Raw genomic sequence first — 288,358 nt, forward strand, 5'->3', positions numbered from 1 at the left:
ACTTTTGGAACATCCTATATAGACTCACATCCCTGGAGCAGCTGACTTTAGGGGATGGAAGTCTAAAATGGAACCCTTTCCCTAGTTAGCCTATACCTAGCCATCTCTATATCTAATTCCCCATGCCAAGAAGGATGGTTAACATTTTGCTTTAGGATAGGCCATGCCCAATCATCCACACAAGAAAAATAGCAACAAAAACGCTAGTGGACAAAACATGACTCTTGCCTAGATTATGCCATGAAGTTGAATGGGCATCCCATTGAATAAGTCTATGAGTGCGCATATTTTAGAAGGCACTGCAGATGGATGATTTTGATCTGGGCCCAGAACTGAATAAGAGAAGACCTGGCAGAACTGCATTTGGGAAATAACATCATGCTTTAAGGGATCCCAAACTATTCCCTGCGGAAAAACCCATTAAAAAAATTACACCAATGCTCTGTGAGTAATGCCATTTGGGGATGAAAGAGGAAAGGAAGAGGAAGGAACTAGGCATTTATAGATCACCTACTTCGTGCCAGGCACTGTGTTAAGTGCTTTACAAATATTTCATTTGATCTTTACAACAATTCTTCAGGGTAGGTACTATTATTACTCCTATATTACAGATGAAAAAAAAATTAAGGTTAAGTGACTTGCCTATAGTCACACAGCTAATAAGTGTGGGAAGCAAGATTATGAAATCTGATCTTCCCGGCTCCAATCCCAGTGTTCTATCCACTGAGCCACCTATTGGTTATGAATTGTGGACAAAGATGATCCCCAAAAAATCAAAATTTCAGGTGACCTAAAGACCAATGGAGAGACCCATGGTGGGTGAGAGTTGACCTTGATACATTACCAATGATAACTTGTATGTGAAAAGTAGTGTAAAAAAATGTGAAAGACTGGGAAAGCTTATGCACCTGGAATGAGAGATCACAAATAGGTAGTTCTTAAAAATGTAAAATGACAAAAGAACTCAAATCCTTTGGTAATATCAATTTAGGGAAATATAGACAAGCAGCACACAGGTTAAGAAGGTCTGGTGATTGACAACCTGTGGAGAAAATACCCAGATCCAAGGAGTTTATACCTTCATCAGAGTATGTGCCAGACACTTTGTTAGGTACTATTACTCATCTCTTCCTCCTCTCCACCATTCCTTCCTCTTCCTTAGTTCTGAATTCTCTGAGATGAAGAGCTGAGAGGCTTCTGAGTAGTGAACATCTCACAACTGGTATTAACTAAGGTGGAGAAAAGAACTACAGAAAAAGTAGATTCTGTAATTACTGATTCTACCTCCCAGTCCTGATTCTAGATGAAGATAGGGGGTGAAATCAGGAAAAAAGAAAAAGAAAAAAAGATGGTAAGGAAGGAGGATGGAAGAAAAGGAGGAAAAGAAGGAAGAAAGGAAAGAAGAAAGGAGGGGAATAGGAAAGGAAGGAAAAGAGGGAGGAAGGGAGAGAAGGAAGAAAGGAAAGAGAAGAGGGAGGGAGGAAAGAAAGAAGGAAGGAAGGAAGGGAAAAAAGAGGGGAAAGGAAGAAAAGAAGAAAAGAGGGAGATTGAGGATGGGAAAGTGAGAGGGAAAATATGGTCCTAATAGAGGTCTCTTATAATGTTATCTGGGCCCAAGATAATTTTCTCTCTTCTCCAACTGTGTCCTTAGCCTCACCTAACTAGTTCATATCCTCACTACCTCTCACATGCCTCAAATTTCTTTCCCCTTTCATCCATCCTTCCTAAAGTTGACAATGTGATATTTCTCAAGCACAGAGCTCTCCATGTCACTCTCTTACTCAAAAAACATCAGTTTTCCTAACACCTCAAGGATCAAATAGAAAAATTCTCTGTTTGGCATTTAAAGCCTTTCACAACCTAGCTTCAACTTGCCTTTCCAGCCTTACTAAACATTGCCCCTCTTCATATCCTCATGGATGCCCTTCTAACTATTCCTCATTCCCTCCACCCTACTCCACCTCATAGAATCTCTAGTTTCCTTTCAGATTTGGCTCAAGCTTGGGTTTTCCCTTACTTTGTTATTCTTATAAGGGATAGCCCTTAGAGAGGAGGAGAAGGGTGTGTATGTGGATGTATTGGGAAATGTAGGTGGTGGAAAAGTAAAAGATTAATAAAGGACAATATTTTTAAAAGACCCTTCAAGCACCACTTCCTACATAGTCTTTTTCCTAATGCCTTCAAATTTTAGTGCTTCCCTTGATTACCTTTTATCTAGTTTGCAATGTACTTAACATATATATATATATATGTATAATATATATATATTAATTAATATATATATATGTAATATGTATACATATTATATATAATTAATATATATATGTAATATGTATACATATTACATTGTATATATGAGTATATATACACATATATACAGAAACATGAGAGAGGAGACAGAGAAAGAGAGAAATAAAGACAAAGAGAAAAAGAGAGGGAGGGAGAGAAAGAGAAACAGAAAGAGAGAGAGAGAGAGAGAGAAAGAGATCAATTAGAAAGTATTTACTAAGTGACTACAATATATTGGGCACTGAACTAGGTTCTAGATATACAAACACAAATTTTAAAAGCAGTTCCTGCCCTCGAGGAGGAACTCCAGGGAACACCCTTTTAGGTGAGATAAAAGACAATGTTCCTCCTTCTCTGTCTGCTTCTCTCTCTCTCTCTCTCTCTCTCTCTCTCTCTCTCTCTCTCTATCTCTCTCCCCTATCTGTCTGTCTGTTTTTGTCTCTCTCCTCTTTATTTGTCTATTCGTCTCTTTATATATACATAAAATAAAATTTCATTTTTCTTCAAAACTGTCCCCTCTGCTCTAATTTCTAGAATTCTTCTCTCCTCCACTCCATCCCTTTTGATAGCACTGTAATCTTCCCTGTCACCTATGTTCAAAACCTCAATCATCTTTAGCTTTTCTCTTCCTTTACCCATATCCAATCAGTTGCCAGATCTTGTCACCTCAGTGTTTTTCTCATCTGCTCCTCCTTTTTGCTCTCCCCATAACTGTCCACATTCAGGTCCTCATGACCTTTTTTACTCAAGCTTTCATAAGAACCAGAGAGCTGGTCTCAGGCAGCAAACGATACAGTGGGTGGAGGGCTGGCTTGAATTCAAATCTGACCTCAGATACTAGCAATGTGACCTAACTTCTGTCTGCCCCAGTTTCCTCAATTGTAAAAATGGATATAACAATAACATACCATCCAGAGTTGTGGTTATCAAATGAAATAATATTTGTAAAGTGCACATTGTTGTTATTTTTTCTAATTATGTGCAACTCTTTATGACCCTATTTGAGGCTTTTTGTTTTTTGAAAGAAATACCGGAGTGATTTGCCATTTCCTTCTCCAGTTCATTTTACAGATGAGGAAACTGAGGCAAATAAAGTGAAATCATACAGTTAGTAAGGGCTGAGGCAGATTTGAACTCAGAAAAAAGAGTCTTCCTGACTCCCAACATGGAATCCCTACTATCCACTTCACCACCTGGCTACCCAAAGTGCATATAGTAGATGCTTAATAAAATCTAGTTTCCTTCTTTCTTCTATTCCCTGATTTCTCCAGTTAATCTTGCCCTTGACCCATTCCTTTCATCTTCCACAAAGATCATTCCCTCTCTCTCCCTCACTTTCAATCTCCTGACTCCCCGATGGCCTACAAACATACCCTTGGTTTACTTTGTCTTTAACAGCCCCTAGCATGAGCCTACAATCTTCTCGAGCTATCAACTACTGCAGCCCAAATCCTCTGTACTCTCAAACTTCAAGAAAAGAAATGGAAATACAGACACTTGTGGCTTCTACTTTTTAAAAAATAGCTTTTAATTTTTCAAAATACATGCAGAGATAGTTTTCAACAATCACTCTTGCAAAACCTTGTGTTTCAAAATTTTCTCTCTCCTTCATCTTTCCTCCCTCCCCTAAACAGCAAATAATCCAATATAGAAAAATATGTTTCTTCTAAACATATTTCCACAATTTATCATGTTGCCCAAGAAAAATCAAGTCAAAAGGGGAAAAATGAAAAAGAATAAAACAAGCAAGCAAACAACAACAACAAAAAGGTGAAAATACTATGTTGTAGTCCACATTCACTCCCTATGGTCCTCTCTCTGGATGTGGATGGCTCTCTCCATCACAACACTTAGAATTGTGGGTTCTACTTTCTCACTACCCAATCTCATCTCAACCCTTCAAAATCTGGCTCCCAGCCCCAAGATCTTGAGGCAACTGTTCTCCAAGATATCCGGTGATCCCCTCCTTCTCAACAATGTGTACTGTTGTCTTTTGCATTTCTATCACCTCCATTTCCATGTATGTTCCCTCATCTACTCCTCTCCTACCCAGAAAGTATTCCCAGAGCAGACTTAGAAAGAGGAGGTGGGAGAGAAGCAATACAGCAAAATAAGCCAGCACATCCATTAGATGCACAGTTCCATAAACAAGGTCTTCCACTTTGTTTATTTATTTATTTGGTCCCCCTACTTTAGCAAAGACTTGCTTTGCCTTAGCTCTCATAATTTATACAACATTCAGTTTTGTTTTATATTTCTTTCCATTTACATTGCTATAGTTATTATGTATATTGTTTTTCTGGTTCTGAATGTGTCACTTTGTATCAGTATGAATTGTATCTTCTATTTTCTTCTTATTTATTGTTTCTTATGAGGAAGTGATATTCCATTACCTTTTTGTATCACAATTTGCTTAGCAATCCTTCATTCAAAGGTTATTGACTTTGTTTTAGTTATTTTACTATTAAATAATGTACTGATATAAATATTTTGGGACTGGGATACATGAGGCTTCAATCTCCTTGGTGAATAGTGGAATCTCTGTGGCAAAGTAATATGGATGTTTTAGTCACTTTCTTTGCATAATTCTAAGTTGGTTTTCAAAAAGGTTGGACCAATTTATAGTTCCATCAACAATATATGTGTTGGTCTTTCCATTATCCCATCAATATCTTCTGTCATCTTTTCCTGCTTTGGGGGTACAAGATAGAACTTCAGAGTTGTTACAAGTTGCATTCCTATTGTTATTAGTGATTTGAAATTTTCTTCCTGTGAATTCTAATAATTTGATTATTATAAATAATGATATATGACTAGAACCTTCTGCCTCTTTGTCTCTGGCAGTTAGATAGCACAATAAACAATGCTAAACCAAAAGTTTAGGTGACCTGAGTTCAAATTTTACCCCAGATACTAGTTGTGTGTCCTGATCGCTCTCTCTGTCCACCTTAGTCTTCTGAACTATAAAATAAGGATAATAATAGACCTACCTCAGAGGATTGTGATAAGAATCAAATGAGATAATTCCCTCCACTCCCCCATTCTTTTTGTGGATTGTCTTCCCTCATTAAATTATAAACTCCTTGAAGACAAGTGCTATAATTCTTTTTTTTTTTTTTTTTTAAATTTTGTATTCCCTTAGTGCTTAGCACAGTGCCTGGAACATAGTAAGCATTATATAAATCCTAGCTATAATAATTTTGGTGATTTTTCTTGTCAGACATTGTCTTTTGGTTTGGATAAAGCTGTCTCCTGGTTCTCATTCTCTCTGTATGACTGATCTTTTTCAGTACTCTTTGCTGATCAATCTGTCTCCCAATCCCTTAGTTCAAGCATCTCCTAGAGCTCTATGCTGGGCCCATTTTCTCTCCTATATACCTACTTATTTAGAGATTTCCTCAGATTCCCTTTGAGTTTATCACGCTATTCACGTGGCTTCTAAATCCCTATTTTTGGCTCTAATCAATCACATGAATTTCATTCATGTACCACCAACTATCTATTGGATATTTACAACTGTATATGTGTCCATAAAAGCATCTTCCCTTCCCTGCATCCAAAACAAAACCCACTGACTCGTCCCCCCAATCCTTTCTTCCTTCGAAGAGTGTCTCTGTGTCTATGGACCTTTTTGATTCCACCCAGTCAGGTTTGCAACATCATAATCATCCTTCACTCTTTCCTCTCTTTCACTGCCCCCTTAATCACTATATAAATGTTAGCTATAATAACAATACTAATTATTGTTATTATTAAATTTGACCAGAGATCAGCCTTTGTTAATTCTACCACCAATCAGTTCTATTTTCTTTCTTCTACCCCAGTTCATAGGGAGGAACTATTGTAATAAATTCCTAATTGGCCTCTTTGCCTCCATTTTCTCCAAATTAATCTGGAGCTGATAAATTAAGATTCCTAAAGCACAAATCTAAGGGGGCACTCCTCCTACTCAAGAACCTTCAGTGGTACCCTATTGCCATTTTCATATAAAATATAAGCTACTGTTTGGCATTTTAAGAACATCTGACTTTATCCTGTATTTCTAGATTTATTGCCCATTGCTTTCATTCACGCAGTCTACATTTCAGCCAAATTGGTCATCTTGCTGTTGCCTATCAACTGTTCAACCTTCCATCTCTACCCCTTTGTACAAGCTGTCCCCCAGCTCTGGAATATAATCCCTATTTATCTCCTTCCCTCCACCCCTCCAAACTCTATAAGTCTCAGTTCCCTCTACCCCCCAACCCATCTGAAAGTCTTGTCATCCTCATTACTTTTCTCACAAGCAGCTTATGACATAGTAGGGATAGCTCTGGGCCTGGAATCAGGAAGCCATTAGTTTGAATAATATTTGCAAGAATGCTTAGGATAGTGCCTGGCACAAAGCAGGTATTTAATAAATGCTTATTTCCTTTCTTCAGAGTACTTTGTTTGGTCCTCTCCTGTTCATATAGGATTCTAAGGTAACATAAGAATCTAATTGTCTCATCCCCCCTAATAGAGGGTATTTAACTTTTAGTTTTTGAAAAAAAAACAAGTGTGTCTCTCTGTGTATGTTTGTGTATGTGTGTGTAAGAGAGGCAGAATAATCTATAGAGAGCTAGACTTGGAATCACATTTTAATCTTTCCTCAGACACTCATCAGCTCCGGGCCAATCAATTATTCTCTTGGACTTTACCTTCTCCATTCATGAAATAAGGGGAAGAGGGTTGGACTCTAAAACCAGTAGGGTCTCATCTAGCTCTGATTCCATGATTTTAGAATTTCATTTGACTTTTGAGGATAAATTTCTTGCGGGCAGGGGGAGTTTCTTCTTTTTTTAAATCATCACATTGCCATTGCCTACTAGAGTGTCATACATAGCTTACCAGGTATTTGTTGAGTTCACTCATAAAAACAGGATTCAATAATTGTTCCCCAACTGGTTATATCCTATCCCCAGAATGCCAGACCAAATAGCTAAAAGGTAAATAGAGACTCAATGATAAATAGTAATGCAGACACCCAGAAATACAGAGAGCAGATACAGTTGGTTTGTCTCCTAGAAAAGGTCAAGTTCCTTCCAGACTTGTTCATGAGGTCTCCTGTCCTCACAACTGCCCCTTTCTGTATCCCATTATCTGTATCCTTGCCTTTGAAACCACCTTGTTTCTCTATTTTGTTCGTGTCCCTGCCTGCCAATCCCTGTTAGTCTTATTTGTCTTTGTCTTCCGTTTGTCCAGTAATGGGGGTGTGCCCCTTACCCATTTTCCCATGTCCCCAGAATTCTGCTTGGCTTTGTTCTCCCAGTGGCAGTGTGGGGCGGGGAAGGGGGCTGGGGCAGTGCGTGTGGGAGGAGTGAGTAGTGGCCGGCCCAGGGGCCCGGGACATGAGCACAACTTTCCGAGCCTCTCTTCCAGGCCCCTGTGGTTGGGGAGCTCCATGGAGGGAGTGATGAGTCAGCTGGGCCACAGAGCCAGGGTGGGAGAAGGGGGGGCATGAAGTGAGGGGGATGCCGGGGTTCCCCAGAGAGTAGAACAAGCCCCACGGAGACAGCTGGGACTGGGAACCTTGGGTTGTATGGGGCATGTGGAAAGCAGCAAGTTCTCCAGAGCTGGAGGGGAAGCTCTCATGCCCTCAGGAAGGGCCACCGTTCCCGTCATCACCTGGGAAGGGAAAATTGTTCCCTTTGTCCGTTGGCTGAGACAGAAGAACTAGTCCCTAGGACAGCATCCATTAATCTCCAGGCCCTCTCCTGCGAGATCCTATCAGTTGTCACTCCCATTCTTTCCTAAGGGTTTATGGGGGCAGACTATGTCTGGGAAGAAGCGGGGTTCAAGGTGTGGTGCAATAACGGCTCTGGGTGTTTGTCATTTATTATGTGTGAGAAAAGACAATTACCTCTATTACTCAATATAAAATTAAATGATAGATTTAGCTCCAGAAGGGATCTGAGACAGCACCCCAGTCAACCCCCTTTTTTGATACATTAAGAAACTGAGCTCCAAAGAGATGAATGGACTTGCCTGTGGTCACATAGTTCATCAATATCGGAGCTGGAATTCAAACCAATGTCTCCTGACTACAAATTCCGGACTTGTGGCACAGGAAAAAGCTTTTCTGTATTATTATTTGCATAATCATATATATCTGGAAAGAATCTTAGAGATGATCTAATCCAAGGGTTCTCAACCTGGAGACTATGAACTTGTTTATTAAATAGTTTGATAACTATTTTTCAATATCACTGTCTACTATAACCTAGTTTATTTTATACATTGAAAATCATGGTTCTAAGAAGGGGTCCAGAGCTGCCAAAGGGGTGTGTAATACATACACAAATTTAAGAGCCTCTGATCTAAGTCAGTCCTCTTATTTTATAGATGAGCAGATTAATGAGGTCCAAAGAGAGTAATACCCTTGCCCTGAGTCCATTTGCCAGTCCCAAGAATCCTCTGACCCCTTTGGGAAATCTTGATGTTTCTACTTATCAAATAGGTAATTAATGTCAGAGCCAATTCAAAATAAGGTCAGCTGACTATAAATAAAAAATTTTGGGACATAAGAATATGGGACAAGGGAAGTGACTATTCATTATTCCATATATAATCACATTATATGTTTTATATAGTCAGGATGTCTCAAAAGTCTTAGTTCAATTTTAAACCTTTAAAGTGGTATATGTATATAGAGGTTATATTGTATACTGTCAAAGACAAATTCAAGGGACCCTTTAACATTCCTCAACAATACATATATATAATATGTATGTAAATGTATGTTTGTATGGATTTTTATATCATAAGAATCCCTGAAGTCTCTGATTGACTGCATATTAATTAACATGTTCTATTGTATTTTTATTTTGTTAAATAACTTAATTATTTATATATAAAATATATAATGTAAAAATAATTGTTAAATATTTCCCAATTATAGTTAATCAGACTTAGGCTTCAGGACAGAAGTGTCATACTGCTAGCCTAGTTCCTTTGAGGAACTTCCCTTCACCAATGCAATTCAGCATCCCCTCTGTAACTTGTTTTCTGGCAGGCACAGAGAGAGTTAAATGGGCTTGCGCAGGATAACCTAGTCAGCATATGTTAGCAGCAGAACTTAAATCTATACTCAGTCCACTTTGTCCTCTTGACTGATATATAATATATACTTAAGAATGTTTCTTAAATGAATGAATGAATGGGTTATTTTATCTTGTTTGTCTATTTTCTTTTTTTTTTCTTTTTTTTTTATAAAAATAAAAATAAATAAATAAATTTAAAAAAAATAAAAAAAATTATTTACAAGATAGATATATGGATGATTTTTCAGCATTGATCCTTGCGAAACCTTCTGTTCCAACTTTTCCCCTCCTTCCTCCCACCCCCTCCCCAAATAGCAGATTGTCTATTTTCTTATAAGCGTGTAAGTCCATCAGGAATCTCTCTCGTATGTATATATAAATACACACACATATATGTGTATACATATATATATATATATATATATATATACTTACACATGTGTATGTGTATGTATACATATATGCATGTGTGCATTAATGTGAATCTCTGGGTTTGAGTCAATATTAAGAATAGCTTTCAATGGGAGGATCAGAGTGAGTATAAGTTTAGGCCATTTAGAATGTTTGTCCATGTGATCTTCTGTTAGTATGGGCATGTCCGAGTGGATTTCTCTCAGTGTACTAAGTGTCTATAATTATATCTATACAATTCTCTCTGTCCTAGAGTGTGTATCTGCGACTCATCATGTCTAAAGGATCCTTTGCCAATCTAAGGCTGAAGGGAGGGAAGGGTTAAAGAAAAGGCTGATCTGGTGCACTGAAAAGTCAAAAAGGAAGAGGTACCAAGATTTCCCAAGGGGTCAGAAGATTCTAGGGACCTGGCAAATGGACTCATACCCCACAGTCCCCAGTGATCTCTCCAAATCTCATCACACCTAAAATAGAGAAAGGTTTTCTATCCAACCCACCTAGAACCAAATTTCATTTGATTTCCCAACTCAGTTGCCTTTTTTTTTGGAGGGAGATCAAACAGTAGGGGGTGATGGCTTAAATATGGGGGGGTTTCTTTGTGGTCCTACCCAGGCCTGGGGTTGAAGGGGGGCAGTAAATGGAAGAAGGATGGTACTGGCCCACTCCTTCTCTTATGGGACATCCAAAACCAGCATCTGGGTGGCCGTGGGTGGAGGCCGAGGGGCCCCCGGGGGTGGTGGTGGGGGGTGGATGGAAACCAGATGCCTGGGGGGTTTATACTGGAAGGACCAGAGCCGCAGCCTCCACCCGCCCCTTGCCACATGGCGCCTTCTTCTGTGCCTCCTCCACCTCCTGCAGGGTGGAAGAGGGCGGGAGGCAGGCAGAGGGGTGGGAGGAGAGGAGGGGAGATCCTTTCCTCTGTCAGGGGTCTGGAGGACAGCTGAGCCCAGGCAGTTCATCTCATAACCTGCAGGCATGGAGCTAGGTGAGGGGCAGCAGAAGAGAGAAGGGGGAGAGTGTGAATCTGGTGTCCTAGGGCTGGGGAACAGGAAGGATAGTGTGGCTAGACAGGCAAAGGGGATCCAGAGGACCTAATCCTTAGGCCATTATCTCCAGATCTAGGGACATTCCCCAAAGTCTCTCTGATTCTGCCTTTCTCTCTCTGAAGATACCCAATCTCTTTCCACATAGACTTGACTTGTAATTTCATTGATAGAAAGGAAACCTCACTCTGCCAATGCAGGTGATATCTTTCTGCAATTAGAAAGTTTGTGGAGAAGTTAAGTGATTTCCCCAAAACCACACAGCAGGTATATGTCAGAGGAAGACTATGAACCTGTCACTTCCTAGCCCGGATGCCAGCTCTCTATCAAATACCCAGAGTTGCTTCTTCTTTTTTTTTTTCCCAATAATATTAGAACAAAATCTAATTTCTGGAAGCTTGGGTCTTAGTAGAATATAGAGAAGGTGCCCTTTTCCTAATCTACCTTTCTTAAATTGTTGGTAATAGGGAAAAAGGAAAGAGAATTCCTTTTTCTCTTATCCAATTTTCTCTGTCAATCTGTCAATAATGATATCTAATACTCATATAATGGTAAACTCTTTACAAGTATTATCTAATCTGATCCTCACAACAACCCTGGGAGATAGGTATTATTATCACCCCCATTTTACAAGTGAGGAAACTGAGGTTAAATCACTTTCCCAGAATCAAACAGCTAATAAATGTTTGAGAGGCCTGGGGCCCTATTTACTATACTACCTAGCTGATCTGTCTCTTATTTTTTTTCCCTTCCTTGGTCACGTTTTCCCTATTCTTGTCCTCTCTCTTTGTCCTTCTTATTATTTCCTTCCTTTACATTTCTAACCAACGAAACACAATTTTGTATCTTCCTCTCTTTCTCAGCTTTTTCTCATGTCTCTGTTTGTTCTTAAAATTAATCACCTCCTTTTTTTTTCTTGCTTCTCTCTCCCTTTTATTCCCCCCCCCCCCCGCCCTGCCTCAGTTTCCACTGTGGTCTGTCTAGAATTAAATCTCTGTCCTAGTTTATATTTGGGATAATCTGTTTCCCTGGCCAACCATGAGAGGGAGCGACTCAGATGTCCAGCATTTAGGGCTTTGGGGTCAAAAGGTCAGAGGGACACCCCATCATGGGTACTTCCTCTTGGGTAGACGGGTGGAGGAGACCCATGTAATCATCAGACGCAATTATAAGCTATTTATACCAGGATTTCAGCCCCCCTCCACCTGCCCAGGCCCACTTAACTCTGCCTACTCGACAAACCAGGTCATTTCCTCTGGTCATGTATTTACTCTATCTCTCTGCCTTTCTGTCTCCTTGTCTTGGGAGTTTTTTCAGTATCTCTACTTTTTTCTGCTTTTCCTGCTCTATATCCCTTTCTTTGAATTTCTTGGAATCTTGGAATTTGGAGAAACCAAGGTTTAAATCCCAGCACTAATTGCTAGAATTTCCCCTGGGAAACTGGGAGGACCCTACAGAGAAACTGAACAAAAGAAGGAAAAAAAATCAGTGGGGAGGGGAGATGAGGAAGGGGACAGATGTGAGGAGAGAAAAGAGAAAGGAACGGGGTATCATTCCTCCCAAGGGTGGGGCTGGGGTGGGGTGGGAGGGGGGAAACATCTTACGAAACAACCTGAGCCGGCTGGGCCCCTCTGTGGGAGAGTTGCCGGTTTCACCACTCAAATACCAGGCCCACTCCTCCTGCCCCACCAGCATCCCCCAGGCCCAGCTTTCAGGTCAGACACCTTTGGGGTTACTCTCCCAATCTCCTTCCCCTCCCCCGCTTTGCTCTCTCCATTTCCCATCTCACCCGGTTGGGAAGTCCTTCCTGAGATCAGTCCTCCATGCTTTCAGTACAGAATGCATGGAGGCATGGCAATGATGAAGCAGAAAGTTAACTCCCTCCCGGCAGCATTGTCTGGATGACATAAAGATGAACCATAGGAATCCCATTTCTGTCTGGGTAGGCTAGACTGTCAAGGGATGATGGAGACTGTGCTTCTGCTTCAACATCAGCAGCAGCTACCTTCAAAGTTTGCTTTAAAAATAATATCTTATGATTGGACTGTGATGGACTTGGCTCTTTTCAACAATGAGGTGATTCAGGCTTGTGATGGACAGAGCCATCTGTATCCAGAGAGAGGCTGTCAGGGCTGAATGTGGATCAGAACAGTTTTTTTGTTTGTTTGTTTGTTTGTTTTTGGTTTTTTTACCTTTTTTGTTGTCATTTCCTTGCTTTTTGTTTTCTTTATCATTTTTCCCCTTTTTGATCTGATTTGTCTTGTGAAGTATGATAAATGTGGAAATATGTATAGAAGAATTGTACATGTTTAACCCATATTGGATTACTTGCTGTCTGAGGGAAAGGGTAGAGAGTAGGGAGGGAAAAAATTTAGAACACAAAGTTTTGCAAGGACAAATATTGAAAACTATCTTTGCATATATTCTGAAAAGAAAAAGCTATTGGGTTTTTAAAAAAAGAAATAAAATCTTTTCTCCTCACAGAAATCCTGGAGGTAAATGCTATTCCCATTTTACAGATGAGTAAACTGAAGCACACAGCATTAGTAAATGTCTAAGGTGGGATTTGAACTCAGGTTTTCCTGATTCTAGGTCCAGCACTTCTGTCTACTTCAACCCCCAGGTAGGTGGACTCCTAGGAGGACTTGATGAAGAGGAAAAATGGATTGTTGGAATGAAACTGGGGAAGTTCCAGCCACCTTGATCCTTCTCCCTAGGAAATTTTGAATCTTATTGATGAAGCCGCTTTGGCATCTGGGTGGTCAGATGTCTGGGTCCCACTGTCCAAAGTAGATTAAGCTTTGGTCCACCCTCCTTCTCCCTTCCTTCCCCAGGTCTGACTTTTATTCCATATTGGGTCTCACTAGTGTCTTGCACATCATCTTGGACACTCAGCAAACAGTTATTGAATGTGCGAATAAATGACTGAATGAATGCTATTCCTACCAAGGAAGTTCTGGGGGTCTGACGATCTTCCCCAAGGTTCCTTTCTAGACAGGGACTCCTGGAAGCCGGAGAGCACACACTTCTCCTCCTCCAGGTCCTGTCCACAGCACAGCCGGGGCACGAGCGCACAGGGCTCCCCCACACTCTCCCCTGGTTCAGCCTTCCTGATCTAGGGGGAAAGAAGCGTGGGGGAGTCTGTGTGTACGGACATGTGCGCTGGACAGGGGGTGTATCTGGGTGGTGTGCGCTTGTTCTTGTTTTTGTGAATTGTGTCACCAAACACATTTGTGGCTGTGTTTGTCAACATGTATATTTGAATTTTTTTTTAAATCTATGTCTGAGTATATAAAGCTGTGTGCCTTTGTCAGTGTGTGTATGTGTGTGTGTGTGTGTGTGTGTGTGTGTGTGTGTGTCCTCCCTGTGTTTGTCAGTGTGTGTCAGTGTGTTCCAGTCTCTGTGTGAGTGTCGTCCCCAATCCCCCATCCCCCCCACCCTGGATCTCTAATTAGTGGTTTGGGGTTTGTTCCTTCTCCCTCCTGTTTCTTCCCTCAGTAGCAGCAGCAGCAGTAGGAGCAGCAGCAGCAGCAGCAGCAGCAGCAGCAGCAGCAGCAGCAGCAGCAGCAGCAGGAGCAGGAGCAGCAGCAGCAGGACATTGGAGCTGGAATCGGAGAAGTGGTCCGGGCTGGATCCAGAGTGAGCACAAGCTTGGAAGGCAGAGAAGATCTGGCACCCACTTGAGGCCCAGAGGCCATCCCTGCACCCCCCTTCCCAGTCCTAGAGCCCTGAACAGGAGGGACCCGGCTCAGCCAGCTCAGCACACCTCAGGTACCCAGACTGAGAGGGCCCTGGAGAAGACTCCTCCTGTGGTTACCTTTGAAGTTGGGAGGTGAGGTCGGGGTAGGACACCAAAGTCCCCTCTCTTTACCGAGCTCCTCTCCTGATGTTAGGAGGTCCTAGCATCACTTTGTCCCTGGGACCCTCCCCTCCCTTGCTCCTCTTCCTCCAGGGTCCCCTTTTCCATTCTCCCTGAGATCCCTTCTTTGGGGAGCTCAGCAAATGGAGCAGGAAATTTGGACCCTCTGCCTCCCTCTCTCGCCCTCCTCATTGGATCGGGAGCCTTCTCCGAAGGGAAAGCTGTAATTAGAGGGTGGATCCCTACAGACAGAGAGCAGCCCCCCCCCACCCAACCCCCCCAGTTCCTTCTAACTTTAGATCTCTTCTCTCCCAGTCAACCTCTCTCCCTCCCTCTCCCCTCTCCCCTTTCTTTCTCTCTCTTTCTCTGGATCTCTATCCCCCGGCTCCATCTCAGTCTCTTCATCTGCCTGACTCTTTGGCACCCACTTCCAGGATGGCATCCTCCCTGTTAGAGGTAATTGATTCTTTACCCCGCACCCCCAGAAAGTAGGATTAGATGTCCTGGGGCTTACTGGGCCTCAGTTTCCCCCATGTCATACACAATCCAGGGACCAGGATTCTGGAGTCAGGGCTGAGTTCCTCTGATGAGTGGATAGGGTGGGTAGGAGGTAAGCTTGAAAGGGACTTAGTAACATGTAAATGGAAAGAAAGACAGAGCAGAAAAGGTATATGGGGGTATGGAGGTATTAGGACAGGCAGAAGGGAAGGGATCAATTCAGACGTGAGTGATGGAAGGAAAGATGAGGATTCATGGGACAGGGATGTAGATGAGTAAAAATCAGATGACATGCTTATAGTTACAGGAGGTGAGATGTAAGGAATAAAAGACAGAGGTCAGAGAGTGCTGGGAGTGGACAGCTGGGGAAGGGGCTGTGGAGACTACTAGCCCCAAGCGTCATCTGGGTCTGGTTTGTGTTGGGGAGGGGGCTGGCTGGGAGGGGACAGGAATATTGGGATGCTAGCCTGGGGTTGGGGGGTTGGGAAGAGTGGAATGAAAAGCCTGAGAGTTTAAGGACTGGGACAGACCTAGCCATGTGTGTGTCAGAGGTGGTGGGGACCCTAAGCTTAGGGAAGAAAGGGAATTCAAGGGGAGGGATGGGGTCTAGGGCTGCCTGCCCGGCTTGCAAATATTTAGCTTTCAGCCAAAGACAAACTTAGCTCTATTTTGGGAGTGGGTGGCTCCTGAATGGGTTGGGCCACTTCCCCTCTGGGCTAGGACCCCAGCATCCCTAGCTCCTGTAACTGAAGGCAACAAGGACACTCTGAGGTCTGGGTCTAGGACCCTTACCTTCTGAAATGATGAGGACTGGGGAGGGAAATGTAAGACTGAAACCCCAAACTAGAGCAGATGCAGAGAGAGGCTGGGACTAGGGAGAGGCCGTGAGATCCCAGAGTTCAGACTCAGGGCCCATTTCCTTGTCCCAAGTTCCCTGCAAAAGTTCACTTTCTCTCTCTTTCCATTTCTATGTATCTTTCTGTGTCCTAAGAATTAGAGAATCAGAACTAGAAGGTACATTAGGGCTCACTGGGGTCCTGGGTGTTTCCTGGGTCCTCGGTCACTTGGATCGGAGCCCTCCTTCAGGCTCTCTAGACCAGGGGCGAAAAAGCCTGAGGCTGCACTGCCATCATTTTGCATGTTAAAAGACGGACTTTGTGTATATGTTTCGGTGTGAAAGTATGCTACATCTGCGCATCCATTCACTGAGATGTTGGTATGTTTGTAGGTCTGGGGAGCAAGAATTGTGATTGTCACTATATGGTGATGGGATACTGTGCCTCAGAACACTATCTTATTTCCAGAAGTTTACATTCCTCTTCCAGACTGGGAAGGGAGAGGGAGAAAATGATTAGATCCTCTCTCCATCCTCTGGCCTTCCTGGCCATGGGCTATGTAAGCAGTTGTATATAGGGGAGGAAGGGACTCAGGTATCTTCGGGCATCTCTGGGTGTCAGGGCTGTTGACGTGGCGAGGGTGCTTGGGGGAAGGGCCGACCAGGGGCCCTATGGCCTTTGATGGGCAGAGAGTACAGGACCAGAGATACATGTATGTATGAAAAACTGACCCTCTTTTCTATCTCCTTATTTTCTATAAATTGGAGTCTTTCCCAGTTCTTCATTTCTTTCACCTAAGGAGCCTGTTAATTTGGGGGGGTGGGAAAGCAGTTTAAGGGAGAAGGAAGTTTTGGACTCCCTATTGGAATTGATACGTTTTTACTGGCCTAGCCTTTGGAATGATCCTTAGCCCTTCTCATCCCTCCTTGTCTTATTTCTAACATGGATATAGCAGGGGAGATGGGCAGAAGAAAGAAAGAAGTGGGACTTTGGAGAATTGGGAACTAGGGGATGGAGAAGGCCTAAAAATAATGGAGAGCTTGGAACTGAAAGCTTGGATTCTCGAAATTGGTCACCTATGAGCCAATATTTTTTAAGGTATTATGTATAAGGTAAGCTACAGAGAGGGAGATGAGGCTCTGGGAAGAATAGGATAAAGGATACCGTGCTGGGCCATACAACATAGACATACACACCCACATCCCCTTTCTGCTTCCCACTGGTTCAATGTCAAAGACTGATATAATTGGAATCAAAGGAACCGAGTTCAAATCTTGGCTCTGACACACATTGTGTGTTGGGCCAGTTATAAAACTTAGAATTATAGTCACTGCACACAAACCTTTCTTTTCTCCTTCCTTCTATTTTGCAGATGAAGAAATTGAGACTAGGAGAAGTTAAATGACTTGCCTAAATTCATGAAGTTAATAATTGCTGCTTTCTGTCTCTAAATCTATAGATTCTATGATCTTCCCAAATTCAACTAAGATAAGTCAAAATGAAGTTATTTATGAAGGAAGAAAAGGAAAGGAAAAGAAGCAATTTGTGATGATTCTCCTTCCTTCCACCCATCTCAGGGCTCTGGACAATCTGAGTAGACAAGATAGCTTCGGAGTCCATAAAAGAATTTGGTCCCTGGGGGAGGAAAGGGGGGTTGCCTGCTGAAGGGAAGAAGAATTATATGGGGAGAATCTGTACTCCTGGATCCCAGAAAGACATTAAAGTGTTCTAAGAAGGAGAGAGTGGAGTTAGTGGGGTTGAACAAAGTAGATCTGAAATAAGAGGAACTCTCTTAAGCTTTAGCAAAGCCTGGGGCTCCAAATGAATGAAAGGGAATTGCCTATTTCTGTAGAGGGAAATTCAGGTACAAAGGGATGGAACATGGGCATCCTGCCCCACCTTCCCCCCCAGTATCCAGCCTCTGGAATGGACCCCAGTGTCCTGTCTGGCTCCACCTCGACACTCCCCTGGCTCCTCAAAGACCATCTCTCCCTGAGTCTGGGGTCCACGAGCGGCCCCAGATCATCCCCCACCCGTCCCCGCTTCCTCCCTCTCTCCCCACAGCTGGGTGGGGTCCCAGGGCTTGGCTGAGGCCCCTGTGGCCACAGTGAGAGGGCCGGGCGGGGGGGACGGCGTCGGCGTTTTTAAAAATAAACCGACCGCAGAGAAACCAACGGAGCCGGGCAGGGCTGGGGTGGGGGGGGGGGGAGGAAAATGGGGAGGGAGGCTGGTCTGAAGGGGGGTTCTGGGGCCCAAAACCAGGGTTAGCTTTCTCCTAGGTGAGAAATCTGCCTTCCACTTCTTTTCTCTTTTTTCTTGGAACCCACTCCCACTTTTTCCTTCTTTTCCTCTGTCTTATCCCCTTTTTTTCCAGCTCTTTTCCCTTGTTTATCCCTTCAATCTCCTTATTTTCTCCTTGCTTTGTCTTTTTATGTTTGCTTTAAATACCCTATCTTTGTTTCCTTATTTCTTGCTCTCTTTCTTTCTCTCCAGTGATCTTTTTTTCTTTCTTTCTCAATCTTTCCTTTTTCTCTATTTCTGTCTCACTTCCTTTCCCTGTTCTCTCTTATTCCCCGGGGTCTCCCCATTTCTTAAAGTGTCTCTATCTTTCTTAGTTTCTGCCTCAGAGTTGCTCTGTATTTTTGGTCCCTTTTCCTCCAGCCTGCCCTGCCTAGATTTAAAATACTCTACCTAGTTTTAGAAAGTTAGTAGTTTGAGGGGGCCGGGGTGGGGCTTGGGTTACTGTGGCCAGGCTCAGAAGGGAGATGAGGGCTTTTGTAATGGATGACCCCGAAGGGTCAGCAGAACCTTTGGCCATGCTAACTGGAGGTGGGCACTTTGTCTCTGAATAAAGCGGGTTGGAGGGGCACCAGGAGAAGGCAGCAGGTGACTAAATGCTTGCCCTACCCTCAGCTCCCAGCTGTCCCACATACATCTACTACTGGAAGCTAACGGGTGAGGGGGCTTGTGAGTACTGGACTTCTAGGTTCTTGGAGAACTTCTTTCAGGGTATTTTAACCCCCAGCTCCCAAGAAGCCTAAGCAGATAGGAGCTCAGATGACAATTCATCTCATTCTCATGTTAACATTTGAGTCTGTTTCTTGGTGGAATGCCAAAGATGGGAGAATGGTAGTAATTGCATCCTGGATGTTGGGGGTATTAAATGGAATGGGATGCTTCAAGGATTTCTCCTTGTGGTCCCCAGATTGACATTGGATACTTAATGCTTTTCAGTAAAGGAAGCAAAGTCTTTCAACTCAAATTCTGCCAGGCTATATGCTGAGGTAAATTCTCCTTGATCTGGCAATACTGGTCATAGAAGGCCCTAAGGATGCACTAGGCATTTTCTAATAGAATAGAAATTCCACCCATGGGTATGCTGGGGCAGGGAGCCCTGTACGGATTGGGGAACAACCTAGACAAAGTAGAGCTGGCTCTGAGCTTAGAGGCCCAAAGATATCCGGTCATCTGAGCCTGCATTGCTCCTTTTAGCCACCCAAAGTTGGGGTGCCAGCTGGCATTATGGAGCTAGGGGTGTCTCCTACAGTCTTGAAAGAAATTCTTGCTCCAGCCACAGTCTTGGCTCAGTGGTAACTTCTGCTCATTCTCAATGTCTCATTCTCTACTCCCCCCCCCCCTTTTTTTTTCCTATTCTCTGGCCCAAGACTTTGCCAAGAGATAGCTCATGGAGGTCCTGACCTCAGGGGAAATAAATGGTTGTCTTGGAGGCAATGAATAGGAAATAGGGACCGCAAGGGTATACTCAACTTTGAGAAGACAGCGTTTATTAAGTGCTTACTGGGTAGTAGACACTGTGCTAAATGCTGGAGATATAAAAAGGCAAAAATATCATCCTTTCCCTCAAAGGGTTCACTTTCAAACCAAGTAAATAACATGTACATCCTATTCATGTATAGTCAAAGGGACAAGACACTAGCACTCGAGGGAATAAGAGACGTGACTGGGAATGGCTTCCTGCCACAGATGGGATTCTGGTGACACTAGAAGAAAGCCAGGGAAGCTAGGAGTCTGAGGGGAGAAGGGAGAGCAGAGTGAGGAGAAGGAATTATGTGTGAGGGAACGGCAAGAAGACCAGAGTTGTTGAATCATTTATGGAAGGGAGTAACCTGGAAAAAGACTAAGAAAGAACATTGTGACCCTCTTTGGAAGTCAGAAGAATCTGTATTTTATTTTGGAGGTACAAGGGAAGGCAATAGAATTGACTGGGTGGTGGGTGTGGGACATGGGCTGATCTGGCCCTTAGAGAGATCATTCAGGCAGCTGAAAGGAGGCAGGAGATCACTAAGCGTGGAACCTCTGGGCTCAGGTACAGCCCATTGCTCTTGGCTCCTGTCCTGGGCCCATTGACTCATGGCTATCTTCCTCTCTGCAGGAGGAAGCACACTATGGCTCCAGCCCGTTGGCAATGCTGACTGCAGCCTGCAGCAAGTTTGGCAGCTCCAGTGCTCTTCCAGACTCAGCTACTGCAAGCAAAGCAGGTGCAAAGAAGTCGTACCCTCCGGGCAGTGAACTTTCTGCCTCCAAAACCATGGGCGACGCTTATCCAGCTCCGTTTGCAGGCACCAATGGCCTCCTTTCCTCCACAGCCAGTCCTCCTGCCCCAGCTTCAGGTTATACCAATGACTATACCCCTTTCTCTCACTCTTTCCCCGGACCCACAAGCACCCAGGACCCTGGGCTACTGGTGCCCAAGGGACATGGCTCTCCCGACTGCCTACCCAGTGTCTACACTTCCCTGGACATGACACACCCTTATGGCTCATGGTATAAGGCAGGAATTCATGCGGGCATCTCCCCTGGCCCTGGCAACACCCCTACCCCGTGGTGGGACATGCACCCAGGGGGCAACTGGCTAGGTGGTGGGCAAAGCCAGAGTGATGGGTTGCAAGGGACGCTCTCCACGGGCCCAACTCAAACTCCACTCAACCCCCAGCTACCCACCTACCCTTCTGAATTTGCTCCACTCAACCCTGCCCCCTACCCAGCTCCCCACCTTCTCCCTCCTGGGCCCCAACATGTCCTGCCCCAGGATGTCTACAAACCTAAGGCTGTGGGCAACGGGGGGCAGATAGAAGGAGGTGGCGGGAATAAGCCTTCTCGGGGTGCAGGTACAGGAGGGAGTGGGGCCTATGGGGGTGGGGGCGCTGGGCGGTCCACGTGTGATTGCCCTAACTGCCAAGAGCTAGAGCGGTTAGGGGCAGCTGCTGCAGGGCTGAGGAAGAAGCCCATCCATAGCTGCCATATTCCTGGCTGCGGCAAAGTCTATGGAAAAGCTTCACATCTGAAGGCCCACCTTCGCTGGCACACAGGAGAGAGGCCCTTTGTCTGCAACTGGCTTTTTTGTGGCAAGAGGTTCACCCGATCAGATGAATTGGAACGGCACGTCCGCACTCACACCCGAGAGAAGAAATTTACCTGCCTGCTTTGCTCAAAGAGATTCACCCGAAGTGATCACCTGAGCAAACATCAGCGCACCCATGGCGAGCCCGGTCCTGGGCCCCCTTCTTCCGGCCCCAAAGAACTGGGGGAGGTTCGGGGAGCAGAGGAGGAAGGCACTCAGGCCTCGAGGCCAACAGCTTCACCCATACCGTCTGAGAAAGCCCCAGGAGGCAGCCCGGAGCAAAGCAGTCTGCTGGAGATTTGAATGAAAAGGGCCCTACCCAGCTGCCCATACTCTGTAGCTTGCCTTAGTCCCTTTCCCCATTGCTGGTCCCTTACTTCCCTTGCTACCTCTTCTGTTTTCCCTTATTTGCTCACCACACTCCCCAACCTCAAACCCAATGTCAGTGATCCAAGGTGTCCCCGAGCTCTTAATTTGTCCTCCATTTCCTCTTACTCTACTCCATCTAGTATTGACATATTCTGTAAGTGGTTCCTCCCAAGTAGTTTACTCTTTCTTCTTCTCCCTCATTTTAACCTTGGTTTTCCTTCATTCCTCCAAACTCACCATTTGTCTCGAATCTCACTGTCCTTTCTTTTATCCTCCCTTCCAGTATTGCCCCATTCTTTCCCCTACATTATCCCCACCAAATTCCTTATCCTAGCTTACCAAACTGTAGTCGGTGGCTCTCCCCAGCCTGAATTTCTTCTGGTCTCCCACCTGAATTTCCATACATTCACTTACAGTGGGAGATTAACCAGGGGCCTATGATCAATTGAGTCTTCTACAGGGGTTGAACAGGGATCCATTCATTCCATCTAATCTCTTATTAATTCATTCAGCTAATGTCTATTTGGGCACCTACTATGAGTGTGGTATTGTGTTAGGTGCTTCTGCTTGGTCCTCTAATCTCTGATTTGTATGTTTCTAAAGTGTTTCCTTCTTTAAAACTTTGGCATTATCAACTCAAGTTCCTCCCCCCTTTTTTCCCCATTTCTCCTTAATTCCATCTGCCATTCCCTATACTCTTCCAATCTTTTGCTCCATTTCTTCACTTTCACAACTTTTCCCCCTTTTATAAACACAATAATAATAATGATAATTTATTGTCCCCTGGGTGCCCCTCTTTAGGAGCAAGAACCTAGGAGGTGGGATTAATTGCCTAATAGGGAGTGGGATGGGGACCAATCCCAGTGGTGGGGTGACCTCCAAAATGAGGGAAGCTGCTGCCAAGCCTATGCATATTAAACCCACCCTGTGAATGGAGAATAATGAATAGTGATAATTAATAATAATTCTATTTATCTAAGTTATGATGACGGGTCAGGCAGTACTAGACCAGGGATAAGTAAGGGTCTGCCTCTGCTAAGGGAGAGCCCAGTAGCAAGAGTCTTTGCTTCCAGATGGGTTGACTACATTGATCTCTCTCTCTCTCTCTCTCTGTCTCTCTCTCTCTCTCTCTCCTAACAGTCTCCAGTCAGTGGGGACTTTGCTAATGACATCTCCTTTAGTCTCAATTTATGAGGTTTCTCTGTAATTGTGGTCTCTTCTTAATGAATGGGATTTCTCTTTTTATGGAATTTCTGCTAACAGGGTGGGTCGTTAGCTGAATCTTCATACTCAAAAGAGTTTGATGAGGTCTTTGTCAATTGGGGTTTCTCTGATATCAGGGATGCTGTTATTGGGGTTTCACTGGTAAAGGGGTTTTCCCAGCCCCAGCCAGAAACTGTGAAACATCAAGTCGTGTGTGTGTGTGTGTGTCTATGTATGTATGTGTCCGGAGGTGGAAGTAGTTGTGTGAATTCACCAATTCTTACTCTCCAGCTCCTCTGAATCCCAGATCCAGGTCTCGCTGCTCCCTTTCACCCCCTACTCCCATCCTAGGCTCTGTGGCCTCAATCACAGAGAACCTCATTGGTCATTTTAGAAATATTACCTAAAGGTAGCCTAATCTGAAAGGTCGGGGACAGTACATGGCGATTGGGAGAAGGAGGTGTGCGTGAATGAGAGGCTTTCTCTGGGACTAGAATCAATCAAAGCAATGAATCAACCAATAATACCTGAGTGCCCATTCAATCTAAAGCACTGTATGTTTGGAAATTAGGGGAAGGAGATATCAGGGGAAAAGGTTGTTGGGGAAAAAAATTAGAAAGGTAAAGTCCCAAATCTGATATTAGATGCCTCTAATTAACCTGACTTTTACTGTCAACCCTATCCTGGAACTTCGGATGCTCCCGAGTACACCTTCAATGACTTTAGATGCCGTTCAGTGCCTTTGTATCGCTTTTCTCCTTACCCCACCCTCCAGCTCCTAGTAGCTCCAGGTGGAAGGAGGATGACCTCACCTAGGGATAGGGGAAAGGGGATCGTGGGAGGGAAGGGTCATACCCTCGTGGAGTTTTTTGTTTTTGTTTTTGTTTTTTTGTTTTTTTTTTGGTTTGTTTCGTGTTTTTTTTTTTTTTTTTAATTTAATAAATATCTGATTTGATATGATGTCCAGTTGGAAGGGGGAAGATCTGGGTTGGTGGACTGGAGGTGAGGGGTATAAGTGTGGAACAAAAGGGAGAGGCAACCACATTTCTCTCCAAGTTGGAGAACATCTCTAATTGCATTCTATTCTGCATTTATTTGCATAGCAAATACGGCATCCAGCCCGTCATTAAGGGTTAGATTTTTTAAATTTAGCAGTGCTCTTCGAATCCGTGGGCAGAAGTGGGTACTTTCTCTAGTATTCGATTTCATCCAGACCCAATCCCTTCCAATTGACCCATCCCTTGGGCCCTGCCTTTGGGATCCGGCCATCGGAGAACTGCTGAGAGAGGGAGGCTTCAGGTGCAGGGGATGAAAGCGGCAGGGGACTCGCTTGGACCCATCCCGCCTAGGCCGGACTCTGCGTGGGCTGGCCCGGTCTTAGTCCAACTTTGCCCCAGTCCCACCCCGCCCCTGACCTAGCAATCAGCTGCACCCGAGGAGCAGCCGCGAAGGAACAAAAGCGGGTCTGTGGCACCAGAGATCCCCGAGCCACAATAGGGCTTTGTGAGGTCCCCAGCCCTCGGGGCTCCCCTGCTGAGCTGGGCGGAGCTCTCCAATTCCTCTTCCCGGGGGGAGCTAAGCTTAACCCGGGCAGCTCGGCGTGTCCTGCGGCTTGTGTCCCCATTGCTGGGGGAGGGGAAGCCAGGGAAGGTAGGGAGACACCTCACTTCCTCCTTCCCTGCTTTGGGTCCCTATTCCTCCGAGCACTCCATCGGTAAATCTCCCCGGTCTGGGGACAGAGCGCTCTCCATCAAAGGGACTTTGCAAAAGATTGCGCAGTTAGCTGTGCCCTAGGCCCCGGATCTCCTTGGGGAGCTGGAGAATCCTAGAACCCCAGAAAGGAGGTGCTGGAAGGAGGAAGACAGGGTCCTGGCAAACGTTTCCAGCCCCCCGTCCCCAGACTAGGCAGACCACCCGAGACCCCCGGCCTTCTTATTCCAGCCGGTGGCAGGTTTTCCTTCTCTTGCCTCCCCAGCCTTTTCATCTTCCCCCATTCCGGTTGAAGATTTTTTTGCCGGTTTCTAGGATATGAAAAGCCGAGTCCAGTGGAGACGGCGCGAAGCCAGGACAAATAGGGCCGGAGGGCGCGGGTCCGAAGCATGTGCCAAAGAAATTGGGTACCGGGCCAGGAGCGTGGAGCGCTGAGCAATGGACTCGGGAAACAGACCCAGGGCGCGTGGCTGTTGCCCACGGGGTTTTCTACCACTCCCCCGAGCCTCCCTCAGGAGGGTCTTCCTTTCCAGAAACCGTCCCGGCCCTCCCGCTGCCTCAGTTTCCCCTCGAGTTCCCTAGGGAGGTTGGAGTGGAGATAATGTTGGATTGTCGCTTTGTTTCTTCGCTCCAGCGATTTAGCCTGGACAACTTCGCCCTCTCGTGGAACGAACTAGGAAATGTATTAGGCTTGTATCTATTAAACAAATTGGTCCGCGGGCCTAGGGAAATTTTTTAAAAATAATAATTTATTTTTCCAATTAACTAGTATTTGTTTTCTTTTCTTCCCACTCCCACTCCCAGCTCCCTCCCCCAAGGAAAAAGGAAGACAAAACTTTTAGAACGTGTGATTATGCAAATATACATAGTCAAGCAAAACAAATTCCCACATTGACCATGTTCAAAAATGCATCTCGTTCTGTCTCACCTCTGAAAGCATCGCTCAGGAGGTGAGCTCTTCATCCTAAATCCCCCTGGTTCAAAGTTCATGTAAACTTCCCAGATTTCTCTGAAACTATTCACCATTCCTTATGGCATGATTGAGTTCCCTTCCATTTATGTATCATAATTTGTTCAGTTATTCCCCAGCTGATGAGTATCCCTTTAGTTTTTAGTTCTTTTCCACCACAAAAAGAGCTGATAAATATTTTTTGTACATACGGATCCTTTTCCTCTTTCTTTGATTTTAATGGTATAGACCTGGTAGTAGTATCACTGGATCAAAGGAAATGCATAGTTTAATAATTTTCTTTGAACAACTCCGAAGTGCTTTCCAGGATAAATTTATACCTTCACTAAACAGTGCATTAATGTTCCTGTTTTCCCATGGTTCCTTCAACATTTATCACTTTCTTTTTTTTGTCAATTTGCCAATCTGATGGGTATAAAACACTTTAATAAAGCTCAGTTTATAATTAATCGTAAATTTGGAGTATTTTTTCATATGACTACTGATAGTTTTGATTTCTTTTTTTGAAAACTTCCTGTTTATATCCTTTGACCATTTTAAAAATGTTGTTCAGTTATTTTTCATTAGTGTCTGATTCTTTTTTTATAATAGCTTTTTATTTTTCCAAATACATGCAAAGATAATTTTTAATATTCACCTTTGCAAAACCCTGTGTTTCAATTTTTTCTCTCTTCCTTCTTTCCCTTTCCCCTCCTTTGACAGCAAACAATCCACCATAGGTTAAATATGCAAAAGTCTTCTAAACATACTTCCATATTTGTTATGCTGTGCAAGAAAAATCTGATCAAAAGGGGAAAAAAAATCCCCCCAAAGTGAAAATGCTATGCTTTTATCTACATTCAGTCTCCATAGTTATCTCTCTGGACCGAGATGGCGCTTTCCATCACAAGTTCACTAGAACTACCTTGAATCATTTCATTTGACTATTTTTCTATTGAAGAACCCTAAGCAAAACTCAAATAGTGCTCAGGATCCCCCACCTTAATACTCAGTAGGGTTTGCTCTTGCTAGGTTTCCCTGGAACTCCTTGTCTTGGGTCTCATCACTTCAGACCTAAACTTGAGTTGTCTTCATAGAATCTGAGTGGGAAAGGATCTCAGGTGACATCTAATTAAACCCCTACCTGTAATGGTCATCTAATCTATGCTTGCAGACCTCTCTGATGGGGGAAGTGCTCTGAAAGGGTTGGGCCAAAGCTCTGGAGCCAGCTATATTTGTTAAGAAGTTTTTCCCTATTTGAAAGAGAAGTGTGCTTCTCTGTATCTTGCACTTATTACTCGTTATTTCTTCTCTTGGTAGCTAAGCAAAACAAGGTGAACCTCTTGCATAACAACTTTTCAAATAACGGAAGCAATTTTTGTGATCTCTTTTTTCTCCATTCTAAACATCCCTAGTATTTATGATAGAATTTCATGTATTTACATCATTCTGGTTGCGCTCTTGAGAAAGGGCTCCAGTTTGTCAATGTCCTGCTTACAGTGCACAAAGTGAAAATTTCAGTTTATGGCAATAAACACTTGTGCTCATAATAAAAGCCTGGAGGAAAGTCCTAATTTGAAGGGTTAGCTTAAAATCTTCTGATCCCTCTGGTTTTACTCAAAGGAACTAGTATCTGGAAAATAACATTAGATTGGTAGGTATGTCAATTTACTTCTCTGAGGTTCACTTTTTTTGATTATAACATGAGGGGATTGGACTAGATTATCTCTAAAATTCCTTTGAACCCTAATTCCTGTGAAGGTGAAGTGATTAGCCAAAGGTCATAGAGCCAGCAGGCTCACCTGACTCATTTAACTTCTAACACAGTTTTTTTCCCATTAATATTGGCCTACCTTCTGCAGACAATTGCCTGACTCTTCTTTTGGGTTGTCTAACTTAAAGCAGAAAATGTCAAGGTAGGTGGTGTCCGAAGAGGCAGGTGATATTTTGGAAACAGAATGTCCCTCAGATTAGACCACTTGGTAGTTCAGCATTCTCCCTGCCCCAAGCTGTCCATTCCTTTGTCCATTATACATTTTAACTTGGGCCAGGCAGGAAGTACTAAGACAGAAGGGAAACAACAAAGGAAAACAAATCTAAAATTTGAGGAGACCACAGAGATAATCCCTGTTTCTTAAACTTTTTCCCACTCTGACTCCTTTTCCCAAGAGAAATTTTTACAAAACCCCTGGTAATATAGCTCTATAAAATAGGTATACAAATCAAACATTTACTAATAATAAATCACAAAGAAATTCATTTTAAAACTTTTTTTTGGTATACATACAATTTTATCATTAAAAGAAAAAAGTGAATTTGCATACTAATGAGATAGACAGTGCTTGTTTATTTTTACATATGGATTTAAATCTTGGGGGAATATTTGATTCCTTTAACTGTTGTCAGATTTTTCACAACTCTCACATTGTTACACCACCCCATATGGGACTGAGGCCCACTTTTAAGAAGCTTTGATCTAGTCCAACTTCCTCATTTTAAAGAGGAGCAAATACAGTTTTAGGGAACTATCTGATTTGTTCAGTGTCAGAGGTGGGGCAGGAAGTCAGCTCTGACTCCAGAACTTTTGCTTTTTGCAATGTGCCACCTTGCCATCCATAATACATAGACACAGATAAATATCAGATACATAAATAATAGGGTTTGTTTGATTTCTTTTTTTTTTTTTAGGATTATATACTATACCACTAACCTATAGTGTACATGAGCACAATAAGTTGTCTATTTACAAAATACACTAGACAAAGTTTTTTGGGAGGGCATTAGTGACTGAGTAAGGCTCAGAATGGGTCTTCTTAAGGAGGCAGCACTTCAGCTGAACTTTGAAGGACTCTATAAGTTGCAGTTGAGAAGGGAGTCTATTCCGGTACAATGTAAAGGCATGGAGATGGGAGATAGAATGTACAGAGAACAGCAACTGGACCATTTTGGCTGGTTGTAGAACGGAGAATAATGTTTGATAAGATCGTAAATGTTATAGGAGAAACATCTCCTATTGATTTTGTGTGTTAGATAAATACTGCAGAATAAATTTTACCACAATGCAAAAATTATAGAAGTAAGAACCTAGGTTTTAAAGTGCTTTCATGAAGATAACCCTGAACCCTGATGAAGGATTGGACCAGTCTACTTATAGAGAAAAATTATGTGATAGAGACAGAAGATTTTTCTAAATATATGACATTCTTTATGGCTTCAGCCATTAAGGTTACACAGGCCTATCAAACAGATTCATTAGCTTATTCTTCCTTCAATTGTCCTTGTTCATTTGCTTCAACCATGCCTACTCTTTGTGACCCACAGTTGGGGTTTTCTTGGCAAAGACACTGGAGTGTTTTGCTGTTTCCTTCTTCAGCTCATTTAACAGATGAGGAAATTCAGGCAAGCAATGTTAAGTGATTTGATCATCCTCACACAGCTAGTAAGCATCTAAGGTAGGGGTTTAACAAATTAATAAACACACTAATTTATAGATTTAAACACTGAATTTACAAAATCATACATTTCCAAGGCTATCTTTTAAAGAAGTCCCAGTGGGTTAATTAAGATGAGTCACAAAGAGAAAGAGCCCTCACTCTGGGAGGGTTTAAACAGTTTTGTAGATGGAATATTTCCTTTAGACACAGGCCAGAACCCCACCTGGCTGGCCCCAGATTCTTCGGGTCCTTGAACCAGGTGCTAGTTCCTTCCTTTCACTATTCAGCCCCTTTCTTCCTCCTTTCTTCTTCCCCATTCTGAAGAAATTCAAATTCAAATTCAAATTGGGCAAATTCAAATTATGTAAAAAGTCATTTTAAGTAGAAGTCTATGAATTGTTCTACTTATATAAAGTGAGAGATCTATTGTTATAGCTAACATTTATGTCGTGCTTATGCTGTGATATGCACTGTTTTAAATACTTTACAATTAGTATATTATTTGATCCTCACAACAACCCTGGGAGGTGCTATAATTCTTAAAGTAAGGAAGTGTCAAAGTCAGAACAATGCTTTGGGAATATTGTTTTGGCAATTGTATGGAGGATGGTTGGAAAGGGGAGAGAGTGGAGTTAAGGAGATGAAGTAGGGACTATTATTCTAAGAATGTGGGAAATATAGACAAACATTGAAGAACTTTCAGGATCGGATGAAAAACAAAGCAAGCAGAACTAGAAAAATGATATACATAATGACTACAGTGGAAAAAATAACTACAAAACAACTAAAAATTCATGTTGCCAAAATGAAGAATAAGCATGACCCAAAGCTAGGGTCATGAGAAGACACCTCCCTTCTAACTTCTTTTTTAGAAATGTTTATAAGTATAGAACTTTGATTTATAAATTTTTTTTAATATAGTGAGTATTTTTTGCTGAATTGTATATAGATGATGTGAAAAAAAAAGGTAACAATAAATGTATTTTAAAATAAGAAAAAGTTTAAAATGAGGCTATTGCTATAGCTATATTGTTGATATGAGTACTAACTGACAAGGTCCTGAACTGGAGTGTTGGCTATGAGTGCAGAGAAAAGCACAGATTGAACAGAATATTTTAGGGGTAGAATTTTGCAAATTGGATTGGATTGAGGAAGTGAGAGGGAAGATTCTTTCTACTGGGGTATGATTCTTGTTCTTATAAAAATTTGATTTACTTTTATATCTCTGAAATGAAACCTTTATCAGAGAAAATTACTGCAAAGATTTTCCTCTGTTACTTGAAATGGACAAAGGACTTGACCTCCCCTCCCCTCCCTCAGTCTTAGGTTAAAGGGTCTAGGGCTCGCAGAGAAAGGTCTGCTCAGCCAGATTAAAGGAGGTATTTTGCACTTCAAAGTGCCTGCTCTACATTGAGGGGTATCTGTTTGATAACCCTGACCTATAAACTATGTTAAACATCTGCCATTGAATCTTTTGTCCTGTAAAGTTGAGTCACTGTTTAATGTCAAAGGTGCCAGCAAGAGTGAACAAGAATGCTTATAAGGCTGTCCCTAGCATTTCCATGCCAGAATCTTACTGGAGGTCGGTCCTGGTCATGCAGACCATCTAGGCCAGTTACAAATAAATTATTTCTAAATTATGAATTACTATAGCCGTCTTGAATTTTATTGCCTGGGCTATTTCAACCTATCACCTTTCAGTTTCAATTGTATTGCTTTTGTTTATGCAAAAACTTTTCAAAGTTGTACATTTCATTTCTGCGATCCTCTTTATCTCATTTGGCCAAGAACTCTTCTTCTTTTCATAAAGCCATAAGCTCATTTCTTCCTTGCTTTTCTAATTTGCATGATATGACATTTTATTGTTTGTTATTATTCTTACTCCTTTTAGAAGAGGACCAATGACATCATGAGGGTGATATGTTGATTTGCTCTAGAACTGGATTTAAGTGAGGCAGAATAACAGAGTCCTCAGCTTCATTTTCTCTTCCAGAGTCATGGAGGTCCATCCAGTGGCAAGACAAAAAATCAATAGGACTGATGATGGCCTGAGATGCAATGATATCTTCAGTATCTGACCAAGCTCCAGCCATCTTCATGATGGGAACAAATTGTTTTTTTTTTTTTTTTTTTTTTCAAATCAAGATTTAACTTTTTATTGAACTTTACTGTGTTTCTGTATATCGGAGAGTATTTTTTTAAATTTTGGTATATTATTGTGTATCTAATTTATATTTTAATGTACTTAACATCTACTGGTCATCCTGCCATCTGGGGGAGGGGGTGGGGGGGTAAGAGGTGAAAAAATGGAACAAGAGGTTTGGTAATTGTTAATGCTGTAAAGTTACCCATGCATATAACCTGTAAATAAAAGGCTATTAAATTAAAAAAAAATAAAATAAATTTTGGTATAGCACAATATGAAAACATTAGTGAGTTGCAGTTACATTTCTTTCCAAAACAATTCCAACACTTCTATATCTTTTTCTTTTTACTCCATCCAGAATCTTGACCAAGATGCCAAAAATTTTAAAATTAAACCTATTCAAAGGGAGACAAAGAAAACAATCTATTATAAAATAAACTTAAATATATATATATATATATATAAGTTGAACAAATTGTTCTTATCCATCCATTCCCCCGGGGGAAGTTTCCACCTACTTGGAACAGATCCCTCCTAAACTCAGGAGTTTCAGACCCATCAAGTCAGTCCCAACGTGCAAAGTTGGTTTTGCCAGGGACGGCGACCATGCGTGCTAAAGCTTCTCGCAGCCGCAGGTGAGAGTGGGGACGACGGTCGATACCACGGGCGGATGGGCAGCCACGCCGAGGCCTCGGCCTCACACTAGAGCTCTAGCCCTCCCTGAACACCTCCCGCCGTCCCATTTGCAGCTCAGCTTGCTCCAAGCGGGAGATGCTGAACAAAACCCGGTTTTGCCTTTCTGCTTTCCAGCGAGATTTCGTCAAAAGACGAAGTTTGTCTTTGGGGCAGATTCTGCCAAATAACCGGGACTTATTATCCTTGATTTGGGGCCCTCCCCGAAGCGTCTGCGGAGAAGGGAGACGGGGGAGGCTGCGAGGACCAAGAACAGGGTTTGGGGAGAGAGAGCGAGGATCGGAGAGGAGGGTCTCAGACTTCCCGACGCGGAGACGGCGCATTTGCGGCCGGAGCCGACAAGCCGGCGCGTCACGGCGCTTCTCGTCAGGCTGGGCCTTTAGGGGGAGAGGACGGACCCCAGTGCCGGGAGATTGCGGGACTTCCCTCCTGGCTCCGTCCGCAAGCCCCGGAGAACCAAGCGGGGCTTTTCCTTTGAACGGGATTTATGTAAAAGCCCAATACGGCGTCATAAGCGCGCCCCAAAGGGGGTATATGAGAAGACGCCTCCCTGCTCACTTCTTTTTCAGAAGTGTTTATAAGTACAGAACTTCGCTTTATAACATTTTTTTAATAAATTGAGTATTTTTTGCTGAATTGTATGTGGATGATGTGAAAAAAAAAAAAAGGTAATAATAAATGTGTTTTAGAATAAGAAAAAGTTTAAAATGAGGCTACAGAATACAAGGGGAATGGTCCCAAAGGAAGTGGCGGATAAGTGGCTCCGAACCCCCCCCCCCATTTCTTCCATTTCTCCCCTCCCCCGCCAAGTTTCACCCTTCAATAACCCGCAGCCCCCTCCCCGCTGACGTATTGACGCCGCTTCCTCTGCAGGACGCTAGGGGCAGCGCGAGAAGCCACCGGAAGTCCCCCTCCCCCCCGCCGCTCCGCGCTCAAGGCCCACTTCCGTGGAGCGGCGTTTGTCCCGCGCGGCGTCCCGTCCGCGGCTCGCCTCCCAGTCCCGCGCGCGCGGGGCCCGCAGGAAGGTGGGACGCGCCAGCTCCCGGCCGCGCCGCCTTGCGGGATGTGCTCCCTGTCGCTGTTCCCGCCGTCGCCGCCCTGGGACCAAGTGACGCTGTACGAGTACAACAACGAGCTGGTGACCGGTGACAACTACGAGAGCCCGCCCCCCGACTTCCGGGGCCAGGTAAGTTAGGCGGCTTCCGGAACGCGAAATGTGCCCGGAGAAACCCGGTATTGCTGGGCTCTCCCGCGTTTCCGTGCATTGGAAAAAATAGAACTATTTAGATAAAAATAAAGAACACAAAAAATGAGAAAATAAAATAGGAACCGAGGAAAAAGCCTTTGGCAGTTTAGTCGGCGGGGCGCCGAGGGGTAATTCAGGCGGTAGTGTCATTTTTGTCCTGGGTTGGGCCTTCCCTTCTCCGACTACTTTGACCCCTCCGCGTGGGGGGGGGGGGGCGGGGCGCCCTTTCTGCTGTTCCGCGCTGTGGGGGAGAAGGGAAGAGACGGAGCTCATTTTGGAGCTTGGAAGTCCGTATAAATCCAAAAGAACAAAGGGAGAAAAGCTAAATCTTTGCCTCCGCAGTGGATCAACCTTCCTGTTCTACATCTGACAAAAGACCCCCTCAAGACCCCCGGCCGCCTGGACCATGGCACCAAAACAGCTTTCATCCATCACCGGGAAAGTATCTGGAAGAGATGCATCAATGCCTGGTGAGGGCGGGGCAGCCAGCAGCAGGAAGCGCCCTTATTGGAGGCTTGTTGTGTCCTTGTTGATCCCATCCTTATGGCCTGACCTATGAAAGATAAGCCTCAAAGGTCTCCGAGCGCCCTGGAAAGAGCCCCGCAGAGCTGGCAGGAACTGAGCTACTTAGCGCCTGTCATATCCCAGGCCCACTTTGGGCCTCAGTTTCCTCATTTGTAAAATGGGGCAGTTGGAACGAAGGGTTCCTTCTACGTAAAAGTCCTGGGATTTGCAGTTAATTCCCCCAGGCCCGTCTCCCTCTGTCGCCTCCTCGGCCCCCCATCCTTCTCTGCACTGTGCTCAATATTGTTGTTTTCCATTCGTTACTACTTGCTTGTATTTGGCAAGTGTCCCTAGCACAGGGCAGTCCGTCTCCTTTGTGTCTGCACCGTTTTCCTGCAGCGTCTCATGTGGTGCTTTACACGGAGAGACTTCTGAGTGAACGACCCACTTGTGATGCCCTGAAAGGCAGGTGTGGGGAGGCAGAGGGCAAGGGAAGGGGAGCGCCCCAGACTCAGCCTCTCTGTTCCCGCAGGCGTGACATGGGCGTTTCCGGTGTGTTGAATGAAGTGGCTAACTCTGAGGAAGAAGGCGAGTCACTCTCTTCTGCTACCCCCCCTTCTCTCTTCCTCTGTATGATGAGATTGATATATAGATGTGGATCTATCTATGATATATGAGAATAATGATGCAGAGCATGTATTTAGGTCCACAGAATGCTTTCCTCATAAACTTCAAGGGCCTTTTCCCACACCTACCTCTGAACCTCAACTCTCCATTGTCCACCTAGTGTTCCCCCACCCCCCATCTTCATTGATATCTGTCACTCCCACTTAATATCTCATGGAGGATGTCTTCAGATCACCCCAGAAAAGGGCCAGTTGCAGACCAAAAGGATGGCAAGTCCTCCTGGGATGGTTCAGTGATGGTTGTCTCCTTCGGCCCCGCAGTGTTCAAGTGGGTGAAGACGGCATCCGGCTGGGCCCTGGCTTTGTGTCGATGGGGCGCTTCCCTCCATGGGTCCCTGTTTCCCCATTTGTCAGTGAGTTTGTGCTCCTCTCCACCCCCTCTTTGAAACCCGGTGGGGGAAAGGGAGGGGAGGAAAGGTCTTGGTGACCGCGACCTGCGCAGGGTGGCTTTCATTCCCTTTGGGAGAGAAAATGGTGAGCTCCTCTCAAGGGGTGTGGGGGATGTCAGCCAGCAGGTAGCGTCCTTCTATCCCTGCTCCCCATCCTTGTTCCTTTCCACTCTTCCAGCTCCGGAGTGAAGATCTGATTGCGGAGTTTGCCCAGGTCACAAACTGGTGAGGGGACACCTAGAGGCAAGCCCACAGCTTGGAGGCTTCTGGCCTGAGGGGTGGGAGCCAGGGCGGGACTCCTTTCTTTTTCGCTATCCCCCTCCCCCAAGGGAGCAAAGAACCTGTGATTGTCGGGGGAGCAGGAATGCTTCTGGCTCATGCTGGCTTTACACCCCAGGTCCAGCTGCTGTCTGAGGGTCTTTGCCTGGCATCCCCACACCAACAAGTTTGCGGTGGTGCTGTTAGACGACTCCATCCGGGTATACAATGCCAACAGGTATGTGTGGGCACGTGGGGCAGGGGCAACCCAGGTTTCCTGACTGGGGTCAGAGACTTCCAGGACTTGTTGTTTGGCCCTGGCTCCAGAAGATTCCTAGATTCTCCCCCCCCCCCCCCCCCCCCCCCCCCCCCCCCCCCCCCCCCCCCGTCAGAATCCTTTAATGATTTAAGCGTTCCCCATTGTATATGTGTGTTGGGGGGGACAAGGCCTGGGAAATTTCTGAGCTTCTCTGAAGGTTTGCCATGTTTCCTTCTCTCAGACCCCTGTTCTAGCAGCTTTCCCTCTTTATTCTTCCCTCTTGGACTTATTTCCTTGACTGACCCTCTTCCCCACTCAAAGTCCCCTTTTGTCTCCCCCTCCCTTTACTCCTGTCCCTGGCCCACTCCTTTTTTGTTTTTTCTCCTCAAAGCACCATAGTTCCCTCTCTCAAGCACCGGCTCCAGCGAAACGTGGCCGCCCTGGCCTGGAAGCCCCTCAGTGCCTCAGTGCTGGCTGTGGCCTGTCAAAGCTGTATCCTCATCTGGACCCTGGATCCCAACTCCCTGTCCACCCGGTAAATTCCTTCCCTGCTCTTCCCTATCCTGCCCTGAGCTTCCCCCATGGTTCTTTTGCCCCCAGGCAGCCTAAGGATTTTTGTGAATGTGGGAGTGGGAGGAGATCATCCTGGAGGGAGAGAAAACCAGCCTTTTCTGTCTGGGCCCTCTGAGGCCAGTAGGGCAAATAGTCACAGTCTCCAGGCACAGATAGATGGAGGGTCAGAAGCAACAGATCAGGGATTTGGTGGGGGAGCTTCCTAGATGGAGCCTGAAATTAAGAATGAAATCCCTGAGATGGGATTTGAAAGGAATAGAAGGTAGAGGCGGTGTCACCGAGTGAAGCTGCTGGCAGAAAAGGATCAGTCATCTTTGCCCAGTCAGCGCAGACTCTGAGCTGAAATGATGTCTAAAAGGCAGCAAAGTGATACAGTGGATGGAGCACTGGGCCTGCAGTCTGGGAGGCCTGAGTTCAAATCTCTCCTTCCACACTTGATAGCTCTGTGACCTTGGGCACCCCCCTTTTTGCCTCAGCTTCTTCATCTGTAAAATTTGTTATGAGGGATGGTTCTATGGTAGGAAGTCAAGGAATATGTTAAAAAATGGAAGTGATGTAAAAACCAAAATAAGCCATTTTTTTCTTCATAACCCCATTTGGGGCTTTTTTCTTTTTTTTTTTTATTAAAGCTTTTTATTTTCTAAACATATGCATGGATAATTTTTCAACATTCATCTTTGCTAAACCTTGTGCTCCAAATTTTCTTACCCTTTCCCCGCACCTTCTACCCCTAGATGGCAAGTAATCCAATATATATTAAACATGTTAAAAATGTTAAATCTAATATATGTATACATATTTATACAATTATCTATACAAGAAAAAATCACATCAAAAAGGAAAAAAAATGAGAAAGAAACCAACATGCAAGCAAACAACAAAAGGAGTGAAAATGCTATGTGGTGATCCACACTCAGTTCCTACAGTCCTCTCTTTCTCTGGATGGAGATGGCTCTCTTCATCACAAGTTCCAATGCTCATTGGAACTGTAAGCCTTTTTTTTTATTTATTTATTTATTTTTTTTTTTTATAATTATAACTTTTTATTGACAGAACCCATGCCTGGGTAATTTTTTTACAACATTATCCTTTGCACTCACTTCTGTTCCAATTTTTCCCCTTCCTCCACCCCCTCCCCCAGATGGCAAGCAGTCCTATACATGTTAAATATGTCACAGTATATCCTAGATAAAATATATGTGTGCAGAACCGAACAATTCTCTTGTTGCACAGGAAGAATTGGATTCAAAAGGTAAAAATAACCTGGGAAGAAAAACAAAAATGCAAACAGTTTACACTCATTTCCCAGTGTTCTTTCTTTGGGTGTAGCTGCTTCTGTCTATCATTGATCAATTGAAACTGAGTTAGATCTTCTCTTTGTCGAAGAAATCCACTTCCATCAGAATACATCCTCATACAGTATCGTTGTTGAAGTGTATAATGACCTCCTGGTTCTGCTCATTTCACTTAGCCTCAGTTCATGTAAGTCTCTCCAAGCCTCTCTGTATTCATCCTGCTGGTCATTTCTTACAGAACAGTAATATTCCATAACCTTCATATACCACAATTTATTCAGCCATTCTCCAACTGATGGGCATCCATTCGTTTTCCAGTTTCTAGCCACTACAGACAGGGCTGCCGCAAACATTTTGGCACATACAGGTCCCTTTCCCTTCTTTAGTGTCTCTTTGGGATATAAGCCCAGTAGTAACACTGCTGGATCAAAGGGTATGCACAGTTTGATAACTTTTTGAGCATAATTCCAAATTGCTTTCCAGAATGGTTGGATTCGTTCACAGCTCCACCAACAATGCATCAGTGTCCCAGTTTTCCCACATGCCTTCCAATATTCATCATTATTTTTTCCTGTCATCTTAGCCAACCTGACAGGTATGTAGTGGTATCTCAGAGTTGTCTTAATTTGCATTTCTCTGATCAGTTGTGATTTGGAACACTCTTTCATATGAGTGGAAATAGTTTCAATTTCATCATCTGAAAATTGTTCATATCCTTTGACCATTTATCAATTGGAGAATGGCTTGATTTCTTAAAATTAGAGTCAATTCTCTATATATTTTGGGAAATGAGGCCTTTATCAGAATCTTTAACTGTGAAAATGTTTTCCCAGTTTGTTGCTTCCCTTCTAATCTTGTTTGCAGTAGTTTTGCTTGTTCAAAGATTGTAAGCCATGTTGTTGTTTTTTTTGTTTTGTTTTGTTTTGTTTTTACCTATTTTTTATTTATTTATTTTTAATAATTATAACTTTTTATTGACAGAACCCATACCTAGGTAATTTTTTACAACATTATCCCTCGCACTCACTTCTGTTCCAATTTTTTCCCTCTCTCCCTCCAACCCCCCACACAGATAGCAAGCAGTCCTATACATGTTAAATATGTCATAGTATATCCTAGATACGATATATGTGTGCAGAACTGAACAGTTCTCTTGATGCACAGAAAGAATTGGATTCAGAAGGTAAAGATAATCTGGGAAGAAAAACAAAAATGCAGTTTACATTCATTTCCCAGTGTTCTTTCTTTGGGTATAGCTGCTTCTGTCCATCATTGATCAATTGAAACTGAGTTAGCTCTTCTTTTTGTCAAAGAAATGTAAGCCATGTTTTTAAAAAGAAAAAATAATAGCACCTACCTCTTGTTGTGGGGATCAAATGAGATAATAATTGCAAAGTGCTCAGCAGAGTGTCTAGCTAGCAACATGATAAATGCTATATAAATTTTAGCTATTATTATAAGAAGGAAAAGGAAATTCTCAGCTTTCCCACTGTTTAGAGGAGGGCTAGGTAGCCCTTCCTCTATTCATGGGTGAAATAGAATTTCTTGAAGACTACGGTAACAACAACCTTGACCTCATTAATCTAGTATTTGCTTTTTTTGTTGTTGTTCCAGTAAGTTTATATATTTTTAATACACATAGGTTCATAAAGTAATGGGAGAGAAAAATCAGAGCAAAAGGCTAAAACCATGAGAGAGATAAACAGCCAGAAAAAAGAAGTGAACATAGCATGTGTTGATTTATATTCAGTCTCCTTAGATCTTTTTCTGGATTCAGGTTAATCTAGTATTTCCTAACTTGACAAGTCAGGAAATATTTCCAAATTATTTTTCTTTTTAAAAAATGACTTATTTTGGTTTTTACATCACCTTCCATCTCTGAACATCTGTGACTTCTACCCTGGAACCATCCCTCATAACAAAAAGCCAAAGCATGTCCACAAAACTGACCAACGTATTGTTCATCTGAGCCTGGCAGTACGAACTCTTGTATCCCCTTGATCCCTTGCCTCAGCAGGGAAGGGAGACCCTTCCTCAGAGTTAGGGAAGCTCATTTGGCCTCATGGGAGCCTCTTCTCCATCCTCCCTTCTTCAGGGGATTGGGACATGGCATTTTCATTCCAGGCCTTCTGTATTAATAGATGGCTTGCAAGGAATGAGAAGTTTTGGCTGAGATTCAACTCAGGAAAAGCTGGGAAGCTGAACTCTTGGGTTTCCCTGGGCTGCCTTGTCACCTTCTCAATGTCTCACCCTTGTAGACCCTCCTCAGGCTGTGCCCAGGTGCTTTCCCATCCAGGGCATAGCCCTGTCACCAGCCTGGCCTGGTCCCCCAATGGAGGACGATTACTTTCAGCCTCACCTGTAGATGCTGCTGTCTTGGTAAGTTGTCCCCCAACCCCGTGTCCCTTTGCTTCTGGAAATACCGTTTTTCCTGATGAGAGCAAGAAAAGGTTTGGACCTCTATTTTCTATGGTCTAGGCACACATTAAATACCTGTTCCATGTCAGAAGCAGCACCGAGTGCTGGAGATACAAAGTCGGACATTTTTTGTTCTTGAGGAGTTCACAATCTAAGGGGCAGGGGTTGGGGGGGAGACGCTGCACTTCTATAGAGAGACAAGGTACTGTGGGATAAATTGGAGAGAATCTCAGAGCATTAGCATTAAGGACAACTTGGAAAGGCCTCAGGGGAAGTCAGGAAGCAAGGAGGAGGCAGAAGTTTGCAGCCATGAAGGGACAGCCAGGGAAAAAGATCTGAACAACAGGGGGCCAGTGTCCTCAGATTGTAAAGGCAGGAAGGGCCAGGCTATGTAGGGCTAGAGAAGCTAAGAGGAAATTTCATATTTATCCTGCAGTAGTAGGGAGCCCCTGTCATTTACTGGATAGGGGGTGGATATGGTCATCATTGTGACAGGCTGGTAGAGGATGGATGTGAGTGGGAAGGCCCTGGGGGAGGGTAGCCGGCTGCCAGGTTAACTGCAGCTATGCAGCTGTGAGATGAAATGCAGCTTTCCTTAGCCCAGACTCATTCCCTACAATCCTGTAAAGCCTTTAGTTCCCAGCTCTCCTGGACTTATAAAAACACTTTAGGAAGGAGCAGCTGGGTGGTGCAATGAGTAGAATACCAGCTCTGGATTTGGGAGGACCTGAATACAAATCTGGCCTCGGACATTTAACACATACAAGCTGTTGTGACCTTGGGCAATCACTTAACCCCAATTGCCTCAAAATCAAACAAAACTATTTGGGACATATTTGGGGATCTTGAGCCTCTTCTCAGGACTACCTTCTCCTTTGCTTCCAGGTATGGGACATCTCCACTGAGACCTGTGTCCCCCTTCCCTGGTTCCGAGGAGGTGGAGTCACCTATCTGCTTTGGTCCCCCGATGGTAGCAAAGTCTTGGCCACCACTCCCTCTGCTGTGTTCCGGTGAGTGAGGGGTCAGTGTGCAGACAGGCTTTTCTCTGGCTCTGCCCAGCACAGGGGTGCATTATAGACTGGCTATCTTCCGGGCAGAGTAAAATAGGACATCTTGGAATTTCTGGGATCATTAACCAAACCCTCCCCCCTCTGATGCAGAGTTTGGGAAGCTCAAATGTGGACCTGTGAGAGGTGGCCTACCCTGTCGGGCCGTTGTCAGGTACCGAGGGATTTCCCTTGGGAGTGGAGGGGCCAGTCACCCGTTGTATCCCCTGGTGCTTGGGACATGGCTTCCCCACCCTGGGATCACCTGGAGGCTGCTCCTATCCTTCCTCAAGGCCTGATCCCTTGTCCTTCCTCAGACTGGCTGCTGGAGCCCAGATGGGAATCGCCTGCTGTTCACAGTCCTAGGAGAGCCACTTATTTATTCCTTGACCTTCCCTGAACACAGTAGTAAGAAGTGTCTTCAAGGGAGAATGGAGGGCCCAAAACATTCTTAATAGGCCCAACCTTTGGGGATTGGGAGGGTAGGGGAACAGGGACAGTCACATTCCCGGAAGGATGGGCCAGGGAAGGGCCTGGGCTCTCCTCCCTCCTTTCAGGGCCTCTGAGGTTGGAAGAAGGCTTATCACGTGCCCTTTCCATAGGGGAGGGAAAAGGACAGGTTGGAGGTGCCAAGACAGCTACCATTGTGGCAGATCTATCCGAGACGACAATACAGACACCCAATGGGGAAGAAAGGTGAGTGAGGGCCATGGGCCACAGTGGGCAGGTGGGAAGGACTTCTTCCTTTCACCTTTCACTGTGTTCTCTAGGCTGGGTGGAGAAGCTCATTCCATGGTCTGGGACCCTAGTGGGGAACGCCTGGCTGTGCTTATGAAAGGTAAAGGGATGGATGAGAGGGGGGCAGCTCATCCCAGCTTCAGCCCACCATCCTGCCCCAAGTTCTTTACTCTCTATCTGTGCCTCCCTTTTTGCAGGAAACCCACGTGTCCGACATGGCAAGCCTGTCATTCTGCTGTTCCGAACCCGAAATAGTCCCGTGTTTGAACTGCTTCCCTGGTGAGAGTCCCTTAAGCTCCCCCCATCCCCAGTGCAGCATCACAGTCTCTATTCCCTCCTGCCCTTCTCACTTCTCACCTGCCTTGCTCCCCAGCGGTATTGTGCAGGGGGAACCAGGGGCCTGGGCCCAGATGATCACCTTTCACCCATCCTTCAACAAAGGAGCTCTGCTCACTGTGGTGAGAAGGGGAAACCTTGATGGGTGGAGATGGGATCTGTGGGGATGAGGGCTTTGGAGGCAGGGTTCAATACTTCCATCTTCCCTCTTGCAATTTCCCTACAGTGCTGGTCCACAGGCCGGATTGCCCACATTCCCTTGTACTTTGTCAATGCCCAGTTCCCACGATTTAGTCCCATGCTGTGCCGGACCCAGGAGCCCCCTGCTGGGGGAGGTGGTTCTACCCATGTGCCTCTGTTTACTGAGACAGCCTCCATCTCTAGCCCCTGGGATCCCTCTTCAGGAACTTCTTGGTCCCACTCTCCCTCCAGCCATCTTCAATAAACAAACATTTTCTTTATTTCCCTTTATTTCTGGTCTGTTTTTCTTAACAAAGTAGGGACTGGGCTCTTTAGAGAACGAGAGGAAATTAAAGACAGAGAACACAATCACTGTGCTGAGAATTTTATTGACATTCAGCAGAAGGCAGAGGTGTTAGGCGCTGGGCCAGAGTGGCACGGGCCATGCTCAGGGCACCTTCTTTGGTGCGGTGCCCACCGATAAAGCCATTGGCATGAACAAAAATGCAGCCAGGAATCCCACTCATCTGGTCCAGGGCCTCATCCCGAAGGCCCTGCCATTGTTCAGGCAGGGGCAGTCTGCAAGCAAAGAGAGCACACCAGAGGTGGAACAAAGGAGAGGGCAGGACAAATGGGGTAACCAAGAATGGAAGGGGTAGAACTGGAAACTGAGGCAGTATCCAGCTAGGAAATCGGCGAACAAGTCAGTCATAGTTTACGATTGTGATGGAACATTATGGTGGTGTAAGAAATGATAATGGGAATGGTTTCAGAGAAACCTAGGAAGATTTGTATAAACCGCAGCAGGGACAAGTAAGCAGAATCGGAACAATTTATACACCGGCAACATTGTAAAGGCATAAGAACCTTGCAAAAACCAATAACTTGTGGTTCCGGGAGGCCCAAGATGAGCCATATTATCCACCTCTTGGCAGAAAGGGGATGGACTTCATACAAATCAATATACATTTTTGGACAAAGCCAATGTGGAAAATTATTTTGCTTAACACACATTTGTTAAAAAGAGTTTAGTCTTCCTTCCCTCTCCCCACCAGGGGGGTATATATGTAGAGAGAGAAGAGAAATAAATGTTAATTGAAAAAAATAAGCTAAACCAAAAAAAAAAGATAAGGGATTCTGAAGGGATTATAATGGGATTGTAAGGTAACAAAAGGCATTGCAAAAGCTTTGAATAAAGGGGGACTGGGGACTTGAGCCTCAAAGGCTTGGGAAAGGACCTGACAGTCTGGGACCTTACCTGCTTTCAAAGGAGTGCAGTTCTTTTGGTACACATTGTACCCGCCATTGTCCATTCTGATCAGGATAGAGAACAAATGCAATGGGCACTAAAGGGGTCAGCCCGGGTTCAAGATCAAACAAATGGTCCTTCCAGGGACAACCACCTTGAGAGAGTTCTATAATTTCTCCACTTGGGTCCACCTTGGAGAAGAAAGTTGGAGTTAGAAGTAGAGTCAAATTTCATTCTCTTACTGCCAATAGCAACTATGTTGTGACTGCTCTTAAAAACAAATAAACTACCTGGGTTCCTATACCATCTCAAATATATGTAAAGGGCTTAGCACATGTGCCTTGATATGCATTAGACATTTAATAATTACTTCTTCCCTTCCCTACCTGGAAGCGATTTGCCAGGGCTTCCTCCACAAGGGCCCGGGCAGGTAACCAGCTTCGCTTATAGAAATCCAATCTCTGTACAAACTCCTCTCGTACTAGGTTCATAGCACAGTGAAAGCCTGCCTGTGAATGGGAGAAAAGTCAGTATGTGGTTCTCAACCTTGCAAGAAAAAACAGAACTCTTATTCTCTCAGGCCCCTCTACCTCTTCATATGTCTTCTTCCTTTTTTTTTTAATTTTAATTTTTTTTATTTAATAGCCTTTTATTTACAGAATATATACATAGGTAACTTTACAGCATTAACAATTGCCAAACCTCTTGTTCCAATTTTTCACCTCTTACCGCCCCCCCCACCCCCTCCCCTAGATGGCAGGATGACTAGTATGTTAAATATATTAAAATATAAATTAGATACACAATAAGTATACCTGACCAAAACGTTATTTTGCTGTACAAAAAGAATCAGACTCTGAAATATTGTACAATTAGCTTGTGAAGGAAATCAAAAATGCAGGTGTGCATAAATATAGGGATTGGGAATTCAATGTAATGGTTTTTAGTTATCTCCCAGAGTTCTTTTTCTGGGCATAGCTAGTTCAGTTCATTACTGCTCCATTAGACATATGTCTTCTTCCTACCTCTGTGTCCTGATTTGGCTGGTTCCAGGTAGGGTTAAGTCGGGCAACCCGAGCACTCAAGGTAGTGGTCAGTGCATAGCGAGGCTTTCCTCCCTCCCACTGGGAGATCCCATTGTCCACTGCATCTACTTCCTCCACAAAATATTCATACATCTGTTAGAAAGGACAGAGGTTTGGGAGCTGGGTCACTTGGGGAAAGAAGGCAAGTCTCTCCTTGGTGTCATTTCAGGGATGTGGCTTCAAGGGCACAAGCACTTTTTTGTTCCAGCAATTATCTCCGGTTGAAAAATGAGGAAACCTGGAGCCTCAGAGCAGGTAGGTGACTTTCCCTCAATCAGAGTTAAGGAGAGGTGGAGCCCAGACTATGTTCATTATCTTTCTGGAGGCCTTAGGACTAAGATGTGCTGGCTTAGAGTTGGGAAAAAGCCCTTACATATACATGGTCCCTGACTCTCTTGCATTTGTACAAGCTGTTCCACACCTCTCTGGGACTCCTTGGCCTCAGGTAAAATGGAGATAACAATTACTTTATTTTTTTACACTGTGGTGAAGAAATACAGTACCATGTCAAAATGCTTTGAAAAATGAAAAATGAGACTCAAATGTCTTACCAGCATGAGTTACAATGCTGTAATTCTCCTAATCATCTTAAGCAACATGATATGGTAAAAAAGGGCACTAGATTTGAAGCCAGAAAGCCTGGAACATGGTTCTGGAGTATGGCCCTGAGCCCATCAGCATTCATTTCTAATATAAAAAGGAATATAGTATTGGTAAACCAAGACATTTGGTGTTTCCAAAATGAGCTCATAAAAGGGGAGAAATGTGCTGTTCTTTTTTACCACAATATTTATTTTCCCCAATGATAAACAGCACCAATATGGCAAACAAAATATTTAGTAAGGCAGTTTTCTCAAACTATAACCATGAGGTAGGTGTTCCATGTACATTATTTCCATTTTACAGATGAGGAAAATAAAGTTCCTTAGGGAAGTGTCATGCCCAAATCTCCTGGAGAATCCAAGCTTTCTGGCTTCACATTTCTCACCAAATCCTGTTACTTGGTTCCTTACTGCTCAGGACTAAGAAAGGGTTTCTACATTCTCAAATAACATTTAAAATGTAACTAATCCTTCTTAGTTCAAGGCCATAGAAAAGCAGGAGGCAGGCTGGATTCCTCCTCAGATTTGGGCCGCTCGTTTCGAACGTGCCGAGGGGTGCACTAGCCGAGCGTGGATTTATGTGGGTGGGGAAGACCGGTGCGGTTAGTTTAAGGCTAAAACTTGACCATTCTCGATTCCCTTCTACAGGAGAGATGCCCATGCTTATTTTTCACTTTTTCCGATTTCGGGCCCGGTGCTCTTGCTTCACCGCAGCCAGAAGCAGGAGGAATAACGACAGTATCGCTCCCGTGCTGCAAAAGTGCCTACAGCAGCCCGACTTTTAGGCCCCCTCGCAAGGCAACCCTTACACGCCAGCTCATCGGACTCGGGCCAAAGGCCCCGGGCATCTCTCGGCGCGGGCCGGCGCGGCGTGGGTCACCGCGGGGCTCCCACCTTGTCATAGAGCGTATCCACAATTCGGTCATCTATGCTGGTCCCCAGCAGCTGGGCCAGGAGCCTCTGGCCGAAGTGCAGATAGACCAGTCCCGCGCTGCTCAGCTTCGTCTGCCACGGCTTCCCGGGCCGCAGGGAGCTCATGGACTCGGTGAAGGACCTGGGGAAGGGAAGGCAAGGCAAGGCGGGGCTCGAGGGGGCCGGCGGGGCAGTGCGGCCGTGCGGGCCTGAGGCCGCGGGGGCGAAGGGGGCCCGCACCTCTGGTGGTGGTCATAGCGGTGCCTCTGCGGGTCGTACTCGCCACCCACGTCCACCACAACGTCGCAGGTGGCCAGCAGCGCCGGGTCGCGGGTGCGCAGGATCTCCGCCTCCTGTGAAAAAAGGGAAAGGGGGAGGGGCGTGAGGCGCGCGCACGCTCACGGCCTCAGGGTCACGCGCGCGTGCAAGGAGGAGGGGAAAGGCGCCCCGACCCGCCCCCCCGGACCCCGCGCGGGGCAGCCGGCCGCGGTACCCGGTACTCGGGCAGCAGCCTCAGCAACGCGCACGCCAGCGCTTCGTCGCAATGGAAGGTGCCGTTGTGGGTCCCGATGCGGGGCCGAGCCGGCGCCATAGGTTCAGCGCGGGGCCGCTTGGAGGACGGGGCGGGTTCCAGGCCCAGCCGGCGAGAGGCCCGCAGAGGCGTGGAGGGGAGCGCCAAGAAGAGGAGGCTGCGGAGGAAGAGATGACCCATGCGGAACTTGGGGGGCGGGGACCCGAGGGTGGCCGGAAGAGCTCACACCACTTCCGCCCCGCAGCCGTTCCCGGGCGAGCTCTGTGGAGCGTGGAAGAGCGACCCAGGGACCCGCCTCGGGAGCCTAGTCCGACCCCCCCCCCCCGCTCTAGACCCCCGACCCGGGGCCCTAGGGACACTCCCCGCGCCGCGCCTCCACCCTCGCCACAGGCGCCGGGCGAGCGCAGAGGCGGACTGTGCAGCCCCGGCGTCACTTCCGGGACCCGGCGGCTTGACCTCAATCTTCCACCCACCCCGGGGTCACAGCGGAGTAAGAAAAACGACACGAGGACGGGGGAACCCAGCGGGCACGTTTATTGGCTCTGTACATGTGCTCTCGGCTTCCCCCACCCCTATCCCCCTCAGGCTTTGGCCGCGGCTGCCTGGGACGCCCCCAGCGCAGTGAGCTGCTGAATCTTCTGGCTCATCATCTCCATGATAGCTGTAGAGGGAGAGAGAGAGGCACTGGGTCAGGCGCCGTAGAGAGCTGGGGGCGAGCGCTTGACTAGAGTCTCAAGCGAGAGTCCGAGAGCGCCCCCGTGCGCCTGGGCAGGCACTCCGGAGCCCTCGCCAATCCCCATCCCCGCAGTCGGTCTCCATCCACCCCAGCGTGTGCCCCCAGACAGGGGGCCAGCCCAGAGAATTACGGGGAGGGGTGCTAAAGGTTCTAAAACTCTTCTCGGGGTCCCCGCTCTACAAGTGAGCACAGGAGAGGGGCAAGAGCAAAAGTGCCTGGGAGCCGTGGAAAGAAGCCTCCCTACTCCCAGTCCTTAGCCCAAGGTGACTGTGGAGTCGTGTGACAGCACAGCCCTCAGGCTTTCGGGGAGGGACCAAGAAAGGGGATCTCGGACAGGAAGGCCCTGGTGAAAGGAGACCTTCCGGGTCGAGGCAGTCGGGCAGCGAGCATTTATTATTATATAACATTATATATATACTATATATAGTCACTGTGTGCTGAGCTCTGTACTTCCCCCCCCCCCCCACCCCCCCAGGGGGACGCAAAGAAAAGCAAAGATAGAAAACTGCGCTGTTCTAATGAAACGGACAAGTAGGTGCAAACCAGAGAGTGCCTGCTGCGGGAGAGGGAAGGCACCAGCAATCCAGGAAGGGTTAGCAAAGGGGCTTCAGGGAAAAGGGTGGGAAGGAAGGCAGAGAATTCCTGCAGGAACCTGGCCCTCACCGTGAGGAGAAAGAGCAGAGCTGGCGTGGCAAGGCCTGAGAGACAGGGTCCCAACACGGGGAGGAGGAATAATGGTGGGTGCTCAGGCAGATGGGAGGATGAAGGCCTGTATGAGAGCCGAGGAAAGAGGTTTGCTTATTTGAGGGAGAATCGGTATAGATGATGACACTCGTAGACTGAAGGCAGCAGTTGAGGAAGACTGTGAGCCAAATAATGAACTTTGTTGATGAAAGGAAAAGCAAGTCCCAGAGATGTGGTATCTTGATTGGCTAATAAATGTAATTAAATGAATGAAGTAGGGGAGGTCACCAAGTGATGGAGGTGGAGGTAAAGGATTCCAGACACGGAAAGGATCGACAGATTGATAGCTCTTTCTCGAACCTGAAGAATAAATGGGGGAAAAGGAAGGCTCTTACTCTCCTACCTCAACCAGAGGGAAGAGAGTGTTCATCCAGTACTGAAAAAAAAGGAAGTCTGATAAAATCAAATGGAGGGAGCAAAAGAAGATGGAAGTAGAAAAGGAAAAGGTTTAAGATGAAAATAGGCTTGTTACTTAAGGAGCAGACTAAACTGGGTGATAGCTTTAGGGCAAAAGTAGGGAACTTAGTTTTCTGCCAAAGGCCATTGGAATCTATAATGTCATTTGAGGCCCCATGCAAAATTACCAACATAGAGATTCAAGTAGCTGGAGGTTGCTGAACTTGGCTTTCAGCTTGTGGTAGAAACCAGAGGTTCCCCACTCTGCTTTAGAGTATAATTACTCCAGGCCAGGGTAGTCCAGGCCCAGACACCCTAAGGGTCCTGCCCCTGTGTCCTAAGATGCCAGAGAGAGCCTTGAGTCACAACAATGAACCTCAAGGACACCCACAGGGACCTAACTCTGAGGTGGAAGTGAAGATGGGAATTCAAGAAAACCAAGGCAACCACACCATTCAAAAGTGCAATGGGAAAAAGACTGGACCAAGCCCCAGTTCAGAAACTGAGAAAGAAAGCAATCTTACCCAAGTAGAATGGGACCCCTGAAAACTAGAATAGAACTAATAGAAATCAGTTATACCTTGTGATAGCTATAAGAAAAAAATGCCATGCCACAAAAACTAAGCTAGTTCAAAACCAAAAAAACAACTAGCCCAAGTCTAAGTAGAGATAATTTAAGAATTATTGGACTCCCTGACAACTGATTAAAAAAACCAACTGGACATAATACTTAAAAATAGTAAATGAAAATTACTGACTGATTTGTTAGAACAAAACAAAAACAGAAAAAAAATTAGCAATCATCTCCTGAAAGGAGTCTCAAGAGGAAAAGTATTAAGAATTTGATAACCAATATTCAGAACTTTCACATCAAAGAAAGAATACTGAAAGCACCCTGAAACAGTTCAAGCACTAAGAACCACAGGAAAGACCATACCTGACAGCTTGTACTAAAAAATTAGTGATATTCTAAAAGGCAAAAGAAATAGACTTATAGGCAACAATAACTTCCCCTGAGAAGATGAATATAATCTGAGGAAAAAATACACCTTTAATGGTAAAAAAGACTTACAAGAATTTTTGATGAAAAGACCAGAGCTTACTTAGCAGAAACTCTAAAATACTAACACAAGAGAGTCCAGAGAAACCTAGAAAGGTACACATCTCAGCAAATTGTAGGGAACTCTATGATGGGATAAAATGTTAATGGAAAATTAGTTAACAGTATTGGGAGAGTTCAATATTAAAAATAAGGACCTGTAGTAGAAAGATTGTTCTAAGGAGTTTCAAGCGGTAACAAGGCAGCAAGAACACGACATGTATGAACAAAGTGAAGTAAGTCCAACAACAACAACTTTTTATGCAGACAGCAATGTTGTAAACAGAAACAACTCTGAAAGATTTGGATCATTTCTATAACCTATCATGTCTGCAGAGACACAAGGTACAAAAACATATACATTCTTGGAGATGGCCATTTCAGGATTCTTTTTACGCGAATTTGTTTATTCTTAAAAGGCTTTTTACCTTACTTTTCTGTCAATCAGAATTAAATGAGAAGGAATAATGATGTCCAAAGGAAGAGGGCTACTGTGATTTTTTTTTTTTTAATGCATGAAGTTCTGAGGGAAGCAGATAAGTAGGATAATTTTGAAAGTAGAGACTGATCTAGAAATGCTTTTTTTTTTAATGTCTAAATTCACAATAAGATTACAAAAAATAATCACTTAAGATCTTTGCACTAGAAAAAGATTCTAGATTTATTAAATTAGGACCATTTTTGGATGAAAAAAAAAAACACAAGTATCTTGTAATTCTGGCATAAACACAAAGTAACCTCTCTCAACATTCCAAATTAATCAGGTAAAGGCAATAAAAGCTTTGATAAATATGTTAATTCTTGTGCCTGTCTTCTGAGATTACTTTCCACTATATATAACTTTAAAAAGCACAATACTTTACATGTCATTTTTCCCCATTAAGAGTGTGAGCTTCTTGAAGGTAAGAACATCTTTTTGCCTTTCTTTGTATTCCTGGACTTAGCCTGGTGCCTGTCATACTAAGAGCTTATAACATATGACATATAACATATAAAAATAAAGGAGTTATAAGTGCTAGTGAGCACTGAATATCACACAAAAAAATTTATAGCTCAAGAGAATATTGATATTTAATGTATCACCCATGTCTTTTGCCCAATTTAACATGAGGTCAAGTACATATCAACAAGCATTGAGTCTCTATGGATCAATTATTACTAGGCACTGAGAATGCAAATAAAAAAGTCAATTCATGCATTTAGCTGGGGGGAATATAACATGTTTATAGATTGGCAAATATGGAATATATGCAAAATAAAGACAAAATGATTTGAGGATGGCAATAACTGGGAAAATCAGGAAGGGAAGGCCTGGAATGTTCTAGTCAGGGAGGAGAGCCTTTGCAAAGTTATGGAGATGGAAGATGGAATGTTTTTTACAATAAAAAGCAAGTAGTTCAATTTGCTTAAGATCTGTGTATTAAGGACAGCCAACTGTAATATGTCTGGAAAGATAGGCTGGAGCCAGTTTGTGAAGGGCTTTAAATGCCAATGAGAAAAGTTTGAGTACTCACTGAAATTTCTTGAACAGGACAGTGATGTGGTCAAACCTATATTTTAGAAATATCAATTTAACAATCCTGTAAAGGTTGGATTAGAGAGAGGAAAGACTTGAGCCAGGGATAAAAATATATTAAACTGTGAATACCCTTTGACACTTGATATTGCCGTATTCCAAAGAAAAAGGAACAATACACGCAAAAATATTGCACCTCTTTTGTGGTGGCAAAGAATGGGATAGTAGATAGGATGCTCATCAGTTGGGGAATGACTGAACAAGTTATGAATATGATGGAATTCTATTATGTTGTTAAGAAATGATAAAGGGGATGGTTTCAGAAAAATCTAGAAACACTTGTATGAACTAATGCACAGTGAAGTGAGCAAAATTAGTAGATAATATGTATGTATATATATATTAACAGTCATATTGTAAAGATGATCAACTTTGAAAGAATTAATGACCAACCATATTTCCAAAGTACTCATGATAAAACATGCTATTAACCAACAGATAAGAGAGCTGAGATTCAATGCAAACTGAAGGTTCCTTCCTTCCTTCCTTCCTTAAATGGCTAAGCCTAGAATTTATTTTGTATGACTCTACACACTTATAATGGGTTTTATTTTTCATGTGTTCTCAATGGTTAGGAAAGTGAAGGAGGGTGAGTTTGACTTCAGAGCTTAAAATAACAAAGATGAATTTTAAGAGAAAAACATGAGACGGGAGGACCAATTAGAAGGCTCCTATAATAGTTTTCCTAATTTAATGAAGGTCTGAAATAGGGTGATCTGTAGCTAGAAAGAGATAAAGGTGAGAGACATAGAGAAGTATCAACAAGACTTAGCAGCTGTAAGGGGGCAAGTTAAAGATGAAGAGCTATGGATCAATCAACCAACAAGCATCTGAGTCTATTATGTGCCATGGAAAATGAATTCTAGATTGCAAATCTAGATCATCAAAAGAGAAGTTAGAAGTAGGAGTAAGTTAGGGAAAAAGATAATGGGTTCTGTTTTTGGACATGCTGAGTTTGAGACACCTATAAGGTAGAGATAACCAACTTGGTTGGACAGTCAAAAACTGACAGAAAAGAACTGTTGCCTGGATATATAATTTGGAGAATTGTCTGCACAGAAACACAGCTAAATTCATGGGATTTGATGAGATCACTAAGATAGTATAGAGGGAGAAGAGGAAAAGGCACACCTATGAACAACAGCTTCCAAATGTTCAAACAAGCTGTTGATTCTGAAAAATGCGAAACAGATCCAAGTAAAACAATGTTCAGTTGTCACCATTTTTTAGATAAGCTTTAACTTATGTAATATAGTCCCCAAATTGAAAAGGCCAGATGAAACCATGTCAGCATGCAAAGCACAAGAAGACATGGGAGGAGCAAAGGGTAATACCAACTTGGGGCATAAGTTTATCTTCAAAAGCTACACACAGGGGCAGCTAGATGGTACAGTGGGAAAAGCACCATCCCTGGAATCAGGAGAACCTGAGTTTAAATCTGGCCTCAAGACACTTAAAACTTAATAGCTATGTGACCTGGGCAAATCACTTAACCCCAAAACTCAAGTTCAAATCTAGGTTCAGACACTTACCCTGGGCAAGCCATTTAATAGTTGTTTGCCTCAATTTCCTCATAGGTAAAATGAAAATAATAATGGCACCTATCTCCAAGTATTGTTGTAAGGGTCAAATAAGATAATAATTATAAAAGCCTTAGTACAATGCCTGGCACCCAACAGGCATTATGTAAATGTTAGCAATTATCACTAATGGAATTCTAACATAAGAAACAACTATATAGAATTCAGATATGAGTTAAGAATATAAAGCAAAGCAGAACCAAAGTAATACACACATGAACATGTTAAGATAAAGAAGAAAAACAGTTGAATACAATAGAATTCAACTCAATGACCAGTCTTGACTCTAGTGAACTGATGCTCAAAGATAATTCTCTTGCCATAGAAAGGTGGAGCAAAAACCCTATACCATCAGACATGGTCAGTGTGATGATTCATTTTTCCTAAGTTTAATAGTTCCTTTGCAAAGAAAGAATCTACCAAGAGAGTGGGAGATGACAGCTATGTGGAAAAGCAAAAGCAAAATATTTTACAAAATGCATTTGATGCAATAAAGAAAATTGCAACTTTAAAATTAAGACAATTCTGAGGTACTACTATACACCTCTCAGATCGGCTAAGATGAGAGGAAAACATAATGGTGAATGTTGGAGACTCAGCTTTTTTCAGCAAGGTGATTCAGGCTAATTCCAATGGTCAAGTGATGCAGAGAGCCATTTGCATTCAGAAAGAGGACTGTGGGAATTGCATATGGATCACAATATAGTATTTTCACTTTTTTGTTGTTTGCTTTTTTTCTCATTTTTCTTTTTGATCTGAGTTTTCTTGTGCAGCATAATAATAATGGAAATTCATTTAGAAGAATTGTACAAGTTTAACATACATTGGATTACTTCCTCTTTAGAAGAGGGGTTGGGGGGAAGGGAGGGAGAAAAATATGGAACACAAGGTTTTTGAAAATTATCTTTGCACATATTTTGAAAAGAAAAAACTATTATTTTTAAAAAAGAAAAACGCAGCTTTAAAAGTTCTATTCTAACAAAACGTCTCAATACATACACTAAAATCATATAAGATTCCATGACAGATACAGTCATGAACATATAACTTAATTAAAAGTCCTCTGAATAGTGACATCAACTGAGGTATAAAAGACATGTTCTCCAAGGGTTGCCAGTGTCAAGATGCAATTATCTTGAGGTTCTCCAGAGGCTCCCATTTACAGAAGATATTATAGTGAAGACACTAAAGCCCAGAATACAAAAATGATCCCTAATGAAAACAACAAAAAAAGTACCTAAAAGAGATAAACCACTCAGGAAAAACAAGTAGATGAAGAATGAATATTTTTCCCAAATTATAACATACAGTTGCACAGAAAGCCCACTGAATTAATCTCTCATTATGTATCTATCTTGAAAATGCATTGCAGATAGCCCAAATGAGTTTGGTCCTGAATTGAAAAGAAAGTTTAAGAGTGTTGAATTGTAATTGGGAAGATAAATAGTACTTTCTGTAGTCCCAAACTGCTCCCTGCCAAAAAAGCCTTTCTTTTTGTTGGCAGTTGTTTTCAGATGATGTTTATATATGTGAATCGTGGAACTCTACAATCTCAAAAGAATCCACATTCAAATGACCCAAAGTGTAGGCAAAAGTAGAGTGTTGCATATTACCAATGAAGTCTTTAGAGTAAGAAGCTGTATAATAGATGGACTGAGAGACTGCTACACTGCTCTGCTACAGAAATATTAAAAGAACTAAGGCAATGCTTCCAATCTATTAGTAGATAAGCTATGAAGAAATGGAAAAATAAAGACAAGAACTGCACATGATTAAAAAGTGGCAATTTGGAGGCAACACTCAGATTTGATGAAGCCACAGTTCTGAGGTATATATTTTTTATCCTCCAGTAAACTAGAACAAACCCTAGAAGAGACACATCTCTGCTTTTTTCTGAATCTCTCAACAAAGTCTAAGACAACCTCTACACACAAAGGATTACTTGATATGTGATAATTGCCCATCCAAGCACATATAATGCCCAGAGAAAGACAGTCATAAGAGCAAGATGGGAAAAAAAAAAAAAAAAGTAATATTCCTGCGCTCAAACCCAGAACCCATGGCCTCACCCTGTTTCATGGCATGCTTTTCCTGCAGAGCTGGCTGAATTTTTTCCATCTGCTTAGTGAGGAAGTCAATCTTCCTCTTGAAGAAGTCTTTAGCATCATCTGCTGACTGCCAAAGGAGAAGAAGTTAATGACTCTCAAGGACTCTCAGGAAGAGGTATGTATCCCCACTGTCAATAATGCAGTATCTCCCCCAACTTACCTTCTCCACATAGTAGCCAGTTCCTACATCAATGAGAACATGCTCCACATCATGTAGCTTCCCAGGTACATACATCTGAGGGGTAAGGATTAAGGAAAGGGCTAGCCCAACCAGGGATACCTTCAATCCCTGCTTAAAAACCATGAAACCACATGACAGTAAACCAAGGGTTCTGAATAGAGAGAGATGTTTTCTCAAGGGTTTCTCTGTGAACAGAGAGCCTTCAGAAACTATAGGGAAGGTGCCCTGTGACTGATAATTCCAACCCCACTGTCTTACAATCAAAAGCCAATTCATTTTTTCCCCTGGAAATGTTAATCCCATTAGCAATCACAGACTGATAAAGGATTACTTTCCACAAGCCTATCAAACATATAGGAAGTGAATAAGTGGCACAGTAGACAGAGCACCAATTCAAATTTAGTCTCAGATACTAGCTGCATGATCCTGGGTAAGTTACTTGATCCTTTTTGCTTTGGTTTCTTTATCTTTAAAATGAACTGAAGAAATGGCAAACCAATCTAGTGCCTTTGCCAAGAAAACCTCAAATGGGGTTATGTAGAGTCAGACATGACTGACTACCACCAAGAATAAAACCAAAACCTCATTTTCTCAACTCACCAGCAATTTGGCTCCTAATTCACATATACTTATCTATGAAATTATTCCAGGCAACTATTTATCTTCCATCTGTAGCTATTTCTGTCATGCTATTTAAAGAAGTCTATTACATTACAGAATACAGGACCTTTTCTCTATAACCCTTCTTTTAAGTGCCCAGAATAGCCTTTTGAAGTATAGGGGCATAAAGGAATAGCTGATCTCAAATTGTAAAGTAATACAGAAAAATGTCTTCTTCCTCTCATCATCTCTATTTCTCTGTGACTTGTACATAGCTTGTAACTTATTTTGTTTTACTAACAAGCTCCTAAGAGGCAAAGATATTGCTTGATGTCAACTGTACCAATCCTGTGGTAGCAGGAAACATCCTTACACTCAGTGTGGTTCATGGATCCTAGCACTCAATGGGCCAGCATAAATTTGAATTAGAGTTAGAATTAACTCTTTCCCTTCCCACTGGCCACCAAAATTTTAAAATCTGAGGAAGGCTGAGGTTAGATAATGGCAGAATAACTGGAGAACATCTTCTCGTGCCATATGAGGGAGGTGTTTTCTCCATCAAATATGGAAAGGACTCTGCCCAAGAAACCAAAATATTTTTCTAAATGGGAAGGAAAACAGCAGTCCCAGTGGGAAGGATACAGAACTGGTCAATGGGACGAGCAATTCTTTCCCTGTGAAGGTAACAGAGATAAACATCTGGGGAGGCAATCAGGTCTACGGACAAACCCAAAAAGGACTCTGATAGCAAAAAGTGAGGTGGTAGGAAAAGAGAAGGAAGGAGGATATTCACAAGTAAAAATGTAAAAGGAATTGTAGGCCTTTGATGTGCCAGGAGAGGAGACAGAAATTGATGTCTGAATAATCACTTATCAAATTGAAGGTGAAGGGTGGCAGCGCAAAGCTCTCTCCACCCTTTGCCTTCTCTCCTAACCTCCCTTCCTCCGAGCCTGCCTAATGCTCTCTCCGGCCCAGCCCGATCCCCTCCCGCCCCGGGCTGCCCCTCCCCCCCCCGAGCTGCCCCTCCCCCCATACCCTCGTTGTTCTTGTTCAGCACATTCAGACACTCCTTGGCCTCCACGTACTTGGTCTGCACCACCTTGAGCTGCGCGATGGAAGAGGAGAGAAACTCCACCTCCTGTAAGGGGGAAAGAAGGATGAGGAGAGGCCCAGCGGAGACGGCGGGGCTGTGCTGGCCTGGGCTGGGGCCCGGGGCCCGGCCTCACCTGGTCCAGCTGGTTCTTGAGCAGCTCCAGCTGCGGCAGCGACAGCTCCGTGATGTTCACCGACTGCGCCATGTTGGGAGGCTGGGCAAGGGCGGGGCACGCCGAGCGTGGGAAACGCTCTAGTCGCCCGCCCGCCGCGTCTCTATGGCCCTATAGCCGCCCGCTCCTCCGACCCTCTCTATGGTCCCCGGACGCCGGCCCTCCACCGAGGGCTTCGGGGTCCGGGTGCTCGTCCTTCCGCTGCTGCGGCCTGGCCCCACGGCTGGGAAAGCCCGAGCGCCGGGCCTGGGGGCCTCCGCGGCAGGCCGCGCCGCCCCGCCCCGCCCCGAGCCCGGCTACAATGTATCCAGCATGTAGCCCTGCACCGCGCGGGAGAGAAATAGACTAAGTCAGCGAGCGGCCAGCCAAGTCACGGGCGCGGAGCGGGCCCGCTTCTCCGTGGGAGGGCATCCCCGCCTGCCACGGGCCAAGGACCAAGTCACCCAGGGGCGTGTAACCGGAGCGGGGAGGGTGGCACGGTGGCCAGAACTGGCCGAGCCAGGAAGTCCTGGGTTCGAGGGCTGGCTGTAACATCAGGGTCAAGCGCTAGCTTCCTGGCCCCCTGGCAATGCCCTAAGACTCCAAGAGGACGGTTTTCTTCGAAGATTTCCTCCTGGGCGATTTGCACAGCCCACTTCTGTGGGCTTCTCAGCCACAGTGGCCGGCACAGCCGGAAACCCCTTACTTGAGGACTGAAAGCACATTGTATCACAATCCGGGAAGTGAAGGTTACTATTGCCTGCGGCTGCCAGGTGGCCCACCTACTCTGAAGGCAACTTTGTGGTACTCTTGTACTCTTGGCATCTGAGGCAGAGAAACAAGCCTGGCCTTCCAAAGGCAGCTTCAACTGCCTCGGACCCTCCCCCCCACCCCCATCTCGGCTTTTCCCTTCATTCCTTCCCAGAAACATCTTCTGTTGGGAGAGTTAGACCCATTCGACTCTAAAGCCAATGCCACTGCCTCCCCTCCCCCCTTCACTTTCTCCCCTTAAATGTTGGCCTTTATGTTAAATGAAGAGAAAAGGCACAGAGAGGCCACAGGTCACAGAAACGTCCAGGACAAAGCTCAAGTCTATCAAAACACCATCAAAATTGCAAGATGAAGGGCAGAGAAATGTTTTCAGCAATTTCTTCATATAAGCTAGACACGACTAAGCTTAAATAACAACTTTATTAAATGAGTAAACACACATATAAACATTGGAAAAAAAAAATTGGGTAAAGAAACCAGAGGTAAAAACTATAAAAGAGACTTTTTTTTCTTCACTGGAGGGAGACAGGCAAGCCATAAGCTACTGGTGCAGCACCAATGAGATATTTGAGTCTGGGAGCCTGTCTTGCCTGGATGATATAGGAGAGGAGGGGAGCTCCTGACCCAGCCTCCAGCCAGCCCTGAAGCAGCGCTTCTGTGTAGCGGTCTATTTCTCTGTCTGTCACATCCCACAGGTTTCCCAAGAACAGGGGGCTAGGAGAATAGAAGAAAAGAAAGAGGGTAATTTAGAGGCCTGGGGTAGATTTATAGACAGAAAAACCCACTTGCCAGTTCATTTGGGGACAGAATTGGAGCAAAAGGAAAGGTGGGTCATAGGAGAGCTCTGGGCATAGGAGTAAGGAAAGAAAGAATCAACTCAGTTACAACTCCAAATTTCAAAGCTAAAGTTGTGTGAGAAAGCCTAGGGAGAGCAAGCTTTGGGAGCGGGGGAAATGTGATGGGAGAAAAGGGAGAAAAAGAGGGGTAAAGAGGGGATCTGGGGCAGAATTGTTTCTCCAGACTCAATCCCCCCAATTAAAACTCACCAGCCTGCAATCATGTACTTTAGAACGATGCCAGCCCCTTCCAGGTTCCCGTGTACAGCCAGGGCAGCACTGCTACACCCAAACAATAAGGCTACTGCTCGGCAGCTGAGCCGCTGAATTGTTTGCCCATCCAGGAAGGAGGCACCAGCCCCATGTCCTGCATAACTGATGCAGAAGTGGAATAAGCCTGTGACCAAGTTTCTATTATTTGAACTACTCTTTCATTGTATTGTCCTATATCACCAACCATTCTTTTCTGCAGAACTTTCCTCAGTGAATAAGTTCTGAAGCTTCAACTTTCAAGAGATTCCCCACAAGAAAGGGCAAAAGGACCCATTCTTATCCCTTCACAGCCCTCATTCTATCCCAAATACTCACATATATAGATCATGCTCTGTCAAGGCTGCCTGAACCTGTTCTTGGCTTGGGGCCTCACCAACCAGCCCCTTCCAGCCAGCCTCACTATAGAGAGGGACAAAATATAAGTACATAGAAAAAGTATAAATACCAAAGAGGTAAGTGAAATTAGAGAACCTATTTCCCTGCCCTTCCCACCAAGTCAGGTATCCCTGCTAAGTGGCCCCTTGGACATTCCATGTTCTTCTCCCATCCCACCTGCAAAATCTGGCTCGGAATCGATCCTCTGTGCCTCCTAGATTGTTCTGCGGGTTCAAGATGTAGAAGGTATTTTGTGGATTCACTCCCCTATTCAATACTGACGAAGCCTGAGTCTGCATCAATAAGATGAATGTTCATTATCCCTCCAAATGACAAGAACAAATAACTTAACATTATAAGTTATGATTCTGTTGTCTTGCCACAACTCTAGGTAGATACTAGAAATACTTCCATTTTATATATGGGATCAGGTGCTAATAGAATGATCTTGAACTGACATCCTCTAAAAAGGTACTATAAGGAAGTGTCACTTGTGACAGCAGAGGGCAGCAGAAACCTTCACTGGGGCCAGTAGCCAAGGAGAACCCAACTCTTAGGATAAAACAGACAGACATGGCAAATGAGGAGAAAAAAATTAAGAGTGGGAAAGAATGGACTACCAAAATGATTAGATCTATGGGGCTGAGAAAAAATTCAAGAATAAGCAAAGGGGTCTGAAGCCAAATTAGGCAGGCAGCTGAGGGTGACAATGTTAAAAGAAATGGATACCTGTGAATCTAGTTTCATGTCTACCTTCTTTCATGCACATTGTGATTTTGCATCCATGAAATTCTGCCCCATCACACAGCTTTGAGTACTGGGACTTAAGTGATCAGATCACAGTCCAACAACTCAAAGTTAAGTTTCTGCCCCACATCACTAGGAAAGAACCAGGGAGTAAAGGAAACCAGGCCCAGCTGATAAAATCATCTTTCTAAAAGAGCATTTTTTTTTGGGGGGAAAGGGAAGTGGAGGGGACTCATGAGACAGGAGGAGGAATGCTGGACAGGGTTGACAGAAAATGGGGTAGATATGAAACAAGTGAGGTAGTCAGTGGATTGGAAATTACAATCTGAACTTCCATTTTCCAAATTGTGATTTTCCATAAGGACCCCTTTTTTGTGGGCACTACGTTAGATTTAGTCACTGCAGAATCAGAGCTCTGCAATATTCTCCTATACTGATCCACCCACTTGATACACAGATAATTGAAACTGTGGCAAAATCTGGCTACCAATTTTTGCAATATCTCAATCTTCAGATTTTAACAGGATCAATCCCCAACATATTGAGTGATAAGTAGGAATTCAGGGTGAAGTTCTTTTTCAGATATTATTTTTTTCTACTGCCCAAATTATGTTTTTCAGCCTGCATTGTATGGAGGCACCCATAAAGTCCTTCATAACCACAAGGTGGGGCTATTATTAAATTGTCAAAATCTGGAGAGAATCTGGATTCTCTGGGCAACAGCCCAGGGGAAAGGAGACCAGGTGCAGGTCAGACCCAGAAGAGAAGCAGACAAAAAAGAGAATCAAAGTATAGGCAAGGGAGCTTGAAAACAGGACAAACAGATGGAGGCCCTGAATCTTCAAAAAGAAAACAAAACTGAGTCAAGCGGGAGATACCCCATCAGAGGGAGAATACATAAGACTGATCAATCTGGGGCTACTGCTGATCTTTGGATGGTCTGTGTTTGGAAGCTCTACTCCTTTAGGTTCTTAGAGAGAGATTTTTCTGCTAAGCCTAATAAATGAAGCCTATATTAGAACCCTAGCAGCTACACTTCTATTAATGATTAAAATTTCTGAGTCAGATAAACTTTTAGTAAAATACTTAAAACTCCTCTCATCCTCAAGCCTCAGATCCTTTCTCACTTTCCCCCAAGCACATGGCCTCTCCTTTTTCAGGTTTTCCCCCAAATTAGGCTCTGCTCCTACCTCTCGGATAAGGGAGTAGCTGAGCAGGAATCGGAGTGAGGGCAGCCGAGTAACAGGCTGTGCCCGAAGACTGGGAATGTTTTCCCAGGGCAGCTTCTGCAAGTCCTGAGGAGAAGAAAACAGAAGTTACTATTCTCTGGACCTTGCTGGAAGGGAAGAACCCTCTTATAAGAATACAGTCTCACAGACTGAAGTCAGCAAGTCTATCAGATTTCTTATCCCTTACCTTATCCAATACCAGAACTAGGTGTCCATTACTCTCCCCAGTCTGGCCTTTCCAACGTTCAATGGCCTCCTGTAGTAGCTCCTGAGCTTTTTCTGGCTGGGCCTGGCATAGACCATTGGCTAATGCCTGAACGTCCTGAGGGGAAAGGGTATGGGCAGCACCCAAAACCACCTGCAGGAAAAAATCAGTTATAGTTTCACTTAAGGAAATATGGGACTGATCTCCAGATAGATCAGATTCCTCTCCCCTACCTGACTTTTAGCCAACCCCTTTCTCCTTAATTTACCTGTAGCAAGGTAGGGTCAGGAGACTTCCAGCCACATTGCCCTAGTGAGTCCTTTAGAGAGGAAGCCTCTTGGGTCAGGCTTGGATTCCCAGTGAAGGGTACCAGCATCATCTTCCAACAGCCTAGTATATGTTTCTCTAGGGAAGTGATGAGGTCCTAAATGGGGGTGAAGGAGAGATGAAGATAATAAATTATACTGCAGAGACAGAACCCTGAGAACATTTTTTTGTGATACTTGACCCACATATCCTTCCTCCTAATTCTAATAGATGAGAAAAAAAAAATTTTTCCCCTTTTTTTATTGCCAGGAGAAGCTTAATAAGAATTGAGGGAAAATAAACAGTAATGATATAAATATTAAATACAGCGTTGCTTAGTAAACATACACAGTCAGATATTAACAATTCATTAAGGGTAGCTAGATAGCACAGTGGATAGAACACTAGCATTGTAATCAGAGGACCTAACACTTAACTCACTAGATGTGTGACCTTGGACAAGTCCCTTGACCCCAAGAACAAAATAATTAATCGGCCGTTAACAATACATTGGTCTTCTCAATTACAAAAGACTTGGTTCTTCTCAGTGGTGCAGGGATTCAAAGCAATCCCAATAGATTTTGGACAGAAAATGCCATCTGCATCCAGAAAAAGAACTAAGGAGATTGAATGTAATTCAACATATGCTATGTTCATTTCTTTTTTTTCTGTTTTTTATCTTTCCCATTTTTTTCCCCCTTTGCTCTGATTTTTCTCCCCCAACATGACGCGTAAAGCAATGTGTATTAAAAATAAAAAATAAAATACAACCTCCCCCCCAAACAAAACAATTCATTGATCTTCAAAGTAAATTCTTGACAAAAAAAATTCTCCATAAACTAAAATATTTATAGCAGCAAGTTTTTAGGAAAACAAAGAATTGAAAAAGTGGATTCCCACCAAGTGGGAAATGGATAAACAAATTGTGCTATATGAATGTAATGGAATATTATTAGGCTATATATGGAAAATCCAGAGAAACATGGAAAGATCAACATGAACTCATACAAAGTGAAATAAGCAAAGCTAGGGCACCAACATAGATAAGGATTATAATAATGGAAACAACTATTACAAAAATTAATGTTGTAAAACCAATGCAGTCAAGATTAGCTTGGGAAATTTTTTTACAGTCAATATTTCTGATTTATTTTCTAAAATATACAGAGGACTGACTTAAAATTATAAGAATACAAGTCATTCCCCAACAAATAAATAATCAAAAGATATGAATAATTTTCAGATGAACAAATTAAAAGCTATTTATGAAAAAATGCTCAAAATCACTATTGATTAGAGAAATGCAAATTAAAACAACTATGAGGTGCTACTTCACACCTCTGAGATTGGTTAAGATGACAGGAAAAGATGATAAATGTTGGAGGGGATGTAGGAAAATTGGGATACTAATGTGTTGTTGGTGAAGTTGTGAACTGATCCAATTATTCTGGAGATTAATTTGGAACTATGCCCAAAGGACCCTAAAATTGTGTATACAGTATAGTATCTTTTTTCTTTCTTAAATAAAAGATAGCTTTTATTTTTCCAAATATGTGCAAACATAGTTTTCAACATTCACTTTTGCAAAACCTAGTGTTGCAATTTTTTTTCCCTCCCTACTTTCTTCCTTTTTTCCCCTAGACAACAAGTAATCCAATATTTAAACATGTGCAGTTCTTTTAAACATTTTCATATTTGTCATGCTACACAAGAAAAATCAGATCAAGAGATTAAAAAACAAAACAAAACAAGAGAAAGAAAATACAAGCAAACAACAACCAAAAAATAGGTGAAGATACATACTTTGGTCCTACATTTAGCTTCCAGTTCTCTTTCTGGATGCAAATGGCTCTTTCCATTACAAATGTATTGGAATTGCCTTGCTGAAAAGAGCTAAATCCATCACACTTGATCATCACATAATCTTGTGGCTATGTACAATGTTCTCTTGGTTCTACTCATTTCACTTAGCATCAGTTCACGTAAATCCTTCTAGGCTTTTCTGAAATTGTCCTGCTGACCATTTCTTATAGTACAATAACAGTTCATTCCATTCATATACCATAACTTATTCAGTCATTCCCCTACTGATGGGGCATTCACTCAATTTCTAGTTCTTTGTCACTACAAAAAGGGCTACTATAAATATTTTTATACATATAGGATCTTTTTCCTTTTTTATAATCTCTTGGGGATATAGACCCAGTAGAGATACTGCTGGATCAAAGGATATGCACAGACATGGAATATTATTGTTCTACAAGAAATGATGAGCAGGCTGATTTCAGAAAAGTCTAGAAGGACTTACATGAACTAATGCTAAGTGAAGTGAGTAGAATTAAGAAAACATTGTACATAGCCACAAGATTATGTGGTGATCAACTGTGATGGACTTGGCTCTTTTAAGCAATGTAATGATTCAAGACAACTCCAATACAATATACTTGGGATGGAAAATACTCATCTCATCTACATCCAGAGAGAGAACTATGGAGATTGAATGGATCAAAGCATGTATTTTCACCTTTTTTTTTTGCCTGTATGTTTGTTTACTTTTTCTTTCTCATGATTCCCCCCCCGCCCCCTTTTTGGTTTGATTTTTCTTGTACAACATGACAAATATAGAAATATGTTTAAAAGATTATATGTTTAACCTGTTTCAGATTGTTTGCTGTCTCGGGGAGAAGAGAAGTATGAGGAGGAAGAAAAATTCGGAATTCAAAATCTTTACAAAAATCAATATTGGAAACCATATTTGGAAAAATAAAAACTATCGAGAGAAAAAAAGGAAAATTGATGCTGTGAAATTATAAAGAATAAATTTGGCAACTGGCAGCTATTTTTCCTGGCCTTCACTCTTTTGCATAAATAGGGAATCCATGGGTATACCACATTATTTATAACATTATATTTTTTCAATCTATTAATGAGTTTTACCTGATGATTTACCCCTCTTATTCTTAAAAAAAAAAAAAAAAAGTCTTTGTTCTAGAAGATGGCTGTCAGTGAAGGGGGAGGGAAATACCAAGAGAGATATAAGTAATATGAAACAAGTTATCGATAGAAATCTATTTAAAACCCAATAGGGAGATAGTGTGAACATTATTAGCTCCATGAAGAAGCTGAGGCAGAGATTCAATGATATGTCTATGGTCACACAGGCACATGCTGAGACTGGAATTCAAGCACAGTGTTCTTTCTCCCTGTACTATGGCTGTTTACTGCAACAAGAGACTTCAGTTGGCAAATGTACCTTTGATTAAAAAGGACACAAAGAAAAGATTGAAATACTACATCACAGAGAATAGTGATGGCTCTTTCTCCTGCCCCAGTCAAGTACCTCCATCCTTCGATCCAGTTTCAGCCGAGTTGCCCACCATTTGGACTTCTCTGTACAGCTGCTATTCTCTTTCTGTTCCTTCTGGATCGCATCAAACTCTCCCAAAGCCAAACTCAGAGGCATCTTTTAAAGACAAAACAATAATATCTCCCATTGTCCCCTCTCTCCATGTCACCCCCACCTCTACCCCAAAATATACAATGTCAATCCCTCTCTAGCTATAACCTCCAGTTGTCAGCTCTGACACCTACCTTGGTTTGGGCGGTGGGTATCTGGATAGTGACAGGGGGAGTATTCTTTTCCAAACGTGTCAACAGTAATGTATCTCCCACTGTTCCATTCTGGAGGCTGACTAAGGCCAGCACACACACTGTCACCCCTAAGCAAAAAGCATATACACACAATTGTAAGTGACTAGAAGGGAATTCTCTCCAGTTTCTATTTATGACCCAGCTTATATTTCATCTTCATAAAGGTTTGCCTAACATTCCTAAATCAAGGCAATTTCCCCCCTCTCTGAACTCCTTTTTTTTTTATCTTTTATATGTCAAAATATCATCTCCCCAATCTGACAATAAGCTCCTTTATGACAGAAACTGTCTTCTAGAAGACACCCTTCACAGCATTTGGCAGATTAATGCCTCAACTAAAGGAACAGGAGGTAGAGGGTCCAAGAGGTGGAGTCAAACCCAGCCCCAGCCATAGCCTATCTCCAGCCTCTAAAGAGGAACAGACCCAGTCCCAAAGTCGCTCTCCTTCAAATTGTCCTCATGACCTCTCCTGGATTTCTCCCTGTCCCTAATCCTGGTTTCTCATGGCCACTCTCTCCAATCCTATGACATTCAGGTCATAGTCACTTCTGGTCTCTCTTTCCATTGAACACTGCTCCCCAGTGGACAAACTCTGTTACAGGCCAGAACTCTGAACTTGAAACAAAGGCTTCTTACAAGGTACTAAGTCAGTGGAATTGATAGAGACAATAATTATCTAATTTAGCATGGTTCAGTAGGATTGATTTGATCCTACAAGGAGATGTTATGGGCCAGAACTTGAAACAAGGTACTAAATGGAATTGAGGAGACAATGTTTAAATCTAATTTAGCATTGATTTAATCCTACAACAAATAATGGTTTCCTAGTGATATAATGATTGGTGTATATTCAGTGTATAGCATATAAGCTAGAAGCTGTCAGGGCCAGAAGAGACAAGTGGACTAGAAGCTGAGACAGATTCATTCCATCATCTACTTTTGTGGTGGCTAGAGGCTGAAGCACAAACCTTTGGATTTGGGGAGATTCAGAAGCCAGAGAAGGCAGGCGGGAGCTCAAGCTCTCTGAACCAAGGAGAGAGATAGGCCTCCAGAAAAACTAGCCGAGTCCCAGGTAAAGGAGACAAGACTTTGAAAGAGACAATAAAGGATTTGGACTTTAACCTCTGGCTACTTGTGTGGCGATTACTGAACTGAAACGAAGGCTGCTCCCAGAGACCCCAAGAAAACCTCAACAGAGAACATTATATTTTAGAGAGAATATCACAAAACTCCTTTATCTTGGACCTTTTGCTTTCATTCTTTCCACCTCTTCTTGTTCAGTGAAATCCCCAATAATCCCCTTCTATCTCAAAAGATCACTTTCCAATGTGTTCCTCTGTTCTTGCAGTGTCTGACAAAGAAGTGGCTCTTCTCCTTGCTTAGGTCAATCCTTCTAGTCTTTCTCAATAACCCATCTGTTTCATCATTCTCTCTCTCCTTATGTACTAGTTCCTTCCCTAACACGTTCAAATATACTCAGGCCTTCCTGATTATTAAAAAAAAAAGTCATTCCATAGGTCCTGCCATCCCCTCAAACTATCATCCTATATCTAGTCTCCCTCTCTCAGCCTAGCTACTTGAATAAGCTTCCTCCGCTCTCTGCCTCCATTTTTCCAATTCTTTGAAATCTAGTTACTAAACTTACCATTCCACTAAAACTACTTTCTTTAAGTTACCAATGATTTCTTAATCAATAGATCTTCTGGTCTTTTCTCAGTCCTTCTTCTTTGACTGCTGTATATAACATGGGACCACCCTTTCCTCCTGACAGGCTTTCTACCACACTCTTCCACCTGGTTTGTTTCTACCCATGTGACTGTTCTCTTCCCAGTTTCCTTTGCTGGATCATCACCTATAGAACTGGCCCTAACTGTGGAGCTGATCTTGTACTCTCCTTTGGTAACCTCATCAGCTCCCAGAGATTTAACCAGCATCTTTATGTTGATGATGGCTCATAAAGGACCAATTAGTCCCTGTCTCTTTTCTGAGCTTCTAGCCTATGTCACCAATTGCTTGCTATGCATTTTAAACAGAATATCTCAGAGATATCTAAAACTCCACATGTCTAACAATGAACCCAATAGCATTACCCCAAACTCTTCCCTTGTTCAAACTTCCCAAGTTTTTTTGAATGCATCATTATCCCTACAGTCTCTTTGGATTAGCTACTTCAGTTCATCTTCCAACAACCTTACCCCACATGACCAACCAATCACCATATCTTGCTATTCTACCTCTACAGCATTTCTTGCTACAGACCCAGTCTCTTTATTCACACAACTATAACTTCAGTTCTGATCCTCATCACTTCTCTCCTGGATTGTTCCAATGGTTTCTTTCCCCACTCCCCCCCCCCCCCCCCCAGTTTTATTTATTATTAAAGCTTTTTATTCTCGAAACATATGTACAGATAATTTTTCAACATTGATCCTTACAAAACCTTGTGTTCCAAATTTTCTCCTCCTTTCCCCCACTCCCTTTCTAGATGGCAAATAATCCAATATATGTTAAACATGTTAAAATATATGTTAAATCCAATATATGTATACATATTTATACAATAATCTTGCTACACAAGAAAAAACAGATCAAAAAGGGGAAAAAATGAGAAACAAAACAAAATGCAAGCAAACAACAAAAAGAGTGAAAATGCTATGTTGTAATCCATACTCAATTCCCACAGTCCTCTCTCTGCATATAGACGGCTCTCTTCATCACAAGATCATTGGAACTGACCTCAAACATCTCATTATCCAATGGTTTCTTAATTATTTTCATTATTACTTCCCTAATCAACTAGCTCCAATGGAGAAAATGCTCTTTATTTTCTCAGTGGCCCTGAAAGATGCTTCCTCATCCCTGACCCCGTCTGGTTGTCAGTCACCAACTTCCACCTCTCACAAAAAAAGAGTCCCTGATAACAGTCACAATGCCTCCCACTCTAACTTTTCAGAAACCCAATAAGGGACAGAAGAGAAGAGTTCCATTCCAAACACACCACTCCCTATCATACCACTAGGAATTTGAGCCAGAAGTTCTAGGAAACTCTCCTTCTCAGGCTGAGGGAAGCAGCCAGGTCTTGGAGTTCTGAATGAAAAGAGGTGCTGGAGGCGGTTGAAGGGGACACCTTTGGGCTCTTCCTGAAGATTCAGCCCCTGGAATTGCTCAGTCAAATCCACTGTTTGCTGCTTTTGTGCTTTGCTATGAATGACAGATTAGGAAGAAAGGTAAAGGAAAAGTTAACCAGCTTCCAATTTCACTTCCCTCCAAGACAGTGACCATCATCAAACCCAGACTTCTCAAATCCAGAACACCCAAAGTCTAGTCCCAGGGGCAACAAAAATGAGATCAGAAAGAGATCTTGGAAAGAGAGACGGTCTCAAAAAAGATCCCAGAAAGTGCCAAGAGAGTGTTACTTACTGCAGCTGCCGGTGAAGGCTGGTGAGCAACTGGTGTCGAGAGGTGATGGAGACAGACTCGGTCACAAAAAAGGCAGTGGCGTAGGGATCCCGGGATCCCACACACAAAGCCAGGAGGCGGCACAGCTGAGCGTGGAGCCCACTGGGGGGGCAATGGCTGATGCAGCGGAAGGCAGTGCTCAGGGACTCATAGACAGAGTCAAGGGTAGAGAAGCCTAGAAGGGAGCAAATCACTCTTTGTGAGTGAATTCCCCACTTTTTGACTGATCTAAGCATCTTTCCTCCTGCAGTTAAGCCCTTGTGCTGAGTCGGAAAACAGAACAAAAACAGACAAAGCGTTTATCTCATCTGCCTCCTGGTTCCTCACTCTAGTTGACACTTTGCCTTCAATGGCAGGAATGTCTGGGGGTGGGAGCCACCCAGCCCCAGGCCTTTTTGCCCCCCCAGGTAAGGTAAAGCCCTGAGAGGCTCCTTCACTCACCAAAAGTGGCAGGGGCAGAGACAAGTCTGGAACGTGTGCCACGCTGTTTGTGGCTTTCTCTCTTCTCTGGAGCCAAGACAGATGGAACCTCCTTGCCAGCATCTCGTCTTACCACTTCACACTCTCCCTCGGCTATCTCATGCCACAATGGCATCCATTTCTGCCCACCTAGGTGGTGAGAATCCTGTGAGATCTCACTTTCACTCTCTGCCCACCCTCCTACTTGGGACAGTGACCTCATTTTTATTCCCCACTGGCCCAAACTACCACCCTTTCAGCCTAATGATCTGGAATTCCCCTTCACAGAAATATCTCAGATTCTGACTATTTAGATGCCCTCAGTAATGTAGATCCTTCCATCACACCTGAGACCATGCCTTCTTCATCAGAATCCTGGAGAATCTCAAAGCTCATATCCAGCTGGTCAGTCTTGTGTTCTTCACGAATGGTCCGCATGAACTCCACATCCAACTTTGTCTGACGTCGAAGGGCTCTCTGAGGGACATGTTCCTCTACTGTGGCCTTTCTGCTGTGGCTGCCAGAAGTAAACTGATCCTTGAACCCTGCTGGAGCACCTTTGTTATTTGTCTTTAGTCTTGAGACCCTGCTACCCCGGCCTCGACCTCGGCCTCGAGAGGCTGCTCTTCCTCTTTTGGGCTTTTCAGCCAATCTCACAGAGGGGATGGAGTCTTCATCATCACTAAAGTTCACCTACATATGGGGAAAAAAAGAAAAGACAGAAAAATATCAAGAGTTTGCACACTGTGACAGTGTTGTAATGGAGGAGAACTTAAGAATTCCATGATTGTTCCTACACAAACATAGCCACCTGAACTATGTTCAACAGGGTCCCAAAAACCAAGGGACATTTACTTTTGGGTAGGGTAGCTGCACAGTGGATGACTCTTCTTGAGTTCAAATCTGGCCTCAGATGCTTCCCAGCTGGGTGACCCTGGACAAGTCACTTATCCCTGTTCAGTTCCCCATCTATAGAATGAGCTGGAGAAGAAAATGACAAACCTCTCCAGAATCTTTGCAAAGAAAACAGCAAATGGGATCATGACGATGTGGACACAATTGAAAGTTACTGAACAACAATCACAACCACAACAACAATGGAAAGGAAAGCCCAAAGACACCAGTGTGTTAATACCAGGAGAATTTCTTATCTGGAATACTCATGGGAAATGTTAAGATACTTAAGGTTAGCAACTGTGTTTTATGATGTACCTTGTACACAATAAACACTCAACTTGTGATCAGCATCCCAAACCCTAAACCTCATTCTTCTACTGTACCTTGAGGCGGGTTTGGGTCCTGCACCTGACCCTTGGTGCTTTCATTAGCTCAGGCTTGCTTTGTACAGAGAGCTCCTCATCAAACACGGTGAAGGGCATGTGGGGACCAGCTGGCCCCGGCTGCTTTGGGGTACAAGGTCTCCCCATCGGCCGCAGTACAGCTGGAAGCTTCTCATCCAGACTCTCTAGGGAGGTACTGTGAAGGGACGGGTCATTCGAGACCATCTGCTTGCTCTTTTCTTCCGTAAGCTTCTGGCTCTGATTTTTAGAAGATTTAGAAGTCTGGGATAATTTCCCCACTGGGGGTTGCCAAGGCCAGGTGTTCCCAAAAAGCTGAGTGGTAAAACAGCTGAGATTGGATATCGATGCCAGGGCCTTTGCCACAAGTAGGCTGGCATGCCAGTGGTCCAGATGGGGAGTCCTAGAAGCAACAAAATTCAACCCAGTCTCTAATATTGCCCATAGGCCCTTGGTTGGTGGATGATTTATGCCTTCCAGAGCCAATCGAGTATAAGCTTGAGCAATGAGATCCTCTAGGAATCTTGGGGCAGGTGACGGTGGGACTTCTTGGCTCAGAATAGCCTGCAAAACCTGTGCCAGACAGTCTGTGGCCTCCGGGCATCTCTTGAGCACAGACTGTAACAAGTCCAGGCCCTTTGCCCGATTACCTGAGGAAAATTCCACACCAGCAGAGGCTAGCAGCCACCGGAGGCAGACAGCTAATAGAGCAGGATCAGTACAGAGTGTACAGTTGCAGGCAGACAGATGGGAAAGGAAGGCAGGGCAAGGCTGAGGTTTGGTTTTCAGCACAGGGGAGGATATGGAGGGGCCAGGATCCTTATCCACAGTGGCCACCAGCTGCAGAGCAGGGCCCTTCAGGAAGGGTTCTTCTTCAAGTAATTCGGAACAGGATAGTACTTGGGACTGTTGTTGTCCTTTCTGGGGATGGATTTTTTTTGCCTTATCTCGTGGCTGGGTTATCCCTTCGAACTCTAGCAAGATCAAGAAAGTAAGTCAGATAGAAGTTGGACTAGATAATTCTAAAATCCCATCAAACATGAAATCACTGAACTGAAAGGAAGGAGAATCATCTCAAACCATCCCACATATCATCTCTATTATGCTCACTAAGGGTAATCCATTTCCTTCCTAGTTCTCCTATTCCTGTATCTAGCTACTATAGTTATAAAGTTGTTCCTTATCTCTAATCTCATTTTTTTCCTGCAGTATTAATGTGGTCACTTGGAAATTTACTTTGGAGCCAGGAATAAATCTGCTCAGAAAAGACTCAGTTTGTGCCCTGTCACACATTTTAATTATTTTCACTATTCTCTGCAATTTAAGATTGCCAGTCACTCACCTGTATCAGACTGAAGCAGGAATAGCACCTGCTCGAGATCTGAATGACAGAGGTCAAGATCATTTCGGGCTAGTTCTAGCTCTCCCTTTAGCACCAGGAACAGGGCACACCTTTTTCAAGAGTGAGAGGGAGTAGTATAAGGAAAAACTCATCATTATGCTGTCCCCTTTCTTTTCCCCCTGTGATTCCCACCAGTTCTCTCCTATGACATCCATAGCTTCTTGCTACTTTTATAAAAGAGCTCACAATGGCTAGGCAGGACAGCTGGATTGAACATCCCCTAAGAAACTTCCGTTCTTCTCCACACAATAGCTTTAGAGCAAATACATCTTGGAAATGAAGAAAATGGGCACTAGGTATTAAGTAGTATACAGAATTGGACATTTGGAATCTAACTAAAAAAATTCTCAAGGACCAACATATCCAACTCTAAGGAATACTTAGAAGTTACTGCCTTCTTTCCCTTTCCCCTTCTCCCCAGTACTCACCGACGTAGACACTGCAACTTCAGTGTGAGCCTCAAAGCCTCCAGACAGAAGGCCTTGGCTTCACTCACAGTGCCCAAGCGTCCTAACAGGGTGACCAGCTTTTCTGAGCAGCCCAGAACTTCTGCAAGAACTAGCCACTTCTGTATTAGGTTCTCACCTGTATCAAGGATAGGAAGACATCACTGTATACCAACTACAGCTTAGATACCCCCCAAGACAAAAACAGGAACAATCTTTATCTAGTCTCTGTATTCTGAACTTCAGAGAGACTTCTTCCCCTAGAATCTATTGGACAAATCTGAGAAAGGGTGGACTTACCATAGTCGAGAAAGACAGTCTCCCCAGCTGTCCGCTGAAGAGAGAGCACATCTCTGCCCATCAGAAGTATGATAATGCTTCGGAGGAGCTTGTGGGATTCAATGAGCGCTATCTCAGAAGTCTGCCAGCCTGCATATGGAAAAGATGGTGGCAGAAGGAGGAAGAAAAAGATTATGATCAGAATTTCCCAAGTTCAGACTTGGACAGTTCAGACTCATAGATCTAATCAGAGAAGAGAACTAAGATAAATTAAAGATAGTCTTGGTGGTTTGGGAACTGGGCATTTGAATACACAGGTTCCCTTGAACTCTGCATGGAAAGCAGCTCCCCAAGATACCTCTGGGGCAGGGGAGTGCCCTTGTTCTCTTTCCCTCGCATATACATATACCTTGAGAATAAAGTTGCTCCCATTGTTGGACAGAAAGGCTGCTTGAGGGGAGACTAAGGTAGACAGCCACCAACTGCATGGCCTGAACCCGAAGCAAGTACCAGGCTTTAGAAGGCTTCTGAAGGGCTGAATCCCGCAACACAGACAGCAGCAAAGAGAGGCCTTCGGCCACCTGGGCAAGGGTTACAGGGGAAAAAACAACAACATACATGAACACTCAGGAGAGTTGCCACCAGGAAACAGCCCATACTATTTCCACTTCTATTCTCTCAAAGGAGTTATAGCCTTCTAAGAAATGAAAGCTGAGAGATAAGTAACTGAGTCATATGGCTAGAGTACTAGAGCCCATGTTTTCTCATAAGAGTAAATGGTCTTTGATTACCCTACCTGGTAAGATAGGAGAAAAGGCTGGAAACTATTCCTTCCAAGCTAGCCATCACCATCCCACAAAAGACCTTACAATTCAGACAAATCTAAAGATTCCTTTACCAAAAAGAAAAATGATGAGGTACCTTTTTATGGATGTAGTAAAGTTGACTTCTAAGTAAGACACAGGTTTGGGAGAGGAGCAGGTATCCATCACTGCTGTGATCACTGAGCTGCAAACTGGACTCGGCCTCTTTCAAATATACCTAGAGGTACAATATGAGAATACTTAGTTGGTACTAAAAGGAAAAACAACAAGTGGTTAATACAAATATTATTTATTAAATCAAATTATCATTCATTAAAGCATCTATAAAAGCAAGATATGTATGAAATTCAGCTAAAAGATTATATAGGTCACAAGTTTTAATAAATTTTATAGTTTAAAAAGACTTTTCTTCTCCCTGCTTCTACCCATTTGACAGACTCCTTACAGCATATTTCTGTTGAGTATCATGAGGGGTAAAAAAAAGATCTATGGGGAAGTAAATGATCCATTTCTTTTATTTATCTGGAAAGAGGTACAAAACTTTAGTTATTCTCTCCCACAAGCACCAGGCTTGGTGCTATCCTATTACTCACCTGGGCATAGCTGGGACAGTCAAGTGTCAAAAGGATCCGGGTAATATGGCAAGAGGCACTGGCTGCACGAATGTAGTCCTTAAGATTTTCTGAGAGCGTATGTAGCAACAAATATGTCTCTAGAGCCTGTAGGGGCTAAGAACCCAGGAATGGTTCAATCAACTTAGGTACCAAACTCCTTCCCTAACCTTCATCAACCTGTTCCCCAAAGCCCTTTGGGGTCTTATTCTACCATCTGGGACAGAGCCAGGCTGAGATTCTGCTCATAAAAAGTAGTTCTCTGACCACTAACAAGAATAAAAAAGTACTAAGAAGTATGATACCAAAAATCATAATTCTCAAGATTTCCAGTGGTGGTCCCAGATCAGAAAATAATCTGGAATGTAAGAGAGTCAAGGAGACCACAAGTTTCTCTGACCTTCTGTGTTTGATTCTAAGTTGCCTGGGAAGGAATCTATATCCAGAAGAACCACACGAGGTCCTTCATGCCAGAGCCACTCATTCAAAACCATTATTTATCAAGTGCCTATTTCATGCCAGATCTATGGTGGTGGGTGCTAAAAACAATGCTCTGAAAAGATTACAAAGTGTCACAAATCCCCTCTATTGCAATACCTTGCCCAGCATCTGACAGAGAGCAGCCAGGATCTGGAGGGAGGAAGTGGTCTGTGGCAGACATCTCACCATGGGCACCTGCCCTTTTGTTAGCATCTTCTTCCAAAGTGCTAATGCCTGATCTAAACACTTAGAATGAGCTGAAAGTCAAAAGAAAAAACATTAAGGTCAGCCTCAACACATGTGAGACATGGACTCTGAGAGAAAAGGTATAAAAAATAACTGCCTTTCCCCATACAGCCACCTCTACTCCCCTCAACTGTGCTCTATTCTTCAATATGTAATTTCCCTTATGTTCTTTTTTTTTTTTTTTTTTTTGGCTGAGGTAATTGGGGTTAAGTGACTTGCCCAGAGTCACACAGCAAGGAAGTGTTAAGTGTCTGAAATCTGGTGCTCTGTCCACTGCACCACCAAGCTGCCCCTCTTCGATATGTAATTAAGTGAAACCACTTCACCCTGTCAGCCAGATCTCAGCTCTCTAAAAAAGCACTGTGTTCTCCCCCAGCTTCCCATGCACCTAATGTCCTCACCTGTATCTGCAGCCAGATTGAAGGCAAGGCTACTGTAGAGAAAATGGTCATTCTGTATTTTATCTTCATAATTCAGGTCATTGGTTTCTAGTTCTATCAAGTTGGGCTGCGACTTTGTCCTCAAGTCCTGCTCAATGCCCTGAGAAATAGAAAAACAGGGTCTGATACAGGTCCGGTCTAAGGGTGAAGGAACCAGCTCATCTTCACCAGACTAGTGAGCAGTCCTACTCACTTTCTGCATTTTGGCCTCCAGGGTACAGATGTAGAGCCACAGCAAAGCCTGTGCTTTATCATCCAAAAACTGGTCTGTAACCTGGCTCTCAGGCTGCACAGATTCCAACAGCTTCAAGGCCTCCTGCACTGCATCCAAGGCTGAACTGTTTGTAAAGACAAGGAAGCGGGATATGTTATTGTACCATGGCTCCACTCTAGAGGAGTCTGTAAACTGTCCTGGGAAGCTGCCCACTGAGGAACCTTCCACAGGGCAGGCAGCTTAACCATTCCACAATGAGGCTCAGAGTAAATAGTGCACAGGCTCTGATTATTTGGGGCCCAACAAGAGCCAAAGGTATGAAAAAAAGGACAGTCCTTCCCCAGAACCCCCATCCTGATCATTTAACCTCACCAGTCGGCATGCTGGGCAAAGTCATAGTAGCACAGCACTTGGGCAAGCTCTACCAAGTGGGTGGCCCGGGCCCAGGCCCCAGCTGGTGTCTCTTCTGTACTCAGCTCCAGCAAGTCACAAATAATATTGAAGCGCTCTTGTGCTGTGTCAGCCCGTACTGCCTTATATCCTCGCAACTCTTCTACCAGCAGGGGCGTCAGGACCTCTGGGCTCCATCCAGTCAGGCTGTCTCGAAGTGTCCTAAGGGGAAAAAGGGGCTTAGGACTGGCCTCTCCCTGACAGAAACCTCCAACTTCCTGCCCTGGAGGGAATCAGCATCCTTTTCCATTTTGTATTGGGGCCGCAGCCATGGGCACAAGTTCATTTTTCATGGGCACAGCGATCACAAAAGGCCCCAGAGAATCCCAACTCACTTCAACTGCAACTCCTTGTCACCAACTTTGGCAGCATCCATCTTGACACGGATCCAGAAGCCAATGGGTTCTGCCATCTGCTCCACGGTATGGGGCCGCAGTGCCATCAGCCATAGAACCACCATTTTGCAGCCCTGGGCTAACTGGCCTAGTCTCTTCAGGCTCTCTACATGTAGCCGGAAGCATTTGTGTAGCTGTCAGGAGGTGAAGAGAAAAGGAGACAGAAGAGATGCCATTAAAAAGACATGTTTGTTCTAGATTTTCATTTCAGGTAGACCTCAGGACTACCAACCATAAACAAAAATTTGAGAAAATTGCTCCAAATCACTAATAATAAGAGAAATGCAAATCAAAACAAGTCTAAAGTTACTCTTCCCACCAAGAATTTTAACCAAGATGACAAGAGTAGGGATTAATTGATGTTGAAGGTTATTGAGTCTTTTCTCCAGTCTTACTGAGTCTCTAAAGAATGGAGATAAAATGCTCAGATTGAGAAATGGATAAAATGAGTCACATTAAGATCCTAGAATAGTAAGAATATCACACAACACAAAGCATGGGAAGACTTATCTGAACTGATGCAGTGAAGTAGACAGAACAAGGAAAATAATTTGCATGAAGATAATGTAAAGAACAAGAAAACAAAGCTAACGCCATAAATCACCAAACTGTGACCTGGAAGGGTTAAGGAAACACATTTCCCCTTCTTCTCAATGGGGGAATGGAGAGTTGGGGGAGAGAATGGGACATGGGTATTCATTGCTAAAAAAAAAAAAAAAAAAAAAAAAAAAAAAGCTTCTCCCTCCCTATTGCTCTTTTTTAAAAATCTTTTTTTTTTTTTTTTAAAGGGATGACTTGCAGAGAGGGAGTTGTAAGGAAAGTGGGTTGAGATAAATTTCAGAAATAATCACAATGTAACAACAAAAAGTATCAGTGATTTTTTTTTCTAACCAACTGTTCTCCACAAACTTACAGGCAAACTTACTTACAATCCTTTCATATTTGATTCACTAGAAGCCTAGCATCTCTGCTCTCTAGAGAAAGTTCTCTCCCTTTTACTTCAGGATGATTTGTAAGCCTTTTATTGTCCACCCCAGGAATGCCCCCCTCATCATCATTTCCTTCAAGAAACAGTTCAAAACTATCCCCTAAATAAGTTATCATGGACTATTTTACTCTGTATATCAGGCTTTTTTGACATGTTGGTTAGTTTCTTTTTCTTTTTTGTCCCATTATACCTCTCCTTTCCTCTTTTTCAGTACAGAACTTTTCCCACCCTTTAATGTCTTTTTTTTGATGTCATCACAGGGACCATTCACTACCAAACCTTCAGTCCATATGATGGTCCCCTTTGTCTGCCCCAGTGACAGATACAGTTCTCAAGAGTTAGATATTGTTTTCCTGTCTAGGTATGCCAATAGTTTAACCTTTAGATATGTATATATTTTTTTTCCTGTTTACTTTTTTTTCTGTGGTTCTCTTGAACCACATCTCTGTGTTTGTAGATTGAATTTTCTGTTTAGGATGAAAGTCTTAAGGAGATACTAGAGTTGAATGAGGTTTTCTTTGTTTTTAAAAAGATGAAACAAAATATTTGAAAGTTGTAGGAAAAGAACCAGGATCTAGGGTTAGAGGGAAGGCAGTATATACGAATATGCATTCTTACTGAGAAAATAGAAGAGCATGGTACTGAGGTAAAGAGAAGGATCAATTGATGGGGAGAAGTAAGAGTAGGAACAATGTCAAAGAATTTTAAAATGGAAAGATGGAAAGAGGAGCTCGCTGTAAATGAACTCAATTTTCTGAAATCAAAGAAGTGAGGTCCATCTCTCAGAAAATGGGAAAGGGAGAACTATGGAACATTGTGTAATGCTGGAGAAACTGAGGCAAGATAGAGATTAAAAAGTTTTTAATAATTTATTTGAAAGGGAGAGATTTTACTGGGACCAAATGGATCCATGGTTTGGTCCCAGAGCCGAATGAGACTATCATCTCCAAGAATCCAGCCATGTTAAGTTAGTTTCAACGAACCTTCTCTTTTCTTCTTTATTACAAAGGATGTCCATATATCTAAAAGGGATTAGGTATAGGTAACAATGGGAAATGTAGGTAAAAACAAAAGGCAAATAAGTTTATTTTGCTTTTTTTTAAATGAGTAGATTCTCAGTAGAAGACTATGTACAACAAATGTGACAGAATGCTTTGAGCCTTACCACCATGAGCATGAGTGAAAGAGAAAATGTAAAAAAAAAAAAGGCATGGTTTCAATTGAAAGAATAACCTTTCAAATCTATGGGCAAGAGAGAATTCTTTATATATATATATATCTTTTGCTCTTTTTTTTTTTTTAAATAAAGCCTTTTATTTTAAAAATATATACATGGATAATTTTCAACACTCACTTCTACAAAACTCTGTGTCCTAATTTTTCCCCTTCCTTTGCCTAGCCTTCTCCTAGTCAGCAAGTGATCCAATATATGTTGAACATGTACAATTCCTCTTTATATATTTCCACAAATATCATGCTGCTCCAGAAAAGTCAGATCAAAAAGAAAAAAATGAGAAAGAAAACAAAATGCATACAAACAACAACAAAAGAGTGAAAATACTATTTTAATCCACATTCAGTTCCCACTGTCCTCTCTCTGGGTGCAAATGGCTTTCTTCATCACAAGACCATTAGAACTGGTTTGAATCACCTCATTGTTGATGAGAGCTATGTCCATCAGAACTGATCATCACATAATCTTGCTGTTATAATGATCGTTCTGCTCATTTCACTTAGCCTCACTTCATGTAAATCTTTCCAGGCCTCTCTAAAATCATCCTGCTTATGATTTCTTATAGAACAATAATATTCCATAATATTCATACACTATAACTTGTTCAGCTATTCTACAACTGATGGGCATCCACTCAGTTTCCAGATTTTTTTGCCACACAAAAAAGGCTGCCCCAAATATTTTTGCAAGGGATAGAGCTTATCATAAGAAAGAAAATATATGTTCAATTACCAAAAAAATAAAAATTAAAAAAAAAATAAAGGCACTGAGGAAAAAATTTTTTCCATCAAATATCTCCAAAAAGGGTCTGAAATAAAAAAGGGGTAGAAAATTAACAGATATCTGACTCAAGGGTCATTTATTTCTCAATGGTTATATGGTCAAAAGATATAAACAAACAGTTTTTAAAAGAATTGTAAATTATTAACAACAATATTACTTTAAAGTGCTCCAAATCTCTAAAAAGAAAAACTTTAAAAATTAACTCTGGGTGTCAACTCACATTCAGCAAAAGTAGCAAAGATGAAAACATATGAAAATATTTCTCACTGGAGAAAGAGAAATACAATAAAGGAATTTATTAAAGTTTTTTTTTTCTTTTTCAATGGATGGGGAAGTTTGAGGAGACAAGGAAGATTTTTGTTCATGTAAAAATCATAATATTCCATTTAAAAAATAAATCCTGAACTTCCCTTCCATAGTCCTTTTAAAAGAAAATGTCATAAATCTATGCAATGATCAATTCTGATGGACATGGATTTAGGCCAATTTCAGAAGACTTGTGATGCAGAGAGCCATCTTCATTCAGAGGGAGGTCCATGGGGACGGAATGTGTATCACAACAGTGTTTTCACCATTTTTGTTGTTGTTTGCTTGCTTTTTTGTTTTCTTTCTCATTTTTTTTTTCCTTTTTGATCTGATTTTTCTTATGCGGCATGATAAATGTGTAAATTTGTATAGAAGAATTGCATATGTTTAACAAAAAAAAAAAAACCCTCATAAATCCTGTTTCTTTTAAAACAAAAAAACAAAAAAAGAAAGAAGAAAGAAAGACTGGCTTATTTATCACATAGAAAAAGAGTGATGAACTAAAGGTACCAAATGAGTTCATTCAGACACAGCTAATGTGTTTAGTTGTTTTGCTTTACTATATTTATTATGAAGACGGGCTTCCATTCAGTTAAGAAGCAAAGAGTAAATGGGATCAATGTTGGAATTTTTAAAAAATACATATAAGAAAAAGTTCATAAGAGGGCACAAATAAATGGGACAACTTTGTAACTCCCTTGTTAAATTTAATATGCCCTTAAAAAACCTAAATTGTATGTAATAGAAGCTCACACTTTTATGTATACTTTTATTGTATTCCATGTTCTGATATATGTTTGCTGATCACTGCTAAGTTTATAAATTTAAAAAATCAAAACAAAAAACCTTCAACCAATAAATGGCCTCAGCTAACATACTAAAACATAATTCCTTTCTCAATAGAGACAGAGGATTCCTAAGACACAGAATGTTGCCTACAAACTTGGTCACTGCATTAGTTATTTTTCCTTACCCGAGTCAGGAGGACCTGAGTTCAAAACTGGCCTCAGACACTTAATACTTACTAGTTTTGTGACCCTAGGCACACAACTACTTCCTCCCTTCCCCCAAAAAAGAAAAGTTTACCTCACTCAGGTAAAAGAGGAGCACAGCACAGCTTAGGTATTTTCTAGGCAAGCCAGCAGAAGATCTCTATCCCCAGCACAGCTCAGCAACCAATGCCCAAAGAACCAGCTGAAGCCAGCAGGAGCTACCATACTGCAGATCTGGGGCAGCATGTAAGCTGCCAGAGCCAGGGACCCTGGTGCATCAGGCCACTGGTCACTGGTGCTGGCCCAGGAAACTTGAGGCAATGCCTCCTAAACCCCAAGAACAGAGTTCAACTTTAAAAGTCACAAAATAGACTGAAAAGTGAGAAAAAACAAACCTTGACCAAAGAAAACAATTATGGTGATTAGGAATGTCAAAATACAAAATCAGAAGAGGACAACAATGTCAAAACACCCATATATGAAGCTTCAAAGACAACTCTGTTTCTCAAGTTTGATCAAAGGGAAAAAAAATCAAATAAGAGAGGCAAAAGAAAAATTGGGAAGAGAAATGAGAATCATGAAGAGTCAACAGCTTGGTAAAGAAAGTACATACAAAAAAAAAAAAAAAAATCAGAAAAAAGATATATAAAAATCTACTTTAACTTCTTAAAAAGTAAAATTGACCAAATGGAAAAAGAGACACAAAAGCTACCTGAAGAAAATAATACTTTAAAAATTAGAATCTAATGACTTCAGGAGGTATCAAAAATCAACCAAACAAAATCAAAAGAATGAAAAAAATAGAAAATGTAAAAAATCTCATGGGAAAATAAGTGACCTTGTTTTAAGATACAGGAATGACAATTTAAGAATTACTGGGCTACTTGAAAGCCATGATCTAAAAATAAGTAAATAAATAAAGCCTCTTTCAAAAAATCATACAAGAAATGTGCCCTGATCTCGTAGAACCTTAGGGTAAAATACTAACTGAAGAAATCCACTGATCACCTCTGGAAAGAGATCGCCAAATAAAAATTCCCAGGAATATTATAACTAAATTCCAGATCTTTCATGTCAAGGAAAAAAATACTTCAAGCAGCCAGAAAAAAAAAAAATCAAATTTCAAGGTGTCACATCAGGATTACACAGGATAAAAAGGCTTAGAATAAGATATTTTGGAAGGCAAAGGAGCTTAGATAACAACAAAAAATCAACTATCCAACAAAACTGAACAAAATTCTTCAAGCATAAAAATGCACATGCAATCAAACTAGAGGAATTTCAAACATTTATAATGAAAATACCAGAACTAAACAGAAAATTCAATTTTCAAACACAATACTCAATAGAAACAAAAGAGTAAATAGGAAAGAGAAAACATAAGTTTTTCAAGAATGTTAAACTGTTTATACCCCTGCAAGGAAAGATGATACTTGTAACTCTTAAGAATTGTATCACTTGAATGTGGCTCTGTTCATCAATGAGATGAACCGAATCAGTTCCATTCGTTCAATAATGAGTAGAACCAGCTACACTCTGGGAAATGAGTGTGAACTACTACACAGCATTTCCAATCCCTTTGTTTTTATCCGCTTGCATTTTTTATTTCCTTCTCAGGTTAATTTTACCTTATTTCAAAGTCCAATTCTTCTTGTGCAGCAAAATAACTGTATGGATATGTATACATATATTGTATTTAACATATACTCTAACATATTTAACATGTATTGGTCTATCTACCACCTAGGGGAAGGGGGAGGGGAAGGAGGGGAAAAATTGGAACAGAAGGTTTGGCAAGGGTCAATGTTGAAAAATTACCTATGCATATATCTTGTAAATAAAAAGCTATAATAAAAAAATAAAATAAAATAAAATTTGACTTTTAGGAGAAAAAAAAAAAGAATTGTATCACTATTTGCCAGTTAGGGAGAGTATCCATAGACAGAGAGTGAGGGTATAAATTAATTTTGATGGGGTGATTTAAAAGAAAAAATTAAGGAGATAGAGGACTGCACTAAGAAAAGAGGGAAGGGAAGCAGAATGAAGTAAATTAGCTCACAGGAAGAGTCTCAAATACCTATTACAATGAAGGGAATGAACCTCTCAGATTTGGGTATAAGAAATCTATCTAACCCTTTATGAAAGTAGAAGGAAAGGGGAAAAAAAGAGGGAAAACTGATATCAGGGAGGGCAGAATTGAGGGAAAGGGTAATCAGAAGCCAAATACTAGGGACAGGGAGAAAGGAAAGAGAAGTATAAAGAGAAAAATAGGAGAGAAGGAAGTATACAGTTAGTAATCATAACTGCAAATGTAAATGAGATAAACACTCATAAAATAGAAATGGACAGCAGAGTGGATCAAAAACTAGAACCCGATAATATGTTGTTTACAAGAAACACATTTGAAGCAGAAAGACAGTAAAAGATAAAAGGCTGGAGCAAAATATATTATGCTTCTGCTGAAATTTTAAAAAAGGCATAGCAATCATGATGTCAGATAAAGCAAAAACAAAAATAAATATAATTAAAAGAGATTAGAAAGGAAACTACATCTTGCTAAAAAGTACTTTTTATACTTGCTAAAAAAGATCAAGTAAAATCAATACTAAACACATGTGCACCAAAAGATATAACATCCAAACTTTAAAGAAGTTAAATAAGTTACAGGAGGAAATAGACAGTAAAACTTTTATTTGTTAGGGAACTTCAATTTCTCCCTCTCAGGACTAGACTACAAAATAAACAAGAAAGAAATTAAGAACATGAAAAGAATTTTAGAATGTAATATACCTTTTTCTCAGTAGAACATGGTACCTACACAAAAAGTGACAATGTATTAAGAGTATAAAAACCTTACCATCAAATACATAAAGGCAAAAATATTAAATTTATCCTTTACAGATCATGATGTGATAAAAATTACATTTAATAAAGGCCTATGAAAAGAGATTAAAAATTAATTGGAAACTAATCTAATCCTAAAGAATGAGTTAAAGAATAAATCATAGAAACAATCAATAATTTCATTAAAGAGAATGACACCACTGAGACAACATACCAACAGTTATGGAATGCAACCAGAGTACTAAGAGCAAAAAAAAAAAAAGAAATAAAAGATCAATGAATTAGGCATACAACTAAGAAAACTAGAAAAAGAACAAATTAAAAATTTCCAATTAAACACCAAATTGGAAATCCTGAAAATCAAAAGAGATGAATAAACTTGAGAGTAAGAAAATCACTGAACTAGTAAATAAAAGCAGAAGCTGGTTTTATGGAAGAAAAAAAAAATCCAATAACAACAATAAATGAGATAAACTACTGGCTAATTTGATTAAAAAAAAAAAGAAAACCAAATTACCAGTATCAAAAATGAAAATGGTAAACTCACTAATGAAGAAATTAAAGCAATGATTAGGAGATATTGTGCTCAATTGTATGCCAATAAATCTGACATTCTAACTGAATTAGATGAATATTTAGAAAAATAAAAATTGCCCACATTAACAGAAGAGGAAATACAATACTCATATAATCTTATCTTATAAAAGAAATGAAACAAGGTATCAATAAATTCCTTAAGAAAAAATTCCCAGGGACAGATGAATTCACAAATTATATTCTACCAAATATTTAAAGAACAAATAATTCCAATTCTATGTAAACTATTTGGGAAAATAAACGAAGAAAGAGTCCTACCAAATTCCTTTCATGACACAAAAATGATGCTGAAATCTAAACCAGAAAGAAAACTTTAGGCTAATGAATATTGATACAAATTAAATATATGTATATATATTAGCAAGGAAATTACAGTAATGTATCACAAAGATCATACTCTAAAATCAAGAAGGACTTCTACCAGAACTACTGATTCAATAATAGGAAAATTATCAGCATAATTGACCATATCAATAACAAAACCAATAGAAACCACATGATTATCTCAATAAATGAAGAAAAAGTTTTTAACAAAATATACCTATTCCTATTAAAAACACTAAAAAGCATAGGAATAAATGGAGTTTTCTTTAAAATGACAAGTAGTACTTATTAATACCATCAGCAAACATTATAAGGACGATAAAGCTAGAAGTCTCCTCAATATGATTGGGGTGAAGCAAGGATATATATTATCACCAGTATTATTCAATATTGTATTAGAAAGGCCAACAATATCAACAAGTAAAAATCCCACAGAATTAGAATAAGTAACGAGGAAACAAAGACATCATTTTCTTTCTTTTTTTAATTATTAAAACTTTTTGTTTACAAAGCATATGCATGAGTAATTTTTCCAACACTGACCCTTGAATAACCTTTTGTTCTAAATTTTTTCTTCCTTCCCTCTAACTCCCCTTCCCTAGCTAGCAGGTAGTCCAATACTTGTTAAATATGTTGAAATACAAAAAAAACATCATTTTTTGCATATGTTTGCAGTATATAATAATGTACTTAGAGAATCAACTAAAAATCTAATTGAAATTAGTTAACAAATTTAGCAAAGCTGCAACATATAAAATAAACACACATTCGAATCATCAGTATTTCTATATATTACAACAAAGTCCAGCAACAGCAAAATTTGGAAATTTAAAATAAATGTAAACAATACAATAAAAAATGCTTAGGAATCTACTTGCCATGGCAAACTCAGGAACTATATGAACACAATTATAAAACACTTTTTACACAAATAAAGTTAGATCTAAACAACTGGAAAAACAGAAATTGTTTATGGGTAAGTCAAGCCAACATGATAAAAATGATGCTTCTATCTAAATTAATTCAGTTATTCAATGTAATGCCAATCAAACTATCAAAAGATATTTTATAGAGCTAGAAAAATAAGAAATTCATCTGGAAGAACAAAAGATCAAGAATATCAAGTGAATTAATGCAAATAAATGTGAAAGAGGTTGACCTAGTTATACAAGACCCTAAAATGTATTATGAAGTTATAATCATCAGAACTATCTGGTACCAACTAAGAAACAGAGTGGGGGATCAACAGAATAGATAAGGTACATAAAATTCAGTAATAAATGACTATAGAAATCTAATGTTTGAAAAGTCCAAAGCCCCAAGTTTTTAGGACAAGAATTCACTATTTGACAAAATCTGCTGGAAAAATTGGAAAACAGTATGACAGAAACTTGGTATAGATCAATATTTTATACAGTATATCAAGATAAGATCAAAATGGATATATGATTTACACATAAAGAATGATATCATAGGCAAATTAGGAGAGCAAGGAATCATTTCCCTATTAGATCTATAAAGAAGGAAAGAATTAATGACCAAACAATAGAGAATATTACTAGGCATAAAATGAACAATTTTGATTATATAAAATTATTATTATTTTTTTTTTTTGCACAAACAAAACCAATGCAACCAAAATTAGAGGGAAAATAATGCTGGGAAATAATTTTTACATTAAGTATCTTTAATAAAGGTCTCATTTCTCAAATATATACAGAACTGAGTCAAATTTTTAAGACTACAAGTCATTCCTCAATTGATAAATGGTCAAAGAATGTGAAAAGGCAGTTTTCAGATGAGGAAATCAAAGCTATCTATATAAAAAAGTGCTCTAAATCACTACTGATTAGTGAAATGCAAATTAAAACAATTCTGAGGTATACTTCACACTATGTCTATTATGACAGAAGAAGAAAATGACAAATGCTGGAGGGTAGCTGAAAAAACTATAAAAGAAAAAGAACAAGCTATTAATCAACTCCCTAAGACAAAATCCCCAGGACCAGATGGATTTATATGTGAATTCTACCAAACATTTAAAGAATTGACTTCAATACTATGTAAATTATTTGAAAAAATAGAGAATGAAGAACTCCTACCAAATTCCCTTTATGACACAGACAAGGTACTGATACCTAAACCAAGTAGGACGAAAACAGAGAAAGAAAACTATAGACCAATCTCCCTAATGAATATTGATGCAAAAATCTTAAATAAAATATTAGCAAAGAGATTACAGAAAATCATCCCCAGGATAATATACCATGACGAAGTAGGATTTATACCAGGAATGCAGGAATAGTTCAATATTAGGAAAACTATTAGCATAATTGACTATATCAATAACCAAATTAACAAAAACCATATGATTATATCAATAGATGCAGAAAAAGCATTTGATAAAATCCAAAACCATTCTTATTAAAAACAATCGAGAGTATAGGAATAAATGGACTTCCTTAAAATAGTAAATAGCATCTATTTAAAACCATCAGTAAGCATCATATGTAATGGGGATAAACTGGAACCATTCCCAATGAGATCAGAGGTGAAACAAGGTTGCCCACTATCACCATTACTAGTCAATATTGTATTAGAAATGCTAGCTTTAACAATAAGAGATGAAAAAGAAATTAAAGGAATTAGAGTAGGCAATGAGGAAACCAAATTATCACTCTTTGAAGATGATATGATGGTATACTTATAGAACCCCAGAGAATAAACTAAAAAGTTATTAGAAATAATCCACAAGTTGTGAATGAATCCAACTATTCTGGAGAGCAATCTGGAATTACTCCCAAAAAGTTATCAAACTGTGTATACCCTTTGATCCAGCAGTGCTACTACTGGGCTTATATAGCAAAGAGATATTAAAGAAGGGAAAGGGACCTGTATGTGCCAAAATGTTTGTGGCAGCCCTGTTTGTAGTGGCTAGAAATTGGAAAATTAATGGATGCTCATCAATTGGAGAACGGTTGGATCAACTGTGGTGTATTAATGTTATGGAATATTATTGTTCTGTAAGAAATGACAAGCAGGATGAATACAGAGAGGCTTGGAGAGAGTTACATGAACTGATGCTAAGTGAAATGAGCAGAACCAGAAGATCATTATACACTTCAACAATACTATATGAGGATATATTCTGATGGAAGTGGATATCTTCGACAATGAGAAGATCCAATTCAGTTCCAATTGATCAATGATGGACAGAACCAGCTACATCCAGAGAAAGAACACTGGGAAATGAATGTGAACTACTTGCATTTTTGTTTTTCTTCCCAGGTTATTTTTACCTTTCTGAATCCAATTTTTCTTGTGCAATAAGAGTACTGTATGGATGTGTACACACATATTGTATTTAAGATCTACTTTAATATGTTTACCATGTATGAGACTACCTGCCGTCTAGGTGAGGAAAGGAAGGGAAAAGTTGGAACAGAAGTGATTGCATGAGGCAGTGTTAAAAAATTACCTATGCATATGTTCTATCAATAAAAAGCTATTAAAAAAAAAACCAATAATAATGGGCCAAAGCAGCTAACCTTGGAATCCCCTTTAAAAAAAAAAAGAAAGTCTACCATCTGAGAGAATCATCAGGATTCAGAAAGAGGATTCTGGGGATTGAATGCGGATCACAACATAGCTTTTTCACCTTTTTTGTTAGTATTTATTAGTATTTTTTTTGTTTTTTGTTAGTATTTGCTTGCTTTTTTTTTTTTTGCTTTCTCATTTTTCTCCTTTTTGATCTTATTTTTCTTATGCAACATGATAAATGTGAAAATATACATTACAGAACTGCACGTGGTTAACATATATTGGATTACTTGCTGTCTAGGAAAGGGAACAAGGAAGAAGGGAAGGGCAAAAATTTGGAACACAAGGTTTTGCAAGAGTAAATGTTGAAAACTATCTTTGCATATATTTTGAAAATAAAAAAACTATTATTAAAAAAATAAAAATAAGTCTACCATCCAAGATACAAATAACTGACACAAATATATAAACCAAGGGACATTCTCTCCCAGGTCAAAGGATATACAATTTTCAGAAAAAATTCAAATGAGCAATAAATGTCTTAAAATACCCCACATTACTAATAAAATAAATGAAAAGTATAACAGCTGAGTTTTAACCTAACATCTAGAACCTGAGGAAATATGAAAAGGGAAAGAATCTACTAATCAACTCCAGAAAAAAACCCCAAAATGAAAATTGCCTAAGCACAGTATGGTCAAATTCAAAGCTTCCAGGTCAAAGAAAAAAATACCAGATGCAGCTAAAAAAAGAAGTTCAAATATCAAAGAACCACAATAAGGATTACATAGACTTAGTACTTACCACTGTAAAAGAGAGGTGAACTTGGAATATAATACTCCAAAAAGCAAGAGAAAAAGTTAAAACCTAGTATATTCTACCCAGCAAAACTAAGTATGAGACACAGGGGGAAAGGACCTTTAATAGACCACAGCTTTTAAAACCATCTCTGGTGAAAAAAAGGCTGAGCATACATCTGAAAATGAAAATATTTTGATTAGGGAAAATGTAGAAAGCCACACATATTTGTATAAGTGAAAGGAAATATGTGAGGATGAACTGTTTATGTGTTAATAGAAGGATGAGAAACAAATGTCTTCTCAAAATCCTACTGTCTTTAAGGGTCAGAGATAAAGATTAAAATGATTGTGGGCCTGGGGAGAATTCTGAGATGATGAAATGGGTCAGAACATTTTCCACTCTAAATTTCCTCTAGTACAAAAAGCCTGAGAGCAGCAGAAATAAACATGGAATCAAGCAGTTGTCCTCCTAAAACAATGCAAGAAGACCCCAGAAAAGACCCAACTCCAGGTCTCAGGGACAGGCTGAAGTGAAGTGCAAGCACCTCCAGGCCAACTCTGTAGAATCAACAAACAAGACCTGGAAGCAATCTCAGTCTTGGAAACTTATTTTGCAGACAGTGTGGGGGTCTGACAGTTGAAGATATGATTATCTGATAAAAATGAAACGTAAAAGAAAAACTGATACAGAAAAAGCTAACAGAAAAAAGGGCAGGTACACTTAACTGGTATTTTACTTCTAAATTGAGAAAGAAATAAGAGGGTAGAGGGAGAAGGTAAGGAAAGGGCTTTTAGAGAAGTAAGTAGGTTAAAGATAGGAAAGCCAAGTAGTAGATAGAAGTAAAGCAGAGGAGTGGGCAGAAGTAAAGCAGAGGAGTGGGCAGAGATAGGACAAATAGGGTAAGAAGGATTGTGAGGAAAAATAGGGAGGAGGAAAATTTACCCCTGCAATGGAAATGTGTAGCAGATTAAAAATTTGAATTAAAAAATTTGTTGCTTTCAGGAAATTTTACAAAAATGAGAGGTGCATGACAAGAAGATTGTACAATGATCAATTCTGATGGACTTGGCTCTCTTCAACAATGAGATGATTCAAACCAGTTCCAATTGTTTAATGATGCAGAGAGCCATCTACACCCAGAGATAGGAAGGTGGGAACTGGGTGTAGTTCCAACATAGCATTTTCACTCTTTTTGTTGTTTTCTTGCATTTTATTTTGCTTCCCTTTTTTTTTATCTGGTTTGATTTGATTTTTCTTGTGTGGCAAGATAATTATATAAATATGTATGCATATATTGGGTTTAACATATATTTCTACCATGTTTAACATATATTGGACTACTTGCCAACTAAGGGAGGGTATGGAGTTAAGGGGGGAGAGGGGAATTGGAACACAGGGTGGTAAAGAATTGTCCATGCATGTTTTGAAAAATAAAAGGCTTTAATAAAGGATAAAATAAAATAAAATAGATTTCAAAAAAATTAATGTTGAAAACTATCTTTACATGTATTTGCAAAAATAAAATACTATTGAAATTTTTTTTAAAAAGAATGTGAGCTTTTGAGAAAAAGGAATGACTCTCTACTTGTATCTGTATTTTCACACAGAATCTAACATATATTAATCATAATTAAACACTTGTTTTCTAAGGAGAGGTGAGAGGATTATCCTGCAAAGGAGGAATTGAGGAAGAGAAATCATTACCACACAACATAAGTACATAAGATTAAAAGAATGGAGTCATGGAGGAAAGGGTTAAGGGAGTGTACATCCAATGAACCTTATTTTGAATGAATGAGATAAAAATTGAATATAATTATTATATTCCCCTTCCTCAAAGCAATCTCAGAATAAAAATATATTCAACTTCAAAGGGAAATTGGATGGGAGGGAACAAGGGAAAAGGGGAGAGGAGGAAAGAAAAGGAGAAAGCAGGAAAGATAGGTAAAAGAATAATTTATAAGCCAAACAATCCTGAATATAGGAGGAAGACAGATGATTTAAAAGCAAAAAATAATAAAAAGGAAATAGGATGCTCACTTAGAGATCACAAGTATCAGGAAAATTCTCCTTTACTACCTTCTCATTTAAAAAGAAGGAGGTACAAATAAAGAGAGAAAAAAGTATAAGACAGGCTAACAGGAAATATACAATTAACAATCTAAACTATGAATACAAATGGAACTTGTCCGTAAAAGAGATTACAGTAAAATTATTAAAAACTAGAATCCAACAATATGTTATTTACAAGACACACACCTGAAAAACAGAGATTCATAGAATTAAAATGAGGGACTGGAAGAAAATCTATCATACTTCAGTTGAAGTCAAAAAAACAGAGTTAGCCATAACTTACTGATTTCAGGTAAGGTTACAATAAATATAAAGAAGAGAAATTGTATTATTCTCAAAAGCACCATAGATGATAAATCAATCTCAGTACTTAATATAGATGTCCCTATTAACATCTAAATATTTAAAGAAAAAATTAATTGAAAAATAGATAGTAAAACTATAATAATGAAGGACTTTTAATATGCCACTTTAATAAACCAAAACTAAGTAAGAAAGAAGGGCCTACATAGAATTTTAGAAAAATTAAGTATGACAAATCTCTGTATTTTACTGAATAGGAATAGAAAAGAATTTACATTACTTCTTTGCTATACATGACACCATTACAAAAACAAAGACCTCAACAAAATATACTGAAAAGCAGGAATAACAAATACACATTATTGATCATAATGCAATAAAATTATATTGTTTCTTATAGAAAATATTTTAAAATAATCAGAGCCTAAGTGACATGATTCTAAAGAATGGGTCAAAAACAAATTGCCGATACAATGACACATAATAACTAAAGTAGTTCAGAAAGGAAAATTCATATCTCTGAATGCCTTCATAAACAAAAGAGAAAAAGAACAAATCAGCGAATTGGGCAACCAATTGAAAAAAAACTGAACAATAAACAAATCAAAACTCTCACTAAATAATATGTATAGATAATGGAAATTAAAGATTTTAATAAAGTTAATGCAAAAAAGACCAATGTTACAAAATTAGGAACTGCTTTAAACACTATAGTCAGCTAACCTGGGTTAAAGAGAGCTTAACTGTCCATATCAAAAATTTAAAAAGAGAAAATAAAGGAAATTATTAAGATATAGTTTGCTCAATTAAATGCTAACAAAACTAACCTAGAGGAAATAAATAAATATCTGCAAGAGTATAAAATAACCAAATTAATAAAATAAATAGACTAAGTAACCATTTATCAGAAAAAGAAATTAAACAAACTATAAATGAATTCCCAAAGGGAAAAAAATACAGGAGCAGATGGGCTGATTCACAAGGGAACGCTATAAAATTTTTTAAAAATTAATTCTAATAAAACATACTGTTTTGATAGTAAGAAAAGAAGGTACTGTTTCAATCTCTTTCTATGATATAAATATGACCTTAATATCTAACTAGACAAAGTAAAGAAAAAATGAAAACCCAACAGGTTAATATCCCTACAGAACATTTATATAAAAACCTTAAGATATAATATTAACAAGTAGGTTACAACTACTCAGAAAGTTTATACACTATTACCTGGTTGGCTTACACCAGGAATGCAGGAAAGCAAAGAGTATAAATATAATAGACCATAATAATAACTAATACAATAAAATAAAAACTATATAATTATGTCAATAGTTATTGGAAAGGCTTTTGATAAAATACTCTACTAAATACTCTAAAAAAAAAAAAATCACAGGAATAAATAGCCCTTTCCTCAATATAGTAAAAGGCATTCATCTAAAACCAACAGCAAACATTATTTATAATAGAGAAGAATTAGAACCTTTCCAGTAAGATCAGGGACAAAAAATGTCCATTATTAGCACAACTATTTAAAATAATAATAAAACAAGAAAAGGAAACCAAGGAAATAAGCATAAAGAGAAAACAAAATTATAGGGTTTTTTGTTTTTTTTTTTTGCAAATAATGATATATTTAGATAATCTTAGTCAATTAAAATTAACTGAAATCATTATCAACAAGCAGATTTATAGGATATAAGGTAAATCCACGTAAATAATTTGAGAAACAATAAACAGTTATGTTCCTATAGTAGAAGAAAACTGAAACTCTGGAACTGAAGTAGCTCAGAAGAGGGAAGCAAGGGAGTTTATGAAACCAATTTAAACTAGGTAAAGCTGGACAGAACTAACTGTGCAGTTTAAAAAAAAAAAAAAAAAAAAAAAAAAAAAAAGCTGATTACTGGGCTTATACCCCAAAGAGATACTAAAGAAGGGAAAGGGACCTGTATGTGCCAAAATGTTTGTGGCAGCCCTGTTTGTAGTGGCTAGAAACTGGAAAATGAATGGATGCCCATCAATTGGAGAATGGTTGGGTAAATTGTGGTATATGAATGTTATGAAAATGACCAGCAGGATGAATACAGAGAAGCTTGGAGAGACTTACATGAACTGATGCTGAGTGAAATGAGCAGAACCAGGAGATCATTATATGTGTCAACAACGATAATGAATGAGGATGTATTCTGATGGAAGAGGATTTCTTTGACAAAGAGAAGATCTAACTCAGTTTCAATTGATCAATGATGGACAGAAGCAGCTACACCCAAAGAAAGAACACTGGGAAATGAATGTAAACTGTTTACATTTTTGTTTTTCTTCCCGGGTTATTTCTACCTTCTGAATCCAATTCTCCCTGTGCAACAAGAGAACTGTTCAGTTATGCACACATATATTGTATCTAGGATGTACCGTGACCTATTTAACATGTATAGGACTGTTTGCCATCTGGGGGAGGGGGTGGAGGAAGGGAGGAGAAAAAGATCGGAACAGAAGTGAGTGCAAGGGATAACGTTGTAAAAAATTACCCTGGCATGGATTCTGTCAATAAAAAGTTATTATAAAAAACTGAAAATAAATTTAGTTTCATAAATATGAACTTCTCCACAGGAGATAAGGCTCATTTCAATGGTCATGCAATGTATGTAACAGAAGGGGAGTGGGAGGACATAGTAAGGGTTGTATGTTGTAAAAAAATCGATGAAAAAATGTTAACCTTACCTCCCCAGCCATTGGGAAGATGAAAGAGAGATGATTAAAAGGCTATGCTCTTGCTCCTGAAAATTGTATGTCAGCTCATTTTGAGTTTTAACATCTGCTTCTTATAGGAGTGTATTAAAAGTTTAAAATGCTTCACTCATCTTAAAATCGTTCATTTATTGCGCCCTTGTTTGGGGTTCAGGAATTTGTTTCCAACAATAATTTGTGTTCCTTTTACACAACCAATAATACCCATCAGGAGATAAAAAGAGAAATTCCATTCAAAATAGCTATAGCTCCTGCCATCTGGGGGAGGGGGTGAGGGGTAAGAGGTGAAAAATTGGAACAAGAGGTTTGGCAATTGTTAATGCTGTAAAGTTACCCATACATATATCCTGTAAATAAAAGGCTATTAAATTAAAAAAAAAAAAAAAAAAAAAAATAGCTATAGCTATATAGCAAGCTATATAACAAAATAGCAAGAAGCTATAAATAACTTGAGAGTGCATCATCCAAGATTCACCAAAAAACTATGTGAATAAAAGTATAAAATACTTTTTATAAAAATAAAGACAGACCTAAATAAGTGGAGAAACAATGATTGTTGAAACCAATATAATAAAATGACAAGGCTAACTAAATTAATTTACTTATTTAGTGCTATAACAATTTAAGGATCAAAAGAATTTTACAGAACTTAAAAAAAACTCCAGTAACATTCATAGGGAAGAACAAAAGGAATCTCAAGGATAATAATGAAAAAAAGGTGGTAAGGTAGGAAATCTGTCAGTACTAAATCTCAAACTCTCCTACAAAGCACTAATCATTAAAACAATTTAATACTAGTTTTAAAAAGTTAATCAGTGGAACACATTAGGCACATACATAAGCAAACAGTAGGATAGTATTTAGCAAATCCAAAGAATCTACTGTAGGAAGAGTTCCAAAGAAGTTACTGTAGGACTCACTAACAAAAATTCTGGAAAAACTAGACAAAGAGTCTGGCAGAAATTAAATTAAGACCAGCACCTCACAAAACATACCAAGATAAGCCTTATCAAAAAAGATCACATCATAAACAAATTAAAGAAGCAAGGAAGAAATTACCTTTTGGATTTATGGATAGGGAAGAATTCATGGCCAAACAAAAGATGGAAAGCATTATACAAGGTAAAAAAAGTAATTTTGATTATAACAAATTTAAAAATTTTTGCATAAATAAATTTAATGTAGTAAAAATTAGGAGGAAAACAGTTAACCAGGAAACAATCTTTATAAAAAGTTTCTCTGCTAAAGGTCTCATTTCCAAGAGTCAGGAGGAGTTCATGAGCTCAAATCTAGCCTCAGATACTTACAAGCTGTGTGATCCTGGGAGAAAGTCAATTAACCCTGACTGCCTCCAAAACAAACAAAAAACAAAAACAAAAGCAAAGGAACTGATTCAAATTTATATGTCATACCTCAATAAATGATCAAAAGACAGAAGCACTTAAATCTTAAAAGGAAAAAATCCAAGCTATCAACAATCATGTGAAAAATGCTCTAAATCGCCTCCCAACAACCAGATAACTATAGCAGAAAGTTATCCAATTGTGCATAGTCTTTGACCCAGCAATATCAATACTAGCCTATATCCCAAAAAAATTAAAGAAAGATGAAAAGGATCTATATGTACAAAAATACTTATGTTATAGTTTTTTTGTAGCCCAAAACTGGAAAATAAGGGCGTCTCCTCTTATTAGGAATGGCTAAACACATTATGATATATGAATGTATTAGGATATAATAGAATATAATTGTGACATAAGAAATAATGAAATGGGACAATTTTAGAGAAAACTGGGGAGATTTTTATGAACTGAAACAAAGTTATTAGAACTACAAGAAAAATATATTTATGGCAAAAAAGAAGTTTGAAAGAATTTAGAACTCTGACCAATATAATGATAAGCCATGAAACCAGGAGAATGGAGATGAAACAGTCTCCTCCTGATAAGAGGTGATATGCAAAAAGAGACAATACACCTTTGGACATGACTAATGTGAAAATTTGTTTTGCTGGACTATATAGATATGTATTTAGGTCTTTGTTATTGTTTTTAATTTAATTTCATTAAAGTCGTAGGAAGATCATGTTAAATACTTATTTCTTGGAAAACTAAAAATAAGGGGCAATTAAATGGAGAACACTTACTAGCTGTGTGAATCTGGGCAAGTCACTTAACACAAATGCCTCACCAAAAAAAAAAAAAAAAAGAAAAGAACAAAAACTAAAAACAAAATGGGAGAATACAATATGAAAAGAATCAAATTAAGTAATATAATGATGATAGCTGAGCAAAGAAAATTAAATGTATACCAATTTCAAAGGCCATTTTTTGATGGCATCTATTTTCTCAGAGTCAGAAGAATGGGTGAAGAATATTGCTTGCTCTATCAGAACTGGTTGCTAATAACAGATCAAGTTAGTGTAACTTTTTTTTTATAGGGCAGGGCTTAGGTGATGTGTTTTAAAAAATCATGCATTAAATAACGTTTTGGTCAGGTATACTTATTGTGTATCTAATTTATATTTTAATATATTTAACATCTACTGGTCATCCTGCCATCTAGGGGAGGGGGGGGGGGTAAGAGGTGAAAAATTGGAACAAGAGGTTTGGCAATTGTTAATGCTGTAAAGTTACCCATGTATATATCCTGTAAATAAAAGGCTATTAAATAAAAAAAAAAAAAAAAAGAAAAAAAAGAAAATAAAAAGCTTTATTAAAAAAAAAAAAAAATCATGCATTACATCCAGCCATTCTGGAGAGCGATTTGGAACTATGCTCAAAAAGTTATCAAACTGTGCATACCCTTTGATCCAGTAGTGTTACTATTGGGCTTATATCCCAAAGAGACCTTAAAGGAGGGAAAGGGATCCACATGTGCAAGAATGTTTGTGGCAGCCCTCTTTGTAGTGGCCAGAAACTGGAAACTGAGTGGATGCCCATGAATCGGAGAATGGCTGAATAAATTGTGGTATGTGAATGTTATGGAATATTATTGTTCGGTAAGAAATGACCAGCAAGATGATTTCAGAAAGGCCTGGAGAGACTTACACGAACTGATGCTGAGTGAAATGAGCAGGACCAGGAGATCATTATATACTTCAACAACAATACTATATATATGATGATCAATTCTGATGGACATGGCCATCTTCAACAATGAGATGAACCAAATCAGCTCCAATAGAGCAGTAATGAATTGAACTAGATACACCTAGGGAAAGAACTCTGGGAGATGACTAAAAACCATTACATTGAATTCCCAATTCCTATATTTTTGCCTGCCTGCATTTTTTATTTCCTTCACAGGCTAATTGTACACTATTTCAAACTCCAATTCTTTTTGTACAGCAAAATAACTGTTAAGACATGTATGATTATATTGTATTTAATTTATACTTTAACATACTTAACATGTATTGGTCAACCTGCCATTGGTGGGAGGAGATGGGAGGAAAGAGGGGGAAAAATTGAAACAAAAGGTTTGGCAATTGTCAGTGCTATAAAATTATCCATGCATATAACTTGTAAATAAAAAGCTATAATAAAAAAAATTTTTTTTTTTAAAATCATGTATTAAAATGGGGGGAAAGGAGGAAGGCACAGTTCCTGTTTTCATGTTCAACATTACCAGGTAAATATAAAAGGAAAAACAAAACTTAAGACTGGTGTGATTAACTTAACCAGGAGTCCAAGTCCATAATCATGTAAAGGCCTTGGGCTAGATAGAGAAAGCTTCTGACCTCCTAAGCCAATAGGCACAGCCTAGGCACATCTATGATACTGCCTCATTTAGGAGAGAAGACTACCCAGATACCTAGAAAATCCCAACCATTTACTAAATTCAATTGTCCCTTTCCCCTCCTTACCCTTTCTGGAAGTAGTCCAGAGTATGTTCCAGGTTTTGCCAATCCCATCTTCTGACAGAAAGGCTCAGTGACAGAGCTGGCCTCTGCATAAAGCTTCTGGCTGTAGAATCTGTATGCCAAGTGACTGGTACAGCAGGCTGCCAGGCAAGAGAAAGGAACATCAGAAGTCCAATTCCCATTCCCCACTACTGTCTCAACTGCTAACCAGGATGGGGGAAATAAAATTACGATTCCAACATCTAGGCCTGGGCAGGCCATTCCAATAACACAAATTTGCTTTTCCCTAAATAAAATTAGCAGTGTGACACATGGAGAAAAAACTGACCTCTAAATCAGAAAGTTTTTGACTCAAGTCCCACCCATAGAAATTGTGGGAAACCCTAAAAGACTAAATTGCAGGTGCCTAAACTGCACTGATGAAGGATATTTCTCATAGGGAAATATCTTCCCCAATAAAATCACATATCTCATTAAAGAGCAAACAAACAACTTTTTTTCCAGACCATTGCAAAGGCTAACCAAGCTAGCATCAATTTATTTCATATGCCAACAACTCTTTCTATCATTTTCCTTAAAAAAAGATTTGACTTATTCTCTAATTAATAAATGATGAAATGATATGAACAGACAATTTTCAGAATTAGAAATTAAAGCCATTTCTAGTCATATGAAAAAATGCTCTAAATCACTATTGATTAAAGAAATACAAATTAAGACAAACTCTGAGATACCACTACACATCTCTCTGATTGGCTAAGATGACAGGAAAAGGGAAAGGGAAGGAGGTAGGGAGAAAAATATGGAACATAAGGTTCTGCAACAGTAAATGTTGAAAAGTATCTCTGCATGTATTTTGAAAAATTAAAAGCTATTATAAAAATAAGATTGGCTTTCCTTCATAAAGTTTTCCTAGATTAACACTATATTTATCCTATTTTTATTCCCTGCATCTGTAGGATCTTCTAATATGTGAACTCTCAATTATATGTAATGTATTTTATTAAACTTTATTATATTATTATTTCCATTACTATGGAAAACTGAAAAGATGGCTGTACATGTGAACACTTTTTTCTCTATTCCTTGGCTAGTAAGATTCAGGAATGTGAATGGTTACTTTTATAACTTCCACAGTGACAAAGCCAGTGGCCCATTATAAGTGTCAATTGCTTGGCCAGCCTTTTAGGAAAGCTTCTATGTAGACATACCCTTAAGAGTTTTTATGACCACCCTAGTAGAGAATACCCAGGCACTAACCAGTGATTCCAAGGTACTCTGTCTGCTCTTGGTCTTTTAGGCCCTCTAAAGCTTCGAGCATCCAGACAACAGCATGGCGACAACTCTCTCCTAGCTGTGTTAGGTCAGTCAACTCAGTTATCTGAAGAAACATAGGTATGAGATTAGAGAAGGCAGGAACCCCTGCCACCACTTAAAAGAAATAACCGTAACAACAATATCAAATTGGATTTGGATCCTTTAAGCAAGACCAAAGCAATACTTTTAGGAAAATATCTACAACCCAACTGTACCCACCCAAGAGTACCTTAGAACCATTGAAGAAATCATAAACCATCTTGGTATAAAGTTGGAATCCATGAAAATGCATCTGAGTCAAGACTTGCTGCTGCTTGGGACAATCCACAGGAGGCTACAAAGATAAAGAGGAGCAGAAAATTAATCAATAGGGAAGCAAGTATGTGAGAGCCTGAACTGGAGAAAAAGCCAGAAGAGAGGCAGCTGGGGGTTAAGCGTGACTGCTGCCAACACTGAATCTCTCGAGATGGCAGCAAGCCTGTCAAGGTGAGAGCAGGTTTTCAGACTGATGGAGGCCTCAGCTGGCAGGGAGCTTGAGATGGGCCCTCCCCAACCCCTCTCTGATCCTTCACTTACATTGTCCCGAAGCTGGCGTAGAAGATGACAGTATTTGCCCAGGAAGGCAGAAAAGCCCAAGACGGTGTCCGAATCATGCTTTTTCAGGGTATCATTCTCTAGGACTGAGAAGATGAACTGGCAAGCCTCGGAAAGGGCCCTAAGTGAAGATGATGGGCCCTGCACACCAAAATCAAGGGTAGCAGCAGCTTTGCTCAACAGCTCACCCACCACCCCAAGAGCTCCCGGCAGCAGTCTCTGCAGTTCTACCCCAAGTTGGCACAGCTGGAGGCTAGGGGCCAAGTCTGTGTTTCCTAGGTAACCCTGGGCTTCCTGCACAGCCCTGGTGGCCTCATCACAGCAGCGGTGCAGGCAGAGCCGCCGGCACCGCTCTAAGGTGAGCTCTAGGAGGCAGAGGGCCCTGCGGGGGGAGAGAGCACACGAAGGGCCAGCTTCCTCACCAACCAGCACTTTGATCACACGAGTAGAGAGCTGTTCATTGAGGAAGCAGGTATCTGCCTCACTCAAAGGATGACCATTAGCTTCAAAGAGCCGGCAGGCAGCTTCAGCTTGACAAGCCGTCGGGGAAGAAAAATGGGGGAATTTACAGGGGGTACTTTCATTCTCTAGGAGAACCAAGAAGCTCAGAGCCCATAGGCGAACAGAGAAGGCCGAATGTTGATCCTCAGCTGCGTCTGCCCTCTTCCAAAGCAAAGAAAAGGCCCCTCGGGCGATTGTCTCATAGTCCTGGTTTGTAGTCACGGGCACATGCTGCACGAGACAAGCATGCAATGACTGGATCAGGCGATGAACAGCTTTTGGGGACACCTGGGCACTAATATTTCTCAATAGAACAAAGAGGATCCGTTCCAAGTAGAGAGGTGAGCGATGAGGGGTTGCTGTCAAGTAGCCATCACAGGCCATCTCTACCAGCTCCAACAAGCTGCTCAGGTGCTCGGGACTAGCCAGCCCAGCCACCACTTGCTGGTTGCAGGCCCTCAGAATGCCATCACATGCCAGCCGCTGCTGTGTTGCAAGTGAACGGCCTGTGGGGCTTTCCAGTGGTCTGGACAGGAACTCCTGAAAAGAAAGAATTTGTAAATCAGGTTACCAAGGGAAGGAAGGAAGTAGAGAAAAGAGGCCAGAAATCAAGATCATTTCATAATAATGTCTATCTTTTGTCTTATAATCATAACAAAAAGGAGGGAAAAGGTTTTAAAAATCAAGAGGGCTACAGCCTTTGGGACTCTGTATTAACTCCTAAAAGACCTTAGCTTGGTATTTCATTTATTACTCAGGTCCTCTCTAACTTGATAACCCTGCTCAATGTTGGTTGAAAACAGTTCAGTCTCTTAAAAGATAGAAAGTATCTTAAAAGATAGAAACCTTCAGTTCAGCCAGCAAAACTTTCGTCTGTTCTTGGTTGCTCATCCATTTTCCAAAATCTGCTCCTTTAAAGTTCCTCATGGCCCATATGAACTGCAAAAATAGAAAAAGAATTCAAGGATAGTTAGCTAGGTCCAACTAGTTGGAAGGATAAACTCAATATTAAGTAAGCATATAAAAAGATCCATATCATCCTATTTATCAATCTCTCATTGACAATGGCCTTTCCCCATTTAGAGTGCACATCAAATCGTTTTACTAACTTTTTTTTACTAGTGTCCATTTTTCTATTAAATATGATCTTCACTCACTTTGAAGAATGCATAAATCAGACACTAGTTCTAGAAGATATTGCCCTGCTGATAAGTCTTTCAGGGACTGGCCTAAATAAATTCAACAAAAAAGTTAATCACAGAGAGTTGGCCACTAGGTTATCAATTCATTTGGACTCAACCACAAAAATTCAGTTATTTATTCAGGTAAGGGTTGTAGACAAAGTCCTAGTGGGGAATCACAAATCTGTCTCTAAAGTAACATAATGTTTATTTAAGCTTATTTGTGAATTGCTTACACTGCAAATTGTGCTGTATTCTTCTTCCAAACTAGAAGCTAAACAAGAGGGCCATATGACTCATATGGTCCATATGCTTCAGAATTTGTTTTCTCATATGGACTTAACAACAATACTTGGAAATTTTACCTTATAGAGGTATAATATAAAATGAAATAAAGTTTACAAGTATTATCTCAATATTTGTAACAGCAACAGATGTGTGCTAATACCCCCAATTTTCAAACAAGGAACGTAAAGGTCAAGCAATTTGTCTAAGTATATGAGACAGAATTTGTATCTCCAGATCCTGTATTCTGTCCATTGTACTACTTAGCTGCCACCCATGAAGAGAACTTTTTTCAATTTTTACAGTAAAAAATAGACAAGAGCTATGAGCTAAGAATTATGACTTTAAATGTCACTCTTTTAAGGATCAATGTTGGGTGTGGATTATTTTGATATTGAATTAGATGGCAAGGCAATGTTTATGACATCATAACATGTTATCATCCAGTCATATATGACTTTTCATGACCCCAAAGATAGCCTATCCATGGTGTTTTCTTAGTAAAGATGGAGTGATCTGCCATTTATTTCTCCAGTGGATTAAAGCAAATATAGTAATTTGACTTGCCCAGGATCACACAGATACTAATTGTCTGAGGCTACATTTGGAATCCTGACTCTAAGCTCAGCATTCTATCCACTAAACCAGTGGTTCTCAAAGTCTGGTCCAGAGCATCCTGGGAATCTCTGGAATCCTTTCAGAGTCTACAAATTCATAATCAGTTTTTAATTTCAATGTGATCAATATCTATAACTATAAACCACATAAACAAAAACTCTTTGGACAGATCCTCAATCATTTTTAATAGGATAAAGATATTGAGAACAAGTTTGAGGACCACTGCACTAAACCATTTATTTAGCTGCCAATAACACTACAGCTGTGCTAAAAGAATATATATCTTGACATTACCAGACTAACCATTCATCACACAGTATTCCCAACTCATAAGAAAACAATGGTCAGAAAAACAAGAAAACTTCAAATGAAAGCAGAATTTCTTGACAAATATTAAAAACCAAAAGGAAGCCCCTAAGTAAGTTTCCAAGCAGCTCATCTGTTAGTCAAGAAAATTTCTTAAATCTTAAATGTGTTACAACAGCAGAAATGTGTCCAGAAAAAACTAATTTTAAGACTTTCAGTTTTTTGGCTCAATTACAATCATATGCTAATAGATGGATATCAGTATTCAGCACACCTATCTATGTGAAAAGATATTTTCAATAATTAAATATGTAACTCTCATTATAGATAAGCATTTAACTGATGAACATTTGCAATTAATTTTAATGAGGGAACACTTTGAACTAATTAAGCAACACAGCGCCTACCCCAAAAAGAATTACATTCTGCTCATTAATAGGAAGAAACTGTAAGCAACTTTAATTATATATTTAATCTCATTAATAAAAAAAGTCATGGAAATTTGTTTTTTCTTGTTATATATGCACTTAAATAGTATCCTCAATTTTGCCTCTTGGCTCATAAATACATATTAATCATTTGGTCTTTTTACCAAAAAAAAGTATGCTGTTTCCTAATTCTATACTATTTCCCTTGGTGATCTCATCACTTCCCATGGTTTCAATTCTCATTTCTACTTATCAAGTTCCAGATTCTCTGCTGACTCCAGTCTCATCTCCAAGGAGACATTTCCAAATGGAGGTCTCATAGACATCTTTTTCCAAAATTCCTTGCTTCTTCCTAGCTTTCCTATTCCCAGGAGGCCTGCCAGTGACTCCATCTCGGGGTCATCCTTGACTCCTCACCTCCCAATCTGCTGCCTTCAAGGCCTGTGGATTTTAACTTTCCTCCCATCTATCAGTGCCAGCACCGGCTTAATGTCCATGTTTTATTGACCGAATTATTCACTAGAAGAACACGTCATGTTGACGGAAATCTGGTTAGAAGAACTGTACGTGTTTAGCCTACATCGGAGGAGGCAGGAAAAGGAAGAAAAAAAAATTGCTATAAAATAAACAAACAAAGAAAAAAACCCACGTCATTAAAGACAGCGGATCTTCCCCTTGACGATTACTGGATGACATCGGAAAGGACTCTTGGAAGCTGCCCTACCCAAGCAGCTTCCGCTTCCGAGCCCCCTTCCCCAACCCACCGCCGCCACCCCCGCCGCCCCTCCCCCACCCAGCAGCGACTCCATCCACTCCGGGATCAGCCAGCCGGGCCTGGTCTCCTTCGCTTTAAGGCCAAACCTCGGCCTCTCCCTCCGCTCTCCAGCGCCTCATGCAAAACAAACAAGGCCTCTCCCCGACAACCAGCCCCGTCCCCGCAGCCCCTTCCACTTTCCCCAACGGTAAGACAACGATCCGGGAGGTGGAAAGCACCCACCACTTGCCTTCGGTCGCGGTCAGGGAGCGACGAGAAAGCAAAAGCTCAGACTACCAGACTGTACCATTCTCTGAGCGCGACAGCCCTTCATTCAAATACCAGCGTCTGGCCAATCAGCGGGCGGATCGTCACTCAGAGGCGACCGGCGAGGAGTGCCGGGAGTCGTAGTTTGTCACGTCTAGCGCTCTTCGGAGCCCGTGATCGCAAGTCTTGCCCTCCGTGCCCCGAGAAGATTGGGGGGCTTCGGGGTGGGGCAGTTTGGGGCGCGGAACTCTCCTCCACTACTCTTCCCCTTCTGCAAACCCCGTCTCTTCTCAGAGTAGGAAGGTGCAAAAGAGGCTTAAGCGGCAACAGAAGGGAAGGAAGTGTTTTGTTTTGTTTTTAAATAACTTTCATTGGAATTAATGCTGCTTCTAAGTTCTAGATTTGTTATTTCCTGGACTTCGAGAATCATGTTCCTTTCTTCCTTCCTTTCTTCCTTCCCTTTCTCTTTTCCCTTCTCTCTCTGCTTGTTAGTCTAAATGACACAAGGGTCACAACAAATTTTTTTAAACGATTTTAAGTTTTGGACTGAATATTTTTTCCCGGTTTCTTTCATTTTCCGACGCTCCTTGCGAAATGTTTGGATTGTATTCTTCCTGAAATGCTTGCTTAGCCAATCCAGCTTTTTGATATTTTCCGGAAAGCTTTTCTTGTGGCTCTCTCCTGCTGCGATGCAATATGGCCCAGACCAGATAGCAAAAACGGATCTCTCATGTGGGATGCTGCGGTATGTGAACGGGATGGAGTATCACATGTGTGTTTGTAAGTCATGAATGACGAATGGCTTGCCAACCGGTGCAAAGGAAAAGGAGCAGAATAAGGTAAACACTGGGACTACAACAGTGGAAAGGAAACATCCTAACTTTTATGATCCTAAAAAAAAAAAAGGGAGAAAATGTACCGCTCTCCCTTTGCAGAGGTGGGAAAATATGGGTGTGAAATATTACATTTAATGTATTGGTTAGTTTTGATGGTTTTGTCCTTTTTTAAATTCTTTGTTACTCAACAAGATTATATGAAGATCTCAGCTCTTTTCAAAAGTGAGGTGATTTGGGCCAATTCCAATAAACTTGTGTTGGAGACAGTCACCTGCGGCCAAAGAAAGTAGTATGGGAACAGAATGTGGATCACAACCTTTTTGGCGTGGTGTTTGCTTTTTCTTTTTTCCTTTTTGATCTGATTTTTCTTGTGCAGCATGATAATGTGGAAATGTTTAGAAATGCACGGTTTAACCTATGTGTATTAATTACTTATATATTTTTATATGTTAATATATTATATATAAATTAATATTATAAATATTAATAGAAATATATAATATATTATAATAAGTAATGAATAAGGGAAGGGGGAGAAGGGAAAAAATATGGAACACAAGGTTTTATAACAGTGAATGTTGAAAACTATCTTTACATGTATTTTGAAAACTAAAAAGTTATTAAAAAATTCTTTGTAACTAGAATGACTTTAGGTGGGGAAAGGGCAGAGAAATATTTGGAAATATAGTGATATAAAAACAAATTACACCAATAAAAGTCAAAAATAAAATTTTCCCAGTGAGAATTCTCTTATGATAAATATTGTATTTCATAGAGTTACTGTAATGTGCTGGCTAGCTCTCTGGAGGTCCTCCGAATGGGCCTTGGTTTCAGCAGAATAATCACCACAAGAATAGTCAGGAATAAAGTCTAGTCTTATCTCCTTCACAGTCTGTCTCCTTCGCCTGGTGTCGTGCTAGCTTTCTGGGGGACCTCCAGAAAGACCTTGGTCTCAGTGGAGAAGTGAAAGAGGACAGGCCAGCCACCAAGAGGGTCTCTGTCTTCAGTCTCTTTGAGTCCTCCTCTCGGTCTGACTCTGACCTCTGACCACTTAAATACTCTATTACAATTAAATCCATTCATCATACTGAGTATAAACTAATCATTATATCACTAGGGAACCATTATTTGTTGTAAGATTAAATCAATCATATTGATTTACAGAACTATTGAACTAGAGAACTATTAATCACCACGCTAAACTAGATAACCGTTGTCTTATCAATTCCACTGAGTTAACTAACACCTTGTAAGAATCCTTGCTTCAAGTATATTTCTCCAAAGTTCTGGCCCATTACAAATTACAAATACAATGAACTTTCTTATGACAATTAATGATGCTTTCTTTGGTAAAATAAGTCCTCATTTGCATACAGTTGCCTACCTATTCATATGCTAATTGTTGGTTCAAATTATCTGTGGTTTTGGTGTTTGGTTTTGTAATAGCATTACCCATTAATTGTACTGACATGCTTATTTATTTATTCAGTCAACCGGGTACAAGCATTTTTTAAAATATCTACTATGTGCCAGGCACTGTGCAAAATGCTGAGGATACAAGAAAGATAGAAGATAGCCTCTGATCTCCAGAAGCTTTAGCACCTAATGGGGAAACAAGGAGGAATTCCCAACTCCAGACCTAGTGCTCTATCCACTATACTTACTGAGCTGCTCTCAGCAAGTTCTTAAGAACTTGAGTATCTTTGGAAGGTATAAATACAGCTATAGCCAATTAGGAGTCAGAATGCTATGACAGTTGCTAAGGTGTTATAAGAAAGCTATTTCTCAGAGTATGGCTTCTCTGCCAGAATCTACTCTCAGTAAGGTATAGACTTTGGAAATAAACAATTTCTGACTGCCATAAGCATCTGCCCAAAACTTCTCTATTCTTCCTGAGCTGAAGTCTCAGCTACCTTCTGAGGTAGCAAAAGATCTGAGCTCAGGGTCAGGTAGACATGCCATCTTATGAATCAGGGAGTTCTCTGTACCTGAAATAATAATAGCTTGCATTTATACAGTATTTTAAGGTATGGAAAAGTGACTTGAACTGCCAAATCCTATTCATAGGGAATAATGTGAAGTCAGAGTTTATTGTTAATCAATCCATTCTGTTGCCAATCTAGTTAGCACCCTTAAAAACATTCACAACTTTAGCTTTTACAGACTGTCTTATTACTGTAAGTTAAGAGTTGTAAACTCTATCAAACATGATTGTATACAAAAAAGTCAGCTTTCCCAGACTTTGGACAGGTCTGGGACCTGATCTGCCAGGTGTATTTTTTTTTTTTTTTTTTTTTTTTTCAAAACATGCATGGGGTAGCTAGGTGGCACAGTGGATAGAGCACCAGTCCTGAAATCAGGAGGACCTCAGTTCAAATGTGACCTCAGACACTTAACACTTCCTGGCTGTATGACTCTGGACAAGTTACTTAATCCCAATTGCCTCAGAAAAAAAGAATAAAAACATATGCATAGATAATTTTAACATTCACATTAGTAAAACTTTGTGTTCTAAATTTTTTCCTTCCCTTTCCTCCATCCCTTTCCCTAGATGGCAAGTAATCCAATATATGTTAATTATGTGCAATTCTTCTATACATATTTTCACAATTATCATTCTGCACAAGAATCAGATCAAAAAGGAAAAAAAATGAGAAAGCAAACAAAATGCAAGCAAACAACAAAAATAGTGAAAATACTATGTTGTAATGCACAGTCAGCTCCCACAGCTCTTTCTCTGAGTGCAGATGGCTCTTTCCATCACAAGAATATTGGAACTGGCCTGAAACATGCCAGGTGCATTTTCTGACCCTTTCTGCCTTTGTACCTGAGAAACCTGCAGAGCTGTATTTCTGCTATAAAGGATCTGGCTAAACCAACAAAATAGACAAACCCTTAGTAAATCTGATTAAAAAAAGGAAAGAGGAAATTCAAATTGTTAGTCTTAAAATGAAAAGGGAGAACTCGCCACTAATGAAGAGGAAATTAGAGCAATACTTAGGGAATTATTTGCCCAACTTTATGGCAATAATTACAACTTAAATGAAATGGAAAATACCTTCAAAATATACTTGCCCAGATTAAAGAGAAGAAGTAAATATCCTAAAAGTCCCATCTTAGAAAAAGAAATAGAACAAGCTTAACAACTCACTAAGAAAAATCCCCAGACCAGATGGATTTACTTGAATTCTACCAAACATTTAAAGAACAATTAACCCTAATGCTATATAAACTAATTTGAAAAATAGGATGAAGAGTCCTACCAAACTCCCTTTACAACAAGAATGGTACTGATACCTAAAACAGTAGGCTGAAAACAAGAAAGAAAATTATAGAACAATGTCTCTAAGAATATCGATGCTAAAATCTTAAATAAATTTTAGCAAAAAGATTACAGAAAATCATCCCCAGGATAATTATGATCAAGTAGGATTTTATACCAGGAATGCAGGCTGGTTCAATATTAGAAATTATTAGCATAATTGACTATATCAATAACAACCAAAAAACCATATGATCATCTCAATAGATGCAGAAAAGCATTTGATAAAATCCAACATCCATCTTAATAAAACACTTGAGAGTAAAGGAATAAATGGACTTTTCTTAAAATAGTCAGGAGCATATTTAAAACCATCAGTAAGCATCCATATGCAATGGGAAAAACTGGAACCTTTCCCAGTAAGATCTGAGGTAAACAAGGTTGCCCCTGTCACCATTATTATTCAGTATTGTATAGAAACACTAACCTTGGCAATAAGAGTCGAGAAAGAGATTAAAGGAATAGAATAGGCAATGAGAAACCAAACTATCACTCTTTAGATGATATGATGGTATACTTAAGAACCCTAGAGATTCTGAAAAAGCTATTAGAAATAATCCAACTTGAATTTATTGTTCTGTAAGAAATGACCAACAGGATGATTTCAGAAAGGCCTGGAGAACTTACACAACTGATGTAGGAAATGAGAGGACCAGGGAGATCATTATATACTTCAACAACATTATACTATAAGATGACCAGTTCTGATGGACCTGACCATCCTCACAACAGATCAACCAAATCATTTCAATGGGCAGTAATGAACTGAACCAGCTATGCCCAGAAAAAGAACTCTGGAGATGACTATAAAAACCATTACATGAATTCCCAAATCCCTATATTTATGCACACCTGCATTTTTGATTTCCTTCACAAGCTAATTGTACAATATTTCAGAGTCTGATTCTTTTGTACAGCAAAATAATGTTTTAGTCATGTATACTTATTGTATATCTAATTTATATTTTAATATATTTAACATCTATGTCATCCTGCCATCTAGGGAGGGTGAGGGTAAGAGGTGAAAATTGGAACAAGAGGTTTGGCAATTGTTAATGCTGTAAAGTTACCCATATATATCCTGTAAATAAAAGGCTATTAAATTAAAAAAAAAAAAGAAATAATCCATAACTTTAGCAAAGTTGCAGGTTATAAAATAAATCCCCATAAATCCTCAGCATTTTTATACATCACCAACAAAGTCCAACAGCAAGAGATACAAAGAGAAATTCCATTCAGAATAACTGTCAACAGCATAAAATATTTGGGAATCTATCTACCAAAGGAAAGTCAGGAATTATATGAGCTAAATTACAAAAAAACTTTCCACACAAATAAAAGTCAGACTTAAACAATTGGAAAAATATCATGTCCTGAAGGTAAGTTAATATAATAAAGATGAATATCCCTAAACTAATCCTATTTATTTAGTGCTATACCAATCAGACTTCCAAGAAAATATTTTAATGATCTAGAAAAAATAACAACAAAATTCATATGGAATAATAAAAGGTCAAGAATCTCAAAAGAATTAATGAAAAAAAAAAATCAAATGAAGGTGGCCTAGCTGTACCTGATCTAAAACTATATTATAAAGCAGCAGTCACCAAAACCATTTGGTATTAGCTAAGAAATAGATTAGTTGATCAATGGAACAGGTTAGGTTTACAAGACAGAATAGTCAACTATAGCAATATAGTGTTTGACAAACCCAAAGATCCTAACTTTTGGGATAAGAATTCATTATTTGACAAAAACTGCTGGGATAACTGGAAATTAGTATGGCAGAAATTAGGCATGGACCCACACTTAACACCGTATACCAAGACAAGATCAAAATGGGTCCATGATTTAGACATAAAGAATGAGATTATAAACAAATTGAGGAACATAGGATAGTTTATTCTCAGACTTGTGGAAAGGAAGAAATTTGTGACTAAAGACGAACTAGAGACCATTATTGATCACAAAATAGAAAATTTGATTACATCAAATTAAAAGCTTCTGTACAAAACAAAACTAATGTAAACAAGATTAGAAGGGAAGCAACAAACTGGGAAAACATCTTCACAGTTAAAGGTTCTATAAAGGCCTCATTTCAAAATATATAGAAACTGACTCTATTTATAAGAAACCAAGCCATTCTCCAATTGATAAATGGTCAAAAGGATATGAACAGACAATTTTCAGATGATAAATTGAAATCATTACCACTATATGAAAGTGTTCCAAATCATTATTAATCAGAGAAATCAAATTAAAGACAACTCTGAGATACCACTACACACCTGTCAGATTGGCTAAGATGACAGGAAAAATAATGATGATTGTTGGAGGGATGCGAAAACTGGGACACTGATACATTGTTGGTGGAGCTGTGAATGAATCCAACCATTCTGGAGAGCAATCTGGAATTATGCCCCAAAAGTTATCAAACTGTGCATATCCTTTGATCCAGCAGTGTTTCTACTGGGCTTATACCCCAAGGAGATACTAAAGAAGGGAAAGGGACCTGTATGTGCCAAAATGTTTGTGGCAGCCCTGTTTGTAGTGTCTAGAAGCTGGAAACTGAATGGATGCCCATCAATTGGAGAATGGTTGGGTAAATTGTGGTGTATGAATTTATGGAATATTATTGTTCTGTAAGAAATGACCACAAGGAATGAATACAGAGAAGCTTGGAGAAAATTACATGAACTGATGCTAAGTGAAATGAGCAGAACCAAGAGATCATTATATACGTCAACAACGATACTGTATGAAGATGTAATCTGATGGAAGTGGATTTTTTCAACAAAGAGACCTAATTCAGTTTCAGTTGATCAATGATGGACAGAAGCAGCTACACCCAAAGGAAAAACCACTGGAAAATAAATATAAACTGTTTGCATTTTTGTTTTTCTTTCCGGGTTTATTTCTACCTTCTGAATCTAATTCTCCCTGTGCAACAAGAAAACTGTTTGGATCTGCACACATACATTGTATCTAGGATATACTAGGACATATTCAACATATATAGGACTGCTTGCCATCTAGGGGAGGGGGTGGAGGGTGGGAGGGAAAAATCGGAACAGAAGTGAGTGCAAGGGATAATGTTGTAAAAAAATTACCCAGGCATGGATTCTGTCAATAAAAAGTTACTATAATAATAAAACAAAAATTTTAAAAATAAATAAAGGATCTGGTTATGATAAAGATCTTTGCTGAATTCTCTTTAGTTCTAAGCCGACTTCTTTCTCTCCTTCATAGTGCTTTCCCTTTAAAGGTGCCTTTCTCCTTAGTCTAGTTAACTCTGGTTAATCTAACCTGCCAGTCAATGGCTTTCTCCTACCTTTTTTTCCTCAATAACTATAAGCTCTCCCAACTCTCATATTTGCCTATTCCTGGTGTCTATTTTATCTCTTCTTTGTGTCTGTAAATTCTTCTCCTAAATAAACCTTCCTTTTGAAAAAAAAAAAAAATGAGCATTGTGAATTTGTCACGTTTATTTTGAACTAGGTATTGCTACCTTAACTTCATCAAAAGGAATTATATTATCTCATTTAATTCTTATGATAACCCTGTAAGAAGCAATTCATTGGGATTTCTAGCCAAGACAGACACCTGAACAGGAGACAGTGTCTAGCTCCCATATATTTAATCCAACAGAATCATGAACTTCATCCAATGAAAGGCTGTAAGTGACATCATCTATCCTGAAATTGCACAAAAAATAAGTCAGCAGCCTGTAGACAAAAAGGGGGTTGCCCATCCATCTGTACTAGCCAAACCAACAATAACACTGCCCAGGAATATCAGAGAAATAATGGTATAGCCTTCAAGGGATGGAGCAGCATAATGGAAGGGTTCCCTTAAAAAAGGCACCCCCAGTATTTGGAAAGCCCCAGGGAGTAGCAGATGCCAGGCCATGGAGTTGCTGGCCATCCTGATGCTACATACATTGCACAGACTAGGGCAGTCCAAGCAAAGCTGAGCATCACACTCACATTTGCCTCTTTACAGAAAAGTCTACAAAGTGCCACAGCTATCAGACTACCATAAAATTACCTTATTGGGCTGGAAAAAATAACAAAATGCATAGGGAGGAACTTAGTGTTTGCTGAAAACTGCCAGGAAAACTGGAAAACAGGCTGGCTGGACATTGTAAAAAAAATTAGGAGGAAAAAGCAATTACCTGTCAGATCTATGGATAAGGGACAGAGTTCATGACTAAACCAGGTAGGAAAGATCACAGAAGGAAAATGGCTGCAGAAAAAGAGGTACATTACCTTGGTACTAATGGAACTGTGAATTGATCTAACTATTCGTACACATACACACACACACATTCACATCCATAAATATGTAGAGGAATGTGTGTGTATATATATATATATATATATATATATATATATATATATATATATACACATACACATGTGTAAAAAAATTTGTGAGTGGAGAGCATGACCAGCCTGGAAATTTGCTTTGCTTTACTAAACATATTGTTATAAGGGATTTTCTTTGCTTTTTCAATGGAGGGAGGGAGAGTTAAAAAAATAATAATAATAAGGATTTTTGTTATTGAAAAAATAAAATTTAAATTTTTCAATAATATTTTGTTTTTCAAATACATGCAACAATAGTTTTCAACATTCACTTCTGTAAAACCTAATTTTTTCTCTCTCTCTTCCTCCCCACAAAACCTCCCTTCCTAAGATAGCAAGCAATCCAATATAATTTTTCTTCTGAATTTATTTCCAAAAAATTAGAATACAGGGTTTTGTAGGGGTGAATGTCATAAATTATCCATGTATATATTTTGAAAATAGAAGCTTTAATTTAAAAATAGAAAACATTTTAAGCTATGAAATGAAAAAAAAATTTAAATGAACTTATTTCCATATTTGTCATGCTGCACCAAAAAAAAAAAAAAAAAAAAAAGATCAAAAAGGAAAAAAACACAAGAAAGAAAAAAAAGGAAGGAAATAAACAACTAAAAAAAGGATGAACATGTTATGTTATGTTCCCATATTCTGTCTCTATAGTTCTCTCGCTGGATGCATATGGCTCTTTCCATCCCAAGTCTATTGAAATTGCCTTACCTCATTGCTGAAAAGAGCCAAGTCCATCACAGTTGATCATTACATAATTTTGTTACTGTGTACAATAATTAATCTCTTAGTTCTGCTCACTTCACTTAATATCAGTTCATGTAAGTCTTTCCAGGTTTTTCTGAATTCAATCTGCTCATCATTTTTTATGGAACAATAATATTACATTACATTCATGTACCATAACTTATTCAGCCATTCCCCAACCAATGGGAATCCATTCAATTTCCAGTTCCTTTCCACTACAAAAAGGGCTGTTATAAAAATTTTCCCACAAGTGAGTCCTTTTCCCTCTTTTATAATCTCTGATACAGACCCAGTAGGCACACTGCTGGATCAAAGAGTATACACAACTTGATAGCCCTTTGGGCATAGTTCCAAATTGTTCTTCAGAAGTGTATCATTCCACAACTCCACCAATAATTTCATTAGTGTTCCAGTTTTCCTACATCCCCACCAACATAAAATTTAATTAAAAAAAAAAGTCCAAGGAATGATTTATCAATACAACAAAACCATATACTACCATTGGGGTAATCGGTCAGATTTCTTAAAAAGTCAGTGGAATATTAGGATAGGCCTTCAGTTAAGTAGACCTTGAGAAGAATCTGCTTTCCTGGTACAAAATGCAGAAGATGATGAATCTATTAACTATTTGTAACTACCAGAGAATTAGAGAACTCAAAAAAGTGCCTCTTGTCATTGAAGGGCTAAAGGGGAAGCAGCTCCTTTCTGTACTCCTGTTGGGGCGGCTCCTACGAAAGAGAGAGTACCCATAGAAGACTGTAATAGACAGCTTGAACTATTTACAACTTGAGAATTGGAACTTCAGATCAACAGGTCTCTGAATATTGATGGGCATTCAGAAGCTTAAGAGTTCATGGCAGAAGTGCCCAGATTATGTAACAAATAAAATTCATGCAATAAACATAGGCATCAAATTTGGCCTTAGACACTTAACACTTTCTAGCTTAAAATATCATCTTTTCTATATATATATCACCAGCAAAACCTTTTGTGACAGATGGATTGACTGAAATAATTAAGAAGTCAAAGGTTGGAGCTTCCAAGCATATCAATTCATTAAACAATGTATATCAATTGTCTAACAAATCAGGGCCAGACCCTGTCAGCTTTGGCACTAGACTCTGAATTCAGAGGGAGATAGATTTTTATGTAATAAAAACAATCAAATAAGATCAATTAATTAAAATAAAACAATTAACCAGTATACAAAATTAAGTAATGTGATTTTTAAAGGAGGAAAGATTAGGGATTTTCCAAGTTGGAAAGGGAAGAGTGAAACAAATACTATTCCCTGAAATCAGAAAAACAGATGTTCCACTCTCCTCAGATGTCTGTATTCGATCAAAAGAACATAGAAACAATAACTGATTGACCACTTTAGGGCCAGTTTTTACATAAGACACAAGGGTTGCTTGAAATATACAATTATGAGAAAACTATCAGTCTTCAGACCCGACTGGATTTCTGGTCAATGTAACTTAGGTCCTTAGTTAAAGATCTTTAAAGCAGCAGTTAAATAGGTCCAGTTTCTAGCCACGTAGAGCTAGGTTCAAACAATGCAATAAGGCTTTTTACCAAGACAGAAATTGAACTAGACCCATAGGAAGGGAATTGAACTAGCTTCAGAATTGAGTCACAAGTGTGAGTCAGAGTAATTTACTCAATTCTCATTACTACTTGCTACTCTAATTCTCTCATTATCAGGAAGAGAAAGAAAAAATTGTTCTAAAAATAAAGGCAGAATATATAAAAATCTGAAAGATTACATAAGATACACGTAGGAATTATGTAAATAAATTACAAAATAATCTTAACACAAATAAAGACAGATAAGCAATTGGAGACCATTGTTTATGGGTAGACTGTCCAAATGATCCAAATTAAAATACTACCTAAATTAATTTCTGGATTAAATGAAATGTCAATCAAATTAGAAAAATGTTACTTTGTAGAACTAGAAAAATTATATTATTCATCTGGATGAACAAGAGGTCAAGAATCTTTTAAAAATCTCTCCCCCAAAAGAGGAACTATTTGCTACATGTAGAGAAATTATAGCTGAATTCATAGTGCAACAAAAAAAGAACCCCATCTCTTCAAACCCCACCCACCCAGACAAAGGTAGCAAACATCCCTATGAATCACAATGGAAAACATTAGGCCCTTAAATAATCACTACAGAGAAGCACACTCCAACAAGCCATCATCTATTCCTGCTGCTAAGATTTTTCTGGCATACTTTAGCTGACTTCTTTCTCCCTCCACCTTTCCACAAGTTGACATAGATACTGTCTGTTACCTACATAGTGAAAAGGGAAGTATACAGCCTGGCAGTTACTAGGTTAGAGATTCCAGAGCCTTCAGAGACTCTAACACATTGCTGCCAAAGTAATTTTCTTTAAGTGCAGATCTAACCATATCACCCCTCTATTCAATCAATTCTAATACCTTTCTGATGCTTCTAGAATAAAATATGAATAACTCTATTTAGCTTTAAAGTCTTATACAAATACCAAACTCTTTAAAAAATATATATAATGTAATACCTCAGCCAAGGAAAAGTAAGCAAATAAAGGGAATTGTAGAAAAATATGATTAATAACATAAAAATTTAAATAAAACTCTGACAAAAAGATTTTTCAAAAACCATAACTCAAAATGAATGAGTTGGATTTATACTAGGGATGCAAGGACAGCACAACATTATTAAAACAATATAATTAATCATAATAAACAAAAATATTGACCCCTGTATGAATATATCAGTAGATGTGAAAAAAAGCCTTTGACAAATTACAATATCAATTCATGCTTCTGCAAAACCCTACAAAATATAAGCACAGAATAGGAATTGTTAACTTTTTTTTTTCATAAATTGCTTTTAGAATATAGTGACACCTATGAACTTTTCAGAATAATGTTCCTAAATGCATAAAATATATAAAATGAAAAGGAAACTAATTATTCTGAAATAGTTACCAAATGTTTTTGTTATAGACCCCAGAAAGAAGCCGTATCATAGAAACATCTTCTAAAAATATGAGAAATATTTATCTAAAACCAAATTAGCATTATAGAGAATAAGGAATACTAGAAGCTTTCCTAGTAAATACAAGAGTAAAGCAAGCATGCCCCCTTCCTCCACTATTATTAGATGTAGTTCTAGAAATGCTAGCAATTGAAATAAGGTGAGAAAGAAAATTAGACAAAAAACAAAAAATAAACAAACCTATTTCTATTTGCGGGTGATCTTTTAATTTACTTAGAACATCCTAAAAACAGCTAGGTGGAGAAGTAGATCAAATAATGGTCTTGGAGTCAGGAAGACTTGGATTCAAATCAGTTTTTAGACACTTACTAATTGTGTGATTCCGGGTAACCTCTAACATCATCCCATTATTACCATCCTCTCCAAACTTACCTATGCTCCCAGTTTCTCCATATTCTTTGTAGCATTACCCTTCTCCCAGGTTTGCCACTTCAGTCTTTTTTAAATGTTCTTTCCTCCCCACCTGCTTCCTCAACTATAAAACAAGGATTCCAGAATCTACCTCAGAGAGTTGCTATGAGGCTGAAATGAGATAAAGAGCTTACTCTCTTTCCTTTCTTTTCTAAGGTTTTACTAGGGAAACTACTTGAGGTAATAACTTCAATAAAGTTGCAACCTAAAATAAACTTCACAAAAATCAATTGTGTTTTTAAAAGTATTAACAAAATCTAAGAAGCAATAAGATAAATGTCAGTCCTATTCAAAATAATCTTAGTTGTATAAAATAGCAAAGTGCACTGAATACCTACTTAAATAATTTTTTTTAATTATTAAAGCTTTTTATTTTCAAAACATATGCATAGATAATTTTTCAACACTGATCCTGGCATAGCCTTGTGTTCCAAATTTTCCTCTTTTTCTCCACTCCTTCCCCTAGATTGCGTAATCCAATATATGTTATACATGTTAAAATATATGTTAGCTCTAATATATGTAAACATATTTGTACAGTTTTCTTACTGCACAAGAAAGATCAGATCAAAAAAGGAAAGAAAATGAATAAGAAAACAAAATGCAAACAAACAACACAAAGAATGAGAATGTTATGTTGTGATCCACATTCAGTTCCCACAGTCTTTGGGTGTACATGGTTCTCTTCATCACAAGATCATTGGAACTGTCCTCAGTCATCTCATTGTTGAAAAGAGTCACGTCCATCAGATCATTGTATAATATTGATGTTGCCATGGACAATGATCTCCTGGTTCTGCTCATTTCACTCAGCATCAGTTCATGTAAGTCTCTTCAAGCCTCTCTGAATTCATCCTGCCAGTCATTTCTTATAGAACAATAATATTCCATAAATCCATATACCATAATTTACCCAACCATTTTCCAATTTATGGACATTGATTCAGTTTCTATCTACTACAAAGAGGGCTGCCACAGACATTTTTGCACATACAGGTCCCTTTCCCTCCTTTAAGATCTCTTTGGAATATAAGCTCAGTAGAAACTGCTGGGTCAAAGGGCTTGTATAGTTTGAAAGCCCTTTGGGCATAGTTCCAAACTGCTCTCCAGAACGGTTGAATCCATTCACAATTCCACCAACAATGTATTAGTTTCCCAGTCTTTCCACATCCCTTCCAACATTTGTCATTATCTTTTCCTGTCATCTTAGCCAATCTGAGAGGTGTGTCGTGTATCTTAGGGTTGTTTTAATTTGCAATTCTCTGATCAATAGTGATTTAGAGCATCTTTTCATATGACTAGATATGATTTTAGTTTCTTCATTTGAAAATTGTCTTTCATGTCCTTTGACCATTTATCAATTGGAGAGTGGCTTGAATTCTTATAAATTTGAGTCAGTTCTCTATGTATTTTAAAAATGAGGCCTTTATCAGAATCTTTAAATGTAAAAATGTTTTCCCAATTTATTGCTTCCCTTCTAATCTTGTCTGCATTAGTTTTGTTTGTACAAAAAAACTTTTTAGCGTAATATAATCAAAATTATCTATTTGGTGTTCAATAATGAACTCCAGTTCTTCTTTGGTCACAAATTCCTTCCTTCTCCACAGATCTGAGAGGTAAACTTTGTTCTTCTAATTTACTTATAATATCACTCTTTATGTTTAAATCATGAACCCATTTTGACCTTATCTTGGTATATGATGTTAAGTGTGAGCCAATGCCTAGTTTCTGCCACACTAGTTTCCAATTTTCCCAGCAGTTTTTGTCAGTTAGTGAGTTCTTATCCCAAAAGCTAGGGTGTTCTACACAGATAAATTTACAAGAGATTCCTTAGAGAAATAAAGCATACCACAAGTGCAAAAAATGTTTGTGGCAACCCTTTTTGTAGTGGCAAAGAACTAGAAACTGAGTGGATGTCCATCAGTTGGGGAATGGCTGAATAAGTTATGGCATATGAATGTAATGGAATATTGTTGTTCTATAAGAAATAATCAGGAGGATGATTTCAAAAAAGCCTGGAGTGAGCAGAGTAGAAGCAAAAGAACATAATACATAGCAACAAGACGATTATGTGATGATCAACTGTGATGGATATGTCTCTTTTCAACAATTAGGTGATTCAGGCCAATTCCAATAAATTTGTAATGGAGAGAACCATCTGTACCCAAAGAGAGGACTGTGGGGGCTGAATATGGATCACAATGTAATATTTTTGCCTTTGTTACTTGCTTGCTTGTTTTTTCTATTTTTTTTTCCTTTTTGATCTGACTTCTTGTGCAGCATGATAAATGTGGAAATATGTTCAGAAGAATCTAACCTATATTGGATTACTTGCTGTCTAGGAGAGGAGAGAGGTAAGGAGGGAAGGAGAAAAATATGGAACAGAAAGTTTTGTAACGGCAAATACTGAAAACTATCTTTGCATTTGAAAAAATAAAAAGAAATAGTGTATAACTCAAATAATTGGAGAAATATTTAGTGTTCAGGCATAGGCTATGCTAATATAAGAAAAATGACAATACTACTAAACTTAATGTGTAGATTTAGTGTTTTATAACTCAAACTCAATCCAAAAGGATATTTTCCAGGCTAGACCAAGTAAGAACAAAATTCATTTTTAGGAATAAAATATCTACAACTGTGATGGATTTGGCTCTTTTGAACAATTAGATGATTCAAGGCAATTCCAATGGATTTGTGATAGAAAGTGCCACCCATATCTAGATAGTTATGGAGACTGAATGTGAATCAAAGCAGAGTGTTTTCACCTTTTTGTTGTTGTTGCTATTTGTTTGCTGGTGATTTTTTTCCCTTTCTCGTGTTTTTTCCCTTTTAATCTGATTTTTTTGTACAGCATGATAAATATGGAAGTAAGTTTAGAAGAATTGCACATGCTTAACCTATATAGAATTGCTTGCTGTCTTGGGGAATGGGGAGAGGGAAGGAGAAGGAGAAAATTTTGCAACACAAGATTTTGCAAAGGTTAATGTTGAAAACTATCTTTGCATCTATTTAGAAAAATAAAAACTATTAAAATTAAAAAAAAATAAAAGATCTAGACTATCAAGGGTAATGAATAAAACAGATAAAAGTGAAAGAGATATAGTACTATCAGATTTTAAGATATGTTATAAAGTAGCTATCAGCAAAACCATTTGGTACTGATTGTAAAATAAAAAAAAATTAATGAAGCAAATAAGAAAAGGAAGAATCAGAAATATTTTAACTAAATAACTCAATGTTTGACAAATTTCCTCCCAAATTACTTTCAGATATAATTCCCTATTTCACAAGAATTAATAAAAAGCATTTTGAAGAAAATTAAGGCTAGAACAGTCTCTTTCATAATATCCCAAAATAAATTTTACTTGATGTGAATATTAATAATCATATAACAAAATTACAAAAGAATCAGATGAGGTACCTTTCACAGAAATGGACAAACAAGAATTAGAAGCAATTACGAAAATTAATTTGATTATATGAAATTAAAAGGTTTCTGTAGAAACAAAATTAATGCAAGTAAGATAAGAGAAGCAGGTAGGAAAAATCATGCATCAAATGCCTCTTTTGTGTGTGTGTGTGTGTATGTGTTTGTACATATGAGACAGGTAAAATGATTCAGGCTGATAGGCAAGGGGCATTAGGATTACAGATTTATACAATGAAAGATGGAAAGCATGTTAGAGATCAAGTCTAATCTCCTCATCTTACAGATCAGGCCATGACAGATTAAGTGACTTGCCCAGTATCATGATTACTAAGTGTCTAAAGCAGGATTCAATTAGACTCATTCTGCCTAGTCTCACAAGGAATATCTTCAGCTGAGGAAACCACTTTATCTTCAGCTGAGGAAACCACTTAACCATACAGTTTAAGTGACATGTTCAGGGTCACATAGGTAGTTATTGTGTTAGGCATTTGAACCCAAGTCTTCCTATTCATGTTGCCTCCCTAATATTCTACTGAGCCAGAAGAACTGCAAAGTATTGGCAACCATATGGAAGTCAATTCCAAATCACCAATAATAAGAGAAGTGCAAATGAAAACCATTCTGAGGTTTCACCTCAGCTATTTGACAAGGACAACGAAAGATAGAAGTAGTGATTGTTGGAGATTTAATGAAAAGACAGTTAAATAACAGAGTATACTCTAATGAAGCTATGAATTAGTCCAACCATTTTGGAGAGCAATTTAAAATGATGATTTACAATTACACAACATTACATTTCTCCTGTTGGAAAAATATATATCCAAGAAATTTCTGATTTAGAGGGGTAATAGAAGGGGGAAAGAGACAGACAGGCAGACTCAAAAGATAGAGATCCAAAATGGCAGAATTTCTCTATACTCTCTTGAAGATGATTTGAGATAATACTTATAGGAATATTGGACAAGGAAAAGATATGTTCAAATACAGTTTGGGGTTAGCTTTATAAAATGGTTGAATATATTGAATTACTTGCTGTCTAAAGAAGGGGGTGAGAGGAAAGGAGGGAGAAAAATTTGCAACACAAGATTTTGCAAGGTTAATTTTTGCTATCTTCAGTGAAAATGTTCAAACAGAAGCTGGATAATCAATTGGAGATATGGATTCCAATTCAGGTAGGGGTTTGGGCTAAATGGACTCTAAAATTCATTGCTTTCTCTCCCCATTCAGTTTTTTCCAGTGTTCTATCATACTAACTTTACTAAAATTTTATTCACCTCCTTAACGTCTTTCTTATTTATTCTGTGATTAGATTCATCTAATTCTGAGAGAGGGAGGTTGGGATTCCCCACTAGTACAGTTTTGCTGTCTGTTTCTTCCTGTAACTCACTTAACTTCCCTAAGAATCTGGATGCTTATATGTTTAGTATTGATTTACTTCATTCTGTATGGTACCCTTAAACAAGATGTAGTTTCCTTCCTTATCTCTTTTAGTTAGATCTGTTTTTTCTTTTGCTTGGTCTGAGATCAGGATCCTTATCCCTAATTTTTTTTTTCAGTTGAAGCATAATAGATTCTTCTCCAACCTTCTACCTTTACTCTGTATATTGCTCTATGTTTCAAATGTGTTTCTTATAAATAACATATTGTAGGTTTCTGGCTTTTAATTCACTCTATTATCCACTTCCATTTTATGTGAGAATTCATCCAATTATGATGACTAATACTTCATTTTTCTCCATTCTATTTTTCCCCATTTATACTTTTCTCTCTCCTTTCACCCTTTCCCTCCTCATTAATGTTTTGCTTCTGACCCACACCTCATCAATCTGCCCTCTTTTTTAATCAGCACCTTTATAAAAACATTTTCAAGATCTTTCCATATTTTCTTACTTCCACCCAGTTTAGGGAGATTAGAGGATTTTTTTTCCCTTTGATTTCTTAAAATTTAATTTTATTAAAAAAAACAGAATAAGAAAAAAGAAAAAAAGTGAATACAAAACAAAAGAGAACATTGTTATGTGACCAATCAAGGAGGATTCAAAATATATAACAGCAAATTATTAGATCAAAAAAGTATATATATTATTAGAAGAAATTATGAGTGTCCATCTTTACTTCCTTGTAAATTGTTCTTTTGTTCTCTACTGTTCACTTTATTTACTTTATTCCTTTCCTCCCTTCCTCACACCTGGAGGTGAGCAGTGTGAAACTTAAAAGGCCCGAATTTAGACATCCAAGGAGCTGCTGAATTCCTCTGCTGCTTCAAGTGAGAAGACTGTATGGCCTGAGCCATTAGAGAACAAATTGTTCTCATCTGCCCATTCCTCCAGAAGTCTTTACATGTTTGGGGTAGCATAACTAACTGTAGAATTTGAGACCTCTTGGTTACCTTCAACCTGATTTGGCCCATCTTGCAGAAACAGTTTACTGGGGTGTGATCACAGTGCATACTACAGCTTCTTGGAGCCACAAATGAGAGTTAGGTGGATCAGGGGGATATCAAAAAGTGGAAAGCAGCCCTGTAAAGGGCTGGACAGCACTTACCCCAGAGATACTAGCCTTCCCTGAATACACCCTACTTCTGGCAGGATAAGATACCAGACACTGAAGTCCTTTCTCCAACTAAACTGCCAAGCATTCCAACTCTACTGCAGAGATCACAAGTCTGTTGGGCTGGCCACGTTGTTCAAATGCCAAATGCCAAGGCCTCTCAACTCAAAAGTAAATGGGGAAAAACAGAATGGAGAAAAATGAAGGACTTGCCAAAAAGATTATTTTATGGAGAACTCACACAGGGCAAGTGCTAACAAGGTGATCAGAAAAAATGATACAAGGACACTCTCAAGGTTTCTTAACTTTAGAATTAATTGTATGATATGGGAGACATTGGCACAGGACCTCCCAGTATGGAGTACCCCCATCAGAGAAAGTACTGAGTTGTATGAGCAAAGTGGACTTGAATTAGCTTAGGAGAAATAGGAAATGGACAAAGTTAGAGAAGTCACCTTAAATGTTCATAGGGACCATTTGTGTCTGACCTATGGCAGAGCATTCCAAGCTCATATTAGTCTGACCAGCCGCAGTTGGACACACATTGTGACTCAATTCTAACATAGTGATCTTATTTTGGTCCTCTTTGAGAACAAAGTACAACAAACAAGCAACCATACACATGCTATCATGTAAAACAGAGGTCCTCAAACCACGGCCCGTGGGCCAGATGCAGCAGCTAGGACAATTATCCCCCTCACCCAGGGCTATGAAGTTTCTTTATTTAAAGGCCCACAAAACAAAGTTTTTGTTTTTACTATAGTCCGGCCCTCCAGCAGTCTGAGGGACAGTGACCTGGCCCCTTATTTAAAAAGTTTGAGGACCCCTGATGTAAAACATATGTCCATATTAGTCACAGCTGTGAAAGAAAAAAAACAAATCAAGAGGGGGGAAAAAAAAAACATGAGAAATATTAAAGTGAAAAAATATGCTTCAAGCTGTATTCTGAATCCATCAGTTCTTTATCTGAGCATGGATATCATTTTCTTTCCTGAGTTTTTTGTACATGTCTTAGATCATTGTGTTGCTGAGAAGACTGAGTCAATCATAATTGAGTATCACACAAAGTTGCTAAAACTGTATAAAATATTTTCCTGATTCTGCTCATTTCATTTTCCATCAGTTCATACAAGTCTTTTCAGGTTTTTCTGAAATCTGCCTATTCATTATTTCTTATTGCACAATTGTATTCATTACATTCATAAACCATAGCTTGTTCAGTCATTCTTCAATTGATAGCCATCACAAATGCTATGAATATTTTTGTACATGTAGATCCTTTTCCTTTTTTTATGATCTCTTTGGGATGGATCAAAGGATTTGGTTGCCTTTGGGCACAGTTCCAAATTGCCCTCCAAAATGGTTGGATGAGTTCACAACACCACTAACAGTGATACAGAGCACTTCTTCATGCCTGTAGATAACTTTGATTTCTTCATCTGAAAACTGCCTACTCATATCCTTTCATCTGGGAAATGGCTTATATTCTTTTAAATTTGACTCAATTCTCGATGTATTTGAGAAACAAGGCCTTTCTTTAAAATTCTTGCTATACAACCTAGTCTTTGACAAACCCAAAGATCCCAGCTTTTGGGATAAGAACTTACTGTTTGATAAAAATTGCTGGGAAAATTGGAAACTAATATGGCAGAAACTAGGCATTGATCCATACTTAACGCCGTACACCAAGATAAGGTCAAAATGGGTTCATGACCTAGGCATAAAGAATGAAATTATTAATAAATTAGAGGAACATAGGATAGTTTACCTCTCAGACCTGTGGAAGGGGAAGGTCTTTATGACCAAAGCAGAACTAGAGATCATTACTGATCACAAAATAGAAAATTTCGATTATACCAAACTGAAAAGTTTTTGTACAAACAAAACTAATGCAGACAAGATTAGAAGGGAAGCAATAAACTGGGAAAATATTTTTACAGTCAAAGGTTCTGATAAAGGCCTCATTTCCAAAATATATAGAGAATTAACTCTAATTTATAAAAAATCAAGCCATTCTCCAATTGAAAAATGGTCAAAGGATATGAACAGACAATTCTCAGATGAAGAAATTGAAACTATTTCTAGTCATATGAAAAGATGCTCCAAGTCATTATTAATCAGAGAAATGCAAATTAAGACAACTCTAAGATACCACTACACACCTGTCAGATTGGCTAAGATGACAGGAAAAAATAATGATGATTGTTGGAGGGGATGTGGGAAAACTGGGACATTGATTCATTGTTGGTGGAGTTGTGAACGAATCCAACCATTTTGGAGAGTAGTTTGGAACTATGCTCAAAAAGTTATCAAACTGTGCATACCCTTTGATCCAGCAGTGTTACTACTGGGATTATATCCCAAAGAGATTATAAAGAAGGGAAAGGGACCTGTATGTGCACAAATGTTTGTGGCAGCCCTTTTTGTAGTGGCTAGAAACTGGAAACTGAATGGATGTCCATCAGTTGGAGAATGGCTGAATAAATTGTGGTATATGAAAATTATGGAATATTACTGTTCTGTAAGAAATGACCAACAGGATGATTTCAGAAAGGCCTGGAGAGACTTAGACGAACTGATGCTGAGTGAAATGAGCAGGACCAGGAGATCATTATATACTTCAACAACAATACTAGATGATGACCAGTTCTGATGGATCAGGCCATCCTCAGCAACGAGATCAACCAAATCATTTCTAATGGAGCAGTAATGAACTGAACTAGCTATACCCAGAAAAAGAACTCTGGGAGATGACTAAAAACCATTACATTGAATTCCCAATCCCTATATTTATGCACACCTGCATTTTTGATTTCCTTCACAAGCTAATTGTACAATAATTCAGAGTCTGATTCTTTTTGTACAGCAAAATAATGTTTTGGTCATGTATACTTATTGTGTATCTAAGTTATATTTTAATATATTTAACATCTACTGGTCATCCTGCCATTTAGGGGAGGGGGGGGGGTAAGAGGTGAAAAATTGGAACAAGAGGTTTGGCAATTGTTAATGCTGTAAAGTTACCCATGTATATATCCTGTAAATAAAAGGCTATTAAATAAAAAAAAAATAATAAAAAAAATAAAAAAAAAATAAAATTCTTGCTATATGTATTGTTTCCCAGCTTACATGTAATATAATCAGAATTATCTACTTTGCATTTTGCAATGCTCTTTCATTTGATAATGAATTTTTCTCCTTCCCATAGGTCTGACAAGCAAATTATTTCTTGCTCTTTTAATTTGCTTAGTGTCACCCTTTTTGTTTAAATCATTTACCCATTTTGAATTTATCTTGTTATATGGTGTGAGATGTTAGTCAATACCTAATTTATGACCTATTGTTTTTCAGTTTTCCTGGCAGTTTTTGCCAAATAATGAGTTCTTATCCCAATCTAAAAGGAGAAGAAAATATATAGAGTGGAGTATTGTTCAAGAAGGGATGCTTTGGTTAGGAAAACCACAAGGATAGAGACTGAAATCATAGGGCAATTGATTGACAGATACTTTCTAAGAATTGTATTATTAATTTGGGGGCAACTAGATGGCACAGTGGATAGAGTGCCAGGCCTGACTCTTTCTGAGTTGAAATCTGGTTTTGGTCATTTACTAGCTTTGTAAGTCATTTAATCTTGTTTGCCCCATGTTCTCATTTAAGAAAATGGCAAACCATTCCAGTATCTTTGCCAAGAAAAACCCAAATGGAGTCATCAGGAGTCTGAAATAACTGATAAATTGCTAGTTTGATTACTGTTCTTAGAACCAGCGGTGTAGAGTTGGAGGTGGCAGGGAGAGGAAACATGCAGCATGTGGCAGGGAGAGGAAACATGCAGCATATGACAGGAAGATGTTCTAGAAGGCAGATTTTCCAGTGTGGGTACAAGAGTTTTGAATGCTCACCGATTAGGTCAAAAGCCAAGAGTCCTAGATATGGCATATGGGTTGCAGATTAAACAAAACTCCATTAAGATTAGTAGGAAACAGCCTTATATGAAATTGATAAGGTTCAGTGCAGAGCAGAGAGTTGTGGGAACGCCTTCTGGTTAGTGCAGATGCTTGGTAAAAGAATTTTCGAAGCCAAAGAGTTAGACTGGCAAAAAGAAGTTTATTGGCACTGAGAAGTCAGCCTTTGCTAGGAGGCTAATTTCCTCAGTGTCAAGGTCCTGACAGAAAAGTAAAGGACTAACAAAACAGTCCTGGCAGAAAGTTAAACAAGGAGTGTAGAGAAATCCTGGCAGGAAGATAAAGAGGAGTTAACACTGAGAAAAGGGTGTCTTCTCAACGGGCAGGGGGTTCTCACAGCCAGTTATGTCAAGGAGAGGTCCCTTAGCCTGGCATGTTCCTGCTGGGGTTTTCTGCCAAGTCCTATTAGGGAAATGGAGGCTGACACTGAGAAGAGAGAAGGCAGGGTCCTTGTAGCAGAGCAAATTGCTTTGGACCTTCTGTCAAGTCCTGACAGAGAAGTAAGTGAGAGAGATAAAGAGGAATTAATGCTGAAAAGAGACTATCTTCTCAGTGGGATAGGGGTCCTGGCAGGCAGCTAAACCAAGATTCAAAGAATTGAGGGAGCAGATGCCTATTTTATCTTGGCTGAGACCTGGGGGCAGTTTGAGTTGAAATCAGACTGAGATCTTTGAATTGAATAGAAGGTTTAATTAAAGGGGATTACTGCCCCCAGGCCTAGAGTTCCAGTAGAATGAGAGAGTTTACTGGGAGTGATTCCGAGCCAAATTATCAACTCTAGAGATTGATAAAAATCTAGATCTCCAGCTAAATGAGACCACTGAAGTTCAAGCTTAGTAGGAATGGTTCTAGACTCAACTAGTCCCACCAAAATAACAGAATGAAACCACTTTATCTTGATTCCCTGGGGTGGGTCTTTCACAGAGGCAAGAGTTCAAGAATTCCTCCCCTTCATGAAGTTTCTCAAATGCTTCACTTCATGGTCCCCCCCAAATCAGGACAGTATCGGGGTTCCCCCATCATAAATGATTCAGAGTAAAGAAATTAAAACAGAGAATGATACCTATAGTGAAAAATGATGTAATAAAAACAATACTAGAAGGCAAATAAATTCAGATTAATTGTAATGAAGAATGGGGTGGTGGAGGCAGTTCCTCTCTCTAGAGAAGTTGAGGGCTACAGGTACAGAAAGTTACCCCTGCTGTCAGCTATAAATGTTGCTTGATTTTGCTTGACTATTCTAATGAGTTCATAATGTGAGTTCAATATGTGAGAGAGGAGGAAATGAAGGGCCCCCAAATTACGAAAGTGAATGGTATGAAGTGACAGATATTGTAAAGAAACCTCCGTTTTGAAAATGGGGAGAAGGAAGTGGAGGAAAAACTTGAAAACTGCTCAAACTGTAAAGACTGGAGCATAAATAGGAAACCCAGATTTCCTGAGATCCCAGTTCCCTATAGTTTTCTTTCTGGTTCAAATGGTATTTCTGCAAGGATAGCTAAAAGTTTTCTGTCCAGTTAAAAAACCTAAAAACCAAGAGACTCAAAATTAGGAATATCAATATACAGGCATATTGATTTGTCTCCAAGCTGTATTCAGCAAAAAAATGTAAGCAATTCTAACCATTATGTTGATTTGTTTTGCTTGATCAGACTTTACAAGAGTCTTATTGGATAGAAGGAGATAGTTTTTGGGAAGTGACAGAAATGTTAAAAAAGAAAAAATAGGAAAGAGAAGAAAAATATGAACTGTTTTGGTTTTGCTTTTTTTAAATTACCAAATGCCTTTTGAGCATTTTCAACCACATGTCCTGATGACATCTCAAACTCAGTGCTCCATTACCCCACATTTTGAACTTTTCCATTACTGTTGAGGGCACTATCATCTTGTAGTTGTTCAGGTTCAAAATGCATGGGTTCATCAATCCTTGAGTTTCTCTCAATGCACTTACCAAACCAATTGCTAAATCTTGTCATTTCTGTGTATACAACATTTATTGTAAACCTGTCTCCTTTCCATTCACATAGCCCCATTCCTGGTCTAAGTCCTCATTGTTTCTCACTGGGATAATTGAAATAGATACTTAATTGGTTCCTGTGAACATACAAGATGGGGAGAAGGCTAGTGAGACAATAAATTTTCAAGTAAAGGTGACATTTGAGATGTCTTTTAGGAAAACAGATGCCAAGAGACAGAGAAATATATTCCAGTCATGGAATATCTCCAGTCGAGATATCTTTTAATTTTGTTTATGTCTATATATTTATATTATCTCCGTTAAAATATAAATTCATTAAGAGTAGGAACTTTTTCCACTTTTATCTTTGTATACAATGACTTACACATAATAGGATCAGAAAATTGATGCCAACCCAGTCCAACTTGCTCCTTTTAGCTGCAAGTCAGAGAGACCTATGCTAAGGTTGTTAGGGTGATGAAGCAAAGCAGATGGCAATGCATCTTTGCTGTTGTTTTCATTAATATAAAGCAACATCAGTTTCTAATGTTGAAGCATTTGATGATACCAAGGATTTCTGACATGGAAAACTCTTTTCTAGCTCTTCTATAGCTACAAATGTTTATTAGTGCTATTGATAGAGATATCAGGGCCTTCCTCTATCCCAGGGATCTGGTGGCCAGTTCTGTTGCTAAGACTTTGGAGAGCAAAGTAGGCAGATGCTCAGAATCCCACCTATAGTCCCCTTGAAAGATTTGAGGGCCCATCATGTACTCAAAAAGGAATTACGGTATTAACTCTAGTGATATTATTAATTTAATTGAATGTGGGGCCCAAACTCAATTTGATTAGGATAACTCTCTTAAATCATTATTCTGGACTTGAAGTCAGGGGCCTTCTAGCCCATTTCCTCTTAATCCAGGTCTATCTCATAGGAGAGAAAAAGGACAAGGTACCAATCTGTTGTGGTATATTCTGATTTAGCCTCAGAGAGACTATTACTTGGCTCTCTCCTGAGCAAATAGGGTTGGGGGGCAAGTGTTCCCTTCTGCTCTAAGGGAAGCAGACCATTAGCCCCCAGCCCCACCCTCTGGAAGTCCTACATTCCTTTGACACCATCTGATGCTATCTCTATTCACAAGCCAAGACTTGCAGGACTGGAAGCCTGGAATGCCTTGGATCTTCTTGTCTAGGCAGTAGACTGGTACCTAGGAATAGTCTAGTCTTCCTTTTCTAGGAAATTTAGCTCTCTTACTCACCCAACCCCCTATTCTCCAGTCTCTAAAAAGCACCCAGGCAGGAGACCCTCCAGTTTTCTTCCCCTCTCCCCACTCCCTAGGAGGCCAGCTCAAGCCCCACCCTCGCTTTGGTGGGAGAGTAGCTTCTAGCAGATAAGATCACAGGTGGGGCAGGGAGTGGCTCCACTGGGACTTGAAGAGCTGGCATTCCCACCACTGCCTTCCTGGTGGCTCACTCAGGATGGGTGGGGAAGTCAGGTACAGACAGGAGGACACCAGAATACTCCTCTTTACCTCCATTCAAAGTCTTTTTATTCTGATCACAAGCTGGGATGAATTGGGTACATGAACTGGGTAAATTCCTTAAAGGGGGCCACAAAGTTGGCAGGGTTCAATCAATCAATCCATATTTATTAAGCACCTACAAAGTGCCAGGCACTGGGCTAAGAACTGTAGATACTGAAAAAGGCAAAAGACAATCCCTACCCTCAAGGAGCTTACAATCTTAAGGGAGACAACATGTAAATAAAATATTTACAAAGCAAGCTGTATACAGGATAAATAGAAAATAATTAAAAGAAGCCTTAAGAATAGAGGAATCAAGGATTAAAAACGATGGATTTAAGAGGGTTGGGGGAGACTTCCTATGGAAGGTGAGACTTAAAAGTCAGTGATAAGAGAAGAGGGCTGGCCTCCTGGATGTATATGGGGAAGATGACAGATTCTTTCGAAAGGACAGTTTGCCATAGTAGCCTACTGTTAAAATTGTTGCCCCTACTTCCATTCTCTTCTAAATCCTTTGTAATCTGGTTCTACTCAATTGAAACTGCTCTCCTCAATGTTATCAACATTATCAAAGATCTCTTAATTGCCAAATTTAATGGTCTCTTCTCAAATCTTATTCTTCTTGACCTCTGTGAAGCTTTGCCACCCATGACTGCCCTCTTCTCCTATATACTATGTTCTAAAGAGATCAGAACAATTTAGGGCTCCCAAAATATTCACTCTCCATTTTGATCACTTTTGCTAATTTACTTGAGATCAAACTTCAGTTATTTTAATTTGCATTTATTTTATCACTTTTCACCTGGATTATTATATTAGTCTTCCTGCTTCAAGACTTTCTCTACTCCAATCCATTCACCAATTGCAAAAAAGATTTTCCTAAATTGAAGATTTGATCATGTCATTCCTGTACTTGATAAACTGTACTGGATAAACCAGAATAGGATAAAATAAAAACTCCTGACATTGAAAGCTCTTCACCCCTTCTTACCTTTCTGGTCTTATATGTTTGTTCCCCTCTACAAGGTCTCCTGTTTGGCCATACTTGACTATTTGGGATCCTTCAAACACTCCCTCTCTTATTTCTGTGCTTTTCTTTGTACTAGCTGTCTCCCAATCACAGAAAGCTCTTCCTTCTCTCCTCTATCTCTTGAAATCTCTAAATCAGTTCGTTCTGCAAGGAGCCTTTTCTGATCCCTTCAGTCACTAATGCCCTTCATTCCCAAACTACCTATTTATCCTGTATGGGCTTTGTAAGCAGCCACTGTCTCCTTTGTTTCACTTTTGCCTCTGCATCTCTCATACATAACACAGTGCCTAGCACATAGTAAGGGTTTAATCAATGCTTAATAACTGAACTGCCAGGTTTTTAACAACCCAATAGTGCTCCCAGTCTCAGAACAACAATGCCTAGTTAATCTAGTCTGGGTATTTATCTAGCCTTGCCCTGAAGTCCTAACTACAGCAACATAGGGCATGGGGGCTTGACTTGATAGCCAGGGAGATTAACTTAAAGCAGATGGAGAGGTGAAGGACCCAAGGATATTCTGGATCCCACTGATTTGTTCCTTTCAGATCATTAAGAGTGTTTCTCCCCTTCAGCTCCTGAGGAGATTCTTCTACCTTCCCCATCTCTGGATAGTACATAAGTACTATCATAGCCATGGCTCCTTCAAGAAAAATCTATACTTACCAACCACTATTTAGGTTGGACCAACTAGAAGGGAGGGTAAGAAAAATCAAATCAACATTCCACTCAAAGAGTTTATTTTAAAACAGGTTCTTTTGTCTTGATGAGAAGTAACATGGGGACCCTTTTCAGCACCTTGATTTGCAAGTCCATTTCACCCCTCTGCTCTTCCCTGCCTAGAGCACTTGGCAGGGGAAGTAGTCCCAATACAACCCAAGTGGCCGAAAAGATGACAATTCAGGGGCAAAAAAGAGATACGTTCACCTCCTGCGAGTGGGATTCAAGAGTTCAGGTTGTGCCCAGGTCTGGGTCAGAGCTCAGGGGCATAGGGCTCCCCAGCAGGCGGGGGCACCCTCAGCTCGGCATCGTGCCTCACAACGGTGAAGAGCCCCACCACAGCCAGCAGGGCCATGACCATGACGGCCGAGCAGATGCTGAACATGTTCCGAGTGCCTGTTTTTCTATCACTGTCATGGAGAACGAGGAGCCCCAGGCAGGCCAGCAGGTGCAAGGGGACCCGGAACCAATTAAGCACTCCAGCCTGTTCCATCTCAGGGATTACTTTTCTTCGTAGGAAGCTCATACTAGGAAAGTACAAACCACAGGCCAGCTCTATGAGCAGGAAGGCAACAAATGACTCCACTGGGCTCTCTTGGCCTGGACTAGTGGAAAAAGTCAACATGAAGAGGGAGAAGACAACGATGAGGACAGCAAGGGAGAGCAGATGCATGGGCTGGAGGTGGTACCTCTTGGAGGTCGCTATTCTATAGAGGGAAGAGCCTAGCAGACTGGCGGACATGAAACTGGAGAAGACGATGCCCAGTGGGGCTCCGTGGGGATCTAGGACAGGGGTCCAGAGGAAGATAAAGATGAACACAACACTTTCAAACAGGGCTTGGATGGTACCTAGCAGCAGCACCCGTCGGTCTGACAGGAGGCAGCGAAGACCCCCTCCACAGGTCCTCAAGAATGCTCGCTGCCGGTCATAGTTCTCTCCCCAGTTACACAGGGCCAAGATGCCAGCCAGAGCTAGGAGGGGGATGGCAGCCACAAAAGGAGCCACGGGCCCGAGCCCTAGCCAGCTGGCCACTACCTCAGCTGCCACGCCAGCTACCACGGCCAGCGCATGGTTCCAGAAAGCGGCCCGGGCAAAGGTGGCGGGGATCCACTCAGGTGGAAAATCGTGACGCGCGACATGTTCATGGATGTACCACGACTCAAACGCCGAGAAGAGCAGGGCTGTAGACAGCCCCCCCAAAGCTCGGCCCACGAGCAGTATGAAGTAGTCCTGGGAGAGCTTGGTCATGCAGCAAAGCGAGTAGGTGAGGGAGAAGAGGACGCAGGACTTCTTTCTGCCCAGCCAGTCCACGAGGGAGGAGGCCACCAGGCCAAAAAGGACGGTGGAGGCCAGGCCGCAGACATAAAGGATGGCGATCTGGCCCTCCAAGAAGTGGTAATGTTGGTAGAGCTTATACAGATAAGGAGCCTGCAGCCAGTCGGCTGCCAGGGCCAGGAAATAGACCTGGTAGAAGTCTAGCTGGAAACGCAGGAAAGAAGGGTTGCAGCAGGCCCTGCTGAGGGGTTTGGCCCTGCATCCTGACAGCTCCAGCCCCAGGCAGGCTGCCAGCAGGAGGGCCAAGGCGAGGTAGGCCGTCACCAGCATGGCGGGCCCCAGGCTGACCTGGGGAGGAGAGAGAAGGTGAGGGCAGGGCCGCCGGCTCGGAGCCACTGCCCGGCGGGCACTGCCAGGGCCCGCGCGGCTAAACAGCGGGCGCTCCACACCCCGTGCTGACAGCCCTCCTTTTGTCCCGGAGTCCGGACAGCAGGACACTCAGTGGCGACACCTGGAGCCCAAGCATCTGCAGCAGCCCCCGCCCGGGCTTTGGGGGCCGAGGCCCCGACGGGCCAGCACGGCCTCCCGGCCCCGCTCCGGGCTCTGCTCCGGGGTCCCCATCTGCGGCTTCCCTCCCCCCGCGCGCGTGTCCCCCCCCCGCCGGTCTCGCTCTCCCCGGGGCCGCCCGGGCCCCTCCGGCTCCCTCCCCGGCGCTTACCTGCTGCCCCGGTCTGCGGGGACGCTCCGGTCGCGTCCGGATCCCGCCCGCCCCGCTCTGGCTCCAGCCGAAGCCCCCGCCCCTCGCTTCGCTTCCGGGAGCCGCCGGGCCTGAGGCCGCCCTGGGCCCCGCCATGACAGCCCTGTCACGTGAAGAGGTCCCAGTCCCCGGAGGGCGGGGCGGCGGACGGGGGCGGGGCCTCCTCTCCCCTGCCCCCTCCCTCCCCATCCCCCTTTCTCCTCTCTCTCCCCTCCTCTTTCCTTCCTGCCCTCGGAGTTTCTGGCTCCCAGCCCCGGCACGCACCCGGGCAGCCGACCTGGGAGCAGCCGAGGCTCACCTCTGTCGGACCGGGAGGTTCCCTGTGCTCGCTTCGGGCCCGAGGTGGACCGGCCGGCGCGCCGCATCCTCGAGTCCGGAGACCTGGGTGCGAGAGAGCCCGGGCAGCCGCCGCCTCCTTCCCCACCCTCCTCCTCCTCCTCCTTTCTTCCCTTTTCCCTCCTTCTTCCTGCTCCTTTTCCCTTCTTTTCCTCCCTTCTCCCCTTCTTCTCCCTGTTCTCCCCTGCTCTTTCCCCTTCCCTTTCTCCACCTTCCTCTCCCCTCCCCCTTCCTCTTTCTTGACTCCTCTTCCCCTCCTCTTTCCCCACCTCTCTGCTCCCTCTCTCTCTCTTCTCCCTTTTTTGCCTTCCCTCTTGTTCCTTCCCTCTCCCTCTTTTCCTTTCCCCTTCTTCCTCTCCCCGCTTTTTCTCCTTTCCCTTTCCTCCCCTTCCTCTCCCTTTTTCCTTCTTTTCCTCTTTCCCCACCTTTCTCCCCCACCTCTTCCTCCTCACTTCTCTCTTTCCTCCCTCCTTTCTTTGCCTTCCTCCTCCTCTTGCTCTTCCCCCTCCGTCTCTCCCTTTCCCTCTCACCTTCCTCCCCCTTTTTCTTCCCCAGCTCTTCCTCCTCATCCTTGCACTTGCTCCTTCCTCCTCCTCTTAATCTTTCAATCTCCCCCTCTCCCCTTCCTCTCGGTTACCTGCATGAAGGTAACCCTTTAAACTTTGCAAAGTGCTTTACCGTTACCTTGGATCCAGGACAGAATGCAGAGGCTGGGCTTGGTGCTGGGCTTGAAGGTAGAATAGCTGTGTGATCCTGGGCAAATTGCTCCCAGCCTCGGTGTCCTCCTCTGTAAAATGGGAATAATAGCAACTGCCTCATAAGGCTGTTTTGAGGATCAGGTATTAAATAATAATTGTTGGCTCATATATGGCTAATTTCCAAAGACACCACAATTCTGGAAGGTAGATGCAGCTGACACCCTCACAATCCTATGCAGCCGGGATTTCTTACCAGATCCACAAAAAATAGCTGATAGCTAGCATTTATATTGTGCCTTAAGGTTTGCAAATTTCATTTTTCTCACAGCCTGGGATGTTCATTACTGTTTGCAGCTAGATTTGAATAAGGGTCTTCCTTTTTTTTTTTTTTTTTTTAAATTTTTTTTTTTATTTAATAGCCTTTTATTTACAGGATATATACATGGGTAACTTTACAGCATTAACAATTGCCAAACCTCTTGTTCCAATTTTTCACCTCTTACTCCCCCCACCCCCTCCCCTAGATGGCAGGATGACCAGTAGATGTTAAATATATTAAAATATAACTTAGATACACAATAAGTATACATGACCAAAACATTATTTTGCTGTACAAAAAGAATCAGACTCTGAATTATTGTACAATTAGCTTGTGAAGGAAATCAAAAAATGCAGGTGGGCATAAATATAGGGATTGGGAATTCAATGTAATGGTTTTTAGTCATCTCCCAGAGTTCTTTTTCTGAGCATAGCTAGTTCAGTTCATTACTGCTCCATTAGAAATGATTTGGTTGATCTCGTTGCTGAGGATGGCCTGATCCATCAGAACTGGTCATCATATAGTATTGTTGTTGAAGTATATAATGATCTCCTGGTCCTGCTCATTTCACTCAGCATCAGTTCGTGTAAGTCTCTCCAGGCCTTTCTGAAATCATCCTGTTGGTCATTTCTTACAGAACAGTAATATTCCATAATTTTCATATACCACAATTTATTCAGCCATTCTCCAACTGATGGACATCCATTCAGTTTCCAGTTTCTAGCTACTACAAAAAGGGCTGCCACAAACATTCGTGCACATACATGAATAAGGGTCTTCCTTAGCCAAGCCATTCTATCCACTCCAACACCAGGCTTTTGCCTGTATGGCCATAAATCTGGACCTCAGTTTCTTTGTGTGTAAATGAGGATTTAGCATTTAGAAGAGCTCTAAATGAACTCTGAAAATCATGATACCGAATAGTAGTGAGAGAGTACAACTTCTAAGAGGAAATATAGCAATAATTCTAAGGCCCCCTGACTCTTAAATCGCTATTATTCTAACAATCTGTCAATGATTCTAAAGTCTTGTGACCTTAAAATAGTCCTATAAACATTACTGACTTTCAGATACATTATCTGTTGGTCTGGGATAACCAAATTCTTGAGCCCACTCCTCAATTCTACTTCTGGGCCATAAAATTAGCATATCAGTGACATGAATTACAGAATAAATGTGTTCCCTAGCTCCAGTTTCTTTGCTTCAATTAGTGTTACAATTAAATAAACTTTGCCTATCTAGGTTTAAGACTGCAAATTCTTTTAAGATACCTCAGGACATCGGTCTGCAACCCCAACCTTTTAGGGATCCCTTCTGAAGCACAACAATAGCACCCAAAAGGGCTGCTTTTAATCTCTCCCCTGAGGTGAGAAGAATCCAAAACCAGGCTAGGCCTGCCTTCAATTCCATGAATTTCAGGGAGGGGTTTGTATAAATTGAATTGAAAAGGGACATTAGGGATCCACCACCTTCTAATTTTGCCCAAATTGAAGTTCAGGTGAAAGAACAGTACCTTGGATTCAAATCTCATTTCATACTATCTGTGTGAGTTTAGGTACACCATTTAAATTCCCTCTCTAAAATGAAGGGATTGGATCGGATTGTCTCTAAGGCTATATAATCTTATGATTCTAAGCGAGTTGCCCAAAGTCAACTTGGAATTTGAATTGAGCTATGCTAACTAAATCCACAGTGCCCTCCCTGCCCCCTTTTCACGTGTACCACAGTATTATGCCACAATTGGAGAAAGCTATGGTCCAGGCTTGTCGAATGGAATGGAACCATCCTTGCCTTTATAATCCAGCCATGTATACTACTATTCCTTTTGAATAGACTTCTAATTTAGTGCTGAAGGTGCAGATGGGGAAACTGGAGGAAGAGGGTAAGTTTGGGGGGAAAAAAAAAACCCACAACACTAGACCAGGTGTCAGGAGAGACCTCCTCTTTACTCTGCCCTACCTTATCCGTAAATCACATAATCCATCTAAACATCAGTTTTGTCATCTATAAAATAGGAGCAATATAACAGTACCTTCTATACCAATGAAATAGTACCTTAAAACACTTTGCAAATTTAACACTTTATCTTAAATATTTCTTGTGGGATTTGCCTAATACAACAATAAAAATTAGAATTTCTATCCCAAGGGGCTATACATCAAATCTAGTATCTTATTGGTCTTTTCTTCATTTGGATTTACCTCTCCTTGACTCAGTGAAACTTTTCTTTCTCGCCTTCCCTCCATTTAAAAAATTTTAAGACCTTTCTTTTGAGCTATTTTCTTCATCATGAAATCATGCTGCGAATGTTTTATTCTTTATTTTGGATGGTGTAATAATCAAACTACCTGTTAAAGGACAAAATTACCTCTGTCATAATTATAAGGACAACTAGATGGCGCAGTGGATGGAACACTGGGCTTGGAAGCAGGAAGAGTGCAGTTCAAATATAACCTCAAATACTTAGCTGTGTGATCTTGGGCAAGTCATTTAACTCCGTTTGCCTCAGTTTTCTCATTTATAAAATGAACTAGAGATGGAATGGCAAACCAATATCTTTGGCAAGAAAACCCCAAATGAGGTCACAAAAACTTAGATACTATTGAACAAAATAAATTGTTATCTGTATTTTTAAAAGTTATTATTATTGACCCATTCAGAACGAAACCATTTCTTGGGAATCTTGCTGACTTCTAAAAGCTGTGACTGAACCATAGTTAGGGAGCGATCCCAGTGTTTTACAAATTAACTAGTTTAACCAAAGGGATCTGGAGGGAATAAAACCCTGAGAATCTCACACTTCCAAATTAACCTCACCATGACCACCATTCATCTCTTTGTTATGTATCTGAGTTAAAGAAAAGTTCTGTTCCATTGTAACATTCCCGGAACTTCTTTCTTGTATCTCCATAAAGCGGGGCTTTCTCTTTCCCCTAACCATCCAGAATTTCTTTCCTACATATCAATAAAGAGGGACTTTCTCATCCTTTGGGGGTCTTTATCCTTTGCTGAGATGACTGGAGTGATTCACTTTACTAATAGTTTATGAGCCACTGTTAACAAACTGTTATATTGCCTAAAAAAAAAAATGTTCCACTTCGTAGAGTACAAGAACTTGGAAGAAGACTCAGGTGTCCTGGCTCTTCAGCTAAGACACGAATTCTGGTAACTGTTTTGACCATTCCTCTTTCCTCCCTTCAGTGGAAGATTTCATTTGTGAGCATGGCACAAACAAATGAGACCCGAGGGTCCATGGGAGACAATTATGATATCCAAGTGAGATGCTGGACCCAAGGAGAAATAGAAAAGGGTAAAGACAGAGATAAAAGATGGATATAGGATTATAGAGACAAACAGAAAGTCAGAAGGGAAAATAGAAAGAGGAATGGAAGTAAACCAAAATTGCAAATTAAAGTTTATTGTTCGATAGAAATCAGTTTACCCACAGACTGGCTTCTATAGTGGCAGATGTATGGAAAATGGAATTTTGCAAGCAGGACCAGGAGATCATTATATACTTCAACAACAATATTATATGATGACCAAATCTGATGGATCTGGGCATCCTCAGCAATGAGATGAACCAAATCATTTCCAATGAAGCAGTAATGAACTGAACCAGCTACGCCCAGAGAAAGAACTCTGGGAGATGACTAAAAACCATTACATTGAATCCCCAATCCCTATATTTATGCCCACCTGCATTTTGGATTTCCTTCACAAGCTAATTGTACAATATTTCAGAGTCCGATTCTTTTTGTACAGCAAAATAACGGTTTGGTCACGTATACTTATTGTGTATCTAATTTATATTTTAATATATTTAACATCTACTGGTCATCCTGCCATCTGGGGGAGGGGGTGGGGGGAAGGAGGGGAAAAAATTGGAACAAGAGATTTGGCAATTGTCAATGCTGTAAAGTTACCTATACATATAACCTGTAAATAAAAGGCTATTTAAAAAAAAAAAAATAAGAAAATGGAGTTTTGTACTGAGATTGCTGTTATTAGTGGACAGAAAGTCCTGGCAGCAAAGGGAGATGCCAAGGTCCATTTGCAAAGACTTTAGTTGATGGAAGCTTATTATATTGGGTGTCTTAGTGAGGGCTTGGACAAGCGGAGCAGATCAGAACCAGTGGGGGCTGGGAGAGCCCAAGTTGGCTTAGATCCAGTAGGGGGTGGGACAAGCTGGAATTCAAAGGGATGCTTTTTGACCAGGATTTGTGAATCAAAGGCTCTGGTATCCTGGACTGGGGAGAATATGCCTCAGTAGGGAGGGATTGGGAATGTGAAAGGAATCACAGAATCAATAGGAAATACAGTTTCTTAAAGGGATTAAGGATTCTTATCTATTGATTAGAGAATACACAATCTTAACTCTAACTTCTTTAGGGGAAGGTGTTTATTTTCCCCTAGGGTCAAGAGTAGGATTAGAGACAGGTGATTGGAAGCAAGAAAATTGGGGAAAATGAGGTGAAAAGGAGTGTGGCAAAACTGTGTCATGTGGACTCTCTTCTACAGGACTTCCACTCCCGACTTAGGCCCGCTGGGCAAGAACATCACTTATGAGATTACCCAGAGTGGGAGGGAAGAGACTAAGGAATTGAGGTCATGGAATTTGTGAGATCCCCAGAGATACCTAAATACAGAAGTATCTAGATTAATATTAAAGATGCAAACCTTAGCCTTCCTCTGTTAGCTTCCCCCTCCTAGAATGTAAGTTCCTTGGGAACAGGGACTATGTCATGAGGGATGGAGAGTTATGTCTTGTAACTTCTATAATATCTAATTAATGGGGAGGGACTTGTATTTCAGGATAGAAAATAAAATGCTGCCTTTGGAATTTCAAAGGTGTGTCTACTCACCTAGCACCCATTCTTGCAAGAATATAAAATAAATTTTTCCTTCATTAAAAAAAAAAGGAAGATGCAAAGATAGTGGTAAACACAGAACACCACAGACAAGTAAATCTTAGGAAAGGGAGTGAGACCTAATGGGAGGGGGTTGAAGATCACTGTGTAAGCCTCTTTTTTCCAGGTCAGGTCTGGACACCAGAGAATCAGGATTCAAGGCCCTTTTGGAGGGCTCTCAGAGATATGGGTAGGAACAAGAGGGGGATGACTCTCATCCTCCAACTTGCTTAAATGAAAAAGTTTCTCTTACCTGTATTAACTGAAGAGAAGACTCTTGTTCAATGAGAGTTACAAAGAAGATTCTCATCCCAAAACTCGTACAGTTGAGAAAGCTCATTCACTTAAGGAAAAAGAATGTTTCTAATCCCTGAAAGTTTCAGATGATGAAGTTCTCATGACAATGAGAATGAGGATGGAGACCACTCTTCCACTGAGACTAATGTCAAAAGGGATAAATCTCTCACTCCCAGGAACCCATAGTAGTTCCCAGGTAGTTCCCAGTGGCCCAGTAGAGGCCTCTGTCTCTCCATGTGGGAGCTGTTGCCTAGACCATCCTGGGTTGAGGGGATTCCAGGAAAGGTGCCTTAAGGAGACAGAAGCAGCAGTAGCACTGGGAAAAATTTGGGGACAAAGTCCACCAGGAAACAAAAGCTGACCTAAGCCATTGAACAACGACCCCCAGAGGACTGGAGACCTTTGTAACAACAGCCACAGAAGCTAGAAGGGGGATTGGGACCCTGAGTATAACAGCTGTTGCTGTTGCCATAGCAACAATGGGAGTAAGGACAGGTTCCCTGGCCTTTGGAGGAGGGACAAGTGGGGCCAGGGGTGGTATGGAAACAGGTAGAAAGGTGACTGGGGCAGGGAGGATGGAGACAGGCAGGGCAAAGACTGCAGGGGTCAGGGCAAGTGAAGGATGAACAAGCAGGGCAGGGAGTGTGAAAACAAGCTACGGGTACATAGGCACAGGATGGACAAAGAAGATGGGGGCAGGCAGGACAGAGGCAGGTAGGACAGGAAGGGCAGGGACAGACAGAGAGAGGGAAGGGAGAACAAGGACAATTAGGAGGTGGACAGAAGTTACAGGGGTAGGAAGAAGGGAGACAGTGAGCAGGAGAATTGGGGTTCTGTTTGGGGAGGGCCTTCTTGCCCTGAGACCCCAAGCGCAGGCCCAGAGAGAAGTCCATCCAGCAGCAGAAGCAGCAGAATGGGGGTCCTGCGTGGGGAGGGGAGTGATAGAGCTGGAGAAAAGGATGGGAAAGGATTAGTCCTGAGCCATGCTGAGCTGAGCTGATCCTGAATGAAATAACTCCACCCATCTCTTCATCCCCAACTAGTCCTTCCCTCTGACCCCTAATCCATCTCTAAGGTTAATCTTGTTTCTCTCTCCCATTTCATCCCTGACTCTAGACAGATGGAAGTTGCAGAAGAAGCCTGGATAGAGAAAAGCTAAGCTGTTGCTCCCCACGAAATCCTCAGACACCTGGGGTTCCTGGAAGAACACTCCTTCAGATTCCCTTCCTTTCTACTACACAGGCTTGGGAGAGATAGGGTTACCAATATGGGACTCCCTTGGTGACTTTGAGAAGGAGCTCAGTTTGAAAGGGAAAACTGAGAATTGGAAAGTGGATGCCCATAGATATGTTGGAGATTGAGGAAGACCTCATTGAAGGCAAAAAAGGTTCAGGGAGTGGGGGGAAGGGGAAAGGGGAGAAAGATGACTGAGTTCTGGGAGTTTCTGTAGTGGCGAAGTCCCAGGGTGTGGGGGTGAAGGCTTTAAGATAGCCTCACCCAGCACTCTGGCCTTGAGGGATTTAGGGCATAGGGAAGAAAATGGGTCAAAGCCATGTTGGAAGTTAACCCCATTCTTCCCATGGCTTTCTCAAATTCTACAGCAATGGAGTTAGCAGAAAGCCTGTTTTAGGATGAAGCACATTATAATAAGAAAATCACTGGAGCAGGACTTATAAGACTTGAGATCAAGTATTGCCACCTAATTCTTATGATCTTGAATAATACTTTGTTGTGTGACTTTAGGCAAGCTACTGCTTTGGCCCATAAGGGAGGTGGGGGCTAGATAATCTCTATGGTATCTCATTTCTAACATTTTAGAACATTTAATAATTCTCCCTGAAAAACCCTTCAACTAAGCTCCCTCTACTCTCTCCAGATACCCTAGTGTCCTGAAACTGAAGGCACTGCTCTCTGGTGGAGAGACAGACTGATATTCACTCCATCCCCTACTTCTCCCTTGGTTTCCAAGCTTTCTACCCTCGTTACTTGTGGAGGAAAGAAGGAAAAGAAATAAGCAAAGGCAGGGAGGTGGTACAGTGGCTAGAGCACCAGCCCTGAAGTCAGGAGGACCAGAGTTCAAATATGGTTTCAGACATTTAACACTTCCTGGCTGTGTGACCTGGGGAAGTCACTTAACTCCATTTTCCTCAGCAAAAAAAGAAAAGAAAAGAAAAGAAAAGAGATAAGCATTTATTTAGTACCTACTATGTGCCAGGCACTTTGCTGAGTGATTTTTCTACAAATCTTTTATTTGATCTCACAACTCTTCAAGGTAGGTATGATGAGGTTTAGAGTGGTCTAGCAGTTAATGGCTATAAGAGAGTTATTAAGAATCCCCTTTAAATCGGCCGCAGGTTTTAGGAGTGAAAGAATTCACTCATTCCCGAATATTAGTTGCAAAATGAAAGTTTATTGTTAGATAGAAATCAGTTAACTAAGAGACTGACTTCTATAATGGCAGATCTATGGTAAAATGGAGTTTTGCACTGAGAATGCAGTTCTCAGTGGACAGAAGGTCCTGGCAGCAAAGGGAGCTACCAAGGTCCATCTGCAAAGACTTTAGTTGATGGAAGTTTATTATATTGGGTATTTTAGTGGGTGTTGGGAAGCATGGGGGCTGGGACAAGCTGGGATCTCCTATTGGAATTCAAAGGGATGCTTTTGACTAGGATTTGTAAATCAAAGGCTCTGGCATCCCAGAAAGACAACTTGTCTGGGGGGGATATGCCTCAGCCAGGAGGGGCTGGGAATCTGAAAGGAATCACAGATCAATAGGAAATACAGTTTCTTAAAGAGACCACAACCCACCTCAGGTACTATATGGAGTAATAGAGACCTCTGCAATCCAGATTAAGAACTGAGGTGTTTTAGTAGACTATGGGGAACTTGAACCTTTTCTCCTACTGAAGGGGGCTTAGATGTGATAAACAGAAGATACACACACACTCATGAGTATATCTAGAACACAAATTTTCAAAGAGTCATAAACTGTTAAAGACAAGGCTGTACACCTTCACTGAATGTGCAGCGTCTAAAAGACAGGTTGGGACTCGTCTAACTTTAGGTGAGGCAGGCTGTGAGAGAAGAGAAGACTTCTTGACAGGAGATGACCTGACCCAGAATGGCCTTGCAGGCTGGGAGTTACTGACCCCGTGGGTTAATTCTCTCCTAGGAGACTTCATAGTTCTCCCTTCTGAACCCCCTATTTTCCTTTTCTGTGTTTCGAGAAGTGGAGTGTGAGGAAGAAAAGGTTCATACCAGGATAAGGTCAAGGACAGGACCCAGGCATCCAAGTCTCCCAACCTCTTGCTCTGGCCACCAGAGGGTGCTCACTACCCCCTTTGGAGATAAAACAGACATGGGGAACTCAGAAAATAAGTAAATACCCCCCCTCCACCAGATATGAAGGATCCTTCCTAAGCTCAAGGCCAGCTGTCCCTATGGTAACCAGATGAAGAAAGATGCTCCAAGGATAGTATGGGATGGAATCTGAGGTGGAGGAACTGGGCCAACAAATATTCAAAGCACCTACTATGTGCTAGGTACCACCAGACTTAAGTACTAAGGATACAAAGAAAGCCACAGGGCAATTCCTGCTTTCAAGAAGTCTGGTGAATTTTGAAGGGACTAAGAGTGATTAAGTGATGTGATCACAAGGTATTCCGAGAGATTGTGACTTTTCCCCTCTCATATACATACATGTCCCTTCTGGTTGTGGGGAGAACTGACATGAAGATCAGCAAGCTGGCAAAGTGATTAAACAGGGGGAGTAAGTCTAACACAGTCTTGGTCCTTAGAGGAGTCCAGAGAGGTTGGGCTATGTTGTACAAAACATGTTTTCCTCTATCACTTCCCTGGTGTTCTCTCCCCTATGGGTATTCCTGTGCCCTAATGATTCCCTCAGAGGCCCTGGCACAGTTCCAGCCTTATGTGCATCTCCCCATTCCCCCAAGCTGTCAACTGCCTTCTCCTCTACCAAGGGAGCACTGAAAAGGTCCTGAATGGAGGGTGTTTCAGTAATACCAGTCAAATGGTTGAGGAACTGAGGTGTTCTTGGGGGAGTGAAGGGGTAGTACTCTAAGGAGTCTCAAATACATTGTTTCCCTGGTGGACATTAATTTTCCCTTTCTCTCTTAAGCTTCCCAACCCTACCCCTTTCTCCTTTTACTCTCTGTCTAAGTTCTGGGATTCCCTTCTTTGCCCTTGAGATAAAAGGCACATTTTTTGCTTATACGCTAAAGAAAAATTTCAAGGGCTAGGCTCTGGCCCTTTCTCTGCACCACAGAATGGGAGCGGATTAATTCTGGGGAGCAGGAGTAGAAAGCTAAACTGAGGGAGCCAGAGGAGTCCCCATGACATCATTATATCTAACTGCATCATTAGCCGAGGAGTTTACTATGATTTCAAGTTAAAAAGGGTAGCGGGAAAGGAGTGTTGGAGGAAGACAGAAAGGGAGAGGGAGGCAGAGAAGTGTCCCTTATTAACTCTCTGCTGAAAAACCGAGCTGGTGGACCAGGAATTCTGGCTTCCAGTCTCCTGGGACCTGGTGAAAGGCAGCTCTAAGTTTTGTGCCTCATTTCCCTCTCCCCCCCCCTCCCCACCCGGCTCCGTCTCTTCCAGCCCCCAATTGGTTGTTTGCTTTGACTCTAGGCCAGCGCTACACAGACCCCCGTTGTTGGGCACTCCCGGGCAGAGTAGGAGTGGTCCGTGTGTATGTATCCCTAGAGAAGGAGTTTAGATGGAGCAGGGTTTTTTTTTAAGTCGGGGGCCCCTGACTGACTAGGGATGGAGGGGACCCATAGGAAGTAATTAAATCAGAAAGTCCGAATGGTGACACACTCTCTCACTGCCTCTCTCTCGCCTTTATTTTATTTTTTCAAATTCGAAGTTATTTCACATTTTGGCAAGAATGAGTGCTTGGTTAGCAGACACCTTCCCCTCTCCTTTTGCTTGCTCCCTTCCCCGCTCCCACCCCGGTCGTTTGTCCCCTTCCCTTTCTCTCCATCGTGGTCTTCCCCATCCTGCTCCCTTCCTCTTGGAACAAGGCTTATTCTGCCCCAAAATTCCTCCTGGTAAAGAGAAAGGAGGGCTTGTGGCTCTCTGGTGGTGAGCTGGCCCGAAGGTGATGCCTAGGGAGGGGATCCTGGGATGTGGTGCCTGGGTTTGTGTGGGGATGCCCGGGAAAAGGAGGGGAGAGGTAACGGTGTCCCCGCCCGACTCAGAACAGGAGACTCATTCACTGCAAACCAAGTACAGATGTGCCAGGGAAGCGGATCTAGACCGTTTTTCCAAACCGCAACTGGGTCCCGCCCTTCTGTTCTCCGCCTCCACCCCCCCCCCCGTTCCCCAAACTGTGCCGGACAGAAAGAGTTAATTGTGTAGAGAATTCCCTCTCCCCCAACGCCACAAACGGGGGCTCCACCATCTCCCTAGCCAGGACGCCCGAGTCCAAGTCCCCGCCAGGACGCCCGGGTCCAAGTCCCCGCCAGGACTCCCGAGTCCAAGTCCCCGCCAGGACTCCCGAGTCCAAGTCCCCGCCAGGACTCCCGAGTCCAAGTCCCCGCCAGGACTCCCGAGTCCAACTTCTCTGACAGCCCCTCCCCGCTCCAGCGTGGCTCCCAGAGTAACCGAGTAATGTCAACAGCAGCCGTGGCCGCTCCGGGGACTGGGCCCCAGAAGTACTGCTTCCTAGCTCCTCCCCGCCCCGTGGACCGAGAGAAGACCTAGTTAGCCCAGCTTCTCTGGGGACGGAGAATGAGTCCCTTTCCTTCGCGTTACTTCAACCTTCACTAGCAACCCAAGGACCGAGAATCCAGGAGTGGATCCGAAATGGAAAATGTAATGGTACCCGGGAGTCCTGGTCCCCGGCTCTCCAAAGTCTCCTACCGAGCACATATAGGACCCTAGAGAGTAATTAGTGGGAGAGGGAATAAATTCCTTTGGGCAGCGTCCCCCAGTCCAGTCTCCACAACCATCCAGGGAAGCCTTCCCTTTTCCATCCCGCCGCCTCTTTTCTTAGCGCTCCCCCTTCCAGAGGTGGGTGATTGGAGAGAGGGAGCTCGGGGCGGGGCCTAAGCTCCCAGAATCCCACCCCTCCCTTAGGCGCCTCCTTCAATGTTTTCCCCGTACCTTCCCCTTCCCCCAAATCCAACAACTGGGTCTGAAATGGGGCAAACGTCCTTTGTCGTCCTGCTGGAAATTTCGTGTGCAGTTGTGATGGCGTTAGACACAGAGACACTCACAAATGCCACCAGACGGTGACTGACACACCCACCCCAGTCAGTAACATTTATGGAGCACACATTGTGCGCCGACTCACACACACAGAGACAACGCTCTCAGGCTCCGGCCAGGCTTTCTCACACCCAGCACTCCTCCTCCATCCCACCCACCAGCCCAGTACCCTGGCGCTTCCCCTGACCTCCGCCCCCACTTCTTCCTCTCTTTCCAGGCCCAACATTGGGGGTGGGGGAATGGAACACAAGGGACCCGGGCACTGCGTCTTATGAGAAGACAGGAAGGGGGTCTTCCTACTGAGCCTCCAACATCCCCATCAGTCAAACCAGTTTGCCCTTTAAGTCAAAAGCGATCTGACCCGACGTTTGTTTGCCTGCTGTCTTCCCCCATCAGATTATAAGCTCCTTGAGGACAGGGACTGTCTTTTGCCTCTTTTTTGTATAACCAGCTCTTAGAACACTGCCCGGCACGCAGTAGGTGCTTAAGAAATGTCTATTGAACTGAATGGAATTGAAAAAGGGAAGGGATTCTGAAGTAGCTGAAGACGCCACTCCCCCAATGTTTGAGGGTGAGTAGTAGCCACCCCCCCACACACACATCAGGGACACACAGTGAGCCAAAGAGGTTGGCAGGGTGCTCGGCCGAGCCAAGCTACCCCCACTGCACCCCATTCCCCAACATCGGGGGAACAGGATAAAGCAAAACTGGGAGAGGGGGCTGGCACCCTGGCACCCCAGACACTGACCTCTTCTGCCCCCAAGCCATGCCTATTCTCCCCGAGACCGAGCAACAAAGGCCAAGCTAAAGGGAGGGGCAGAGACAGGCGTCCCCGGCTGCCCCGCCCCCCCTTCTCCCTCAACCCCCCCCTCTTCTCCCCAGCCTCAGGGCACCAGGGAGGGAGCCGGGCCCGGGCAGCCGTCCTGGGAGGGAGGAGCGAGAGCAGGAGGGGGAGAGGGGGGCAGGGCAAGGAAGGGAGGGAGGTGAGGGGGGAGGGAGGGAGGGAGAAAAAGAAAGAAAATATTTTCCGTGTCCCCGCCTGCGGAGTCAGTGTGCGGTTTGGGAGAAAATGTGTCGGATATTTTGGGGCGGTCACGTGGGCGGGCAGGCTCCAAGAGGCCCCAGGACAGTCCTAGTTTAGAGCCCGTGGGCCCCCCCAAGGGTCCCCCCCTGACCGCGAACCCCTATCCTAGCGCCTGCCCATCACCAAGACCGTTCAATTCTGGGACCTCCGGCCTTCGAGGATTCCCTTTCCCCCTCCCCTTCCAGGTGAGTCAGAAGGAAAAGGGGGCTGGGATGCTTGGGTCCTACAGTGGGAAGAGGGGATCACCTCGGGGAGCAGTGGTCTGGGAAGGCTGCCTTTTGGTCCTTGAGGGAGAAAGTTCTTCTGGTTTCTGGGGGCTCCAGTCGACCCGAGAGGGGATATCAGTGCCCTGAGACGGTGAACTTTGGGGTGAGAGGAGGATCGGTGGGGTTGGGGAATGTTCATGGTGAGGAAGCTTTATCTCATCCTCTCCCAGAGCTTGGAGCTTCAGGGGCCACCGGTAGAACTTGGGACAGATCTTTAGCTTTCCCCTTTCCCCAGGGGGTCCTGGAGGCAGGGAGTTATTTGGAAGAGGGACTGTATGGAGAACGATCCTGGGCTTTGTTCTCTCCCCCTAAAACCGGGAAAGAGACTACTGAGCTGCAACCCTGGAGCAGCTAGGGAAATTATTTTGGTCCGGGAGGTTCTCCTCCCCTTTGACACTAGATGAAGGGATATGAAGAGCAGAGATTTAAACTTAAGAGCTGCCTGAAGCGGGGTGGGAGTTGGAGGGAAGTGGGGGAGCCTGGGTATTAGGGGATCAGGACCCCTAGGTCTCCCCCCTTCCATCAGAGGGTCTAAGCTTGTGCTCCCCTTTCCCCCCTCCCCACTGGCTAGGTCAGAAGTTTCCTCTGGGTCACTGGCTGCAAACCCAGGTGAGAGAGGAAGGCTGAAGACTGAGGTAAAGGACCCCCAAACCGTATTCCTCCAGCCCTACTTACTGATTTTGGCTTCTTTCTTCCCAGCAGTCACAGCCTAGTTTCCTCAGCTTTGCCCAGTATGTAGGAGGGAGTGTTTCAGGCAGCCAGAGGGTAAGTGTGTGCTGTCTGTCTGAATTGGGAGGAGGATCAGGGGCTAAGAATGGGAGAAAGAGGGGGAGGTCAGAAAATCGGGATGGGTCTGGTGGGGGGGGGGGAGCTGGAGTCTCACTCCCCGAGCCCAGGCTTGCCACTCTCCAGCCATGGACTAACTTCTGGGGAGATGACGTGGGACCTCTGGAGGTGAGAACACCTCACCTGTGCCTGGATTTCAGAGGGCAGTGTTAGGGAAGTGGGTAGCTTGTGCCTCCCCCAATTCTGGAGAAGGGAGTGGGGATATCCTCCCCAACAACACCCCTTCCCCCATTCATACACCATAGCTCAGGGCCCTGGTAGGGAGCGGTGGGCACGCCCCCTTCTACCCCAACCCTGGCACATTCCCCCCTGGCTCAGAAAGCCACCTAACTGGCACCTCCAGTTTCCCCCCTGCCCCACCCTGCCCGTGCCCTCCGATGCCCACACACATTCCACTGGCATTGCCTGCCTTCTCCCCTGGGCACTGCCCTTTCCTGGGGCCAATTTAGTGTAGGGAAGACACCTGGGGTTAGGAGCGGGTGGGGATCCAGGGGTCTGGGCTCCTCTGAGTTTGGCACAGGGCCAAAGGAAACAGCCCCATGCCCTCTGCAGCAGCCAGGGGGCCTAGGCAGGAGGCCTAAGGATGCCTGAATCCTTCCACTGGGATTGTGGATGGGGTCATGGAAAAAGGTGGTCGTGTTTATTCAGGGGGGGCAAAGAAGGGGGGAGCAGTCACAAGAGCCTCTTTGTTCCACCAGCTTAGCTGGACTGGGCAGAGAGACATGCCCCCCTTCCCATCCACCCTCCATCCCTGCCCACGCCCACCCCCCCCCCCGAGTTATAAGAGAAGCTGCTTTGTAAAGCAGCCCACCCCTCAACTGGGCCCACTCTCTGGGGTGGGATATTGGTGGCGTAGAGGGGTGAGAAACATTTCTTTCCAGACAGCTCCCCAGGGAAACCCAGGTGTCTCATAACCAACTCAATGCCTCCTTTACTCCCTGTACCACCCCTTTCTTCCAAATCCAAAGTTCCCCCAATTTACCCTGAGCTTGAGTTTCCCATCTACAAGGAACTAAACTCCAGAGATAAGACATAGGCCTTTCCTAGCCTTGTCCCCCATTCCCCGTCCCTCAGTCTCTAGGGAGATGAGAATGGATGGCTCCTGTTCATCTACAACTCCATTCCCTGGGGAGATCCAAGTCTTGGAACATCAATTTCTGGATTTCTGTCTTCCTGTCCCCTATTCCAGGGGACCCTTCTTTTTGGACCCCAGTTGAGAACCTTAAAAATAGAAACCAACGTGGGAGAGACCTTGGCCATCCTGGGCTAGGGCCAGGGAGGGGGAAAGGGGGGAAAGCCTCTTGCTTCTCATCCTTGGCATCAAAGGGGTTAATACAGTTGGAATGTGGCCCAGCCTGTTGGGCTGTGGCCCAGGGGCCTCTGGGAGCCAGGACTCCTGGCTCCACCTGGGATAAGGACTCCAAGAAGAAGGGGAAACTAAGAGAGATGGGGCCCCTGAGGTTGGAAGGTCAGACTCCTTGGTATATGGGTGTAGGGCAAGATAAAGGGGGTGATTCTTGACCAAGCTTGAGGACCAGAATGGAAAGATACACCATAAGGGGCTGGAGACCCGGACACACGGGAGAGATTAGACAGATACGGCACACTGAAGCAGAGGTAGAAGGCAGGTAAACTAAGGGCTGTAAAAGTACAGGACAAAGATATGCCCAAAGATGAGCGTTGGTAAGAGAAGCAAATAGAAAATATAAAGATCATCATGATTCCATGAATAGAAGCTAAAATAAAAAGGGGGAGATAAAGGAACCCTTTCCACCTCTCTCTCTTTGGTACTGCGTTCTCCCCTTTTGTGTCTCCATCCTTTCCCCCTGAGAGTTCTAGGAGGGGATACCCTGGGCCCAATGCAGAGGCCTCCCATTCCCAAGCCCAGCTGTCATATGCAGACTGGAATCAGAATGAGCCGGAGGTGTGGGAAGAGGGATGGGGTCTGGGAGGCAGAAATGGAAGCAAAGGGGGAAGGAAGGAAGGAAGGAGATGAAAGGAGGCATTGAGGGAAAAGGGGAGAGAGAGATCTGGGAAGAAGATGGAGAGATGGGAAGGAAGTTGAGGAATTTGGAAGAGAACGGAAAAAGGAGAGAGTTAAAAGAAAGGAGGGAAGGAAAACTGGGAGAATCAGAATTTCAGAAAAGGGGATTGGTAAGTGTGCCAGAAGAGTAGCTGGGGAGGATTTGAGTGTGAAATGTACACAGATTAATAAAGAGATAAGGAACACAAAGGGGGATGAGAAACTGAGACAGGTCAGGCTTCAAAATAGAGTTAGAAACTGATCCTCCCCCTTTGTTATCCCAAACTCCTATGTCCTGGGGCCTGACCCTTCACCTCCCTCCTCCCCCTTCCCCTCACCTCTTTCACCTACTTAAGACAGACAATAGCCCCGGGGCCCCAGTGTGTTCTTCCCGGCAGTGGCTCTGCAGGGTTTCTCTAAGGCCCAGCACAAGTACCCTTCTGTGTTTCCCCTAAATTTCCAAGGGCCCTTTATTGGCAGCTGCAAATCGAAGGTCGCTGCCCTAAGAGTGAGGCACAAGAGGGGTGTTTGCTATCTAAAGGTGACCCCCCTTTTCATCTGACGGTTTTTCTTTTTTTCCCCTCCAGGACCCTTGGAACCCTGGTGGTTGGGCTAGACGGGGTGGGCACGGAGCCTCCCGGGCCTAGGCGTCGGGCATGGGCGGGGGGTGTGGCTGAGGGTCCCCCCCGCCCATTGCAGACCCTAGAAGGCTCAGCCACCCATGCCACCACCATGGCTGCCAACAAGGATCGTCTGTTTGTCCCCAGTGCCCTGGCACCTGGGGCTGGTTTCCCTGGGACGACGAGCTTCCCCTTTGCCTTCTCTGGGGGACTCCGGGGATCCCCCCCCTTTGAGATGCTGAGTCCTGGCTTCCGGGGCCTGGGCCAGCCCGACCTTCCCAAGGAGATGGCCTCTCTGTGTGAGTCTCGGGGGCTGTGGGGGGAAGGGGGGAAGGGGAGACCACCGGGCAGGGGTTTCAGAGAAAGGCTCTCCGATATAGGCTGATTCTTCGTTGGAGCCCCAGCTCCGTCGGGAGATAGTCAGCCAGGCTCTTGGGCCCCCAGGTGGGAGAGCTAATTCTGAGAGCCCAGGCTACTGGAAAAACTGTTCTGATGGAGCCTTTGTTGGGGAGTGGGGGGAGGCAGCGATGCAGATCTGAGCCACGTGGAAGTAGTTAAAATGAAGAGGGCTTTTGCATGCAAATAGATTGGGGAAAGCAGAAAGGGAAGAACTGGGGGGAGGAGGGGGTTAGAGACTGTAGTCTGGAACCTGAGAATTCTGGTTATTTGTTGCTGAATAATAATACCTGACACGTTTCTATGCTAAATGAAGGTTTGCAAATTGTTCTCTCTCCTTTGCTCCTCCCTAAGTGCTCAGTGGGTAGGTACTGTGATTACTGCCATTTTACAGATGATGGAAATTGAGGTTTGTGGACTTGCCCCAAGCTAGGTGGACATAGGATTCCACATTTTACTGTCTTCAGGGATAGCATCCTATCACCATAGAGTCCGGGGAGGCCGAGGAGGCTAGGAAGCCAGGCTGGGGAGTGGTAGTCATTTTCTGGGTGAGTGGGTTCAGTCTGTTTCAGAAGAGTCCCCAAAGCCAAAATAGAAAGGAGGAGATCCGGGTTAAAACACTAAAGGTACATGAGTTCCCAGCAAGGGGGTGTAGGGCACCCCTACAGGGGAGAACCTTATATCTTAAACAGGGGAGGTGGGGCCCCAGACAGGGGGGTGGGGCCCTAAGATTATCTTCCCTCCCTTCTTTGTGGATCTGGTGCCCCTCCCCTCCTCTGGGGCCTGGCACAGGACCTGTGCACAGTGCAGATCCCAACATGCCCCCCTACCCTACCCACTTCGAATGAAATCCCTGGGTGCTGACAGCCCAGGTCCTCCTCCATTCCCCCCACTGACCCCAAACACACACTCTCTTCCTGCAAGGCATCCTGCCCCTTCTCCCGGGGGCTTCTTCCTCTCACCATCCCTGTGCCAGGGGTCCCAGGGGTCGGGTCAGAGTGGGATGGAGTTGTAGAGAGGAAGCCTGAGCAGGGGAGGCCAGAGGGAGGCCCCCAACCCAAACCAGAAAGGGGAGAGAGAAGCAAAGAAACAGAGACGGGGACTAAGGCAGAGATGGTCGGGGGCCTTGATAGAGAAATGGGGGAGGAGTGGGAGCGGGGTGGGGGGGAGAGAGGGGAGACTGATATTTGAGGAGGGGCCACTGAGAGGAGTGCGTATGTGTGTGTGGTGGGGGGAAGGAGGGAAAGGGGTGACTAGGCTGGGCTGGCAACTGTACTGGAAAGAGTGAGCTCATCTGGAGACAGACTGTGTGTGTGTGAGAGTGTGTGTGCCCATGGGTAGTTACATGCATGTGTGTGCACACATATATGTCCATATGGACTGTTCACACACAGAAAGGACAGGCAGGGCGGAGGGTGCCCGCCTAGGAGGCCGCTGGCTATGTGTGGCTCCCAATGGATTTGCTGTAGTCGGTCGTTGTCAGTGTGCTTAAAATCTGGGGAAAATGTGGGGATGACATGCAGGTGCATGGGAAGAATGTCTCTTCTTTCTCTAAGAGCGGCAGCCCTCCCTGTGTCCCCACTCTATCTAAACAAGTTTTTAGGGCTCTGGAGTGTGAAGAGCAAGACCCCTGCCCTGTTACCATATTATTGCAAAATCATGAGGACTTTGAACCCTATTCTTCTTTGAATAAGGTGTCTGTGTCTTAGGAGAAGCAGTTGTGGGTCTTGAAAACTAGAAAATAAACTTTCTGGTGGAGAGGAGTGGGATGACATAGAAAGATAAGGGGGACAACTACTTGTGAGGGGGGAGATTCTTGTTGTGGACCCTTTGGACAGCCTGGTGAAGTCTACAGACTATTTAAAATGAAGTTTTAAAATATATAAATATTAAACATATAAAAGAAAAGAAACCATTATATCTAAATAGTTATCAAAGTATATTAAATAATGTATAAATGTATAAAATAAAATAGATGGTATTATAAAAGAAAACCATTATATCAAAATACATTAAGAAAAAAATAGATTATGAACCTTATTCTAGGGAGACAGTCCAGAGACCTGGGAGCTAGGAATCCTGGAGTTACAACAAAAGTCACAGTCCATGACCCTCTGACCCAGTCTCTAGTCCTAACACTGTTAAAAATCATGCGAGGCAGGTTAAGGTTGGAGAAAGGGTCAGGAACCAGCAATGGCTCCCTTTCCAAGGCCGCCTTAAAGGCAGTGGCAGAGAAGTAGGCTCTGGAGCAGGAACAGGAATTAGGACTGAGATCTGGGGAGGGTTGGGGAGGGTGCGGCTGCTGGGGACAGGCCTGGGCAGAGCTGTGGTGGTTGGGGGTGGGAAAGCCTGGGCCTCAGACTTGGGTGGGGGAGATGCCTGGGAAAGCTGGTGAGGGGAGCAGGGGAAACAAAAGGAGAGAATAAGAACCATGTGCTGTCCCAGGGGAGCTCTGGTTAGTGGTGAGGGTTCCCTCTTCCCTTTAGACCCTAAATCTTTTAACCTCTCTTCATTTCCTTCCATATTTTTACCCCACGCAGCAATCTCTGGCTTCTTTTTTTTCTCTATTCCAAGTCCTTTTGAGTCAAAAAGATAAGAGCTTGTTGTGGAAGAGTCAAGGAAGAGCATTATCTTAGAGCTGCCCAGGTGTGAGCGAATTCATACTTTTTTATAGAAACTCGCTATAGGCCCCTATCCCCTTTTGTAATCCCCTTTGAGTACTTGAGGTTCTGCTGTATTTGCTAGGGACCCACCCTCACGTTTAAATGGATGAGATGAGTAAAAGGGAGCCAAGCTGGGGGGAGATTGGGGGAGCATGTGCTAGGCTGAGCATGTAGAGGCTTGTGTGCAAGTAAAGGCGGGGAGGGCTTCGTGGGGATGTGTGTCTCCACAGACAATGTATTTTGCTTTGAGAATCTAGGGGGTCTTTCTTTTTTGTCCGAGGGTGAGTGAATTTCTGAATGTTGAGACTGTATCCATGTTGCACTCATGCTAACCAGGGCAGGGAGCAGACCGCAGTGGTGGGCAAGGTTCTCCAAAGGTCTTTTCTCCTGTGGGGGTGGGGGAAAGTCTCAGAATTTCATCGAGGGATGTGTAGAACCTAGGGGGTCTTTTTTTTTTTTTTTTGTCCGAGGGTGAGTGAATTTCTGAATGTTGAGACTGTAGCAATATTGCACTCGTGCTAACCAGGACAGGGAGCGGTGGTGGGCAAGGTTCTCCAAAGGTCTTTTCTCCTGTGGGGGTGGGGGGAAACTGAGTTCTTAGATTCTCAGGATTTCATCTAGGGATGGATAGATGTCCCGCCTGGCTCTTCGGGGTCACGGGGAAAAGACACATAGAAACACACAAAAAATAGATGTGAGAAATTAATGAGATGAGAAGCAATCAGAGGGATGGTTAGAGGAACATAAACAAAGGGAAATCCTGAGGCAGAGAGACAACCAGGAAGATACAGTCAGGACAGACAGAGACACAAATAGAGAGGCAGAGAGTGAACAGGCGGGTGAGGGCACTGGGCAGGCGGCCTCAAGGAAAAAACCCCAGACTACCGCCTCCTTTCCTTCCCTCCCCTTCCCTGCTCTCTCTCCTCCGGCTCCAGCTCCAGGCCGACACAAACGGGGCTTTGATTGCAACAGGAAACCTCTCCGGCGGGGGGAGCTGGGCAAGCCGCCTCCTTTGGGGCCCAGTCTGCACCCCCCTGCCTCTCCCTGGCCCCCCTCTATCCAATCCTTACGATGGAAGGCCCCTATCCCGGTCCAAGGCTCCCCACCCCTTAGTCCCACCTCCCCGAGCTCCAGAGACCCCTCCCATTGCCCTGGGCCATCCTTCCATCAGGGGCTGCTCCAAAACCCAGGTCTTCTTCCCTGAGGCCGTCCCTGCTTTGCCCTGTAAAGCCCCCCCCCCCAAATTGGAAAGGAGAAATAGTAGATGGGAGTGAGGAGTGGGGGTGAGGAATAAAGTTGTCTCCCCCCTTTTCCTCTTGCCTGCATGTCAGCTAGAATCTATCTGTGCCAGGGGTGGTGTTGGGGGAAGGGTAACAATGAGGGTAAGACCATTCGAGACCCATAGAATTTAGGGCCTGGATGGTCACTTTCCTTATTGGGGGGGAGGAGATGCCCTGTTTCCCTTTCTGTGAGTGTGTGTGTATGTATTTGTGCCATTGAGTGGCTTGTGGAGAGGAGGGGGCACAAGAAGAGGGGTGAGTCAGGCAGTGTGCCCCCATCCCCCCCCCCAGGCTGGTGGAGAACATCTGGTTTTCATGAAATGCTAGAAGAGTAATGGGCCTAATTGCTGCAATAAGGGCAGGGGGAACATTGGGGTAAGGAGGGAGTCGAACAGCTCTACCCACCCCCCCTCCCTGTCACACCTTTCCCCAAGGCTGTGTGTGGGGGGGTGAGGCTGATGGGAGAGGTTAGGCAGGGTGCCCTAATGCTCCTCCCCTCCTGGGACCCCCTTTCTTAGGAAGGCAGGGAAAGAACTCCAAAAGGGTGATGTGGAATGGGGAGCATCTGGTGTTGGGAAGAGGGGGGCTAGTGAGGGTTTAGGGCTTTCTGGAACCCTCCTCCCCCACTCCTCTTGTGCCCTCCTCCCAGTCCCCCTCCCTGTGGCCTGGCCACTTCTGGTTCTAATTACCAACCAGGCGGGCCTGACTTAATTGGGACCTTTCAGGAGAGGAAGGGTGGAGGGGGAAGGGCGGGGGGCTGACAGCCTGCGTTGAAGAACTGGGATCCCTTTATCCCTTCTACCTGGGTTTTGGGGAGTTGGTGTCAATCCCATTTTGGTCCCCACATATAAATTTCTGTTACACGAGTATTCATTTGACTGCTGCGACTCCAGCCCCGTTCCAAACCCTGCCTCTGGCTCAATTCCAGGTTCTAGGATTCATCCCCTATTTGTTAGGATGCCCCCCTTCAGGAATAGAGGGTTAAGAAATCGAGGGGAGAGCTTCCCGCGGACCCTTCCCCATTACACTGACCACGCTCTAATCCAGTCAGCCCCCGCGCCATTCCGGGATCTGCCTTCCCCGGCCCCTCAGTGCCTCCATCTCTGCCCCTTATTTGCCTGTCTAGCCCCGAGCCCCGCTTCTGGATCCCTTTCCAGCGCTCACCTCCCAGCATGCGGGGGCGCCCCTTGCTGCCCCCAACATTTGTCCCCTCGGGTCCCTTGTACCCCGGACTACCCTCCCCCCCATTGCATCAGAGATTCTTAGAAAAGCGGCGCCCCGCCCCGCCCTGCCGCTGCCGCCGCCGCCGCCGCCGCCGCTGCCTAGGCTGGGGGGAGGGCCGGCAGCGTGCGTGCGTGTGTGTGTGTGTGTGTGTGTGTGTGTGCGTGTTGGGGGGGGGGCGGGCCGGGGCGGGGGGCGCCCCCACCCCCCCCCCCCCGCCCCCCCCCCCCCCCCCCCCCCCCCCCGACTCCGCCCGGGCAAACTCTTGACGTGGACCAGCTTCCCTCTACCCTCTCTGCCCCGGCCCCCAGGCCCCCCTCCCCCGCAGCTCCTAGCTTCTCCTCCCTAGTCCCGGGCCCCCAGCAGCTCCTGGGCTCCCTTCGGTCCCGGGTCTCCCCATATCCCGACGCCGAAAGGGTGACTGATGCAGGGAGGAGGGGGAGGAAGAGTGGGGGTCGCCGCCCAGGGGGCTGCCTGTGTACGTGGGTTGCGAGCCTACGAGCTGGAAGGAGGGCTCCGAAAACTTTCGAGGGGGCATTTGTGATCCTGGGGACAGATAGTGTCCTCAGGAATTCATGATCCTGGGGACAGGTGATGATTCTCGGGGGCAGGGAGCGTTTGATGAGCCCGATGGACAGTTAATTCTGGGTAAAATCAGGGCTCCTGAGGGGCATTTGATGTTCCTGAAAGGCAGCTCATTCTGGGAGGGGCGGCAGCTACTGATTCCGGGGGGTGCAGCGGTGGTAGGGGGCTGTTGGCGATACTGGGGGCAGCTGGCTATCCCCGGGGAGCATTTGCTCGTCCTAGCGGAGCAGTCACCTTAGAGGGGTGTTTGGAGGAAGTTTATTCCGGGGGGTAGATAGAGAATCTGGGATGGGCACTTGGAAATCCCTGAGAGGCACTTCGGTTGGAGGAGCGGTTCCAGGGGGGCTGCCAGGACCCCTAAAAGCGGGCGATTGAGAGCCTGGAGGGCGGTGGGAGCCACCGAGCGGGTGTGTCGGGGGAGCAGGGCTGGAGGCGTTAAGCAAACGGTCAGGGACCCCGGAGGATGCCTCGCTCATGGGGGGCGGGGGGCCGGAGAAGGACGCTCGCCGGCAGGGCCGGCGGCCGGCTGGGCGGGGCCGGGCGGGGCCGGGTCAGGGGGAGGTGAGCGCGCCCGGCCGCCAGCCCTAAGGGGGGTTCCCGGAGAGTTCACGTTGGGCGCGCGCTTCGGCCCCGGGACAAGGAGTTGGGGGGGAGGGCGGCCAGGAGGAGGGGCGGGGCCAAAGAGGAGGCCGAGCCCGAGCCGCAGGAATGTGCCGCGAGCGAGCGCGGGGCGGGAGCGCGCTAAGGGGGCGGAGCCTCCAGGACAAGCGTGGGGGGAGGGGGAGGGGGAGCGGAGGGGGAGGGGAGCGAGTTCGGGACCCGGAGCGGTGCGCGCGGGGGGGGCGGGAGGACACTAACTTTCTCCTCCTGCTCTAACCTTAGTCCTAGCGCTCCTTCTTCCCTTGGTTGCTAGAAAGAAAAGTGGCCGTTGGAGGAGGGGAGGCCTCTGCGCCCCCTCACTTTCCTTGCCTCCGCCCCCGCTCTAAGCGGGCGCGCGGGTGCCAGTTGCGGGCCTCCGCTCGGCGCCCTGGGATTCAGGGGCGTCCCAGCACGCGTGCACACATTTGCATACGCGCGCGGGCGTGCAACTTGTGGGCGCACGATGTGTGCCCGCAGGGGTGCGTGCCTCCGTGCACGCGCGCTCGCGTGAGTGTGTGTCTCGGAGCACAGGTCTCGGGGCGCGCGCGCGGCTCTTCCTTCGGCTCCCGCTCGGTGCCCGGCCCCCTCCGCTCTCCAAGCCCCACCCCCTCCACCCCTGCGGGCTTCGCTTTTACAAAAGGTCTCCCCAGTGAGAGCAGCCTCGGCGCCCGCCCGGAGTGAGCGGGACCGCAGCTGCCGCGGCTCCCAGCCCCGCCCGGCCCCCTCCCCCTCCTGGGGATCACGCCCCCCCCATGCTGCCCGGCGACCGGCACTAGCGCTCCCCCGCCTCCCTCCAGTAGCGGGGCGCTGCCGGGGGAGGAGGGGGGTTGCCCGCGGGTCCCCGGCGCCCAGCCTTCCCCTCCGCCTCCCCTCCGCCTCCACCCCGGGCCGCGATGTACGATTGCATGGAAACGTTTGCCGGGAGCCCCAGACGGCTGTACGGGGCGGTGGGGCCCGGGGCCGGCTTGCTGCGCAAAGCCACCGGCGGCCCCTGCTTCGCCGGACTGGAGCCCTTTGCTTGGTCGCAGTCCGCCAGTCTGCAATGTAGGTACCGTCCGGGGCCGAGACGCGGGGCGCCGGAGAGAGGCGGATGGCGGCCCTTTAAGCGCTGGGCTCCCTTCGGGAGGGAGGAGGGGGTGGACCCGACGGCGGCGACGCGACGAGGGCCCTTTAAATCCTCGGATGTCGGGGGGCGCTGGCCCTTTAAGTGCGGGGCCCCGAGTCGCTTTGGGCGTGTGCGGTTGGCGGGGAGTAGGCGATCTCCATAGTGGGTGTAGAGCCCGTGGCCAGCGTCACTGGGGGGGTCCCCGGGGTGTGTTTGTGTGGGCTTACGAGCCGGCCCCTGCCCCCCGAGGTCCCGGGCAGCTGCGGCTGGAAGTGGGGGGCAGCCGCGTCCGCGGGCGGTCCGTCCGTGCGGCCCTGGGGGGGGGGGGGGCGCCCGGCGGGGCGCGCGACCCGCAGGCGGTGAGGGGGTGGGCGGCTTGGGAGAGTGGTCTGTGCGAGAGCGCATCCTGTCCCCCTCCCCGTGGGGTGCGCGGGGCTGCGAGCGGGGGGGGGGCGATGGGCGTGCGGAGGGCAGAGCTTCCCTCTGGGTCGTTTCCACGCGCGTTGGGAGGAAGCGGAGTCAGAGAGTGGAGTGCGTGTGTTGGGGGTGGGAAGGGAGGCTTCGTGCTCGGAGGGCCCCCAGCTATCCGTCCTGCCCTCCTCTGGCGAGGGGCGGGATGGAGAAGTCCTGGCTGGGGCCCCGGAGCCCCCTTCTCCAGAGCTGTAATAAAAAGCCGGGACCGGGAGGCAGTAAAAATGAAGTCCAGATGAGAGGCGGCTTTGAAGAGTGGGCTGCGGAGCCGGGAGGAGGGGGGCCGGCTGGGAGGGGGCCAGGGAGAGCCCGAGGCGGCGACCGCCCCCCCGGCGCGCCAGTCGCCCTTTCCACCGGGCGCGGGCCCCCTCCGGGACCGGGGGCAGGAAGAGAGAGGGGAAAAGGGCAGGGCGGACCGGGGGCGCTGTGGGAGTGCGCGAGCCCGGTCACCGAGCCCGGAGCCCCCGCCAACGCTCCTCACTCCTTGGCACTCAGCAGCGCTGTTTACAAGTTCAGCCGTTTTTGGTTCCAGAGCAGAACAGCTCAGATCTAATGGCTTGACTGAGGGGGTTGGGGGGCAGGGGTGGAAGTCAGGGGAATTAAATGGGGCAGGCCGAGGGGTCTCGGCATTTCGGGGTCCCGAACCTCCCTGGGTCCTCGGCTTCCCCGGCCCGCCTGGCGAAGGGGGTGACGTACTTTGAGGCCGGGCTGGGGGGGCGAGGGGGGACTCCAGGAACTGGGGTTTTGTGGGGTTAGGCAGGGCCTTTCTGCCATTCCAAGCAGGCACCAAACTGCCTCTTGGGATTGACTGACCACTTCCTCTCCTTGCCATTGCCACTGGGAGGGGGCGCTGGGCCTTTGCCGTTTACCCCCTGCCAGCCCGAGGTCTATCTGGCGGTGGGTGCCAGGGAGCCGAGGAGGGCCAAGGAAAGCTGGTCGGGCAGCCGGGAAAAAGGCTGGGTAAAAAGGTGTTCCAGGACAGACTGGGTCTTTGGAGGGCACTGGTTGGCTGTCTCAGGAATGGGTGTGTGTTTTGTTCCTGGGCCACCGTGTTGTTGGGTGTTTGGGCTGTGTTCTGAGGCTCTTTGTGGGGGGGGGGGGGGGGGGTACGAGGATAGTGTGTAAGTGTGTGTGTGTTTATGTGTTTGTGTTTGAGAGAAAGAGACACACACAGAGACAGAGAGACTGGGAGGAGATTGTGGGTCTGCTCCAGAGCCTAGGGCTTCAGAGTGCCCTGGGCCTCGCAGCTGGGAGCATTTACAGCGGGTTATAAAGAGTTTGTTTGAAGCTCTCTACTGGCTGGCCAGGAATTTCCTCAATTTCAGCAATTTGGACTTTAAAAGGAGAAAAACCCAGAGCCCACCACCTCCTCTTTCCCCAAAGAGTCCCCCCCCCCCCATTCTGCCCCAGCCAAGCCTGTTGTGCCTAGGGGCCCCTAGTCGGGGACAGGGCCGGGTCCAGCAGTGGTCAGGGTCTCTGGAGCAACTTCCCCTCTCCAGATGGGTTTCTGAAATCACTAGCTTGTGCTTTAGGCTTTGGAGATCGGGGTGGTGGGGTGGGGAGTAAGGGAGGGCTCTACGAGGGTGCCTGGGCAGGGGTGATGACATCACCCAAAGTAGAAAAACTGCCCCCTAGGCCTGTCTCCTCGAACCCCCCTGCTTTGTGGATTGGCTGGCACTGCCCCGTGCCGGCTTGGCCCCACCCGGGGGCCTTTCGCAAGAGAGGAAATGAGGCAGCTCTCTGAGGGCAAGGAAGGCGTCAATGCCCGAGGTGAGCACCCACCCTTGTTCGTTGCCCAGTGGGCACAGTGCATCCAGATTAAAGTGTGGTGGGGGAAACCGGGTTTGGGGAAAGAATTGGGCAGTTCTTTTCTCTGCAGGATTCTTAGGAGCAGCCCCGATCCCCAGGCCCCAATTTTGAATAGAAGTCACACTCCTACTTCTCCCCATCTGAATTCTAATGTAAATGGGGGGGGGGGTCAGGTCTCCCTTCCCCCATCCCACCCTCAAATTGGGCAGCGCCAGACTGTAACCCAGTAATCTGGCTCTTGGATGTTCTTTCCATGCTTACCCTTTGTTGGATTAGAGATCGATCCTAGGTAGGCCCCAGTGGGCTGGGGAGAATATTCAGAAAACTGATGCATTGTGGGTTCCTTCCTTCACTGCAGAAACAGCATTTTGGGAAACTCTTGTTCTCAGAGTGAGACCCCCCTCCCCTCAGATGGGCCTGATTTACCTAATGCTTGAGAATGGGGACACACACACACTCACACACACAGTCTTGTCTCCGCTCAGATTAATTACCAAGGCATTAAGTGAAGTGGGTTTGCCCCCCTTTGGGAGCTGCGTTGGGTGTTTTGGAGTTCAGCAGCTTTGTAATATAATCAGGAATGGAGACAAACTGTTCAAAGTCCCTCATTACCCTTCCTTGCATGCTGCTGCATGCCTTCCCAGGCATGTATGCCCCACAGACTCCCAAACATGCTTCTGCATACATGCCCCCCTTGTCTCTCCCCTCCCTGGGCCCCAGTTGCAGAGTCCCACCTTTTCTGCCTTCCCCTCCTTTAAACTCTAGTCCCTGCATTAGGACAGTGTCTAGAGTCTAGCTGCATGACCATGCTTGGTGGGGACTCAAGGAGACTGGATTTATTGTCTCGCGGTGTGTTGTTGAGCCAGCCTTTTCCTTTACTTGGGCCTCAGTTTCCTCCTCTGTAAAGCAATAGAACTTTTGAGTTTATATTGCAACTGAGAAATTAAGAAATAGGGTAGCAGGATTTTTCCATTTATCTTGCTATAATTAGATGATTTGGGAGGGGGGGCGGAAGGGATGTAGCCAGGAGCTCAGCTTGGGCACTTGAGTTCCATTCGCCCAGGATGACCTCTCTGTCTCTCTTAACCCCAGAGAGATTTAGGGCAAAGACATTGAGAAATTAAGGAATAGGGGCATATTATTAAAGCATTTCCTGAGGGGAAAAGGGTAACTTCCTACCCTATTATGTTTTGGAAAAAAGGAGGCCCAGCATTCCAGGCTCTCTATGACTCCAGCTCCCCATTTACCCATTGCTCTCCGGCCCCAGGGAGAGGGCCATTGTGAAAGATGGGTAGGCATGAATCCTGGGTGGGGGAAAAGATGAAAGAGCCTTGGTGAGGGTAAAAGTTTGACTCCTAGACCATCCTGCTTTTAGACAATCCTGTCCAAATGGATTATTTATTTATTTTTACAGATGAGGAAACTGAGGGGTTAACCTCTTGGGTTGTTTGAGTGAGTTTATATTGGGGGGGGGGTTAGGCTTTGTTTTTGGAGAGCCAAAGGTGAGGCTGGCTGTGGGTGGGGTGGGTGGGTGTTTGTGTGCATGTGGGGAAATGGGGGAAGGGGGCCTGTTTACAGTAAAGCTGTATATGTGTCAGCGGGAGGGGGTCTGAACTTTGTTAGCTGGAAGATGGATTGCATGGCTGTTATTGTCGGCTTGTTGTTGCTAGAGAGGTGTTGTGGGGAGGCTGCCTCAGTTAATTCCACGTTGCTCCTTCCTCTCCCAGCTGTAGAGACCCAGAGCACAAGCTCCGAGGAAATGGTGCCCAGCTCACCCTCACCCCCGCCGCCACCCAGGGTCTATAAGCCTTGCTTCGTCTGCAATGACAAGTCCTCTGGCTATCACTATGGGGTCAGCTCCTGTGAGGGTTGCAAGGTGTGTGGTAGGAAAGCCTAGGCCCACTGGGCTGATGGAAACAGTGGGGGAACACGATTAAGAGGCCCGGACTGCCGAGCAATTAGTAAGCACCTACTGTGTGCCGCCATGGCCGGGGCTAAGGGCCAAGGATACAAGAAAAGGCAGAAAGGGGCTTGGGGTGGGGTCAGAGAGGGGAAATCTGGGAAGGGGTCAGGCAAAGAGGTGTTTGGGTGTAACACACTCTGTTCTAGGCTGGGGTTGGGAGAAAAGGGGAGAGGCTCTGGGTGGGTCCCAGTGATTGTGGGAGCCTGGAGCTCTAGGAGGGTTGGCTTGATCACCCCCCAAAAAACTTTTCTTTCCTCCACCAGGGCTTCTTTCGACGAAGCATCCAGAAGAACATGGTCTACACTTGTCACCGAGATAAGAATTGCATCATCAACAAGGTGACCCGAAACAGGTGCCAGTACTGCCGACTGCAGAAGTGTTTTGAAGTTGGGATGTCCAAGGAAGGTAGGCCCCCTGCCTGCTTCAGCGTTTCCCCTTCCGGGACCCCTCTTGGACTCTTTCTCTCAGCCATATCTCCCGGATTTGCCTCTGAAGCCCTGCCCCCTTTTACCCCACTTTTGTAGGACTTCCCATCCTTATTAACCAATGAAGGCTACTCAGGAGGACCCCCACCCACCCATTCTCAACCCTCTCCCTTTCCCCCAGTTCAGACCATTTCATGGGCCTTAACCCTTTGGTTTCCCACAAATCGGAATGGAGATTAAGGGTGGAAGGCCCTCCTCCCCTGGGAAAAGCTCCCTCATCCTAGCCACCAGGCTTTAGAACAGATTTGGGGTGCTGGCTCCCTCCTCCTCCCCCACCATTGTGCTGCCAGGGCTATAAGTGGATATCCTGCCGGCCTTGTATCCTGCCACCCCCACCCCCACCCCCCTCGCTGGCTCCCTCGGTAGCTCCCGCAGGGTGACAGGAAGGGCAGGATGGAGTCCTGCTGCCTGGAGAGAGAGGGAGCAGGGACTGCAGCCCTGGGCCCGGGAAGGGAGACTGTGAGACACCAAAGGTGGGGAAGTAAAGAGGAATCAGAGTGGGTGCTAGGAAGAGGAAGGAACCCCTCTAAGACACAGGAGAAAGGGCAGGGTTTGGACCTGGGTGCCCTAACCTCTCTCTGTGTACTTCTCTCCGACCTGCTGCTTTGCCCCAAGCTGTCCGGAATGACCGAAACAAGAAGAAGAAAGAGGTCAAGGAAGAGGGTCCTCCTGACAGCTATGAGCTGAGTCCCCAGCTGGAAGAACTTATTGCTAAGGTCAGCAAGGCCCATCAGGAGACTTTCCCTTCCTTGTGCCAGCTGGGCAAGTATACAACGGTGAGTGGGTGCTGAGGGAGACGCCGGGGTGGGCACTGGGAGAAGGGGGCCAGAGGTGCTGAGAAAGAAGGGGAGCTGCGAAGTCAGCTGGAGAGTTTGGGAAGGAGATAACATGGAAGTGGGTCCTGGGGGGCCACTTTAAGGAGGAGAACAGTCGGTTGGACAGTAGAGGCAATTGGGAGTTAAGTGACTTAGCTAGCAAGGGTCTGAGCCTGGATTTGAACTGAGGTCCTCCTAGCTTCAGGAACGTTGTTGTGTCTACGGAACCTCGACAAACACCTACTATGAGCCATGCTGGGATAGGAATTGGAGAGAAGGTCACAACGACCCTTGACCCTGTAACTCCCCAATTCTCATTCCTAGAACTCGAGTGCAGATCACCGGGTACAGCTAGACCTAGGCCTATGGGACAAATTCAGTGAGTTGGCCACCAAGTGTATCATCAAGATTGTGGAATTTGCCAAGAGGCTACCAGGGTTCACAGGACTCAGCATTGCTGACCAGATCACCCTCCTCAAGGCAGCCTGCTTGGACATCCTGGTGAGAGCTGGGAACCCTGTTAGCCACCTAAGATCCGATCTGTATTCTCTCTTCCCTTAGGCTCCCCTCCCCCACCTTCTCAAGACTCCCTACATCTCAAGAACTTTTCATATCTTAGAAATTACTTTCCCGTGGGGAGATCCTGAATCTGCGCCCAGCTAGGCCCCCGAAATCCCATCTTATCTGAAGCTTGTGTCCTATTTCCTTAACTCAAGGCTCCTAAGAGTCTTTGTTGGAATTTTTTGGGTCTCTTTTCCAACATTCCCTGGGTCTTTTCCTGGGCCACCACGTGTGGGTTGGGGTCAGGAGAACTCTGGTCTCTGTGATCCTCAGTTTCAGTGAAATAATAATAAAACCCCACAACCTAAAAGTAACTTTCAGAGTGCTTTGTATAATGTGTTCTGGTTGAATCCTTGAACTCAGGTTTCTGAACTCTCCTCACTTCCTTCCCACTAGTTTAGACTGACCCCAAGGATATTTTCTTTCCTGTTCTAGCACCTTGAAACCCAATACTGTCAGAACCCTTGGAGAGGTCATTCCATTCCCCAGGACTGATTACTGACCATCAGCCAGCCCTTTTACCCCAGGCCTTCTTTGAAATGACTTTTTGTCTTCTTCCTCTCATACCTTCCTCCTCTTCCTCCATAATTATCCCACTCTTGGGACATACTCTGGAAGTTGGTATGTTGTTTGGGGTGCATCCCTGGCTCCTGGCTGACCCTCCCCCCTGCCCTTTGCCCCCTTCTGGAAGGCAGGCCTCTGGGAGCCCTTTTGACTTTTGACAGGTCTCAGATTGTTCTCATTCCTCCTGTTCCTGAGCCCCGCCCCCAGCTCCAAGCCAGCTCCCATTCCCCAGTAAGCAGGACCCCTGCTGACCCCTCCCCAGCTTGTCTCACTCCTCCCCTCGCCCCCAGATGCTTCGGATCTGCACCCGATACACCCCAGAACAGGACACGATGACTTTTTCTGACGGGCTGACCCTAAATCGGACGCAGATGCACAATGCTGGCTTCGGGCCCCTCACGGACTTGGTCTTTGCCTTTGCCGGGCAGCTGCTGCCTCTCGAGATGGATGACACGGAGACGGGGCTGCTCAGCGCCATTTGCCTCATCTGCGGAGGTACTCCCCGTCCCCTGGGATCTCCGCACCCTCCCCGTTGTCTTCCTGGTGCTCCAGGCTGTCCGGACCCCGTGGGTCCAGTTTTTCTTTAAAACAGCCGCTGCTGGCAGAGACTGCCTCAGTCCTTCTTATCTCTCCCAGGCTGGAGGACAAGTTTCTCTCTCCCGTTGCTGACTGGGGACAACCTGGGAAACGGCTGGTTTTGCTCTAGGATGCCCCCTAGCGGGAGCCCCTTCTTTGTGTCCCCATTCCCGTGGCTTCCATCCCTGCACTCTTACTGGGTCTTCTCCCCCCCCCCCCTGCAATCCTGCCTCTTCCTCCCCAGACCGAATGGACCTAGAGGAACCGGAGAAGGTGGACAAATTGCAGGAACCACTCTTGGAGGCTCTGCGGTTGTATGCGAGGCGGCGCCGGCCCAGCCAGCCCTACATGTTCCCAAGAATGCTCATGAAGATCACTGACCTTCGAGGCATCAGTACCAAGGGTCAGCCTGGCAGGGGGAGGGTCCTGCCCTTGCTGGCGGGGCGGGGGGGCATGGGAGGGAAGCAGCTCCGAGGAGGCCGGAAGGACCCAGGTTAATGCAGGGAGGCAATGGTCCAGATTTCAGGCACAGACTAGCTGTGTGATCCTGGGTAAATAAATCACTTGGCTTTTGCCTGCCTCAGTTTACTCATCCACAAAAATGGGGATTATCGCACCTGCCTTCCAGGGTTGGCATAAGGATCGAATGAGATAACATTTGTAAAGTCTGTTGCAAACCTTAGAGGGCTGTGTAAATGCTAGCTGCTGTTACTACCAAGGCATAATAAAAACTCACTTAAAACAAAAATCGTTGCTCACAAGCAACCCTGTAAAGGAGCTGATAGAAATATTGCCCCATTTTGCAGAAGAGAAAACTGAGTCTCAAAAGTTGTGACTTACCTAAGGTTACATGTGTATGTAGTACATGTTAATACTTGCATTTGATCCCAGATCTTATTCCAGAGAGATTTCTTTCCACTCTATACCCCACTGCCTGAGCACAACTGGGTTGACTTTTCTCATCAATGTTATGGATCCCTGTGGATCAAAGTTATGACTGGGGACAGTTTCTTTGGAAAGGGTTCCAGGAAGGAGGAGGAAGGAAATAGGCATTTATTAAGTACCTACTGTGTGCTTTACAAATATTCTCTTACGGAATCTTCCCAGCAATCCTGGAAGGTAGGGGTGGATCCCTGTGGATCAGTTATGACTGGGGACAGTTTCTTTGGAAAGGCTACCAGGAAGGAAGTAGGCATTTATTAAGTACCTACTGTGTGCCAAGCCCTATGCTAGGCGCTTTACAAATATTCTCTTATTGAATCTTCACAGTTCTGGAAGGTAGGGGCTGTTAAACCTATTTTACAGTTGAGAAAACAAGATGAAGTGATTTGCTCAGGATGACACTGCTAGTCAGTGTTTGAGCTTGGATTTCAGGCCCAGTGTTCTAGCCTGATCTCCTGCCAGGTGCTTAGATATCAGGGAATAATTAGGACCCCTAGGGATTAAAAGGGAGGAGCAGGGAGGCGAGGTTAGGAAGACATAGGACTGGGTAGAAGAGGTTGGGAAATAACCAGTGTGAAAGCTTAGAGATCATTTGTTCCATGGGCATTCCTCTTCACAGGAGCCGAACGCGCCATCACCTTAAAAATGGAGATCCCAGGCCCAATGCCCCCCTTGATCCGGGAGATGCTGGAGAACCCCGAAATGTTTGAGGACGACTCCTCGCAAGCTGGGCCCCGACCGGAGCCTCCCAGCGAGGATGAGGGAGTAGGGGGTGGGGGCGATGGGGACCTCAGCCCCCAACCTGACCCAGACCCCTGATCGCCCCCCGTGGTGGCGGCGGTGCTGAGGGCTGATCAGATAGCTGGGTAGCAGACTGACCATCCCCACCAGTGACTGGGAGAGGACCTTATTGCCCTCTCTTGACTCCCGTTTCCCAAACCAGCACCAGTTCAAGCTCCTTGTTTTTGCCAAAGTTTCCTGGGCTACATGTCCATCCCTTACCCTCACCAAGTCCTAACTGGGCTTCCTCCCTACACTTTTCTGGTTGGGACCTGATTCCTGCGCCTCCCTCCCCACCTTAGGGAGATAGAGCGGGAGGGGTGAGACGGGGTCTCGGCTGTGAATCTGGGAGCTCTCTCTTGGACATCGAGATCCCTCCGTTCCCAGCAGGGAGAAGGGGGAGAATATTTGTTGGTGCTGAGTAGGTGAGGACCTTGTCTCCTACCCCCCCCCTCCCCTGCCAGGTGCTTAGACCTCCAGGAATAATTAGGAACACTAGAGACCAAAGGGAGGAGCAGGGGGGCTGGGCCAGCTGCCTCCACCCCCTTGTGCCTGCTGTGCAATGCTCCCTGCCTGACACATACTGCCCTCTGCCTCCCTGTGTGCCAGGCTCCGGGGAGGGGGCAGCTGAGCTCCCCCAGGCCTGTGGGGGCAGCGAAGGGGAGCAGATGCAGGCCCGTTCTGCACCTCTTTGTTGATGGCTCAGCTCGTACTCCCCCGTCCCCATGCTTCCCCCACAAAAAGGGGAAGTGCCCTCCGTTAAGAATCCCCCAGTCCTACATGTGCCTTGGGTGTCCCCCGCCCCCCATCTCAGCCATCGGGGCGGAACCCTTCTACACTACAGAGGGGCCTGGGGAGCCCCTCCCACTCCACCCCTAGTGCCTTCCCCCCACAGTACCCCAGAGCAGCTCAGCCCAGGGAGGGGAGGGCTGCTTAGCTGATCCTTCCCTACCCAGAGGAAGCCTCTTATTTATTTATTAGCTTTTGTTTACACCCTGGAATTACCCCCCATCCCCCTGGGGGTTCTGGGGGTGGAGCCCAGGGCCCCTTCTGATTCCCAACCCTTGGTTTGTATTTAGCTGCCAAATAAAATTCCCACTGGCCCCCCTTTTTCTCTGGGGGGGCTGGGTGCTGTCCCCTCCCCCCCTTTGTTTACATCCCCCTTCCCTCCCGCTGTATCGCATATTGCTGAGTTTTCTATTTTTGCAAAATAAAGTGATGGAAACTCATGGCATCTGACTCTGTGGGGCCGGGGCTGGGGCTGGGGCTGGGGCTGGGGCTGGGGCTGGGGCTGGGGCTGGGGCTGGGGCTGGGGCTGGGAGTGGAAGGAGGCGGCTTAAGACTTGCCTGAGGGCGAAGTGAGACTGGCAGGTGTTCTTTCCCTTCCCTCCCTTTTCCCACTCCGGGGCTTTACCCACCCCCTCCCCTGAGAGGTAGGTGAGAACACTGTTGAAGGGAGTGAGATCTGGAAACCAGATCGGGAATCTTGGGAAAGGGGAAGAATCGGTGTGTGCACCAGGTGAATCTCTCCCAGCCCTACCTGGACCTATGCCTCCCACAGCCACTAGGGGGTAGCTGCACGTTCTCTTCCCCCCAAATCGTTCTTGGCAGAAAACTGGTGGGTGTCGGGACCGAGCCTTGGACAGGACTATACATCCAGGAAGCTGCAGAGCTTGCATTAGATCTCCCGATTTCCTCCATCACCTTCCTCATCCTTCCAAACCCACATACTCCCCACCTGAGAGCCTCCAACTTAGAATCAGTGTCTGATTTCCTGGATCGAACTGGGGGTGAGGGGTTGAATAGCCACTTTTCAGAGAGGTCGGTGCTGGACGTGGGGATCTACGGGAGAGAAGAGACCACAGATGGGAAATTAAGAATCAGGAGGAAAAGAATTCTGGAGATGACTGGGATGGATGCCATTACAAGGGTAGATAATTAGGGAGCAGAGATGTTACCATGGGCCCCATAACGTCTTCAAACAAAAACTTATTTTCCTTCCAGGCTTTCCTTGCTAGTCCTTGCACCTATAGGGGAAGGCAAGGAATCATACCAACACATTTCTCATCCCTAATATTTGCGTCATCATTGTCCCTAGTTCTCGGATATTGATTTTTACCTCCAACAACAAACAAAACATTTCTACCTCAAACAAAAAAGAATTTAGTTTTTATTTTTGGGGAAAGGGCAGGTAATTTAGAAAGTGTCAGAGAATGGATTTGAACTCAGATCCTAAATTTATCTGCCCCTGTGAGATTTCTCTTGGTCTTGAATCCTGCTTGACCATGTACCTAAGGTCAAATTTGACATCCTCATTCAATCTATACTCCTTAGGTATAGATCTTTTCTCTCGTTTTGCTCCATCATAGACCTTTCTGATCTCCAGTCTCTACAGCCCTCTTCAGTTTCTACCTTCCTTCATCTCCCATTATGTCCTTTCTAGTTTTATTCTAGATTTTTTCATCTACTTTATCTCCATCCCTCCAATCTTCCATCTGCCATCCTCCCTACCTTCTTTCTACAATAGCTCCCAACCAATATTATCCCCCACTTTCTCCTGGGCTTTGCCCCCCTTTTTTTGTCCTTCCTCCATGGGTTCTCTCTCCCTCTGCTATTTTTTAGCTATCTTCCCTTCCCCCCATCCCGCTCACATAAAAACATCTCCCCCCACTAGAAGTTCCCCCTCCAACTCTGGGTGTGTCACTTCCTCCCTAGTAGGCCCCTAGGCAGATGTAAATAGCACAAAGGCAGATACAGCAAGAGGAAGAGCTCTGCACCTGTGAGTAACTGGAGAACCCAATCCCTCTACCTGTAACTCCCTTCCAAGTTCAGACTCTGTCCTCTGTAACTATCCCTAACCTAATATGACTGGACATCTGGGCTCCCCCGACTATCCAGCAGGAAGACTTCTGAGTCCCAAGGCTAGGAAGGAGTGAGGGAATCTTAGGTTTTAAGTTGACTAACTCATTTCTTGCTACTGAGCCCTGACTTCCTAACTACATGTACCCTTTCTGATTTTATTTTCTCTAAGCAAGGGACTGGGGTGGGTAGAGGAGAGGCAGGGAGGAGAAAAAAGAGATAAGGGAAAGGCTTTTCTTTAGCAACCCAAGCTTAACTTGCAATTCTTCCTGGGTCCCCAACTTAGCGCTTCTTATTGCTAATAGCTCAAACTCCCATTCTCTAAGGAAAGGAAGCCAAAAGGCATTGGTACCATCATTTCCTAGAATCCCTCCAAGGTCCAGTATAATTATGAATGGGGGTGTCAGTACTAAATCAGGCTCCTGGAGTTAGTACCCACAGAAATCAGAGAAATGGGAAGATATCAGAAGAGAAAGGAAGACTGAGAGGCATGAAAACAGGAAAAGAAAGCGCAAGGAAGAGAGGGGAAGCGAAGAGAGAGAAATGGGCTGAGCCAATTAGGATTATGGGGAAAAGACATAATTTGAACTCTGATGATCAAGAGGTAAGATTATGAGGAAGGACAAAGAGAAAGGAGCAATAGAAGGAAGAAAGGAAGAGGTAGGGTTGGTGGAAAGAATGTATTATTACAGAAAGAGACAGAGAAATGGAAAAGGTGACTTGGAGTAAAAAGAACTGAAGGAAAAATAGATGAGGGGCAGAGTTGGGTGGAAGAGGAATTGGGGGACAGAACTAAGCGGAAAGTCCTTGACCTTCCAAGAGAAGATTAGTGTAAGTAACTGGGTGAGGATTACAAATTGTCTCTCAAGTTTGTCCCACAAAGCTAGGGGTTCTACAAGGGTGGAGGCCCCTAGCTTTGTAGGAAATGAGTCAGAACCAGCAGAGGTGCTTTCATTTCTCCCCCCACAAACACAAACATCAACCACATAGAATTGAGGTTAGGCTGAAGCTGAAATCTAGGGGTTGGGGAAGAAGAGAAAAGGCACATCTCTATCTGTTTCTCTCTCACCCCTGCCCCATATTCCTGGGCTGTAATTACTTCTGGAAGACTCCTGCACCAATATCTGGTTTGCATTGTTTTGCAGCAAGAGTCCACCTGGTCCTCCAGAAACCCTATCAGCTACCATCTTGCTTTCAGGTCAGAAACCCTTCATCTCAGAACCTCCTATGAGGTGGGAGGAAACATTTCCCTGCAAACTTTCATCCTTTTCTTCTCTCACCTGAGATCCTTAGGAAGTCTAACCTTGATTTTCGGGCTCTGTTCAGCCCTCAGAAGTGTCATTCCCTTCTCTTTTTTTCTTCCCTGTATCCTTGTCCCAGGCTCTCCTGTCTGCCTGCCCACTAATGTTCTCTTCCCCAGTGTCACTGCTTGCTTTTCTTCCCCCCTCATTTTTCCCTCAACGCGGAGTGGGGCTTTCTCTTACGGGCTCTTTCTGGCCCGGGCCTTTTGGAGAAAGCCGCCCCCGGGGCCCGCCGGGGGACCCCCCAGGGGGGATCCGCCGGGCGCCTGGGCCCGGCCCTTTCCCCCCGGGAGGGAGTCCTCCCTTTTCCCCCCCCTTGGGGAAGTATTGGGGCGCGGGGCGGGGGGGAGGCCACCCCCTCCCCCTTGCGCCCAGCTGCGGGCCGCCGGCGGGGGCGGCGGGGAAGGCCCTGGGGGGGAGCGGGCCGGGGGCCCCGGGGGGGCCGGAGGGAAAGCCGGGGGCGCAGTCCGGGCGGCGTGCGGGGGCCCCGGGGTTTCCTCCTCCCGGCCCAAGAAAGGGCCGCGGGGGGAGGAGGGAGGGGTCCGCCCCCGGGCGCGGGCCCCGGCGCCCCCCGAGGGGCTCCCCCCCCAGGGCCGGGAGCGCTGGTGGGGGCCGGGCCGGGGCCGGGGGCCCCCCCCCCGCTCCCCCCGGGGGGCGGGGCGGCCCCGGGGGTCGGCCCGGGGGGCCCGGGAGGGGGCGGGGGGGGCAGGGCTGCCCGGGCCCCCGGCCGGGCCCGGGGCCCACCCGGGTCCCCGGGGGGGGGAGGGCCCCTTCCCCCCCCTCCCCCCTCCCCCCCCCCCCCCCCCCCTTTCCCTCCCCTCCCCCCCCCCCCCCCCCCCCCCCCTTCTCCTCCCTTCCCCCTTTCCCTCCCTCCCCCTCCCCCCCCCCCCCTCCCTCCTCCCCTCCCCTTTCCTCCTCCTCCCCCCCTCCCCTCCTCCCTCCTCTCTCCCTCCTTCCCCCTTTCCCTCCTCCTTCCCCCTCCTCCCCCCTTCCCTCCTCCCTCCTCCTCCCTCCCCCCTCCTCCTCCCTTTCCCTCCTCCCTCCTCCCCTCCTCCCTCCCTCCTCTCCCTCCCCTCCCCCCTCCCTCCTCCTCCTCCCCCCTCCCTCCTCCTCCCTCTTCCTCCCTCCTTTCTCCCTTTTTCCCCCTCTCCCTCCTCCCTTCTCCCTCCCCTCCCCCCCCTCCCTCCCTCCCTCCCCCTCCCTCCTCCCCTCTCCCTCCCTTCCTCCCTCCCTCCTCTCTTCCCTCCTCCCTCCCCCCCCTCCTCCCCTCCTCCCTCCTTCCCTCCTTCCTTCCTCCTCCTTCTCCCTCTCCCTCCCTCCTCCTTTCCTCCTTTTTCCCCCCTCCTCCTTTTCTCCTCTCCCCTCTCCCTCCTTTTTTCTCTTTTTTTCCCCTTCCTTTTTTTTCCCTCCCTCCCTCCTCCTCCTCCCTCCTCCTCCCCTCTCCCTCCTCCTTCTCCCTCCTCCTTCTCCCTCCTCCCTCCTCCTCCTCCCTCCTCCTCCACAGGTGAGACCCGCCTGCAAGGTCACTTCCGTCCTGAGGCTATCCAGTGGCCACACCTCTGGACCCTACCGATAAAAACGACCTGGGGTTCGCCCCCGGGGCCTCCTAATTCCAAAGTCCCGCTCTGCCTCGGTAGTAAACCTCCCTCCCAACCCGGACACCGTCAAACCCCCCCTTCCGCGCATTTTATTTTTTCAATTAATGTTTTCTAAGATTTTGAGTTTCAGATTTTTTTCTCTCTCCATCCTCCCAAAGACTTAAGTAAGCAATCCGATATAATTGTACGAGTAGAAATCAGACTCTCCCTTTTACCGAATACGCCAGAGGCTGGCCACACCTGGAGGCCAGAATTGTACAGGTCTGAGCCCTCTCCCAAAATATTCCAGCTCACTGCCAGAGTGAGGGCAGGGACTTTGCGGGTAGCTTTGTTCTTTTTGTTTTGGTTTGTTTTTAAATTATTAATAAGCATTCACTTATTTTTATAATAATAATATTATTTTAAATTATTTATTCATTTATTTTTATTATTTTAAATTATTTATTCATTTATTTTTATTATTATAAATTATTATTTATTTTATTTTTAAATATTATTTACAATGTTATTATTTTTCCAATATACATGCAAAACCCTTGCAAAACTTTGCGTTCCAAATTTTTCTCCCTCCCTCTCCACTTGGCCACTTCCCTCGACAGCTAGCAATCTAATATAGCTTAAACAGGTGCAATTCTTCTTTCTTTATTCTTTTTTATTTATTTTTAACACACATTGCTTTATGAATCATGTTAGGAGAGAAAATCAGAGCAAAAGGGAAAAACCATGGGAGAGATTAAAAAAAAAAACGGAAAAAAGAAATGAACATAGCATGTATTGATTTATACTCAGTCTCTTTAGTACTTTTTCTGGGTGCAGATGGCATTTTCTATCCAAAGTCAATGGGAATTGCTTTTGCTCAATTGATCACTGAGTAGAACCAATTCTTTTATAGTTGTTATTGCTGTTATTGAGTACAAGGTATTTCTGATAATGAATTTCAGTTCATGTAAATTTTTCCAGGCCTTTCTAAAATCAGCCTGTTCATCATTTTTAATAGAACAATATTTCCATTACCTTCATATACCACAACTTGTTCAGCCATTCCCCAATTGTTGGGCATCTACTAATTTTCCAATTCTTTGTTGCTACAAACATTTTTGATGTGCAATTCTTCTTTTTTTTAATGTAGCTTTTTATTTACAAGATATATGCATAGGTAATTTTTCAGCATTGACAGTTGCAAATCCTTTTGTTCCAACTTTTTCCCTCCTTCCCCCCATCCCTTCCCCCACATGGCAGGTTGACCAATGCATGTTAAATATGTTAATGTATAAGTTAAATACAATATATATCTACATGTCCAAATAGTTATTTAGCTGCACAGAAAGAATTGAACTTTGAAATAGTGTACAATTAGCCTGTGAAAGAAATAAAATGCAGGTGGACAAAAATAGAGGGATTGGGAATTCTATGTAGTGGTTCATAGTCATCTCCCAGATTTCTTTTGCTGGGTGTAGCTGGTTCAGTTCATTACTGCTCTATTGGAACTGATTTGGTTGATCTCGTTGCTGAGGATGGCCTGGTCCATCAGAATTGGTCATCATATAGTATTGTTGTTGAAGTATATAATGATCTCCTGGTCCTGCTCATTTCACTCAGCATCAGTTCGTGTAAGTCTCTCCAGGCCTTTCTGAAATCATCCTGTTGGTCATTTCTTACCGAACAATAATATTCCATAATATTCATATACCACAATTTATTCAGTCATTCTCTAATTGATGGACATCCATTCAGTTTCCAGTTTCTGGCCACTACAAACAGGGCCGCCACAAACATTCTTGCACATACAGGTCCCTTTCCTTTCTTTCAGATCTCTTTGGGATAAGCCCAGTAGTAACACTGCAGGGTCAAAGGGTATGCGATGTGCAATTCTTCTAAAAATATTTCCATATTTATCATGTAGAAGAAAAAAATCAGATCAAAAAAGGAAAAAAATACCTAACAAACAAAAAACTTCAAAAAAGGTGAAAATACTATGCTGTAATCCACCTTCAGTCTCAGTCCTCTCTGGATACAGATGGTTGTATCCATCACGAGTCTATTGGAATTGCCTTGAATCACCTCATTGTTGAAAAGAGTACATCACAGTTGATTGATCACATAATCTTTTTGCAGTGTACAATGTTCTTTTGGTTCTATTCACTTCACTTAGCATCCAGTTCATGTAAGTCTTTTCAGGCCTTTCTGAAATCAGCCTTGGACGTAGCTTTGTACAAAACTCACTGTGACCTTCCATCTCAGCCCTAAGTTGAGCTCCACAGTCAGAGCCCTGTTCTCTTTTCTATTCTTTAAACTAATAGTAGTTCTCCAAATATGATCCAGAGAATCCTGAGGGGTCTCTGAAACCCTTTTAGAGGGGCTAAAGATTCAAAATTAATTTTTATTTTTGATATGGTAAATTTGTATTTTACAAACTTTTGTAAGTTTAATAGTTTTTAATAGTATAAAGATAATGAGAACAAAAGCTTGAGAATCATTATTAAACAACTTCCATCCCCAAACTCTCTCTCCATGGCCCCTTTCTTCCTTTTAGACCTACTTTCCCAGTCATTTTTTTCCCTTTTCTCAAACTTTGTTTATTCCTCAATTTTTATGAATTTCTGACCTTTACAACTTTCTAATTACTTCCTACTCCCTTAGGATCCTCCAGTTATCCATTTTATCCATTCCATACCAAAGTCTGTTCTACAGATTTTGCTCTTAATTCCTTCTTTTTCCCAATATTTGATGCACCCCGTATCTATCCACTATATTCAACTATGTGAAGATCAGAAAGAGGAAGAGATTTGTTCTGAATGGATATTGTAAAGACAGTTTTATGCCTGATTTGTGGGGGAATGTTCTTAACAATTATAATTGTCCAGTGTCTCTGGATGTATATATACACCCAGAGAGAGGGCTGTGGGAACTGAGTGTGAACCACAACGTAGCATTTTCACGCTTTCTGTTGATGTTTGCTTGCATTTTGTTTTCCTTCTCAAGTTTTTTTTCTTTCTAGATCTGATTTTTCTTGTACACGAATATAACTGTATAAATATGTATACATATGTTGGATTTAATATATACTTTAACATATTTAACATGTATTGGACTACTTGCCATCTAGGGGAAGGGGTGGAGGAAGGAGGGGATAATTTGGAACAGAAAGTTTTGCAAGGGTCAGTGCTGAAAAATTATCCATGCACGTTTTATAAATAAAAAAGCTTTAATAAAAAAATTATAATTGTCCAAAAGTAGAATAGCTTGCCTCAGGAGATAAGTGGAGTCCCCTTCCTAGCAGTAAGTAGGAATTAGGTGGTGTAGTGGATAGAGCATCAGATCTGGAGTTCAGAGGACCTGAGTCCAGCTGTGTACACCCCCCCTAAAAATAGGAGTTAAACAATAACTTGTCTGGATATTTAGGTACAGATTGACTATCCCTGACACACTGACAAGTCCTTTTTAGTACTGAGATTCTGTGGTTCTGAATGTATCAACTAAAATTTACCACCCTTATAGTAGGTCTGAATCCCCTCCTTCCAGGGGAGCGACTGCTTCCTCTCCCCTCCATTTCCTAGAGATTCTTTTCTTCTCACTGTTCCAGGCTTTGGTTCCTTTGTGGACAAGACAGTATTGCCTTTTGTGAATACAATACCTTCCAAGCTTCAACATCCATGCCCCTCACGCCTAGAAAAATGCCAGCCACCCTTTAGTTTCAGACACGTGCTGCCCCTCACCGATAACGCCTCTGCCTTTGAGTATAAGGTGGAGCAGCAAAGTGTGTCGGGGAACCTCGACTCACCTGAAGGGGGTTTTGATGCCATCTTGCAGGCTGCCCTCTGCCAGGTGTGTATGTGTGTGTATGTTGTGAGGGAGAAAAAGGACATGCTGGAAATTGAGGGGAACTAAAGGCTTGGGAGGGTGGGTACTCAAACCTAAGAAGACAAATTGTGAACAACTCAGGGGGCCTGGAGGAAGATAGGGATGCTGGGGACAAAGGGATAGGAATGGCAGAGAATTTCATGAATAAAGGGCTGAGAGGGTTTGGAGGGAAAAAAGGAAACTGTAAAGGCAAAGCTGTGGACAAATGGATCTCTGAGAGTCTCAAATGTCAGTAGTTGTCAGAGAGGTGGCCAGGAGATATCTAATTTCCCCCTCACCTCATTGTCTCACTCTTGTACCTCAGGAGCAGATTGGCTGGAGAAACGTATCCCGGCTGCTGGTATTTACATCAGATGACATATTCCACACGGCCGGGGATGGAAAGTTGGGTGGTATCTTCATGCCCAGTGATGGACACTGCCACCTGGATGCTAATGGTTTCTATAGCCGAAGCCGAGATTTTGTGAGAGCCCCTTTTCTCCCTTCTCACCTTAAGCCCTACCTCTTTTTAAGAAAATTTTTATTGAAGCTTTTTCTTTTCTTTTTTTTTTTATTTAATAGCCTTTTATTTACAGGATATATACATGGGTAACTTTACAGCATTAACATTTGCCAAACCTCTTGTTCCAATTTTTCACCTCTTACCCCCCCCCCCCTCCCCTAGATGGCAGCATGACTAGTAGATGTTAAATATATTAAAATATAAATTAGATACACAATAATTATACCTGACCAAAACGTTATTTTGCTGTAGAAAAAGAATCAGACTCTGAAATATTGTACAATTAGCTTGTGAAGGAAATCAAAAATGCATGTGTGCATAAATATAGGGATTGGGAATTCAATGTAATGGTTTTTAGTCATCTCCCAGAGTTCTTTTTCTGGGCATAGCTAGTTCAGTTCATTACTGCTCCATTAGAAATGATTTGGTTGATCTCATTGCTGAGGATGGCCTGGTCCATCAGAACTGGTCATCATATAGTATTGTTGTTGAAGTATATATGATCTCCTGGTCCTGCTCATTTCACTCAGCATCAGTTCGTGTAAGTCTCTCCAGGCCTTTCTGAAATCATCCTGTTGGTCATTTCTTACAGAACAGTAATATTCCATAATTTTCATATACCACAATTTATTCAGCCATTCTCCAACTGATGGACATCCATTCAGTTTCCAGTTTCTAGCCACTACAAAAAGGGCTGCCACAAACATTCGTGCACATACAGGTCCCTTTCCTTCTTTATAATCTCTTTGGGATATAATCCCAGTAGTAACACTGCTGGATCAAAGGGTATGCACAGTTTGATAACTTTTTGAGCATAGTTCCAAACTACTCTCCAAAATGGTTGGATTCGTTCACAACTCCACCGACAATGCATCAATGTCCCAGTTTTCCCGCATCCCCTCCAACAATCATCATTATTTTTTCCTGTCATCTTAGCCAATCTGACAGGTGTGTAGTGGTATCTTAGAGTTGTCTTAATTTGCATTTCTCTGATTAATAATGACTTGGAGCATCTTTTCATATGACTAGAAATAGTTTCAATTTCTTCATCTGAGAATTGTCTGTTCATATCCTTTGACCATTTTTCAATTGGAGAATGGCTTGATTTTTTATAAATTAGAGTTAATTCTCTATATATTTTGGAAATGAGGCCTTTATCAGAACCTTTGACTGTAAAAATATTTTCCCAGTTTATTGAAGCTTTTTATTTTCAAAACATATGCAAGGGTAATTTTTTTAAACCACTGATCCTTACAAAACTTTGTATTCCAATTTCTCTCCCCTCTTCCTTCCTCCCCTAGATGACAAGTAATCCAATATATGTTAAACATGGTAAAAACATATGTAAATTCAAGATAGGTATACATATTTATACAACTGTCTTTCTGCACAAGAAAAATCAGATCGGAAAGGGGGGAAAAATGAGAAAGAAAATTAAATTTAAGCAAATAACAACAAAAGAAGTGAAAATGCTTTGTTGTGATCCACCCACAGTTCCCACAGTCCTCTCTCTGAGTGTAGATAAGCCCCAACTTTTTCACCATCTATAGCCCCTTTCAGCCAGGTCCCTTTCATTCTCTGCCTCTCTGTTCCCTGGAACTACCTAGCCACAGGTCAGTCCTCCCCTCCTAGAATAGTAAATCTTCATCTAGGGTCCTTGAATTAAAAAAAAAAAAGATCACTATCTTTCAATAGAATTAGTTTTCGTTAAAATCCTATGTGTTTGTTTTTTTTTAATAAATTTAAAAACATTCTTCTGAGAAGGGATTCATAGGTTTTACCAGACACTGCCAAAAGGGGTTCAGGACATCCAGAATGGAGGTGATCATGGGTTTATGGGAACAACCTGTTTCCTTTTCCTTTTTTTAAAAATAAGTTTTACAGAGTACATTATTTGTATTTTTAAATTTTATTTTATTTTTAATTTATGGAATAAAACAAGCATTTTCATAAAACTGTATAATTTTTAAAAAGATGATTGCATATGGAACTGAAAATCTATTAGGTACAATTTGTTATTCCTTTTTAAATATATAAGAAACTAATCATGCAAATTTCTTTTTTCATTCCTTCCCCCCCACTCCCATGGCTATCATAAATGTATATATGTATATGTAAAATTATTCTATCTTTCTGTTCCTCAGGACTACCCTTCTGTGGGTCAAGTAGCCCATGTTCTATCTGCTGCCAACATCCAGCCCATCTTTGCTGTAACTAGTCCTGCATTGCCAGTCTACAAGGTGAAGCTTTTCTTGACCCCATACTCTTATATCCTCCATTTCCATCCTTCCACTCTTCTCAGCTTCTCCCCACTTTAAAACCTCTAATGATTCCTGTGATTCCTTAGGAGTTGAGTAAGCTGATCCCTAAGTCAGCTGTGGGGGAGCTGAGTGAGGACTCCAGTAATGTTGTACAGCTCATCATGGATGCATACAACGTAAGGCTGGAACCACATCATGGGGAGGGGAGAAGAACACAGGGACTGGAAGAGCAAAGAAGATGCATGGGGGTGAGGTTGGGGACGGAGAAGGGCACCCTTCAAGGGCCTTGAGGAAGAACAAAGAGGAAGAAATCTTTTCTTGAATTCATATACTATAATTGAACCATAATCACTCACTTCATTCCTTTGCCCCTATTACACACAAAATACATAGACAAATAAGATATAGTCCTTAATCTCAATTTACAGTCTAGTAGAGCAGATCTAATTTAATTTGCTTATATCTTTTTAAAAAGTATTTAAAAATTTTCCCAATTAAACATAAAAACACAACTTTTTTTTGGTTATACATGTCCATTCATTTTTTTTTACATATTTCCTTATGAATCTGTTTATATCTTTTAGTATTTCTATTGTGTGGCAACACACAAAATACATAGACAAATAAGATATAGTCCTTAATCTCTAACAATTTACAGTCCAGTAGAGCAAATCTAATTTAATTTGCTTATATCTTAAAAGTATTTTTAAAAATTTTCCCCAGTTAAACATAAAAACACAATTTTTTTTGGTTATATGTGTACATTTTTTTTTACATGTTTCCTTATGAATCTGCTTATATCTTTTAGTATTTCTATTGCATGGCAATTCTTTCCCCCAAAAAGACTTGTAGGAAGGGACTTCTTTAAAGATCATCTTCTAGACCAGGGATCAGCAAACTACCCCTGAGGGCAAACCAGCACTCTGTTTTCATGCCCCATGAGTTAAGAATGATCTTAATATGTTTAAATAGAAAAAAAAAAGATTTAAAAATAAAAAAATTCTTCTTAGCTTATGGATGATACAAAAACAGCAAAAGGGCTGTGGATTGTAGAGAACCCCTTATTTCCAGCTCAATCCCCTTGTTTTGCAATTGGGAACTTGAGGTCCAGGGGTAGGGATTTGTCCAAACTCATGTGGGGAATAGTAGCATGCAGTTTCCGGAGCTTTAGACCACTGATTTTTGATTTACACTGTCTTAATTCTTAATTCTGTGAGGGCAGGGACATTGTATTCAAACTCTCTTGTTTTGTAGAACTAATGCATGAAACTTAATAAATTTTTATTTTCTTGTGTTGAATAAAAAAGGGTTCATAAGATGGGTAAGGAGGTTAGGAACTGGCTGTTGGACTAGTGGGAGTTTTATGTGGGGTCAGGATGAGGGGGAGGAAGGAGAGGTTCATTTCCACATTGTGATTCTCAACCCTTTCTCCTCTCCAGAGGCTGTCTTCCACTGTGACTCTGGAGCACTCACCACCTCCTCCTGGGATCCACATTTCTTATGAGTCCCAGTGTGGTAGTTCTGAGATAAGGGAAGGCAAAGATGATCAAGGCCAATGTAGTCAAGTCCAAATTAACCAAACGGTGAGATGGGAGCAGTGGTGGGAAATAGAACAATGTGGGTTTGGGGGATAAAGGGATAAATGTTGTCAGGAATGGAGGAAAAACAGGGACCCTGCTCCTTGTTGGGGGGCTTTACTGAATTGCTATATAAGAGTGATTTGAGATTTTGGAGGCTGAGTATTTATATGTGTGTGTGTGTATAAAATACTCAGACCTCCGTGTTCTTCCCTCCCGCTTGGATTTTCTGTTCTGACCTTGTCTCCTTCCACCAGGTGAGTTTCTGGGTAAATATCCATGCTACTAGCTGCCTCCCCACACCCCATCTCCTGAAGCTCCGGGTTCTTGGATTCTCTGAGGAGGTGAGCGTGGAGCTGCACACCTTGTGTGACTGTAACTGCAGTGATGTACAGTTACAAGCCCCCCACTGCAGCCATGGCCAAGGCGACCTCCAGTGTGGAGTCTGCAGGTGAGACATTGCCCCTCCCCTCCAGTCATTCCTGCCCTCTTAGAGCTGCCTCTGTCCAGACTTTTCTCCCACAATTCATCCACAGATAACCCATGGCTTACCCTCAATTCTATCCCTTGATACTCAGCATTCCAGGATTCTCCTCCTGATATTCTCCTGTTCCTCAGGTTGTTTACCCTTTCCCCTTCTGTATCCTGAGAAACTGCCAGGGTCTTAGTTCACCATTATTCTTTTTTGGTAAGGTTGGGGAATAGAAGGGTGAGAGGAAGGAGCTGGGGAGCATTTAGGGAGAAAAGGGGTTGGACCTGAGGCAATATTGAGGGGAGAAGAGTAGAAACTAGAGAAACATTGAGGGGGTAGAAATTGGGATTGATGCTGAGGAGGGGTAAAGGAGGGGGGGGAAGGCACCCATGAGGGAATCCCAGAATTGGAAGAAAATTCAGAGGTTGCCTATTCAGTCGGTATCCAAACAGGGATCCATTCTATAGCATCCCTGACCGATGATAGAGAACCCACTATCTCGACTAAGACAGATTATACTATTTATGGGAGGTAGCTCTTGAATTGTTATGAAACATTTGAGTTTTATTTTTTCTCAATAATATTTTATTTTTTTCCAAATACATATAAAAGATAGTTTTCAACATCCATTTAAAATTATTTATTTATTTATATTAAAAGTTTTTAATTTTAAAAAGATAAGCATGGATAATTTTTCAACATTAACCTTTGCAAAACTTGGTGTTCCAATTTCCCTCTTTCCCCCTTCTCCCCTAGATAGCAATCAATCCAATATATGTCAAACATGGTAAGAATATATGTTAAATTCAATATATGCATACATATTTATTTGTTTTTTCTTTTCTTTTTTTTACATTTTCTTTTTTTATTATAGCTTTTTATTGACAGAACATAATGCATGGTTGAATGTTGAAATGTTGAAAAATATTGACCCTTGCAAACACTTCTGATCCAACTTTTCTTTTCCTTCACTCCTCCCCTTCCCTAGATAGCAAGCAGTCTCATACATGTTAAACATGTTAAAGTATATCTTAAATACAATATATGTATACATATTTATACATTTCTCTTGTTGCACAAGACAAATTGGATTTAGAAAGGTAAAAATAACCTGGGAAGAAAAACAAAAACATACATACATATTTATACAATTATCTTGCTGCACAAGAAAAAATAAATCAAAAAGGAAAAAAAATGAGAAAGAAAATAAAATGCAAGCAAAGAACAAAAAAAATGAAAATGCTATGTGTGATCCACACTTAGTTCCTATTTAGTTCTCTGTGGGTGTAGATGGCTCTCTTCATCACAAGATCATTGGAACTGGTCTGAATCATCTCATTTCATATTTTTAAGATTTTGTGTCCCTGATTTTTTTTTTCTTCCCTACTTCATCTCCCACCTCCCCAAGGTGGCAAGCAATCTGATATAGGTTATAACCTATATCATGTATAATATTTTTAAACATATTTCCACATTTGTCATATGCAAGAAAAATCAGACCAAAAAGGAAAAAAAACTCAAGAAAGAAAACACAAACAAAAAAAAGGTGAAAATACTATGTTGGGATCCACATTCAGTCTCCATAATCCTCTTTCTGAATGCAGATGGTATCTTCCAAGTCTATTGGAATTGTCTTGAATCACCACATGGTGATCATCATATAATCTTGTTATGTGGACAGTCTTCTCTTGGTTCTGTTTACTTTACTTAGTTCATGTATCTTTCCAGCTTTTTCTGAAATAAGTCTGTTCATCATTTCTTATAGAACAATAATATTCCGTACATTAATAATAATAAATAACTTATTTAGCCATTCTCCAACTGATGGATGTCCCTTGAGTTTTATTTTGAGCTAAAATATTCTAGCATCTGGTATGAAGTATTGATCATGTGCCCCTTTAAATTATTTTTCCCCAGTTTATTTATTTATTTAAAATACAAATTGCTTTATAAATCATGTTGGGAGAGAAAAATAAAAGCAAAAGAGAAAAGCCACGGGAGAGATTAAAAAAAAAAATAACAGAAAAAAGAAGTGATTGTAGCATGTGTTGATTTACAGTCAATCTCCTTAATTCTTTTTCTGGATGCAGATGGCATTTTCCATGCAGTCCATTGGGACTGCTTTGGATCACTGAACCAAGTGTTTCATAGTTGATCATGACACATTTTTGCTATTATTGTGTACAATGTATTTCTGATTCTGTTTGTTTTGCTCAGCATCAGTTCATATAAATCTTTCCAGGCCTTTCTAAGATCAGTTTGTCCATTTTTAAAAATTGAACAATATAGAACATTAGCTTCACATACCACAACTTGTTCAGTCACTTCCTAGTTGATGAACAAATTTACTGATTTTCCAATTCTTTGCTATCACATAAAGAGCTGCTACAAACATTTTCTCTCCTTTATGATTTCCTTGAGATACAGACCCATAATGTGTCCCCCTAAATTATTTTCTTTCCAGACTGATCATGTCTGGTTTCTTTAATCAGTCCTTTTGTGGGCTCCAGTATCCTTGACATTCTGGCTATTTTCTAGTTTATGGAAGTCCTTCCTGACAGGGCGGTAACTATATTGAACACAAGTAGAGAATACATCCAATATTCTCTGGATTTGCATTCAGGATGGTCTAGCAAAGTGACTGAAGGCAACTTAAGTTCCCTGAGTTTTTGTTTTCTTATCAGTTTAATGGGGATAAGGTCAAATAAGCTTCAAGATCTAGTTTAATATGAATTGTCATCATATGCCAGATATGATCTGACTAGGATAGAGTACATCTAACTCTTTCTGTACTTTTCTTGATGCAGCCTAAGATCATATTACCTGTTTTGGTGTCCTTGTCACGCTCTGGGTATATATCAAGTTTGTTATCCACTAAAACTTTCAGATCTTTTTTGTATTTTTCATATTGTCTAACCTTGTCTCCCTTGTCCTTTATTTGTTCAATTGGGTTTTTTGAATTGCAATGTAGGACTTTATATTAATGCCTATTGTAATATTTATATTTTAATAGAATCATCCTGTTTAGCCTATCACCATGTCTTTTAAAGTCTGACTTTAAGTTCTAAGTTGTTAGCTATTAATTTGAACTCGCTGTTGTGTGTAAACAGTTTTAATGTACTTTATTTTATTCCCTCCAATTATATTTAAAAAGTTTTAGGCATTTGTTTTTAAAATTTTTTGAGTTCCAAATTCTCTCTCTTTCCCTCCTTTCCCTTCTTCATTGAGAAAACAAGCAATTTGATATAAGTTATACATGTACAGTCATGCAAAACATATTTCCATGTTAGTCATGTTGCAAAAGAAAACAGACCAAAAAATCCCAAGAAGAATAAAGAAAAGAAAAGATATGATTTGATCTGCATTCAGATGCTATCATTTACAATATTCTCCTGGTTTTGATCATTTCACTTTGCCTCAGTTCATTTAAGTTTTTTTTTTTTCTGAAAGCATCCTGCTCATCAAGCCCCTCCCCACTTAATAATATTTTATTTTTCCCAATTACATGTAGAGATAGTTTTCAACTTTTATTTTTGTAAGATTTTTAGCTTCCAATTTTTTCTTTCTTCCTCCTCAAGACAGCAAGCAATCTGATATAATATGTATGTGCAATAATGGTAAATATATTTCCACATTAATCATGTTATGAAAGAAGAATCAGAACAAAAGGGGAAAACAAAAGCCAAAAAAAAGTTGCAATAATATGCTTTGATCTATATTCAGACTCCATAGTTCTTTCTCTGGATGTGATGGCATTTTCTATCAGCAGTCTTTTGGAACTGTTTTGAATCGTTGTATTTCTGAGAAGAGCCAAATAAGTCTATCATAGTTGATCGGCACCTGATGTTGTTGTTACTGTGTACAATGTTCTGGTTCTGCAATGTTCTGGTTCTGTGTACAATGTTCTGGTTTTTTTTTTTTCCACCAAACAGCTGATTTTGGTATAAATGCATTTTGATAACAAATCCTATCCAGCATCTCCATCCCACCACCTCATGATATGTAAGTTTGAGGTTTCTACAAGTCTTTTGCCTTTTTTTTAATGACTAAATCCTAAACCATAGTTTCTGCCATACTTTTCACTATCCATTCCTTGCTGTTCACCTTTGTACTGAATCACCAAATTTCAATATTGTATTAACTTAGTTGGGAGGCTTTCAGGATTTTTATAGAATTTTTTTCAGTTATTTATTACAACAGATGTTGGCATATAATTTACAATTCACTTCTATTCTGTTTATATTTATCATAATCACTGAGAGGTAAGGTGATTGAATGAACCTTGAAATTCTGCATCTTTTTGAGCACACTGAAAAACCTTTGCTTGCCTTTTAAACAAGAACCTGTGAAATATTCTTTCACTGAGCTACAAATTCCCTTTGTCTTCTGGTTTCATTTATAATGAGAATGTCAGTATGGATTAAACCACTTGTTAGGTGGGACAGTAGATAGTGTTGGCTCTGGAGTCAGGAAAACCTGAGTTTAAATGTGACCTCAGGCACTTACTAGTCGTTGCAGCCTGGAAAAAGCATTTAACTTTAACTATACAAATGGGGATAATAATACCATTTACCTCTTAAGACTGTTGTGGGAATCAAGTGAGATTATATTTGTAAAAAGCACTTTGCACAGTGCTCAGTAGTACACAGCAGTCACTTAATAAAAGTTTATTTCATTCTAACTGCTGGTCATTGGACAAAATATCACTGTTAGAATGCCAGTATTTAAGGTAATGTTATAGATGGTCTAAAAAACAATGTGGCTCTTAGGATTTTCTGGCCTGCCTAACAGCATCTGATACATGGTAGGTGTTAGTAAACATTTGTTGATTGAAATAGTCAAGTTCACTGTGAGATTGGGCTGCACAGGACTGTATTTTTTTTCTTACCTATTTCAGGATCACTATGGCCAAAGAATTCATAATCGAATGGTCCAACCTGCTGGTGATGAGACTCTGCATTATGAGCTTAATAGAACCTGCCAAATTGTCCACTTTTTTGAGAACCCAAAGATACTTTCACATCATAACAAATAATTTCAGTAAAATTTGTGTTTGTATGTATGTTTTAAAAACTTAATTTGATTCCTGAGTACCTTTCCTATGCAACCACATTAGACTCTTGAAACAGTGTCTCTTTTTTTATAGGAATTTTTCATTTTTTTTAATATTTAAAATTGCATTCTTGAGTGCTTCCCATTTACCCTTTAGAATTTTAAGCCCTAATATCCAACTTATTTTTTTTATTTTGACTTTTTGAAGTTTGTTTTCAATCAATCAAAAGCTAATATCAAGCTTTGCCCAACTAATTTTCTTTCATAAATATTTAAGATAAGAACCCTTCTAAAGTTCTTATGATATTTAATTCAATAATCAGTTCCTCTTTATTGATCAGAATCAAGCCACAAAGAACAATTCCCCTAGTCACTTCTTCCATGTTTAAAAAAATCAAATTATGACTAAGTCAAATCAAGAATGAATTAGCTACCTTTCTTTTGTTAGAGAGAGAAGACAGAGAAAGAGAGAGAGAGAGAGAGAGAGAGAGAGAGAGAGAGAGAAAGAGAGAGACAGAGAGAGACAGAGAGAGACAGAGAGAGAGAGACAGAAAGAATGAGGAAGAGAGAGAGGAGAGACAGAGAGACACAGAGAGAGACAGAGAGAGTGAGGAAGAGAGAGAGAGAGAGTGCTTCAGCAGACTCTGGATGGGCAGAAGGTTCCCATCATTCTTTTCTCATACTTTTGTACCAGACTTGTGACCTGTTTCCCAATTCCTCCTCTATTTCCTCCTTTTGACTAGTTGATCAATAGTTTACTTACACAACAATATTGCTTCTCTGGATCTTTTCAATGATTCTCACTCAAATTTCTCCTCTTGGTCACGAGAGTGTATCTTGTAAACACTGCTGCTTCTAACATATTGTTTCAGTTGAGTGCAAATATACTCCTTCTAAAGCCATATTTCAGTTCTGAGTTCCCAATCACCAAAGTTCAGTGATAGCCATAAAATTGAATGTACCGTATCATGTTAATTCGCTTTGAATATTATGTACACCTTGGCTAGAAATCTGAGACCATAGTTTTTGTTACTGGATCTTTTCTTGGATAGTATTTCCGTGAAATCTTCTCACCATTGTACACCTCTGGTATCTGGATTGGTGATAGATGTCGGCTTTCGCCCTCTCCCATTGTCATTTTAAGTCTCCCTTGATTAGAAAGAGGAACACAGAAGGAAGAATGTAGGGCCTGGAGGATGCTGAGGGAGAAGGCTGTGGGTTATAGCAGTCCCTCCAAATCCTTTTCTCTTGCTCTGTCCTCCCACCTCTCCCCCAGCTGTGCTCCAGGCCGCGTTGGTCGCCTGTGTGAGTGCTCCGAGGCCGAGTTGTCTTCCCCGGATTTGGAGGCTGGCTGCCGAGCGCCCAACGGGACGGGGCCCCTTTGCAGCGGGAAGGGTCAGTGCTGGTGCGGCCGGTGCAGCTGCAACGGGCAGAGCTCCGGGGACCTCTGCGAGTGTGACAACGCCAGCTGTGAGCGGCACGAAGGCATCCTCTGTGCAGGTGACTGCTGGCTCTAGGAGACACTGGCTGAGTGGGACGGTCCGGGGACCCCCGGGGAGTCTCCATCTCTGCCTGTTTCCCTTTCTCCCGCTGCAGGCTTTGGCCAGTGCCGCTGTGGGGTCTGCCACTGCGACGCCAACCACACGGGCCAAGCCTGTGAGTGCAGCAAGGAGACGAGCAGGTGCGAAAGCCCGCGCGGGCTCTGCAGTGGACATGGCTCTTGTCGCTGTAACCAGTGCCAGTGCCTGGAGGGTTACTACGGTGCCACGTGTGATCAGTGCCCAGGCTGCAAGACAGCGTGTGAGAGGCACAGGTGAAGAGGGTGGGTGCCAGGGTATTGCCTGTGCACCCAGCTGGGGGGCATTTGGGGAGGAGGGATTCCTGGGGAGTGCAGCGAGTAATTCTTGGCTTCGGTGGGACAGGGACTGTGCCGAGTGCGGGGCCTTCAAGACGGGGCCCCTGGCCAGCAACTGCAGTCTGGCCTGTGCCCATGCCAACGTCACAGTGGGCCCAATGTCCGTGCCAGATGACGGTTGGTGCAAGGAGAGGAGTGTGGACAACCAGCTGCTCTTCTTTGTGGTGGAGAGCGAGGCCGAGGGCAAGGTTGTGTTGAGGGTGAAATCTCGAGAGAGTGAGTACAGGTGGAACTGCCATGGGGGGCCGTGGGGAAGGGGGGTGAATCTTGTGTGTGGGCAGAGCCGAGGCGCCCTCTGGAAGCCAATCTTCCCCTTTTCAGGAGGAGCAGACCACACCCAGGCCATTGTGCTGGGCTGTACAGGGGGCATCGTGGCAGTGGGGTTGCTGCTTGTCCTGGCCTATCGACTCACCGTGGAAATCTATGACCGGAGAGAGTACAATCGGTTTGAAAAGGAAAGGAAGCAACTTAACTGGAACCAGGTGAGGAGCTACTCTTGTTCTCCCTCCCACCCTTTTCCTATTTCCTGCCCCCAGAGCTCTCCTCTTCTCTGAGTCACTTTGTAACTTATTGGTCCCCACAGGAGCAAGGAAAGCTCCACAGCCAACCTTAGCGGCTCCCTCACTGCTTCACATCCCTCACTCTGACTGCTTACTTACAGCACCCTCCACTGGCCCCACAACCTGGGGCCTGTCCCATAGTTCTTTCTGTCTTGTCCCGCTTCTGTCCCTTCTCACTCCAATTTGTCATGCCGGAATCCACGGCAGTCTGAGTTTCACGAGAACCTTGGACTAGGGAAGACAGAATCTTCCCTTACTAGTTTTTGCCACCCTCATCCCATTGCTGTCTTCTCATTTGTACCTAGAAGGACAACCCTCTCTATAGAAGTGCTGTCACTACCACCATCAATCCTCGATTCCAGAACGAGAACCTGCAGTAAGGAGCCATGCACAGGCAGAAGCTCACCCTTTCACACAACAGCAACAGGGCCTCTCTTAAACCTGACTCGGGGGTCTTCTCAGGACTCGTTTCCCATCCTTGTTCCCCACACAATGGCCAAGCTGAGGGGTTCCTTAGTCAGAGCTCTCTACCACCCAATCCCTTTGTCCACTTCCTACCCCAAAAATATGCTTTTAAAAAAAGTGCAAGGGGGAGAGCAGCTAGATGGCAATAGAGGACAGAGCACTGGCCCTGAAGTTAGGATGTTAGTTTAAATTCAGTCTCAGACATTTACTAGGTGTGTGATTCTGGGGTCACTTAACTCCAATTGCCTCACCAAAAAAAACCCCCAAACCCTCCCTCACCCCACAAAGGCCAGGGCACTTTCTCTACCCAAAAGAGTCCTTCTCAAATTAAAACTATTGTACTGAAGCCACCAGAGGGCTATCCTAAGTAGACAGCTGCTTTTGCCTGATTCTGAAGAGTGTAGGTTTCTTGTTTAGATGGTTGTTTATATTCAGGACCTTTGGAGATCTTCCCCTTCTTAAGTCCACCATCTCTACCCTATTGTCCCTCTGTAGCAAAGGACAGCATCGTGAACCGCCTGACATTGGTTAAACCCATAGGTAGGCAAGGAATGATAGGGTGAAAAGTGGAGCTGAAATGAAGATGCCAAATTTTCCTTCCCCAAATTGTGGTGATGAAAGCAATCTAAAATGGAACCCTCCCCAACAAAGGCAGACAATGTAGAAAACCCCCATTTTATTTAAATATTCTAAATATGTCACAAAGGAACATACACTGCACTTTGAATGGTAAAAAGATACAAGTTTATAACATCTTATAAAAACTACCATTTAAAATTTCTTGTCCATCTGTTACTCCCTTCCCGCCCCCCAATAGCAAAATAAGTGTATTAAAAAAAAGGGGGGAAGGGTGAGAGGGTGAAGGGGATGATGAAAATAAAAGCTCCAAGGCCTGTGTAGGATGGTGGGAAGGACTTAGGAACAGGGGGCCAGGGAGACTACCACCCCTCTGGCTACCAAGCCTAGGAGCATTATCAGTAGCTAAACAGCCACAGTGGGCTGGTAAGGGGGTCTCTATGACCCTCCAATGCCAGGGTGGACAAAGGAAGGGCAAAGGCTGGAGGAGATATAGGTATTGGGTAAATGCTACATTGGTGTAGCAACTCCCCTATAAACTGGCTCATCTTCCCTTCCTCCCAGCTGTAGCGTCTGCAGCACCAAGGAGGGTGGGAAGGATTCAATCCAGGAGTCCTTGAAATCTACTGTGGTTTCTTCCACTAGATGAGGCTCCTAGGCCTGGCCAGGTAGGTGTGCAGCACCCCTTCCTCTCAAGTCTTAGCACCCATCGCAACAGAATTAGCCACAGGCTTCCCCTACATGCCAGTGATGGCTGTGAGCTGTCTTGGCCTGGTCCCTTATTACACTCATTAGCTCCCTCCCATTTCTTCAGCTGCTCTGGCAAAAGCTGAAGCAGTAATCTGACTTAGAATCAGCACACGACCTATTCACATGATTTCCCACTCTTTACCCCCCCCCCATAAAACCCCCCTGATTCCCCCCCAAAAAAAATTAGTCTTGCAAGGGGGTGGGAATAAGCCTTCCCGGTTTTTAAGAGCTGTTTGTGGTTTATCTTTCTAAATCCATCTTTGCTTTTCCTAAGACTCCTCATTGTTGACATTTAAGGAAACCCTAGACCCAGCAACCAGGATTCACCTCCCAAACACCCAGGAAGCTGGCTGAAATTCATTAAGACTCCCCCTCCAGGGATCATTCACTGCTCAGGGGAGGGAGAATGCATAGAATTCAGACCAAGGGAAATGGGTGTGAAAATAAAACTGGGAGGACTGAGCAAAATCTCAGTTCCTGTCAAGTGCAGAATCCAAGAGCCAAGGATCCCTTTCTGACTTTGAGAACTCCCCTTTCAGACAAGCAGGACTGCTTCCTTCTCCCTCTGGCCCCCACTGCCTGTCAATAGGGAATGGCCACAAGTGTGCTGCCCCACCCCCACTCACCAGCTTTAGGACTAATGGGAACACAAACTTCCAGCCCTGCTCTCATCTAGTCCTGCCTCCTACTATCCTACCCTACTCACAAGACACAGTTAACTGACCCAACTTTCCAGTCTAAGATGATGGGGAGAGACACTGCCGCACCTCCCAAAAAAATCCCTTACACCTTTTGCCTTACGGGAAGGAGTGATTTTTTTCCAAAGTAACATTGTTCAAGAATCTCTAGCTCTCACTCAACTCAGGCCAGAAATACCAGAGCCCTCAGTTTGTTAAATAACAAAATCCTCACTATACAAATCCCCTGAAATCACATAGATGCTAATCAGTTTCCCAAGAACCCTTTGGGTTTAGGACAGAAGAGGTGCCATTACCATCTATTCTGAGACATCCACATAGGTGCTGCACACAGATAAACACTTATAACAGATCAGACTTTGGGGCATGAAACAAGTGAACCTAGAGTACTGAGCAAAGTAAAGTCCACATTAGCTCCATCAGTCAGTACAAGCAGCCTCCTGTGCTCCCTCCCACATTCAGGGCTATGGAGAAGAGCCTCTTTATTCTTTCCTTTATGAGGAAGCAACCATCTTCATCTCAATACAGTGATAGGACTTGGGTAGGTAGGTACAGGGGAAAGCTGTTCCCCTCCCCCCTTCAGGAGTAAGATAAGAGGCAGACTCCAGTTTCATTTACTTCTTCAGCAGGTTGTGACCCAACTCAATTGACACAGAGCAGCTAGCTGAACTCCTTAGAGGGCACAGTGCTGATTCACTTTTTGGCACCCAGAACTTCCAACCCATCCACTTTTATTTGGACATCAGTGGCAATGGGGGAAGGCAATCAGAAAATTAGGCTACATAAAAGCCACCCTCAAGATTTAGGATCCCTAAGAAGAGGGAGGGGGTGATTCCCAGGCCTCCTTCCATAGCTTCCTCCGAAAGGCACTTGAGCCAGCCCTATCAAGTATTTGTGTCTCGCAAACTGCTTTAACACACATGGGCACAACTCTTGCTACTCCACTGGGGAAAAGGAGATACCTATCCACTCTTGCTTGTATCCAACTGCCCTTGCCTCCCAGGGACCTTTCCATAGCCCATGGTAAGCTCAGCTGCCGGCCATCTCTGCTCCTCACCTGCCTCAGAGAAGGTGAGGTACAGGGCATGTAAACGCTGAAGGCAAAATGCAACCAGAATGCCACCTGTGGGGGATGACCAGGATAATCACGGTCCCTGCTTTGCCCTGGGGTACCATGCCTTCATGTTATCTATGTCCACAGTTCATCTGGTGAAATCACTTTTGGATTAAATATATATATGCATACATACATACACATATGCATATATATGTATACACACAAACATACACACAAATGTACATATATACGTCTCTGTATACATATACATACACACACATTCACACACACCGCTTCCCAGTCTTCACTCCCAGGTGGAGTTCATGGCTGTGTGATCCACTGTTCTGTCTTGGTCCTGTATCTTGAGTCCCTTTCCATGGCTTAATCAAGGGTTCAGAGATTGGTCAACCCTCCCAGGAATTGGTGGAGAAAGCCCTCCAGCCACCAAAATCTCAGATTGTTTACAGGGCTGTGGCTCTGGTGCCCTGTCCCCTGATGTAGATTAGGTCTCTTGACTCTCCTGCTCCCCTCCTCCGTGAAGAGAAGAAAGAAGAGGCATGTGGAGGTGTGGGAGGTGGTGGCACCATCAGAACCAGAGGGGGCAGCATCTTCAGCAAGCTCTTCTGATCCTTCCCACCACCCTGGGCCCCAGGCCTAGAGGGAAAACTGCCCATCAAGGGTTTTGGAGTGACACCCTTGGCACATCCGTTTGTGTCTGAGCAAACGATCTGTCCGGGAAAAGCTCTGGGAAGAGAAAAAAGAAGAAGGTAAGCTCCTAAGAAGACAGCGAAAGACCAGCTAGTGGGCTCTCTTTTTCAGACCCAGTCCCCTTCCCTTATTCCATCCTGACCTGACCCCTAAGGTTTGCCTTTAGATGACACAGCACTTGTTCCTACGCTGTCTAAATTCAGGGCTCTAAATCTCTTACCACACTAGGAGATGCTCAATAACATGCTCCTTCAGACTCCCTCGGTACCCTCCCAAAAGATCTCCCGTGAGACCAGTCAAAAGGACGATGGATACCACAACAATAGACACTGTCCCACACTGGTCAGGAAGAGCCAATTTAGCTCACCCTGAAATGCTAACTCCAGGGCAGGTGAGGGAGCTGGGGGTATTAGCTTTTGATAGCAACCAGGAACTCTGCATGGACCTCAATCCTGAGGAAGGGCAGTGGGTACTGATGGCAAAGAGAAATAGGATGAGTGTGGAGAGATCACACGCAGTACCTGCTGACATCGTTCACACTGGTAGGGTTTCTCCCCACTGTGCACACGTTTGTGGCGCTCCAGATGGTACTTCTGAATGAATCGCATATCACATACATCACATTCAAATGGCTTCTCCCCTAGGCATGGCAGGGAAAAGATGAACAAGGAAAAATTAATATATTAGACACTCTTATCCCAGGTATTTTCATGAAATCTGTATCACCCTTTAACTCTGCACTGATTGCTTCACTCTTTCCCTAGTTAGTAAAATCTGAGCAGGGGGAGAAGTGGGAGACAATCCTCCAAAGATCATTGGGCTCATGGATGAGCCCACCTCCCTCTATCACATTTCTATATATATTAAATATTCTTCCTCTTTGGAGATTGGGAGTACAGAACAGGCTCTGTGGCCTTGTTTGTACTTAACTGTACGGGGGTTGGGGGGTGTCTTAACATACACACACACACACACACTCTCTCTCTCTCTCCTGATATAGACAGAAGGCTTACCTGTGTGAATGAGGATGTGCCTCTTGAGGTGATAACTACTTCTAAAGGCTCCAAAACACTGCTCACAAATAAAGTTTTTTTGGCTCTTTACTTGAAAAGAGCCATTCTGCTCCACAACCACCATCTGGGGGATGACAACCAGACATGTTTCTTTAGGGGGAGCCCCTAATGTTTCCCTATCCCTTAAAACCCCTATTCTACTGTAGCATTTCCAGTAGTTGCTTAGCTTTAATTTCTTTCTGTTTATACTACAGAATCCCATTACTGGGATTAGGTCAGTCCAAGTTTGGAAATGAAGGTGAGATTGTTTACCTTAGCAAACCTGGAATATGACAGATAATCTGAGAAGGATCAAGTTTGGTCTTTCCTATAGAATCCTATATACTATTACCTCCTCTCTGTCTTTATTAACCCAAATCAGAAACCAAATAACAGCAATCCATATAGTTCAAGGGCCAATTTTAACAAACCCTTTACATTAATTATTTGGTAACTTTATCTTAACTAACTTTAATTAGGTAACCTCAATATTTTCCTTAAGGTATTCACAAAACACTATCTTCACAGCAATCTGTGAAGCATGTTAAGTGTGTTTTTTTTTTTGAGGGGGGACAGAAGGTATGTATGGACCTTGGTAAAAAGAACTCTCTGCTGTACAATCACTTCCTTCCTATGCTGAAGAGCAACTCTTCTATGATTAATGGTGCAAGAACCATTGTCTCTATTTTACTGATTGGGAAGAAGGCTTACATGACTTGCCTCTTCTCTTCATGATGCTAAGGGGGTTAGGCCCTAATTTAGGTTTTCTGACTCCAAGAGCAGTGTTCTTCCCTCTCTATTTTGTCATCCTCGGACTTGATTACCTTCATTTTATATAAGAGGACATTAAAGCTCAGAGGGGAGAGTGATTTGGTCCAGCTGGCCCTCCAATACAGGGCAGGTCTTCCTAGTCACCCCCTGCTTACGCACTGAGTTTTGAAACGATCTAGACTTTGGGGCAATGCTCCTTATGAAGCAGGAGTGGAGGGGATCCCTCAGCCCCAAGTATGCCTGCCCCATTACCTGCCTTTTTAACTTTTTTCGGTGGAGGAGCTTCAGCTGCAGTGCTGTCATCTTTTCGGTTTCGTGACTTTTCTCCATCTTTTCGATGACCCTTTTAAATACAAGATCATATTTAAAGTTTTGGTCTACTCCACAGAGATAAAAACGGGCAGAGACAGTATAAGAAGAGAGGTTCTCACTATTTTCTGACACATGATAAACTCAAAAATGAGTCTTATGTGATGGACTCCTTTCTCTTCCCAATTCCAAAGATCAGAGAGTGGGGCCTTGGTGAGAACCTCTGTTCTTATCTTCTCATAGCTCCTCAGGCTGAGGTGTCCAAAGGCTAGAGGTAGGGAAAAGACCCTCCCTCAAAAATACAAAAATACCTGTTTGCCCAACCTCAGTGCAATCAATGGGAGCTGGTGGCACCGAGAAAAGGAAGGGACATCTCCCTATCTGGCTGAACAAAAGCCCAGAGTTTTCTAACGGAAAACCCAGGTCACTCAACTCGCAGTGCTGTACCTGGCCTGAGCACCTCAGCACCTCTGGGTTGCCCGTTCGCTCCCCGTTCTCTGCCTGTTTGCTGGCAATCTGGCTCAGCATCATCTTCTTGCTGGCTGCCGTGGGGACCAAACTCACACCTGCAAGGCCCTCACAGGCTAGGAGACTCGCCTAGATTGGGAGAAGAGAGGTCAGATGACTCGACAGGTTTGACTAATCTTGGTGATGTTCCCTTACCCATATAACTAGTCCCCTGCTCTGTACAAGCCAACCTTTATTTCTGAACAGCCTTCTTCTTTCCCAACATCATCAAATACTATCTTTCTTTAAGCATAGCTATAAAGCTTACCATTCCTCCTGCCTGAGATGGCTTCTGTTTTTCTTCAAGACATAATTCCTCAGCTTTTTCTAATCCTTACTTGATATTCCTCTTCTCCAGGACACCCTTTCTGACTATCCTGGCACATAAGGTACTCTTATTAAGATGCTTATTGATTAATCTTGACTGATCCTACCAGGAACTAGTCATTCTTTTACTCTGATGTACTTGTTTCATGCTGATTGCTTTGAAAATTGATCTTTTATTTTACCTAAAATAAAAAAGGGAAATATAGGTGCCTCTGGATCTGGAGTCAGAAAAAGCGCAAATCTAGACTCTGACACTTACTATCTGTGTTGATTTTGGGCAAGACCCGTTTCCCTCAATTTCCTCATCTGTAAAATGGGTATAATAATAGGATACAACTCCCAGGGTTGTTATGAGAATCAAATGAGATAATTATAAAGTGCTCAGCATAGTGCCTGACACTAGCCAGAGTTATATAAATGGTAGCTGTTATTATTGTTATATGAGAAGAAACTAAGAAGAATAATAGAACCTGGATATATAGAATCCTCAGCAGTGACATATTTGTCAATAATCTGTATGCTAGAGTTTGGTTTGGTTTCAATTTAGCCATGGGCTTGCTCTGAACCAAAGTTTAACCCTACTCAGAATAGTCTTGAGAGATATTGCTCAGCCCTTGGGTCATCTCCAGTCTCAAAGATGTCATGAGTGGGGCCAAGGTTCAGATTTCAGCTGAAATGTAAGGGGAAAGGATTATGGAAGGGGGAAGAGAATTCTGCCCCAGGAAAGTCTCCATATCACCTTCAGAAGAGAGCTGGTATCCCTGAAGATCTTCAGATCATTAATAAGTTAGGACTAGTTATTCCAGAATATAATAAGGTTCATCATACCTTAGCAATGCAAATATTGCTACCCCCACCCCCATCTATCATATGAAATCAATAAAGTTCCTGGAGGTTAAATCATTTTGCTATGGTCTCTTTATTCCAAATTCTGTGCATTTTTCACTCTAACTCTAGGAAGAGGACAGACCTTGACCAAATTACTTAAATGTATTTAAGCCTATTCGTTAAATGAATAGGCTAGAAAAGACTAGTTTTGACTATAGTCAGTTTGAGTCCATCAACCAGTATTTATTATCTATTGTGAGATTGATTATATGGTAGGCACTGTGCAAAGCACCTCAATTTGATCCTCACCCCAATCTTGGGAAGTAGGGGCTGTTATCACCCCCATTTGCAGCTGAGGAAAGGTGACTTGCCCCAAGTGAAACCTAATAATAGTCTGTCATATAGTAAGTGTCTGAGGCCAAGTTGGAATTCAGGTCTTTCTGATGCCAAGTTCAGTGCCCTGTCCACTGCACTCCCTCTCCCCCCCCGCCCCCCCCCCCCCCCCCCCCCCCCCCCCCCCCCCCCCCGAAGAGATTTGTCCTATTTCTAATACAGTACAGTTCAGAGGGAATTCTCATCTTTTGTTATTTTCATATCATCTCACAGCCTGTTCCTGCTCTGTCCAATCTATATTACTAATTTCTTGACCAAAAGAAATTTCTTTTTGATAAGCAGTAATTGATTGCAGCTCATCTTTGTCCTATTTTTTCAGGTTCTGTATACATCTCAATGGATAATCTCAATATGGTAAACATTCTCTCTTCTGATGCATCTCAAATCTTTTCTAACTTTAGATATTTCAGAATTGGGATGGCCAAAAAATTCATTACTCTGCAGGTGGTTTTTCTCTGAATTTCCCTGAACTGAGATAAAAGACATATAATCTATAATTCATCACCAGACTTTTATTTAAAGCTTTCTGTTTAGTAGAATCTACTAGAGTTTGTACCTATCTCAACATTTAAGAATGGAGAATGACATCTATCCAAAACAAAATGAGATTCTGGAAGGAACTTTATTGGAGCTAGATTGTGTGTATATATATATATATATATATATATATATATATATATATATATATATATATATATATATATATATATATATATATGTATATATACATGTATATCTCTACATGAGCATTTACTTCTGCTAGACAACCATCTCACTTTTAAACTGAGAGTTCCCCAGAGCTAAGATAATTAGAAAGTGGGAATCTGAAGGTTGGCTATATGATAATTGTACCTGATTGAATATTTTCTAAAGGCAGACATCCAGATATAATTTTCCCACAACTTAGGGGACTAAAAATCACATGGTTTCTCATCTATAAAGTGATGCTAAAGAGAGTTCCTACCTCTTCTCTCCCACCCTAACTTCCAAAATGGAAATCTATGCAATCAACAATAATAGCTAGTATTTACATAGCATTTTAAGGTTTGCAAAGTGCTCTACAAATATCTTATTTTGTCCTTACAACTACTCTGAGAGTTAGATACTATTATTAATAACCCCATTTTGCAGAAAAAGAAATCAAGACAGGTGGAGATCGAGTGATATGCCTAGGATCTCACAGCTAGTGTCTGTGGTTGGAGCTGAACTCAGGTCTTGACTCAGTACTCCATGCACTATGTCATCTAGTTAAAATAAATGGCTTATTGGGACACTTAAGTATGGAAAGAACAAATTCCTTTTTTGAGGACTGAAAATTATGTGAGCCTTCAAAGTCATCTGAGTAAGGGAAACTTAATAAATGGGGATATGTAGTGTAAGAATTAGAAATGGAACTAAGAGTGTTTGTTCTAAGGCAGCACAAAAAGGGAAAAGCACCTGGGTAAAGGCAGACAAGGAAAAAACTCAAGGCATGTTGTGGTAAAACTTGTGAAGCCAGGCCAAGGAGTTTTCCCCAAAGTGAGGAAAGAAAAGGGTGATTTAAGCCTTCCTACTTCTAGGAAGCCTACATATAGGCATATGTCATTGTCTTCTTGTAAAGAGACCAAAAGCATAATAGAAAGAGAGCAACAAGAATTAACTTGATACTAACAACACTGTAGAGAAATTATAAGCTCCTTGTAACTAGAAGACTTTTGTTTCATCGAAGAGTTAGCTAAAGAGCCTCTGTCTAGACACAAAGACAAAGTAGGTCTTCCTCCACTTGCAATAAACAAAATAAAACAGCTCCAACAAGTTTGTATCCTACTGGAACAACACATCAATCGGTGTGTGTATGAGATATGGTGAAGAAGATAGTGGGGAAAGACATTTGAGTGATATGAAAAGGAGGGGCAAAGAGACTTTTCTCAATGAGCTAAATTTTTTCCTGTCAAGAATGAAGCAGGCAACTCAATTGAGGTGGTGAGAGAGGATACTTCTAGAGGTCTTTGGAGAGATTTTAGCTCAACAGGAATTCTACATAGATTATGTGTAGGGGTGTGTGTGTGTGTGTGTGTGTGTGTGTATGTACACACTCTCAAGAGTTATTTGTAGGTCTTGGGAATTTTTCTTAGGGAGTTGATTAATAGCTTTATCTACTTCTTTTTCTAAAATGGGGCTATTTAAACAATTTATTTCCTCCTCTGTTAATATGGGCAACCTATATTTTTGAAGGTATCCATCCATTTCACTTAGGTTAGCAAATTTATTGGCATAAAGTTGGGCAAAGTAACTCCTAATTATTGCTCTAAATTTCCTCTTCATTAATGGAAAGTTCTCCCTTTTCACTTTTAAGATTAACAATTTGATTTTCCTCGTTCCTTTTTCTAATCAAATTTACTAAAAGTTTATTTTGTTGGTTTTTTCATAAAACCAACTCTTAGTTTAGTTTATTAATTCAAGTTTTTTTTTACTTTCAATTTTATTAATCTCTCCTTTTATTTTTAGAATTTCAAGTTTAATGTTTGATTGAGAGTTTTTAATTTGCTTCTTTTCCTAGTTTTTTAGTTGCAAGTCTAATTCATTGATCTTCTCTTTCTCTATTTTATGCAAGTAGGCCTTTAGAGATATAAAACTTCCCCTTATTGCCGCTTTGGCTGCATCCCACAAATTTTGGCATGTTGTGTCATTATTGTCATTTTCTTGGGTGAAATTATTAATCGTGTCTATGATTTGCTGTTTCACCCATTCGTTCTTTAGGAGGAGATTATTTAGTTTCCAATTTTGGTCCATTTTCCTCTGGCTTTTTGTTGAATGTAGTTTTTATTGCAACGTGATCTGAAAAGAATGCATTTACTATTTCTGCCTTTCTGCATTTGATTTTGAGGTCTTTATGTCCTAATATATGGTCAATTTTATACAGGTTCCATGAATTGCCAAGAAGAAAGTGTACTCCTTTCTGAATCCATTTAGTTTTCTTCAGTGTATTTGTAGGAAACATATAGACTGCATGTGTGTGTATATATATATATATATCATACACAGGTATATACAAACGCACAATACACATTGTCAATAAACAGAAGATCCTTTAAGGAGGTAGGGAATGAGCATCTGGGGAACCCAGAGGTTTCATGTTAAAGGGGGTGTAAGTAACCAGGGATCTGAGATGAGGAGTGGTGTACAATGTATGAGGGACAACAAGGAAACATTGAACACGTGGAAGCAAGTGATGAACAATAATGCTGAAAAGGGCAGCTAAGATCAAGTTATGAAGGATTTTAAAAGGCCAACAGACGAGTTACCTAGAAGGTAACTAGAAGGACCATTATCCTAGAGATAATAGACACTGCAGTTAATTGATCAAGGCAATGACCTCTGCTTAAGGAAAACAATTTGGTAGCTGTGCCCAGGGTGGACCAGTGTGGAGAGATTCTTGGAATAGTAAGATCAATCAGAAGGCTCCTGCTATAAGAGGTACTGAGGACCTAAACAAAATCAGAGGTTGTGTGAATAGTGAGATGGAGATGAATGACAGAAGCAGAAAAGGCCTGCAAATGCTTTTTGCAGATGAGATGTGAGCAGAGTCTTGAAGGAAGTCAGGAGGCAGAGTCAAGAAGGGGGAGTGTTCTAGCCATGGAGGAGAACTAGTGAAAAGGCATGATTCAGGATATTTAATGTTATGTTCAAAAAACATCAAGCAGGTCATTGTCACTATATTGAAGAAAACAACAAGGGAAGCAAAGCCAATCAATAGTCAGTCAACAAACATTCAATAAGCATACAGTATGTGTAAGAATGCTAACCCCCCAAACAACCCCTCCCTTAAAGGTGGGAAAGGCAGAAGAAGTTAAGGGTTTTAAAAAGCAAGCAGAAGCAAGAGGGAGCCAATGGAATAGATGGAGTTAGAAGAGCTGAGGTCGGATCACTTTGGTAACTCTGTGTAGGATGGACTGGAGCAAGTAATAGACATAGTAAAAAGGAAGAGGGCTTGGGAAGAAAGATAACAAATTCTGTTCTGGATGTATTAATTTGAAATGTCTATTGGATATTCAATTCAAGATACACAATGGGCGGCTGCTGTTGATGTGAGACTGGAGGACAGGAGAGAGGTTAGGGTTGGGTAAATAGATCCATAATCGTCTGCATGAAAATGACAATTGAATCTAAAGGAGCTGAAGAGATGAACAAGTGAATTAGGTAGTATAAAGCAATGTTCTAACACTGTGCAACAAAGAAACCCGAAATACATGCCAAATTTTAGAAAATGCAACTTATGTTTGTTAATAGGCATTAAAATGATAACTTCAGAGGATTTTACTACAGAAACTCTGTCAAGAAAAAGAGAAAAGGGCTCAGGAAAGAACTTTGGAAAATAACTACTAGTGTGTGTGGTGTGACCTGGAAGATCTAGCCAAAAAAAAAAAAAAAAAAAAAAAAAAAAAATTAAAGAATTAAGATAGGTAGAAGGCAAATCAGCAAGGAAAGGATCAAGAAGAGTGACTGACACTCCAAAGATTTGGAGAAGGTCAAGAAGGATGAGGATTTAGATGAAGCCATTAGATTTGGCAAGTAAGAGATCACTGGTGACTTTGGAGAGCAGTTTCAGTTGAATGAAATCAAAAGCCAGATTGCAGAGTTTAGAGTTTTACAAGAAAGTGAGAGGAGACAGCTTTTTAAATGTGTTAAGCCAAGAAAGGGAGGCGAGATATAGGACATAAGTAGCTGGGATAGATTAAAGTGAAAGTTTTATTTTGTTATTTTTTTTTTTAAAGACTAGGGGAGAATTTATAGTCCACAGTTAGTAGAGAGGGAGAGACTGGAGAAGAATTAGAGTGAGAATAATAGTGCATGGGATGGATTAGTATCCCTCTTGCATATAGAAGTATTTGCCCTGACAAAGAGAAGGATTCATATTTCTTGATATGAGATATGGTGAAGAAGATAGTAGGGAAAGACATCTGAATGATGTGATATGAAAAGGAGAGGCAAAGAGGCTTTTCTCAATGAGCTAAATTTTTCCTGTGAAGAATGAGGCAAGCAAATCAATTGAGGTGGTGAGAGGGGATGCCTCTAGAGGTCTTTGGAGAGATTTTAGCTCAACAGGAATTCTACATAGATTAAATTTTGTGAAGTATGAACTTGGACAACTTTAAAGCATAATTGGATATAAAATTGTATACTTATAAGATTTTAATTCAACTTTTTAATTTTTAGTACTATATTTGGTTTTCCTGTTTTAGAATGAAGCAGAAGTAATGCTAATCAGTCAGGTGAGACCTGAATTCAAGTTCTAAAGACACAGGTTGATTATTACGTAATCTTGGGCAAATAAGGGTGACTCAGTTTTTCATTTACAGAAGAAGGTGGTTAGATTTCTTAGCTGACTGTTATCAGGAAGTGTTCCATGCATCCTAATGTGCCATGTAAATGTGAGCTATTATTCTCATCATTAGTGGCATACAGGATTGTTGTTACCATAGAAGGTATCTGGTAGAAAATGGGGTCTAATTCATATAGGTGCTGAAAAAGGAATTGAATGTTATCTTCACGGAAAGGCTGAAAGAAGTCATGATGTGGCTGTATTTCACCAGCATGAATAAATGTAGATCCACACAGAATACAATTATGCTTAAGGACAACCAAAAGATCAATATTAAACATTTAAACATTAAGGGGGGAGGGAGGTTATAGGGGTCCAGTGAGTTTATCTGTGGCAAACTCTAAAGTACTATCTGAAAATGTCTATTTTTATCATTAATAAATGAAAAACTATGGACCAAGAGAATCTCAGTCTAATGTTAGTAGCATACATCAATAATTTCACAGTAATAACAATAACAATTAAGCACCTACTAACTATAAATTTCATTATATAATTAAAGCTGAAAATTATTGAACTATGGTTGAAGTGGATGGACTTAAATTCTGACAGTACTTATAGGAACCTTTGATAGATTTATTTAGTATTCTTATCTTTTTTTGGTGGCATGAATCCCTCTGGTAGTCTGGTGGAATCTACAGATCCCTTTTCAGAATAATATTTTTAAATGCAATATTGAATTTAACATATATTTTTACCATGTTTAATATATTGGATTACTTGCCATCGAGGGAAGGGGGTAAGGGGAGAAAAACCTGGAACACAAGGTTTTGCAAGGGTTAATGTTGAAAATTTATCCATGCATATCTTTTGAAAATAAAAAGCTTTAATAAAAAATGTATTTTAAGTGCATAAAATACATAGGATTACAAAGAAAACAATGATATTAAAATAGACATCTAAATTTAAAAAAGGAACAAAACACAATCATATTCTCAGACCCTAATTTAAAAATTCCTAATCTAGAGAATTATCAATAGGTTAGGAAAGACTTTGTAAGCCATTTCTCAGAAATTCATAAATCATTATGAACACGTCAACTTCTGCATAACAGTAAGGAAATATTTGTTACCATTCTATTATCTTTTTTCATTTCCAATCCTATGCTGCTTGATTAGCATTTTGATTTTATACCTGATATTTGTGATTGTCCAGTGTACAGTTTGATGTAAGATTTGGTTTACCACTGTACATAAGTAAGAGATGTTTGATGGGTAATATCCATGAAAGGCACGAGTGGGCCAACAGGAGAACAAGAAAATGAACTATAACATCTCTATTTCTGCCTATGTGTTTCTTGTTCTCATTATTGCTGTCTTTATTTTATGCAATTTTTGACATTATTGTTGTTACTGTGAAATTATTGAAGTATGCTACTAACATTTGACAGAGATTCTCTTGGTCCATAGTTTTTCATTTGTTAATGATAAAAAGAGACATTTTCAGATAGCACTTTAGAGTTTGCCACAGATGAAGTTGCTGGACCCTCACAATAATCACACTTTAAAGGCTAAACACACAAGGTTCAGAAAGGGGTCATGACTTGCATGTGGAACCCTGTATCAGAGATATACTATTGTTCCTAGCCTCTGCTGACTCCAAGTTCAGTCCAAGACCAAGACAGCACTGACTAATGTTTATAGAAAGAGACCTATCATCTAAGAGTGGCTTCATTCAAAGTAGACAACAAATGAACACAAATCTTCACAGAGAACACAATGAATTTTAGGACACTAAGAAGCAATGAAAGAATAGTTATATATTGGACCTTTACTTGGGTTTAGTAATTAGTTTAGATTTTTTTTGTTGTTCAAATATTTCAGTCATGTCCGACTCTTGGGGTTTTCTTGGCAAAGATAGAGGAGCAGTTTGCCATTTCCTTCTCTAGCTCACTTTACAGATGAGAAAACAGAAGCAAAGAGAGTTAGCAAAGAGCTCAGGGTCCCATAGAAAGTAAGTATCTGAGGTGGGATTTGAACTCAAAAATTGAGTGTCCCTGATTCTAAGCCCAGAGCACTATTCACTGGAGAGCTAGCCTGTCCAAATTAGTTTAGGAGCAAAGAATAATTACAAGAGAGGTTATTAGAAGCAAAGATAAGACAATTTTGACATTCTCCCCAAATAGTCAACAATGGTCACAGTAAAGTTTCGGGTAGGGAGATTAAGAGAGTGGCCTTGAGGGGCAGCTACGTGTTATAGTGGACAAAGCACCAGCTCTGAAATCAGGAGGACCTGAGTTCAAATGTGACCTCAAATAATTAACAACTATATGACTCTTGGCATCCCCTACCTCCCCTACCTGAAAGCGTGACCTCGAAAATACTAAGTAGGCAGGTCTAGACCAAGAAGGAAAGGAAACATTAAATTCAACTAGGGCTTCCACATACCAGTAAGCATATTAAGGCTCTGAGTAAAAGTGGAAGGTGGAAGATTGAGGCCTGCTGGTTTCTTAGAAACTACATAACCAATAATAGCTGTGAAGTAAATGCTAGAAAGATTCAGCACTCTAAACTACTTTCTTCTTGAATGTGTGCTTTTAGCAACTTCATCAGTATATCATCATATTCTACAGACCATATGCCTTTCAAGGCAAAATGTTCTGAATATGTAAGAAAAATCTAGAGATAGAAGAAACCTTGGTGGTCAGTGGCTAAATAACTAACCAGAAATACTTTCATAGGTTAGCAGGGGTATTTATTAATGACTAAATAAGGCATACTATTAGTAAAAGCCTCTGAAGATCCTTATTGCTTGATATTTTTAAACAGTATAAATAGGGTCCAACCACTTCACTAAAGAAGGGGCAAGAAGACACAAAAGAAATTATAGCTGCCTGGACAATCTTAAGGATTCTTCTGCTCCATCAAAGGGCACAGGCAAACAGGATGCTAAAATTGTCAGAATCCTTCTTATAGTAAATGGGAAATCCATATTGTTAGAAAGTAAAAAGACAGTAAGAGCAGGGACAGATGACTTAAAGCAAGTTACTCTTTGAGGGCTGAAGTACACACCTCCTTGCACCCTGAGCACACAGCCTGGTGAGAAGAGTAGGTTGTATGGACAAGTCAGAGTTTAGCTGATAGTGCAGCCTTTCCCAGAGGCTTCTCCATCTTCAAAATCCTATTTAAAATTATACTACCTTCCTGGAAGTCTTCCTTTATTAATGTTATTAGACCGTTACCAATAATTATGATATTTAACAATCATACAAACTCTTTACATGTTCATCTCATTGCATTTTCACAAAAATCCCAAATGATAGAGACTACAGATAGTAGTTGTGATTATTCTCAATTTACAGATGAAGAAACTAAGGCTTAAAGAGCTTGCCAAAAATCACATGGTTAGTGTCTGAGGAAGTCTATAAAGTTCTCTTAACATCTGCATCTGCTGTTTTTTCCACTCTTTGACCATAATTCCCTAATCAGGCTTTTTATTTCCCTTAGTAGGTAAGTACTCAATTTACAATTTATCTGCACTTACTTATATGTTACTTTCTAAGCACTTTATCTGTTCCTGAGGTATGTGTCTTATTAGTTTTGACTGGGAGCTCAGTGAAGGTAAAGACCATAGATTGCCTCTCTTCCTTTCTCTAGGCCAGCATTTCCCAACTTCTAGCCATAAGTTCATGGCATATTTTTTCTTGTATGGTAGAAAAACTTTGCAAAGTGCTTCATGTTTATAAAGAATCTTAAATGTAAAAATGGATCCTTTACCCTTCCCATCTCCATCCTATAAGGTACCTACAACCTCATAGTTGAGGTTGCAGAGCTGGACAGTTTTCAGGAGAAAATTTAGACATTATATTCAAAAGACAGTTCTGGTGGGAAAATATTTCTAAGTGCTCAGAACAGCACTTAGGTCATCAATCTAAGATGACTGAGACCACTGCACAGAGTCTATATCTGGCGTGGCATAGATTCAAGAGTACTCTAGACTGCCTTACCTGAGCCATGCCGCCCACTTCACTTAATGTGATCCAACAGTTCAAGAGTTTCTTATTCCTTTGGTTAGTGTGTATTCAGAGGCAACTGTCAACATTTCATTATGGCTTCCTCATTCCATGTCTTCTGTATGCCCTTGCTGCCATACTGAGAGGCCTTGGACTGCCACTGGAGCTCAGCCCCTCCAAGAGAAGATGATGCTGAACTTCAGCTGTTGTTTCCTGACAGGATCCTGGCTGTTCTCAGAATAAAATGAAAACCTGCCCGTCTTCAGTATCCAGCTCAAGTCTCTGGAGGTAGCTTTGAATCTGTCTCAGAAACCTGAAACTAGAAAGTGAGACAGGGGTTACTGAGATCCGGCTACTTAGACATGGACTACAATAATATGGGGTGGGATTATTTTGTGAGTTGTTCTACAAAGTTCATAGAAAGGAGTCATTAAGTCAGGCATACATAGATCATTAGAGCTGAAAGGGATGTTAGATATCATCTAATCCAATTTCTTCATTTTATAGACCAGGAAACTGAGGCCCCGAGAGGTTACCTGTCCAAGAAACAAATAAATATTAAAACCAGAAACGGAAATTTAACTCCTAGCAAATCAGTTAACAAATATTTACTAAAGCCCCTAACAAGCATCAGGCATTGTTCTGGGGGCTAGGAATATAAAGATTAAAAATGCAGAGACAATTATGGGAAATAACATAGAAAGTAAGTAGAAATTAATTTTTAGGGGAGTCAGCTAAAGCTGATGGAATGCTTTCTACTAGAAGCCTTTCTAGTAGAAAGTAGCATGTGGATTTAGTACTGAAAGATGCTAAGTTTTACAAAAAGGAGGTGAAGATGGAGGGAATTCTGGGCCTAGGGGGCAGTCTATGCAAGGACATGAAGACAGGAGATGGATTCTATATGTAAGGGACAGCAAATAGACCAGTCTGGCTTGTTTGGAGAGTGCAGCTAGAGAAGGGCTTTAAATGCCAGACAGAGGAAACTATATTTTATCTCAGAAGCAAGAGGAAACCAGTAGAATAGAATTTCTTGACCTGGGATCTATGGAAAGGGCTCAAGGGTATATATGCCTGTGAACTCAAGAGGGAAAAGAATTACACCTTTATTTCAATAGATGGTTCTATGCATTCAATGTTATTTGGAGAAACCAATGAACTTCACCAAAAGGGTCCATAACACACACAAAAAGGGATTATGAACTACTGTACTGAAGCTTTTTGAGCAAGGATGTGTTAGAAGCAGACTTGTGCTTAGAACCATCACTTGGACAGCAGTTTGAAGGATGGGAGGGGTTAAACTGCAATCAGGAGGATGTTATTGGTGATATGGTCTGAATTAGAGTGATGACCACATTCATGGAGAGATGGGGTCAGATGTAAGAAATGCAGTGGAGGTAGAATTCACAAGACTTGACTGGCGTCTCAGGTCATTTAACCTGGATGGGGCAAATTAAGAGGGTCTAATGGTCAGGGAAATTTATTTTGGACATCAGATCGTATATCTAGAGATGGAAAGGTCCTCAAAGGCCAGCTTGTCTAGCTCTTCACTTTGCATAAGAAAAAACTATCAGGTCTAGGGAGATGAAGTGATTTGCCTAATTTCATGAGTTTCATTAGAAATGTCCAAAAAGTACTCAAAGATTAGAGTAGGAGTGGATGGATATGTAAATTTGGGAGTCACCCAAATAAAGATAAATGAGCTCGCGGTCCGTGAGGACTAGAAAAAAGCTGTCAAACAGGTTGGGAGTATCCCCCAAAACCGAGAGCATCCGGGAAGAAAGCAGTAAATCCTGCAGACAGTGCAAATGGGAAGAAGACTGAAACAAGCCCAAGGATTTGGCATTTTGGTAGTCACAGGTGCCTCTGGAGGGAAGAAGCCGTATTGCACAGGCTTGAGATAGGGAGTTAAATAGAGATACGAGTATGGTCCTTGTGGTAAAAAGGGGGGGAAAAAAAGAAGTAGGATTGGGCTTAGGAGGACTGCAAGGTCTACATTTATTTTAAAGACTGAGGGGCACTGGGGCTCCTTCCTCTTCCCCTCACTCTATTATCCCTCACTTCGTTCTGGAGATTACAGGTAGGAGGCCCGGAATACAATTCCGCTCTACCCTCTCCATCTGACAGATGCCAAGGTGCCCCCGCTAGGTGAGGGCGGGCAAGGCTCCAGGGGCTCATCCCCCGAAGCTTCTCCCGGGTCTACGCAGCAGGGACCAAGTTAGCCTCTTCCTCCTGTCGACGAACAAAAGCCCCGGCGGCCGGAGGCCGGTCCCCCGGGGAAGGGCTGCACGAGTCCGGAAACAAAGCGACGGGGGAGGTAAGGGGGAGGGAGCCAGCAGACGCGAGGAGGTGAGCGGGGGCCTCCCGGCAGCGGCGCCGAGCCCGAGAAAACTTTCTGGGAAGGGAAGGCAGGCGGAAGTGGGACCCAGTCCCACGTGGGTGCGGGCTCCGGGCCGGGCCGCGGGCTCCCCGGCAGGCGGGCGGCGCGCTGAGGACGCGCGCGAGGCCGCGACGGCGCCGAGGGAGAGGCGGCCCGGCTGCGTGCTCGCGCCCGAGGCTCCTCGAGCCCCCCGCCCACCCCGGCCCAGAGAGGAGACCGAGCGCGCGCGCGCTCGGGCGGGATTGGCCGGGCCCCGGGCCGGGGGTGTAGGGTGTCGGGAGGGGGGTGGGGAGAGAGGAGAGGAGTGCGCGCGCGCGCGCTGCCGTCGGCTGCTGCTGCTGCTAGTGCAGCTACTCCTGCTGCTGCTGCTGCTGCTGCCGCCGCCACCGGTGCTGCCGCTGCCGCTGCTCCTGCTCCTCCTCCTCCCCCGCCTGCTTCGCACGCGCCCGCGCTTCTCCCCCGCGGCCTGCGAAGCGGCCTGAGGCACAGTCGTCGGCCTGGGCCGCGGTTTGCTCCCCGGGACGGGCTCTTACCTGCCGGGCGCGGCCTCCAGCAGTGTTCCCGTGCGGGAGAACCCCTCCCCCAGTGCTCACTCTCCGGTGCCAGCCCCGCCGCTGCCGTTGCCCCCGCAGGGACCGAGGCAAGTTTACAAACACCAGCCCGGGGCCCGTTTCCCCGGAAGCACTTTCCCCCTCCCCCTCGTCCTCTCCGCCGAGCAGCGGCATCCACTTCCGGGCCCTGTCGACTCGGGTAGGAGAGAGAAAGCGGGAGGGAAAGCAAGCTGTAGGGCTAGAGCTGCAGCCAGGGAGGCGGGACTAATGGAGTCGGGGCGGGAGCGCACATGCGCAGAGGAAAAGAGGACCCATTCCGGCAGCCATCTTGGTAGAGGGCATCGGGGTGTAGATCACGTGGACGGAGGAGGGGGCGGGGCCGGGCTGGGGGGAGTTGGCAATATAGTGGGCAACCGAGAGGAGCTGTAAAAGTGAGAAGTAATTCGAGGATCTGCCTATCCTTCTCTTTTCAGACAAAGCACTGTTCTCCTAGTTCTTCCTGCTGATAACTCTCCCAGAATCCTTCATTGTTTACATGACATTTAGCAAGTCTCAAACTCTGGGTTGGATGACCACTGGTCTGAAATGTATTTTGAGGGGATTTCTGGTTCTCCCTCCGTTAGACTGCATGACCTGCTGTCAGAGCCTGTGACCAGTTCTTGTTTCCCCCGTTCCCTTGCAGCACAAGGCCCGGGCTTGCTTCACTTGGCTCCGTGAACTTGTTTTGTTATGACTGTTTTAGTTTAATTGTTTTCCTTTGCCATATTTTATTTTATGACTTTGAAAAAAGCATTTTTCTTAGCAGGGGTTCGTAGGCTTTCTCATCAAACTGGCAAAGAGGCTTGGAGTGACAGATATCCAGAAATGGTCATCTTCCGGGCCCTCTGATGTAAATCTTTGCCCCAAGAGGGTTTGACATGACATTTCTGGGAATCTAGAAAAAGGAAGAGATCTTAACATGTTAAAATGTAGTTTGGGCTAACCTTCTGAAAGTACTCAATTTCTTCCTGTGTGTTTCTTCCCCTTAAGTACTTTTAAATTCAAAAGAAGACAGTGTCCTCATGTGGGTCATGACACCAGCACCCCAGCTGGGAAAGTAGGCAATGATCCCATTAAGAGGAGAGTCAAGTTTGGTTATGACCCTTTCTTTAATTGGCAGGAAGGCCCTATCCTTTATGCTTTCAACTTTACCAAAAGGAATAGTGTGGAAAGAGTATTCATCTGGAGAAATTTCTCACTATTTCTAGAGAAACTAAAAAAAAAAAGTTTTTTTAATATGCTTTCACAAATTCTTCTGAACAACTTGCTTTTAAACAATTTGAAACATAGTCTATACTTATTAATATTAGGATTTCAACTTTGTATTTGCTGGCTAGTAGCAAGATACATTATTCTAGATGGCCAGTAGAAAGATACATTAGTCTAGTTGGTCCAACATATGGACAATTATTTCGGTTTTGCTTTTCCAAATGCCACCAAATGCCATACTCAATTCTTTTTCTTTTTTCTTTTTTTTTTTTTTTAATTTAATAGCCTTTTATTTACAGGATATATGCATGGGTAACTTTACAGCATTAACAATTGCCAAACCTCTTGTTCCAATTTTTCACCTCTTACCCCCCCACCCCCTCCCCTAGATGGCAGGATGACCAGTAGATGTTAAGTACATTAAAATATAAATTAGATACACAATAAGTCTACATGACCAAAACGTTATTTTGCTGTACAAAAAGAATCAGGCTCTGAAATATTGTACAATTAGCTTGTGAAGGAAATCAAAAATGCAGGTGTGCATAAATATAGGGACTGGGAATTCAATGTAATGGTTTTTAGTCATCTCCCAGAGTTCTTTCGCTGGGTGTAGCTGGTTCAGTTCATTACTGCTCCATTGGAAATGATTTGGTTGATCTCGTTGCTGAGGATGGCCAGGTCCATCAGAACTGGTCATCATATAGTATTGTTGAAGTATACAATGATCTCCTGGTCCTGCTCATTTCACTCAGCATCAGTTCGTGTAAGTCTCTCCAAGCCTTTCTGAAATCATCCTGTTGGTCATTTCTTACAGAACAGTAATATTCCATAATATTCATATACCACAATTTATTCAGCCATTCTCCAACTAATGGGCATCCACTCAGTTTCCAGTTTCTAGCCACTACAAAAAGGGCTGCCACAAACATTCGTGCACATACAGCATACTCAATTCTATGACTATATATACCAAGTGGCATATTAGGATTGCAACATTACTTTGAATTGATTACAGAAAACATTTTACCCAGTGCTATTAAAGACTGGAGATTCTGAGTTCATAATTGTATCTTCCTACTTAACTGTCATTTTCATCATGAGAGTACGCTTATTATATTATCTTATCAAGTATTATAACTTCATCCTCATCTTGGAATTTTGTATACACTGCAATTGGTTGGTTTTAAAAGTTAGAATGTTCACTAATTCCCTATTCCATACCAAATTTTTTGAGTTATTTGAGAATCACTTACTGCTAGTTACCCTAGAAGGGTATCAAAGTTGAGCGTCTCTTTTCTGGATGAACTAATATGTAGTCTTCCTTCATTGGGCCTTAAGCACAGAAGGTACATTGTGGTTCTCTTACAAATTTACTTTGCTTCTGCTTTGCATGTGTTTATTATTTTTTTTGTCTTACTTTAAATGTAAGCTCTTTGAGGGCAGGACTATTAGGCTTTTTTTTTTTTTTTTTTTAATATTCACTTCTGAGCCTTGATACCATAGGTATCTAATTGTTTACCAAAACAAACAAATAAATAAATAAAACCCAAAGTTCTCTCCTACTTATCTTTCTGGAGATGTGGCTCATTGTTCTTCTCTCCAGTGAGCTTCTTTTTTATATTTAACTCTTGAAGGTTTATATAGTATTTTACATACGCATTTTGCACATTTGATCCTTACCATAACATTGTGAGATAGTTATTGTTATTAATCTACAATTTACTTTTATTTATTTATTTATTTTTATTTGATAGCCTTTTATTTACAGGTTATATGTAAAGGGTAACTTTGCTTGAAATTGCCAAACCTTCTTGTTCCAATTTTTCCTTCCCCACCCTCCCAGCGGCAAGATGAAAGTAGATGTTAAATATTAAAAATAAATTAGATAAATAAGTATAATGACAAACCGTTATTTTTTCAGTACAAAAAAATGGACTTGTTTGTACAATTAGCCTGTGAAGGAAATCAAAAATCAGGTGGGCAAAAAATATGGGGTTGGGAATTCAATGTAATGGTTCTTAGTCATCTCCCAGAGTTCTTTCTCTGGGGTGTAGCTGTCAGTTATTACTGCTCCATTGGAAATATTTGTTGATCAATTGTTGAGGATGGCATCCATCAGAACTTATCATATAATTGTTGTTGAAGTATATAAGATCTCTTCCCTCTATTTCTTCGGGATTAGTTCATTAAGTTCTCCAGGCCTTTCTGAAATCTTCCTGTTGGTATTTTACACAACAATAATTTCCATAATATTATATACCACAATTTATTCTGGCTTCTAACTGATGGGATTACTAGTTTAGTTTCACATTATAAAAGGGCTGCACAAAATTCTGACAAACAGGTCCTTTCCTTCTTTTATAATCTTTTGGGATATAAGCCCTAGTAAACTGTGGATGGGGGTATGCAAGTTTGATAACGCATAGATCCACTGCTCTCCAGAATGGTTGGATTCGTTCACAACTCCACCAACAATATATCAGTGTTCCAGTGTTCCCACATCCCCTCTAACAATCATCATTATTTTTTCCTGTCATCTTAGCCAATCTGACAGGTGTTAATCTACAATTTACTAGTGAGGAAGCAAGTCTGGACGGATAAATGACTTGCCTTTGGGTCACTGAGTGTCCCAGGTAGAATTAGATTACTGGCCTTCTTAAGTCTGAGACACTCTATCTAACATTGTACCATTTAGTATTTTGTATTGCAATATAATTTTGAATCACCTACATTTCCAGTATAGCCTCTCCTTCTTCCAAAAAACCCCTATAAAAAAAGTCAGGGAGAAGAAATCAGTTCATAATACCAAAAAGTCTAAACAGAATTTATATCCTAAAAATTTAAAAAAAAAGGTCTATTTTATATATCTTTTAGTCATGGCTAGATCATTATGATTTCACAGTATTCAATTTAAATTGTATTATTATTCTTTTCACTTACATTGTTGTAGACATGTGTATATTGTTTTCTTGGTTTTAATTACTTCATTTTATATCTGTCCATATGAGTCTTGTACATATTCATTTTATTTACTTTTTCTTTGAAATAAGTTTTTGTAAATCACTTTTTTTTATATTGACTAAATTTCCCCCAACGTTCCTGTTCCTCCATCACATCACAGATAACATAAAAGAAAAAAGAAAGTAAAAGGAGAGAAAATATTAAAAAAATTTTTTTTTATTATTATAGCTTTTTATTTACAAGTTATATGCATGGGTAATTTTACAGCATTAACAATTGCCAAACTTTTTGTTCCAGTTTTTCCCCTCCTTCTCCCCATCCCCTCCCCCTGATGGCAGATTGATTAATACATGTTAAGTATGTTAAAGTATAAATTAAATACAATATAAGCAAACATGTCCTAACAGTTATTTTGCTGTACAAAAAGAATTGGAGTTTGAAATAGTGTACTATTAGCCTGTGAAGGAAATCAAAAAATGCAGGCGGACAAAAATAGAGGGATTGGGAATTCTGTGTAATGGTTCATGGTCCCTGGAGAGACTTACATGAACTGATGCTGAGTGAAATGAGCAGGACCAGGAGATCATTATATACTTCAACAACAATACTATATGATGACCAGTTCTGATGGACCTGGCCATCCTCAGCAACGAGATCAACCAAATCATTTCCAATGGAGCAGTAATAAACTGAACCAGCTACGCCCAGAGAAAGAACTCTGGGAGATGACTAAAACCATTACATTGAATTCTAATCCCTATATTTATGCCCACCTGCATTTTTGATTTCCTTCACAAGCTAATTGTACAATATTTCAGAGTCTGATTCTTTTTGTACAGCAAAATAACGTTTTGGTCATGTATACTTATTGTGTATCTAATTTATATTTTAATGTATTTAACATCTATTGGTCATCCTGCCATCTAGGGGAGGGGGTGGGGAGTAAGAGGTGAAAAATTGGAACAAGAGGTTTGGCAATTGTTAATGCTGTAAAGTTACCCATGCATATAACCTGTAAATAAAAGGCTATTAAATTAAAAAAAAAAAAAAAAAAGAATGGATTCAAATTTATCAGAATAAAAAAAGTAATCAGTGAAAGATCAATTGTCAAAGGATATAAATTGGCACTTTTTAGAGGAAGAAATCCAAACTATCAATAATCATACCAAATAAAGAAGCTCTAATGTAAAAACAAAACAAACAAAAAAAAATGGTTCATGGTCATCTCCCAGAGTTCTTTCACTGGGTGTAGCTGGTTCAGTTCATTACTGCTCTATTGGAGCTGATTTGGTTCATCTCATTGTTGAAGAGGGCCACATCCATCAGAATTGATAATCATATAGTATTGTTGTTGAGATATATAATGATCTTCTGATCCTGCTCATTTCACTCAGCATCAGTTCATGTAAGTCTCTCCAGACCTTTCTCTCCAAGGAGAGAAACTATTTAGCAAAACCAATCCATACCTCAAAGTTCAAAAATATATGTAATGTTCCATACAAGGAGCTTTTTCTGTGCAATTTTGCAACATTCACCTTTGACTATGATAATTGTTCTTTCCATTTATGTTGTTTCGTAGTTATTGGTTCTGCTTTTTTCACTCTACATTAGTTTATATAAATCTTTCCAGGCTTCTCTGCATTCATGATATTCATAATTTCTTATAGAACAGAGAACAGTGACATTCCATTACATTCATGTTGCCAGATTTGTTTAGCTATTTGAGTATCTACTTTGTTTTCAGTTCTAGTAGTGGAGCCTTTTAGGTTACTTTCTTTGCATGATTTCAGATTGCTTTCCTGGGTAAATCTATCAATTAATAGTTCTATTTGGGCCCTACATTTATGAGTATGTTTTCTCATAGTCCCTCAAACATGGATTGTTCTTATCTTTTGACATCTTTGTTAATTTGCTGAATTGAGGCAAACCTTATGATTGTTTTGATTTCCTTTCTTTTGATGATTTGGAATAGTCTTTCATATATTAATTGTTTGCGATTGTTTTAAGAACTATTTATATTAATACTGTGATTACTTACTATATCAGTTGGGGAATTTTGGGAACCTAAGCTAGGAAAGAAACCAAGGCTTCTTACTCTATTCTTTGCTTTAGAAGTCTTTTCTAACACTTTGGATCCTCAGCAGAGAAAGAGTAAAGGATTGGTATTCATAATTAATTGGACTTCTTAATGTGGTTGGGAAGGAAATTCATAAATATTTCTCTCAAAGCTATTGGTGTTTTTTTTCAACCCTCCCTTTCCCCAAGGGCAGTAAGACTGCAGAATAGCCAGATAGAAGCTCAACATTTTTATTGGTTCTTTATCTGGTTCTGAAGCTGAGAAATTAGGAAAGGACTAAAGGAAGGAGAAGACAAGATGGAAGTCTAATTTAAGGGAATAAATTGGGTGCTAATGCAAGTAGCTAAGGAATTTTAACTTCTCTTCTGTTTGGTGGTGTTATAAATCAAATCAACAAATATTTGGCAAGTGATAACAGACTATTTTTATGTATAAAATTCCTTGGGCTTCCTCCTACTTACTGCTTGCTCAACTTTTCTGTCATACAAAACCAAGCCTTCTGTGCGCTAAGAGTGGAAACAAAATAGAGAAGAATCAAAAAAAGAATGTTTCAACAATATCTCCCCAGTTCATCTGAACCTCTTTTTTCCCCCAGTTGTTATACTCCAGGTCAACATCTGGATTATAGCACAGGTAAACCTTTTCTGGGGATAAATCAGACTGTAGTTTGGTCCCAGTGCTTCAAAACCTTTCAGGGTCTCTCTAGTCTTTACCAAGGCATTTGATATCTTATGTAGTCTGGCTCTTAAGTTCTTTTATATTCTCCTATCAGTCGGTTAATATTAGATACCTACTGCTGTGCCTGAGAATACAGATAGAAAAGAATGAAATAATCTACCCTCAAGGAACTTTCATTCTTATTAGAGAAACAAATACATATTTAAGGATATGTAGAATAAACAGAAGTAAACACAAAATACCTAATTGCAAAATAGTTTGAGTTAATGAGGAAAGACTTGTAGAAGGTAATAGTACTTAAGTTTTTTCTTAAAGGAAGAGAGAATTCTAAGAATCAGAAGAAAGAGGAAGAGCATTCCAGCTGTGGAGGATGGTCAGTGCAAGGACACAATGAGGAGTGAGAGTCTGGTATGTGAGGAACAGGGAGAAGACAAGTTTTGCAGGACCACAGAATGCAGAAGAGGCAGTGTCCAATAAAGATCAGAAAGATAGGTTGGCACCAGGAGGTGCATAACTTTACAGCTGAACAGAGGAAACAGATTTCCACATTGGCCAAATACAAAAATGTCTAACATTGTGTCTTGAGCCTATCACCTCTCTGTTGAGAACTGGAAAACACGTGTTGCCTTGGTTGAAAATATGGTTGGTAGTTGAATTGATAAGTTCTTACTCCTTCAAAGTTATTTCTTTATGCATTTGTCATTGTATAAATTGTCCTGGTTGTGTTCACTTCACTTTGCAGTCAGTTCATGCCGGTCTTAATTTTTGCAGATACCTATTTTGTCATTTCTTTGTATATAAGGATATTATATTACATTGCTAGGCATCTAGATGGCACATGAAATCAGAAAAACCGGAAGTCAAATGTGGCCTGGGCACCATTCTGAATAGATCTCTTCACTTCTATCTTTCTCAGTTTTCTCATTTGTAAAGTGGGGATAACAACACCTACCTCCCAGATGTGCCCAACGGTGAACACAGTCACAATAAATTGGACTGAACTTCTGAACAGCCACAATAGAAAGAATGTTAAGGACTGGGCGACTTGTATTTCAAGCCCAGTTTCCCTCCCTATATGACAGCTTGACTCCATGATACCCTTTTATATCTCAGGTTCCCCTCCTTAAAGTGAATGGGCTAGCTTCTGTCTTACTCTGATTCTGTAATGAGAGAATCAAATGTAAAAGTGAAAATGAAAGCAGCAAGGTGGTACAGTAGTTAGAGTACCAGCCCTGAAGTCAGGAGGACCTGAGTTCAAATCTTTTCCTAGCTGTGTGATCCTGGGCAAGTCACTTAACCCCAATTTCCTCCTCAGCCAAAAAAAAAAAAAAAAAAAGTGAAGGTAAATAATAATCCCCCTTACCAATATAGAGCAGTTCTGGCTGGGTGATCTTCTTTGCTTCTTGGTTTATGTAAGCTCACTATAGATGAATTATAATATTCAGAATAATGGCTGATTCATTTCATAAACATTGTAATAAAAAATAACCACCACAACAAAAACCATTGGAATGGAACATACACATTGTATTCTGTGGAGGACTCTGGTTCTTGGGTAAGACCCTAGATGAGTGACAATTTCTGTTCTCTAGGGGCATATGGTTCAGTGAAGAGAACTGATCCTTTTAGAGTTGCTGGGATAAGAGGCATCATGCCATGTTGTTCCAGCTTATCTGTAGCAACATTATCAATTTGATAATTGGTAAACTGGTAAACTGAGGGGTTTGGATCTCTGTTGAGAAGGGCAAAACATTAGTTTTTTTAAAGTTAGACTTAAATCTTAATTTTTCAACAGATGCTCTCCAGATAGGTATCGCCATTGGTGCCTTAAGCTGACTCTCACCTCAGTTAAAAGTTAATCTTTGCTGCCATTTATCTGTAAGTTGGAAAATATTCATTCCTCAATCCTCTCTCAACTTCCCCTTTTTGTATTTCTCAGCCTTCTTGATTGGAAAAGTTATTTGATGGGTTTAGCCCAAGTTGCTCCAATCCTTTAGTCTGCAAGCAATTATTAAGTACTCACTATGTGCCTAGCATTAGGTATGCTAATTCCTGGGTATACAAAGACACAGAAGGAAACTATGTGTGAAAAGACCTTAAGTTCCAATGGGGAAGTCAGCAAAGACATATGTGGGGATGTAAACATAGAGTAAATAAATATAAAGTAGTTAAAACAAGGTACTTGGCAAGATCAGGGAAGGTTTCATGTAGAAGATAGTTCTTGAACTTCATCTTGAAGGAAAAGTGGGACTCTGAGGCACAGGGGAGGAGGAAATTCATTCTAGGCCTGTGGGATGGCTAGCTATAAAGATAGGGTGAATGGAAGAAGTCTCTTGTCTAGACCTCAGGGTGCACTGAGACTGGAAACGCTAGGGATGGGCCCAAGTCAGGAAAGAATTTACAAGCTAGAGGAAATGTTAAGATGTTTGCTTTTATGTTATTCACAATAGAAATGGAAAGTTCCCAGTTTAGTTCCATTGTACTCAATTTCCCTTCACTTAGATTCAGCAAACAAATTTTATGTGTAGGAATATGATGATGAAAAACAATAGAGTGTGTTCCCTCTCAGAAAAAGCAACCAACTCTTATCTTCTGCAGAGTAACTCTTCGAATTATCTCTCAACTTTTTTCCTCCTTTCAATGAACATTTTTTTAAGGATGCTAGGGGTAGCACATGTTTTGTATCGGGAATAGCTGTTGAAGTCAAAGGTAGGGTCAGAGTGAGGAGCAAGGCCATGGAATCACAGGAGTCAGAGTTGGAAGGAGCTCTAGAGCTCATCTCCTTAATTACTTAGAGATGATTATTTACTAGCTGGGCTATCTAAGCTAATTATGTAAGTCCATTTCTCTGATGTCACAAAAGACTGTGCCATGTACACCATGGTATGGCTTCACGAAAGCAGGAGCCTCATCGTGTTTCCTCACAGTAATGGAGAAAGGGAAAAAGAATCGTAGGGAACTGATTCAACAAACATTTATTAAGCAAGGGACTTTGGTGGGTTCTAGCAGTACCATGAGAAAAAAGAGGAGTATCTTTGCCTCCAAGGATGGTTGGAACTCATAGGCTTCTTAGGGGTCCCAGTGAAGAAAGAGTTGACTTTAAAAACTTTAAATGGCACTTTAGACATTACTAGCAGAGTGATCCTGAGCCTCAGATTCCTCATCTCCACATTGGGGATATTAATGACTCAGACAACATTGAAAGAGTAAGCATAAAGTTCATCTTAACTTGTAAAAATGAACTGTCATTTCTTTTTCCATGCCTGATTCATTTCTGTAATTTTTACTTCTCTTTAGATTTTTTCCCCACAATTGCTCTAGGTTATGAGGAATCTCATTTGTTCCCATGGATTTTTTCCATATGTGCTGTTTAAAAATCTTCCCAAGAGGAGCAACTAGGTGGCATAGTGGATAGAGCCCCATCCCTGAAGCCAGAAGGACCTGAGTTCAAATCTAAGTCTCAGACACTAAGACTTCCTAGCTATGAGATCCTGGGCAAGTCATTTAACCCCAATTGCCTCAACGACAACAACAAAATCTTCCCAAGGCATACCACAAACCATATCATTTCAGTACTTTAAAACCTTTAGTAGCTCCCTATTTCCTCTAAGACAAAACATAGTCTTCTCTCTTTTTTTTTTTTTTTTTTTTTTTTTTGCTGATTTTTTTTTATTTAATAGCCTTTAATTTACAGGATATATACATGGGTAACTTTACAGCATTAACAATTGCCAAACCTCTTGTTCCAATTTTTCACCTCTTACCCCCCCCCAGCCCCTCCCCTAAATGGCAGGATGACCAGTAGATGTTAAATATATTAAAATATAACTTAGATACACAATAAGTATACATGACCAAAACATTATTTTGCTGTACAAAAAGAATCAGACTCTGAATTATTGTACAATTATCTTGTGAAAAATCAAAAATGCAGGTGTGCATAAATATAGGGATTGGGAATTCAATGTAATGGTTTTTAGTCATCTCCCAGAGTTCTTTTTCTGGGTATAGCTAGTTCAGTTCATTACTGCTCCATTAGAAATGATTTGGTTGATCTCGTTGCTGAGGATGGCCTGGTCCATCAGAACTGGTCATCATATAGTATTGTTGTTGAAGTATATAATGATCTCCTGGTCCTGCTCATTTCACTCAGCATCAGTTCGTGTAAGTCTCTCCAGGCCTTTCTGAAATCATCCTGTTGGTCATTTCTTACAGAACAGTAATATTCCATAATTTTCATATACCACAATTTATTCAGCCATTCTCCAACTGATGGACATCCATTCAGTTTCCAGTTTCTAGCCACTACAAAAAGGGCTGCCACAAACATTCGTGCACATACAGGTCCCTTTCCCTTCTTTATAATCTCTTTGGGATATAATCCCAGTAGTAACACAAAACATAGTCTTCTCAATGATTATTTAATTGCATCATTGATATAGCTTTTTTTCCAGCCTTAACATTACTTGCTTTTAATTGTATTTCAGCCAAATCTAACAAACACTTGCTCCTAAAACTCAGTAAGCTATGCCCTGGAACCTGTCTCCTGAGCTTGGAATGAATTGGCTTCTCATCCCTGCTTTTCAGAGTCATTATTCAGGACTTTTTTTTTTCCCCCCAGAGGCCACCTTCTCTTATAAGCCTTGCCACATTCTCTCAGCATTCCTCTTAGTACTGATACCTTCCTAGAGCACTCCTCTGGTCTATATCTTCTTTAACTCAATACCATGTTCTAGCTAGTTGAGTACATGAACACCCTCCTCCCCTTCATCCTGACATAGTCCAGGAGCTGTATCAGAGCAGGGATAAATATCTTGTATCCCTAGAATCTAGCAAAATGTCTTGCTTAACAAATACCGATTAATTGTATTTTCTAGGAGTCACCTGGGGCTGGGGAGGTGAGATTTTTTTTTTTTTTAATACCTCTATCCTGTGGGGAAATGCAACATACTTCCTGTCTTTTTTCTTGGAGCTGACATTCAAGTAGTGGGGTTTAAATAGTGGCAACAGCACTGAATCGGATGTCCATGAAATGAGTGGATTTGAAGTTACTCTTGGGGAAAGCTACTTTCCCTCTCTGAAATCTTGGTTTCCTTATTTATCTCTTGTCTTCTAGGATTCCTTCAATATTTAAATCCTAAGCCTAAGCCCCTTGTCTAGCTCCCATTCCTATTCCTCTTCACTATTCCACTGTCTCTTGTGAAGAGACCACATTGGTTGGATAATAGAAATGATTATCTTTGCAGCTGGGCTGGAATGGACTAGAGACATTCCCTGATTTTCACCACTTTATTTAGTAAAGAAAATATTGCAACATAGAGAAGAGAGGGAAAGCTTATTCAGTTTTCTGTGTAATGGGTTGATGTTTGTAAAGGGGGAAAGAGATAACAGTTTTCTGACCCTTTGAAGATTAACTTTTTAAATTCGGTCAAAGGGGGCATTCAGCCTACAACTCAAATTTATCCGACCCTTTGGCATTTTATCAAGGCTGAAGTTGAAGCAGTTCTACTATTTGTGATGATAAACACTTAGTGAGGTAGGGAATTGTACCCTGTCATTGGCTTATTGGGAAAACTATTCATTCCTGAATTCTCATTCCAGATTATCTTTCTATGACTAGTGTAACTGTGAATCTTTTGGAGATCTTGTTAGAGATCAAATTGCTTCTGGTTTGGTGATCTAGGCTGAAGTTTTCTTGAGAAGTCTAGGCTTCCCTTTCCTTCTAAACTCAGTTTCTCAGTCAGTGCTTCTAAAGATTGGAATAGGAATTGGACCTGTGATTTCATTGAGATAGGAATCTCCCAGTTCAGGTTGGTACCTTCTCTTTAATGAGCATAAAAGGCTCAGCAACAACTACTGGAGACTGTGCCTCAGTTTCCCAGTTGTCTTGTTGGAGATAGGTCCACAATTAGCTGTCACAAGGACTGTGGGATGTAACCAATCTTCCCACCCTGTGACTCATGAATCCCATGTCCCTTTGGAGTCAAAATTATAACTCCTGACATCCCCACTCTGGAGATTAAATGATTTGTCTAGGTCCATACAGCCTTTATGTGTCTCAGGTGGGATTTGAAGCCTGGTCTTTCTGCCTCTAAGGCCCCTCCTCATCTTTTCTAGAAACAAATGTTTCCTGAACTAAACCTAACTGAACTTCCTCATTGTGTCCAGCATTGGTGTCTGGCCTAATTCTCATATTCTCATAAAACGTTCCGATAGAAATGACCTCCAGAATCAATCTCAGACAATTTCTTCATTTTCTTCCTTCAGTTCTTTTTCTTCGTTACTGTTTTTTGTATACACTCCTCTCCCTTATGTATGAGGAACTCTGAAGAGAGCCCATGTCTCCTTTTTCTGCATTTCCTTTCTTCCTGAAGTGCTCAGAAAGGGCAGAGTCTTTTATTAGAAAGAAAAAGATGAATTGAACTCATCTCTTACAATTGAATGTCATTCATACCTCTGAACCCCATGCTCTAGATACACACAGGCCTGGTTACACTTGTCTGGGCTGGATTGGAATATCAGTGGAGTGCATATTCATGTAGGGAAGTACTCTAGCAACCTACAGAGTTTTCCTTCTTTGGGAAGAAGAAACTTTTTTTTTATTATTTAATTTTTTTTTTTAATTTAAATTTTATTTTGGTAGTATGTTATAACTTTCACTTTAACATTTTGTTTGTTTGTGACTTAGTCCTGTAAGCATGAGAGGGCTGGATCTTCAGAAGGATTGGGATATTTATTATCCTAATCCTGGAATTCCATTCCTTACTTTTGAGTCTTTCCCCAGATTGTTCCTAGTGCCTCTTATCGTCCTTCTTAGAAATCTTATTGAAATGAGTCATTAGGGAACAATATAGATGTCCTTCTTCAGGACCTTCTTCAGGGAGTCTTTCCTGATTCCTTTGGGTTATAGAGACTTCTTCCCTCCCTAGACCAAACTAAGATAAGCTAGTTTTTTCCTGTAAAGGTTATTGAGTAGGCTTGACATGCTTAAGCTTGTGATTTAAGAAAATCACTCTGGTGGCTGAATGGAGAATGCTTGGAATGGGAAAAGACTTGAAGCAGGCCTGTTTGGTCTAGGGAGAGACCAAGCAGGCTATCTATCTACCAGCAGGTTATTGCAGTAATTGATGAGAGTCTGCACCAGAGTGATGGCAGGATCACAAGAGAGAAGGGAACATATTCAAGATCTGTTGCAAAGGTGAAATAACAGTCAACAGTTTGGATATAGGGGTGAGAGATAGTGAAAAGTCCTGGATAACTCTTAGGTTATAGGTAGTAGTGTGGAGGATGGTTTTAGGAGATGTATTAAGTTTAAAAGCTACTGGGCATCCATTTGGAGATGTGTGAAAGGCAGCTGGAGGATTGGATTTCAACTGAGAGTTTGGGGCAGGATAGTTAGCTTTGAGAATCATCAGCATAGAGATAGTAATTGAATCCATGGAGGCTAATAAGATCACCAAGTAAAGTAGAGGGAGAAGAGAAGATCTAGGACAGAATCCTGAAGGACAGTCATGGTTAGTAAGCATGATCTAAAGAGGATCCAGCAAAGAAAACTGAGGAAGGATCCAGGACAGAGTAGGATCCTGAAAACCTAGAGAAGACAGTATCACAGAAGAGAGGGTGATCCACAATGTTCAGGGCTACAGGAGAAGTTAAGGAGAATGAGTATTGAGAAAACACTGGTTTTGCAGCTAAGAGATCACTGGTAACTCTGGAGAGAGCAGCTTCAGTGGACAAGGTTGGAAGGCAGATTTTAAGGGTGAGGAGGGAAGGTAGAGATCCCTCCTCTAGAAGACCTTTTCAAGGATTTTAGCTACAAAGTGCATAGTCAGTGGGTAGGGAAGGATTAAGGTGAAGGTTTTGTTGTTTTTTTTTTCAGGTTAGAAGAGACATGCCTACATGTTTGTAGGCAATAGAGAATGAGTCAGGAGAAAGGGAAGATTGAAAAATTGAAAATAAGTGAAAGACACTTGTAATTGGTATCTTATTGCTTACCTTCTCAGATAATGAATGTTAAAAATCAATAAATCATACTTTTTAAGCATTTTTAAAAATAAATGAGTAGGGATGAGTGAAGGGACAATCTATTGGAGAAGTTGGATTGTAATGCAGTCACTTGAACAAGTTAGATAATAATTGCAGCTTTTTATTTGATTTTAAACAATGATGATCATAGTGTAGAACTGACTCCCTGGTAGTCTGGTCCTTGCCTGGCTGTTATAGCATCCCTTATCTCTTGACAACTGATATGGACATCTCTGTAGATGTGTGAATAGAGATACTTATCTCTTGACAACTGATATGGACATCTCTGTAGAAGTGTGAATAGAGATACAGGTGAAGAGAGAGTACAAAGTTCAGAGAGCAATCTTTTATCCTGTCACGGGAATCCTGATCCTCTTGCAAAAGGACCATTTTGACCTCAGAAGGGTAAGGGGGCAGTTCTTTTCCTGTGCCAGAATCTCAGAATTTGCTTCATCAGCCTCTCTCTGTGAATCATTTCCTTGGGATCTAAGTATATTTAGAGGCTAAATGATGAGCCAACTTGTTCCAAGAATCATACTTATCTGGGTGTTCTCCTATATTTTGTTCCCCTAGTAGAATGAAAGCTTCCTGAGGATAGGGACTCTGATGTTTTATACTTAGAATACTTGGTGTTTGCACATAATAGGTGTTTGTTAAATGTTTATAAGTAAAGAAAGAAGTCTTAGGAAAGATATTCTCTAACTTCAGAGATCAAGGAAGGTTTCATGGAGAAAGCCATCTTTGAATTGAAAATAAGGGAGCCTAGGGAAAAGCGTGAATGAAGGCATGGAAGTGAGCTAACTTAAAATGTGTTAAGGGACAGGTAAGTAGTCCATTTTGGCTGGAGTATGGAGTATAGAATAATTGGTAGAGAACAGACATGAAAGAAAAAGTGCTGCCAAATGTGGTGACTCCTCAGATTACAGGCTAAGGAATTTGAACTATATTTGGTAAATATTAAATGATTTTAAGTAGAAGAGTGACATAAAGAAGATTAATTTGTCATTGGTGTGTTAAGGAAGGAATGGATTAGGAAAAGTCATAATGTAGGATGATGATTTGCTTAGTTTAGCTTCCTTTTGGAAAGAATGCCAATAGATCCATAGTCTCCAGTACTAAATCTTCATTATTTCTCTGGGGTATTTGCTCCTGTACTTAATGTAGAATGCATTAAGTCATGCTAGCAACTTCAGGCCCCTAAACACACTCTGGATAAATCTTGTCTTCTCGGTTATCAATTTCAATTCAGTTTAATGTTGCATTTATCAAACACTTAATATGCACAAGGCACAGAAGTTTTCAGTAATGGTCTACAATAGTTACCTCTATTTTCTTAATTCCCAGTTATATAATTTCTGCTTTTATCACTTCAGCAAGGTCTCCTTTACTGTTGAAGTCTTTAATAATATCTTTGTCAAATAAATGGCCTTTTTTCAGTTCTAATTCTTTGGCCTCTGCAGCTTTTTGCACTATTGAACTTGAAGTACTTTTTCCTTGACTATCATAATGCCCTATGTATTTAAAAGTTTTCTGCCTATATTTTTAATTTCTTTTTCCTATATTCTCTTCTGTTTCCTTCCATTCCCAGTGGTGGGTATTTACCATAATATTTTACTTCTCTGCTCTTTCCCCCTCCCTTTCCTCTAGGTGATCTGATCTTGTATCATAGCTTCATTCTGGTACTTGTAACTCTCAAACCCATAACTTGAGTTTCATTCTCACTATATATGCAAAAGCCCATGCTCCTACTCTATGGATCTTGTCTTCTGGCTACAAGATTTCACTTGAATCACTTTTCAAACTGACTTTTCCATCTTGCCTTCCAAACAAGCTTCCCCTTTTGACATCTTTATTTCCTCTACTGCTATCACCATTTTACTAGTCATTCAAATTTAAAATTTGTTATTTGTACATTCTCAGACTCAGGGTTTGGATGCCATATTTACTTTTGAGAACTATAATCTTCTGAAGCCTTTGCATGTATTGATATGCTTTTAGCAAGCCATTTTACAAAGAATAGTGAAATCTAGCTGGAGTTAGGGTGAGGAGTGAGATATGAGAGGCTGCCAAAGAGTGTGGGCAAAGAGTGAAAAGTAAATGGAGGCTGGAAAGATCTCAGGAGTGAACTGGGTTGTAGGACACCTAGAAAGCAGGATGTGTAGTCAAATGGAGTGATTGATATATCCCTCTCCCTTCATACTAGAGAGAGTGAGAGATTAATTAGGAATAAGACTAAACCTTCCCTCAGAGATATTGTTTAAGGGAATGGATAATAGCCATTTGGGAATGTGTACCTGGTGAATTAAAGACTTATATTTAATATTATTGCCCATTATTCTGTTCTGTTAAATAGCCTTGTTTTGAACTTGGAGTCAATGGATTTGGCTTAGTAAACAAAATATCAGTAGTTTTTTGGGGGGAATAATGGTTTCAAAGAAATGAGTACTTCAAAAATTCCAGGTACTTGGGAATTAAAGGAGAAGGTACCCTGAAGAGCTACATATCTTTGATTCTTCCTTGTCTTTATCTTCCATCTTCTCTGCAATTCAGTTTCATTGTTTCTTCCCTTGAAACATTTCTAGGATCAGTCTCTTTCTTTTCATTCCTTGTCTTGGCACTCATGATCGTAGTTTTGAAATACTTTTTTTCTAGCTCCTTATCTGATCAGTATAATTGTCTTAATTTTCTTCTTCCATGTCCTTCTCCATTTTTTTCTGGCAAGCTAATCATCCTGTGGAACCAATTCCATTATGTTACTTCTCTGATCAGAAACCTTCATTGGCTCTCAAAATTCTTTCATTCTTTTTCAAAAAACATTGTCTACTAGAAGTACTGAGTGCTTTGCATGCAAGGCCCCCCATAAAGGGGCATTTACTGACAGGATATAGCCAGGATAATTGTTATAGAATCTTAACCCATAGATATGGAGATATGGTAGATGGGTGGGAAATATATTCTCCCTTTAAACACACATAAGGTGGGGGGGGGGGTAAGAGGTGAAAAAAATAAAAGGCTATTAAATAAAAAAAAAAAATTCAAACTCCTCAAAAAAAAAAATTAAAAAAAAAATAAACACACATAAGCTCTGGGGAGAAAGTAAGCTCAGACTTGGAGAGATCAGATGGCTAAAAGTAAACTCAAAGCTCTGCAAGTCTTTTTTTTTTCTTTATGGACCCTTCACAAAGAAGTGTATTGAGTTGCACATAACTTTCCTCTGAGATCCCTAGGGTCCATATACTTTTAGAATAATAAAATTGTCACTCCTATATCTGATTTGTTTTTCATCTTCCACTGCAGATGTTGCTCAGCCACTGCTTTTCTGGGGACACTGCTGCTAAATCCAGTGGGAAATGCAAGTCTAATAACTTCTTTTTTTAAAATTATTTTTAACTCACATTGCTTTATGAATTATGTTGGGAGAGAAAAATCAGAATAAAAGGGAAAAATCATAAGTTTAAAAACAAACAAAAAAAAAGGAAGTGAACATAGCATGTATTGATTTACATTCAGTCTCCTTAATTCTTTTTTTCTGGATGCAGATGGCATTTTCTATCCAAAGTCTATTGAGATTACTTTCTTGCATTCCTGGTTCTGCTTGTTTTGCTCAGCATCAGTTCATGCAAATCTTTCCAGGCCTTTCTAAAATCAACTTGTTCATTTTTTATAAAAAAAAATAATATTCTATTATCTTCTTATACCAAAACTTGTTCAGCCATTTCCCAATTGATGGACATCTACTAATTTTCCAGTTCTTTGTTACTACAAAAAGGGCTGCTACAGGGGCAGATAGATGGTACAGTGGATAGAGTACCGACCCTGAAGTCAGGAGCACCGGAGTTCAAATACGGTCTCAGACATTTAACACTTCCTAACTATTTGACCCTGGGCAAGTTACTTAACCTCAATTACCTTAGCAAAAAAAAAAAAAAAAAAAAAAAAAAAAGGCTGCTAGAAACATTTTTGCATGTGGGTCCTTTCCCTCCTTTATGATTTATTTCCTTGGGATACAGACTCAGTAATGGCACTGCTGGGTCAAAGGGTATGCAGTTTTATAGTCCTTTGGGCATAGTTCCAAATTACTCTCCAGAATGGTTGGATCATTTAACAACTCTATCAGCAATTCATAAGTGTGTCAGTTTTCCACATCCTTCCAACATTTATCATTGTCTTTTCCTGTCATCTTAACCAATCTGAGAGGTATGTAGTGGTATCTCAGAGTTGTCTAATTTGCATTTCTAACAACCTTTTAAAGGTCATAAGGAGATGCCCAGCAATTGGAGAATGGCTGAATAAATTATGGTATATGAATATTATGGAATATTATTATTCTGTAAGAAACGGCCAGCAGGATGATTTCAGAGAGGCCTGGAGAGGCTTGCATGAACTGATGCTAAGTGAAATGAGCAGAACTAGAATCAGGGGATCATTATACAAGGCAACCACAAGATTATACAATGATCAATTCTGACAGAAGCAACTCTTTTCTTTTCTTTTCTTTTTTTGTAAATAAACAATTTTTTTATAATTATAACTTTTTATTGACAGAACATATGCCTGAGTAATTTTTTACATTATCCCTTGCATTCACTTCTATTCCAACTTTTCCCTTCCCTCCCTCCACCCTCTCCCTTAGATGGCAAGCAGTCCCATACATGTTAAATATGTTATAGCATATCTTAGATACAATGTATGTGTGCAGAACCGAACAGTTCTCTTGTTGCACAGGAAGAATTGGATTCAAAAGGTAAAAATAACCTGGGAAGAAAAACAAAAATGCAAACAGTTTACACTCATTTCCCAGTGTTCTTTTTTTAGGTGTAGCTGCTTCTGTGCATCATTGATCGATTGGAACTGAATTAGATCTTCTCTTTGTTGAAGAAATCTACTTCCATCAGAATACATCCTCATACAGTATCATTGTTGATGTATATAAAGATCTCCTGGTTCTGCTCATTTCACTTAGCATCAGTTCATGTAAGTCTCTCCAAGCCTCTCTGTATTCATCCTGCTGGTTATTTCTTACAGAACAATAATATTCCATAACATTCATATACCACAATTTACCCAACCATTCTCCAATTGATGGGCATCCATTCATTTTCCAGCTTCTAGCCACTACAAATAGGGCTGCCACAAACATTTTGGCACATACAGATCCCTTTCCCTTCTTTAGTATCTCTTTGGGATATAAGCCCAGTAGTAGCACTGCTGGATCAAAGGGTAGATACAGTTTGATAACTTTTTGGTCATAATTCCAGATGGCTCTCCAGAATGGTTGGATTTGTTCACAACTCTACCAGCAATGCATCAGTGTCCTAGTTTTCCCACATCCCCTCCAACATTTATCATTATTTTTTCTTGTCATCTTAGCCAATCTGACAGGTGTATAGTGGTATCTCAGAGTTGTCTTAATTTGCATTTCTCTGATCAGTACTGATTTGGAACACTCTTTCATATGAGTGGTAATATTTTCAATTCATCATCTGAAAATTGTCTGTTCGTATCCTTTGACCATTTGTCAATTGGAGAATGACTTGATTTCTTATAAATTAGAGTCAATTCTCTATATAGTTTGGAAATGAGGTCTTTATCAGAACCTCTAACTGTGAAAATATTCTCCCAGTTTGTTGAGAAGTGGTTCTTTTCAACAATGAGATGATTCAAACCAGTTCCAGTTGTTCAGTGATGAAGAGAGCCATCTATACCCAGAGAGAGGACCATGGGAACTAAGTGTGGACCACAACATAGCATTTTCACACTTTCTGTTGTTTGCATTTTGTTTTTTCTCAGTTTTTTTTTCCTTCTTGATTCGATGTTTCTTGTGCAGCAAGATAACTGTATAATTATGTATACATATATTGGATTTAACATATATTCTAACATATTTAACATGTATTAGACTACCTACCATTTAGAGGAGAGGCAGAGGAAGGAGGGGAAAGTTTGGAACAGAAGGTTTTGCAAGGGTCAGTGTTGAAAAATTACCCATGCATATATTTTGTAAATAAAAAGCTTTAATTAAAAGGAAAAAAGGGGGGGGGGACATAAGGGTTTCTTCTGGTCAGAGGTTGAATAGAAGGCAAAGATACCCCAGTCCCCTTCAAATTTCAAGGCCCTCTTCCTTCCCACTTTTTTCCTTCATTATTTTCCTTCCATATTTCTTAACTTTTATTCCTCTAGATGAGTTTTGTTGTTATTTTTTTTCTACTGTTCTATAAAGTAACCCTTCAGTGTTTTGGTTGGTATGGTACTGAGTTATGTTCATTTAGGTAGTATTAACACTTTTTTTTTCCATACTGACATGTCCCAACCATGGGCAATTAATCTCTCTCTAAATTATTTGTATTTAGTTTTGTACATGCATCCTCCCAGGATCTAGACAATTATCTTATCTATAAACTAGTCTGAGACTATAAATTGTAGGATAGGTGCCAAGAGGTTCTCCCTGTTCGCTCTCTGTACATGGAAATCATAGATGCTGTCCCTATTCCTTTAAGGAATGTTTTCTATTTGCATTCTTAATGGTCTATTTTCTTTTCTAAATTTTAAAGAATGTTTCAGTCTCTTCCTCTCTCTTTTTTTTTTTTTTTTGGGGGGGGGGCAGCATTACTAATAACCTCCCTTCATCTCACACTGCTCTCCTGAAATTGCTCTTTCAAAAATCCTAGTCAACCTTTTAATCATGAAATGGACTATCCTAATTCTGGTCCTCCTCTTAGTTGATCTTATATTGACATTGAAAAAACTCTTTTTCCTTCGTTTTTGAAATATCATGCTCTGCTGACCTTCTCCAAAGACTCTATCTCGGTCATCTCTGGTGACTCCTTGTAAATCTCTTGGAGCCTTAAGATGGATGTTATCCAAAACTTAGTCTTTCTCACTCCTCTTCTCCCTTATTCTCCTTTCCAGTCTTGCCTAATTTTGGTCAAGATAGTTCGTTCCCTTTTCAAGTTCCTCTTCTGTAAAGTTAGGAAGTTGGAATGTATAATCCTCTAAGGTCCATTCCAGCTCTATATCTTATAACTCTGAACCTTCCCTTCTCTCTTTCTATACTCTGACAATTTCATTCACTTCTATTCCTGAACACTGAAACCACTTTATAACACTTATCAGGATATATTCTGAACACCTCAAATTCAACATGACTCAAACCTGGAGCTGTCTTTGAGAGTTCCCTCATACTTGTATTAAGTCACTTATCAAAGCTTTCCACAAGATTTCTGATCCTTTTTTCTCTCCATTCCCACTGCTACTGGTCTAGAAGAATCCCTTATTGTTCCCCAATAGTTCAATTCAATAAGTATTTATTGAGACTTTACTATATGAAAGATCATATACTGAGTGTTGGAGATAAAAAGATAAAGATGGAAAACAGGCCCTGTCCTCAGGGGCCTTATTTTCTATTGGATCATTCCTATCTGGACTATTGTAATAGTATCTTAACTGATCTTGTTGTCAATTCTCTTTGCTCCTCTGAACTATCCTTACTACCTCTGTTAAATTTACACTTTTTCCTCTACCTTTTCCCATTTTTCTTTGTTCTAAACATAACAAATACCAAATAAAATGAACTAGAAAGGATTTATATGAAACAGTGAATTTTTATTATGTACAGTTTGCTTTTTAAGTATATAATAAAGTTAACATGTAACTTTCAGAGCTGTTCTGCTTGACAAGGCTTTTTCTCGTTTCTCATTTTGTTTGGGGTTTTTTGTTCTCGTCGTTTTTATTATTGCCCCTGTCTCTTTTCCCTTTGTAGCCTACTGCCGAATGAAAAAATAGGAAAGCAAAATCTTTGTGACCAAATATACATTGTCGGGAAAAATAAATTCCCACATTGGCCATGTCCAGAAATGTTTTTATATCTTGACTCTTTCACCACCTTTTCAGGATGAAGGTAGTATGCTTCATCATAAATACCTTGGAGTCATGATTGGTAATTTCATTGATCAGAGTTCTTATTTTATATCCTTGTTTATATAATTAATCTTATCATCCCTATGCTTACAAGCCTGCCTATTTGTCTTCTGAGTAATGATTAAACTCCTTGTTTGGAATTCAAATCCTTCTGCAGTCACTTGAAATCTTTCTCATTCACCTTCTCCAGTATTTTTTTCAGACTACTCCCCTTAATACAGTCCCTTCTAGTTATTCTGTATTTGCAGGCATACTATATTTTCCTACCCTTCCCTTTGTTTACACTATTCACTGTGCCTTGAATAATCATTCCTCACCTGTGGAATTTCTACCTATCCTTTAAAGCCCAACTTAAAATAGCATCTTCTTCATGACTGTTGTTGGTTTCCCATTTTTGTTTTTTTGTTTTTTTTTTTGGAGTAACCCTTTACACAAGTTCTTAGATAACAATTTATATATTACTTATGTGTTAATACAGATATTTGGTATATAATAACTTTTGTATAGGGCATGTATCCCTATTAGATTTTATGGGCAGCTCTTTGTAGTGGCTAGAAATTGGAAACTGAGTGGATGCCCATCAGTTGGAGAATGGCTGAATAAATTGTGGTATATGAATATTATGGAATATTATTGTTCTGTAAGAAATGACCAACAGGATGATTTCAGAAAGGCCTGGAGAGACTTACACGAACTGATGCTGAATGAAATAAGCAGGACCAGGAGATCATTATATACTTCAACAACAATACTATATGATGACCAGTTCTGATGGACCTGGCCATCCTCAGCAATGAGATCAATCAAATCATTTCCAATGGAGCAGTAATGAACTGAACCAGCTACGCCCAGAGAAAGAACTCTGGGAGATGACTAAAAACCATTACATTGAATTCCCAATCCCTATATTCATGCCCACCTGCATTTTTTATTTCCTTCACAAGCTAATTGTACAAGATTTCAGAGTCTGATTCTTTTTGTACAGCAAAATAACGGTTTGGTCATGTAGACTTATTGTGTATCTAATTTATATTTTAATATATTTGACATCTACTGGTCATCCTGCCATCTGGGGGAGGGGGTGGGGGGGGTAAGAGGTGAAAAATTGGAACAAGAGGTTTGGCAATTGTTAACGCTGTAAAGTTACCCAATGCATATAACCTGTAAATAAAAGGCTATTAAATAAAAATAAAAATGAAAAAAAAAAAGATTTTATGGGCAGAAAGTCATCTCTAAAGTTTATATGTCTAGTACCTGTGGTTATATACAGGAGTAAAAATGTTTATTGAATTGAATTGATTCTCTTAAACACTTGTCTTTGTTATAGGAAACATAAATATAGCATTCTTTTGGTCTGGTTAGTCTTAATTCTCAAGGAGCTAAGTGCCCCGGAAACTATTCCTACAGGTTGAGGGTGGTCCTGCACTTGTTTTGAACTATCTCAAATCTCTCTAATGGTTCAGGTTTGGAATTAGAACAAAATGAAACATGTTATTGACAGTTAACATTTTACAAAAGATTTACTTTAATTACATGGAAAGGATATTCAGCAAAGATACAGTATTAATTCATTTGAATGAAGCTCTCATCACTGTATAGGGAAATGTATCACATATACTTTTCCTTGTATAGGGAAAGTGTGATTTACATGGCATTGGAGAGTTTATCGAGTCCAAGGAGCTTTGATTCCTTTTGAGTTGTCTTCCCTTCCCCTTCCCTTTGCCTTTTCCCTTCCCCTTCTCCTTCCCCCTTCCCTCCTTCCTTCCTTCCTTCCTTCTTTCCTTCCTTCCTTCCTTCCTCCCTCCCTCCCTCCCTCCCCTGTCTCCCTCCTTCCCTCTCTCCCTCCCTCCCTCCCCTGTCTCCCTCCTTCCCTCTCTCCCTCCCTCCCCCACTCAGGAAACTAGCAAGCTAAGTCAGTAAGCCAAGTCTTAATTTATTGGGCCACCTAAGAATTGATGACAATTTAATTGTTGTGGTACTTGTTGTTTTAAAAAAAACTAGCTTTGCCTGTGTGGCTTGGTTCATTTGATATAGTAATTGTAGCTAAGTCTAGATGTTGCTCCAAAAAAAATTTAGCTCATGAGCCCCCACTGAGCTTTTTTTTTTTTTTTAAAGGAGAGCATAATTCTTTTTATTTGTCATCTTTTCTCTGTTTCCCCGTTTCAGAAAAGGATCTCAAAAATATATTTAGTCTAACTCATACCTGGATAAGGATTTTCCATGATAAGTGCTCTGTGGTTTCTAGCTTCTTGCAGTCTGGTTTAGGCAGACAGGTCTGTTTTGTTATTCCTTATATATACCACTTCATTTCCCATTTCTCTTCCTTTAAACTGAATTGCCACACCTCACCCCAATTCCTGTAATTGTCTCCATTCTTACCTGTGTCTATTATGATTCTTTGTTTCCTTTTAGACTCAACTTAACAAATAAATAAAAGACTGCGATCAAGAAGTGTCTTTTACACAAAACCTTTCCTGATCTACCCAGCTCCTAGTTTTCTCTATTCGAAAATTACTTGATATTTATTTTGTATATGCATATTTATGTCTATGTTGTTTCTCTTTATGGACTATAAGCTCTTTGGGGGCAGGTATTGTTTTGTTTTGTTTTTATCTCCAGTGCCTAGCATGGTATCTGACTCATGGTACAGACTTGAGAAACACTGTTGATTAATGATTAAGTAGTCAGCCAGAGGACATAGTGTTCTCAAGGCAAAGGCACTTAGTAAAATGGCAACAAAATATCTCTTCCATAAACTCAGGGTGGAATATAGAAAAACAGAATGAGTGGGAAGAATGGGCATACATACATGCAGAAGGATACATGTGTAGGAAAAACCCATGACCTGGGAAACTACACTCTAGCGCTCTAAATCCTCTACGAATTTGCTTTTCTCATGATGTCTTCACAGTGCTCCTCTTGGGCCCCATGCATGTGTGTGGGGTAGCTCATCCAACTGGCCTTCCTGGGTCTACTCCTCTCCATAGCCCAATTCCACTAAGCAGCTGGAATTCTTTAGTCTCCTCTCTGTTGAGTGTAGGGCTCTCAAACTCTGTGAGTGATGGAGAAGAATGACATTTTGTTGTCCCATTCCCCTATCCCCACCTCCCTAGTTGTGTACTCTAGAAGAACATCAGGGAGAAGGTGAAGAAGGTACTTCTCTAAGGAGTAGGATTCTTCTTCCAAAATTGGCTTTATTCTCTACTGCCAGAAAGTATTCTCCCAGACGAATCTCTTTACCTGCCAGAGATGACCCTCTCACTTTACTATAGAGCTGTCTAGGTTGATTTTTTAAAGGCCAACAGGGTTGTAGCTTGTCCTCCTGGCCAATGACTAGTTACCCTATAATTATATCAAATTGATGGAAGAACTTCTTTCTTTATACCTTCTAAAGTAGTGGATGTCATAAACTTTTAATATTTCCTTTATAAGCTGTGAATGGGCCAATTCCATTTTCTCACCATTTATCGTCTGGAAATAAGCCTTCTGAGTATGAATTGATCAAAACTGTGCCCACATGGGTTGTCTAAATATATGGACAGGGTAGTGGGCAGCATGCTTTTAGGCTTCCTTTTTTATGGTTGGGAGATAAGGTTCTCTCAAAATCTTCACATTAAAATTAAAATGAAACTACTGTCCTTCTTTGAGTCAAGCTGAGGGAAATCCTCAGCTCACGGAGACTCCCTGTTGCTCCTGCCTCAAGTTTTAATTATTTACAACCAAAATCCCTTTGATTCTGTGTGAATTCCCCCTTTCCTTGGCCCTCTCCTCTCCCTTCCACCCCCATAGTAAATAGAGCTTATACATAAGCCTTTAACTTGGACCCTGCTCTTCTCTTTTTCACGTTATAGCTTTTGGGCTAATGTTTATTCTGAAAGACTGATTATCTCTCACCCTTCTCTAACCTTCTCCCCTTCCCCCATAACAGACTACTAAATTCTATTTGGCCCAGTGGTCATCAGAGGTGATGTCACAACCACATGACTTGCCTATACCTCTGGTTTCTCTGTTGTATCTACTGTCCATTGCTCCAAATAAGTATTGGAGATTCTCATTGCTTCTCGTTCTCCAGCTCTGGTGAACGCTGAACTGACAGCTGACTGGGAAGGTAGAGTTCTCCTTCCCCTAAATCTGATTGAAATTTAGAATGGAGAGTAGTTACTAGTCTTCCTCATGTCCCTTTTTTTTTTTTTTTTTTTTTTTTTTAAAGTCTCACTATTTCTAGGTGTTCTTTAGAACACTTGGGTTTCCCATGGCTGAATCAGTAGTTTCATAAGGCTCAGTTCCTTCAGGCCCGTGGAGATTCCCAGACCAGGTGATGTGTCATTTTTAACTTGCAGATCTCAGCAGATGCAGATGGCTGAATCCAACTGTCTCTCCCCCGATTGGGACCTACCAGCTGGGGAAGCTTTTCTTCAAAATGTCTTTGGCATTATCATGGAAGAGGCTGTACGAAAAGGAACTGACACCTCTGAGAAGGTGAGTCCTCTTCCTTTGTCATAAAGTATATTCTTAGAAATATGTTTTGTATGACTTCACATGTAAAATCTTGTACTTGACTTCTCAAGGAGGTGGGTGGGAGGGGAGAATGGGAACATGAAACTGAAGTATAAAAAACAAATGTTAACCATGTAACTAAAAAAATAAGATAAAAGTTTTATTTTTAAAAAGGGATAAAAATATAAGGTATGTTGCTGCCTTTTCTACTCTGTCAAAAAATGTTAATTCTCCCTAATTCTGATATCTTGCTTGCCCAGCAAACCCTCAACAGTTAAATTTTTACCATATTCAACTACAGTATTGCTTTTGTAAGAGTGTGTGTGTGTGTGTGTGTGTGTGTGTGTGTGTGAGAGAGAGAGAGAGAGAGAGAGACTTTTACTTTTACATATGAATGGGTCTCATTTTCTAGTGTTGTGAAGTTCTTTGGAATTCTTCCATGGTACTTATTTCTGAACTCTAAACAAAATGTTTTTGACGAATTATTTTCACACCCATCACCAACTTTCCTTGCCTAGGTTTGTGAGTGGAAGGAGCCAGAGGAGCTGAAAAAGCTGCTCGATTTGGAGTTGCGGAGCCATGGAGAGAAGCAGGAACAGATCCTTGATCGGTGCCGGACCATCATCCAGTATAGTGTGAAGACCTGTGAGTCTGGGTCTTAGGGAGGAGGCAGGGAGAGCTAGGCTTGTGAACCTGGCTCAGTCTTGGCCTCCCTGCTCTCTTCTTCGACTGCAGGTCATCCTCGCTTCTTCAACCAGCTCTTCTCAGGGCTGGACCCTCATGCTTTGGCTGGCCGGATCATCACAGAGAGTCTTAATACCAGTCAGTAAGTGCCCTCCCCAATCCCCCACAGAAAAGTGGAGTGGGAATAGGCTGACTGGATGAGAGGATCACAATCTCTCCCTCTCCCACACAACCTTAGAATCTCTGAGGGAAGCCTCTCTTTCTGATTCTCCTCCTTTTCCTGTCTCTCTTCCCAACATGCCCCTCTCCTTCCTTTGTTCTTTATCGACCTCTCTCCGCCTTCTGCTCCTCCATCCTCCTGAAAGGTGCTGGGTTTCTTCAGAAGCAGCAGTTCTGAGCTGCGTTCCTGGCTGAGAGCTTTGCCACGGGTGCCCAGGGCACATCACCTGCGTACCGTGCTTGGGTGCCCTCCTCTGCAGAGCAAGCCACTCGATCTGAAGAGTCCTCTGGTTGTCAGATTTCAGGTCTCTCCTTGTCCTGCTCTCCTTCCTTTTCACCCCTTGAGTGCTCTGAAGGGAGGAGTGAGTAGCACCCCTGCCCTTGCTTCACTCACCCCTCCTCTCTCCAGGTACACTTATGAAATTGCTCCCGTGTTTGTCCTCATGGAAGAAGAAGTGCTGAAGAAACTCCGGGCCCTGGTGGGCTGGAGCAGCGGGGATGGGGTCTTCTGCCCGGGTATGGCCCTGGAGAGTGGGAGAGATGGGGGATGGGGAGTATTTCTTCTCTTTTCTGACCCAGCACATATCCAGGCACCGAGCTCCAGAAAGCTAGGTGTCCGTCCTCGTATTCCTCCCTGTTGGGCCCAACGTCAGGCAAAGGGAGGATGCAGAGGTTCTTCTTAACTCTTGTCTTGGTAAACAGTCTCCCTTCAGTCTATTAACCATTCTAGGGGCTCTCTCCTGAGGGGGAAGGGAGAAGAGGTAGCAGGGGATCTGCCTATCATCCTTCCCCACACATGTGCTCCCCACCACAGGCGGCTCCATTTCCAACATGTATGCACTGAACTTGGCCCGGTATCAGCGGTATCCTGACTGCAAACAAAGGGGACTTCGGGCCCTGCCACCCTTGGCTATCTTCACAACGCAGGAGGTGGGAGGCTGGAGGTCCCCATCCCTTATTTCCTGCCAGCTTGGCTGAGATTCTCAGCTCTTCTCCATCTCCCTTTAGTTGTCAAGAGCCAAGGCTGGCCAAACCTCAGGCGGCCTGGAGGGAAGGGGTCTCTCTGCCTGGGTGTGACCACCCCGGGCCCTTTCTCTCCTCCCTGGCTCTGTATTTCATTCTCTCTTTTGCTCTCTCTCCTTCCACAGAGTCACTACTCTGTTCAGAAAGGAGCTGCTTTCTTGGGCATGGGCACAGACAGCATCCGACTGGTGAAGGCCGATGACAGGTGAAATGACCCAAGATTGACGTATCTTTTCTTTACTGCCATCGAGCCTAGTTCCCCCCAACTCAAGCAGGATGTTCCTCTCTTCCCTCCACGCCAGGCCGGGAGAGCTCTCTCTTCCCAAAGTGTGGTACCTTGAAAAGAGCTCTGGGCTCCATAGTCAAATCTCCTCTGAGGAAGTGACCTGGCTGACCTTGGACAAGGCATCTCAGCTTCCAGGGGCCTCTTGAGAACCTTTTAGCTCTAGATCCCTGGCCCTGTTGCTCTTTAGTCAGCCCTGCAGGAAAGGATGGGAGCTCTGAATGTCTGCCCTCCTTGGCTGGGCTGTAGTCACACCACGTTTAGAGTCTGAGTTCACATTGCTTCAAATCTCTTTATTCTACTCAGCCCCAATGGATAGAGCAATAATAGTGGCTAAAATGTGCAAGGACAGTTTGTGACTTGTTGGAATGAAATCTTGCTGATAATTAAGTGTCCTGAAAGTGGAAGAGGCCCCTGGGAGAGGGAGCAGTGGTCACTATGCTCCCCAGGCTGAATGATTTGTGAGGGGGGGAGGGGAATGATTGGGGAGGGGAGGGCTCTGCTCAGGTATGAGCTGGACCCAGGGACAGCCTTGGAATTCCCTTCTGATGCTGGGATTTGGAGCTCCTGTCACCTTGGCCTCCCTTTCTAGGGGAAGGATGATCCCAGAGGACTTGGAAAAACAAATTAATCAAGCTGAGGCAGAGGTAAGTAAGGGGGGTTGGGGTGGAGGAAGGAGGAAGCAGCCTGTTCAGAGGTCTTCATTTCTTTGTCTTTTCTGCTGTGTTGGCTCACTGTGGTACTTCTCAGCTCTTTGCTCACATATGTACAGAGCTTAGCCTTAAGCTCCTGGATTGTGGGAAGGGGGAGGGACCGTCAGGGGAAGGGGAGCTTCCATGCTGGTAGGAGAGACTGAAGGGTGCGTATAGTACATACCAGAGAGAACAAGATTAAGAAACTTCTGGATATAGAACTTAAAGTCTTATAAAAGTGAATGTGGAAAACCATCTTTATATGTAATTGAAAAAAATAAAATGCTATTGAAATATATATTTAAAAAAGAAGAAGCTTCTGGAGAGAGACTTGAAAATCAACTTTATGTCTAGCTTGTTTTATGACTTTTGAGCAAAGCACTCAGTCTTTCTGAGCCTTAGCCATCATTCATAAATTAACTACATGATCTCTCAGGTTATTTCTAGGTCTGTGACTGAGATCATAGAGTGTGGTGATATGTAAAGCAAATGATGGGGATGGAGGGGAGAACTAAGCTGGGAAGACTTCAAAAATGTTTTAGGAGGAGATCCTCCAATGCTATCCTTCCCTCTCCTGCCCCCAGGGTGCAGTCCCACTCCTTGTCAGTGCCACCTCAGGTACCACCGTGCTGGGGGCCTTTGACCCCCTGGAGGCTATTGCTGATGTGTGCCAGCAACATGGGCTGTGGCTGCATGTGGATGTGAGTGCTTAGCCTTCTCTTGGGGCAGTGCCAGCTGGCTGGGGGAAGGGGTGGGCTTTCAAGGAAAGCTTTGCATCCCCTACTTTTATTCCCTTTCCCAACAGGCAGCCTGGGGTGGAAGTGTCCTGCTATCTCAGACACACCGGCACCTCCTGGATGGCATTGAGAGGTGTGTGTGTGTGTGTGTGTGTGTGTGTGTGTGTGTGTGTGTCCGTCCCTAGGCACAGGGTGACTCTCCAGTGCTGGCATAATGCCTGAGAGGGCCCCTGTCCAGTGGAGGCTGGGGTGCTGATGGATCCTTTCTTGGGTACACTTTGCCCCTTTTTTCCCCAGTATGTGTGTGGGTATACATGTTTGTGTGCTACATGGATGTCTCTGTCTCAAACTTTCTGTGATTCTCCTGTTGTCTGCCTCTGTTCTATGTTTTCTTGTTTCTCCATCATTTGCATTTTTGTCTTTCTTTGTTTATACAAGTGTCTGTTTCTGCCCTTTCTTTTCCTAGTTTTCTTTTTCCTCTTCTCTTCTCTGGGTCCTGCTGTAGAGGAGGAGGTGAATCCAGGATTGATTAAAGGGCCTTGGGAGAAGTTGGAGGAAAAGGGAAAAGATTTAGAATGACTACATGTAGACTGCAGAAGAAGAAGCTAAGAAAATCTGAACTGCACTCTTCACAATCTGAGTCTAGATAAATCTAACCACATAATAAACAAGAAAGAAGTTAAAGAAATGAATAGAGTTTTAGAAAAGTTGAGTCTGATAGGCTTCTGGAGAAAATTGAATGGGCATATAGAAAGGAATATACCTTTTTCTCAGCATTACATGGCAATTAGACAAAAATTGATTATATATTAAGGCATAAATATCTCACAATCAAATGCAGAAAGGCAGAAATATTAAATGCACCCTTTTTTAGATTATGATGTAATAAAGGGCCTGAAAAAATAGGCCAAAAATTAATTGGAAACTAAATAATCTAATCAAACAATAAATCGTAGAAACAATAATTTCATTCAAGAGAATAACAATATGAGACAGTATGCCAAAAACTTAAAGGATGCAGCCAAAAATTCTTAGGGGAAATTTTATATCTCTAGATGCTTACATGAATAAAATAGAGAAAGAGGAGACCAGTAAGTTGGATGTGCAACTAAATTAAATCCCTAATTAAATATCAAATTAGAAATTCTGAAAATCAAAGGACAGATTAGTAAAATTGAAAGTAAGACACTATCGAACTAACATATAAAATTAAGTTTTATGAAAAAAACAACAAAATAGATAAATCTTTGGTTAATTTGATTAGGAAAAGGAAAGAAGAAAACCAAATTACCAGTATCAAAAACTTATCACTAATAAAGAGGAAATTAAAAAATAATTAGGAGCCATTTGCCCAATTGTATGTTAGTAAATCTGCCAATCTAAGTGAAATGGATGGATATTTACAAAAATATAGGTTTCCTATATTAACAGAAGAGGAAATAAAATACTTAACACATTCTGAGTCTAGAACTAAGAAATGAGGACTAAAGAAATTGTGACACATGTTTAGCATATATTGGATTACTTGATATCTAGGGGAGGGGATTGGAGGAAGGAAGGGAAAAAATTTTGGAACATAAGTTTTTGCAAAGGTGAATGTTGAAAACTGTCTTTGCATGTATTTTGAAAATAAAAAGCTATTATTTTAAAAATTGTGAAAGAAGGGAGTCATGTATGGCAGATGTTGGAGAAAGGAATGTTTGAGGGGTCTTGAGGTAGGAGATAAATATAAGGAAGTACTTCCTAACTGGCAGGATATGAGGTAAGATTAGGGAGCAAGGAAGCCCCTAGAAATCTTGAAGAGGAGGAAATAATTGGAATGGTTTGGGTAGAGGGCCGCCATAGGAGAATCAGAATGATGCTGGCCTTATTTTCCCCACAGGGCTGACTCAGTATCCTGGAATCCCCACAAGCTGCTGGCAACTGGACTGCAGTGCTCAGCTCTCCTCCTGCGGGATACCTCGGTGGGTCTCCTTGAGCCCCACTGCTGTACTCTGTTCCCCCCACCTCCTCAGAGCATTCCCTGTCCTCTTCCATTTCCCTTGATTGAATACCTCTCACTTTCCCAAAGTCTCTCCCATTCTCCTGCTTTTATGCAAAAAAAGCCAAGATTGGGAGAAAAACCAGGATCATAGATTTAAAGCTATAAGGATCTTAGAAGTTACCTGAAAGAGAGAGAAACTGAATCCTTATCACACAATTAACAGGGGCTGGGATTTAAACTCATTCTCTGGTCCCAGGTCCAGCTCTTGTTCCACAGCACTGACTTGTGTGCTCTAGCTTTGAACCGTTTAGGGGCCCTCTGAAGGCCAGGGTCTAGCTGGAGGGGATCAGATTACATAGATAGATGGTCTCCAAGATTTCTTCCAGCTTCAGGATTCTATTATTCCAATGACCAGGATGGTGATGAAGGGGCTGGCCTTGATTCTTTCCCAGCCCGGACAGGGAAACTGGTGTTGGGTGTTGGGGTCATTCTTTGGCTTTCCTCTCTGTAGAACTTGCTAAAGCACTGTCATGGAGCCCAGGCCACCTACCTGTTTCAGCAAGACAAGTTCTATGATGTGTCTCTGGACACAGGAGACAAGGTTGTGCAGTGTGGCCGCCGTGTGGATTGCCTGAAGCTGTGGCTCATGTGGAAGGCTCTCGGGGGATCCGGCTTGGAGCAACGAGTGGACTGGGCTTTCACCCTCACCCGGTATGGCAGCACACCAAGGCTTTGGCCCTGTAGAGCGTCTTTCTCTCTGAGTTTCCTTGTTCTCCAAGAAGTCTCTCTCTGGCTCTGTGCCCAACCAGGTGCTCTGTATCCTTACTTTTCTTTTTTCTTCCTTGCCTCTTCCATTTCCTTTTCTTCTTCCATTTCACTTTATTTTTGTTTTTGGCTTTCTTTAATCCTTTATTATCTTTGTTTCCCTCTTTATCTGTCTTTCCATGGTCCAGTTCTTCATTCTTTTTCTATTAACCTATTATTTAATTTCAGGTTGAAGTCTGCACTCATGATTTCACTGGTATCAGAAATTCCCAAATGAAGAGACTCCTTTTGCCAGTGTGGGTTAGCATCTTCTCTGCAACTTATAGCCCGAGAGAGTTGCCTAGAAGAACAAAAGTAACTTTCCCTGGTTCATTTAATATTTGTCAGAGGGGAGACTTGAACCTAAGCCTCTTGTTTATGGTGCCAAGCTGTCCCTAATTATGTAAAATTTAGATATTTAAAGTATTATTTATACTTTTTCTGTTTTTCATGTCATAGATAACCCAACCCAATAACTCAATCTCCCCTTCCCTGAACTCTCTCTTATAACAGAGAAAAACATGCAGATCAACAGACATTACACATTCACTGTTCTCTGTACCCATATTCCACAACATCTCAAGCAAGAGAAAAGAATTGCTTTTCATTAGTCCAATTGACCACTATGGTTTATTTAACCTTTGGTGTCTTTTAGTGTTGTTTTCATTTATGTTATGATAATCATTGTGTATATTGTTCTCCTGGTCCTGCTTTCTTTCAGAATTCTCCAAATTCCTCATAGTCACCATTTCTTATATTCTATTACGTTTATAGGCCATAGTTTATTCCACTCTTTCTTCCTTTTCCTCACTCCACTGTGGCCCCTGCTCTTTTGTAGGTACCTCGTAGAAAAGATGAAGCTGCAGAAGGGCTTTGAACTGGTCATGGAGGTATAATTCCTCTTCTCCCTCTTCTTTTTGTACTAACTCATTTTCCTGTGAGAGATGTGAATTGTCTTCTCCACAGTCTACCTGTTTCAGTAATCTGTACTTTGCCTTTGTTCCCTTGCAGCCAGAATTTGTAAATGTATGCTTCTGGTACGTGCCCCCCAGCCTTCGTGGACAAGAAGACAGTGCTGATTATTGCATGAAGCTGGCCAAGGTGGGTAGAGCTGAGGGTGGTGGTCAGCAATTTCTTCCGTATTTCTTCTCTAGGCCTCCAGCTGGGAGGGAAGTGTAGGCAGCTCACTTCTGCCACTGGGTGGTCAGAAATATGTAGTACATAGTCGACCACTCACCTTTGGTCCTTGGGAGGGGTAATGGTTTTCAGAAAGAGCCTCAAGCCCCCATTCATTGGTTCTTTGGACTAATGTTTGGAAAAGCAGAAAAGAGAGTAAAAAAGGCTTGTTCCTGGAATACATGAAAATAAAAGAATGAACAGAATTGTATCAGCTTATCCTGAGCCAGGCCCAACATGTGGACATGTGCCGTGAAGAGACATATACCCCTTAGCGGAAACTAAGGTGAGAAAGGAGACCCAGTTCTTTTAGTCGGGCAGCTTATAGTCTGATGGGGGTGTGGTGAGGTGGGGCAGCAAGGGAATTATTCACTTGAAGAACAAGGAGACAGAGAGGAGGGTCAGATTTGGACTAACAAGCATGCCTGGGAGGAAGGAGACCTAGTTGGGGATCCGCTCTGCTCCTTGCTGGCTGTGAGACTCTGGCCAAATACTAGCTTCATAGGATTTAGAGATTAGTAAGCTAATATAACCCCCTCAGTTTACAAAGCACAGTTTCCTCATCTAGAAAAGGAGATTCAAAGACTTGTCGAGTATTTGGTTCCCAAAGGACCCAAATTTGGGGTCAGAAGAGCTAAGTGCACCCCACCTCTGCTATCTGCTATCTATAGGATTTTGAACCCGAGCCTTAGTTTCTTCATCTGTAAACTGATTTTGATAATTGTGGGAAGTAAGAGATTCTGTTAGGGAGTCATAGAATGGTAGAAATGGAAGAGAGTTTAGACATTGTCTTGTATAACCCCTTTATTTGACAAATGAGGACAAGAGCACAAAGAAGTATGTATTAATAGAATTAACTGAAAATTGTAGAACTGAGTAGTTAATTTGAAAAGAGGTAATAGATTTAGAGTTAGAAGATCTATCCAACCCCTTCCCCCCTTGTTTATGGGCAGGTGACTCAAAGGTCAGGGTGAAGAAGGAAAAAATGCCTAAGGTCAGACACTAAGCAGCAGTGTCAGGATTTGAACCCAAGTCTTTTGGCCCATAGCCTGTGCTCTTTCCATGACACCATACTGTCTCTTTCTAGAGCAGGAGTTGTTAATCTTTCAGGGGCATAGACCGGTGAGGTATGAAGAAACTTCTAACCCCTTCTCAGAATGATAGTTTATTCATAATTGAGGAAAAGGGCAAATTTTAGCTAGAGGTTAAGGAAAATTAAGTTGTAGTTTTTTTCCTATCCAAATTCATTGGCCCCCTGAAATCTGTCATTGGAACCTAGATTAAGAAACCCTGCACTAGAAGAAGAAAGAGAAATACTTCCAAGCATTATTATGTGCCCACTATATCTAGAGATGCCCACATGCATTTGTCAGCTAAAGGGCAGCTTAGTTAAATTTGGGGAATTCATCACTAGAATTGAAGCAGAAGGAAGGAGGAAAACAGCCTCCATCTTTTTTCCCCTTCAACAATGAATTTTTCAGTAAGAGCAGCTCTCAAAGACCAGCTACTGACTTGTAACATGGCTTTGAGCTAATTGGGCAGAGGAGGTACCCACACCAGGGGATTTTCAGATTATTGAAATACTCAAATAGATGGGCCTCAAACTGTAGAATGTCATGGAGTATATGATTGTATGATAGCTACTGCTCTCTAGGGGCTTATAGTCTTTGATAATTTAGACTAAAAAAAAAAAAAACCCTACAAAAGACAATTTTGTGGTCAAGATTGAGAACTACAGAAATTGAGAAAAAGGAGAAGAAAACATGGACTGGAGAAGTTAGTGAGGGCTTTTTGGAGAAGGTGGGGCTTGACTTGGAAGTGAAAGAATGAGTTGAATTTGGAAAGCCAGAGGTAAAAGGGAGGATGTTCCAGTCAACATGAGTAGAGTCAGGAAGGAGGGTGGTATATGGTCAAGGGAGAGGGAGTGCCATCTGACTGCAAAGCATTTCATGTGTGCAGAGACCATGTGTGGTAATGAAAAGCCCATTCTCTAGTTCCAGAAACTGGATTTTAATTTTACACTGTCCATATAATCTCTGTCTAGATAGTTAACTTCACTGGGTCTTTAAGATCTGTAAAACAAAGAGGCTGGATTGTAAGTTCTCTTCTCACACTATAGTTTATATTCTTTACTGAATAGTGGGAGATGCAGTTAGATACAAGGGAAGGGGAAGAATTTTTATTTCTAGGCTAAGGAGTTTGCAGTTGACCTAGTAAGCAGTAAAGTCCACACTAGGTCCTTAAAGAAGCGTAGCTTCAGAAATGGCTGAGGGGAGATGTGATTGGAGGAGAGCAGCTTGAGTATTATTGCAGTATCCCAAATACAAAGCAGTGAGGGCCTGAATGAGGGTGTGCTAGAAGAATAGAGAAGAAGGGATGAATATTGAAGGCTGCTCTCTCTCTCTCCTCCCAATTCCTATAGCACATGGTTCTGGTGCCATAAATTTGTCCTTTTATTTCATATTTATGTCCTTTTCAATAAATCAATCAGAAAGCATTTCTTAGGGACTTACTATGGTACTGACCCTGTTCCAGATGAAGGGGATATGAGGACTGCCATTAAGGAGGTTCATTCTGTCATTCTCAACAATCTTCAAGCTTTGAAGGGGAAGGACTCAGAACTTATTAGTGTATTAATTGTACTAATTAGTATGTTAACTACTAACACTAATTAGTGTATTAATTGATTGGATATATAGAGGGGAAATGAGAAGAAGATGTCAGAGACAACAAGGCATGGTGGGGAGAGTAGGACTGGTGGAAAATTTAGCCAGTGTCGGGGGAGGGGGAATCTTATGGTATAAGAGAGTCACGAGATCTGGGTTCAAATCCCACCTGTGCTTTTTACTACCCTAGGTGATTTAAGACAAGTCATATAGCCTTCTGACCTCAGTTTCTCTAACTGCAAAAGGCAGAGGTTGAATTAGGTGACTCTTTAGTTGTAAATCCTTTGGCCCTATGAGGAAGAAAGGCGAAGCAGTGCCATTGAGGATCAGGTCAGCACTGCCATTGAGGACCAGGTCAGCCTACTTAACGGAAAGGACCCCATGGCTCTGGGGAACAAAATCAGACCACAGAAGAGCCACCGAGCCCAGATAGATGGCCCAGAATATGACAGTTGGAGCCTCCATAGCATTCTGGTGTGTGAAGGAAGGGGGTTGGGGGGGAGGGGCGGGCTGGGGCAGGCAGAATGGGGAGGAGAGAGGCCCCAAGGGGCTCCCCTTCTCCCCAGCAGGTTGAATTCTGAGCCCTGCCAACATCTCCTGCAGGTGGCGCCGTTGCTGAAAGAGCGCATGGTCAAAAAGGGATCCATGATGGTGGGCTACCAGCCCCACAGAAGCTGGCCCAACTTCTTCCGCCTAATTGTGGCTAACCCAGCCCTGAGCATGGCCGACCTAGACTTCTTCTTGGATGAGCTAGAGCTGCTAGGGCAGGACTTGTAACTTCCCTGGGCTGACTAATGAGCTGCAGTTCTTATAAATGCAAAGTATTCTTTACATTCTCTTTCTACTTGTTTGCCCTGATGCTAATTGGTGATGATGAGAGGGGTAGAAGAAGAGGAGGGAGTCAACTAGTGAATCAGCAAGCATTTATTAAGTGCCCAGTGTGTGCTAGGCACTGTACGGAGTGCTGGGAATACAGACACAAAAAGTGGAACCATCCCTGCTCTGAGGGAGCATACCTTCTTATGGAAAAGATAGTAGCCATATGCATTAGGTGTATACAGAAAAATATATAAAGGATGAAAACAGAGTAGCTAAATCCAAGTTAGATTGGGAGGGAGGGTACTAGTAGTGAGGGGGATCAGGAAAGCTTCATGTAGAGGTAGTGCTTGGGCTGAGTCTTGAAGGAGCAGGGAGAGTCTAGGAGCAGGAGAGGAGGAAGAGCATTCCAGGCATGAGTGACAGTCAGAAGAAGGAGTGCTGGGGCAGATCTCAGAGCTGGGACCGGCCATCAGGAGGCCGTGGGAAGCCGTTGGCGTTTGGGAGGGGAGTGACAGTCAGATGGGGGCTGGAGGAAGATCTCTTTGGCAGCTGTTTGGAGGATGGACATTTGTGAGTAGAAAGAAGAGATAAGATGCAAGGAGTGATACACAACAGATTTTGGCAACTGGTTGGATTTGTGAATAGCAGGAGAGCAAGGAGCCGTATTAACCAAAAAGATTCGGGAGGTGAATTGGATGTGTTGAGTTGAGGCAACTCTGGGATATCAGGTTCAAATGTCCAATGAGGACTGCTAGGCATCACACATAAATACATTGATCATCGGCATGGGAGCAGGAGTTCAGCCAGAGAAAGAAGGGAACAAGGCAGTGTGTGCCCACATCATATGGCTGCTGAGCCAGGAAAGGAGATGGGGAAGAACAGGGGAGGGAAATGTCACAAAATCCCGGAGAGGAGGGGACAGGTTGGTCAGTAGTGTCCTATGCTTCAAAGGGTTTGGGAAGGTTGAAAGCTGAGAAAAGATCATCAGGCTTGGCAAGTAAGAGGTCATTGGTAACTTTGGAGAGAGCGATTTCAGTTAGGGTGAGGAATGAATGAGTGAGAGGAGAGGAAGGGGAGGCAATGCAGGTAAAACAGATTTTTTAGGAGTTTGGCCAAGAAAGGAAGATGAGATAGAGGGTGATTACTGGAGGTCATGGTAGAGTCTAGGGAAGATTTTTTTTTTTTAAGGATGAGGGAGACCTGGATACGTTTGAAGGGAGGAAATGAGGTTTGTGAGCTGGTTAAGATTGCAAATCTGTTGGAGAATATGGGAGAGAGGAGGGGATCAAAGATAACATGTAGAAGGGTTGGTTTTGGCAAGGAGAATTGTTAGAGACTAAGAAAAAAGATGAGAGAATAGGGAGTGATGTCAAGTAGGTTTTGAGATGAAGATGAGTGAAAATGAGAGAACCCAGGTAAAATGGCCTTACTTTTCTGAGTAAAGTAAGAGGCCCTCAGATGAAGTTTTTGAGGGAAGGTGATAATGGGGAGGCTTAAAGGAAGGGGCAAAGAATTGGAATAGCTTCTGTGGGGAGTGAGAGAGAGACACACACACAATTAGAGAGGAATAAAAGGATTGTTTTGCTGTAGAGAGGACCCACTTGCAGATGAAAAACATGAATTTATGATGTGCCTAGTCAGAAAAGTAGATCACCTCCTCCAGCTTTTGTTCTGCGGCTGTTTGTTAAGTGGTAGGGATGGATGGTAATGAACGTAAGGGACTGAAAGTAGTAAGCTGTGTTGCCTTGGAACAGAAGTATACAGGAAGGGTTTCCAACTAAGCCTGCAGCATTTTTCATAAGATTATTCTACTTGATAGAAAAAATGATTTCTTCCTGTGTGAGGGGTAGAGTTGGTGCAGAAAGTTTTGAAGAGAGGCATTCTTTACTTCCTTCTTTAAAAGATGACAATCATGATTCTAGACTCTTTGGGAGACTAAGTCCAGGCAGGAAAAATAACAAGGTTTTCTTGTAGACATGTAGGAAAAGCTAGCTTCTCAATATATTCCTGATTCTGAGTCTGCTTTCTTAGAGACGTTGGGGAATTTTTTCTTGGTTTAGGTTGAGGCTATTCATTTGGTTTAAGCAAGATCTCATCTCACTTCTATCTAAAGAGCAAGATTGCCTACCTAATTCACTCGTGTATTTCCTGATATATTCTAATCTATAAAATTTCTCTAATCTTTGTTGACTGTTTATATAAAAGAATTTACTCACTCTTCACTGTTTGTGGTGGTTTTTTTGTGTAACCAGCATTTGGTGGAAAGGGACCAAGCCGGTGGGTATAAACTATGGGTCTCCATCCCTATTAAGAGAGTGCTACCAAGGAAGCTGATAGTTTTTTTATTTTAAAGTAGGCATCCCCAATAGACCAACAGTGGGGAGGTAGATAAATAAAATTCTTGTTTATGACCAGCCCCAGGGTCCCTTTTTATCCTTCTCTGTCTCCATGTTCCCCAAAGATAAGAATAGAAATCTCCTTTGGAGAGGAGTGGGCAAGATTCCTCAGATATCTATCCATGCCTCCCCTCTTGAACATCCTGTCTATAGACATCACATGAATACATATATGTGTTGGTGTATCTTTCCCATAGGCCATGAATATCTCACATGCATATATGGATCCTAACAAATGGGGGTCCCCTTTAAATGAATGGCAATCATAATCCTGAGTCTTCTTTCTAGGGAAGTCTGGGAAGTTTAGGATGGTGAGGATAGACCCTAAATCTGCCTCTAAGAGGTTAAACTGGAAGAGCAGATTGGGTAGTAGAGGCAGGTTTTTGATCAGGAGAGGAGCCAACCTCTCTTCCCTCAACCTTACATAAAGCTGACAAAGGTAAAACTGCCTAAGGCAGTTTTGAGATCTGGATTGAGTAGGGAAACTTTATGTAAGCCTATAACAATTCTCAATGGAAATTTTATTTTTTGTGATTTATTGTTGCCCTTTATTTTGTGACAGCATAGGCATTCCCTTTTTTTTTAAGCAAAATATATGCAAAAATAGTTTTCAACATTCATCCTTGCAAGACCTTGTATTCCAAATTTTTTCCCTCCCTTTCCCCCACCTCCTCCCCTAGAAAGCAAGTAATCCAATATATGTTAAATGTATATCCAATATATGTTAAATGTACATGTGTACATTTTTATCTCTACCTTGTTTTTTTTTCTCTCTCCCGTGGTTTTTCCCTTTTGCTCTGATTTTTCTTTTCCAGCATTATTCATAAAGCAATGTGTATGAAAAATAAATTAAAAAAAAAAGCATGTACAATTCTTCTAAATATATTTCCACATTTATCATGCTGCACAGGACAAATCAAATCAAAAAAGGAGAAAAAAAAAACAAAAAGCAAGCAAATAGCAACCAAAAAAGTGAAAATACTATATTGTGATCCACTCTCAGTCCCCATAAGGTTCTTTCTAGATGCAGATGGCTCTCTACAAGTCTATTAGAATTGACCTGAATTATCTCATGTTGAAAAGAGCCATGCCCATCAGAATTGATCATTGTATAATCATCTTGTTTTGTACAATATTCTCTTGGTTCTACTCACTTTACTTAGCATCGGTTCATGTAAGTCTCTCCAAGTCTCTCTGAAATCATCCTCTTATTATTTCTTCCAGAACAATAATATTCCATAACATTTATATACTATAACTTATTCAGTCATTCCCCAACTGATGGACTCATTTTCCAGTTCTTAGGCATTATCCTTTAAACATTCTCACCCCCATCCCTACTTTCCACTGAATCCTCTCTTGTAACAAAGCAAGATATTTAAGCAAATTCCACCAACACATTGACTGTGTCTGACTATATGTAGTGCATCCCATTTCCATAGAGTTCAACTCTATTGAGGGGAAAATGTGTTTTCGTATCACTTTTCCAGGATTGATTCAATGAACATTTTATTTTTTTTTCTAGAGTTTATTCTCTTCTTCTATTTTTTTTTATTAAAGCTTTTTATTTACAAAACATTGCATGGGTAATTTTTCAACATTGATTTTTACAAAACTTCCTGATCCAAATTTTTCCCTCTTTCCCCCTCTCCAGATGGCAGGTAGTCCAATACATGTTAAATATGTTAAAATATGTGTTAAATCATATATATATATATATATATACATATACAGTTATCTTGCTGCACAAGAAAAATTGAATCTAGAAAGAAAAAACCCTGAGAAGGAAAACAAAATACAAGTAAACATCAACAGAAAATGTGAAAATGCTATGTTGTAAAACTAATGCAGACAAGATTACAAGGGAAGCAATAAACTGGAAAAATTATTTTTACAATCAAAGGTTCTGATAGAGGCCTCATTTCCAAAATATATAGAGAATTGACTCTAATTTACAAGAAATCAAGCCATTCTCCAGTTGATAAATGGTCGAAGGATATGAACAGACAATTCTTAGACAAAGAAATTGAAACTATTTCTAGCCATATGAAAAGATGCTCCAAGTCATTATTAATCAGAGAAATGCAAATTAAGACAACTCTGAGATACCACTACACACCTGTCAGATTGGCTAGAATGACAGGGAAAGATAATGTGAAATGTTGGAGGGGATGTGGGAAAACAGGAACATTGATACATTATTGGTGCAATTGTGTATACATCAACCATTCTGGAGAGCGATTTGGAACTATGCTCAAAGAGTTATCAAACTGTGCATACGCTTTGATCCAGCAGTGCTACTACTGGACTTATATCCCAAAGAGATCTTTAAGAAGGGAAAGAGACCTGTATGTGCAAAAATGTGGCAGTCCTCTTTGTAGTGGCCAGAAACTGGTAACTAAGTGGATGCCCATCAGTTGGAGAATGGCTGAATAAACTGTGGTATATGAATATCATGTAATATTATTGTTTGGTAAGAAATAACTAATAGGATGATTTCAGAAAGGCCTGGGGAGACTTACATGAGCTGATGCTGACTGAAACGAGCAGGACCAGGAGATCATTATAGACTTCAACAACAATACTATATGATGATCAATTCTGATGGACCTGGCCATTCTCAGCAATGAGATGAATCAAATCAGTTCCAATGGAGCAGTAATGAACTGAACCAGCTACACCCAGCGAAAGAACTCTGGGAGATGACTAAGAACCATTACATTGAATTCCCAATCCCTATATTTTTATCTGCCTGCATTTTTTTATTTCCTTCACAGGCTAATTGTACAATATTTCAGAGTCCGATTCTTTTTATACAGCAAAATAATGGTTTGGTCATGTATATTTACTTTGTATTTAATTTATACTTTAATATATTTAACATGTATTGGTCATCCTGCCATCTAGGAGAGGGGGTGGGGGAAAGGAGGGGAAAAATTGGAACAAAAGATTTGGCAATTGTCAATGCTGTAAAATTACCCATGCATATAACTTGTAAATAAAAAGTATTCAAAACAAAACAAAACAAAAAAAATGCTATGTTGTGGTCCATATTCAATTCCCACAGGCCTCTTTCTGGATGTATATGGCTTTCTTTATCACTGAATAATTGGAACTTGTCTGAATCATCTCGTTGTTAAAGAGAGCCACGTCCATCAGAATTGATCATCATATAGTCTTGTTGTTGAAGTGTACAATGATTTCCTGGTTCTGCTTACTTCACTTAGCATTAGTTCATGTAAATCTCTCCAAGTCTCTGAAATCATCCTATTGGTTGTTTCTTACAGAACAATAATATTTCATAACTTAACATTTTAAATGGAAGAATCAACTACTTACATCCCCAATTTGGTTCATACAATATCACATCTATATGGATACACCTTTTCCTAGACTCTAAGACATAGTATATGGGGCTGAGACTTTCTGCCTGCCTTTCCTTTTAGTTCTCCAAGAAATCCTGGGTCTCCTTCAAAAGTCACACATTGGGGATTTATGAACCTAACACTGTGCTGGGCACTATAGAATACAGAAGAAGTATGAGACATAGTTGAGTTAAAGGAGACAGAAGAAACTTGCATAGGGGTTCTGGACTATATCTGTATTGTATGCATATAATGGCATTAGCAAATACTAAATTGTGTGACTCATACAGTTATAGAATACAATGCGATAAAGATCAGTGTGATCTGAAGTCATCAGGGAAGGCAGAAGCTTCACCTGCTCCTTGAAGGACATGTAAGGTATGGATATAGAGGGATCTCATAGATAATATGACCACAAATTCAGATCTGGAAGTGACCTTAGAAGTCATCAAGTTCAATTCTCATTTTACAGATGAGGCAACTAAGGCACCAAAAAGTTAAGTGGCTTACCTGGAGTCAGATTTGCATATAGATCTTTATGACTCTGCATGCAGGGCCTTATCCACTCTACCAGGCTGCCTCTTTATACACCAGGAGCTGATCAAGGGAACTGCCTATCAACTTGATAATGATCTCATAAAGTTTCCAAAACACATATTATCTGATTTTATACGTTATTTTTATGATCTACAGGGTATTTAAGCTTTTGAGATTTTAATTGTATCTTTGTGTGGAATATATGGGCATGTCACCCTAAAGCTAATAGAATTGATTTGCTGCTGCTATTGTGGGACACATTTTAATAACAAAGAGTCTCTGGTTATACTGGCTTATAAAACAGATTTTGGGGGGACTTTCCCCCCTTCCTTTTGCCTTTTTTCCAAAAAGATCTTAAAAATACAGATCTGAGTTAATATCAGAAGTTGGTTCTGGAGAGATTTACTTCCACCCACTCCCATAATCTGCTAATGGTTGCCTTGGGACAGAAGTATACAGAAAAGAATATTTCCTGGATTCTAAATTCTTGGCTTCAAACTCAAAGGCAGTGGTATAATCTCTTAGTCCAGGACATAGGAGCCAGTAAAGGGAACCACATTGTTAAGTGGTGAAAGTTCTTGAGTGTTGCTTCTGATGACTTTAAATTAAAGAAGCCTTGAGCCTTCAACCTCCTGGATAGAAGAGAGAGGATTTCCTGGGCTGTAAAATTCTGGAATATGACCTTCAGATGAAAGAAGGAGAATTTCCTCATTAGGATGCTGAGAATCAAAAACATTACTGGGAGAAGCATTGGTAAGAGATTAAAGTCACAAAAGGCAGCAAGGGAACTGGAATTTGTCTTCTATTAATACTATGAGTTAATCAGATAGTATGGATTCCATAGAAAGGAACATGTTTTGATAGTACATGTATAATCTATATCAGATTGCTTGCTGTCTTGGAGAGGGAAGAGAGGGATAAAAATTTGAAACTCAAAATATCATAAAAAAAAGGAATGTTGAAAACTATCTTTACATGCAATTGGGAAAAAAATAAAATGCTATTTGAAAATATGTGTGTGTGTGTGTGTGTGTGTGTGTGTGTGTGTGTGTGTGTATAAAAGCCTGGGGGAGGAGGGGAGGAAAATATTTTCTCTTGAAATTCCCAAATCCTTCTAGAGGAGTCTATGTTCTTAGAGTAGTTTTAGAAGGCTGATGATGATAGAGATCCCTTGTGAAATCTCCCTTGACTGCCCCTCTCCCCTCTTTTAGTTGAGAACCTTGCCTCATATTTTACTGAAAAAAGTTGAGTCCATTCTCTAAGAGCTCCTCCATTTCCCCTCATCTCATGTCACCCAGAAGTTTTCTGCTACCTCCTTCATTCCCACCTTATTTGATAAACTGACATTTCTCTTTGCCAAGGCAAAGTTCTCTTTATGCACAGGTTATTCTATTCCATCTCTTTCCTTTAGTAGCTTGCTCTATCACCCCCATGCCTTCCTTCATCCTGGCTGCTTCCCTACTGCCTATAAACATGCTCTTCTCTCCTCTGCCTCTTTCCCCATCACACTCAAAAACTCCAATCCCAGACTCTCACTTTAATCCATCCATCCTAGCCTAGCCCCTCCATATGTCTCTTTTTTTGTAGCTAAATTTTGTGAGAAGGCCATCCACAATAGATATACAAAATGATTTTTTCTCCTTTATTTTCTTTTATTCTTTACTCTCTAACATTTAATCTCATCATTCAACCTAAACTGCTTTCTCTAAAAGTAACCCGTGATTTCTTAATTATCACATCAAATGACCTTTTTTCAATCCTTACCCTCTGTATAGGTTTTGACACCATTGATCACCTTCTTGATACTCCCTTCTCTCTGAGGTTTCTGTGACACTATTGTATCCTGATCCTTCCTCTTTATATATCTGACCCCTTCTGTCTCCTTTGGTAGATCTTCATCCTGCTAACTGGGAGTATCTCACTTCTCTAACTATAAGACTTAGTGATTTCAAAAACTTCCATGGATTCAATTATCTCTATGCTGATGATTCTTCAGTCTTTTGTGCTGACCTTCAGTCTTGCACATACCTATTGGACATCTTGAACTTCATGTTCTGTAGATATCAAACTGTAGATAACAAAACTGAACTAATTATTTTTCTTCCCATACCTCTCTGCCTTTTTATGGTCAAGGGCACCATCACCTTTCCAGGACCCCAGGCTCACAATCTAGATATCATTTTTGACATCTTAATTTTTTACTTTTGTAACATCTCTTGAGTATATCCCCCTCTTTGACACTGCCATTACTTTGGTACAAACCCTTATCACTTCCCATCTAGACTGTTTCAATAGGTATCTGGTTGTTTCTCTGCCTTACCCCACTTTGCTGTCAGAATGATCTTACTAAAATGCAGGAATGACCATGTCATTCTTTCAATAAATTCCAGTGACTCGCTGTCATTTCTTATAGCTAAAATAAAATCCTCTGTTTGACACTCAGTTCCCTTTATCATCTCCCCTTTTTACCTACCTTTCCTGTCTTCTTCCACCTTTTACCATCTTACCTACTTCATGATCCAGTAGTACTGGTCTTCTTGTTTCTCCCACAAGACATATTCCATCTTCCAACTCTAGACACTTGCTCTTCCCCATGCCTGAAAAGTTCTCCCTCCTCATCACCTTTTCTTGGCTTCCTTCAGGTCCTAACTTAAAATCCTGCTTTCTACAGGAAGTCTTTTCCAGTTTTTCTTATCTTCCCAATTATCCAACTTCTTGAAAGAGGTGATTTGGTTCTATAAATTGTCTCATACAATTCAGACTCATATGGGACATTTATAAAGAACACTGCAACGGTATTCCTTTATAGAGGGGAACTTATCGCAGTCTACTCTCCAAGGTTCTCCCTTCCCATTATCAACATACTTTTTTTGTTAAATCCTTTCAGACATGTCCATTTATTCATGATCCCACTTGGGGTTTTCTTAGCAAAATTACTAGAGGAAACTGGAGCAAATGGGGTTAAGTGACTTGCCCAGGATCACACAGTTAATGCCTGAGGCTGGATTCAGATTCATGAAGATGAATTTTCCTGATCCTCAGGGTAGAGGGCCAGCACTAATGGAGCTAGTTCTGGCCCACTATATCCCAGCCCATTAAAAAAAAAGATCCTTATGTTTTTTGTTAATAGATGTTAGAAATAATAACTTTAAAAGATTTTACTACAATGTTTCTGTCAAACTTTTATTTCATCAGAAGCATTCTAACACTGTGAGAAAGTTTGGGAACCAATAAATAGAAAAAGCCTGCTTGGTGAACTGGGATCAGAGGAGAGGGATTATAAGATCTTGGATCTGGTACTAGAAAGGGTTCTTAGAAGTCATCCGATATATAATCATAAAGAAACTCAGGGAGCAAGATGGTCCCAAATAAATCCATGGCCCAACCTGGTCTGGGTTCACACACATTAGATTCACTTCTGGGGCCTGGATACCCAGTCCTAACATTGGAGGGGATCTTTAGGAACCTTTGGAACATGTCTAGATTGCCTGACATGGAGGCTTCTTTGTCCCTTAGCCTGCCTGTGTGTTTAAAACTAGTGAGACTTAGTTGTTAGTTCTCTTAATAGTTTTAGCCAAAGGGGGAAGATCCTAGTTTACCCAAAGTGAGGATGCCATGAACTGAACCAGTGAGGGGAAAGGATTTTTTTTTTCTTTCTCTCTTTTGTCCTACCTCCTTGAAATGGATCTGGATTGTTTGTTTCTGTTCTTTGTTTATCCTCCTTGGGTTTCAAGTGATTCCCATGGGTCAAGAATTTGAGCCCCAGTGACCTTGGGTCCAGGTTTGTAAGTGGAGTGGTACATGCAGCCACCCAATGTAGCAGCCCTAAGAAGACAGGGATTCAATTTTGCACTTAGAGCTAGGACTGTACTCTATAAGTACTGGGCTAAACTGTGAACATGATCCCTTTTCTATCCCTAGAGACTGAGGTAGTGTAAAGGAAAGGAAGATTATATCTTTCATGTGCTGGAGGAGTAAGTTGTTTTTTTTTTTTCTTCTGTGTCAAAGCTAATGTGTTAGCTGGTGGCTAAGTGGAATCAGGGTACCCTCTTGCACTTGGGGAAATAACTTTGGTGGAGGCTGAAATCATTGGCAGAGAGCCTGGACATATGCTAAACACGCTTAAAGGTATCAGAGAACCCCACCCTAAAAGGGGGGATTCTTTCAGGCAGTAGAAGCCTGGATGACTTTTGTTACATCTATTTTGTAATGGCTTCTATCTCTTATTTAGTTAAAAATTCATCTCTTGTCTATACCTGTGATAGATATCTCATTTTTTTTTTTTTAATGGTATGACCTCAGTTTGAATTCTGGCTCTATTACTGACTACCTCTGTGACTACCTACAGCCTTCATGAGCCTCACTTTTCTCATCTGTAAAATTAAGGTTTTAGACAAGGTCTGTAAAGTCCCTTCTGTCCCTGAATCTTGTGCATGTAATACAGATAATAAGTGTCAGAATTGGCACTTCTGTTACCTACAAACATTTCCCTGCCTCTTCTCTTCCTAAAACCAAGCAAAAAATTGTCCAAGTATCCTTACTAGCTTTTGTTCTATATCTATCTCCCCTTGCAGTTGAAGTGATTAAGCCAGGATTTCTCCCTTCCTGGGTTGTGGCTGGCTCAGTCACCCCACCTATATCTACTTTGACAAGTTGGAATGGTTCCACATGAGTACTGATCATTCTCAGGGTCCTACTGTATGCTACTGTAATTTTGAGTCCCCACTGGAATGCTTCCCATTTATACAAAAATCAATGACAATGATAAACTATCTCTTTTTTAAAAGTTTATTTAATGAAAATGCAAAAATAATCATAACATTTTCTCAGTAGAAGGTAAAAGCAGAAGTACTCAAAATATAACACTCTACCTATAAACCCAAATTAGAATCTCCCATTAATAGTGTTAGAACAAAAGTATTAGGAAGAATGGACATATACCTACAGAAACTTTATAGTAAGATATACTTGACTAGTGGAATGCATGTACCTGGGTCAATCCATGACTGAATCACTGGTCTTGGTGCCCTTGATGTCAGACAGTCTACACTACTTGTCATCTTCATGGCAAAACTGGTTCTGTTGCCCTCTGGATACTGAAATAATATCAAATTCTTTTAGCATATAGATATTCCTGGCAAGACACTGACAAAAATATTATGCTGTTTTAGGAATAAAAAAATACCTCTAGAGAACTGCAAAGTTTCTCAGATCTGTTTTGGGCCAATTTTCCCCTTTTGTTCCATAGATAGTGATAGAACTTTTCCCTGCTGCTTTTCCCTAGCCAGCTCTTCAAATAACATGGTTTTCTGTTTTCTTCAATATGTTCTCAACAAAGTTAGGCCTTTTCTCCAATCCAGCACGGTTCACAAAAAAAAAAAAATGAAAAGTCTGTCTGCCTTTCCTACTCCATAAACCACAAAGAGTAGTAGTAAAATAAAGTAGTCTGCAACACAGACAAAAGTTTAACAGGTTTCCCATCTTTCAGACTAAAGATTAATAAACCAATTGGCTCTTTATATGGGAAAATTCTCCTCTCACTAGCTTCCAGCAGCCTATAGGGAGCTATATCTTTCACAAGGCTGAAAACAGTAATATGTAAATGAGCTGATGGACAACAATATCTTGCAGTCATTCCAACCTTCTGTTTTAGCTGTAATCTGAAAGAGATGGTTCTCTCTTTCCACTCAGAACATTTTGTGGGTCTCCTTGAGGATTTTTATCTGATGAGCTGTTTCTTTTTAGGCTGATTTTATCAGTGTTCTACATACAAATGTTTTTCTTTCCCTTTTACCGACTAAAATGCCCATATAACAAAGGAACAGTACATTACATGAGAAAGACTGCCAGCATGTTGGGTGGACCCCTGTGGCAAAATTATGAGGACAAAAACAAGAAAGGAACAGGTTGAGCAAGTATGAATGTATTATTGGAGGGAACTTTCAAATCCACAAGGTATTTGAATATATTTAAGGAACTATCTAGGAAAAAAACCAACCCAAAACAAAACAATATTATCAGAAGAGTTCTGTGATCCATTGTCTATAAAGACTGAGGTAGAGGTTGGAGTATGGAAGAGGAAGTTGGGGAAAGAGCTTAGGAACTTTTAGCTGTCTTTGAAGAGGTGATATTGGAGCCTTCAGCCCAAGTCCTTTGTTCTGAGGTGCCTAAAAAGACCTAGTGGCTCACCTAAATCTCTCCTTTCACTACAGAAGCTCCATTCCCTCTGTCTCTCTGTCTCTGTCTCTCTCTCTGTCTTTCTGCTCTCTGTCTTTCTCTCTCTCTCTCTGTCTGTCTGTTTCTCTCTCTGTCTATCTCTCTCTCTCTCTGTCTCTCTCTCTGGCAATTGGGGTTAAGTGACTTGCCCAGGGTCACACAGCTAGGAAGTATTAAGTGTCTGAGACCAGATTTGAACTCAAATCCTCCTGACTTCAGAGCTGGTGCTCTATCCACTGTACCATTTAGCTGCTCCCTTTTAGTTTTTCTCTAAGTTTTCTGTTGCTTGTTGCCAATTCTACCTTTTAAATTTTATTTGTTTTCTTACTTTTAAACTTTTTAACATTTTTCAATAAACAAAAAATTATTTTCCTTCTCATCTCCATTAAACACAAAACAAAGCAAAACAACACATTTGAAACAAATAATGTATAGTGAAACAAAAAATATTCTTGCATTGATTATGTCCAAAAACATCTCATTATCTCTATCAGAAGAGCAGCGTGCTTCATCATCAGTTTTCTAGAATCATGATTAATCATTATATTGATAAAGGTTTGTTTTTTTTTAATACTTTATAATGTGTCCCTCCTACTAGATATCATTCTTCTTCAATGAATAAAAAGAATAAAAAAAAAAAAACAAATATGCAAAGTCCAGCAAAACAATTTCCCTCATTGACCATGCCCCCAAATATGTTTCTCTGTTCTGTCTACATTTAAGTTCATCATCTCTGGCAGGAGGTGATTAATGTGTTTCATTTTTTTAGCCTTTTGGACTTGGGATTTGTCATTCAATTTTTTTTTTTTGAACTTGTAGTTTTGTCATTGTATCAAGTATGTCATTGTATCTTTTTTAATTGTCTTTCTAATATTATTATATATATTTTACTTTGTATAACTTCATACAGATTTTCTCAGGTTACTCTGAAACTGTTCTTTTCATCATTTCTTACAGCACAATCATATTCATATACTACAATCAAATACTATAATTTGCTGAGCTGTTCACCATTCCATGGGCACCTCCTTGGGTTTCTGATTTTTTGCCACCACAGAAAGAACTGCTATAAATATTTTTATGTGGGTCCTTTTCATCTTTCTTTGCTCTGGGAAATAGGTCTAGTAGTGATATCACTTGGTCAGAAGAGTATACATAGATTGGCATAGTTCCAAATTACTTTCCAGAATGGCTGGACCAATATTGCACGAAGAGTGCTAGGATAGCTAGCAGTAGAAATGGCTATAGCTCTAGTTCTGGAGCCAGGAAGATCCAAATTCAAATTTTACCTCTGACACTTTTGAACTGTATGACCCTGGGCAAATTACTCTTGCTCTCAGTTCCTTATCTGTAAAATGAACTAGAGAAAGAAATGGTAAAGCACTCAAGTATCTTTGCTTAGAAAACCCTAACTGGGGTCACAGAGAGTGTCTGAAATTTCTCAATATTAAAAACATTAATTAGTCTGTTTTCCTTGAAATCCCTCTAACATTTTTATTTTCTTCTTTTGGCATCTTTGCTGATCTGATGGGTGTGAGCTGGCAGCTCAGACTTGCTTTGTTTTGCATTTCTCTAATTATTGGTGATCATTTCTCTAATTATTAGTGAAAAAAAACAAGACAAAAACAAAATTACCATTACTACCACAACTGGGTCTCCGTATCTAGCCCAGGCCACTTATTGGATCCAAAAACGGATTCACCTGCTCCATTTCTGACTTGTACCAGTTCATTCCTCCTTGGGCAGCCTAGTAGCCTCCAGAGAATCGGGGTTCACCATGTTAATGCTGTATTCAGATACCTGATCAATTTAGTGTGCTGGAAATGGGAACTCCCAAATTCAAGAATTCCATGAGCCCCAGCCTCTCTGATTTATTGTTGTTTAGTTGTTGAGTTTTGTTTTTGTTTTTTTCAGTTGTATCTGATTCTTCATGACCCTATTTGGGATTTTCTTGGCAAAGGTAGGAGTGGCTTGCCATTTCCTTCTCTAGCTTATTTTATAGTTGAAGAAACTGAGGCAAGTAGGGTTAAGTGATTCTCTCACACAGATAGTATCTTAGGTCAAATTTGAACTTAGGAAGTAACAGGAATTAAAGAAGTATACCATCATACTCAGGCAGGTAAGTAATGAAGTATATGAAGCCATTGCCAGGAGGACTCATCTTCTAGAGTTCAAATCTGGCCTCACATTAGCTGTATGACTCCAGGCAAGTAATTTAACCGGGTTTGTCTCATTTTCCTCATTTGTAAAATGAGCTGGAGAAGGAAATGGCAACCCCCTGCAGTATCTTTGCCAAGGGAAAAAAAAAACAAAACAAAAAACAAACACAACTCAACTACAACATCATATCCAATCTTTGGGCAATTTTTTAGTTCAGGTTGGAAGGATTCTCTTATAAATTTAAGTCAATACCTTATATATCTTGGAAATAAGACCTTTACTAGAGTAACTTGTTCCAAACAATTTTTTCCCCTGTTAACTGTTTCCCTTCTGCTTTTAGTTGTCTTGGTTTTGTTTGCTCAAAACCTTTTAAATTTTGTGTAGTCAAAATTGTCCTGCAAATGCATTCCAGTCTGTCTTAGTGGTGGCTGGGGATGCTGTTTTGCTCTCTGGAAGCCCATGTGTCCCTTTTAAAAATCCCAGGTGTGACATATCCACATTCTAATTTCAAGATGGTGGTAATATAAATTGCTTTTGGTTATAAGGGAATACTAGCCACTCCCTCGGAATTTACAAATTCTATTATTCCAGTAAGCTCTTAAACTCCAAGTCTAAGCATTTTGTACAATAAATCTCTGTGAAATAAAATAACTTTGGAACCTCAGCTCTCTTGTCAAAAATTAGGTGGGCCAAAAGCTCAAAGTGAGTTAAACAGACTAAGCCAGACATTTACTGGCTGTGGTCTGGTCCACTGGGTTCCCAGAACAAAAGAGCCCTTATAAGCCTGTGGGAAGAAAGGGACTCAGTCTAGAAGAAAGCCAGAGCAGTTTTGAGCTTAAGTCCCTGCCCTGGTATCTGTCAGTGCAATTAAAAGGATAGAAAACCTGCACATCCAGCTAGAATATTCCCCTAATATCCCTTAATATCCATTTAAAGCTCAATTAATAGGTGTGGCAGACTATTGAGTTTAGGCCTAAACCTGGTGGGGTAGATTTACAAAATAGTGATGGGTGTGGTTTAGATTCCATGGTAAAAAGAACCTGGAAAAAACTCTCCCTTCTTCCCATCCCACCCCTCTCTTTTTGGGGACCAGTCTTTCACTTAGGCCTCCAGAGACCCCAAAGGAAAGCCCACCTTTCTTCACATCAATGAGCCAAATAGAATAAGCAAAATTTACGGGACTTCCTCATAAACATATGCACACTCTCCAGATTTGACTTGTAAAGATCTATTGGGTATCTGACTTTTTGAATATACTGTATAATAATAATGTCTTTGAACTTTATGGATCAACCCAACATATGCAAGTACTTCCCATCTCTGATTTAGCTTCCTTATGTAACTATAAATGTAAACGGGCCCATGTCTAGCATGCTCTACCTACTACCAGTCTATGGGAAGGAGACTGGGGACCTTATTTCTGAAAAGATGTGATATAATGGAAAGGTCCTGCTCCCAGATTCAGAGAATGTTCAGGTAGGTATTCTGACTTTTTCTAATCTACTTACATTTTGGCTGACTTACACTTCTGAACATGAAATGAGAGACAGACAAAAGATTTTTTTTTTATTATAGCTTTTTATTTACAAGTTATATGTCTAGGTAATTTTACAGCATTGACAATTGCCAAACCTTTTGTTCCAATTTTACCCCTCCTTCCCTCCCTCCCCTCCCCTAGATGGCAGGATGACCAGTATATGGTAAATATATTAAAGTATAAGTTAAATACAAAATATGTATACATCAGACAAAAGATTGCTAGAAGGGCAGTTGGAGCCTTTTTTCCTCCCTATGATTGAGAAGACGTGCTGTAAACCTCCTAGAGAGGAGGAAGGTCTCAGGATTTAGTCTTTTCCCCTATAGACTAATTTATGAGCTTCAAAAGTTTGGAAGAATGAGTCATTATAAAAGTCTGGAGCTCATGCTGGACTTTACCAATAGTTGAGCCTGATGAAGCACTAAGTCCACGTTTGACCCAATATAAAAGTATATCAAAGGCAATAAGATTAATTTATCCATTGGCTGTGCTGCATTTGGAAGTGAGTCTGATAATTGCATTATAGCAGTTGCTTTAAGTGTGAGCCCACTCTCCCCAAGGACTAAGGTCTTAAGTTGATGGGTGGGTGGACAAGAAATGCAGGTAGCATTGGGGAGAGTTGAGGAGGAGAGATGATTTATAATTAAGTTCTATCTTCTCAGTAAACACCCCCTTGTAAAAATTAATTGATATTAATTGGTTAAATGATACTAGAATGCTAATTGCTTGAAGACATTGATGATACAAGGGAGATACTGTTACTGCTGATACTGTTGAGATAACACACCAGAATGGGGGCTTAGGCCGAAAGCACTAAGGAAGAACTCCCCACTCCTCAAGGATACCCCAAAACTCTAAGGAAGAGAAGTGGTGAATCACGAATCTTCTCGGGCAATCTGACTTATCAATGAGATTGGGAACTGAAATGAGTTTCTAGTCTGTTTTCTTCATGATGAAGAAAGAGATGGCATGGAAGCAGTGTCAGATTTTATATTCTTGGGGTCAAAGATCAATGTAGACAATCATGAAATTAAAATATGTTCCTTGGGAGGAAAGCTATGACATATTTGGACAGCATGTTAAAAGGTAGACATCACCTTGCCAACAAAGTTCCATATAGTCAAAGCTATGCTTTTTCTAGTAGCAATGTTTAGTTGAGAATTGAAGTATAAGGAGAATAGAACATTACAGAATTGATGCTTTTGAATTATGGTGCTGAAGAAGACTTTTGAGAGTCGCTTGGACAGCAAGAAGGCAAAAATTGGTTAACAAGAAATTAATTCAGACTATTCACTAGGAGGTAAAACACTGAAGCTGAAACTTAAATACTTTGACCACATAATGAGAAGAAGGGACTCACTGGAAAAGTCCCTGATGTTGGGAAAGATTGAAAGCAAAAGGAAAAGGGGATGATAGAAGGTGAGATGGATAGATAGTGTCATGGAAGCAATAAACCTGAACTTGGACAGGCTGAGAGATAAGGGAGGATAGAAGGGCCTGCCTTGCTATGATTAATGGAGTCACAAAGAGACACAACAGAGTGACTGTACAACAGTGAGGATTTGACCTTTTTGGTTTATCTGCATACTAAATATCCCTCAACTCCCACCTCATTTACATTCTGCAGACAGCTAATTCAGAAACAGTCAAAACAGAACACCCGTTCTGAATCTGACCAGCAAGCCCCTTCCATTATATAGCATCATTCCTTTTTGGAAACAGGGTCTTCCCTGTGGGCTGGCAGGAGGCAGGGCATGTTCTGAGGATGGGGATCCCACTGGAGGGTCTCCTTGTTACATTTACAGTTACAAACATAAAGGAAAGTCAAGGAGCAGAGTCTAATGAGATCATGGGCTGGGAGAGGGAAAAGGGTCTTCAAGGACACATCCTTACTTTCCCTGTGGTACACAATCCCAGGAATTGACACTGAGCAGGAGAAGGTTTAGAGAATATATACAATTCAGCTGCTCAGATGAGATAAGAGAGGATGGGGGGAGGGGAGCAGTTAGTCATTGGCCTATACTCTTGAAAGCAACATAATTTAAGGTTATCCAAGGAAGAGACAGACAGTGACCTTGAGAAAACCGTTCTGCTAATGCTGTAAATTTGTACAGAACAATAAATCTCTTATTATTTCTAACAGGAAAAAAACCCCACAAAAAAAACCTTGTGCCTTAATAATAATAGCTCTAGCATTTAAGATTTTTTCTTACTATACAAATATTATCTCATTTTATTTAATAGCTTTTTATTTTCAAAATACATGGCAAGATAGTTTTCAACATTCATTCTTGCAAAATCTTGTGCTCCAAATTTTTTCTCCCTCCCTTCCTCCACCCCCTCCCTAGACAACAAGTAATATATGCTAAACATGTGCAATTGTTCTATACATATTTATTATGCTACACAAGAAAAACCAGATCAAAAAGGGGGAAAAAAAATCTCATTTTATTTTTTAACTTCAAGAATGTTATCTTCCACCTCACCTGGAAGATTATTGTCCCTGTTTTACAGGTGAACTACCCAAGGCTGAGTGAGGCTCAGGATGAGTAAGTGTTGGATGTAGTTTCCAACTTGGGTCTTCTCAATTTCAGTTTGAGTACTCTATCCACTGTACCATCTTATAATTACCATTTAGCACATAAGCAATACACAATAAATGGGAAAGCAAGTAGGGCAGATTTTGACCTATATATTTATACTTTACATATATATATATATATATATATATATATAATTATATTTAATAATATTTAAATTTTATTTATTTATTTATGTTTATATATATATTATGTTTATAATATATAGTAAATTTTATTGAGGTATTTCATTTTCATGTACATGAGTTCTTACTCTGAAATATCCTTAACTGGTTCCCTTCTTCCATTGGTGAGTTCCTTCTGGGGCTTCTATTGGAGAAACGATCCATGCTTACCAATTTTCTGATCCTCCTAACTTCAAGTTCCTTCAGGTACCTTATCCCTCTTATCTTCCTTTTCCAGCTTCCGATTTTGTGTTGTCTTCCCCCATGAGAATGTAAGTTCCTCAAAAGCAAGGATTGTCTTTCTTTTCACTTATATTTGTATCTCTAGCACTTAGCACAATACCTGGCACATAGTAGTCTTTTAATAAATACTTAATACTTAATTGCCTTCCTAAATAAGTTTCTTGTATGTACTAGATTGTTGGATATTGTTTTCTTATCCACTATCATTCCTTAGTTTTACAGGATTGTTTAATCCATTCACATTTAAGTTTCAAAGTTAGAAGTTTATTTTCCTCTGTTCATGTCTCTTGAATTCCTTTTCCCCTCTCCCCAACCTCCTTTTTTCTTTTTAAGGCAGTAATTTAATGCTATGATTAATTTTGCTTATACTACTTTGATGCTAATATGTTCTTGGAGGCAGTGGAAACAATGAATTTACAGTGAACCAAGTTAGAATTTTTCTCTGATTTCTTCCATCAGAAGCCCAGAAGTGGATGCTTGGGCGCAGATCCAGAGCTGAATTTTTAGCAGCTTTAACAGTGGAAGAACAAGGGATTCAAGGGCAAATAGCATATAGTTGAATTGGTCAGCTCTAGGGTAAAGGCTACAAAGACAAAAAATATGAACAGAGAAGAAGTGATGGATTAGGAGAAAGGGAGGGAAATTGTAGGTGACAGAAAGAATAGATTTATGAGTGAAGTAGACAAAAACACAGATGGATAGGAGATGTGTGATTAGAAAGTGGAAATTCTGGAATTCAAGATCTTGGAGGTCGGTAAAAGTTTTGGATTCTGTGACTGAAGTCTAAGGTGTCACCAATTCTGTTGACGGGTAATGGTGAATAGAAGTGGAAGTCAGTGGAATTGGGAGAATAATAGGCAATATTTAAAGGGACATTGGTATAAATAATGAAATCATTAAGGAACAAGGCAGGATTTAGGTTTTAAAGGAAGATTATGAGCCAGATCGTGAGATCCCTAAGGAAAGGAAACTAGAAGTTAAAAGATGCTGGTAAAGAGGATCTGACCAGAATGGGCTAAATAGGGAAGATGAATTTTAAAGGAGGGGAAGTTGATGAATGAATTCTAGAAGAATGGAAGAAAAGAATAAACATTTATGTAAGTGCCTACCTATTACATGCTAGGCACTGTGCACTAATATCTCATTCAATCCTCACAACTACCATGGGAATTAGATACTATTATTATTCCAATTTTGCAGGTGAGGAAACTAAGGTAGGCAAGAGTTAAGTGATTACAAAACTAATAAATAAGTGTCTATGATCCAATTTGAATTTACCTCTTTCTGACTCCAGGCCCACCACCATTCTACTGTACTACCCGAATACCTGTATCTACAGGTTAAGGATTTTGGAGGTATAATATCAACTTACTTTCCAAAATGACTAGACCAATTCACATTTCATCAAGAATGAATTATCGAGCCTGTTTGTTTACAATCCCACCAAAAACTCATTTTTTTGCTTGTCATTTTTGCCAAACTTATGGGTGCAAGAGAGAACCTCAGAATTGATTTAATTTGTCTTAGTGATTTGGATAATTTTTCTACTGCATCAAATGCTTTTTCTTTCTTTTTTTTAAATTTTTTAAAATTTATTTTATTTATTTTAATTTTTAAATTATAATTTTTTATTGACATTACATATGCATAGGTAATTTTTAACCCTTGCACTCACTTCTGTTCTGATTTTTCCTCTCCCTCCCTCTGCCCCCTCCCCTAAATGGCAGGCAGTCTTATACATATCAAATGATTTTTCATAATCAATAAACAGAAAACACAGTGTGATTTTATATTCCCTCCACCTTTCAATCCAGTTGTAAATTATTAAAAGCTATGGTCTATTGACTGATTATCACTTTTTTTCCAAAGGATAATTCCTTACTAATACTTTCTTCAAAGATGTCCTAAAGTTATATATAGATGACTTTCATAAGGATTATAGATAAGATAGTAGGTTTATGTCTGTCTGTGGTATTTTTATTGCTTTTGTCAGTATTAATATGATCTGAGATTTTTTCCATGCCTTTTGTGTCATCCTCTCCTTTTGTATATTGTATATTGATCCCTCAATTCTTCACAATTATATCACTGTCAGGATGAATTTCTTTCTATATATTTGGTCCATTCTACCTGCATTTACTGTCTTTATTCCCTTTAGTGTCATTTCTACATTCCCTATAGAGACTGTGATAGCAAGGTCCAAATGTAGAGGTTCTTGAGTGAGAAAATAGTTCACTGTAATAATTGTTTAAAAACATATTTCATTTTTTTTGTTGTTGTTATCTTCCTTCCATTTTTATCCTTCAATGCCTTTTGGATGTCTTTAGCCTTGACTTAGTTGTATATCTTGCTGAACTTTTTAAAAACCGGTTTTCCCTCTCCTTTCTTCTCTTTGCTTTATGAGATAATATCATTTAGAGCTATCCATCAACCTTATTTGTAATATTTTAAAAGCACTTTCTATATTAATCTTGTGTTGCCATTGTCAGTTTTTATTTCTTAGCAAATAAGATGGGTGTTTGCTGACTAAGATACTTTTTTGAGCTCTTTTGGCCTCCGTGTTGTAACAATTAATTTACTTTGCTTAAACTGCACAAAATGATGACAACTGGTGTAATGTCATTTCTGTTGTCTAGGAAAAGGTGTAGGAGAGGGAAGAATTTGTCATAGATCAAGGGCTGTTATGGACAAGAAGAAAAGGAGGCAGAATTTGATGAGGAAATTCCAGTATCCTACTCTCCTAATCCCTGCACTTCAGTCACCCTCTGCTGAAGTCAAAACCTCTTTCTCCTGAAACATTCCTTAGTTCTCATCCTATCCAATCTGCCCCAACCTTTCCACTGTGCTTTCTGGAACCTTTATGATCAAACTACTCTTTATCATAAATTTCTTCCTCTCACACATTTATATTCTGATGCTTACAGAAACCTGGCTTTCTCTGAAGATACCTCATCTCTTGTTTCTTGCTTCAGTGATGGCTATTCTCCTTTTGTTTTAGGTTTTACACTACAGCTGGGTGGCTCAGTAGGTAGAGGGCTAGATCTAGAGTCAGAAAGACAAATGTAACTTCAGCACTTACAAGCTAGGTAAGATCTTAAACGAGTCACTTAATTTCCTTCCTTCCTTCCAAAATGATTCAAGCAGTAGTTTTGTAGGAATATCTATGAACTGATAAAGAACTAAGTGAGCAGAATAAGGAAAACAACTGAAACAATGACAGCATTATAAAGAACAATAACTTTGAAAGATTTGAGAACTCTGATAAATGTGATGACAAATGATGAATCTGGGGGGCCAAAGGTAAAGCCAGAGCTATCCATCTTCTGCACAATAAGACATTTGTTGTTAGACATGGTCAATGAGGAAATTATTTTTGATTCTTATGCTAATTTATTATGAGAATCTTCTTTGTTGTTATTGTTGCTAAATTGTGGGAGGAAGTGATGATGCAATAAAATAAATGTTTGTCAACTGGGAAAAAAGGAAGTACTATTCTGAATTTCTTATCTTTTTTTTTTTTTTAAAGCAGGCTGTAAAAGATTTGTACTTTCACATATATGTCTCTTTTTACATTCTACTTTATATATGAAAATATTTTTTTTTTGGTGTTTGTTAAATCAGAATAATAAAATAAAAAATTTAAAATATATAATTAAGCAGTTTTTTAAAATATTGTTTTTCCAACAAGGTGTTTACATTCAAAATTCCTTGAATTGGATTTAATTGGAATCAATCCAATCCAATTTATTAAATACCTACTGAGAATACAGTTAGTAAAAAGAAAGATAATCCCTAACCTCAAGAAGTTTACAATCTAATGGGGACAGGCAACAAACAAAATGAGATAAGAAAGGGTGGTGGTAGAGGTGGGGACAGTAACAGAAATAATCCTTTTCACTATTCTTGATCAGAAACATCAGGTGGGGCATCAGAATTAGCCAGAGTCATGGAAAAGAACTAGAAAACAAGTGGAAGATGGATTCCCTATGGATATCCCTATGGGTATCCTTCAGATGCTATCGTTTGTGGGGAACATGATACTGATTCCATTTAGCCCCAAAACACTGCAGACTCCTAGAGAAGTGGGCTTCAATTGATCAAAAAAGTTTGGACTATCCATCTATATTTTCTCTTTCAATTGTTTGCCTCAGTTTCTTTTTCTGTAAAATGGGAATAAACACTCCCCCTTCTCCCCCAATTATCATGAGGATTAAATGAGATAATTATTGTAAAGCAGCTGGCACATAATAGATACTACATATGAATGTTAGCTAGTATAAATGTTAGGGGAAAAGGAAGTGGATGAAGAAATCTCTTTTACAGATTACTACATGAATTTATATGAATACTCTACCTCAACTGTGACTGAACAACATAGTAAGTTATAATTTCTCCATTCCCTAATTGATAAATGGTTGAAGGATATGTTCTCAAGGAAATAAACCCAAGCTATGGATAGCTGTATCAAAAATTCTTGAAATTATTAGAGAAATCAAAATTAAATCCATTGTTAGATTATACACACATACATCTATCAGAATGGCAAAACTGAAAGAAAAGACAAGTGATCATTCATTGTTAGAGGATGAGGGCACTGTTGGCAGGGCTACGAAGTTGTAAGGCCATTTGGAACCATGCCTCCAAAGTTACTAAACTGTGTATTCTCTTTGATCTGGCAATACTGCTTGTAGCTTAATAACCAAGGAGATCAAAAGAGGAGGAAAAGTTCTTTTATAATAGCTCTGTTTGTGGTGGCAAATCAAGGAGATATCCATCAATTGGGAAAATGACTATACAAATTATGGTATTTGAATTCAGTGGAATGCTATTACATTCTTCTTGGCAGTGAAGGTCAGAAAAACCGGGTTCCCTTCTTATGATTGCTTTTATTCCCCTTCTCAATTTCTAGGGACCATTTGGGGCAAACTGTCTAATAGAGGCAATTGCCCAAACATGATTATAAAAGAAAGCATCAAGCTATGTATCTTAAAGCTCCTTTTAGTTTGGCAAGGTGATACAAGACTTGGTGACTTTAATAAGAATAATGGCTAACATTTATCATGTGTCTATCACATGCTAGGCTCCTTATTATGTGCTAAGTGCCTTACAATTATTTCATTTGATCTGCACAACAATCCTGGGAGGTAGGTGGTATGGTGTTCAGTCTTATCCAACTCTTTGTGACCCAAATTTGGGTTTTCTTGGCAAAGATACTGGAGGGGTTAGCCATTTCTTTCTCTAGCTCATTTTACAGATGAAGAAATTGAGGAAAACAGGGTGACTTTTAATATGTATCTGAGACTAGATTTGAATTCAGACCCAACATTCTATCCACTGTAATACCTAGTTGCTACTACTTTATTCCTTATTATTTTATAACTTTATAGTTAAATTTCTATTGCTCCCTCGTCTTTATGATGTTTTGTATCTGTGTGGTCTGAGCTAGGAATGTTTTCTATTCTGGCCACCGGGGTCTTGTAAGAAAGGATGGTCACTAACCTACCAACTCTGCTCCAATATCCCACTCTACTTTTGCTTACTCTCTGGAATTTCCTTTCCTTAAGTGACAAAACTTCCTTTTGGTTTAAACTCTTCTTCTTCCTCCTTCCATCTTCCAGAATTTACCCAATCATTTTTTCCCAGGTGACCTTGAATCTCCAACCACTGTTCCATCACTAGCTGCACTTTCTCCTAAATCCTCGAACCACTGTTATTGCCAGGATTTCCTTTGTTGCTAATATTCACCAACCTCACTTCCTTTAAGGTTCAGTCTATTCAAATTATCACCCAATCCAGATCCTAATGGCTATTATCTGCTGGGCCCCAGGTTATACTCTTCCTTTCTCTTTTTAAAACTTTTTTTTTTTGGAGGCAATTGGGATTAAATGATTTGTCCGGTGTCCCACAGCTATTAAATGTCTGAGGCTGAATTTAAACTCAGTCCTCTTGATTTCACTGAACCACCTAACTTCCCCTTCCCTCTTTCTTAAGGAGGTCAATACTCAGCTCAGTCTTTCTCTTTACCCCAATTCCTGTTCAACACAGTCATTAGTAGATCCCAAATGATATGGGAATAAGCTTTTAAGTACTTTGTCTCCTTTGATCCTCACAACAACCTGGGAGGTAGGTACTACTATTATTCCCATTTTCACTTAAATGACTGAACAACAGCAACAATAAATTCCCCTTTACCTCAGCTACAAAAGGGATGATCCACATCCTTGATCTCCAGTATCACTCATAAGTGATCCCCTTCTATGATTCAGAGGGGATACGAATCCCCTCTGAGATTCCTTTATTAAAGAAAAAACCTATTTGTTCTATTCCTCCCTATGCCCCACCCTTTTAAAATCTATTCTTTGATCTCATGGGGACCTGAAAGTTTTCTATCCTTTTAATTCTTTTATTTTTTTAAGTTAATTTTTTTTATCTTTTTTTAAAGTTTATTTATTTTTAATACATGTTACTTTATGAATCATGCGGGGAGAGAAAAATCAGAATAAAAGGGAAGAACCATGGCAAAGAAAAAAAAAAATAAAAAGAAGTGAACATAGCATGTACTAATTTACAATCGCCTTAGATCTTTTTCTGGATGGCATTTTCTGTCCAAAGTCTATTCGAATTACTTTGGAACATCGAACCACTGAGAAGAACTAAGCCTTTCATAGTTGATCATTGCACATTCTTGCTGTTATTAAATACAATGTATTCCTGGTTCTACTTGTTTCACTCAGCATCAGTTTGTGTAAAATTTTCCAGGCTTTTCTAAAATCAGCTTGTACTTTTTTTTTTTTTTTTTTTGGCTGAAGCAATTGGGGTTAAGTGACTCGCCCAGGATCACGCAGCTAGGAAGTGTTAAGTGTCTGAGGTCACATTTGAACTCAGGTCCTCCTGACTTTAGGGCTGGTACTCTATTCACTGCCATAATTTTTTTTATAGAACAATAATATTTCATTGCCTTCTTTCCCAATCTTAACCCGTATAATTAACTTATTTTAAATTGATTTATATTTAATTTAACTAATTAAACTAAGCCAGTTTAATGTTACATTGTCCTTTACTCTCACATTCCAAGACCTCTTATCTACTAATGCTTTCTGTCCTGCTATGCTGTCCAAAGTTAGAAAAATTGCTTTTGTTGGTTATTCCACCTAGAATATAGGTCAATGTATTTTTTAAAGTTGTTTAGAAGAGAATGTTGGGAGAGTGCGACAAGAACACTCACTTTTCTCTGTCTCCCTCTCCCACAATTGATTCTAATTATTTTGTTTTGGGGGGGGACAATTGAGCAATTGTGATTAAACAATTTGTCCAGAGCCACACAACTAAGAAATGTTAAGTGTCTGAAGCTAGATTTGAATTCAGGTCCTTCTGACTGCCCCCACAATTAATTCTGTATCCCACTTTCCACCTAAATCTGTTAGGTGGCTTATAATTTACTGAGAAAAATAAAAAACTATTTGCTCTGAGCTTTCTCTTCTCTCCTCTACATTTTGAAACACCATGACAGGGCAGCTCTATGTCAGAGGAGATAGAGCAACTAACTATGGAGTTAAGAGGACCAGAGTTCAAATCCAACCTCAGATACTACCTGTGTGACCCTGGGCAAGTCACTTAGGTAACCCCAGTTACCTCCAAAAACAACAATAATAATTCTAAACCAAACAAAAAACCCTATGAGAACATCCTCCATTATTTCTTTTCCTATTCTAGCCACCATGGAAGAGACTACCTTTCTCATTAAAGTCAGTATTCTGGATACAATCCCCTAGTTTTCTTTAGCAAATTTCCCCATCCCCTCTAATGGTCAGTCTCTCTTTGGCTACAGATTCCTTCTCTATGTCTTAAGCTGTCAAGTCTTCCCATCTTTAAAAAAATCCTTTAAAAAAAATCCCTGCTGCCTCCTCTCCTTCTGCAATCTGGCTTCTAAGTGCACTGTTCAAAGGAAACTACTCTCTCCAGAGTGTTCTCTTCTCCCTGGGTTTTTGTGACACTGCTTTCTATTGATTCTTATTTGATATCACTTTCTCAGTTTTCTTTACTGTTTCATCATCCTAATTGTGGGTATACCTCAAGGCTCTGTCCTGTGCCCTTTTCCCTTTTCTACATGGGGTGAGTTAATCAATTCCCAAGCGTTTAGCTATCATCCCTATGGAAATGACTCCTAGACCAGTGAATCCAATCCTAATCTCCATCCCAAATTCCAATCATACATCTCTAGTTACTAACTGGATATTTCAAACTGGATGTATTCTCAAACTCAGTATGTTAAAAACAGAATTCATTATCTTTCACACAAAATTATCCCTTTCATTGTTATCCTTCCAGTCATCTAGGCTTAAAACTTTGACATTATCCTAAATTCCTCAATTTTCTTCACACAATTATCTATTCAATTGTTAAATCTTGAGAGAGTCAAGCCAAGATGGCAGAGTACACACAGTAATCTAACTAAACTTTCCCAATATTCCCCTCTAAATAATTTTAAAATCACTCCTTACATCAAAATTTGGACCACAAGACAAACAAAAGATCAGAGTGAGACATTTTTCACCAGGATGGGAGCTGGACTGGAGCCTAGCAACAGCACTAGCGATGACCTTGGAGGTGGCAGTGACAGCAGTGGTGGTGGCAGCAGCTTTGAGAGCTTAGCCCAGAGACAGTAAGGGGATTGGACAAGTCAGAAAGAATTTCAGGGAATCCTTTGCTGGCAAGGGGTACATCTGCCACTGATCAGCAATTCTATTGCTCATAAGTAGTTATGACTTGCAGTTAGTTCCAGGGCTGAGAGGAGTACTTGTGATCAGTCACAAGGTAACAGGGACCTTGTTCCCAGTACCAGGACATACAAGAGTATGTTACTAGGTGCTTATTAGTGCTTCTGGCTGCTTCCCTGAGTAAAAAACAGAGCCCAGACCAGGGGAGCAATGACTACATTTCTCCCAAGATAACAAGAAGCACTGAAAACTTGTAGACCTTCAGAAATAGCTCTGAAAACCGCAGCATAAAAAAGCTCCAAACTTGGGACAGTGTCTCCCCAACCCTGGGTGAGCAGAGAAAGAAAAAAAAAGAGTAATCAAGAACAACAAAAAAGAATATTACCATAAAAATCTACCACAGTGGTAGGGAAGACCAAGACATAAGCTTGGAAGGAGACCACAGTGTAAAAACAGCTACAAGCAAAATCTCAAAGAAAGATGCTAATTGAACCTAAACTCAAGAAAAATTCCTAGAAGAATTAAAGAAAAATATAAAAGGGGTAGTTGAAAAATCATGACAAGGGACAGGTAGGTGGTGCAGCGGATAGAGCACCAGCCCTGAAGTCAGGAGGAGCTGAGTTCAAATCTGGTCTCAGAAACTTAGACTTCCTAGCTGTGTGGCCCTAGGCACTTAATCCCAATTGCCTCAGTAAAAAAAAAAGAAAAAGAAAAAAGAAAAATCATGACAAGAAAGGAGAGTGATGTAAGACAATTATGCAAAGAGAATTAACAGCCTGGTGAAAGGAATGCAGAAAAATTGGAGGATCACACTTTAAAAACTAGAATTAGTCTAATGGTAAGACACAAAAATTCACTGAAGAAAAGAACTCCTTAAAAAGCAGGGTTTGCTACATGGAAAAAAAGGTACAAAAGCTCACTGAAAAAAATAATTACTTAAAAATTAGAATTGGGCTAGTGGAATCTAATGATTCTATGAGACTTTAAGAGACAATAAAACAAATTTAAAAATGCAAAAAAAATTAGAAGAAAATGTGAAATAATTCATTGGAAAAATAACTGACCTGGAAAATAGATTGAAGAGAGATAATATAAGGATTATTGAATTCTCTGAAAGCCATAATAATAAAAAAAAAAGAACTTAAACATAATAGTTCAAGAAATCATAAAATAAAACTATCTAGATATCTTAAAAGTAGAAGGTAAAATAAAAATTGAAATAATCTACTAATTACCTCTTGAAATATGACCCAAAATAAAAACTCCCAGGAATATTATAGGCAAGGTCCAGAGTTCACAGATCAAGGAGAAAATATTTCAAGCAACCACAATCTAAATATTGTGGAGCTATAGTAGCAATCATACAAGATGTAGCAGCTTACATGTTAGGAGGCTTGGAGGCTTAGAATATGATATTCTGGAAGGCAAAGGAGTTAAAATTACAACCAAGAATAACCTACCTGGAAAAACTGAATATAATCTTTCAGAGAGAAAAATAAGTATTTGATGAAGTAGACCTTCAAACATACCTGATGAAAGAGCAAAGCTGAATAGAAAATTTGACATTCAAATTTAAGACTCAAGAAAAGCATAAAAACATCTGGCACTGATCAGCATGATTCACACTTAAAAATTAAAATAGAGCAACAGAGTTCTGAGCATGATCAAATTATTAGACAAACAGTAACCATAAATTGAGTCAAAAAAATAGAACAATACTAGCTATGTGACCTTGGATAAGTCATTTAACCCCAATTGCCTCAGCACCAAGAAAAAAAAAAGCACAATGATTAGGTAGAGAAACAAACTTCTAAACAGCTTCTAGCCAAAGAGACAAAGAAATGTGGCTTAAATTAGACCAATTAGAGAATAGAATCAATTATAAAGTGATATAGAATCAGTGTAATTATAAGGGACTCAATATTAAGGCAAGCTGTTTACATTTCTATATGGGAAGATGATACACTTAATTCCCAAAAACTGTGTCTTAAGGGTTAATTAGAAGAATTAGGGGCAATTAGAAGTTTACATAGAGAGAGGACATGAGTGTGAGTCAATTATATTGGGATGACCTCTCTCACTCCCCCAAGAAAATGAAAGGATGAGAACAAAGGATACACTAGGAAAAGGGAGAAAATAGAGGTACAATAGAGAAAATTTTCTCACATAAAAGGGGCATGAGAGGAAAAGCTTTTTTGGTGGAGGGAGAAATGCATGCGGGTGGAGAAGAATGCCAGGCAATATTTGAACCTCACTCATCAGAAGTGGTTCAGAGGAAAGAATATCATACTCAGTTGAATCTAGAAATCTATCTTACCTAATAGGTAAATAGAAGGGGATACAGGTGGGAAAGATAAAAGGTAATTAAGGAAGACTGGAAGACAGGCAGGATAAAAAGAGAATAGAGTAAACAAGAAACTGGGTTGGAGGGAAATACATACTTAGTAACTATAACTATGAATGTGAATGTGAATAAGCTCACGCATATAACAGATAGCAGATAGATAGCAGAATAGATTAGAAACAAGAATCCAACAATATGTTGTTTATAAGAGACACTTTTGATACAGAAAGGCACACACAGAGTTAAAATAAAGGGTTGAAGCAAAATGTCAACTAAATTAAAAATGTCAGGGATAGCAGTCATGGTCTCAGTCAACGCAAAAGCAAAAATAGATCTAATTTAAAGAGATAATCAGGGAAATTACATTTTCAAACAGGTATTCTAGACAAGGAAATAATATAAAAAAATGTCTTAAGCAAGTTTTTCTTGATAAAGGCCTCCTTTCTCAAATACATATCTAATTTATCAAAAAAAAAAAAAATCCCTAATTGATAAATGGTTAAAGATATGAATAGGCAGTTTTCAGAAGAATAAATCAAAACTATTAGTAGTTTTATTTTTAAGATGTTCTAAATCACTGTTGAATAGTGAATGTGTTTTTCCTAATTTGATGTTTAAGATAAGTCAGAATTTATTATATTATTTGGCACTAAGACAAATTGGCACTAAGAATGCATAGATCTGAAATTTATTAACTGAGTAACCTTAAACAAGTTTCCAGCCACTTCATTGCCAAAGATTGTAAAAGTGGCAGTCTGATTTAATGTACCCAATTACCACAATTAAGAGAATGTTTTAATTTAGTTCAAATTTAGGTTCCACAATCTCAGAAGGAACCTATAGCTTATCAATTTACTCATAGCTTTCTATGATTTGTTCCTATATAATTTCAAATCAAGCAGCAATTTTAATTTCTATAGTTCCTACTAAAATAAAAACATGACATTTCACAATCTTCCTTCTTAAAGCCAAAACTTTCTGAACACTTTCTGACAACATACTTAAACTATCTTTTATAAAAAGACCTAATCCTTCCCCATTACCTTCAGCTTCTTCCCTTGTATCATATATTACTTTGTTCAATCTTTAATTTTCTTAAAATATTTTGATTAGTATACAATGTCAGTGATGATGAGATTTATTATTTTCTTTATAAAGCAATTTATAAATTCATTCAATAGGACTGGAGTTACTTGATCGGAAATGGGTTTGTTTCAAGTTTCAAATACATAATTTTGCTTATAGTTTGTTATGTTTCTAAATTCTGAAGTGCAAGCCTTGAAACTTTCAGTGACAAATCTTTATCTCTATAATCAATGACATGACCTTCTTTTCTAGCTGTAAAACAATAAATCAGTCATTGTGGAAGGCCTGTAAAAGGAAGCATGGATAATTACAAGAAACATAGAGGAAAACTTTAACAGTACTGAAAATTCTTTTTTAACTGAGGCTTTAGTCAGGGATCCTCAAACTACGGCCGGCGGACCAGATGCGACAGCTGAGGACGTTTATCCCCCTCACCCAGGGCTATGAAGTTTCTTTATTTAAAGGCCCACAAAACAAAGTTTTTTTTTTTTCCTATAGTCCGGCCCTCCAGCAGTCTGAGGGACAGTGAACTGGCCCCCTATTCAAGAAGTTTGAGGACCCCTGCTTTAGATCAACAAAACAAGTTAAAATATCTTCACTTATCACATGGATATCTTCAGGTTTCAGGGCCATATAACTGTAAAATTTGCTATCTATGATGACCTATATATGACCTTTATAAATAAAGAAGAAAAGATGTGTATGAATAGGAAATACAAAAATTTGTGTTCATTTATCTTGTTTTTATTTCTATCTCTGTATTTTTCCCATGGGTATTATTAGCATATTTATTTATAAAGGTGGCTATCAGAAAAACTAAAGCACTCATTTTTACTGTGCCTTCTTTGACTGCATCTACTTTGGTCTGAACCCTGGAAATGAGACCAAAACCCCAGCCCCTTTTAGCCACCCCAAAGGCTGGACAAACTATAGCAGAGCTCCTCCCAAAGCCCTTTTTAGCAGAATCATCCAACTAGGGACAACTAACCCTAATCTTGTTCTAGCTAGGATAACCTTTATCCAAACAGCCCACTTATCTATAATTTTGGATTCTCATATCTCCATCAGCTGGGATACTCTTAACCAAATAAGGCTTTACCTTTGTCCCCTTTACCGTGGACAACCTACTCTGTCTTGTAACAAGGAACTCAACCCAAAGAGGGGAATCTGAGATATATGTGGAGAAATGAAACTCCCCAAACCGAGATCAGATACAGATTCAATACAGGGGCAGGAGTGAAAGGAGACCATGCTGGTAGCAGCATCTTAGCCCTTTGGCTAGTTTTCCACTCACAAAATAAGCAATCACAATGTCACAAGACTTATGTGAAAACCATATTTATTACATGAAAAATGAACATGCATATGGAGCCCAAAGCATTCCCAGTCTTTACAGAAATTTACATTTTTATAATAGCAAAACAAGGGAAGAGAAGAAAAGTCCACTCTTCATGGAAAGAGCAATGTGATGGCAAAAGCCTTATTCTTTTCCTTTGGAAACTGCTATGCTATGAAAATAGGAGGGTCTGTTTATCTTCAGAGGACCCCAGCTGCACAAGTATTATTCCAGCCTGGCACAGATTGGCTGGCACCTCAAACACACACCGAACTCAGCTTAGGGTACAATAACAAATTATGTCAGCTCAGAGGGAGCTTTGTCCTTGGCACATTGAGGGCCTCCTGTATACTCTAGGTCCAGTATTTCTGGAAAATATGGCAACTCAAAAAGATGGGTTCAAATGACCCCTCATTGGTCTTTAACATTATCTCAATCTACCTTGCTTTCAAGTTGCCCTCTTGCAACTTTGCTTAATTGTGTACCTGTGGGTTCTTAGGTGGGCATACTAGTCTAAATTCTATATAATGTAAACCTTCAGAAAATGGATTAAGGAAGCCACATCTCTTTTCCAGCTTGCTTTCCTCTACCAAATGACCTAATACATTTCTTTCTAAAACTATTTCAGGTTTTGGGATGTGTTATTGGAAATAACAATCTGAAGGTACAAAATGAGATATACAATTTCTGATTCTTTGGACCAGTCAATGTTTTTTGCTCAACTAAGAATTTTTGTTACAAAGGCTTAGTTCTCTTTTTCTTTTTCCTAATGAATAGAAATTAGGCATACAGCATATATTGAATTTAACATATATTTTTACCATGTTACTAAGTTACATATATTAGGTTACTTGTCATCTAGGGGAAGGAGTCGGGGAAAGGGGAGGAAAAATTGGAACACAAGGTTTTGCAAGAATTAATGTTGAAAAATTATCCATGCATATGTTTCAAAAATAAAAAGCCTTAATGAAAAAAAAATAGACATACAGGAGAGAATAGGAAGAGGGGGAAGGAATAGGAATAAGAGAAACAAAAAAAAAAAAAAAAAAAGGAAAAAAAGGCCCACTGTAGAATATTTTATAAAAATGTAGAAAATAGAAGGAAAGTCAATCAGAAATATAGACAAGGAGGACAGTTTTGAAAGTTATTAATTCAACTTGTATAGTTAAAAAGAAAAGTAAGCTATTCATAATAGAGATACACAATCTTATTTTTCTTTTCTAGTATGTATATATATATATATAAATTTTATATAGCATTATGAACACCTTATGAAGATTAATAATAAAAATGGAAATTTTAAAATAATCTTTACAGAGATATGACTGGGGAATGAGGAGACTCTGAAAATCTGATCATTTCTTTCAATCAGATCCATGTTTTAATTTAGAAAAATGATAAATTAATAAAAATTGTACTCAGCAGACTTCTGCCTATTTTACATAGAATGCTGTTAACATTTTTTTCTTGAACCATCCCTTCCACCTACACTAGTCTATGAGTCTATGAATATTAACAGTTTGATAAGATTCCTTTTTGGAAATTTCCAAAAGGAATCCATAAATATAAATCCAACTCATAACAGTTTGTCTATTCCTCCGTCTCTTGATCTCTTGTAATCTGCTCTTCTTTTTTTTTAGTCTTTAGTTTCAGACTTCTGAGACAGACTCAAAGTCACTAATAAAGACTTGAGCTGCAAAATGGAAACTAAAATTTAAGATTAACAAATATTTGAGTGATTAAATTACAAGAGAGAAGAAATTTTGCCTCTATCTTCCTGTAACCTACATGCATGTAGTAGGCACTTAATAAATGTGTATAAAATGAAATGGAGTTGAAAGAAACCAGTGACAGTGGGGATGTAGAATGCTATGTAGTGAAGGAATTCTTTAATTTCAAACCTGAAACCTGTGGCAGTGCCTCAGTGAAAGGTGATGGATTGATTTTTCTACCAAGTATCCAGCAGGACTCCTGGGCCCTTGGTACTCTAGGTCAAAGCTTTTTAAGTGGGCCATGGCTCCATATGGCCCTTTATTTTCCAAGACTGCTTTTAATCCTCCTGTTCCCTGAGATTTTAAAAGTTCCTGAACTCAGAAGCATGTTGCTTAATCTTATATTATTCTACATGGCTTACTCTTATTTGGTTGAGCCTGTGAGCTATTTCTTGTAATAAATGGCAAATCTTGTCCTGTAATAAATGCTTTGTGGTTTCTTTATGTCTCAAACAGCTGTCCTACTTAATTACTTGGTGTTCTCTTAATATTATACCATTTCATTGTGGTTGATGTCTGAGGAGTAGTCTCGCTAAACTTGGAGAAGTGCATAAAAATAATGACAATATAACCCATGGCTTTTATAAAGATCATTTGCATAATACTGTCTTGAATGATGGGGAATTACTCAATGACCAGTGCCTGTCTGTATACACACAAATGTGTGTGAGTGGGATGAGGTCAAAGTTAGTGAGACTCCTGGGGAACAAATTCTGGTATTCTGGCTCTCTGATTAGAGGACAAAAGGAAGTACAAATAATATGCAGTGTGGACCCCTCCACTCTTGTAGTTCCCTAAATTTTAAAATTTAATTTTGGCTTAAAGTATTTTTGATTTTAGCTAAAAACTTTTACAGAAAAATCATCTTTTTACTAAGTCAGGGAAAGAGCAAAGTTTTGCTTGAATTGAATACTGTCAAGGTAAAGAATCATAGATCACACTCTTTAAAACAGTTCAGTATAAATGTTACCTGGGAGCACAGAAAACAACACACAGAATTTTTGGGTGACTTTTTTCCTATAGAAAAGAAAACTCTTCATTATCAAATATGAATCTTTTATACCCCAAGGTATAATTATTTGATCAACAGGACAGGAGATTTATCTACCTAATACTGAAGAGAATAAGGAGAGCAAAGAAGAATGTTTTATTTCCTCCTTTTGAGTGGAATTGAGGCCATTTTCTAGATATAATATCGAGAGAAGATACTGAAAGCTTTGTATTTATTTCACAAAAGCAGTGATAGTATATTGCTTGTTTACTCTTGTCTTTAACAGTTTCTATCCCATAGTATTATTCTAAGTAGAGGTATAAAAAAAACAGACCCCTTAACCCTAATTAATGTAATTAATAAGCGATGATCTGTTTTACCTAGTGAGAATGCCTTTTTGAGTTACAGAATCATTAAAAGGAGAAAACTAGATGGATCCAAATCAGTTCCAATTGATCACTAATGAACAGAATGAGCTACACCCAGCGAAAGAACACTGTAAAGTGAGTGTGAACTACAACATAGCATATAACTCTTTCTGTTATTGTTTGCTTGCATTTTTGTTTTTCTTCCCAGGTTATTTTTACCTTCTTTCTAAATCTGATTTTTCTTGTGTAGCAAGACAACTGTATAAATATGTATACATATATTGTATTTAACATATTTAACATGTATGGGACTACTGCCATCTAGGGGAGGGGATGGAGGGAAGTTGGGGAAAAGTTGGAACAGAAGTTTTTGCAAGGGTCAATCTTTGGTGAGCCTCGTGGGGGGTTTGTCTGTCTCCTTCACTTTTCCCCCTAAAGACCAATAACTTTGATTGAACCTGATTCTGACTGATCCTGAGACTCTCCAGAGAGTTAGTCCGGACATTATAAAAAATAAAAAAAAAAATGATGAAAAAAAAAAAAAAAAGAAAATGTTCCTATAAACTTTTATAGGTCAAAGATGTGGACATCTCATAGAAGATAGTAAGTAATATTCCAGGAGCAACAGGGGCTGGAAGAGAAACTAGAAATACAGAGGAAAGTTTGGTTGAGAATTCTACTAGGGCAAAAACCTTCAAAAAAAAACTTCATAAAAATTCCATGAAGGAAAATAAAAAGATTTCCATTCCTCAAGTAAGCTTGAACTCACTTTCCTCAGTATTCTTTATGTACTTGTATAAGAGTATATCCTATCTTTTAGAGATGTTTTATACATGTGTTTTTATTAGCAGTAAATATCCCTACCAAAAAAGCTAATTAACTTGAACTAACTGGTCATTAATGGGGAGCCCACTGATGCGGTTCATAAGATGCTATAGTAGAAAAACATTCTCAATACTTTAGGGTTACTCTTAGAACATAGGAAACTAACCTGTCAGTGCAAATTAGGGTTAGAAATGAGAAAAATTATTATTTTTCTATTTATATTAAAAACCAATTATTAAAATGGGATACAGGCTTTTCTAATTTCCTTATTGAGACTAGCCCCTCTAGAGCAGGTTAGCTTCTTTGAAGACCTTGGGGAACATACTCAGAGGTCTTGGGCAGGACTCCACCCAATTAGGGATCTTACTTCTATTTAGAGTGTAAATATAGAATCTAATCTAAGTGAATTTCAATCCCAAAGCACAGAACAATTTTACTAATCTTTCCCTTTCCCCTCTTGGAATTTAGAATGATCCAACTCCTGAAAGAAAAAAGAAAACCAGAATGGTCTGGGTAAAGATGGATTCCTTTATAAAGCATGCTAGAAGTGACTGAGTCTCATGATAAAGCCAAGTTCTCAGCTGGAAAAGTTCAACTTTTTAGCCCATCCCCTCATTAATTATTCACCAATCAGGGCTGATTTTCATCTGTCAGGAGCACACCCTTTTCCAAAGGTATTTAAAGCATATATTGTCTCCACTGACCATTACTTTATTGTTTGTCAGCTAGCCTAATTAATAACTTGACTATTAATTTCCCAGAAACTCTTCTCTTGGGCTTTTTCATTTGTCTTAGGAAAGAGACCTCTCAATGGGGATCAAGATAGGGGAGGCTACACATATAATTATAATTTACATATCATTTTACACTGACAAAATGCTTTCCATACATTTATCTCATTTTACCTTCACAAAAGCCCTATGAGAGAGTATGTAATTAACTCCCTGGGGTTCATTGGTTAAGTGACTCACTCCAAGTAACACGACTAGTAATGGATTTTAATCTAGACTTTACTAAGATAATTATAATTAAACTTTTTTCAGCTATACTACAACACCTCAAGAGAGGAGAGGAGAGGACAATTCTAGGACAATAACACATGAATGGAGTTTTGTTTTTTTTTTTAATATCTGAAAGTGTTTTATCATACCTTGAACTGCTTTATCCAATCACATATAATTCTGTAGAATATTGTGGAGAACAGAGGCATTCAGACCATAAAAAGTGCCTGTTAGTTGGGGTTGGTTATTTATTAATTCTCAAGGCTCTTCTTCAAAAGGCAACAATGGAAAAAGTGTTGGGTTTGGACTCAGGGAAAAAAGGTGGGTTCTGAAACTTAGTGAGCTTGCTGGTAAGTCCTTTTTTCTGAGCATTTGTTTTCTCATTTATAAAGGAAGTATAATTATACTTGTGCTCCTTTTTTTTTTTTTTTAATAGCTTTTTATTTACAAGTTGCATGCATGGTAATTTTATAGCATTGACAATTGCCAAACCTTTTGTTCCAATTTTTCCCTTCCTTCCCCCCATCCCTGCCCCAAATGACAGATTGACCAATACATGTTAAATATGTTAAAGTATAAACTAAATACAATATAATACTTGTGTTTCTTCAAAGGGAAATAAGAATGAAATGGAACAAGCATTTATCTACTAAGCAACAGGCACTAAGGTACTTTATTAATATTACCACATTTAATGCTGACAACAATTCTGTGATATAGTTGCTGTTGTGATCTTCATTTTACTGTGCCTAGGGAGTCACATCTAGTAAGTGTTTGAAGCTGAATTTGAACTCAGTTCTTCCTGATTAGAGACTCACCACTTAGCTGCCTCTGGGGTTAGTGTGAGCCTCAATTATATGACATTGTAAGTAAAGTGTTTTGCTTCAAGTAACTAGCTAAATTTAACTCTTAGCTATTCTTACTAATGTGATCAGAGATCCTTTGCAAATAAAATAAAATTTTGTCTTTTGTGTAGTTCTGTCCTGGTTTCTTGATGAATTAGAGATTTTAAGATTTAAACTGATTCTAAATTCTTATATCTATACTCGTCAATCTTGAATGTAATGGATGATACATTTAATGGGTAAAATCAACTGGTTTTCAGACTGAGCCTCATAGAGAAAGAGTCCAGTGTCTAATCTCTCAACTATGCATGTGGAGAATTTAAATAACTTTTGTTTAGGAGAGGGACAGGGTCTAGGAAAATAGCTCATACTACTCCAACTCACAAAAGGCTAGGTTATAAACAGAACGTTAATGTAATTTATTTATAAAGGCTTCTGTTTTCCATCACACAGATGTTTAGGGTAAAACATCCCTGCTCGAAAACCAGTTTTGAGTGTACACTTTCCCTGACATGAAGCATTTCTCTAAGGTGGGTGAATTAATGTATCTATCTAATGTTTTACTATGGAGAGAGAATATGTATATTTTATCTATTTGCTGCCCTGTATAATCATATAGCTCTTGTTTGTTCCAATGTCCCCAGTATAATTTCCTTTTAATTTTGAATCCAGGTCATTACTTGTACATGAGCCTTGATGCCAAATAAAGCATTGCCAAAATTTACTCAAGACTAGCTTGAAAAAATGGCATGTCAATTTATTTATTTATAATGGAAGAATAAACATCTCTAGTATTCATAACTTTGCCAATCT

General features: G+C 41.5%; 9 protein-coding genes across 24 annotated transcripts; 5 read left to right on the forward strand and 4 right to left on the reverse strand.

The window, feature by feature from the left end:
* The first annotated feature begins 20,402 nt into the window (after positions 1-20,402).
* On the forward strand, positions 20,403-22,895 carry SP7 (Sp7 transcription factor). Its single transcript, XM_031939621.1, has one exon. It carries the CDS (start codon positions 20,424-20,426, stop codon positions 21,660-21,662), a length of 1,239 nt encoding a protein of 412 aa, XP_031795481.1. The 5' UTR covers positions 20,403-20,423; the 3' UTR covers positions 21,663-22,895.
* Positions 22,896-32,782: 9,887 nt separating this feature from the next.
* AAAS (aladin WD repeat nucleoporin) lies at positions 32,783-42,082 on the forward strand. Of its 2 annotated transcripts, none has more exons than XM_031937806.1 (16): positions 32,783-33,049; positions 33,452-33,579; positions 34,146-34,201; positions 34,561-34,652; positions 34,867-34,913; positions 35,086-35,184; positions 35,597-35,740; positions 39,332-39,452; positions 40,377-40,501; positions 40,652-40,712; positions 40,855-40,945; positions 41,140-41,233; positions 41,308-41,375; positions 41,473-41,554; positions 41,649-41,733; positions 41,838-42,082. In XM_031937806.1, exons 1-16 carry the CDS (start codon positions 32,927-32,929, stop codon positions 42,054-42,056), a joined length of 1,635 nt encoding a protein of 544 aa, XP_031793666.1. In that variant the 5' UTR covers positions 32,783-32,926; the 3' UTR covers positions 42,057-42,082. The 2 variants fall into 2 exon arrangements, with proteins under 2 accessions (XP_031793666.1, XP_031793667.1); XM_031937807.1 differs by lacking the exon at positions 32,783-33,049 and adding an exon at positions 33,056-33,237.
* Positions 42,083-42,160: 78 nt separating this feature from the next.
* Positions 42,161-46,484, reverse strand: C5H12orf10 (chromosome 5 C12orf10 homolog). The gene is made up of 7 exons (XM_031937813.1): positions 46,133-46,484; positions 45,880-45,992; positions 45,622-45,781; positions 44,066-44,218; positions 43,427-43,549; positions 43,050-43,231; positions 42,161-42,370 (listed from the first exon to the last, which is right to left on the reverse strand). Exons 1-7 carry the CDS (start codon positions 46,349-46,351, stop codon positions 42,178-42,180), a joined length of 1,143 nt encoding a protein of 380 aa, XP_031793673.1. The 5' UTR covers positions 46,352-46,484; the 3' UTR covers positions 42,161-42,177.
* A 196-nt stretch (positions 46,485-46,680) lies between these two features.
* On the reverse strand, positions 46,681-56,572 carry PFDN5 (prefoldin subunit 5). The gene is made up of 6 exons (XM_031937814.1): positions 56,418-56,572; positions 56,227-56,329; positions 55,834-55,865; positions 54,571-54,645; positions 54,372-54,477; positions 46,681-46,832 (listed from the first exon to the last, which is right to left on the reverse strand). The coding sequence occupies exons 1-6, from the start codon at positions 56,487-56,489 to the stop codon at positions 46,753-46,755; spliced, it is 468 nt and encodes a 155-aa protein (XP_031793674.1). The 5' UTR covers positions 56,490-56,572; the 3' UTR covers positions 46,681-46,752.
* Positions 56,573-57,607: 1,035 nt separating this feature from the next.
* On the reverse strand, positions 57,608-140,278 carry LOC100921010 (molybdate-anion transporter). Of its 8 annotated transcripts, none has more exons than XM_012551635.3 (32): positions 103,461-103,546; positions 102,874-103,032; positions 100,485-100,577; positions 99,120-100,178; positions 98,773-98,877; positions 98,487-98,607; positions 97,230-97,366; positions 75,772-75,965; positions 75,359-75,598; positions 74,966-75,110; positions 74,734-74,872; positions 74,204-74,343; positions 73,589-73,723; positions 73,093-73,212; positions 72,581-72,752; positions 72,193-72,321; positions 71,875-72,031; positions 71,387-71,496; positions 70,027-71,018; positions 69,094-69,439; positions 68,729-68,896; positions 68,249-68,462; positions 67,842-68,029; positions 64,769-64,896; positions 64,518-64,640; positions 61,140-61,295; positions 60,854-61,024; positions 60,628-60,732; positions 58,868-58,983; positions 58,631-58,714; positions 58,253-58,417; positions 57,608-57,920 (listed from the first exon to the last, which is right to left on the reverse strand). In XM_012551635.3, exons 3-32 carry the CDS (start codon positions 100,563-100,565, stop codon positions 57,719-57,721), a joined length of 6,342 nt encoding a protein of 2,113 aa, XP_012407089.1. In that variant the 5' UTR covers positions 100,566-100,577; positions 102,874-103,032; positions 103,461-103,546; the 3' UTR covers positions 57,608-57,718. The 8 variants fall into 8 exon arrangements, with proteins under 8 accessions (XP_012407089.1, XP_023361224.1, XP_031793662.1 ...); XM_023505456.2 differs by having other exon boundaries at positions 103,454-103,546; XM_031937802.1 differs by lacking the exons at positions 102,874-103,032; positions 103,461-103,546 and adding an exon at positions 133,382-133,504.
* A 7,988-nt stretch (positions 140,279-148,266) lies between these two features.
* Positions 148,267-169,137, forward strand: RARG (retinoic acid receptor gamma). Of its 5 annotated transcripts, XM_031937808.1 has the most exons (10): positions 148,267-148,329; positions 151,021-151,352; positions 161,049-161,183; positions 162,950-163,098; positions 163,449-163,590; positions 164,286-164,446; positions 164,810-164,986; positions 165,901-166,105; positions 166,431-166,589; positions 167,748-167,947. In XM_031937808.1, exons 2-10 carry the CDS (start codon positions 151,166-151,168, stop codon positions 167,945-167,947), a joined length of 1,515 nt encoding a protein of 504 aa, XP_031793668.1. In that variant the 5' UTR covers positions 148,267-148,329; positions 151,021-151,165. The 5 variants fall into 5 exon arrangements, with proteins under 5 accessions (XP_031793668.1, XP_031793671.1, XP_031793669.1 ...); XM_031937811.1 differs by lacking the exon at positions 161,049-161,183 and having other exon boundaries at positions 167,748-169,137; XM_031937809.1 differs by lacking the exon at positions 148,267-148,329 and having other exon boundaries at positions 151,166-151,352; positions 167,748-169,137.
* An 8,036-nt stretch (positions 169,138-177,173) lies between these two features.
* Positions 177,174-190,886, forward strand: ITGB7 (integrin subunit beta 7; the record flags this gene model as incomplete). Its single annotated transcript, XM_031940182.1, has 11 exons — positions 177,174-177,491; positions 177,832-177,990; positions 180,174-180,269; positions 180,377-180,466; positions 181,730-181,873; positions 182,125-182,318; positions 188,668-188,891; positions 188,988-189,204; positions 189,314-189,522; positions 189,628-189,788; positions 190,172-190,886. Coding segments are annotated over 11 exons (1,887 nt in total), but the record flags the coding sequence as incomplete, so codon positions are not given.
* Positions 190,887-190,990: 104 nt separating this feature from the next.
* ZNF740 (zinc finger protein 740) lies at positions 190,991-210,619 on the reverse strand. The gene is made up of 7 exons (XM_031937818.1): positions 210,532-210,619; positions 207,616-207,940; positions 196,700-196,849; positions 196,200-196,286; positions 195,134-195,257; positions 194,642-194,760; positions 190,991-194,156 (listed from the first exon to the last, which is right to left on the reverse strand). The coding sequence occupies exons 2-7, from the start codon at positions 207,622-207,624 to the stop codon at positions 194,067-194,069; spliced, it is 579 nt and encodes a 192-aa protein (XP_031793678.1). The 5' UTR covers positions 207,625-207,940; positions 210,532-210,619; the 3' UTR covers positions 190,991-194,066.
* CSAD (cysteine sulfinic acid decarboxylase) lies at positions 210,535-251,264 on the forward strand. Of its 4 annotated transcripts, none has more exons than XM_003772451.4 (15): positions 210,535-210,638; positions 237,799-237,937; positions 238,474-238,600; positions 238,691-238,781; positions 239,268-239,374; positions 239,673-239,788; positions 240,007-240,086; positions 240,757-240,811; positions 241,441-241,557; positions 241,662-241,726; positions 243,476-243,557; positions 244,089-244,288; positions 245,220-245,271; positions 245,393-245,482; positions 248,827-251,264. In XM_003772451.4, exons 2-15 carry the CDS (start codon positions 237,809-237,811, stop codon positions 248,998-249,000), a joined length of 1,485 nt encoding a protein of 494 aa, XP_003772499.2. In that variant the 5' UTR covers positions 210,535-210,638; positions 237,799-237,808; the 3' UTR covers positions 249,001-251,264. The 4 variants fall into 4 exon arrangements, with proteins under 4 accessions (XP_003772499.2, XP_031793676.1, XP_031793677.1 ...); XM_031937816.1 differs by lacking the exon at positions 248,827-251,264 and adding an exon at positions 248,414-248,705; XM_031937815.1 differs by lacking the exon at positions 210,535-210,638 and adding an exon at positions 237,487-237,566.
* The last annotated feature ends 37,094 nt before the right edge of the window (positions 251,265-288,358 follow it).

The sequence above is a fragment of the Sarcophilus harrisii genome, chromosome 5, assembly GCF_902635505.1.
Source record: "Sarcophilus harrisii chromosome 5, mSarHar1.11, whole genome shotgun sequence".
NCBI lineage: Eukaryota > Metazoa > Chordata > Mammalia > Dasyuromorphia > Dasyuridae > Sarcophilus > Sarcophilus harrisii.

Coding starts and splice junctions, on each gene's coding strand:
- SP7 (XM_031939621.1), top strand. CDS start 20,424: ATGCTGACTGCAGCCTGCAGCAAGTTTGGCAGCTCCAGTGCTCTTCCA.
- AAAS (XM_031937806.1), top strand. CDS start 32,927: ATGTGCTCCCTGTCGCTGTTCCCGCCGTCGCCGCCCTGGGACCAAGTG. Junction 35,185..35,596: donor CGGGTATACAATGCCAACAG/GTATGTGTGGGC, acceptor TTCTCCTCAAAG/CACCATAGTTCCCTCTCTCA. Junction 40,713..40,854: donor CCCTGTCGGGCCGTTGTCAG/GTACCGAGGGAT, acceptor GTCCTTCCTCAG/ACTGGCTGCTGGAGCCCAGA.
- C5H12orf10 (XM_031937813.1), bottom strand. CDS start 46,351: ATGGGTCATCTCTTCCTCCGCAGCCTCCTCTTCTTGGCGCTCCCCTCC. Junction 43,550..44,065: donor AGCCAAATCAGGACACAGAG/GTAGGAAGAAGA, acceptor TCCCATTCACAG/GCAGGCTTTCACTGTGCTAT. Junction 43,232..43,426: donor CCCTGGCAAATCGCTTCCAG/GTAGGGAAGGGA, acceptor TTCTTCTCCAAG/GTGGACCCAAGTGGAGAAAT.
- PFDN5 (XM_031937814.1), bottom strand. CDS start 56,489: ATGGCGCAGTCGGTGAACATCACGGAGCTGTCGCTGCCGCAGCTGGAG. Junction 55,866..56,226: donor GCTGAACAAGAACAACGAGG/GTATGGGGGGAG, acceptor TTACCTTCACAG/GGAAAGAATTGCTCGTCCCA. Junction 54,646..55,833: donor TCGTCCCATTGACCAGTTCT/GTATCCTTCCCA, acceptor CTTACCCCTCAG/ATGTATGTACCTGGGAAGCT.
- LOC100921010 (XM_031937802.1), bottom strand. CDS start 100,565: ATGAGGAACTTTAAAGGAGCAGATTTTGGAAAATGGATGAGCAACCAA. Junction 98,878..99,119: donor TACGCCAGCTTCGGGACAAT/GTAAGTGAAGGA, acceptor TTATCTTTGTAG/CCTCCTGTGGATTGTCCCAA. Junction 97,367..98,486: donor AGAGTACCTTGGAATCACTG/GTTAGTGCCTGG, acceptor CTTGCCTGGCAG/CCTGCTGTACCAGTCACTTG.
- RARG (XM_031937808.1), top strand. CDS start 151,166: ATGGCTGCCAACAAGGATCGTCTGTTTGTCCCCAGTGCCCTGGCACCT. Junction 151,353..161,048: donor CAAGGAGATGGCCTCTCTGT/GTGAGTCTCGGG, acceptor ACTGCCCCCTAG/GCCTGTCTCCTCGAACCCCC. Junction 164,447..164,809: donor AGCTGGGCAAGTATACAACG/GTGAGTGGGTGC, acceptor TCTCATTCCTAG/AACTCGAGTGCAGATCACCG.
- ZNF740 (XM_031937818.1), bottom strand. Junction 194,761..195,133: donor GCACATCCTCATTCACACAG/GTAAGCCTTCTG, acceptor TGCCATGCCTAG/GGGAGAAGCCATTTGAATGT. Junction 194,157..194,641: donor AGTGTGAACGATGTCAGCAG/GTACTGCGTGTG, acceptor TTCTCTTCCCAG/AGCTTTTCCCGGACAGATCG.
- CSAD (XM_003772451.4), top strand. CDS start 237,809: ATGCAGATGGCTGAATCCAACTGTCTCTCCCCCGATTGGGACCTACCA. Junction 239,789..240,006: donor CTATCTTCACAACGCAGGAG/GTGGGAGGCTGG, acceptor CTCCTTCCACAG/AGTCACTACTCTGTTCAGAA. Junction 241,727..243,475: donor CTCCTGGATGGCATTGAGAG/GTGTGTGTGTGT, acceptor TTTTCCCCACAG/GGCTGACTCAGTATCCTGGA.